Consider the following 281793-nt stretch of genomic DNA (forward strand, 5'->3'; position numbering starts at 1 on the left):
TGCCTGGCTTGGGTCGTGGATGGGCTGCTCTTCCTCATCCCTTTCCTCAAGGAATACACATGCAGGTGGCAGAAAGTTGTGTTTTGGCAGTGTTTGCACTGTTTTCACCTGTGCACTGCCTGGTGTTTGTGTTACAGGAGGTGCTGGAAGGAGCAGAGTGAGGAGCAGAGGGAGGTGGGTGGTCACTTGGGGCAGCTGGGCAGTCTGCAGGCTTTGGGGGGCACCTGCTCTCCCCACCACCTCACCAGCTCAGAGGGGAGTTGGGGTTTCATGTCACACACCGGGCAGTGACAAACAAGTGCCCTCCTGCCCCCTTTCCTCAGTGTCCCCGTCCTCTGAGGACAGCAAGGTGGGTGGCAAATGGGAAAAGCAAGAAGTGAAATCCATCAGCTTGGGGTGTGCTCAAAACAGGCCCAGGCAAGGCAGAGGACCCCAAAAGGTTGGGTTACTTCTGGCAAGTGTTAGCAAGAGCCTGCAAAAGCTTTAATGTTCAGAGAGGTGAGACATTCCATACACCCTCTGCGTTCTATAATGAGGTGTGACAATGTGCTGCAGGCAAGGAGAGCTTTGGAGATTGCTGGATTGATTCCACACTGGCTCCTTCCCACAGTGACAATGTTTGTTCCCAAACTCAGGGCTTTTGACAGGAAGTTTTGTGCCCATGAGCTCTGCCCCAAAGGGACCATGTGTCATTACACTGAAGAGTTTCCACAATCCTTCCATTTCCATCATTACAGGTGGCAATTCCTGACTAGGGACAGACCTTGCCCCAGTGCACAGAGGACGAGGAGAGGAGGTGGCAGCAATGTGGCCTTGTTGCCTCAGACAGAAGTGCCCCTTTACAGTGACAGGGCAAGGGCAGCCTCTCCTCTTCATTCCTGGGACACCTCCCCTGCCACGACTGTTTATCTGGCTGAAAACAGCAAGTGAAGGGATCGTGGAGTGTTCCTACAGGTCTTTATAAACAGAAAAGCAGCTCCTGTCTGACCACAGTTGTCTCACTTTCATGTTACACAGACATCACATTTCTCTGCAAACCATATTTAACCTTTTCTTTTTATTTTTCTTGCAAAGAAACACCTTAGAAACACAGCCCACCTTCAGGACGCCACATTTAATTGCAGCTGTACAACAGGACACGCCTGGATTCGATTCCATTTGGAGCTGTGGAATGAAGGGGAGGAGGCCACGATCCCCAAGATCCCTCCCACATTTGCCTGATAGATGGAAACCCTCCTCAGCTGGTTGGGCAGGTCACCCTGACCCCCGGCTGAGGCACTCCAGCAGGTTTTACAGCCAGTGGCTGGAAGGTCCTGGCTTATGTTGGAGTCTGCTGCTTGCCAGGTTTCCTCCGCTTTTTCTTCCTCTTGACCTTGGTGTCCATCCCACTGGAATACTCCGAGCGCAGCATCTCAGCCAGGCGACGTCTGCCGTGGCTCCTCCTGAGCAGGTCAGCCCTGGGCAGAGGGAAGAGCAGAGGGAAGAGCAGAGGGATTAGCTCCCTTCTCCCTGCTGGGTGGGACCCACCGGAGCAGCACCGAGGAGTGACATTTGCGCATTAGCGAAGGAACAGCTTCCTTTTCTTGAGGCTTGATTTGAAATTCTGTCTCATGCAAAATTAGAGATTGTTGTGACAGGTTTTCACAAAGGTGGCAAAATATCGTGCCGTTTTTAAAAGCAAGCCTTTGTTCTGTACAAATGCTCCTGCAGGGGTGGTGGGGAGAAGGAGGAAGGGTATGTGTTGAAGGCTGATGAATGAAGTGACACAGCAGTTTGAAAATTATCAGAATAATAAAAAACCCAAACAGCCTCATGACACTGAACAATGGAAACAGTTTATAAACAGAGCTTAAATCCAGAGCCTGGGAACACAAACCCTGCAAACAAGGGAAAAAACTGAAATGTCAGGAGTGTGAACCCAACAGAGCCTTTTCTTGCAGTGTCCTGCAGCCATCACATGCACCTCACAGCCACGTCTCCAGAGACTGCCTTTTGCAAGGGTGGCTGCATTCTGCCCAGCCCCTGACCTCCAACATGGATCTCCCTGTAGCCCTAAACTCCCAGCTATAAATATAAAAATCCACTCAGCATCTTCCCACCACGAGTTCTGCCACTGTCCTGCTCTATAACCTTGGGCAAATCCTGTCCTCACTTACTGCATCTGTGACCTCTTGTGTGCAGGACCTGTTGGTCCCTGCCATGTTCCCATGGTCCTGGGCACAATAGGGAGTCCACAGTCATTGGATACTCTCCTCTTTATAATCACAGAATGGTTTGGATTGGAAGGGACCTTAAAGCTCATCTTGTTCCAACCCCCTGCCATGGGCAGGAACACCTTCTGTAGAACAGGTTTCTCCAAACCCCGTCCAACCTGGCCTTGGACACCTCCAGGGTGCATCTCTCTGAGCAACTGGTCCTAATAAGGACCTGTAACAGATCTCAAGTACTTATTTCCAGAGAAGTGAACAGAAATCAATCTGTCCCTCTAAGCAACAAGGAGTTGAAGAGCAGCCCCACATCCACACCAATCCTAAAAGTTGACACCTTATAGCACTGCCTCAAGGTTCCCTCAGCAGTCCAAACCCACACAGGGGATTGCAGGAGAAGGAAGCACTTTGGGCTGCAGGAGCAGATCAACCCATTTATTAGGCCAAACGCACAAAGAAGGCAAGGGAAGCCAACTCTTGGCTGTCTGAGGCATTTCCTTGCCTTCTTTTCACACCTTGTTTTGCACCCCTGTGTAGGTTTCATGGCTGGTGTGGGTTTGGAAGGATGGATCAGAATCACACAAAGGATGGTGTGATGGTCACCACTGGAAGTTCCTCCTAGAAGAGAAAGCCTGGAATTCACAGGTGAGAAGACACTGCTATGCTCAGTGTAGCCTCCATTCTCACACTGATCACACAGTCAAGCTCTGCATTCACAGAAGAGCTGGAGACTGGATGTGCCAGAGGAATCAGACCCACCTCACCACAGGATTTAACTCACAGAAACCAAGGCAGAAGGACAGAAACACCTCCAAAGTGGCTGTTGTAGTACAGAGAGAGCCTGTGGGTGCACACACAGCACCAGGCCAAGGTGTGCCCTCCACCAGCCCAGCCCTGCTGCAAAGCCCTGGCAGTGCAAGTGTATCCTCTGCTCAGCCCCTCCATCCCTGGATGAAGTTTCTATTTGACACTTTGCTTGTGTCTCCAAGCATTAACTACAGTAATTCCAGGGTTACCAAGCAACAGACCAGTTTACTTAACAACAGGGAACTACCTGCTGCAGAAGGACAAGGAATCCACCAGTAGCTGCGGGGCTGAGCTGCAGCTCAGCAGGGAGGTTGTCCAACACTTTATTATCAATCAGGTGAAATCGCTGCCCAATTAGTAAATCAATACCCCCTGCTGAGGTGATCAGCTGCACACAGAAAAGCAGGGATGCAGGGAAAAGGGAGGTTTCTCCCTCTAACCCGGGGCCACGAAAATCGATGGAGCTGTGCTATGGAACCTGATTGCTGAGAGAAGAAAAGCAGCTGTCAAGGCCCCGTTTAACCACGAGATGGAAGAGCTACAGGCAACAGCACCAGCCTGCAGTGACAGCTCACCAGGAAGAGTGCACCAGGTCAGGAGCCCTGGCTGGATCCTCAGTCCTGCTGCAGACCTGTGAATTCCCCTCTCTGCTCAGCTGGTGACAGTCTCGGGCTCAGCCAGAGCAGCCCAGGTAACAGTGGCGAGGAAAGGTGCCCTGTGGTTATGAGGCAAAGCCCAGGAGAACACACCAAGACCTTCCTACTCACCCCCTCAGCATCCCTGGGCAAGGTATTTGATCTCTTTGGCTTCCATGTCCCTTCTCCCACCTCCCAGCCCGGAATGGCTGTGCTCTCCCTGCTGTGGAAGGCTGGAGTGATGTTAATGTAGGAGAGCTGTGTGGTGACACTGTGGCAAAAAGCTTCCCAGAAAGGCTGTAAATATAAGATGCATTTGCAACACAGACAGAACCCATGTTCCCATCACTGGATAAACACATGGATTGTCAGCATCTCTTGCTGTGATCTCCTGTCTGGATATCATATTGAGCCCTAATGAGAACACATCATGTTGATAACGGGCAGAGAAACCCCCAGCCCTTTAAATCCCTCCCTCCAAACACAGCAGTCTTTGGGTGGGGAACTACAAACCAGTGCAGCTACTGGGAAGTCACAGGGGAAAAAAGATTCTCTAATGACTGACCCATTCCCAAAGGTCTACAGTGCCAAGATTTCAGCAGGGCTTAAAGGAGCGTTCAAACGGAAGAGAAAATCCTGAGTTTTATTAGTTGGGGGGAAATGAGACAGGAACAGTCACAAGTCAGAAAGTGAAACAGCCTCAACATGAGGGTTAGAAAGAACCTGTCCTTGGACATGAGCAGTTTGACTTCTCTGTGTTCTGTGCAGCACGTTGTGGGTCAGGTGCTGACACAGATGGGATTCCAGGCAGCAGCACCACTGGACTACTCCTTTACACCAGATATGGGATATCAGGACTCCCACAAAGGACAGCTGGGAATTAGTAAGCACTCAGAGGAGCCAGCAGAGATGAGTTAGGACCATTTTCTAACTTCAATCCCTTCAATCATCCCTTCATTTGTAAGCCTTAACCCTTGACCCAAGCACTGCTTTGGGCTTTATGTTCCAGGTACAGGGCAAAAACCAGATCAGCCCAAATGTAATCACATCATTACCAAGGGGAGACAAAGGTGCTTCACACAGCGAGGAGGGGAAGGAAGAGAGCTTGGCATGGCCTGAGAAAGCTCCTCTCTCCTCGTGAGGACAGAGGAAGGAATAAAGACTCAGGTTTAGAGCTGCCTGTGCACATCTGTAATTAAGTTGCAACCTCACAAAAGCTGGTACCAAGAGCCTCAGCAGAGAGACAACACAGAAACAGAGGAACTGTCCCCAGATGACTTTGTTAGATCCTGAAAGCCTGGAAAAGACCAGGCCAGAGACAGAGTTTAAAGAAAAAAAAAAAAGCTCTGTCCTCCTTCAGAAAACTGGAGGAATGAATTTATTTACTCTTTAAACATGAGAAACTCATGAATCTTGCTAAGTACACCACTAAATGATGAAAAGGCAGGAGAGGAGCATTTGGAAGAAAAGGTGTCCAGTGAATGAAAGAGTAAAATGTTTCTTTCCTCTGCTCCAGTTTCCTTCTGCCTGCACCTGCAGAGCTATTCTCAGTCTCTGCTCCCTTTCCCAGCCCACTCAGGAGCCACAGCAGCCTCAGGGATGCTGGTGTTGCCCAACCCTTCACCTCAGAGGAAACCTGAATGACTTGGACTGGTCTCCTTTTCCTGGCTCTCCTGCCCTTTGACTCAGAACTCTTTCCTTTGCTCGAGACTATCAGAAGAGATTCAAGGTATTTTTTCACATCATGGGGAAAAAAGACCCAAAACCACAAGAGGTGAAAATAGCACAGATGCCAAGCCTGAAATCCTCTCTGCTGTCTCCATCTGTCTTCTGCTCTGCCACACAATACCAACTGACCACAAAAGTGCCATCCAACTTACAGGCATCACCTTAAAACACTCAGTTTGAGACCTCCACACACCCTGGGTGATCTGTGGCTTTGTGAGCTCCAAAGTCACCATTCACTGAATTCCACGATCACCAGCAACAGCACAGCAGAGTAACAGGGACTGTGCTGTGGCAAACAAACACTGAACTAAGCTCTGAGGATGTTCCACAAAGCTGAGAGGTTGCGGACAGCTCCAAAGCACAGAGGAAAGAGGAAGAAAAGCACACACAAACTCTTCTGTCTCTATATAATCTCCCATTCATCTCCCAAACATTCCTGAGTAGATCATGAGAATGATCAAGTTTCACCAGGTGATTTAGTTGGATTGCATTTGTTACAACATGCAAACCATGATCCTGGATGTGGAGACTTGAATATTTTGGTGTGCAGGGACCTGGTAACAACAAGAAAACATGTATGACACCATTTTTCAAGTTCATTTCAAAATCCCAGTAAGTGTGTCCCACTGGCACATCTGCAAGCCAAAACCTCCTTCATGCCACAGCAGTGGCACCCAGACATGAATGGTTCCTTGAGTATCCTTCACTGGCTCAGAAGATGCCTCTGCTCATCTTTTTACCTGAGTGAGCTTGTTGCCAGAGGTGTCTCCCTCAACCTGGTTGGCATTGCTGCCTGTCCTTTGTCTGGAGCTGTGTGAGATGCTGCTGCAATGCAGTGCAGCAAGTGTGGTGACCTTTAACCAACCTGCAGCATCTGCAGCAACCAAAGGCTCCCCAGTTGCTCCAGCTGAGGGAGAAGGAGCAGCAGGTTCTGACGCACAGCCCCAGAGCTCATGGTGTGCCTTTGGAGGAGACAGGAGTGGGCTGTTTCATTTATCAGAGAACATTTCAACCTGGATGGCACCATCAATCTGCCTGACAGCATCTCCAACAGCTCCTTGACACCGTGCCAGCACCAGAGCTGGGTTACCTCTGGGCCAAGGCTGCTGCAACACCTGCTTTTTCTACTTACAGTGTTGGATGAACCATCTGCAGCCCATGCAACCCTGTTTGGGTTGGGTTTTCTGCTGTTGTTTTTGCAGAGTGGGGGCAAGAAATCCATCAGCAATCCTACACTGCTCTCGACAGGTCAACAGATGGCCCAGGTCCTCTGTTACCAGCTGAGGCTTGAGAAGATCGAGGAAAATTATTACCCAGGCAGAATGAGCACCAAGCCTGTTCCAGAACACCCAGAGCACCGTGGCCTTCATGCCAGGATGTGCTGAACAGCAAAGCCCACCTTGCCCTGTCCAACTCAACTGTGTTTCAGCTACAAAGAAAGAGGCAAAACCCCCGTTTCACTTTCACTGCCATCCCTTGGTCTTCACCCCATGGAGAAAGGACAAAAGCAGCACTGGGAGAAGGGGAAGCTCCCAGGATTCTTGCTTCTGTCAGGCTCTTTCCCAGTCTAGAGGACAGAATATATTTCAATTACAGAGAGAGAACAGGTTTTGGTGCATACCACACGGCACAGAGGTTTTGCAGCACTATTAACTTGCTCAGAGATGGAGCAAAGGCTCAGTGCTGTGGCCACGGTGGAGCAGGACAGTAATAAAGGGCATTGCTGAGTGCAGATAACAATCAGATGGGTTTTACAACTATAAAACTTTAATTTCATAACAGGACTTTTTTATAACATCATGATGTGGTAAACAGGACTCATCTGTGTCCCTGAACTGCCTTAATGAAGAGTGATGGTGATGTTTCCTTTCACAGCAGCCACGTCTCTAATCTTTGGATCCATCTGCACTCCAGCCCATGGAACACACTCTTACCTGAGCTCCACTCTGCCTTTCTGCAGCAGACTGCCCCAAACCAAGGGAAACTCCCAGTGGGCAGAATTCCAAACTTGCATTTTGACTAATTAAGTGATATTAGGAAAGCTCTAAATGTGCAGGTAAAAACTGGCAGGCAAACTGCTTCTAATGATTAGAGAATTGCTGTGCAGGGAGGCCCAGCTGCAGCCTCCAGCCACAAACCCTGTATCAGTCTTGCCATAATTGTCAGTGCCAAGATGTTCAAAAGTTGAATCAAGGATTTGAGCTGGGAGAGAAGGTAAAAGGCTCTGGGTTTCCACCCTTTGCTGCCTTTTGGCCATGCAAAGGAGGACACACAGGGTTACAAGGTGTATTTCCCAGGAGTTGTCTAATTCTATCTGGCCACTAAATGCTGAAGAATGAATTAACACAATGATCTTGCAGCCAAAACCTTCAGGCCCTGCTGATCTCCATATTCAGAGCAATGGCTCTGTAACATCAATGCCCTCAAACAGAAGTCCCCTGGACACCTTTTCTTGGTCCCACTTTAGTTAAGGGTTGGACTTACACTCTGAAGCATGAGGGGATTTTCACCTTAGTTTTTATATCACTTTCTGCACATGCTGTAGCAACTAATAAATTGTCATAATAAATTCAATCTTTCTGAGCATTTATGGCATCAGAGGTTCCTGCAGCAAGGAGTTCCACAGATTCTACTGAACCTAAAGATTCATCTGTCTTTGTAATGGCTTGAATTCACAAAGAAGGCAAATTAAGTTGCAACTCCTGACTGCAGTGGAACCCTCGGGGGGGACACACCTTCCTGAGTTCAAAAGGAGAGAACAGACCATCACCTGCCACAGAATCCCATAAGAGCCCACTGATCCAAAGCAGCACAGGGATGCATGGTGGAATGGCAATAGGCCTTTGGCATCTGCATTGTGGAGGACTCAAAAGACAAGTCTATTTGGTGTGTCAGTGACTTCCCCTGCACTCTGGAGCTCTGCAGTGAGTGAGGGACAGCTAATCCCTCCATGGCAGTGGGATCAGCTTCCCTGCAGCCACCCTGCAGCAGGAGCACGAGCCCAGACACTCACTGAGCTGATGTGCTGTAACTCAATACACAGTATCTGGTTCGTGTGCTCATCTCTCACCCAAACACAGCATTTCAACTTTCAGAATCATCACGAGCAATTATTTTTCCATCCTCAGAGCTGGTTTTGCAAGAGCCACTTCGGCAAAGGGGGCAGCTGGTTGGCACAAAGAGCTTTTAAAAATACATGGAAGTTTGCATGGGCATTCAGGAGAGGGCTGCCCCCACATTTCAGCACTGAAACATCACACACCTGGCTGCTCCCTCGGACTTGTCTCACCTTCCCCAAGCAGCTCTTGAAGGAGGTGCAAAGCACAAAAGGAGACTTCAAAAGAAATGAAAAGTTTTCTTTGTCCTCTTAAGGAAACATTTAATGATTGCCTTTACCCCACTTTCACCCTGGACTGCCTGTTCTTTATTCTCTAGGCAGGTGCTGAGAGATGAGGCTTTAGTGAGCAGCCTGATCAAAAACAAGTATCGGGTGTTGGCAGACAATGTGTAATACGACAACCAACACTCACAGCATCACGTGAGAAATATAATTAAAAAGATTGCTCTGAGACTCTGCTGTTATAATTTCAAGCCTTGCATTTTACAATTAAAAAACATTTGCCTCCTAAATGGCAGGCTGAATTTTGCTGTCTGCTTTGTCAGCGTGAAATCAAAAGCAATTCTCTAAATTACTGCACTACATTGGATTTATGTTAGTGGAGACTGAATTTGAATTTATATTCACTTTCTCTAAACTACCCTATAAATACTAATATATCCTCTCCCTTTTTTTTTCTTTTTTTAAGCACACACAGAGGAAGTTGGTCAGAAACAAGTTTCACAGGCAGGAACAATTGTTGCACATCACAACTCTGGCTTAACTTCCCAGATGCTCCTGGATTTGAAGGCTGGGGCTCTGAGGAACCCGTGCAAAGTCTGCCCACTTTCCCTGAGCTGCAATTATATGATCCACGTGCAAATGAGCTTTCAAATCACTCTCAGACCATTTGTTCCAACACCTCCACATCCCCCAACCCCACACGTCCTGTGCATAAACTAACTACTGTATCTTGAGCTTGTCTGTGCTATAATGGGATGAAGACTTGGGGAGGAGGAACCCCTTCTAAAAGAGGTTTGTAACAAGAGAAAAAGTAGCTCTAACAGAGCAGCGACATCATAGGAACAGAGAGAGGCTTTGTTACAGGCCAAGTAATCCTGTGACACGCTACTGTCAGTCATAGCTTGACACCCTGCTGGGCCAGCAAGACATCAAAGCCCACCCCATACCATCTTACATGCTCTTTATCAGCTAATCAGGCTATTCTTCCTGAAATAAAGCTCCCTTAAATCCCCTGCTCACAGGGGCATTCCCATCCTGTTGCCCATCTGCTGAGGAGGGTCAGCTGGAGCAGGAGGCAGAGCAGTGGCCTGTCCCTGGTGGCTTTGGAAAGCAGGACAATGCAGGCTCCAACTTTTTATTTTTAAATCCCTTCCCTTTGCATTTTTTTCCACAAGATATGTACATGTGCAGGAGATGTGGCCAGCCCAGGAACAATTATGTGGATTAGTGCTGTAATTGCACAGCTAACGTTTGCTAACAGAGGTTGTAGACACAATTACATGGAAAGAGCCACAACTGATGCTGATAAGGAAAAAAGATTTGCCTCCTTTGAATTATTGCAGTGATTTTACTGGAAAGCCAGAGGTTCCCACCCTGTCATTCCATAAGGGAAGACAGCAAGTCCTTAACATGGCAGTGTCAGGATTATCTGTCCTGTGGAACCAACTCAGAGTTGTCAGGATCACAAGTACTGAGCATCTTCAGCTCCCTTTGAAGCACAGAAGAGGATTCAGGGCTCTGCTCCTCCATCAGGGGAATCTCCAGTTCCTTACACAGAACAGGAGCACCTGGAGCAGCCCTGAGCACACACCAAAGGAGACAGAGCTCCAGCTCTGTGTTTGCTGCGGGTTCTTCCTGGGAGGGATCCCACATGATTTTGCAGAAATGCTTTTGCCAGAACTACTCAAATCTACAGGGAGCAAAGCAGAGGTCTGTAGAAGGATCATTTCTACCAACAAATCTGCCTTTTGATTTACACTCAATTGCTGGAGGAGGCACAACCACCTTGATAAGCAAAGCACACCACAGTGTGTGCCATGTGGTGTTCCCTGGCTCAGGAACATCAGCTTGGCTTACCTTTTTGGTTTTGGTTTGGTTTTCTTCTTTGATCCTGCAGCTGGAAGAGCAGTCAGGTTCTGGGGGGCATCTCTCAGGCCAAAGCTCTTGGCCACGTGACCCAGGTGGAGAGACTTAATGTGGAAGATGTGCTTGAGGTTCCTGGGATAGGTGGTGTAGGCACAAAGGAAAGACTGCAGTGCTGAGGGGAAGGTAAAAGAGAGAGAGTTAATTCTGTTTGCTACTGCATTTTTATATATATACACTTAAAGATTCAGCTGTTCCAGCTGAAAGGACATTGGTCTTGTCCTTTGGGACACCTTCTGGTCAGCAGCTGGTAGAAAAGGTTGGCATGTTAAAAATCTGTGAAGGTTGCATAGTAATAGGACAATCCCAAAAGGAGAAGGGAGGTGCTGGAGAGGTGTCAGGAGCTGAAACAAAGGCACATTAAATTGCATCGGGTTTGCCTCCTGCCAGGAGGCCCCTTCAGCCCTGAAAGGTGATGTTTGTAGCACATCTCACAACAGTCATTGACATCCAATGGCTACAGGTAAGGGGAGAGAGGGAATAGAGATGCAGGGATGAAGAGAGGGAAAGAGAAGCACGGAGATGGCACAGGAAGGCTCCTCTGATATTAGAGTCCCAGTAGTCCATGCATTTTTCACCAGTTACCAGCTAGTCCCTTATAAATATCTGAGAGCCGGATGGATTTCCTGACTCATCAGCACACTGAGAACAGAGCTCACCTTCTCAAAAGGGAAAAATAATAGAACTGTGTGCAAATTTCCCTTCACATCTTTATATTCCTGTAATGCCCTTCCCTCAGGGCTCATTGCTCTAAAGACAATCATCCACTAATATGAACACTACCTCTGCTCCTCCCCAGAACACTCACTACACCCAGGCTGTCCTCTCTGCTCTGGGAATAGAGGGACTCTCAGCAAGGAAACTCTACAGCTCAGAAAATGCCTCCCTTCAATCCCCTGCTGCTCCTCTGCTTGCTAAACCTCCTGTGTCCCCCCAGCCCTCGCTCCAAGCAGCACCTGCATCTTTCTCTGCCTCTCACTCCTGACAGCAGCAAGCTCTAAACTCTCACCTCTCCCGCCCTTGCCTGTTGAGCCACCGGACCAGCAAGTTTGCCCACAGCTTATGTCTAATCTCCTGGCAGCAGCCGGAGATTGGAGTTTATGAACAGTAATAAAAATGTCATTTTAGCAGATCAGCTCCTGGAAGGACCCAGGGAATCCATCAAAGCTCTGTTTACTGAGCAAAGCGAACTCCTTTTCCCAATCGATGAGAAGAAAAGATTGAGTTTTTTGCACCTTCTTCCCAATTTCACAACACTCCTCCTTCAGAGGCACCTGAGCACCAAGAGACCTGTGTTTTCCCAAAAAAGAGAATACTAAATTCCAAATACTCTGGCTCGGTGTCTCATCTAAAGGCCATCCTTCTGAGGCCTTATAAACCAGCTCAAATCTCTCAAAACCCCTGCTCTGCTGCTTTTTTTTTTTCATAAAGTTATTGGTCAAATTCACCTATGAGAGGGTGTAACTCTTCAAAAGGAACAGCAGGAACTTGCTCTCGCTCTGAACTCGGTCCCACTGGAGCTAATAGAGCTGCCTGTCTCTCAGCACCTGGAATGGTGGATACTAAAGATCCTGCTATTGTGGAGCTGAGCTCACCTCCCACAGCCGTGCAGAGAGGAAAGGGCTGCTGGTACCAACTCCCCAGATCAGAGTTAGGGAATCAAAGTGTCAAAGGCTCCACTCTTCCCAAAGTCCTGCCAGACCCAGCTGTGAGTTAGAGCATGGAAAAGCAGAGAGAGCTGCAATGAAATGAAGACCTCTGTGGTTGTGATTCTTTTAAAAATCTTTACTATCAGGTCTTTAGACCTCTCAGTATTGACAGAGTCAGGTTTTCTGGCTTTTATGTGCTATTAGAGTGGCTGGATACTAAAAGCTTTTTTTTTTCTTTTAAAGTTGATTTTTTTTATGATTTTGTGATCAAAGAGACGGAGCTTTATAAAAACAACTCACAGAGACTGGTAACAGAGCTGGTCAGGCCATAATTCATGTGAAGGATTCCTCATCTTAATGTCAAAGCAGCAAAATGCCTGAGCTGTTGCAGTTTTTGCCACACCAACATGAGCCTAAGGCAACACACACTGGCTTGGGGTGGGATTCAGACTTGTGCTCATGTAAGAGAATGGATTTAGATTGGCCCTTTCCACCTGTGCATCCCCATTTTTCTAGAGGAAATCTAAGTGTGGGAAGTCAGAGGGAAAAAAACAAAAGTGCTGTATATGATGGTGGTTTGGATGGGTTGGTTTGTTGGTCTTTTAACCAGGGGACAGGAGGGTAATGAGAGAGGTGACATAACCTGTTCCCTGTGCAGGCAGCTCCCAGCACTGGCCTCAGCCACAGGATAAACCAGGAGGCACATTGGCAGAGTCCAGAGCAGGTGGGGACAGGAGGGAAGGATGCACCAAACCACAGAATCCCAGACTATTCTGAGCTGGAAGGGACCCACAAGGATCACCGAGTCCAACTCTTGAGCCAATGGCCAACACAGGGGATTGAAGCCATGACCTTGGCACTATTTCAGCCAAGTTTTAACCACCAAGCATTGTGCCCCAGCAGTGGTTTCTGCAACTCTGCTGTCCCTCTCCACTCACAGGTGCCGAGGACAGAAGGGATGAGGCAAAGTGCTCAACTACTGGCTGCAAAAGTGGGAAACATGGGTGAAAAGTAAGGTTTGCTTCCTTCCCCTTTCTGTAAGCTCAGTGGCACAAAGGATGGGAGTCTCCAGAGCTGTCCCTGTCCCCACAGCTCCAAAGGAAGCACACAACCCTTTGGGTGGGAATCCTCCACTTCCCAAAAGAGGCTCCACACTTGATCAATTCATCCTTCAGGTAGCAGGGCCCAGCCAGACCCTCCTCATTGCTGATCAGTCAATCAAGTTTGAAGGGCAGCACCTTCACTGAACCATTTGATTTGAGTGTGGAAACCAGAGGCCCCCAAGCCAGAAGGGGAGAGCGGGCAGGGAGCCACTCGCCTTTGGAAAGCAGGGCTGCAGTGCAAACACTGCTTATTAACATTGACTGGGGCAGAAAATGGGGAAAAGCAGCAAAAGAGAGAGAAACAAATGCATCTCTGGCACAGTTTCCAATTGATTGTCTGCCATGAAAGCAAAAGCCAGCTGCCATGTTAATTATTCATGATGCCTGGCTCAGAGGGGAGGGAGAGGGGGCTTATGGAAGCCACTCAGCAGTGGGAAATTTGCATATGTAGATAGCAGAGTTGGAAAAAGAGGTGGAGTGCTCCTCTACAAGATAAATGGGATGCACACCATTCCAGCATTTCCTGATGTGTTTTCTGGACTTCTTGCCTGTGGCTCAAGAAGTTATTCATGCTGAGGTCAGCAACAAGTGGGTGTGTGCACACAGTGACACTCACTGTGCACAGAGAAACCACAGAGGTTGTCCAGGTGTGACCACAGGGGTTGTTCCTGTCACAGGCACCTCAGAGTGTGCATGGGGGTACAGGAAATCCCAGGGGAGCAGCAGGAAGTTCATCCATGCAGAATGGATTATGATCATATTAATCACATGCTTTGAGGGTGTGGATTTAAAATCACAGCTATAAAGGTAATTACACCAGTCAAGCAGAGCAACACACCTGAAAACAGGTGCAAGCAGCTTGTGTAGCACATTCCCAACACTTTCACTGTAGGAGAAAGGTGTTTCAAAGCCCCCAAGGCATTAAAATCAGCACTGCAGCAGTTGGAGGTGGGGTGAGAAATCAGCCCAGTGAATTGCAGTGGCAGGAGGAGAGCAAAGAGTGAAACAGCAGAATTTCAAATGCTCTGCCCATCAACACAGCCACACATCATTAGAAGCATTGCAGAATAATTTGGGGTAAGCAGGCAGTCACAGCAGGTGCTCTGGTTATTCTGCTATGCCATCACCTAATAAGTGAGTACAACATTCAGAAAAAACCAGCACCTCTGACCTCTTGAGCAATCACTTCTCAGGATTCCAAATAATTCTCTTATCTTGAGAACAGTCCTCCTTTCTCCAGTTTCTCCAGGCATTGTACAGCTCAAAGGCCAATTTCCCCATTTGGTTTTGGACCCTTTAGAAGGTGATTTAAGTAGTTTAGCACACAGGGCACAACTGTACCACACCTGTATGCACATGCACACAGCAGGTACAGGGAATGGTAAATGGATGCACACCATTAAAATCCACCTCATCAGGACCCCTCTCAACTGGAAATGCTGCAGAATTGACATATCAGGACTTCTGCACAAGCTTAGAAAGAAGAACTTGACTCAGATCAAAGTGACAAATGAGGTAAAAAAGAAAACATTCAGGAAGGCAGACATGTGGGAAGAGGAGACTTAAAAAAGGGGAAAGGCTCTAGTCCTAAATACTATGAGCAAAAGTGGCTTTGCATAAAGAATTTGTATTTTGTGGGCTCCTCTCAATAACTCACAGTCAAATTCCAAGTATTTGCAAGGAGCTCTGGGGTTCCCACATTCCCTTCACAACAGCTCTTCAGTTCTCAGGTGCAGCCACACCAAACACAACAGCACAGGTAAAGGGCTGCTCACACTGCACCACCTTTTTGGCTCCTCTCTGGTGACTGCTTAGTGTTTGTTTTCCTACCACATCCCTGGCAAGTTTTTAATCTTTCCCTCATATCCATCTTCCTCTGAATCTCCCAAACTGACAGGCAGAAGGGAAGAGTCTCTTACTCTGCTCAGTGACAAGTGCTGTGTATCCTGCTTGGCAAAGATGGGAGATCAAGCCCCAGATTTGCATGGAACTACAATCATTAAATCCACCCCAGTTTCTCTTCTTCCTGCCTTTCGGAGTTGTTGCCCTCTCTCATTTTTCTCCCACAACCACCTCCACTCTTACATCCTTGCCTGTTAAGAGTTGTTCCCAAGGCATCCTGTCTTACAGGCTTCAAATCCATCCCTGGTGTGAACTGCAGGCATCTGATGGGAATTGCACCAGGATGTGGTGGAGTGAGTCACCCATCCCCTTCCCAGCACGACACACACTTTCTGTTCCCTCCTGTGATTGGGTCAGAGCCCTTGGAAGTCAATCCCCCCAAAAGCCAAGATTAAATCTCATTTGCACGTAATATGGGAACGCAAGAAATTACCATTTAATATCATCCCAAAGCCTTCTGGGCCCGTCTCAACCCCCCGCAGAGCCCGACGGGCCCCAAAATGTTTCTGCCAGGCCTTTTCCCTGAAGCTCCTCCCCAGAAGCAAAGGTTGGCAGCTCCTCTGAGCCCTCCTGGAGGAAGAGGAAGGAATGACACTGACCTTTCTTTGCCCACCGGACAGTCCCCTCACTGGAGTGCACGTAATCCTCGAATTTGCTCTGCAGGACCGTGGCCCTCTCCCGAACTTCCTGAGGGTTCCTGCCACAGGATTTCTGCCAGGGAGGTGGGAGGATTAGAGGAAAGAGAGAATTTGAGTCAGGAATAATGAAGCAGTTTACAATAGATTTAATAACAGTAAAATCACACAGTAACTACCCAGGGGCCAACAAAGGTAATCCTCTCAATATTACTAGAGGAAAAAAAAAAGCCAGATAAAGATGTTAAAGTCAGAGCAGCCAGTGAGTGCTGTGTGGTGGGGAGAGCAAATCAGTTTTAATTTTGTGTTTTCTAACATCCATCATGTATCTTTTTTATCTTTTCCCCTTCCTTTTTTTATCCCTTTCCTTTTTATGTTTTTTTTTCCCAGGTTCAAAAGGCCAGATCCCACTGCTTTGTTTCCACTGGAGTTACTTGGAGTAACTCCCCCCAGTTGATGTTGGAAGTTCCCCTGTCCACTTCCCCAGAACACCTGGACTGTTCCTGGCACTTGTGGGGCAGGAGATCCATGAGATCTACATTCACCCCCAAGCTCCAGAGAAGAGACCAAAGGCAACTAAATGAACTTCTCATGAATTCCTTCATGAATTTCTACATGAAACTTTCCCATTGTCACACTTGACTGTAGCTGCCACCACTTGGCTCCTCTAGAAAAAGACAGCAAAGGCATGACAGAATAAACTTCCTCAGACCAAAAGGACAATTCTGCATGTGCTCAAGGCCTGCCTGGGATCAGACTGCAGGATGCAGTTCAGGAAATGGAAAACAAACATTCCTGGGAGCAAGCTGTTACTGGGAGAAGAGAGGCTGCCTCCCTCCCTGAGGTACCCAGGCAGAGAAAGGAAATGTGGACCAGAAAACAAGTGAATTTTTGATGGAAAGTTGACAGCAAAGCCAGGCATCCATGGATGCAAACCTCTCCCAGAAAGGAGCCAGAGTTCTCAAATACTACCCAGACAGAAACCAGCATCCAAGCCAAGGAGCGCCAGACCCAAAGCAGTAACTTGATCCTGTTCAACCCCCTCATCTGACCAGGGCTGATTGACAGCAAACATCCAGCTCCCAGGACCCTGGAGGAGGCCTGTGCCAAGGCAACAATCCTGCTGTCCCTCCCTGGCAGATCTGCATGTTAATGCTGCAGACCCCTCCTTCCCCCAGCTCTGCACTGCTGCCAGTCCAGAGCAGCCACATCCCACCAACACCACAAACCCCGGGGTCACCCACACAGAATGTTCTGCTCCCACACCTGCCACTCTACACCCAACAGCAAATGTGCCCAGAGAGACCCTGAATGTGGCCTAAATTCCCTGCACAGAGCCCTCTCTGGAGCTCAGGATCCCACAGTTTTCAGGCACTGGGTTATTCTTCAATAAAGCAAATGTACCTGGGGCCTGGAGCTACTGCTCACTCACCACCTGGAACTGCCCACCTGCATCTCCAAGGAAAACTGTGGGTATTGGAAGGTTATGTGATGTCTCCCAGATTTCTGGTCTCTGCTATCTGTCTCCTGATCTACTCAAGAAAGACTCACAACACAGCTCACAAAGTCATTTAGGTTGGAAAAGACCTCCAAGATCATCAAGTCCAACCTCTGACTGCTCATGACTTTTGTGAGCTGGACCATGGCCCTGAGTGCCACATCCAGTCATCCTCTGAACACCCCCAGGGGTGGGGTCTGCATCACCTCCCTGGGCACCCCACTCCAATGCCTGACAACCCTTTACAGGAAGAAATTCTTCCTGGTGTCCAACCTGACCCTCCCCTGGTACAACCTGAGGCTGTGCCTTCCATCCTATCACTTTCCCTGGGAGCAGAGCCTGACTCCCACCTGGCTCCACCCTCTTGTCAGGGAATTGTAGAAAGCCAGAAGTCCCTCCTGAGCCTCCTTTTCTCCAGGCTGAGCCCTCCCTCATATGATTTACCCCCCAGACCCTTCCCCAGCTTTGTTGCCTCTCCGGACACGCTTCACAGACGCCTTTGAGTCTGATTTAAGGTGTGCCTGTTGCTCAGCAGGGACAGGGCCCTCTGCAGAGGTTTCCCAAGGGCCAGGTGCAGGTGGCTGCCTCAAGTGGACACTGTAGCTGTGACTAACAACTTTCCACTGCCGTGAAACATAAAACTTCCCGGCCCCGCCTGCTCCTCCCGCCCCAGCCCTCTCCTTTTGTTAAGCCTCCTGGCAGCACCAAGTGTCACCTTCCCAGCGTTTTTTAATATGAATGTGAAATTAGTGAGGTTTGCCCTTTCCCCTGGCGGACAGAATCCTCTGTTATTAAAAAGTAAAGCACTTTAATAATGAAAACTTTTTCTCTTTTTCCTGTGTTTTAACTGTTTAAAATTAATGAGAAGGGCATAACGGTTGTCAAAGCGATATTGAAAGCCGGGTAGCCAGGACCGAATAAGCACGAAAATCCCTCCAGAGTGTTAAATAAACAGTGCTTCAGCCCCCTCTGAATCCCTGTGTTGGTTATTGTATACATTCTGTAACAGCACTCAGAATAGATCTGAGCACCAGGGAGGCAGAAAGGTTTCAGAATTCCAATAAAGGCCTCAAATTAAAGACAGCCTGGTGCGAATTCCAGGAGAAAATTAAAGAGACCTCAAGCTTAAGTGACAGGTGACTTGCTTCTGTGTCACAACTGTCAGGGGATTTAGTGATAATATGGCAATATATTACAAAGGACTTTTCTTATTCCCCCCTTTAGGTTTCAAAATGAGGCATCTCTTCTTCCTGGTGCTGGGGGAAAATAAAAAAAAAAAAAGGAAGACAAAAATGAGGGATAAAAAAGTAGGTGCATAATTTCCAAAGTGTGAGGTCAGTCCAAGAGATATAAATAAAAAAGGGGAAATGGTGGGAAACAATGTCCTCAGAAAACAGCTTCTCCCCTCCTCCCATCTCCACCTTGTCTTTTATCCCCTTCAGCCCCTCGAGACAGATCTCATTTTAAAATTGCACCCTAATGGGCATGAAAAAATCCCTGTGTTTGATTCTGGCCTTCCAGGGAGGTTCATCTAAAAAAAAAACAAACCCCAAACCACCCCAAAAATAATAATAGAAAAATAAATCTGAATTTAACAGTGACTCAGAGGCAAACTGTGAAAGCAAAACCTGCCCACGGTGTGAGTGTCTGGACAGATCAAACCAACCAGAGCCACTGGAAGGGGAGGGAAACCATCCCATGTGCTTTCCTCACACAGGCAAGCTCTGATCCTGCTTGTACCTTGGTTTGGGTGAACAGGATAATTAATTTGAGATCTTACACATTTTTCCAAGATAAAAGCCTGCCCCAGAGGTTTGCTTGGTCTGCTCCCCATATAAATTTGTTACATCTGTTAAAAAGAGGTATTATTGCCACTGTGGAGAAATAGTGGGATAGGAGAACTTCCTCTGCCTTCTTGATTCCTTGAAAGCCTGTTCTGACAGACCCCAAACCACTGGCACAGTGACTGTGGTCAATAACAGTATTTACAGGCTAAAAAGAAGGGAAGCAAGGAAGAAAGTCTGGTGCAAAATTACCAAACCAGTTCAAGACATCAGGAAAACTCCCCCAAATGCCAACTCTGCCAGGAAACCACATGGGCTTCTGTCAGAAGGAAACTTCCAGTGATAAAGATGGTTTTAGGTTTGAGAGACTGGGTAAGTACTGAAAACTTCTGATTTCATTAAGAGAATATGATAATGAAAAAGGAATTGAGACACAAGACTGAGGTAGAAAAGTTTGTCCTTAAAGCAGTTAAAAAAAAAAAAAGAAAGAGATGGGGAGGAAAAAAACCCCACTAAAAAGCCTGGCTGTAACATCTCCTGCTTCCATTACACTTCAAAACAAAATGAAGGATTTTGTTTTAATAACAACTTTTTACTAACCTACACACACCTTCTCTAGAACTCACCAAGTCCCCCTGCCCCCCTCCATAAAAGTTGAAAGATCAAATTTATTCTCTTTGTAGGCAGGTGAACATTCACACGCCCAGACATAGCCACATATATATTTTATATACCTAAATATAAAATATACATTTTACAGGCACTTCAGCTTGCTCCCTGGCTGCACAGAGAAGCCCAAAAAATACATGTTCCAATGTGGTACTTATAATGGACTTGAGTTGAGGCAATGAGAACTGAAGAGCATTATAATGAGGTTCCTGTGTGCACCTATAATATATACATGACTCAGTGCAAGCAGAGCTGAGCAGCAAAGCTCACACTCTCTCCAATGGCAACATCACAACTGCATCAGGCTCAGCTCCTCGTGACGCCCCCTCAATCCCCCTCTGTCCCATGCAATGTCCCACTGAATTCCCAGCTTGTTGTACAGAATTTAAGGGATTAACCCCCCTGAAAACTTGGAAAATGTCTCTGCAGCTTCTAAGGCAGCACTGCTGACCACTCAGAGCCTTGATGGCAGTAAAACACAGAGCCCCCAAACAGAATGATGCCTTGATTGTATTTAATGTATTTCCCAAGGGTCTATTTTATATTGTCAGAACTGCTGTAATTTCATCACATAGAATTTTTTCCATAAACTCCATTCCTCACTCCCAATCCTTTCAGATTCTGAGTCACACAAAAACTGGTTACTCTGTGTTTGTAAGTTCCTGCAGCAGATTAAGACCCTCCTACAGCCACAGTGGATGTGTCAGAGCCTCAGTGAAGCCAAGAGCAAAATCCCATTTGCTTTGATGTCAGAGGGAAAAGAGGAATTTAATCCCACCTTTGAGTGCAAGTGAAAGGAAGCAGCTCCTTCTGTGCCACCTCCGTGCAGCACCTGCCATGGCAGCTGAGCCAGCCCAGGGCAGCAGCTCCTTCCAGACAGGGCTTGGGTTCACAGGTTTTGAAGGAGAGGGAGAAAGCCAAAAGGAGAGTATTGAAAAAAACCTGTGCTTGAATATGTAGAATGAAATACCAATCTGAGCAGTCTTGGTAGCAAAGAGGCTTGTTAGATTTTTATTGCTGTTCCAAAGGCTTCTTCTCCTGCCACTGTTCAAAATTTATTTATAATTTCCTGGAAGAAAACACGTTCTCTTTTTTGCCCACTTTCCATGAAAGAACACTTGCCCTCAAGCCCAGGACAGATAATATTCTGTCCCATGTCAGCAACATATTAAAGTGCAATTCCTGCATAAATACAACTGGTGAAAAACTCTCCAAAGGAAACCCAAAGTCACCTCCCTATCAGCACATTTGGGGGAAAAGTATTTGTACACAGAGGAACCATTTAAAATAATTTCTGCATTTACAAAGCACAACTAAACTTTTACACATTTGCTGAGTTAAGAGGTCATATCCTGAGCACGATCCAAACATTTAAAGTGTTGTAGGCATTGCAGGGTGATTTCAGCCACGAGCTGTAGTGGTGGAGCAGAGCTTTAAACAGGAGCTGCACTTCAGCCAAGCTCAGATGTGGCTTTCTGTGAGCTACAGGCTGTGCAGGAACACTGAACACCTTTCCAAAGTGTGTTTACCAAGAATACCACGGCCAGCCCCAGGAAACAAGGCGGCTCATCCATGGTGTAACTGAGAGCACGAGCTGCAAAACAGCTCCAGCAGGAAAAAAGAGCTGCTGCATCATGCCTGACACATTCTTGACTTCCATTCAAAGTAGGGGTTCTTGGAGGATTTAGTTTGCCAGGATGCAGCAACGCCCGAGACATCAATTGCAAATGACTGAGTTCTGTGAATGAGCAACTTGAAGGCAGACCCAAAGCTTGCCCAAGTCAATAAAAAGGTGCCTGTCAACCCAGGGAGCTTTGGTTTAGGCTCCAAGTAAATCCAGATGATAAAAAACCCCTTTGTAACACATCACCAAATACATTTTCCTTATTTCTTTGGAGAAATTTAGTGCCATTTGTCATCTCCAAGAGAATTTTAGTGCAGAAAACCCAGGAAGAATAGAAACATTGAGGGGGAAAAGCCCAAAGTTTTTGCAGCCAGAAGCCTCTAGTGCCAGTTATAAATATATATGCTGAAGAGTCAGTAAGCAACTGCTTTTTGGGGACAACAGTTTAAAGACTGGGAAATGGTCTGTAAGTATTTGGACTGCCTGACATCATGGCTATACCAATCCTTGTGTTGCAAAGACAGAAGGTAAGGCAGGAATACTTGTGATGTTTAACTGGGAAATAAAAACAGAGCAGTTCCAGATCAGCAGAGCAACTCACCTTGTTCCCTGCTCTGTGCAACTTGAAGCGATTGTCTTTCATGAGGCTGGTCAGCACCTTCTCCATCTTCATCTCTGAAACACTGAGGCAACAAAGACAAAAAATTACTGTTTCTCCTACGAGCCAGAGACTGGAAACACAGAGCAAAAAGATTGAGATTTACATGTTCAGCTTAAGAATTTATCCCTGGAATTCATGAGGTCTTAGCCCAGACACTCCCCCAGTAACTCTCAAAGTGTAACTTCTGTAAAATCTTAGCCCCAGCTAATCTGGTGCTTTCACACAGACACAGTTTCACCCCCAATCTTGTCACTTGTTCTAAGTCACCAACACACACTCCAATTCTAACAGAGCACCAAAATAACTGAGAGTGCACTTTTAGTTCACTGAAAGTCTCCTTGGCTCTCCACCAGAGGAACTGATTGAAGAAAAAATTTAGGCCTTTAATTACACTTCCATTATCTTCATAACTTTTCTTTGCTCGTTCTGAGAAGCACCAAGACAATCTGGAACCATTTTCCACTAAAAGAAACTCAAGGCAGAGTTGAAGCAGCTCATAACATTAATGCTTCTTGTAGATCTGCTTTGTAGCTCTAAAGAATAAGATCTGTAACCTCGACTTTGAACCAAGAAGTGCTCAAACATTTCCTTGTACATCCAATGCCATGGGCAGGGAGCTGACGGTGTCTGCATTTGGTTGTGAGAGACTGACTGTGACACACACACAGAGGGACTGGAAACTCTTCCACTTTGCTATTTCTAGATCTTCTCTCTCACCATTTAGCCTCCAGAACCTCTGGAATAAGAGACCCTCAACCTTCATTCAAAGAATAGAAATGCTTTGCTGTTTACACACACTTTTTTCCATCCATATTAGAGGGGAAATTATGAGCTAAAACTAAAGCTGTGTAAAGACACAGCTCTTTCCTCTCATATGACCCAGGCTCAGAGGGTAACAATAAAATCCCAAGTCTCTTTTCCCATCAAGCCAATTCTCCTGCAGTTTCCTTCCTTCTGGTCACATCATCTCTCTTTCCCACAAGATCTGCATCATTCCAGCTCCAGGTTACCTTCATGAGTGAAAGCTCAGAGACACTTTCCGATGGACACACTCACCCTCCAATTCATTTATAGCCTCAAAAGCCACCTCTGGCACCACATGCACGGTTTGATTTTCTTCCCTGTTCTGAGAGCTCACCTTCCCTCTCATCTGAAGTGCAAAGCCAAAGCTCAGCCCATTAGGGACCCCACAGCACTTTTTTTTTTACATACAGGAGCCTCAGTCAGCTGTCCTAGCCAGGCTTCACACTGGGCATTTATTTTCATTCTGTCGACTCACATTCCTCCTGTAGATTCAACCAGATGATTTATTCTCCAGTCCTGCCTGCAAGACACTGCTGGGCACTGCCATGGCCCAGATATGGAAATGCTTACAAACCTGCTTCATTTCCAAGCCAACAGTCCTACTTAGAGGGGCATTTACAGGAGACCAGGAATTCTTTGTCCTCTTTAACACTGTCTTATGGGGCACACACACACCAGGTGACAACACAGGAACAGCTGTGCAGCTCCAGGCCATTAATATTACAGCTGCATCCAAACTGGGTCCCATTTCCAAGGGGATTACTCAGATTATAAAAGCTGAAGTTTGTGGGCCCAGTTTTTCAGTAATGGGCAAAGGTCATTTCTAGAAAAAATTCTTTCCCTTTTAATACCAGAATAAATCATAAATGCACAGAAGCCAAGGGGTTCATTTGGGATTACATGAACCCAAGGAAGAGAGAAATCTTTGGGGTCCAACAGCTCTCAGATGGTCAGAAAGATGCCTGTGGTTTCTGAAAGGCAGAACTGCTGATATTCTTCAATTTGTAAGGAAATTATAAGAACAAGGACATCTCCTGTCTTTTCACTCAAAGCTCTCTGAACACCTGGTTAGCAGGACTGGATGAATCTTTGCCATCCTGTGTGACACCGATCCTCGCCTGCTCCCCAGTCAGAGCCAAAAATACATTTACTTTTGCAATTTGCCTTTGCAGCCTCAGCCAGCTCCCCACTACAACATGAGGAAAGGAAGAGAGATGGTCCAGAGGCACAGCCACCCAGCCTGGAGGGGACAGGTCCTGTATGGGAGACCATCCCCATGCTGTGCACCTGGGAGATTCCTTCGCAGAGGATGCAGAGAGAGGGGGGAGCGCTGGGGGAGAGAGGGAAACGGAGCATAAAACGACAACCAAGGGTTTCTCTGTTTGGTTTTGAGAAGTATAACAGTAAATTAAAACATAAATGGCAATCACTTAAGCAGGAGAAAAGCAGCCTCCCCCTCCCCACCCCCGCCAAGGGTTGCTTTGACGCTGCTATGAATGAAAATGTCAAACCTTTGACATTGATTTGTCAGAGTTGTCACCCCCTCTCCGATCCTCCCCTCGCCTGGCGCGGCGCCAGCGCTGCCGAACAGATCTGTGTGCTGGTTCCCAGCGGGGAGCAGCCAGGGGAGCAGGGGAGGGGGCCCAGCACCGCCAGAGAAGGGAGAGGAGCGACTCGTGCCTTCACGGTGATGCCTCTTCCTTTATAAATTAGTTAGGCCGCTGTTAGGAGATAAAGAAATTATCTGATAGCTGTCGAGGCAGGCGCTGCTAGATTGCAGCTGAAGGGACTAAAAGAGACATAAAGGAAGGGAAAAAAGTGAACCTCACAGACTTTCTACTGTTTCTTGCCTCCTCCCTTTGAAGGAAAACCTGTTAGTTGCGCTTGGAGCGGAGGCAGAACATTTTGGAGCCTAATCTTTCAGGAAAGAAAAAGAGGAAATGCAGAGCAAACAGGAGTGTGTGTGTTCTGCACACAGGAATCTGCAGCTGGGGAGAGGAGCCACCACTTCAAGCCACACAAAGCCGGAGCAGAAAGTTGCAGCGAGAGGAATGCAGCTTCCCTGAGCTCCAGTGGGAATTACTGATCTCAGCAGAGCCAAAGTGAGATCGTTTTGGCAAAGGCTGACGCTGCTTTTCCACACTGGAAGCCAAGGAGAGGCTTCAGGTACCGGTGAAAATTAATTGCGAGCGATTTCCAATTTCAAAGGCAGTCATCTCTAATTCCGAAGTGCATTTTCATCCAGGAACAAAGCCACGTCTGCTCTCATTACTTCCGACTCTCAACATTCCTGGACTTACTCCCATGCATGCTGGGGTGGGTGGAGGGGTTTAGGAAAAACTCTGGGTCAGATCCTCATCTGCTGTAGAGCAGCACAGCACCACTCATTTACACCAGCTGAAGGCTGCAGGGACCCATCTCATGCTTTGTCTTCCTCAAAATACATATTTTATGAAGTATTTACATTTCAATAAACTCAGCGGGAATTTCATTTTAAAAAAGAAGGGGAAAAAAAACCCCAACAAATTAAAAAAAAATTCACAACACACACACTCATCCTCATCAAAAACCTAAGAGATTTAAAAATTAAGCAAAGAATAATAATAAAAAAAAAACTGTAAGAATGCAAACTCCAGTAACTTGTGCAGACCAAGTCAGAAGCTACAAAGACTTGGGGTGAAGAAACAGAAATGAGCAGTGCTCAAGAGGCTCAGTGACAGTCCAACACATGCTGTCTTTCTCCCTCGCACTGAATTAAATTGTCAGGATTATCACCATAATGCTCTGCTTATGAAGGGTAACGGCAATTTGTGCTGATGGCACTTGCTGCCTTCAGCTCCAAGCTGCCTTCCTGCATCTCCTCTGCAATTCATCAGCTCCCTGCTCTGTCCTGGTGCCCCTTCCATGCAGGAAGAGCAGAGGCCACATGGCTGCAAGGGGCCATCACACGCTTACCTTCCTCCTTCTGAGGATGGGGGTCAAGCAAGGCAAATTACACTCCTTTTTTGGCCAGCCCTTTATCTGCAGGGCAGCATGTTTTATATGAGGAACATAAAACAAACAAACAAGAAAAGATGATCCCCAGAGTTGTTTGGCTTCAAAAAGTGAAGGAAAAATAAATTCACATAAACCTCTCTCTGCTCATTCAGAGCCTTCTACACATTCCTGGAGACCATGGCCAGCTCAACAACAGGTCCCCTTAGCAGAGGTAATTACCAGCCTGAGCAAACTTAAACTTGTTAAAAACCAACAAAATTGGATAAAAGGCATGAAGATTTAAAATAAAATGGAGGGAAATTTCCCTATCTTTCCCCTTACACTTCCAAAATATTATAAAATAGAAAAACAGAACTTTCCACTTGGAGTTAAAAATTCACAATTATGTGGGATTTCACCTTTAAATGTCAGTGCTGTTTGTTACATGAAAAAAACCCCTGTCAGCTTAGCCTTCCATGTCTTGCTGGTGTCTGCTTAATAGATAGTTACCTGGGATGATGGATGGCTCTTTGTTAGACCACTAAATGGCTCACAGCCTAGAATATGCCTGTATTTACTGCCAACAATTGTTTGTTTCAAGGATGCAAAACCAGATTCGATTCCAAGCAGCTCCACCCGACAGAAACACAAGAAATAAAAGGGAACTAATTTGTGCATGAGTTTACAGGGCTCCATCAACACTGGTACAACACTGAAGGGACTCTGGTGATGTTCTCAAACGCTCAGAGACAGCAGTGCAGGGAGCAGGGGGAGGCACTGACACCCTCTGAGGAGGCTCCAGACCCACCAGCACTCCTGCCTAGCAATGTGAGCAGCCAGCTGTGGGTTTTCCCCACAAAATGACCATTGTGCAAGCAGAGCTGGACTGAGCTCATCATGTGTTGGCCACCAGGTATACCCCACTGCACACTGGGCAGGTCCTTACCAAGCCTGGCTTGCTCTCCTTGCTGTCCACTCCCAAGTCTAAGCTAGAGCTGATGTAAAAGAAGCTATCCCAGGCTTGGAAGCCACCCCACCTTTGGTCTGCAAAGTCCACCCTTCGTTTTTGTCTTTCAGGACTGTCACAAACCACCTAAACAACACATCTTGGTTGATAAGCCCGCACCTCCCCAGCAACTCCTCCACCAGATTCCTCCCAAAAAACAAGCCCAACCTCTGGTAAGCTGGTACCACACAGGCAGATGCCCAGGGAGCACCTCACAGGCTTGTTTGACTTGTGATCTCCACATGGCCATGATTTGAACCCAGGGCCAGACAGAAAACAATGGAGTGACAAAGATCCCAACTATGGTCTCCTCACCACACACACACTCACTCACACACAACCTGTCAGGCTGATGATTTCCACACACTTCCCTCTTCTCCTTCTGCTAGTCTGGGGCCAGTCCCGGATCACAGGAATTAATAAATTCTTATTAAACCCTGCACGAGACGCAGTCCCGCTGCAAGTGCCAGGGCAGGTTAATTAGCGAGGACGAGCTGGAAGTTTTGCTGGTGTTTCTGACTCACTTAATCCTGTGAGCAGCCAGCAGGCTGACATAGGCTGCCTCTGAGGGGGCCAGCACCAGCAGGCTGCTCCCGCCGCAGCCGATGCGCGCCGTCCGCCCGATCCGGTGGATGTACTCGGCAGGCGAGGCCGGAGCGCTGCACTGCAGGAACAGGGAGAGAGAGGGCAGGGGAAAGGAGCAATTAACAGGGCATAGTGTGGTAATTATAAACCAGACACTCACCCTGCTTGCCTTGAGACAAAAGGGAGCTCAGCACACCCCATGGAATGGGGCTGTTTGTGACGCTCAGCCCTGTGACCATCACTCAGCACCCTCGGCTCTCTGACATGTCAATGTGACACGTTGGCCAACTTGCAGATAATAGCACAGTTTCCCTGTCTCAGTGTGTCTCTCTGCCTTTTACATTTTATTTCTACACAGAAACCTGTTTGCTTCCTCTAAAAATAAAAATATAAAATCAAATGGCACAAGGAGCTCAAAGCAAACAAGTCCCAGGACTGCCCACACAGAGCTGCCTGCTCTGGATTTGGGAGGAAAGCCACAGAACATAAGACAACTGATTCAAATTTGGAGTTGGGCTAAATTGCTTTGTTTGGATTAAAGCAAATCATAGCTGGTTACTGGACAGAATAAATCTAAGGGAAAGGAGGGAGTGCTTTCAGCAGTGTATGACACAGGTAGCAACAGTCTGCCCATGTAAAACTCCCAGGCACTACAAAAATGTTGCTTAAAGAGCCCCCCAAATATAGCAGTGCCTCTCATTTACTTCACTGGGAACCAAAACTGCCCAGCCATCTGCAAGATCTGATAAAGGGTGACATATTTCCCTCCCTTTAACCTCCCTCTATCCTTGCCCCCCTCCTCTCTTTCCTGGAAAAATGAACATGCACAGAGATACTGCTCAGAAATGAGCCCTCAGCAGTTTAACTGGAAAAAAACCAACAACCAAAGCCCACTCTAGTGTTTATACCTGTGCCCTCTGGCAAAGTTTCTACTGGCTAGAGGTGTGAGTAAGATGCTGTGAGCAATCTAATTGCTCCCTGCAGGTCCTTGCTCTTGGACACAGCTCTCAGGACAGCTGAGATTTCGCCTTCTGGACACACAGAAGTCTCCCAGGGCTTTAGGTAATTTGCACTGCGTTCTAACACTGGCAACTATATCTTTGGTTAAATTATATTAATATACAGATCTGGGAATTAAAGACTTCACTTCCCCAGCCTTCTCCAACTAGCTGGCTGCTACAAAATCATTCTTTTTTAAAATAACACAAAAATCAAATCAAATTTGTTACCTGAAGGGATGAGGTCGAAATTAAAAAGCTTTGTTGAGGCTCTGTGCCCTGTTCCTTTACCCAGATCTCTGGATCAGTTTTTCCTCAATTCAACTAACCTTTTTTTAATTATAAATCTTTTACAGAAATGAAACCTTCCTCATGCTCTCAGCCTCCTCTTTGAGACAACAGGCTGCTGTTTTTAAGGTTCAATCCATCTTCCTTATCTTCTATTTTTTTCCTTTCCCAAAGACTGTATTTCTGTCATCAGCACACCAGTGTGGGGTTTTTGGTGGGCTTTGTTTTCAGGGAGAACCTGAACTATGCAGTTCTACTGGAAGCTGGATGCTCCCTGCTATCCAGACCCAACCCAGCAAAGCCTCCAAACACTCAGGTCACTGCACAGACACTGTTGGGCTACTCAGTGTTGAACATTAGGATGGCAGTTAAACTTCTCATGGAAGTGCCTCCCTGGCAAGCTCAGGAAAACACAAACCCAGAACTGCAAGACATGGCCAGTATTTCACAAGGTTTGGCTTCCTGTGGGGTGAAATGGAGGGTGTTTCATCCCAGCCAGTGGAACACTATTCCACAGCTGGTAACACTGGAGTTACTGAAGAGAAAACAAAACCAAAGATGTGGTGGCAATGCTGTATCCCAGCAAAGCCCTGAGACACAGCCCTGCAGTCAGGAACACGTAGGGCTCCCACTCCTGTGGGCATCAGCACCAAGGCCAGCAAACTGCAGAAAGGTTCTGGACTGGAAAGGGATTTCACCTGAGCAAGGCTGCATTTAATACAGAGACACACAGAGACACAGCAAACCCACCTGTACGATCCACGTAACTTGAGGCAGGTCCAGTCCCCGCGCTGCAACATCCTTTAAAATTAATAAGGAAATTACTTCAGTAAAAATGCTTTGGAGATACCAGCAAAGTGAGAATTCTTTGGGATGGCAGTTATGTCAGAAAGAAACAGGCTAAGCAAGTAGGAATTTTATATGCCTAGTTTGGGGAGAGATGGACTGAAGGTCAGAAATAACACTGAGGGTTTACGATGCAAGGAATAGTTAACAGACTAATACAATAAAAAATGAGCCACTACTATGACCCACAGGATATAAACACACCTATTTCAGGAGAGTGGTGCTGAATTACAGCAGTTTCCTATCATCCTTTTACATTAATCTGAGGGAATCCACTGCCTTAACAGTCTTTGGTTCTTCAGTTCATTTCACTGATGAAAACAGATCTGCTCGTACCACCCAAACAGTGACAGGCAGAATTCAGCCTCTGAAAGGCAACATCATTTCTGAGCACACCTTTCCCCACAGCAAGAGTAAGGACCAAAATCACACTGCTTAGGATGAAAAGGGGAAAAAAACCAAACTAAAAAAGGCAAATGGTCAAGGATCCCTGCCCTTGAGTGGAATATCCAAAGACACATTGATCTCGACCTACAAACAATTAGTTGTTTCCTAGGTGATGGTCTGAAGCTGAGGAGATGACTTGCAGGTCACCTGGCCCTACAATAAAAGGCCAACAAACAACCTGTGGGAAGCTGGAGCACAGCTTGAAGAGAGGGGACTTCAGCTATCCCTTGGATTTCCACCAGTCTGGCTTTGATTTGGAGAAACAAAATTCAGCTCTGAAGAAAACAGTCTGAAGCTGCTGTCAGGGGTGTTATTTGATGTGCCAGCTGGTGAGGAAACCCATCAACTTGGAGGACTTGAATGAGACCCTTTAGTTATCCAGTCACTATAGCTTAAAAAACATACCCTTTCAGAGAGAAAAGAGAGTTTAAATACTGCCCAAAACAGAGAGTGCAAACACATTTCAATCTCCCTTCTTGACTTTCTGTTCATTAGTAATGTCCTCACATCCTCCTTGGATTTTACATTCACCACGTGCAATAGCAGAGCAGGTGTGCAGATTTAACTCTGTTAGGAAATGTTTTGGAACACATGTATCTTTTAGCTAGTTGCAAAATAGAATATATTAAGAACGTAAGCAGGAGCTTAATGTACTAAAAATGTGTCAGCCACCCACTGAAGTGTTTTCATGCAACTCCCACACACGTTAAAAGACTGGAAAGCTGATGTTTTGGCAGCAAAGGCCTTCCCATAAGCACTAGCCAGGCTGCTTTGTGGCTCCAACTGCAGTAAAAGAGGAGACACTTTCCACAGCGCCCACTCCGAAATAACACACACTTGTGCTCCAACTCGCTCATTAAGGAGCGACTTGTTCCCAGAGTCAGAGCGAACAGATGTACAAAAAGCCATTTAAAGGAGGTTGGAGAAAATAAATCAAGAGAAGTCGGGAAATGTGTACAGCAGTTACCAGGATAACAAGACTATAAACTCTACAGCAGGATCAGACAGGAGCGCTGACGCCTGACGCCGAGCTGGCTGGCTCTGTTCTCCCACGCTGACAAGCCTTTGGTCTTTGCCTTTGCTGTGCTCTTCCTCACGCCCAGGAAGTGAGGCAAGGCTGGCTGATGAGAGGACTCTGACCCTGGGACAGTTTCCCCCAAATAAACCAACAGCCAAGCCCGCTCTGTGGTCAGGAACAGGCACCTCCAACATGGGAGGGAGAAAGAGACAGCAGGGGCAGGAGCCATCCCTCTCATCCATCCAGATTCTCGCCCTCCTCTTCCAAGATACATTTTCTGAACACCTCAGACTGCAAAATCACTGCCACAGACAGCATTGTTTTCATGTGCATTTGCCAAAGTTGAAAGGACTAACCAAAAGCCCAAAAAACAGCCAGGGACAACATTCAGGAGAAGGCTCTCTCCCATCACCAGACTTGTATTCACTGTTGTTTTCACAATGCCACCAATTCCCCTCAGTCCTTCCTGACACACATCAGCAGTTATTCTCCTGGGGTTTCACTTGGCTTTCTTTCACAAGTCTCTTGGGATTTACTGGTAATTGGAGTGTTTTGCAAACTCTCAAAGATTCCTCAGTATCAGTCCACCTGTGTCTCCTGTAGCTCCTTTACCTGAAAGGCCCCAGCAGGCAGCAGCAAGGTAGAACCAGGGTAAAAAGTTTGAGCTGATTTGCTTTCCTCTGCTGGCAGAGCCTGTGAGCTTCCACTTCAGAATTTTAGGAAATGAGTTGTGGGTCAGCTTACCAGGAGAGAGAACACAGCTCAAGCAACACTACCCAGTTGTCCTAGCACACATTTATTCCATGCACAGAAGCACCACCCTGCTGCCAGTACTCTTTCAAGAAGCCAAACAGATTTCCAATGTACCACTCTCTCTCTTTTCCACCCACCAGACAGCATTCCCCTTTCCATGCATGACCTCACACCACCATTCCTTAATTACAGGGAAATCAAGGATATGACACCTCGGCAGGTCGCTGCTGACTCCTTTCCATGGGTAATGGAAGGCACAATTCAGTGACCACCACATGGGAACAAGGACAAATAACCCACCCCAGTGAAGTTTTAAAGAAAGTCCAGATGCCAAGCAAACACAATGAAGCCTTAACCACCTTCCTGCCCTGATCCCAGCTGTAGGGCATAGAAGGGCACAGGATCAAGGAGCAATCCACCTGAGGAAGTCCAGAAAGGCTGGAATTCCTGCTTCTAATAATTAATGTTACCAGCCTGTGCTTGTGGTGGTGGAGGAGTACAGGGAGTGGGTGCAGGGGAATGGGGTAGAGAGGGTGGATTCAAGGGAATGGGGGCACAGGGAGTGGGTACGAGAATGGAAGCACAGGGGATGGATAAAAGGGAATGGGGGCACAGGGAGTGGATAAAAGGGAACAGAGAGCTAAAAGGCCACCCCAAAAGCAAGGCCTATCATTGCAGAAGATCAGAACCAATATGGCCACAAAAGTTTTGCAAGGGCCTTGGTTTTGCTCAGTCCCTCTCGCACAATCTAATTAGGGCAAAGGAAATTGCTAAAGTTGCTTTTGAAAGACACTCAATGGTGAGGTCTTGAAGGCCCTGAGCTTGACAATTGGCTGCCTACATGAGGCCTAGAAGTACAGATGGAAGGCAGCTTGCTCAGGTGCCAGGCTGTCAGTTGGATTAAAATGACTCATTTATTTACCAAAGAAGCTCACAAAGTGCTTTAGCTAACAGGCAGAGAGGGCCTAACGGCTCTCCAAGCTGGGGAAGGAGCTCTCGCGCCTTCCCGGCCTGCCAAAAGTCATTACTGCCGAGTGTGGAAAGCCATCAGCAGGGTAGAGACCCCCGTCGGCAGGGTGACAGATTGGGCTGCGTAATCAGAGGAGGAAGGGGAGAGCACAGAAGCTGTCAGAGGCGAAAGCTCTTGGCTGGGGCCGCCAGAAAACTGGCAAGATGAGTTAGCGTGACTGAGTAAACAGCAAACAATCTCCAAATGATCTTTCCTCCCTCCCTGGAAGAGATGAACTTGTTTAAAAGGCACGTCCCAAAGGAAGCCGCAAAGAACTTCGCTGAAGGAGAGAGAAATAAATCTGGATGAGACCCTCTGAGATGCATGGCCCTTCTTTATTTTCTTGTCTGCCAGCTTATATTGCCTGGCAAAAATATTTTATGGAGTATATTAATATACATATGACATAGAGCAAATTAATAAAAGGAACAGCAGGTCCCATTGCTTACTAGAGCGGAAAGATGGGTGGAGAACATGGCATAAGGGACAAGGGAAGGACAGCAACATTATTTGTGTTGCTCTTTTGTGAGCCAGATTTTGAAATTCTGTGGGCACAAAACGTGATTTCACAGTGAGAAGAACAGAACTATATTTTTGCAGAACGTTTTTTTGCTGATAAGAAGAAAAGTGTCAGAAAAAGCAATGCCCTCGGAGGCAGGAGGTGGTCACAGTGCCTGGCTGCCCTTTGGACATCTGCGTTGGGGAGGCACCTGTAATGTGGGACTGGTGCAAAGTGTATCTCTATATTAAGGTGTCCATATGGTCCCCATTACTGTGGTAACAGGCCACCTCCTGCTTTCAATGCATTTGTCCTCCCAACATCTCTGTAAGATAGAACTGTGCTACTTTCCCCATTTTACAGATGGGGAGTTGAAGCACTGAGAGATTTTGGACTCAGACACACAACTTACTGTGCTTAACGTGCTGACCATGTGCCAGCTGAGCCATGGGCACCACAACCCTCAGGATCTGCATCCCTGCCTTGCAGGAAATGCAAAGTGGCTGAGATTGAAAAGGAGGAGGGTTTGATAAATGTGTTACCTTACACCACCCTCTTCATGGCAATCCAGGTTAACTCACGTTACCCCCGTTTGGGACAGGGCAGGGGCAAACCCCACTGCCCAGCTGACATGTGGCTACTTGCCTTGTCATCCCAATCCCATACCCACTTGCACAGAGTCTGTGGCACAGCAGGAAATCAAACCTCATCTCCAGTGTCTCAAGAGGGGAATCCCATCCACTGGGATTTCTTTATCCATCTTCTTCCTACCTTGTCAACAGCTGTACATTTCCTGATCTATTTTTCCTGTCACAGGCTGCATTTCCCCTTCCAACAGTCTCACCCAGAAATTGATAGCCCAGTGATTGTAATGATTCTGCCTTCTTTTTGTCTAAAATTGAGCATTCACTGTCTTTCCAAACTCATTAAATTGGCATTTCAATAACAAGATATGGACATGAAATTTCTCAATTACAGGCAGCACGTGCATGAAGCCTAACAAAGTTCAGCTATTCATGTTTTAGAATTTACCAAACACCTTTTATCTTCAAATCACTTAATCTACACCACTCAATAATTTAAGCTTTGCCATTCTCCTCAGTTTAGCCACTCAAGTACTACCTCTGTATACAAGGAAACCAAGTTATAGTTACATTTATGCTCTGCAAAGATGCATTTTGACCTTGATCAAACCACTGAAAGGTTGTGCCCACAAGCAGGACCAGGAATAGCATCTCACAAGTACAATTTTACAGGTGATATAATATATAATTTGGCAATGCTAAAATCAAACAATCCCATACAGATGGCAGTCCTGGGTCAAACTGCAGGCATAAAAATCTGAGAAAATTCAGCCCCCACACTTTGAAAAAAATTGCAACTGGTTTCCTTTAAGAACCCTGTGCTGCAAGAACAGGAGTCATTTCAGAGCTGGAGAGGGTTTCTCAGCTCTAATTACTCCCGATCGCTGTAATTTACAGGTTTGCTGTGGGTAGAAATCGCCAAGATTCACACGTTTTCAGATCAACAGCTGCCACTATTAGAGAGCAAATCGTGCAGCCTTCTGCACCACTGCAGCAGGCTGTGGCACCCCAGGTCAGCAGCCAGGGGGGAAGGTGCCACCACAACACAAGGGTGCCAGCAAACTTCAGCAGAGGACAAGAGTTTCTCCCTCAGCACCCTTGGAAGAAGCTTGAAGGGCACAAGGCATGGAGAGCAGCAGAGAATGGGCATTCCCAGTGAGCCCTTCTCTGGTTGGGCTCCCCTTCCACCCCTGAAGGTGTTTGTTTTTAACCTTATTAAGTTATTAAGATGGGCAATATCACACTACATCCAATTTTATGGGGTACACTACAAATTAGGATTGCAATCCACTGGCTGCATGCAGAGGGCAAGGTTCCAGCTTCAAATGAACAGATTTTCCCAGACATAAGACCATGCAAAATACGTAGTGGCTTCTTGTATAAGACACACAGATCTTCTGTGTACAGTAACTGGCAGCAAAAGATCACACAACAGTTTGCAAAGAGGGCCCCAGTCCTTACTTAACATGTGAGATGCAGAAAAAGGAGATGACTTTCCTCAAGGTCAGACAGAGCTGGAATCAGAGCTCAGTGCCAAATCCTCTGGTCTACCATTAGGGATCAGACAGGCCCATTAGTGGGGAGCTGCAAAGGGATTCCAAGTTACTTACAGTACAAAGCAAGACTCCGGTCTTGGATTTTAGGAACTCCTGGAAAACCTCTGTTCTTTCCTAGATTAAAAACCAAAAATTAAAAGATTGCTTATGCAGATTACAATAAAACACAAGCAAATTAGCTAAGGTAACAATTAAACAACTATGTGCTGTTCACTAGATCATGCACAGCTTCGAAAGCAAAGGAATTGGCCTCATGAGTCCTAGGAAGACTCTTCCTGCAAATGGAAAAATAGAATCTGTGGCACACAGGTGTGGTGCCAGGTAGGAAGGCACAGTGTCTGGATACATTTGGTCAAATCAAAGCAGCCAACACCTCCATGGCTTGCACAGAAGCACAGCTTGTGTATGCCAAAAAGCAGGAACAGTTTTACATGGAGAGGGGATCCACAAAGGATTAGGCAGCACCAGCAGAAGCACTGGCACACTCCATGGGCAACACAGGCTGTTGTGAATGCAAGAGAAAGCTGGACATGTTCACTGCTGTCTGTCCAGTCACACCATGGGCAGGATAAGCCCATTTTGTTGACACAGTGATATAATCACATCACAAGAGATCAGGCTCATCATGTGCCCAATGGGCCGTGCACACAGCCCTGCACTGACTCGGGGCTGCTCAGCTGCTGAGGGACAAGTCTGCAGAGTGACAGGGCAGGACAGGTGAGACGTGGGCCACAAACCTGTCTGAGGGGGTAAGAAGGGCCTCAGGACTCCTGGGCACCCTCCCCTCATACTGGCCAAGGCCACCACTGGGACAGAGGCTCTTCCTTCCCACAAGAGTCAGAGGCAGGTACTCCCCAGCCTGAACTCCTGGAGCCCCCACATCTAACACAAACTCAGGTCCCCAGGCAGGGCCTCCCACACCTCCAGATCCCAAATTATCCCACCAGCAGTCTTTGAGCCCCAAAACTGCAGGAACCCAGCACAGCTCCTCAGTTACCTTCAAAAGCCTCCTGCTCTGTCAGTCCCCAAACCTTCTCAGGCACACTTTTTTTAGCTTAACCAACACCTTTGGGGTGTGATTTTTTCTTGATAAAAGCCACGGAAAATGATCCCCCAACTCACACTACATCACAATGATATTTGCCACCTGACAAGACAATCTCTGAGCCTGATCACCAAAGGCCTCAACAGCATTTGGTCTTCATTTGCCAGTACCACCTTTGCACCCACACTCCTCCTCTGTAGTTGTGGGAAACAACACACAAACACACACACATAATCCCTTGATCTGCCTCCATTTGCTCTTTTCCTTTTCAGAGCTCAGGCCCATCTCTGGCCTCAGAAACACCAAACCCCTTTCCTTTCTGTGCCCTCCTTCCAAAATACCCTTGTTTCCAATGCTTCAAGCCTTCCTTCCCAGAGTTCTGGGAAGTGAATGTCCTGTTCTGTGCATGATACAGAAGAAACCTGACACACTTGACTCCCAGCTAGAAGTACAAAGAAGGGAAACTTGGGCCTTGCTGACACACTGAACCCTCTGCTGACAAAAACTAAGGAAGAGAGCACGCTGTATCTTGTTGACAATGACAGCAGCCGTGCTCAGCAGTACCATATGGGATCCACAATTTAGCTCCATTAATGCTCTTAATTTGAAGACATCAAGCACTAATTACACACTGGGTACTAAAAAGGCAAAACCCTTCCCCTGGTGCCAGCTACTTAGTGGTGTTCTGTTGGCTTAACAGCTGGTCAGGGTAGAGTTGGGCCAGACCAGGCCTGCTCACTTGCTCAGGCAGGCAGGTTGAGGAAAGGCCAGACTGCAGGGACAGCAAAGCACATGTTTCTGGTCTCCACAGGATGGGAATGAGTGAGAAAAACAATGGCTCTTCACCTCTTGCTTCATCAGAAGAGCTCTATTCATTTACCATCTCTGCTGTGCAGCTCAGAGTAGAGCAGCAACTCTCTCCATCACAGACCATGGGCAGGATCAGGGGCTGAACTTCCAAGGGAGGTCTCTCAGCTACTGAGACAAACTCCACAGTGACAGTTCATTTGACACTCTTCTCCTGGCCTCTCAGCCCTCTGTAACAAGCTCCAACCTCTTCACTCAGGCCTATCTGGCTAAAACCTACACCTATTTCCAGGTAATCACTGCTATATTGCTATTCTCCCTCCCAGGGAAAAGAGCAATCTGTCAAGATACTGTTCTTCAAAACCAAAGCCGAGCTGCTCCATCCTCATCTAATGGGGACAAGTATTAGCTGGTAACGTTTCAGGGCTTGGACAAGGTTTTCCTTTGGCATTAAAAGTCTGTCTGGATTGCATGAGAGAGAAGCACAGGTCATAATGGACATTATGACCACAGGATATAAATTGTTTAAGTGTACCCAGTGGGAATAGAGAACGGCTGCCTCAGCCTGCTGAAATAACACCTCTTGCCTCCTCAGCTGTGCTTTGCACATACAGCTACCAAGGTACTTCCCAGAAATGGGACAATATCCTTATTCTCATTAGCAGATGGAAGAGTGAGGCCCCTAGAGGTGAAATGACTCTCTGTCCTCTCTTCTGCCCTCCTCCCCAAAATAGCCACACAATAAATCACAGGGAATAAGGAATAGAATGCTTACTTCCTGCTCCATGTCGCCGTGCAGACGGAGGAATTCTAAGCACATGGAGGAGGGAGATGAATGTCCAGGTTGTTCCAATTCTGGCCCTCCTGCAAGGACCTTTACAAAGAGCTCATAGTAGAATTCCACTTGTTCACAGCTGGAGAAAAAGATGATCATCTTGTGGTGTTTTTCAAACTGCACAAAAAACCAGGAAAATTGCTCGTGACCATTTCCACAGGACTCTCCCAATTCCCTGATTGCTAAAAGATTCAGGCGGTTTAGACTTCTGGAGATATAATTACATGGAAAAAGGATTACAGAGTTTGACACCAAATAGTGAGCCCACAAAAGAAATACAAGTACACATCTCACTGCCAGCATGAAAGACACAACAGCACCTCAGCTCTCTCATGGTTCAAGATGCACTTCAAAGCCCTGAATCTAATCCGTGCTATCCTCAACAGAGGAACAATAAAGGAGCTGGAAAGGGCAAAGGGCTACTCGGTAATATAAATGCAAACAGAGTCTCACCTTGCATTTCTCAAGGATAAAAGCTGCTAATGTGACGAGCCTCAGTTTGCTGGGGACCATCACAACATACTGCTTGAGCTTCTCTGGAACAGCAAAGTTTTCCTGCTCCATGCAGTTCAGAGAACCACTGGATTCTCTATCCTTTGGAGATGCTGGTTTGAGCTCCTTCTGGATTTCATCTGCTACAGAAATGCTGACGGGATCATTCAAACTGATGTCGGCCAGTCGTGTAACTCCTAAAGCACAGGAATGAGAAATACAGGAAGCTCAGCCTGGTCCAGTCTGGACTGTGATGATGTGCCCACAGAAAACAAACAATTAACACAATTCCAGTGAAAAGGAGTGAAGGGCAAGGACCGTGATGCCAACAGAACACCTGGCCAAACCTCAGACTGATCAGGGCTTACCAGGCCTGGGTGCTGTGGAGTCCCCCAAAACCTCCACAAGGCACTACTTCAGTCAGTTGTGATATTCCACGTTACATAAAGGTCTTTAGGGACAGACAGCATTTGGCAGTCCTGGTTTTAAATGTGTGTGTGGAAAAAAACCAACAAATCTTGGCTTTATCAAGAGTGCAGGAGTCACAAGGCCAGGTTCAACTCCTGCCTCAGCAACTGGCTGCTTGTCTGATGCAGAGCAACTCACACAACAGCTCTCTTGTCATGAGCTTTCTGCCTTAATTCTGTATTTGTAGAGCAAAGAAACCCATCAGTGCTTCCCAGGTGACTTTGCTCTGAAATTTGGGAGACATATGTGAGGACCATGTAAGAATATACACTGATAGAAATTCCAGGGCTGAAGCACAAGTGTCACAAGCCAAAGAAATTAACAGGCATTATTCCGCATTGCAAAGGGCTTCAGACTGGGCTGTAATAGCCAGACTCAACCAAGTACATTGCATCACTGCAGTATTTTTAGCTAGGCTTCAAATTAGCAGGCTCAAGGAGTCTGCATGGATTGGGAAAGACAGGTATGGTCTGACTAAGTAACCAGGGAGATATTTCATACCAGATGATGCAAACCTAAGATATGTGTGCAGGAGTAGGAGGTGTTTTGCCCAGTTCCATCATGGCTGAAGTACAGGCAGGACGTGCTACAACTGCTCTGCTGTGCTGGGCCCTGTTTCTGCTGCCACTACATCGTATTTTGTTTGAATTCAGGGAAGTAGAAACATTTTGTTGTTACACTTTATCTTCCTTGCTGAATGTCTTTTAGGGTGCCTATAGACCTAGAGTGATAGAATCTGTTTTCGATGGGGAGTGGAAAGTTATTTCTTGTTATTTTTAACTTGTGTAAGTGTGTGTTGTAGTTTCTTTCAATTTTCTCTTTTCTGTATAAACATATATAGTTAGTTCAAGCATAAACATAGTTTGAGGTTTTTTTCCCCTTCTCCCTTTTCTCAGCTGGAAGGAGGGAAGCTGACTCTGTTATTGGGCAGCTGGCATTTTGCCAGCTCAACCCAAGACAATCCTGCAGCTAAAAGAGCCCCCCTGTGTCTGTGGCCCACCTTCTGTGAGGGTGGCAGAGAGAAGCACAGTCTGACGTGTCTCCCTCCCGGCGTTCAAAGCATTCAGTATCACAGCCACATCCTTCTCAAAGCCCAGGTCCAGGATCCTACAGAAACAGCAGAGGTGATCAAAGGTGCTGCAGGAAGGAATAGGGGAAAGTCTTAACACTACATGACATCTTTGCAATGAGTAATTGTACAACAATCTGTCCAAAGTGGGTCTATCTCTTCCTAATCCCAGACAGCTGGTGCTTGGCTGAGGCCACTGAGCATGAATGGCTTAAGGTCACACTTTCTCTTGTATTTTTTTAAGTATTTAGTGAATCATGATGCAGAGGGTATCATAATTACTTTTTATATCTCAACACTTGGAACTTTACCTGTCTGCTTCATCAATAATGAGCCACTGAGTGCGACGGAAGTGAACACATTCTGTGGACTTGATGTGATCCACCAACCGACCAGGGGTGGAAATGAGGATATTTATCCCTTTGCGTAATCTGTTTGGATTTAAAATATAAAGATAACAAAAAAACAAGAATGTAAGAAAGAAAAAAAATAATCCCATACTGGGTAGCAGTTATCTCTGGCACAAGAAACCAGAGTGAGAAACTGGAATTTGCAGAGGGAAAAAGGGCCACAATAAAATCAAGGACAACACTTGCTCACTGACTAAAACTGAAATTTCATCCACAGCTAAAATTTATCCTTGATCATCACTGATAATCAGAGGCATAAACAGTGAGAAGGATAGGGTGGAAAGAAATATTAATATTTAAAAAAATCTAACACATCTAAGTAGGTTTTCTTTTCTAATTGAGTACTTGTTTTAGGGTAAAGAGTAAACTTCTTTTTGTGTATGCTTATAGAGAGAGACATGAAAATTCCATTTTGGATTACCAGCTCACAATTCAATTTTTAAAATGGGAAAAGAAAGGGATTTTTAACACCAGGAAATCCCTTTTCCAGAAAGCAATTTCCCCCATAGCAAATACTGTAGGCAGCTCTTGGTGATAAGCAAATACAGGAGCTTGTCAGGAGAGGGGAAAAAATACTGACAGGAGAGATCATCTTCTCAGAAGGCTCATCAACATTTTAGAAACAGATCCAACTGAGGGAAGTGAATGTTTCCTGCTGACCCAGTCACTGTGCCTGTGTAAGATCCAGGGGGATCACAGCTTGATCCAGGCTCACCATCTCTCTCCCAGTACAAAAACCACTCTGAAGATGAGCAGCAGATAAAGACACTGTAGAGCAGAAGGACCCAAAACACAATTTAAGAAGGTGGATTCCTACCTGGCTTTTTCTGATTTTCGCTTTTCTCCCCCCATTAGCACTCCAGGCACAATCCAGGTAAAGGGCTACAGAAAGGAAAACAAGACCAGTACTGATTATTCTTAATCAGGAGACAAAGCCTAATCAAAACCTGGTGTTTCTGGGCAAAGAGAGAAAGGGCTGGGGGCTTACAGGAGCGTGTGCCTGACGAGATCCAACTCTCACCCACAGCTCCCTGTCAATGGCACCTCCAGTCCCAGCCAGGTAACTCACTTCCCACATCATCCCAGAGGATGGAAATGCAAGCACTAATTGCATGAGGAGCAGCTCACCCTGGGTTTATTTTTCTCTCTGGGTACTGACACAATCACATCACACCCTCCAGTTATCCAGCCCCTCCAAGGGCCAGCCAGACCATGATCCAAGACTCCTTTGGGTCACTGTGACAGTTCACACTGGATTTGGTTACAACACATCATTGTGACCAGACTGACCAGACTCCACCCCTTAAAGGACATCCAAAGTCCACTATAACTCCTAATTACTGAAGTACATTAAACCTCAGCATGACACACCAAAATCTTACTTGGTAATTCCAGCACTAAAAAAAGATTTGGGAAGTCTTATAATTTCAAGGGGAAAAAAAGGGAGTGGGAATAAGGATGAGAAAACATTTTAGATACATTTTGGATTTTAATTTTAGATAATTAATTAAAAGCAAAGCACTATCATGGAAAGATTTTAAAAGCCTCCTCATTTCTCCAGCCATTCAGTTGGCAAAGCAGTTCCCCAAGTTCTGCTCCCCATCTGAAACCCATCTGGCCAGTATTAGTTTGAGTAAAACGGTCCTTGTCACTGTGAGAGTCTCCACTCATAACTCAGAGTGAAACAATGAAAGGTATTTCTACAAACAAACCACTGAAAATCAACTATGCCTGTTTATCAACACATGTGCAACTAAGGTGCCATCATTAATCACTTAATTGCTCATGTAATAGTTTCAAACATGCCACAGGGAAATCATGCACTTTAACACATTTATCTTTAAGGACCATACATCTTGCCAGGTGCTGGATTTCCTTAAGCATCCAGCTGAACTCTCAGGAGCTGAAGTTGTTCAGCTCTCACAGCAAGAGGCTCCAGGAGTAAGAACAGAGAGCATTGAATTCTTACCTTAAGTAGTTTCTGTATTGTATCAAAACTTTGGAGTGCAAGCTGTGGAAAACAAAAGAAAATGAGCTTTGGCAAAGTCTCTCTGGAGTGCAAAATTGGATTAGAAGCCCCCATAGCTCAAAAATTTGTAGGCTAATCTAGTTATGTGTATCATCAGAACTCTAAATACACCCTTAATTTTTCTTTTAGGAGCTCCTTATTATTTTTAATCTTGAATAATCCCTCTCTTATTATATTTGGACCCATTCAAAACCTCTCCACTGGGCCAGCTCCACAAACCAGTTCTCAGGACAACAGAGGATTCTGCTGCTGCTGGGAATGCCCCAGTGAGGAAACAAGGTGAGGGCACTGATTTTTTCCTACTGGGGGAGTAAAAGGGAAAATGGCACAAATTCTGGAAGAAAACCACTATGAAAAGGAAATGTAGTCCAGAGTTTATCTCCTGGCAGTCAGGGCAGCCCACAATGACACTGGAGCTTTCTGCCTCTGTGCTTCTTTTCTCAAGGAATGCCATTGCTTTCAGTACAAAATAATACCAATTGTAATTACAAATCATCTTTCTAAGTGCTCTCAATGGCAGCCCTTTAAACAGGCTTACACACAGTTTTCTCCAGGCTTGGTATTTAAACAGCATCCTTGAGAGGCAGAAGTTGCTGCTGTGAAAATTTAAATACCTTTAGAGCCTTCTCTTCTCACAGAACTGAGCAGAGATATTGCACTGCAGGTTGCATAAAATATTGTGCCCCAAATGAGACACTTGCAATCAATTCTCCACGTGGAAGTTATTACCATTTGTCAGACAAAAAATTAAAAAGGTTGACACCCTCTTCTGACATTGCCTTTATAATTGCAAGTAAATTAAATAGAGGAGAGTTCAGTGGAGAAAGCAGCTCTTGGAGGCCTCAACTTCAGCATTCACTTATGGAATTGAAAAAGCTTTAAAAATTAAACACACTTGTATAAACCAACACATTTGCAAAGCTGGTTTCATTGGTTTCACTGAGTCCCCCTGAGATAAAAACTTGGTTGTAACAATGCCAAGGTCATGGGTTCAATCCCCTGTGTGAGCCACTGACTCAACAGTTGGACTCGATGATCCTTGTGGGTCCCTTCCAACTCAGAACAGTCTGTGATTCTGATTCTGAAGGCATGAGGCATGCACTGAGCTAGAGAGGCTCTGCAGGCTTCACAACTCACCAGGAAAACTCAGGAATCCCTTCTCCCTCACCCTGGTGTGGCACTGAACAACAATGACAACACTCCTTCCATGAGGGCAAGATCACAGAACCATAGAATGGATTGGGTTGGGAAAGACCTCAGAGATCATCAAGTCCAACTCTTGATCCAACCCCACTGTGATCACCAGACCAGGGCACTCCGTGCCCTGGGCTGGTGATCACAGTGGGGTTGGATCAAGACATGGTGGATTCTCACTCAGTGCCACATCCATAGAAACACAGAATCATAGAATGGATTGGGTTGGGAAAGACCTCCGAGATCATCAAGTCCAACCCTTGGGCCAGCTCCAGTCCCTTTACCAGATCATGGCACTCAGTGCCACGGCCAATCTCTGGTTAAAAACTTCCAGGGATGGGGAATCCACCCCTCTCTGGGCAGCCCATTCCAATGCCTGAGCACTCTCTCTGCAAAGAATTTTTTTCTGCTCTCCAACTTCAATTTCCCCTGGCAGATCTTGAGCCCCCCTTGTCCTATTGCTGAGTGCCTGGGAGAAGAGCTGAGCAAAAGGACAGAGACCATTTCCTCATGTGGGGAGCATCAGAGTTCACCCTCCCTGTTGGACCCACATTAAAACCCAGTGTTCAAATGCTCAGATTCAGAAAGAAAAAGGCCACAGGCCACCTACCTCTCTGGTTGGGACGAGCACGAGTGCATAGGGCCCATCACTGCGCTGCAAACAGAACATCAGGCCCACTCAGGATGGAGCACCAACAACCAGAGCAATTCTACAGCCCCCAGAGGGCCCTGAAGGGTTTTAGTACAAGTTTGCACACATTTTAAGGTGTATTTAAGGGAATTTTAGGGTATTCCTGCCTCACAGATTTTTAAAAAATCAAGTGTTTCATGTATCAATCCTCTATTGGCTTCTTTTTCCTGCTCACAGCCAAACCCAGCATTTATTCCATTGTTTCTCTCATATTTCTGAGCTGCTCCATCACCCTCCTGTTGGATGCACAGCAACAATCTCTGGGTAACACCTGCAGAAAGAACCACCCTGGATGGGTTGGAAACACTTCCACCCCTAAGTCAGGATGGCAACTTTCCATAAAAGGATGGAAAATCTGCAGCAGCATTTTTTGGTCAACCAGATGATCCAAACTGGGAGCAATTATCAAATCTCACTCCATGTCAAAGACTGGAAACTTGTTACTCCCAAAGACACGGCAGTAACTTTTGTTCTCCACTCTCCCAGTTTCCAAAGCACTGTCCCTTCTGCACTCCACCCTCTCCAAAGCTGATAATTTAGTCTCCAAAGCTGATAATTCAGCCCATTTTCAGCTCACCCTGCTCCCTGAAGCACTGGGGAATGGGGAACAGGGAGCTTGGATGAGCTGTGTCTCACCAGAACATGCACCAATCAAGGGCAGACAGACTGCCTGACCTCTGCACCCAGAACAGACAGCAATGACTACAAGAGCTGGATTTTATTTTTATTAACCTTAATATCAAAAAGAAAACACTCAATTCTGTTGCACTTACCTGTATTTTGGCCTCCATTCCTTGCAAAGACTGTACAAGTGGAATCCCATAGGCAAGAGTTTTACCTTTTTGAAAGGGAGAAAATCAGAAAACTTTCCATCAAATAAAAAATGAGGCAATTACAGCAACACTTCAGAAAATTCAATCCTCATTTCTCCCACCACTCTTAAAGTGAAGTCCCACTCTGGCCCCCACCAGCTTTCCCAGCCTGGCACTGTGTGAGCTGTACTGGGAATGGGAGGTGCTGGTTCTGTATTTGGGAGCCAGTTAAAAAGCCCTAAGAAGGGGAGGAACAACCCAGCACTGACCTGAACCAGTCTGAGATCTCACCAGAGCATCTTTGCCTTGCAGGAGCACAGGAATTGTTTGCTTCTGGACACTGGGTAACAAACCAGACAGGGCAGGAAACACAAATGTAGAACAGGAGAGAATGCTGAGCTTTTAACAAGCAGTGACTGCCTCAAAACCCTTCACCCCAAATTCCACACACCCATCTCTGCTCTGCAGCTGCATCAGCTGAGGTGATTTCTAAGCAAAGCCATTAGAGAGGCACCAGGTGTGATCAATTTAAACAGGTTTTATGATTCAAGCACCAAACTAGAAGGCAGGAACTCCCAAGTTCCACCCTCAGCTGTGACAAGTGCCCTGCTGTGCAACTTAAAAGTTATTGCTCACCCCAAACTTCAGAAGCAACAAAGCCCAAAGCAAATGGGACACCAGGCACTGTGGGCTCCACAAACCAACTACACACAATGAAGCAATCACAGATTATTTGCTCTAAGGGATAATGAAGCACAAGGTTTTTATGTTAATTTGCTTACCTGGTCATGCTACTTATGTTTAGGACAGAGTTTATTGTGGAGATCTGAAACAATAATAAAGACCAATAAAGGTTTCATATCAAACAGTTCCTTTTGTTGTTTTTTGTAGCACAAGACAGAGCAAAAACCAGAAGACTGAAGTTCCCTCCCCACATAACTGATCCAGGGCAAATAAATATAAAGTTACCACATCCTCAAAATACTTTTTAATTGGAATTACACCACTGCTGGTTATCTGTGCAAGCAGTGAAGGTGCTGGGGGGTCTGGGGAGGGGTCAGGACACAAACCAGCACCTTGAGCCAAGAGACTGCAACAAAAATCAGAAAAAAATTCTTCCCAGAGAGAGTGCTCAGGCATTGGAATGGGCTGCCCAGAGAGGGGGTGGATTCCCCATCCCTGGAGGTTTTTCAGCTGAGCTTGGCCGTGGCACTGAGTGCCATGATCTGGTAAAGGGACTGGAGTTGGACCAAGGGTTGGACTTGATGATCTCGGAGGTCTTTTCCAACCCAATCCATTCTGTGATTCTATTCTACCAAAACCAGGTGAAGTCCTGGCAAGCCTATCCAGGTCACCACAAACAGAGATGCCTCTCTCAGCTCTCTGACCTGCTCCCCACCCAAACCCCCCATGTTTGGAGCTGTGCAGCCTCCCTGCCACTCACCAGATGTGGATGAAGGTCCAACTGGCTGAAGGAATCTGTAGTAAAAACATTTTCCTGCACCTGCTGCACTGCTTTTCTGGGTCAGGCAGAACAAAGAAAACAAAGCCACAGTGGGGTTAAAAATCATCCATCAGATTTCTGCACAAACAGCAATGAAACCACACACACCAAACAACTGCTCTGCCCAAGCAAGGGCGAGAATTCAAGACACTGAAAGGATTTGTTTCTCCTCTCATCTGTGTAAAATACCTGTGAATTTCTGGGATCTCTGGGTTGTTTTTGAACAGACTGGAGGTCTTAATGAAAGGTTTGCTCTTCTGGCTCTCGCTTTGCTTGTCAGTCAGGTGCTTCTTGGGGGCAGGTTTTTGTGGTGAGTTCCCCTCCTTCCTCCTGTCAGCCTCTGTGGCACATTTCCTGAAGGTGCTTGGGGAGGGTTTACGTTTCACAGGTGGGTTCCCATGTGGTGTCTGGAGCTTCCTCTTCAGAGCACCAGATTGCTTCAATATGAACGAAAAACCAGAGTCATTAATGCCTGAGAACCACGCGAGCACAGACATCAGCCCACAGAGCGAGCCCTGAGTTGGAATCTCCCACTTCCTGGCTAAACAAACTGAGTTTTGCAGCTGCACAGCTCCTGCTCACAGATCCACCGGTGTCCCTCCCAGCCCCATGTCCGTGTCTCGCTCCTCTCCCAGCCCCATGTCCCGCAGTGTCCCCTGTTCCTCCCAGCCCCATGTCCCGCAGTGTCCCCTGTCCCTCACACCCCATGTCCGTGCCCCGCTCCCCTCCCAGCCCCATGTCCGTGTCCTCTGTCCCTCCCAGCCCCATGTCCGTGTCCCGCTCTCTCCCTCCCGTCCCCTCCGCTCATACCGTGCCGGTCCCGCGCGGCGCCGCTCCCGCCGCCATGTCCCTCCCTCACCCCCGCAAGGCCCCGGAGCCGCTCCCGGCTCTGCCCGACCCATGCGGGCTGCGCAGCGGCGGGCGCCGGGGATCCCCGCGGTTCCGGAGCCCTTCCCGCACCCCTTGCCCATCTCGCAGCGCTGCGGGAGCTTTGGGGAATCACCCTCGGCCCCTCATTCCGTGCTCCGGGCTCGGGGGGCGCGCAGGCAGCAGCAGGGACAGCCCCGGCCGGGCCCCGCCGCGGGGGCTTCGGCGGCGGCGCGTGCGCGCGGGCCGTGAGGCGGCGGCAAGATGGCGGCGGCGGGGCGGGAGGAGCCGCCGCTGCGGGTGGAGGTGGCGGCGGAGGAGGCGGCGGCGAGCACCGGGTTCCGCCTCACGGCCGTGCGGAGGGAGCCCGCGGTGCGGCTGCAGCACAGCGCCAGCGGGCTGGAACCGCTGGCGTGGTCCGAGGACCACCGGGTGTCGGTGAGCACGGCCCGCAGCATCGCCGTGCTGGAGCAGCTCAGCGACGTGCACAGCGGAGGGCAGGACATGGTCATCCACCGCACGGCTGTGCCCGCGCCCGCCGCCGCCTGCCTGCTCAAGGTGAGCGCCGCGCCAGGGGCGGCTCATTAGCGGGGGCTCATTAGTGGGGCTCATTAGCGGGCTCTCATCAGCGTGTGAATGTCCGAAGGAAGGAGCCACGGGGGCGCAGGCAGAGGAGCTTCGGGTTGGACACCAGGAGGGATTTCTTGACAAAATTAGGCCTTGGAAGGGGCTGCGCAGGGAGGGGGGGAGTCGCCGTCCCCCGAGGTGTGTGAGGGAAGGCGGGATGTGGATCCGGTGCCGCGGGGTGGTGGACACGGTGCTGTTCGGTCACGGGCTGGACTCGATGATCCCAGAGGGCTTTTTCAACGTGAGCTTCCCCTCTGTGGTGCCAACCACATGGACACGGGGCAATGGGCACAAAGTGATGTCTGGGAAGCTCCACATGAACATCTTCCCCGTGCACAGCGACAGCTGCCCAGAGAGGGGTCTGTGCCTGTGGAGTTATCCCAGACCCACCTGGAGTCACAACCTCGTGCTGTGGGCTCTGGATGACTCTGCTTGACCAGATCACCCACTGTGGTCCCTTCCAGCCCCACCCATTCTGTGATCCTGATCCCCCAGAGCTGCCCCTTCCCCACACAACTTCCTGCAGGTTGATGCTTTTCCCCCTGTGTTTGATGCATTTTAAAAGCACAGGAGAGAAAAAGACATCCCAGTGATGTCTGGGGGAAATGTGATCCAGGATCAAGCAGGTTCCAGGAATTCTAAAGTTCTGCAGTTTCCAGCACAGCTTTTTCAGTACAGTTTTAAGAGGAATCTTTTGTGGTTTGCTGTGTAAGCTGAAGGGGTTTTGCAGCAGGAATTGGCCTTGAGGGACATCTGAATTTTTACACTTAGGGAGAGGTGGCAAGTCTGGGTGAGTATCTTATTAAATAATAATTCTCTTGTTGTGGGTCTGATTTTATGTTGCAAAACAATGTGGAGAAGATGGAATAGAGTTGAAATGTTGAGTGCTTTACAGTTTAAATGTTATGCCAGGCAGCTTTAGGAGAACAGACCCTGAGATTGGCTCAGTTGGTTAAAACTTGGCTGTAACAGTGCCAAGGTCATGGGTTCAATCCCCTGTGTGGGACATTGACTCAAGAGTTGGACTCGATGATCCCTGTGGGTCCTTCCAACTCAGAATAGTCTGTGAATAGAAGTATGAAAACAGGCTCTGATTCAGCAGAGCATTAAGGAAGCTGAAGGCTTTAGGAGTGATGTTAATTAACCACTGGAACAGCACAGAATAGGTTGTGGTAGGGGATCATAGAATGGATTGGGTTGGAAAAGACCTCCGAGATCATCAAGTCCAACCCTTGGTCCAACTCCAGTCCCTTTACCAGCTCATGGCACTCAGTGCCACAGCCAAGCTCAGTTGAAAAATGCTGTTTTAAGAGGAATTTAATGCCAGGAGGGCCTTCATAAAAAAAAGAAAAAGTTGTGACATTGTTTTAAAAGCCCTTTTTGTTGTGTTTTAGGTTGGTCCCAAAAAGGAGGTGGCCGAGTGCAAGGAGAAGTTTGCCAGCTCGGTGGATCCCACCGTGAGCCAGACGTTCATGCTGGACCGTGTGTTCAACCCCGAGGGCAAGTCCCTGCCCCCCCTGCGGGGCTTCAAGTACTCCAGCTGGTCCCCGCTGGGCTGTGACGCCAACGGGCGGTGCCTGCTGGCGGCGCTGACCATGGACAACCGCCTGACCATCCACGCCAACCTCAACCGGCTGCAGTGGGTGCAGCTGGTGGACCTGACGGAGCTGTACGGGGAGCGCCTGCTGGAGGCCGGCTACAGGCTGTGCAAGGCCGACACCCCCTGCGGGGAGCTGGGAGACTTCCCCGAGTTCCGGCGGCGCCACAGCATGCAGGCCCCGGTGCGCATGGAGTGGTCGGGCATCTGCACCACGCAGCAGGTGAAGCACAACAACGAGTGCCGCGACGTGGGCAGCGTCCTGCTGGCCGTGCTCTTCGAGAACGGCAACATCGCCGTCTGGCAGTTCCAGCTGCCCTGCCTGGGCAAGGAGTCCATCACGTCCTGCAACACCATCGAGTCCGGGATAAGCTCCCCCAGCGTGTTGTCCTGGTGGGAGTACGAGCACAACAACCGGAAGATGAGCGGGCTGATCGTGGGCAGCGCCTACGGCCCCGTGAAGATCCTCCCTGTCAACCTCAAAGCGGTCAAGGGCTACTTCACGCTGAGACAGCCCGTGGTGCTGTGGCAGGAGATGGACCAGCTGCCCGTGCACAGCATCAAATGTATCCCCCTCTACCACCCCTACCAGAAGCGCAGCTGCAGTTTGGTGGTGGCTGCCAGAGGCCCTTATGTGTTCTGGTGCCTCCTGTTGATATCCAAAGCGGGTCTGAACGTCCACAACTCCCACGTGACGGGGCTGCACGCCCTGCCCATCGTCTCCATGGCGGCGGACAAGCAGAACGGCACGGTGTACACCTGCTCCAGCGACGGGAAGGTGAGGCAGCTCATCCCCATATTCACAGACGTTGCTCTAAAGTTTGAGCACCAGCTGATCAGGCTCTCGGAGGTGTTTGGCTCCGTCAGGACTCACGGCATCGCCGTCAGCCCGTGCGGGGCCTACCTGGCGGTCATCACCACCGAGGGCATGGCCAACGGGCTGCACCCCGTTAACAAGAACTACCAGGTTCAGTTTGTCACCCTCAAGACTTTTGAGGAGGCAGCTGCACAGCTCTTGGAATCTTCTGTGCAGAACCTTTTCCGGCAGGTGGACTTGACGGATCTGGTGCGCTGGAAAATCTTGAAGGATAAGCACATTCCTCAGTTCTTACAGGAGGCACTGGATAAAAAGATTGAGAGCTGTGGTTCGACTTATTTCTGGAGGTTTAAGCTGTTTCTCCTGAGGATTTTGTACCAGTCCATGCAGAAAGCTCCCTCTGAGGCCCCGTGGAGGCTCTCACACGAGGATGCCAAAGTCTCAATCTCAGATTCCCCTGGGCTGGGCAGCACTGAGGATGACCAGGAGGAAGGAACTTCCAAACAAGCCAGCAAGCACAGCCTGTGTGACACAAGCAAAGGAGTGGACATAGATGACACTGCAGAGGATTCTCTCCACCAGTCAAGTGACATTGGAGGCCGTGAGCCAATGGAAGAAAAGCTGCTTGAAATACAGGCACAGATTGAGGCTGTAGAGATGCACTTGACACGAGAACACATGAAACGGGTGTTGGGAGAAGTTTATCTGCACACATGGATTACAGAAAACACCAGCATTCCCACCAGAGGGGTCTGTGACTTCCTGATGTCTGATGATGGCTACGATGACAGAACAGCACGAGTAAGTGACCTCTGTGCTCGGGGGATTCCATGAGTTACTTCCTTCACTCCACTCCTGAAAATGTGACTGGGGTAGAAAAAGAACTGTAACCATGTCATCTTTCCCAGTCAGCTTCTGCAGAGCACTCAGGTTAAATTCTCCTTCCTTGAAATTGTGGAGTAGGAAGGAATCTGAGTCAAGATGTTGAAATTTGGTTCAGGTACAACAAAGAATAATCATGCCTGAGTTTTTGCAGCTCAAGGGAGAGGACCAGGGTTATTCTGCTGCTCTCAGTGGCCTTGAAACATGTACTGATATGTTTGTTTTCATGACTCAGCTTATTTAATCTATCATCTCTACACAACTAAACTTCAGGTGCACTTCCTCTGGTCATTTTGGCTGCAGCTCTAATTTCAAGAGCTGCAGAAGTATCACTTCTGAAAATACTTATAATCGAGCCCTGTTGCTGTTCAGGTGGTAGGTCAGGACTTGGCATTGCTCCCTGAGCCTTCTGTGCAAGGATCAGCTCCAGAGGTTCAGAAAGTGGTTGTGTTTTATGAATTAAACCCAGTGATTCAGAGCTTTGTGCAGGACATTCAGTTAACCAGGCTGGCTGCCTTTGTGACAACACACGTGGCCAGAACCTTCAGGCTCACTTGAAACTTATTGCACTGCAATAAATGAATTCCTGAATGCTTGGCCATGATGGGAACCCCTCCCAAACCTGCACTGCTCCCTGCCAAAGGAAAAGCCTCACTGAAGGACAGTCAGTGTGCAGAGTAAGCGTTTGTGGCAGGAAATCAGTGGCCAGTGGGGCTTGGCTTGCACAGGGCAGGGAAGTTTTCTGAATACAGAGGTGACACAAAGGAAGCCTTGGTGGGAACACTCTGCATCAGCTCGGATGTCTCTGTTCCTCTTAGTGTGCACAGAGAGCAGTTCTCTTCAGTGCCAGAGTCATTAAATCACTTGAACTCCAACAATCAGCCTTTACTTTGCATCCAGAAAGACAAGGGAAGGAAGCACATGCTCATTTCTCCTGAGGTGTGGTCTTCTCCCTGCTGGAATCACAGGCCAGTGTGGCCACCAGTAATTCACTGGGAAAGTATTGTGGCACAACTGCTGGGTTGTTACAGCATCCAGTTACTATGAATTGAAGGCCTGAGAGGTTGCTTTTCTTATAGTAAAAACAAGATCCTTCTTTTTAGAGTGATTAAAAGCTGTCTTCTAAATTGTATTGTATCTGTTCAGTTTGCTGTCCCACTTTAAAGGTCCTTAGGATGTGGTTTATATTTATTGAAACAGAACAGACAAATTTGGTCACACAAATGTTCCACAGCATTCCTGGAGGACTGATGAGGACACAGATCCAGGTAACTTCTGAACAGGAATTGCTGTGACAGACACGAGGAAGAGCATTGCTGTGATGGTCAGTGGTGTGATACCAGTTCCAGCTTAACCTTCTTGCCTTTCAGGTCTGTGTCCCTTTACAGTGGGACAAATCTTTGGGAGGTGACAACACAAGGAGAATAAATCAACACTGAGTGATGGATGGTATTTCTTACACTTTTATTTCTTTGAGTTCAGTGCCTCCTGTATCATACTGTGAAACCACAGTACCCTGTGGGGCATTTGCACCCTCAGCTGAGCTGCTGCAATCCCTGCTGCCTCCTGTGTGTTCCAGGTGCTGATTGGGCACATCCTGAAGAAAATGAACAAGCAGACGTTCCCAGAGCACTGCAGTCTGTGCAAGGAGATCCTGCCCTTCACCGACCGCAGACAGGCCGTCTGCTCCAACGGGCACATCTGGCTCAGGTAGCGCCACCTGCACCAGCTCTTACCCTCCTCTGGATCATTCAAACCTCTTTTAAGAGCTCCCCCAAACCACTTTTTAGCACTGGAGTAAAAAGTCATGAAGCTTGTTGTCCATCCTGCTGTTACCCGTGCTTTTCCATGAAGGAGAGAATCTCCACTGGAGATTGGGTTTAGTTCTCTTAGCAGTACAATGTTTTTTAAAAAAAAAAGCCTTTGATGTTGTTGGGGGTTTTGTTTTGTGTTTTGGGGTTTTTTGTTGATTTTCTTTGTAGGTTTTTGTTGTTTGTGGGGGTTTAGTTGTTTTTGTTTTTGTTGGTTTTGTTGTTCTTAAGTGGGGGAAGATGGAGATAAGGAGAAAGCAGGCAAGGGAAAATTAGAGGCAAGTCATCCTTTGTGGAATGTCAGGTGAAGGAGGGTTTGTTCTGGCTCCTTTAGTGTTTGAAAGCAAAAGCAGTTTAATAAAAAATGATTGGAAAGAGGCACACTGAGAAGTCAGACAAGTTCTGGAATGTCTAGAAAGTTAAATCTTCCTGTACCAGTGTGTGGGGTCTGTGGAGATGGTCCCTGGAGCCTTGGCAAGGCACTGATGTGTCACAGAGAAAAAGCTTTGCCTAACAGGCAGTGCCTGCCAGTTTGGGTAAACAGTCATGGCCTGAAGGACACTGTGGCTCTTCCCTGTGCAGCAGAGCCTCCAGCTTTTCACCTCTACTCTGTGCTAAAATTGTTCTGGCCATTGCTGAAACCTTTTTCAAAGGTACATTGATTTTTGGCCTTTCTCAGTTTGGTGTCCACATGCAATGGGGGTGCACTTGTGAAGTTTCATTTCCCTGAATCAATAGATTTTTCACTTTCATGTTTCACGTGGCTCATCACTGCCTTTACTCTCAGAAAGCAAACTGGGAACAGCAGCCATGAAACAATAAACCTCCAAACCTCCTGATAAAACTCCTTGTCCTTTCCCAGGTGCTTCCTGACCTACCAGTCCTGTCAGAGCCTGGTGTACAGGAGGTGTTTGCTCCACGACAGCATCGCAAGGCACCCAACCCCAGAAGGTAAATTAAATTATCCTGTGGCAGAAGGGGCACAATTGGGGCTTTGGAACTTTGATCTGCAAAATGCCTTGAATTAGTTTCACTGACTTTCCTGTTTCAGGCAGTTACCATGTGAAGCACCAGCTCTGCATTTCACAGTGTCCTGTTGTCTGGGCATTAGTGGTGTGTTAATTACTAATCAGTGACTGCCAAAATGGATGTATAAATCCCCCATTTTAATGAGAGCTGGGTAAACACAATCTGTGCTGGAATGCTACAGCAGTTAGTTTATATTCAGGTTGAATATATTAGCATGCAGTTATGCAAGAGGGACAAAGAAACAGGAACCAAGGGCTGTGTTATGTGAAGGATCTAATTTCAGTTTAGAAAATGAGAACACTGCATTTGTGCCATGGAGAGCCTTTAAATTCATTTCCTATATAGATATTTAGATGAGTGTGTAAGGATGTAGCACAGGCTGTTTCCACCTTAATTTTGTCCCCTGCTGAGGTGGAATTTAAACTGGCATAACTTAAAATTTCAGGGCAGTAACAGAGTTTGGTTCCTCTGAATTCTCAGTTACTCCTGCATGGGGAATATATATAAAGTGTCCAGGATTCCTATTTGTGCATCTGCTCACCTCTGCCTCCTGCTTTGAACAACTTGTTTTCTTATTTGCAGACCCTGAATGGATCAAGAGGTTACTGCAAGGGCCTTGCACGTTCTGTGATTCTCCTGTGTTCTAGGGAAAAACTCTGTAAAGATCCAAATTATTTTCTCTATTCCATCAGCTCCCTCCAGCCTCAAAGGATGCAGAGCAGGGGAGCACAGACCCTGCTGGAGGGGAGAGGTTGTAAATAGAACACCAGAGCTTCCAGAAACTCCTCAGGTCCGGAGCCTGTTCCACGCTCCAGAGACAGGAGTACACCTGGAAGAGCCAGGTGAAAGAGGTTTGGAGATGCCCCCCATGGACACTGACAGAGAACTGAACTGTTGGGCTCAGTGTGAACTGCCCTTTCTGCCCCACAGCTGTGTCAGTCCCCAAGCTCTGGGATGCTCCTGGTGGGCAGAGAAGGCTCAGCCTGTAGTGCTCCCTCTGCTTGGTAACAAGCACTGGCACTTGCTGCAGGATATTAAACTATGAAAATAAGTTGTGGCTCCAGTTTCTCACCAGTGAAGCTCCTGCAGGTACAGCCATAGGAGAGAGATGGGCCGTGGGAGCAGCTTCACTGCAAGTCTCCAGGAGGAACTGCCTCGTCACTGTTGTGACGGTGCTGAAATCAGCAGGGGGGTTTGGTTCCCTGGGTCAAATAGGGATCAGTAAGAATAATTTGAAAATGTAATAATTATTAAACTAATAGCAATTAGATTAAACACTAATATATATATTTAATTTCCAGTGCTCTTAAGCCTCTTTCCCCACTTTCTGAAGTAAGTTCTAACTCCTTCCCAACTTTTGCCTTTGGTTTCACTTAACCCTCTACCAGCAGGATTCATCTTTTCCAGTGTAACTCAGTTAGCAAAAACATTGCTAATTTACCTTATTTTCCATTAAATTGAAAGTCTTCCTCATCCAGGAATTGAGTTTTACACAAGTTTGAAACCCAAACAGTCACTCCCAGCTGAGTTTCTTTTCTCCTAACAACACAGTAAAAAACCCAAACCCCACCCTGGCTGACAGGTGGGAGGGTTTCCACAGCTGGCCAAGGAGTTTCTTGAAGCTGCTCATGGGTTACAGAATGGTTTGGGTTGGAAGAGACTTTAAAGCTCATCTCATTCCACCCCCTGCCAGGGGCAGGGACACCTCCCACTATCCCAGGTTGCTCCAAGCCCTGTCCAACCTGGCCTTGGACACTTCAGGGATGGAACAGCCACAGCTTCTCTGGGCACCCTGTGCCAGGGCCTCAGCACCCTCACAGGGAACAATTTCCTCCCAGTATCCCATCTAACCCTGCCCTCTGGCAGTGGGAAGCCATTCCCCTTGTCCTGTCCCTCCAGGCACTTGTAAATAGTCTCTCTCCATCCTTCTTGGAGACTCCTTCACTATGACTCCCTCATCCAGAGATTCTTGAATACACCAATGATGTAGAGTGGCTGAGCCTGGAGATTTATTTTGTCTTTTAACTGTCCTATCAGAAAAAAACCCCATCCTTCTCTCTTTGCCATCTGTTCCTACAGGAGCAGGAGAACTCTTTTCAACTTCCTATGCAGCGTTAGAGGAGAGACACCTCCAAAATGTGTATGCTTTCCTGGTTCAGTCTGTCTTGTTCACTTCAGTCCATGCTGTCAAATAATCCTGAGTTTATGTATTTCCATTCTGCAGAGTATCAGTGGCAGAGGTGTCGCCCTGCTTGTGATTCCTGACACTTTAACTGTGTGGGAAGTGCTCTGGAGCTGTTGAGAAATCATGGACTTGTCCTGACAGTATCAGTCTCCCAGCAGTGCATGGTGCTTGGTTCCTCCATTCAAGGACTATGCATATTTTGTTAATGTTCCTTCACCTTCCAGGAGCAAATTCTTGCTCAGCTCACATTAAACAGGTCACTGTCCTTCTGTTCAGTGTCTCATGCATAAGCCTGATTGTGCTGAGAAAAACACTACTATAGTAGCCTAGAACAGCAGAAGCACATCCATCTGTAAAATAATTAGCCTTGTTTGTAAATATCCTTGGAAGTGATACCATAATTGTATTAAAGAAATGTTTAGTTTTTTATTGCTGTGCATTGAAAATTGAAATTACTTCAGTGTGTCTGCAAAGAGAGACAATGTAGCTCGTGATGGCATCCAGTAAAACACAGAGTAACCTCGAGACCCCGCGTGTGTGGAGTTTGGGGCCAACTCTTGGACCTGGGACAACATTTACCCCCTTCCCAGGGCTGGTGGGGCCTGGGGGGAGCAGAACATCCAGTTCCAGCATGAGCTGGACAGGTGGTTTATTCGTGGGGCTTGAGAAAGCATTTAAAGTGGAAGCTGCAAGTCCTTGCCCAGGCAGTCGGGACCAGCTCACCAGCCAATGTTCCAACTCAGGAGCATTCCTGCCTGTGGAAAAGGGGAGGGAGCTCTGCAGAGCTCTTGGAAAAAGTCAAGGATCCTTGCTTTGATAGTGGCTTAGAAACCATAATAATATCCTGATCTGCTCAAGTGTTTTAAGTCTGGCTGACCCAAAGGTTCAGCATGATAACAGATTAATGATAACATCAATGATAACAGATTAATGCCTGGGGATCACTTCTGGAACTCCTGAATTTGCCTGGACTGAGTTTTAAGGCTTTGCCATGAAGCTCTAGCACACTTCCCATCAACGTTGCAGCATTAATGTTTATTTCCCTTGTCTTCCAAGGCTGTAGATACTCAGTTACCTTTGCCAGTTTATTTAACCTGTTTTCAGACTGGGAGAAGGAATTTTAAAGCCCACAATGGCAGCTTTGCATGGCAGTGGAGATCCTTGAGCACAAAGCCTTCACTTCTCACCTGACCCGTTCACAGCAGTACAGAGGAATTGTGATTTCATTTTTGCTTAAACCATCACTCCTCCCTCAGTGCATTTTTAACCAGCACAGGCTGCAGTAGCAGAGCCCACCTCAGGCAGCAACACTTAACCCCTGGTGCTGCTCTGATGGGGGGTTTGTGTCCAGTGAGCAGCTGAGGCTGCTGCAGGAAATCTGTTCTCTCTCAGAGCAGTTCTGGCACACAGAGGTGGGGTCTGTTCCTGGAGCACTGTAGGACCCTCAGGGCTGCAGCAGCACCTCAGTGCATTATCCCACACACTGTCCTAATGAAACCTCTTGCTCTCATCCCACGGGATCAAGGCAGGAGCACCAGCTGCCAGATCCTTGTGCTATTTTGGCACTAATGGAGTTGCCTCCCCAAACTAACACACAGCAGAGTATCCCAGTTTTGAGACACCAAGTGAAGTGTTCCAAGCACTGATCCCACAGAATCAGAGAGTATCTTTTTGCCTCAGTTTTGCAGGATACTTCAAACAAGTGAACAGCTGAAGGTTGTCCTCAGCTGCCTCACTATTTGGTGGTGAACACTCTGGCTGTTCATGGTGCATCTCCACAGAGAACAACATTCCAGCAGAGCCTGAAGGTTCCTGCTGTGCTGCTGCTTTTTTTAAGGGTTGTGGTATTTGCAGTTGCAGCTGAGAATTAAGAGGCAGAGATGGTGTTTGTGTCCAAAGCTAATGTGTTGTTGTCCCTGATGAGCAGCTTCTGATGGCATTTACGATTTGCTACTCACACTGATAACAAAAGTTTATCCCTCCTCCCCTGGGATGAAGAAATCCAGGCTAATCCAGGTTCAGTGGATAAGCAGAACAGCTCTGGTCCATGCAGTGCCTTGGTGCTGGGTGCCATCCTGGGAACCAAGGTGGAGTTTGGGGTCATGAGGGCTCAGTCCTGTGCCTCCAATAACACCCCCTGCTCTGGAGTGGGTGACAGGGGACCTCACCTTTTACCTCAGTTCAGCTCTGGGGCAGGGGCTTCATTCAGTCACCCTTTTGTGTCTTCCCTCACCCCATTAATCCTGAGGTGCATTTCTGGAGAGGAAATGCTATGGTTGGTAATTCATACACACAGACAATAAATAGCTCCCTGATTTTCTTAAGTTCCCAGGATTCTCACTGGCTAATGGGTCATCAGTGACGTGGGCAACACAACACCACTTACTCTGTTTCATTAAGGGTTTCTTGACATGAAAGAACTGGATGCAAACACAGCCCTAGTTAAAGGCCAAGGTCACTCTTGGGTTATGCCCTAAACCAGCCTCTGCAGGAGACTTGTTTGTATAAGTGCAGTTTTCCCAAACAGAGTGACTTCCTTTGTGACTTTCCGCTCGGGAAGCAGGACAGCCTTGCAGGCACAGCTGGGGCAGGCTCAGGTGCCACCTACAGCTCTTGGTGCTGCAGAAAGGGTGAGGAGGAGCCACTGCTGCTCCTCAGAGCCACGGAGCAGGTCGGGGTTGATGGCTGAGGGTGGTGCCACCCCCTGAGCAGCACCCAAACCTCACAGGAAAGGTAAGAGCAGGGAAATCAGGAGCTACAGGGGGTCCCTGCAGAGATGGTGCTGAAGGAGGTCCAGGGGCATTCAAGAGTCCCTCCACCACTGAAGGATCTGGTGTCTGGAGCAGGTGGCACAAAAGTTTGTGGAACACTTGGACAAACTCGTTGCTGAACTAGGTAATTACCAGCATAACATATAGGGATGGCACAACCTCCAGGCAGCCCTCCCTGCAAAGTGTCTCTGGGAAGCAGAGTGATGGAAGATGTCCATTCCAGACCTGGACAAGCTGTACAATCAGTAACATCTGATCCCTGCTGTGTTCTTACCACCTCCTCTTCACCTTGTTTTTCCCATTGCTCAACATTTGTTTTGCCAGAATAAGATGCTAATAAAATCAAGCCCAGTTACCAAATTGGTTTTCAAGTGTTGCATTCCAATTATAAAAGCCTAATTCCTCCTTCCACCCACTGAACCTTTTTGGCATTAACAGGCTTTACTATGCAAAGTCATGCAGGGGCTGTTTCGTTTACAGTAATTAAATGAATGTCAATTGTTTTAGTTGTTTCTGAGGGAGAGTTGTACATGAGTATTAGCATGTTCTGCTAACCCTTACGTTCTGCACTTCAGGCCTGCTGCAAACCCTTGGGGGTTGACCATTGACCTGAGACTCCATACCCAGACATGCCAAGTGCATCTCAATGAGACAGAGCCCTTTTTCTCAGTTTCTATGGAACCAGCGGAGCAGAACTAATATAGAGCCGCATATAGATGAAAGAATGAAGAGGAAAAAGGGCTTTACAGCTAAATTAATTAAGCAGATGTACCTGTCTAATTAAAGATGCACTGTCCCTTTTGTACCCCAGCCACAGTACAAACAGTATTTAAATACACTCTCTCTCCATTTCATCTATCAAAATATTTAGTAGGAACGCTCAGATGAAGGTGATATTAGCAAGATGAGCTTCCCATGTATTATTAATAGAAGGGCTCCCAATTATGCATGAATTCTACAGCATATCTTGATAGCAATGGCACAAACCCAGCTGCCCAAGCAGTTACCAAACAGCACATTTGTAACAGGTAGGACTGTTACAAATCCCCTGCCCAGCTGTACACCAGGGCTTGTGGCTGAGCCTCTGGGAGCAGCCTCTGCCTCAGCCCAGATCCAGGAGCTGGAATTTCTCAGGGCAAGAGGCATCGAGGACTCAGCTTGCTTGGATTTGGTTTTCTTAGATTTCAAAGATACCCCATTCACCAACCTCACCAAAGGCATTAAAAATTCTGACTTTAAACCCTTCCAAAATAACACAATATTCCCACAGCCATCCAGATAACCAGACTCTTCCCACCTGAATTTACTCTACAGGAGCAAGAAGGAAATTTGGCAACTGCATCTCTCAGTGCTCCCACAGATTTAGACACACACACAGTCCATGAGAGCAGCAAAGACTCAAAGCTGTTTCACAGCAACAGGACCAGAAAAGTCTTCTGAAACCAACAGCCTTCTGGGGGCCTGTCCTCTCTGAAGGGAGAAGGCAAGTTCCTCCTCCACATTCCCAGGCACAGAGACCTTCAGGAGAAAGATGAAGCTCCTCCACAACCCCTGGCCAGGGGCAATTCACACTCGTACACAAGGGAGAAACAGAGGGAGCCACAACAGAGGCATCAGAGGCAGGTCCTGTTTTGAGCCACAGCACAAACACCCCCCTTCCCACAAGCATTGGGAGGTGCATTTGCACAGCCAGTCTGAGACAGTCCACAGAGTGCTGTGCCTTTCATCAGAGATCTTCCAGGTGGGAAAGACTTACCTGAGTCTTTACTGCAGAGGAAAGAAATGCTGGACACCAACCTGCCCAGGAACAGGACAGCCATGAACTGGGATCTCTGCTCCCCCAGGAAAGTGGACTCAGTACCTTCCCTGCTCCTGCAGCTCGTTATGTCCCTGATTGGGTTCTGAAGGAACCTGCAGCTGGTTTCCTGTGGCTCCAGAGATTTCTCCACCTGCTCTGAGTTGCTGCCCAGCAGAACAGGGTGACAGGGGTGGCTGCTGCATCTGCAGAGGTTTTATCAGCACTTCTTAAGTAACTTGAGTTGAAAAGATCTCTGACCTCAAACACTGTGTTGTGTTTGGGGAAACTTCACTGCAGAGCTGGAGCTTTGCCTTTCTCTCTGCCTGGGACAGAGCAGTGTCTGTGTGGTTTCAGGGGAGGGCACTGAATTAAGACACAACCACATCTAACAGCTTTAATACTCCAAATTGCCTTCAAGGGCATTGCATAGTTGAGACAAAACTACTCAGAAAAAGATATTTGAATTAAACAGGACTTCCCTGGCCACAGTGTTTCATACCTTGCATCATGAAATAAAAAACAATATTTTCCTCTAAAGCCCAATTTCTTACTCTCTGTACTTCACTCAGCCTTGGTGAGCTCCAGATTTACCTCAGCTTGGCTGAGTTCCTCTTCCCCTGTGATGATCTGTCACTTCAGCAACCACACTGCAAACCTGACAGGGAAACATTTACAATCCCCTCTTCCAGAAATCATCCTTTTTAATTATAAATGTCTATTTTTTTTACATGGAAGGGGCTTAATGATACAGCTTTCTATGAACTCAAAGACAACGTAAGGGTCTTGGTCAGCATTGACATAAAAAGCATCTTCATAGAAGTCCTCCAGGTCCTTGAGATTCCTGAAATAGGTTTCCAGGCGCTTCTCAATGTTTTCCTCCTGGTCTCTGGGGTTCTGCCTGAGCCGGGCCTGGATCTCTGGGGTGGGAGCTGGTCTGAATGTGGTGTGGTATCTGCAGAGGAGAGAGCAGTGCCACTGTGCCAGCCCAGGCTGAGGACACAGCAGCCATTTCATAAATCATAGAATGGATTGGGTTGGAAAAGACCTCCGAGATCATCAAGTCCAACCCTTGGTCCAACTCCAGTCCCTTTACCAGATCATGGCACTCAGTGCCACGGCCAATCTCACCTTAAAAACCTCCAGGGATGGGGAATCCACCCCCTGTCTGGGCAGCCCATTCCAATGCCTGAGCACTCTCTCTGGAAAGAATTTTTTTCTGCTCTCCAACTTCAATTTCCCCTGGCAGAGCTTGAGCCCATCGTGCCCCCTTGTCCTATTGCTGAGTGCCTGGGAGAAGAGACCAACCCCCTGACACTCTGTGGGGTTTGCCCATCACTGTCCTTGGACGTGCCTCTTTCTACTCTGGGTTGGGGTTTGAAAACAAAGGCTTCCCCAGGACAGAGGGTTCTCATCCCCAGAGTCCTGCCAGCTGACACCAGAGGAATCCTGGGGATGTTCCAGCATTGCCAAAGGCTCCCAACAATCTCTGCAAGCTCCTCTGCAATCAGGTGTTTAAATTCCCTGCCATGGTAATTGGTGATTCTAACTCTGGGTAAATGTCTCCTCTGCCCTAACACAAAACCAGTTATCCCTCTTCCTGCACAGCCAGATTCTCTGGAAGTTTTGGGATAGGTGCAAAGCCAAGGAGAGAAGCAGAGTGTGTGTCCCTCCAGCTGGTGCTGGGTGTGGGCAGAGCTCATCCCATGGGAGTCCTTTAGGGCACAGCCAAGGGCACCCTCTCCCTGCCCTACAGGTTCAACACCACGCCAAGGATTAGACACAGCATCTAAACCACTGCCATTCAGGAGGAATAAAGCCCCGAGTCTGGAAGAAGGAAGCGCGTTAAGTGGAGCAGACACTGCCCAGGCTAATCCTAATGATGGGGAATGCAAAGATGTGTGAATGATTTGCCTCAGCCTGTTCGTTGCTGCTGAACAGCCACATTGCTCATTACCAAAGCAAAGAGAGCAGTTACAGCAAATCACGGCTCCTGTCACCAGTTAATGCTGCACCTCGAGTGAGATGTCTCAGTAATCACCTCTCACTTCGGGACAAATCCAGGATTTATGGCCTTCATCTTGGAGGGCTCACTACTGGTCTTGGATACAATAGGATTGAATCTTTAGAAAAGTAAATTTAAGTGTGTTCAAAATTTAAGTGTGGGGAGTCACAAAAACTGCAAACACACACCAATTCCAGCAGGTATTTGGGAAGATAAATTTGTTACTTTTTCCCCAAAAAAACCAGGGGGCAGGAGGCAGTGAAGCTGAAGGTGAGGTGATGTGAAGATGAAGGGGATGTGATGCCAGTGAGATGACCTGAGGGCCCAACTTTCCAGGGACTCCAACGAGTTTGCTCTGCTGAGCAGGAAATGCATTAATATCTCCCAGCAGACAGGACCATCACAGGAGCCTGGGGAAGGAAAATGCAGCAAGTTTTCCATTTTCCCCATCTGGGAAGCCTTCAGAATTCCCATGGGAATGTCGAAGACCCATCTGCATTTAGGGTAGGTTTCAGACATCTTCCTCAGCATTATTTTACCAACCAATTTAGTCACCATTGAACTGTAATTTAGACCTGACTATTTGCTGGAGGAGGTTTCAGGCTCCAGGATTTCAATGCCCTGCTCTGAGAGGAGCAGCTGCTGCAGCAGGAGGGTGAGTTGGTGCTCCAGCAGCTATCAAAGTTTTAACTTTGCTTTTAAGGAATCCCCAGGCAAGAAGAGCACAGCATTCCTGAGCTCCTCAGGTTTCTGTGAAGCCTGTTTGGTGTTTTCATCTCACTGGCAGTCTTGAAAAATGTTAAACCCGAGGCAGGAGTGCAAACCTTTGCCCGGTGACGGGATCAGTCCTGCGCTGGGACAGGCGCTCCATGATGGACTCGTAGGGCAGGTTAAAGAAAAACACCCTGTGGGGAACACAACAATGCTGTGCATTAACAACACCCTGAAATCATCACCTGTGGCCTCCAGAGCATGAGCTAATCCTCACCCAAACGAAGAGCACACTCAAAGGTGGCAGTGGCAGTGGCACCCAAACCTGCAGCATCACCAACGTGAGCACAGGCACAGCATCTCTCCTCTGCTGCTTCTCCTCACAGGGGTCTGGTCTCCAGGTCAGCAAGGCAGAAGGTCTCTGGCACTCAGACTGTGTGCACTGATAGGGCAACCCTGGGCTCTCAGGGTCCTTCACAGCCTGCTCACCACTCACCTCTGAACTTCCCTGGATGCAGCTTCTCCACCCAACTAGCAGCCAGAATCACAGAGCCACACTGCCAAAGGGAAATTAAAAATGTCTGCTGCTCCTGGCAAGGACAGAGAAAGAGCTTGGCTGCCACTATTGTGCAGTGCTCCCTCCAACAGCACTGCACTACTCAGGGCCCTGAGAGGGATCTTCCCCTCACTGTTTCAGTTCACTTCCACTTCTGCCCTTTGCCCCTCTGGTCTCCCACTCCTGTCCTGCCTCCTTGGAAGCAGAGTGAGCAGTGGGACATAACTCATGGCACAGGATGCTGCTGCTGACAATTCCCTGTCCCTCAGGGGGCAGTGCCAGGGCACAGCTCAGTTACTGCCTCATTTTAAGGTCCAAACCTGCAATTGCCACAGAGTGTGAACTCCAGAGGGTTGCTCAGCACCTTCAGGCCTCGGTGCCATGGGGTGGGTTCCACACCAGGGCAGCTCCTCACTGCAGGGTGGAGCAGGACCTGCCCACTCATTTCTTACAGAAGGCTGAGGTGGATCAAGGCTGCGGAACCAGCAAACACATCACACTGTGCATATAAACCTGTGCCCATCCCACACTGACTCCCCCTGGCACTTTGGTTCATTATAATGGTCATGTTAATTTTATGTTTTGTTCCAAAAGCTCTTCAGCAGAAAATCCCTTGAGCAGACACAGTGCCCTGTCCCCCACCACTGGAGACCAAACCAGACCTGCACAGGGACCACATTCAACAACTAATTCAACAAAAGTATAAAGGTTTCCTTTGAACCCATGGAGATAAATTTTTCCCAACAGAGCACGACCTGAAGGCTGCAAATACATCTTTCTTTGTAACACACCTTCTCCTGCTGCTGCCTTCAAGGCCAGGCTTCCTGCTTTGGTTTGTCTGCCTCTCACAGGAGACACTGCTTGCTTTAGACAGTCACCAAAGGAACATTTTACTCTGCCTGGGTGGGATCAGACCAGATGAAAGGCTGAGCTTTACCTTGGCAAGCACATAGCAGATTACGAGAATCCTTTGTAGGATTTAAAGTTATGAAAATCATCTCTCTTTTCAAATGTTTACAGATAATGACTTCTATTCACACTGTGGTAACAAAATAACAGCCAGGAATAAAACATTCAAGATCTTGGAGATTCCAAAGACAGGAAAAGAACAACAGTTTCAAGGCTCTTTTATCCCTTACACTCTTAACATTTTGTTTTTCTTTGTTTCTGTGGCCCAACAATGGCACCAAAACGTGATTGTCAGAACAGGTAACATCTGATGATGTGTCTCAAGATGAATATTCCAGTAGAGAGGAACAACATTTACACAGTCATGATAATTGATACAGGTTCCTATTATATTCTCCAATAAACAAGCCCACTGAAGGATTATAACCTGGCATATCAAGAAAGCCTGTCGTAATTCATAGTTACTAACACAAAAAAGTATTATGGGATTTGAAGCACAAGAGTCTAAAAAACTCCACTTAAAAAGCTGCCAACAAAATGAACTCTGAAAGCCTTGTCTGAGATTCCCTCCTCCTTTAAACAAGATGCTGCTTATTATCCAGTCTGGTGTCACCATGAAAGAGGAGTGGAGGGAGATGTGGGAGGGCACAGACATCCCTGCTAATGTGGATTTTTCCCCCCACATGCACCGTGTAGGAGCACACACAGAATGCTCTGCTCAGCAGCACAAACTCCCAATCCAGGGGTCTTCCCAGGGAAAGGTGGGATGGCTTCCCCTGCCACTCCACACATCTCCTGTAGATAAGAGGAAACAACACTCCCCAGGGCTGTCAGCTGAAAATCGTTCAGAAGCAGGAAAAAAAAGATGAAGGGGAAAACCACTGACAGAACTACAGTCTAGACTTAAAATACTTCCAATTAGAAGGCTTTATTACCATTTGGAAGGAGACACATACCCCACACAGCCAGTTATGCAGCCCCAGGAGGTTCCCTCACACAAGTAAAGCCTATTTACATGTGTGCACTCTGTGCAGCCTCAGCCTTGGCTTTGTGACTCATCTCCTGCAGCTCCTCCAGGTATTTCTGAGCCACATCCCCCCTGTCCCTCTCCCAGCTCTCTGTGACTCTGATCACAGGACAAACCTGACCCTCCAACTGTCCAGGTATCATATTGGTTGGATTTCTCCAAAGACAGAGGGGCTGCACCCATGACCTTGATCCAGCAGTAACTGGAACAACTCCCTACAAGTGCTGGATTCATCCCCAAGCAGAGCTTGGTCTCCCTTCACACACCAACAGTGATTTTTCTCACATGCTGCATCCTGTGTAAGGCTCACTTTAGGAATCAGCCAGGCTTTGTGTGTTGTAATGTGCCACAACTTCTATCAAGGGGAAACAGATGTCACCAGAACTGGGAGACAGGGAGGGGAGGAAACACGGCCTGCTATCAAAGTACACCACATTATCCTGCTGGATTTGCATCCAGCACAGCTCCTCTCCCAGGGCTGGTGGTTCAGCTCCAACAGGTGAGAGAGGTCAGTCAGCACCAGGGCAGGGGCTCCAGGAACCCAAAATCACAGGTAGCCAAAAATCACTGATACCCAGTTAGAGAAGGTGCTCTGTGGGGTGGGACTGGTGGAGCCTCTCAGGTTCCTGAGGTCACCGAGTGACACCATCACTGCTGGGTGCAGGACTGGAGCCAAGGGATTCCCCAGCACAGCTCTGTCCCTTCTCCTTTGCTCCATCTCCCAGGACAGGGATGTGGGAGCAGGTCCAGTCCCCTCAGCTTTCACTGGTTATAAAACCATTAACACAACCACTAAAGGGCAAAATGTGTGTGAGAATCCTGCCTCACCCTCACAGTATTGACATCACTTATCTATTGCAGCTTCCAGATACACTGGAGATTAAATTCCAACAAATTAATAATGCTGGTGACACCCTCACTGTGTACCCAGTCAAATGAGAACGAGTTGCCTTTGGATGATGATGGAATCTATTCCAGCTTTAACAGCTGGAATATAACGCTGTTTTCCTCCCAGCCATCTGGCATTCCAGAGGGGCATTCCAGCCACTCCTGCTTCTGACTGCTCAGACAGCAGCAGCTCCTGGAGGTCACCAGGGCATCCTGACAGTCCCCTTCTCAAGTGGAGGCAGGGGAAGGTAAGAGCAGGGCTGGCAGAAGTTATTTCACACCTGACCCTGGGGCAGCATTTTTGGGAAAACACCACACAATAAGTGAAGGAAGGTTTTTGTGACCTACACAACAGCATCCAACTAATCCTGAGCTGCATTTGTTCCAGATGGCAACCAACCTACTTAATCCCAGGTATTAACAACTGGCAGTGCTCAGAGCTGTCCTCAGAAGAATTTATTTGGGGGTGGTTTTCCTGTTTTCTGGGTATAATGTCACTGATTTAAAGCACCTGCCATGGAAAAATTGCCACAGGACAAGCAAGTGCTGTGTGCCTGAATCCTGGAATCCCCGTGCCAGGGAATAAGGAACACTCCTCCTGCTGTGGGCAGGCCCTTTCCAGGGTGGCTCCACTGCCCCTCCAGCTGCTTTCACATCTCCAGAGAACCAAAGCTCTGCCTTCCACCCATTTAGGCCCTGCCATTTAAACAGCTGTTTTATGAGGCTGACCTAGAGGGATCCAGATGTTGACTGTTCCAGACCTGAGCTGTTTTCTTAAGTCAGATTCTCATCCTTGGCATTCCCCATTACCTGGAGTTGCTCTGGATTGACATTGGTGGAGTGGAGCCCAAAGCCAAGCCCTTTTAATGAGACTATTGTTTGTCTGTGAAATTAGACCTATATCATTAAATCCAATTGAATTCACACCTTGTTTTCATTTCAGGATGTGAAGACAACACAACATGATACCTGATCCTGATCCTGACTCCCTGTCTGGCTTTTAAAAACATGAATTACTGACATACCAGGGCCAGATCAAGCCTTGCAATAAAGTGAGGATGCTCAAATAAAGTGAAAATACAACACCAATCAACACTGGGCCACTTTTAAATGTAGCATTTGAACTCTGGAGTTGAAACTGCAACTTTAAAAATAGCAAGCTATTAATCTCCCCCTTATTTCCTTGACTCCTACACATCTTCCCTGTCACAGGCAGGTACCAGCTGCCATATTCCCATTCTTCACACTCTGCACTCTGCAAAAAAAGAGGCCCCTGCTGGCCAATTCTTGTTTAAAATTGTGCATAATTGATAGTGGCAAATCTACCCCAGCTGTGTCTAAAACCTCTCCAGGGGCAAGAAAAACACTCTCTGTGACTGTCATTAACTACTAAATTAGCAAGTGCTCCTGGCAGTTTACAACCTACCACATCAGTCTGCTTTGAAAAAAAGAAAAAGGATGTGAGGATCAGATGCCTTGTGTGATCCCAAAGTTAGAGCAAACTTTGCTGCAGAAGTTTGACAGAACTCCACCTAAATCAGAGCAAAAGGGAACAGGAAAGAGAGAGTGAAATAAAGAGAGGAAAGGACACAGGTATCTTCTTTACCAGGCAGACAAATAGAAAATATCAAATTCAAGGCTAGAAAAATGGGTGTTTCGTAAGGCACAGGACATCTTAGTCACTATGGAGATACCAGTAGTGTTACCTGATGCCATGGCACAATTCCCTATGGAAAATAACTCCTGGAGGACTCAGTTGTGGCAATGCAATGGCTACAACTCTTGTGATTGAAATACAAAGCTGAGGAAGGGCTGAGGCTGTTGAAGTTTTGGGATGCAGCAGCTCCCTCAGAGGCCACTGCAGGTAAATCCTCATGTGAGCCCTGGCAGAAGCACAAGCTCCTCCCTTTGGGTCACAGAACAGCCAAAGCAGGTGGAGAAGGAAATCACAGAGCTCTCACAAAAGCAAGGAAAACCCTGGGGGGAATCCTGGACTGAGCTGGCAGAGGAACAAGAACCAACTCTAGAATGTCCTGGATTCAGCTCAACCCTAAGACCCACCATTAAAACTGAGCATGGCTTTTTTTGGTTTTAAAAGTTTCCAGAAATGCATAAAACTATACAAACTTCTGGCTGATACAAGGAGCACAAGCCAGACAGGAGAGGGATGGCAGGATTGGTCAAGGTACAAAACCAGTCTGCACTGGCAAAGGTCTTTTCCTTGGGTAACACCACTGAAGGATCACAATAATGTGGCAAATCAAGTCAGTGGTCCAAGCTGACAGCACAGACAAGTTTAGATTTCAATCCAAGTGTCTAATCCCAGCTAAACACCAGCCCATCTTGTCTTTATTGACTTCCCAGTCAGAGATATTGACTTGGATCAATCAGTTCCCCTAAAGAATGTTCCCTTTCCTGTAGCACAAAGACACCTTGAACCTGAAACCTTGGCTAAGGCTCTTCAGGAGCACTTTGGCTCAGACACAGGATCCTGTTTCCATAATGACACTGTGCATTCCCAAATTCCCTCTTAAAAATTAAAAACTGGTTATAAAGATCCCATCAACCTTTTCCCCAGACTTGTTCAGGTTTCTCTCAGCTCTAAACCAGGTGTTTTGCCCATGAGTAACCAGACTATAAAGGCCCTTCTGAGGCTGGACATGAATCTCAGTTTACTCCCTCTCCTAAATACTCCCTCTGCATGTCTCTGCAATGGATAAAATGATCCTTATGTCTTATTTATGGAAGGAGCTGTTGGGAGGTTTTATTCACTGATTTCTTTCAAATACTGGGATATCCTCTAATGAAAGATGCTTGAGTCTATTTTGAGAAGTAATTTCACCCTCTAGGTTTCAGCCATGAGGGAAAACACAGTGCATAAACACTGGAACACAGGTTAACCAGCACAAGGGTTTGCTCATGGAGCCTCTGTAATGATTCATGGGATGACAAGCTATTTCCAGACCGTGGATCCTTTCAGGTGGATGCATTTCTGCTGAAAAACTACAAAAGGCAGCAAAGTGGGGCACTATTCCCAGGATGTGGCTTCTGGCCAGGGGAGAGAGATGAACAATACCCTCAGCAGCTGCAGATGTTTCTCCCCTCACCAGCAGTGCAGTGATGACTCCACTGGGTGTTTTCCACCCCAGTCCCATGTGCTGAGCTCCCCCAGCCCAGGAGAGGGTGAGGTGGTCCCTCCTGTGTCTCAGCAACATCTCCCCCCAGCTCACACTGGCTGTCCAATTGACACAACAATGGGCTGGATCTCGAGCTGGGACAAAGCCAAGCAGCTCCAGCAGCTCCGTGGACATGCCATGGATTCAGAGCAGCAGGAACTCCAGGCCCTGTGGCAGGCAGAGCCCTCCCAGGGGTGTGCAGAACCCGGGGCTGTGTGAACATCTCTGAGTGCAGGGAAAGGCACACAGAGACAGAGCAGGTGTTCCTGGAGGAGTGGCTTCCATGCATTTTTAAAGCCTCTTTGGAGAAGGGAATATTAACTCTTCCCATGTGCAGTGAGTGGCTGGGCTGCATTAGTACCTCCACTCACACCTGCTTTACATTTCTCCCCTCATTTCTATTCTTTGCCCCCTCCTCACTCTCAGTTGCTATTCCAGCATCTTGGCCTTCCCCCTGGAGATCATTCCAGCATCTTGCCATTCCCCCTGCAGATTATTCCAGCATCTTGCCATTCCCCCTGCAGATTATTCCAGCGGGGCTCTGGGAACCACAGTGGGAGATGGATCCAGCAGAGCTCAGCAGTGCTCCCACCCTCCTCAGGGTGGATCCAGCCCTGGCTCCCACCACCCAAACCCTCTGCAGCCCCAGAGGCACCAAGGTGAGGAGCCTGAGCCCCCTTCCCCAGGTGTTTGCAACCCTGCCCTGCAATAATGAGATGCTGCAAAGCAAACCTGAGAGGAGCAAGAACTCCAGGGTGAAGCACCAGCAAACTCAGCTCAGAAATGATGCCTTTGCTCCCTGTCTGCAGCTTCCCTTCAGCACCTCCTGCTCCTAACAAGGAAATCTATACCTTCCTTCCTTATTAAATAAATGGAATCAAGTTTATAGCAAATGATACTTAACCCCTACCCCCATCATTTAAACACTGACTTTTGCCGTGAGTCAGATATTTGGGATGTAAAAATAAATAAAAGGACTGACACCAAAAAACTGTATGATTTGGGGGGCAAGGGGAGGGAATAAAAGAATGGATTATAATGTGTCATTTTATATATGTGTCAAAGGAAACCAATTTCATAATAGGGAAAAAAATCCCTGTTTAAATACTGTCAAATAAATCCTCAAATGTAATAGGGTTCACTTCTGGGGAAAGGAAAACTAAATCTGATTAAATATTAATGTGGCGTGGTATTAATTAAGAGAGAAAAAAGTCCATCAAGAGAACCCCAATATGTTTACTGTGTCCCCAGGAAGCTGGAAAATTTCACAATCAAGTGTGTAAATGTTCTAAAAAAGGGTCCTGAATATTTTATGAATATTTGTCATAAAACAGAAATAATAACCACTGTGCAGAGCTATTAGAATTAATATTTATGCTGCCCGCCATGAAATATTCATGGGGACAGAGAGAGGGGGGCACTAAGACAAGAATTAATTTACATTGGGCTTGGTTTACTCGCTGGCTTGATGTTTAAAGACGGCTTGACAAGGCTCCATATGAATCCGTCAGTCACTTGCAGCGGTAGGAGGGGAGAAGGCAGGGAGGGGAGCGGGGCCAGGCTGCTGACAGCTCACAGATTGAGTTTCTGACAGCCCTGAAAAAATCTAAACGGCCCCCCACCTTTTTTTCCTTCTTCCATTGCCCAAGGCGCTCTGTACTGCCACCGTTCATCCGATCTCCCCTTCCATCTGCTGAAATTAAGGAATTAATGAGCGCTATACACTTTACAGCGGGCCCCAGGAATGTTTACTGGTGATTAAATTATAATGCAGCCAGGCTGTATAATTCATGAACCAATTAAAGGAAGTGTTAGTTGATTTGATGGGATGAGGACGTACAAAAAGCATTTAACTAATAGGGAGCCGTGGGCTGCCGGTGGCTGTGGCTTCCTCGGATTACGCGGCTAATTGCTCTGCTTTATGGGGCTGTCACGGATAGCCATACATATTTCATTGTTCTCAAAGACTTCAATTGTTTGCTTTCGTGTCGCTGCTGTAATATGTAGAAGCCCAGCCAAACTTCAGTGTAGTTAAAGCACTCCCCTGCAAAAGCAGAGTGCTCTGGGAGGAGGGAGGGACCAGAGGGGCAGAAGGGGAAGACTGGCTGACAAAGGAGTAACTTAAAGCCTCAGAGTTAAATGTCACTCAGCAATTACATGATTAAAAGGTGCAACATATGATAGTCTTTTGTTTTACAACTTTTTGGACACTGCTATTCTATGCTGACTTCACTGCAGAGGAAATATTGGGACGGTGAGCTGCTTTTTGTTTCCAGTACTGAGGAGTGACAGGAGGAGAGGGAAGTACATTTAAAAAAATCCAGCAAGGAGAAGCCAGATTGCTGTGGTTATCAAGAATAACACAGTGTGTTTAAACTTACATGGTTTGATATTCTAAAACACATGAGGGATGAAGGAGGTTGATTTCCCAGCTGGGAGAACACTCAGTGTCTAATTCAGAGCTGCTGAGTCGTGCCAGCCACTCATCCCAACAACTTGGGGTTGGTACACCAGGAATGGGGGATTTGCCTTTCCTGCTGTTTCACAGAGCACTCCCCCACAGGTGACAGGCCACAGGGTTTGATGAAACAGCTTCCCAGGATTTGAGGAGGCCTATCAGGCAAGTTCTCCTGCCCTCAGTGAGCACAGGCACGTTCCTCCAGCAGAGCAATCCCAGCCCACACACAGGAGCACAAACAGAGTGCAGAAATGAGGCACCTCCCAGGGAACATCACACACCTGCACTAATCTGTGGTCAGACCCTGAAAGTGGTGAATAAACAGGCTGGTGAATGTTCTGGTTCTGCAGCTCAGCAGTGAGGGCTGCAGAGCTCTGTGGTCCCTGACAAGGAGTGTTGTCACCCACCTGAGGGACAATGGGAATGCCTGATCCCCTGTCTGGTTTAGAGCTTTACCTTTCAAAGTGTTGAACAAACACCAATTCAGTGACTTTCCAGATGCTGCTATTGCAAAGCTTATAATCTGGTTCACCCCTTTCCTCCTGATGCCTCCAGGATGTGGCTTTGGGAGGCAATCTCTCTGGAGTGCCCTCCATGAGGGAAGCAGAATGTCTCTACAGACCAAGCCAGGTGTTTGTCAGGGAGGCAAGAGAACCCACAGTCACTGAACACTTACTTCTTCCTAAAAAATAGAGCAAGCCTCAGTAGCCCCAGAAAGAAGGAGCTGAACTTCCCATTTCCCAGCATGAGACCCTGAGACCAGGTCAGTTTGTTAAAACTTGGTTGTAATAATGTCAAAGTCATGGGTCAATCCCCTGTGTGGGCCACTGACTGAAGAGCTGGACTCGATGATCCTTGTGGGTCCTTCCAACTCAGAATTGTCTGTGAATAGTCTGTGAGGGTGTCCAGGTGGAGAAACAGGTGGGAAAGAAAAATCTTGGCCTACTAAAGAAAAAAGATGTCTCATATAGCTTAAGCCTGCTGATAAAATGGGAGTATGCAAAAAAAAATTAATTTAAAATAATTTCCTTTATTCAGAACTACCATATATTGATAGTTTGTTTCCAGCTTCTGGGTTCAGTAATGCAAAGCTTTGGCTTAAGAAATTAGTTTAATAGGTAGGCTGTGAAATAAGGGGTAATGACAGCAGTCACACAGTGAGAAAACTTGTCATTAACCCACTGGGAGGTTGAGTAAAATGGATTGGCTGTTCTAGAAAATAGAGAGGTTAAAGTGTTCAGGAGATAAAGCTGATCCTAAACTGTCCTAAGCGGGCAGTGGCTGTGACACCTGACGAGGCAGATAAACATCTGCACAGCCCCACCCGCAGTGAAAGCCAACCCGTGACCCTGGGAGGGCTTGACTTGTGTCAGCCTTGGACTAAACACCTCTGCAAAGCCATCAAATGCCTTTATGACATTTCAGCACCCGGGACAGCAACAAAGTGTTTGTTCATCACAGGAAAGGGGTTTGTGCAGTGAGCTCAGGCACAGCCCAGAGCAGGGAGAGGCAGCGAGGATGGTCCAGCAAGGGGGGAAAGCAGAGGGGAGCCCAGCCCAGAACTCACTCTGTGCCAGGGATTGCTGACAGAAACGTCAGAACTTGGCAGTGTCAAGGAATCAGAGGCACTGCAGAAAGTATTTTCTTTGTTTCTTTTGAAGTGCCCTGGATATAATCAATCACACAGAAAAAGCCCTGTATTTTGGTTCGATATGGAAAGGGCTATTTGCATTTCAATATGTTCAACTTATCCTGCCAATAAAAACAGGGAATGGTGAAGAAGAGATCAGGCCACTGGAGTGAAAAACAAGAGATGACACCCTGCAGACCTTTCAGATAAAACAACTCCTTGTTTGTAACATTTCTGTCGACGTCCCAATATTTCTGAATGATTGGGTTTTCAAATGAGATCAGTCAGCATGCAAATGAGGAAACAGGATCAAGACATCTCCTGTACCTGATTGGATAGAGAAATTATCAAAAGACCCTTTTTTCATATCAAATTTCCATCACAAAAGGTCAAACTTTCAACTCCCATTACTTTTGCTAAGTGCATTTCACTGCCAGCTCGGTGCTGCTGCTGCTGTTTGCAGAGGAAGAAAGAGCAGTAACAAACCATTCCATCTTCTCCCACATCTGTCACACAGGATGGACAAACAGTTTCTCATCTTCCCCTGTTTTTCTCTGCAGCCCTCAGAATCCTCTCAGCCCAAACATCCCTTCCAAACTGATTAGCTATTCCTAGGCTGGTTTTATTTTTCTTATGGCTTCTCTTCGTATTTTCTGCCCTCCACACTGACAGAGCACCAGTTGTGTTGCCAGAATGTTCTGCACTCCAATTTGGCCATTTAAAACACTTTCTGATTTGTGCTTTCCTAAAATATATCTCCTCATGTTGTCTGCCTGGACTGATGCCTAAAGACACCAGTAATGGATGTTCCAGGAAAACAAAAGACAAAGAGAGAGCATTTGAAGGATTTCCCCTGAAATCCTCACAAAGGTGCATTTTTTTTTCTTGCAGCTCATCCAGGACACAAAATCTGGCCTTGTGCAGGTTTGGAACACCTCAGACTCCAAGGTTTTGGTCAAAACTCTGAGCTCACACAAACTCAGAGGATTTCCACCCACGTCCAAGCAGAGCAGTGGCCACGCCAGGGCTGCTCAGGTTTAAAGCTGAATTTTGGAGCAGCAGAGGTGGCAAGTGGGGCAAGCACAAGAAAATGAGTTCATTAGTAAAAAGCACAGGACTCAATGTATTTGTTGCCACTGGCTCCATAAAAACTCTCCCTCAGCATTATTATCATTGCAACATATATAACCCATCAGATCAGCACCCTGAGATTTCTATTATTCTGATTTTCTCCGTTGTTCTTATTACTCAACAACTAAATGTTTCACAAAGCCATTTCCTACAGAAATATTTATGTTCCCAAATGTTTATTGGCCCCTCTATCATGATCAAGCTTTTATGAGCACTCTGTACAGAACACTGAATTAAATACATAATTCCTGCTCTATCAGCTCCCCTTGCTCTGTTTGCCTATTTCACACAGCCAGGCACTGTGGCAAACCACAGAACACCTCAGAGAAAATCTAATTTATATGGTAAAGATATTTCTATCCACACTGACTGCGTGGGCTGGTGATTACAGAAAGCTAATGAGGACGAGGAGGATGGAGGGTTTAAATTCCATTAAAGGCTTTAATTCATTGTGCTGGTTTTCCTGAACAAGATTTTTCAGGGATTTCTACACGACTGTGAACTCTGGGCTCCCATCACAGGCTGGAAGGAGGGGGAAGTTGCTCCTGGAGCCCTCAGGAATGGCAGAAGGGAGGGTTAGGTTGGATATCAGGGAAAGGAGATGGTGGTGAGCACTGAACAGGCTCTCCAGGGTTTGATCACGGCCCTGAGGCTGCCAGAGCTCAGGGAGTGTTTGGACAACAGGACAGGGACAGGGTGGGACTGTTGGAGTGTCTGTGCAGGGCCAGGGGTTGGACTGGAAGGTCCCTCTGGGTCCCTTCCAACTTGGGACACCCCATGACCATAATAGTAAGTATATTTTATCTGTGGGTCTCTTCACAGGTCTGTCACTACTGAGACACTGATCTCCAGGCCACCTAAACTGAGAAAAACTCATTATCTGAAAGGTTCAGATCTGCAGAGTTCTCTTTTTTCCCTGGTCAGAGGTAGTTTGAGGATGAACTGGGGATTTTAATCACAAGGTAATGTCTGGAGTTCGTGAGATTTAATAACGGGCTCTTCAGTGGAGAGAAAGAAAATACAAAAGATGTGCTGAATGGAAGTGTCTTTGACATTCAGATAAATTCAGAACCGAGGTGTGAGGTTCTAATGATGAGTAACTGTGCAAGAAGTTATTCAGCCTCGGATTGATTGCACAGGCAACTTTTAAACAGAATGATTTTTTCCTCTAAAAGCTACTCTAGTTCAAACAAGACTCTGTCTAAGTCTGTTATGAATTACAATGTGTTTGGAATTAATCAGACAGAATGTGACATCTAACAAAAAAGAAAAAGATGGATTTTTATTCTTAGAACTGTTTTAAATAAGGATTCCTGTTCCTTAAAAGGCCTGAGTATTTTGCATAACTGTTTGTACTCAGAAATAAACTGAAGGTGAGGGCACTCACCCCACTTGCAGTTGGCACAGACCAGGGAAACGTGGAAAGCTGAATGCTCGTGGTTCTTTTCTCCCAAACACAACACAGAATCCTGCCCAGAGCCATAATGAGAAACACCTTTTGCACAACCAAATCCTCTGCTTCTTCCAAGGGCAAAACTTCTAGGTTCCACAACAATTAAAGATTTATGGTTCATGCACCCACCCCAACTCAGTGGCACAGACTTTGTGCACCAGGCAAGAATTAGGCATATTCAGAACCCCCAAACCTTTGCAGCACATTTTTGAAGGGCAGGAAGGAGCCCAGAACAGGGTTTTGTGTCCATCCCAGGAAGGAGCTGACAGTGCCATCACCACAAATCACCCAGAATATCCACAGTGATATCACATTTTTCATTAAAAAAAAAACAACCCAAACACATGCAGCTTCTTTCAGAAGCACAGCCACTTGCCATTTCTTTGAGGTAATCAGATAGCTGTTAATTAATAAAGCTGTCAGGTGAATCGTCCTGCTCTGGTCATCATTATCCATTCTGTAAGAGGATCCTGCCATCAGCACTGCCATCCACCCCTTGGCTTCCAGCTCAATTAACTTAATGCTATGCAAATGAGAGGCTCTCCTCGTCATTAGCTTATAGCCCACAAATGTTAATAACATAATTGGGCCTTCAACAGGGTAATTAGACACGATTTCTTCCATTAGTCTTACAAGGCTAATTATTGTTGATAGGAGAGAGGGGCTGAGTCCCAGTGCTGCATGCAAAGAGGGGCAGCTGGTTAAAGCAAATATAGACAAAACATCAACAAGGTGAAACAGCAGTTGAGAGCCATAGCAGGGTCAGGTAGGGGTGGGGGAAAGGAAGGCAGCACGAGGACAGAGTCAGGAACCAGGGGAGAAATGCCCTAGAAGGCAGGAACTAAACCCAAACATTCTGCCTGGATCTGGAGCTCTCCTGTGCATGGCAGTGAAACAACGAGATGCTTCAGAAATCCAAGGAAGATCTTCAAGCTTTGGCAGGCAGGACAATTTGGAAGCTGTGCTGATCAAACTGCCCAGGTTGGAAATGCAACTATGCAGTCCTGAGACCTTCAGAACTGAGTCTGATCCCTGATCCCCCTTGGTTATTCTGTCCAACCTTCTGTCCTGCCATCACCAGGTTGGTTGTGTTTCACTGCAGCATTTCTGTGAGAGCCACAGGCTGGAAGAACGAGAGGAAATGGCCTCAAGCTGGAACAGAGGAGGCTTAGATGGGATGCCAGGATAAATTCCCTCATGGAAAGGGTGGTCAGGCACTGGAAGAGCCTGCCCAGGGAAATGGTGGAGTCCCCATCCCTGGAAGTGTTCAAAACCCCCACGAATGTGGCACTTGAGGACTTGGCTCAGTGCTGAACACGGTGCTGTTGGACTCGGTGGTTTTAAAGGTCCTTTCCAACCTCAAGGATCCTGTGATCCTAATTACAGGGTTGGAATACACTGAATCCTTTCATGAGCACAAAGCAAAATGCATTTCAGCAATTTATCCATGGGAAGTTAATAAAAACCTGGATTCAGGAGAATGGACTGGCAGTAACACCTTTAACAGAAAAGATGTGGCAGAAAGTTTCCAAGCTGAGACTGCATTTTGGCTGGAGGAATGGAAGGTGGGGGTTGTTCCTATGCCACTTAATCCCTCCAGACTCATCCGTGGAGGTCAGAAATGTACAACTGGAGACAGAGTTCTGTGAGGAAACTCCTTTTAAAAGGAAAAACTAAACTTTACAAAAGTATGGCAAGTTCCCCAAGGCCACCACCATTGGCTTGGACAGTTCAGTGTTTTACTGCATTTTTAAAGAAAAAAATCAATCTGAAGAGCCCACAGGACTCAGGGGGTTGAGAAACCACATTATTCTTTTATTTTGTTTCTTTTCACTTCACCTTCTGAGCACATTTGTGGCCAACATGAATCCTCTGACTTCTCTGCAAGTACATGAGGAGGAACTTCCTACATACTTGGCCTGAAAAGCAGCTTAAATTTTGTTCCCAAAAGTAGCAGCACTTACTGGAAGGTTAAATGAAACAATTATTCTTTTAACCTCCTGTCCCCTGAGCTCTGGCCAGTTCTAGGAAAGGAACAGACTGTCCTGTGGGTTGTTCACTCAGTGTGTATCCCTGGGATAACAACCAGGATTTATATCAGAACAATATCAGGTCACAATTTTTTTTTAAGAATTATTTTTACCATGCACAAAGCATGACAATGTCTTCCTGAGCTCAGAAATACAGCACATGTTAGAAAGGGATAAATTTAAAAGCCACTGTGGGACAGATAAAAGCCTTTCACAAAAAGTATTTAAAGCTTTACAAAGGACAGAACTCCATAATAGGGAATTTTGTAAACACAATGAATTTAGGGGCAGAAAATGTGATCCTTGCACAGCACAAAAACTCTGGGTCCCCACATACACCTGAGCCAAAGGAAGCCAATTTCAGAGATAGAGATGAATACATTTATGTGATCCAAGGCAGTGGAATTGGAGCCAGTGCATCTGTCAGACACAAGGGATCATTCCTGCCTCTTTCCTGCAGGATAAGCTATGACAGCATTCAGTTCTGCTCCTTAAATTGCCCTGCACTTACTAAATTCACTCACTAAAACTTCTCAGCAAATATCTTGTTCCCAGGCAAACAGCAGTAAATCCAGCGATGCTTTAATGAAGATTACACTTTCTAATCCTCCTGCTAATGACAAACCAGCCTCTATTCCATACACAATATTCCCTGTCAGTGTTAATCACCAGCCTGGGTTGTCTTTGCTCCAGACTGATGCACTTTTCCTCCCACACCCTCAGCCTGGAGAGTCCAGGCAAAGGCAGTGCCTGCTCTGCTCTGATTTGCAGGAGGGGCCACTTTTCCCAGCCACTCCAGCTCTGAGAAAAGCCCCACTCTGGGATTAGTCTCAGATCCAGAGGTCACTGACTCAGAGCTCAGCTGGCACAATCCTGTCCCAGTTTTTACTCCTGGATCCTGGATCCTGCTAATTATGGAGTTGATAAACTGAGTTTTGACTGCACAGATGGAGGAGTGGCCTTACTACCTTCAGCCTAATTTTCCTACCACACTACTGAGGTAAATGGTAAGGGACTGACACAATGTGAGATGCTGGACAACAGTGGCCAGCCCTCCTTCCCCTCCACTAAACACCTTCACCCACAGTTCTCACACATGCAAAACTCTCCTCAGTTTTACCTATATGTGTCCTCTTACCCAATGCAATATAAATGCATTGGTAAATTAAATTAAAATGCTGCAGCACCTTTAAAGTTTCCCTCCCTCATATATTTTTCAGAAGTTTTTCTGGTTCCAGATCTTCAAACCAGCATCTTCCTTACAAAATGCTCCCAAATGCTACAAAATCCAATTGGTTCTTCTTTGTGTGTGAACCACTGAGTTAATTAAGGTGCAGTGCTGAAAACTTCATGCTTTAGAGCATGCAGAAATAATCAGAATGGGAAAAGCACATCATATTTTACCCTGAGAGACCAATCAGTCTGTTCCATCCCATGAAATGCACTGATGGTGCAGGACTGAGCAGCCACAGCTTCTCCTCACAGACCCATCTGAGCAAAACTGTTTGTTAGAGGTGACTGTGCAGCAACACCTCGAGAGGGGCTGCAGGATGGTCCCTCAGGGCCAGGGCACCTGGAGCACTGCTGGGTCCCACCCAGAGGCAGGCAGGGAGACAGGAAAGGAGAGCAGACTGGGAAACCCCAGGGAAGTCTGTACTGGGAGCTCTGGGGATGCTCTTTGATACCCAAAATGTGTGAATAGAAACTTAAGCAAAGAGAAGGTGGAGGGGAAGAACATGGGTTGGATGAGTTGGCTGCTATTTAAATGAAAATACTCATTTCCATGACAGTTCCATTTCCTTCCTTAAACAGAAGTCGTGTCTCAATGAATGCCCTGAACAACCCCTGATGATTTGCAGAGGGTAACACCTCAGAGCTGTCATTGTGAATGATTTTCAAAGTCTGGTTCTACTTCCAGGTAGTTCTCAGATCTCCTCTAAAAACAATGGTTTTCCTTGATGAGATGGAAATGTGAGAGTTCCCAGCACTGAGCACAGGACCCTCCTCAGCTCATTCTCTGAGTAACAGGGGAAAGGTTTAAATGCAAACGTGAGAACCTGGTTACAAGGTTCAGGATAAATCCTGTTTCTTCTCAAAACCTGAGACAGCCCCAAATAATAATAGTCCAGGAAAAATCCTCAGTTTCTTCTTGAAACCTGAGACAGTCTCAAATAATAATCATCCACAATAAATACTTTTTTTCTGCAGGGACACAAGCCAGTGCTTTGCTCAGAAGGGACTGAGAGCAGGAAGGGCACAGGACTCTTGAGCAGCTCACCAAAATTCTTGGATCTTGCCTCTTTCTGCCCCACGTGCTGGCTTAGCTCGCTCCTTCCAAACTGCACAGTGTTCCAACAGGAGCTTCCTGTGCTGTTGGATTTCACATCAGACTTCTTGGAGCCCTCAGGAGTCAAATACAACCCGATGTCACCCATTCAAAGTCCCCTTGATCAAATTGCTGCAGGCACAGGAGGAGCTGGAGCTGTGCCTGGAGAGCATGGACACCTCCTGGCACTCAGGGAGGAACAGCAACACCAAGCCCAGTGTTTTCCCAGTGGGACTGTGGCTGTTCCCACATGGAGAAAGCAGAGACATTGCTGGTTTTTTTGCCTTGTCTAAAACTTGCTACCAATAGGAAAAGTAGCCCAGACTCTGCTGCTTTGACAGAGTTTTCTCTCTCCAGTTCAGAACTGAGTTCAGAAAGGCAGCCTTGATATTGGTGGCAATTTCCAAGAAAAATGGTTCCAACATAAGGGAAAGTCTTCAAGTTATTTGTTAGAGATAGTTACAGCAAAAAAGTATCCTTCTTTAAGCAGCAAAAAGAATGAAAGGGTTGTGCATGTGGTTTTGGGTCCTTAAAAATAACAACAAAACCAAAAATATTTACTTAGAAGTAGAAGCTTTTCTTCTTTCCCTTCCTGCAGACTTGGGAAGCTTGCTGAGATCAGAGATCTCCTTAATTGCTGCGTCCAGGACTTCACCAAACAAACCCCAGCCATCAAAAGGAGCTGGTATGAGGTGAGGTAACTTCTAAAAATATTCCCTGCCTCCCACAACTGAAGCCAAATATACCTCCTATTCGTGTTGGAGCAGAATCAGCTCGTGACAGCACAAGCAGCATCCTCCAGCAAGCCCATGGAAGGATGTGAAAACTGCATTTGATGTCTTGCTATTGCTGGCTCAAGATGCATATTAATGCCCTTCCCCAGGAGAGAAAGGCTCTTATGGGACCAATATAGGTCAGGCAGAATGTGCAGCACAAGTGGCATCATCTTTTCATTGTAATAATGCAATTTTCTCTCTATTGGATTATTTAAGAGCAGCAGTTTCTGTTCACGAGTGTTGTGTTATGGGGAAGAGAGAGAACAATTCAGTGAGGGGGAGGAGAGCAGAGAATGAGGATTCCCCACCAAAGACTGAACCTCAGGAATGTGCTGGAGGAGCTGCTTCCATTGGGTTTGGGTGGGCAAAGCCCTGCCATGGGGCTTTTGGCACCATGTGTAGCCCCTGGAGGTGCTGGACAGCCCCTCTGTGGCACAGCTGGGACAGGGAAGGGAAGGGAAGTTCCCTGATATTCCCTCCCTTATGTTGTGCTCATGCCTCTGGCAGCAGAGGCAGCTCAGGAAACAAAGGGACATGGTTTAATTAAAATCTTGCAGTGATCAGGGTAAGTCTCCAAGAGATAACACAATGACTGAGTTACTTGGAAAAGGCTACAGGGGTAGGAACTGCATTAAACTGAGGCCACTCTCTGGGTGAAGCAGAGGAGGAGTTTGCCAGGCCAGGTGAGAGGAAGAGTTGCTGATTTGCCCAGTAAGCACACTGGGATTTTATTTTGGGAAAAAGACCTTGTTATTTTGATTTCTTGGCCAGGGCACTGTGGTCCCTCAGAGGGATGATTTCATGGCTGGGGGTGTGCTCTCAGCACAGACAGGAGGGTGGGGAACACTAATCAGAATTCAGCCCCTGAAACACACCCTCCAAAATAAGCTGCTGTTCCATAAGCACCCACAGAGCTCAGAAGAACCTGCTCCTCCAGCCCCCACTGCCCCTCAGCTGGATCTGAACACGTGATGGAGGGGTCAGAGCCAGCTGAGGTGGGAGCAGGGAAGTGCAGAGGGATAATAAACCCATCAGGGTTATTGCAGACAACAAAGCAGCACCCACAGAATGGGCTGAGACAAAATGAGAATGATTGAAACACAGAATGGTCCTGCCTATTATTTCACTACTTTATAAATTAAACCAAATCCTACACAGGTCACTTGGACTTTTCCTACTGTTTCTCTTTCTCTGGTGAAGACCAACTTTATTGTACTGATTTAGTACCTTGATTACCACATCATTTTTCTACCCTGAAAATAAGGAGAAAATAAGATATAATTGTAATATTTCATCTTTGCTACTCATCAGATTTTTGTATGCATCAATTAAAACCACATCTATTATAAATATACAATATCCATCATTTAAATTAGGCCAAAGTTTTAAAAATGCTCTGTAAGATTTTTCCATGTCAGAATAATTCAATCACTATTATGTTTCCTTGATGCAACTATTTTGGGATTTAGCTTGTTCCTTGATAGGAACTTAATTAAGTCATTTACATGTAATTTCCAAATATGTAACTGTTACAAAAGGCAGCAAAGAAATGAAAAGGCAAAAAAAGGAAACCTGAGGAGAGCCAATCTTTAACAAAAATATTTCTGCTATAAAAATGAATCTGAGGAATACATATTCAGTGATAAGTATTCCAGTCCATGTCTGGTAAACTCTGAGATAATGGCAGCATGGTGGGGTCACTGGGGTTCTATTAGCTCAATTAATGAGGAGTAAGAGAAGGCTAACACCAGCTCTTCAAACGGCTCAGAAATAGAGCTGATAGTAATGGAGTTATTAACCTTCGCCAGCCATTGAATTTTGCTGCTGATTCAAACTCCATTTCCTAGTTCAGGCCTCCATTAATAGGCTGTTTATTATCCCTAATCCACATTGGGATCAGCTGCAGAAATATGAAAGCCCCATGTAAAGACCAACTAGTTAAAAAGACAAAAAAAAATCTTTTTTTTTTCCATTCTGATTTTTCCCTTTTCAACATATGCAGAGACTCTACTTTGGAAATTAGGAACTTCATTACCCTAAACTGTTTGAGTACAGGTTCTTAGCAGTGTGATGAAAAAGAAGCTTTAAATATATTATGGAAAAAGATGACATAACTGGGGATACAGCCACATCATTTTGAAGACTAAATAAAACACTGCTGGAAAACTCACACTGGAAAAGCTGTTGCTGTTTATTTGCTCTACTGGGAAAGAAACAACTTTAATATTGGAAAAATGGGTATTTGAAATACATCATACATTAGGTCAGTCCTTTAGTTCATCCCTTCCCTGCTCAACTTTGTCTGTCCACTTGTATCATTTGCAGACACTCCTGTGATATAATTAATCAATACTGAGATGTAAAACAATCCACCCAGGGCTCAGATCAGATGGATAAAAGCAGAGGCAATAATGGAGCAGGAACTGGCAATCCCAGGGCACACAGAGGGCTGAGCCCACTGGCACAGATGGGAGGGGTGAGAACCCCAGGACAAACCTGGCTCCAGTTTTAACCACAGAACTTCTGAGTTCAAGGATGTTTGGGCTCCTTGTTGAGTTTGTACTCACTCAGCTGAGATTTCTGACACTCTGGGAATTTTCAGTGTATTTTCAATGGAAGAGATGCTGTTTAGTTCCCACAGTCTACACACAGATGTTCTCCAAAATATAAACATCTGTCAGAACATCAGCAAATATGAGTGATGGAATAAAGATCAAAAGAGCTGTTTCTGCTGCTGTACAAACCTCCAGTGCTGCACTCAAACTGGGATGCAGTTCTGGTTGTCCCAGCCCAGCCCAGAAACAGCTGGAATGGTCCATGGAGGAAGAGAACAGGGAGACAGGATGATCAGAAGATTGAAAGGACTTCTAGGAAAGGATAAACAGACCGAGGTTCTTTGGGAAAGAGACAATTGAGAAGAAACAAAAGGCTTTTAAAATCAGGAGTGTTGGGAGACATGGATAAAATCCCTGCCCAGGGAATGCCTGAACTGTTTCTCAGTGGCAGAAATGAACCTGGGAAAAACAGTGTGAAGTATTTTCTTATGGCACCCAGTGAAATGGGGTTTGAAAAAAAACAAACTTATAAAGCCAAGGGAAATGGGCCATCAGACAGTTGTCCAGATGACCCTCTGGCTCAGGAACCCTTAAAGTGCCTCCTGCCCTGGGCATGGCCAGAGATTCACAGCACAGACACTGTGGCTGCTGAATCTTATTTTAACTGGAAGTTTTGGAGGGAGCAGAAGGGGTGAGAAGTATTTTGGGGAGTATTAAATACAGTTCTCAGTGTATTAGAGCTGCCCATGGCTATATGACACATTTCTTGTTGTTGCTCAGGCATTAACACCTGAAAAAAGCTAAACCACCTATTTGCAGTCATTTGGGTGAGGAACTGAAGTCAGTGCTTTGAGTTAGTTCAGAGGTTCAGATGGAGCCTGTACCTGTGTGTGGATTCCCACCTTCCACAGGCTCTCAGTGGTTAAAGGTGTGTTTTACTCCAGAGCTCAGAGGGCACTGATGGGTTCAGCTCCTCATTTGCCCAAAGGCTGCCCCGGTTCAGTGGGATTGGGATCCACTCAGGCAGGGGCTGCCTGCCAGGGAGCACAGGGAGCAGCTCCTGCCTCCTCTGGGCACGGGGAGAGCAGCTCTCTGGGAAGCAGCAGGTTCTCTGCACTCAGCAAACCTTCCCTCTGCTGCAGATCCTCATTTAAAGCAACCCCCACGCCTCACTTTTCCAGGGGAAATTGAATTATTTTCCTTTTTGTTCCAGGGCAGTTCTTTGGATGCAGTAGCTGATGCTGTATGAGTTTTTTTTTATTATTACATTTTAACAAACTTTATAGCCCATTTTGTTTGTTTTCAAATAACTTTATTTTCCTTCTTTTCTACCATCAATTACTAGGTTTGTTTTTCTTTCCATAAGATGGAGGAGTCAGGAGACTGATCCTGCTCAATGCTGTATAATTTAGTATTATGTATAGTAGCTTTATGAGGTGGGAGTCAGATAAAACATAGTATTTGAACACTAACCATTTATTAGCTCTAAGGAATAGATTTGTGACTTGACAAGCAGACAATAACTCTGTGTTCTGATCAGCCAAAGAGGGCTACTCTGAGTTCAAAAACCAGAGTAACATTCTCTTTCACAAATAATTTTGTTTACTGATGTGACTAGATTTTAATAATAAACTTGATATATATGTAAATTTATTTTAATCTAATTTCATCAACAGAGCCCTCCTAAAAATGAGACTTTGTAGATTGTTCTGTGTCTGATTTATAGATTTCTACATCCTATTCCCAGATTGATTTCAGGGCTATAATTCTATCAGGTTTTCCTCCTGATGTCAGAAACACCACCTCTGCAGATAGTGTTTTATAACCAGCATCACAACTGCACCTGAATTACTGCCCTGCTGTCCTAGGCTGCAATATGTCCTTTTGTTTATAATCACCCTCTCCCCTCATATCCCTCCTACTTCAGCTTCATGGCAAACAGCAGCTCCCAAATCAATCAATGTCTGGTTTTGTCCCTGACTTCAACCCCTGTATGGAGGAGCAGGGGCCAAATCCTTCCCTCAGCCAGGAACGTGCAGAGCTCTTTAAAGCAGAAGGGAGCAGAACAAATGGCTCAGAGCTGAACTGCCACACACCCAGCTTTGGAATGAGGTGTTCTCCCTCACTGCATGAGGTCTCAGTCCTGTAAAGGAGCACACTTGAGTATTCACACTGATCTTGGGGACTCAGACACATGTTTTGGGATTCAGGACCTTCCTTCTAAATGCACATAAAGATCAACCCATGGGAAATGTTATTTAACTGAGTCTAGCATAAGTTTCAAGATTATTTACCTTTTTTTTTCATAAAATGGATTCCTGTTTAAGGTGTAAATCATCTTACTTTGCATAAACAAAGCTGCTTTTCACACACTCTCCTTTTCCAGCCTTGATGGATGACTGTCAGCTCCCTCCCTTTGCACTCCCTTCCTTTCTCTCTCCACCTCAACCTCACTCTTTTCCACCTTTTCCTCTTCCCTGTCCAGGGAGTCAGGAGGGGATTCAGGGCAGCCACAGGAGACCCAGGAAGAGTAACTTTGCCAACTCAAACACTGATGTGGGTGATACACCTTTTCTGCTTTATAGACAGGAACAGCTCCCTGGAGGCATAAGGACCACAAATTTCCAATGTCTGCCCTTGGAATGGCCACTGTGGCAGTCCCTGACCCAGGAGCCCTGGGAGGGGAGTGGAGAAGCCTCTCAGCTTTGGGGAGAGCACCAGCACTTCAAATCCTCACCACCTTCGGACCAGCTCTGAAAAGTAAGACAGTTTTATTTCCTTGGCACTCATAACAGTTCTCTTTGGATGCTGATGCCTCTCATATTACATTCCTGAACAATTCATTAGAGCTGAAATAAAATATAATTCTCATATTGTTTTTAATTATTTCACAAACCCCCAAAGTCTCGTAACGAGCTCCTTGCAATACCAATGTATTTCCATGGTATTATTCCAACACTGAAGAAAGAAGATGCAGATCCCAACCCTGTTGCAAATAAAATACACCTTCTGATATAATCCAAATTTTAATCCCTTTCTTATGCTTTGTCTTTAGAGGCAACTCAAACAAATAAGCAGAACAACAAACCTCTTCTGTCTCCCACAGTCTGGCCATCTGGAGCATTTGTAAGGCCAGGGCTCTATTTCCTCCTCTCCAGGAGCAAAACCCCTTACCCAGCTAAAGAAGCAATGACTAAATCATAGAATCATAGAATGTATTGGGTTGGAAAAGACCTCTGAGATCATCAAGTCCAACCCTTGGTCCAACTCCAGTCCCTTTACCAGATCATGGCACTCAGTGCCACAGCCAATCTCAGTTTAAAATCCTCCAGGGATGGGGAATCCACCCCCTCTCTGGGCAGCCCATTCCAATGCCTGAGCACTCTCTCTGCAAAGAATTTTTTTCTGATCTCCAACTTCAATTTCCCCTGGCAGAGCTTGAGCCCATCGTGCCCCCTTGTCCTATTGCTGAGTGCCTGGGAGAAAAGACCAACACCCACCTGGCCAGAACTTCCCTTCAGGGAGTTCTAGACAGTGCTGAAGTCACCTCTGAGCCTCCTCTTCTCCAGGCTAAACACCCCCAGCTCCCTCAGCCTCTCCCCACAGCACTTGTGCTCCAGTCCCTTCTCCCGCCTCGTTGTTCTTCTCTTCTCAGTTGGGTTGGAAGAGACCTCTGAGATCATCAAGTCCAACCCTTGATCCAACCCTACTGTGATCACCAGCCCATGGCACAGAGTGATCACAGTGGGGTTGGATCAAGACATGGTAAATTCTCTGTCCCAGTCCCTTCTCCAGCCTCGTTGCTCTTCTCTGGCCCCACTCCAGCCCGTCAATCTCTTTCCTGAACTGAGGGACCCAGAACTGAACACAAGGCTCAAGGTGTGGCCTCACCAACACAAATATAATGTCAATAAAGACCTGGATCTTTCCATGAACACTTTTTTCATGCATTGTGAGTGCTGAATTCCCCTCTCTCTCACCTGTTGGGGTTGATGCGAGAGCTCTGCAGCAGCTCTGCCTGCTCCACGTCCCTGGGGAAGCCGCAGAGCACCCACCCGTCGGTCAGGCAGTCCAGGCAGCTCAGCCGCTTCGCCAGCAGCTCCAGCACGAGGTTGTCTGGCACTGCAAGGGATTAAATAAAAAGGTGGCATTTATTTTGTGTGCTGAATCTGCAGCTAAGGAGGATGCACACACAAATTCTGCTGGCTGGGCTGCTCCAGAAAGCACACAGAGTTATTCCCGTTGGTGGCTGATATTTTGGAGAGAGGACTCACTATTTCCTGTGCCATGGAGCCCCCAAAATGACAAGGAACTGCAGGTAAAACCTGATGCCTCCATCATTTTACACTGTGCTTTTCCTCTCTGCCACGCTGGGCTGATGTCACAGTGACCTGTGGGACACAATCTCATCAAAATGCAAAAACAAAGAAATCCTAGAACAGGAAGAAATTTCTGAGCGTTGTGTTGAAGCCAGCAGGTGATAATGGTTCTGCCACAACAGGCTACACATCTGCCCAAGGGCTTGGAGATTTCATAACTGAAAATACATTTTCAAAAGTGATTACTCCCTAATTTTAGAGGGAAAAGTCCTTTTTCCTCTATTACTCTTCCTTTAGGGCAAGAGAGAAAGGAAAAGACGTGGGTATGTTGTGCTGTGGAGCTTCCAGCAGATCCTGGGAGATTCCCCAGTCCAGAACCCAGATTGCCTCCATCCTTCATTTGGGAAGGAGAAACACTGCAGAAAGCAACAAGAAAATTTAAAAGATGCAAGGTGCTGACTGGGGTTACAGTTACTATGCAGCTTCTAAAATTCTATTTAATGGGACACAGTGGTAACAAACATCCTGCATATTTTCACTAGAGTCTTCATAAAGTAAAATGTTTCAATCAAGATATTTGAATTTGGGTAAATTGGAGGGGGAGGGAGGGAAGTGCTTGGGTTTTTTCATGGTTAAATTGTCAGGTGACATGAGTGACTATAAATTTTCCAGTGAATGCTGTGGTGTGTTGGGCTCAGTGTCAAATAACCCCAAAGAAGGGATGGCAAAATCACCTGGAGCTGTTTCCCAAAGCAACAATTCCCAGGCAGCAAGGAGAGCCCCTTCCCTTCATCTGCACAGTCTGTCTGACACACCAGTGCCTCTGCTGAAAACAAGCCAGAAAAATTGCTACATAAATCCCCATCATGGCATGTGGATGTTTTGATGCTCACCCTGCCATCACATCTGCATACAAAAACACAACAAGTGCTTGTAGGAGAGTGTATGTGTCAGATTTCCAACACTGCTCTCGCTTCAGGACAGGCTGACAGGGATCTGCCTGCTTGGAGCAGAGTGAATTATCAGCAGTGCTGATAAAACCCCAGGTGGGAGCAGGGTCTGAACGGCAGGAATGGAATCCAACTGCTCCCTGAAATCCAACACTGCTCCTCCATCACGGAATTCATCCCTTCCCCTTTAAATAATCAAATTACTGAGTTTACAGAACTGCACTCAGGATTCAATGTACCAGCAAAAAGGGAGGAAAACCACAGGGAATTAATTAGAAAACAGATTAGTGTATTAATTGAGGATATCCACTTCACATTATAAAAGAACAAGTTAAAGAGAGCAATATCCTCCATCTGCTGAAATGGAAATAAAAAAAAAAGGAAAGGAATAAACCCAGACACTTGACAAAGAGCAGAATGACAATGCAAACCCAGGTACTCCATTAAAAATAGGATTCATAAAATTAACTCTCCAATAGCACAGCAGCAGGCAGGGATGTTCCTACACAGATGATACTTCTCTATCCAAAACCTGGGCAGCAGGCAGGGATGGGAGGGAGAACAGGGAAATTCAGTGCTCTTTGCAGGGCAGTTCTTCTCCCCACCCTCTTACAAGAACTAGTACAAAGCCAAGACATCCTGGTAGGAATAAAGAGAAACAAATAAACTGCTTTCTTTTCCCCACAAAGACCAGTGGAATTTTCCTGTGCTCCTGAATTTCTGGCTGCAGCATTGAACTTTCTTGATGCATGTTATTTTGTGGCAATTCCTACTGGAATTATTGATATAGATTTACAGAGAGGCCAAATTAACAGGAGATTTTTTTTCTGAAAAAATTCAGAATGCTGGAAACAGTTTTGCAAGGAATTGGAGTAAAACCTACAAAGCCAAGAGTAAAACTGCAGCAGGATTGTGCCAGAGGTGCCATCCCTGTGGGATGAACAGGGAGTCAGGGCAGAGGCTGAAAGCCCCAGGAGTGGCACAGGGACAGGGTGTGCTGTGCTGAGCTTCCAGCAGATCCAAGGAGATTCCCCAGGTTGCTTCCATCCTTCATATGGGAAGGAGAAACACTGCAGGAAAATGAAAAGGGTAAATGTGATGGGAACGTGGTGGCACCTCCTGGATCTGATCACTTCCTGATGAGCAAAATCCTCCACATTGGTCGGTCTCTATTTTTGAACAAAACTGAAGCAATCACAAGAGGAAAAAAAATTCAAGGTGCAGTGACAATTAATGAATATTTTATGTAATGACGCTCCAGGTTTGGGGTGTTTTGAGCAGCACTGGGGGTATGTGGCAACCCTGACACCTCTCCCCCTTCAGCTGTGAGTGACTGGGAGACATCAGCAATACCCTTCAGATTGTTTGTTCACTCATGTACATGTATACATCACTGAATAATATAGATGCTTACACATTTTCTGTGCCTCCCTCTAAAGCTTGATGGTGAGAAATAAAACATAAACAAGTCAGACAGCAAGCTCTGCTCTCCTCTTGATTAGCAAACATACCTATCACTTCAACACAATGGGGGAACAGAGCTTGTTGGCTGCTCAGTGGCATTACAAAGTACATCAGCTGCCCTTGAACAGCAACAGTCACACTTAAAACAGCTGCATTAAAACTGTAAAACATCTTCCATGGACCAGAGGGAAGGGGGAAAAAAAGGGAGAAAAAAGGAAGGAAGAAATCAGTATTATTCTTATTTTGTAGAACAGACAGAGTAGGTAATGAAGAACTCTGCAGTACAGTATTTTCACTCATGTGGAACTGTCTCTGGAATGGAAGGCAAATTAATAACCTGTAATTGGAGGGGCACACAGTCTGTGAGGAACTAGCCAGAGGTCTCCTGGCCCTAAGCACATGACCCAGTGGGTATATAGCAAAGTAAAATATAGAGCTTTTCTGATGAGACAGTCAATCCACATGTTTTAAGTAGATTATGAAGCACAAGAGCTTTGAATAATCAATTCCTTTTCAACATAAGCCTGTGTGAGTTTCCAACTCTGCAAGTTGAGGGAATGAGACTCGAGAGAGATTTTACTTTATCATTAGAGAAGTCCAAAGGTAAGTTTCTTGTAAAAATTACAATGTGCTGCTACAAAGAGATATCCAGACTGGGTAATGTGGAAGCACATCTCTATTAGGGTGAGAAATCACAGTGCAGGAGTAAAATTCACCCCTGAGAAGCAAAGCTGCAGAGCCACTGCAGTGATCCCTGAGAGATCATCCCCGGCTGTGGCCCAGGGTGACACCAGTCCTGGAACACAGACAGAATGGGACCCCAAAACTCATTCACCCAGATATTCCTGCCCAACACCAACCCCACACACCACTTTATCTCCCAGCCTGTCCAACCACGTTAATGCTCATGACTGCCCAGCTGAATTAGCAGCTGTGATCTAATCAATACCAGGGTATGACCAGCCAGGGGACAGAGAACTGAGGCTGGAGGTGCTGCTGTTCACCCTGGATGTGCTGCATGGACCCAGAGATTTTCTGTCTTCGTGGCTGTCAATCAGCACCTTCCAGCAGAACATTTAAAAAATAAATTTTCCTCTCAGAGCTTCAAAGGTTTTCACAGGTGTTTCTCAAGGAAAGGACTTCTCAGGAAGCTCAGAGGAGTGTGGCCCATTAGCTCTTCCCCAGCCCATGGATCTGCAGAACTAACAGAAACCCGGATCAGGCCATCAGCTACAAAATCAGACCTTCTGCTCAAGACAAAAGTAACAGAACATTAAAGGTACAGTCGGAAAGGCAAAAACACCACTTGAGAGATTACAGGGCACTATTCTCCAATAACTTCAATGCTGTCAGTGCTCCAAGCTATGCAATTATCATATTTAAATTGATTCCTCCTCCTTATACTGCCCTTTAAAACAGACTTTCGAAGGGTATTGACTCACCTCTCAAACCTATAAAACCTCGATTTTAAGTACAGCATAAACGCATTTGCAGATATAAATTCTGTCAGCTTTGTGCTGTAAAAGGTTTAAGGTCCTTTTGACAATACTGTCCATTTACACTTCATTCTGCTCGCAGAGGTATTTTTATTAGCTGGGTCTGAAGACTTTCACAGCTAATTCAGATGCCTGAGGCTCGATCCCAGTAGCTGACAGTTAACATCTTGCCCTGAGAATAAGCTACTGCCAAAGGCTACTTCCCTGGCTTGTCCTGTCAATCCTAAATTTAGCAAAGCATGAGATTTGCTTATCTTATTGCTCGAGAAACTCGGGATGACTCACAAAGAGTAATCAGGTTTTTCTATTCTGTTTTCTTGCCCACAGTAAGGCCCTCAGAGGTTGTATCGATTGAGATTGTATCAATTGTTTTTTAATGTGTTTGAGAATGATTTAGCAGTGATTTACCATCGCATGGGCTGATCGATAAGGGACCCGTATCCCCCCGGTGAGGGCGGGCGGGGTTGGCGCTCGGCCGGGTCGGTGCCCGGCAATGAACGACCAGCCGAGGGCGAGCAGCGGCACCGGCAGGAAAACGGGAAAGGCAGGCGGAGGGAATCGGTTCTCGGGATCACGGAATGTGCTGAGTGGGAAGGGACCCGCAGGGATCATCGAGCCCAACTCTGAGCCCTGCACAGGACCCTGCCCGGGACTCACACCGTGTGCCCGAGAGCACCAACTGCTCCGCAGGGGCTCCCGGGTTGTCCCGGGGTGGTCCCAGGTTGTCCCGGTGTGATCCCGGGGTTCCCGGGGCTGTATCTGTGTTATCCCGGGGCTGTCCTGGTATTATCCCGCTGTTATCCCGGTATTATCCCAGTGCGATCTCGGGGGGTCCCAGGGTTGTCTCGGTGTTATCCCGATGTTATCCCGAGGCTGTCCCGGTATTATCCCGGGCTGTCTCTGTGTTATCCCGATGTTGTCCCGGTATTATCCCAGTGTGATCCCGGGGCTCTCCCGGTATTATCCCGCCGTTATCCCGGGGCTCTCTCTGTGTTATCCCGGTGTTATCCCAGGCTGTCCCGCTATTATCCCGCCGTTATCCCGGGGTGTCCCGCTATTACCCCGCCGTTATCCCGGGCTGTCCCGCTCCCAGCCGCGGTTGGCTGTTCTCTGTCGCCACCCCGCGGTCGCTGCGGGCAGCGCAGCCGGTCCCGCCCCGCGCGCCGGAGCCGCCGCCGAAACGCCGGGAATTCAGGGAAAAACGAGCCCGTTCCCGAGGCTTCCTGGGCACGGAAAAACGAGCCCGGGCCGAGACTGCCGAGGCTTCCTGGACACGGAAAAACGAGCCCGCTGCCGAGCCCTCCTGGAGCTCCGGCACCGCCGGGGGGGCACAGATACCCTGGAAGCGTCCCCGGGTTTGGAGAAGGGACGGAGGCAACGCAGAGAACACGGCGGTGATCCACGAAAGGGACCATTCCCATCGCTCATCTCACACACACGGCTTCTGTAAGAAGCAGCATCGTTATTTTAATACAATATAATAAATAATACGGTAAAATGTTTCATTTACACGTTTTAAATATTTTTGTTTCTTCGAATATATTAGAATGTCTCTTCTGAATTTTTTTTAGGCTTTTAGTAATTTAAAATAGGAATTGGCTGTGTTAAAGAGGAAATGATAACATTTTTAAAGCAGGTGTGATCCCAAATTCTTAATCAAATGATATGGGATAAATGAAGAGCTTCAGAAATGCCCTTTAGAGGAGAGCAAGTGTTGCCTCACAGGGATCAAGCCAGAGATCCAGAAAGGTCCATCTGATCACATTTAGTGAGGAGATGAGATGCCAGCCCCTGACACGGCTCTCCCTGTCAGCAGCAATGGAAACTCAGTCCAACCTGAGCATCCAACATACAAACAAAAAGGGGGTTCTCCCTAAAATGGCCTCTGTGCTCTTTTCCCAGGTATTTGTCCATGGCACAGCTGCCAGGCAGTGCCAGGATGATCCTGTGGGCTGACTCCAAGGTCACCACCCACACACCTCCTTCCCATCCACACTCACTGACTATGGCAGGGCTCGAGTTCAGTGAGGTTTTCTGCCTCAGTTTACCTGCCTGTGAGACAAAAGCCACTCTGAACTACATCACAGGGATGTGTTGAACCTGAAAGTTTCTAAAAGTAGTAACAAAATGTATATTTGCACTACTTCTTTTATTCCTTTGGCTTCCACAGAGGGAATACAGCACAGCACAAGACAGCAGCTTGAACCCAGTGGATACATCACTTCCAGTACCAACCAAGTTCCCTCCTTAATTTCCTCCTTAATTCTTAAAGTTCAGCTCTACTGAAGAACACAGGGCTTGTCACTGTGCAGAGTTTGGCCTACAAACCCTTTGTGATAGTGACAATATGGAAAAAAGGAATAAATTTGGTCTGATAACCATGGTGAAAAATGGCTTTTTACACCAAATGCTGCTTTCCCACGAGATGGGAAGGGAGGATGCTCAGGGGTTCCTCAGCCCTTACCAGGAATGCTCTAGATCCCAAACCATCCTGTGTCTACCCTTCCCTTTTCTCCTCACACCTCCCAGACACATTAAAGGGACATTTAAAAATCTAAAGCACCACACAAGAGCTATTAATGTTTTTCTTGCCATGAGAAAAGTCTGTTTCATTCAGGAGCCTGAGTCTGTGTATGACACACTGAAATAGAGCCAAAGCCAGAATTTTATGGACAACTCCCCAAAAAGGAGATGTTGCCAACATTTAACAAGGAAAGGAAAGGAAAGTTCACTATTCCAAGTTTTTAAGAATGACTGGCAGTAATAAGGATCAATATAAAAGATTAATACTCCACATTTATATTGTACTTTGCCTGTGACAGCCATGAGACCACCAATGGCCAAGGGCCACCTCTTCACTCAAATCCATCAGGGTTTGGGACACTACCACTGGATTATTGGTCCTTCAGCAACAACAGGAATGGTGGAAACCACTGGAAAACCAGGAGACTGGCAACATTTATACAGACAGGACCATGTCCACTGAGTGACTCATTATCACAATTGCTCCAGAAAACAACTGCACTTGTCTCTTAAATCATATTTATTTTGCCTGGTTGGGCTTCCAGGATTGGCTTTTTTGGGTTGGGTTTTTTTGTTGCTTTGTTTTCACTCCTGAGTGGGGTGGCCTTAAGAAATGTCTTTGTAGACCAAGTCCCACTTCAGCTCTGAGGATCTGTCAGGCAGATAACCCCAGTTGTGACTGTGGCATGTGGTGTAGAATAAAGAAAAATATCTTCAAGATTTTCAAATGAGGGAAAAGGGAATTCTAACTTACCATCTTGCAGCGATCCAACACATAAAAAAGTAAAAATCAGGAAAAAAAATGACAACTTATTACCTATATATGCCTTCATGTAAAACTTTCTTATTCTACAACCTTACATCTTTTATAAAAATATGGCCACCTAAACCAGAAAAAAAATAATTTAAGTTTTATTTTGTTCTCTTGACCACCAATTTTCTCCTAGTAGGAAAAAAGACTGCTACCTATTTTCCATAAAAAAACCTTTGTAGCAGTCCCAGAGGAAAAGTCAAAAGTTTGACTTGAAAAACGGAGCTACTTCAAAAGCATTGTCAAGCAGAGGTGAAGGTTTCTTAAAAATGCATAAATTAAAGTGTGGTGTATTCACAAATATCTCCATAACTTTACACAGTCTGTTTGTGAGTGAGGTGCACATATAGGGGAACATATAGAATTGCTAGAAAACTAACTTAAATAAAGCAGAAAATCGATTTGTTTATTAGCTCCTGTTTGGACTCCGTGTGTGTGTGTGAAAAATGAAAGAAAAATGGCGAGTTTTTTTCAATAATAAAAAGGGAGTTGCACTGCAGGGCCCCTAAAGCTTGTGAAAAATTAAACTCGACGGATTCAAACTGTCCTATTTCCACTTCAAAAGAGAAGAGGCACTGAGCTCTTCCCAACTTATCTTCAAACGCCCAGCACCCTAGAAAGTTTCTTGAAAAAAAATAAAGTCTCCAGTTCCCCCAAGCACTGTACCCGTTACTGGAGCTGCTGTCTCTCCCTCTTCTAATTATACCCATGTGAGTCTATTAATCAACTTGTAAATTATTTAGAGAGCCATGCGCTGTCTTCAGCCAGTACAAACACGCTGCATGCAAAGCCTCGCTGCAAACCAACGGAGCTCCCAGAGGGTCTCTGCAATGCTCAGACAGCTCAGCTCGCCAGCACAGCTCTTAAAAACAAGGAATAAGACTCAGTTACCTCCTCAGATAGCAGGATTTACTCAGCCTTTCAACTCGGAAACTCCTTGCAAGTTTTTAACAAAGAGGCAGCGGCTCTATTGTCAAATCGGTGGTTCTCACTTAGTGATGGGAATATTAATTTGATGTCAAAGGAAGGAAAACCAAACCCGAGTGGTTTTGGTGAGACTCTGATCACAATCACCAAGGGACCCCCAACTTTCAGAGGCTGCACCAAAAAGCACCCCTTTAAAACCATTCCAATTTAAAATAAGGGGGAAAGAAATCTGTGTTTGTACTGTAATAGTTTTTATTAGAAAATAGGAGAAATTAGGGAATTCCAGATTTTACCCCCTACGTGCAGGCTGCCATTGGGGACAGCTTCAGATATTACTGCTTAAAAAATAGAAAAAGGAAGAGGGGAAAAAACAACACAGATTGTGTGTGTTCAACTCTAACAGGCTGCAAATGGTGCAGTGTGATCTGCCCTGCGTGAATCAGCTCTCTCACACCTGAAACTTCCATTTTGGTGGGAGAAAAACCCAATTAGCTAAATTAGTAGCAGTTCTCCCAGGTGAAAAGCAGAGTCTTACTGGTTTGGGAGTGAGGATCTTTTTACCCCTGCTCTTCAAGGTGTATTCCAGTCATCTCACTTTCATTGGCTCCATTATTGATGCCTCACAAACAGATATATTAATTAGCAGTGACCACTCCATGCTATTTCACCACAAAAACTGCATAGAATGACATGCAAATTTCAACTGATGACCTTCCCTATTTTTGTGATGCTCCCAATGCCAAAATGCTTCTGCTTCTCTTGTCATTAAGAAAATTCAAACACCTCAAGGGTCAAACACCAGGGACATTCAAAGGGGGGAAAGCAAAAATGCTTTCTGCAATTTCTTTTTGTCCCAGGGTATCAAATTCTGCCAGGCACCTTTAAAATGATCAACATAGATCCTGCAGATGGAGGATAATTTAATTTTCAAGCTGATGTCTGCCCATGTTTGCAATGAGACAGGCTCAGAAGTCAGTCTAGTCCTCCACAGAATCACAGCAACCCAGGGACAAGAATTCTGCATAAAGGTCTTGTGGGGCATAGGAAGGGTCTACCTACAAAGACATCATCTGTCCAGGGAAGGACCAGTTTTCCAGAACATTTCAGAAGGAATCCAAACAAAATATTTTCATTTATGGGAGTTGTCTTGCTGCCTGTGGGAAGGTTCTGGCCACCACACTCACCTCCTACCCCAAATCAGCATCTGCCCAAGCAAATGGTGTGTGCTGAATTCAGCATTATTGACCAAAATTCAGTCTAACTGGAATCACTGACCAAAGGGCTGGTCTCAGACTCCTGTGCTGATAATTTTCTGCCCAGAGTATAGTTAGTAATAATTGTCCAGCAGTGAAAGCACAACATCCTAAAGGAGCAGCCTGTGCCTTTCAGAGGGTTGTCCAAAGCACAGCTCTGTGTCAGACAGAAAGCTGTCAGGTTGCTGAACTTGTCACCAAGAAGGCATTTTTCAATCTCCAGAGTGCCCCTACTAGACTAGAATGTCCTGGGAATTAAAAAATTAATGGGCTCAAAAATATCTACGCTGCCTTCATTAAACAAAATAAATCACCATACCCAGAACTGAGGAGTTTGATAGAGCAGGTCTGCATGAGCCAACAAACACCAGGAAACAGAAAAGGGGCAGGCACTGGGCTGCCTTCTGGGGTGAATAATAGAATTGTCTGGGCTGTTCCTGAAATACAGGATGAACACCTGAAGCAGCAGGGCAGGAAACACAGATGTGAGTTAGTGAAGCTGAACTAGAGGAGAACAGACCATGGAGAGCCCCAATAACTCAATAACGAGTTGGCTTTGAATAAGCTGCGTTTGAGCCTCGTTAAGACACCACAATATGCCCTGTTGGCATCTCTTAAATGACTAATTGTATGCAATCAGTTGTGTCCACGAGAAAGGAAACACGCTGAGATCAGTCCCCTGGGGGAGCATTTTAAGAATATATGAGGCATATCCTCAAGATTTCATGGCAGGAGTTTCATTTTGCCCAGTAATGATTTTCCATGTTCTGTCTTTGGTTCGAGTGTTCTGTGACAGTGTCATCTGCACAGTTCCTCACCCAAAGGAACAACCAAGCCTTCTTACAACTAGAAATGTGATGGAAATGCTGAAATTCTAATTGTTTTCCTGTTATAGCACTGTCTGCTATTGACTACACCAACTCTTTTCAAGGGAGATTTCCTTGAAGCTGAATGTGGTCAATAATAGTGTGAGAATCTTCCCCCTGTTTCAACCTGGTGGTAACTCTGCAGCAAGAGCAGAGATGCAAAGATTCTGTGCCCACCTTTCCTCTTCAGCTCACTGTGTTATTTCATTTTCTTCAAGGCTCTTGTGAGGGCAGTAATGAATTCTTGTTAGTGTTTACTAATGTAAATTCATTCTTTGTTATCCCTGGGAGAGGAGGATTAGCAAAATGACAGAACTTATTATTTCTGGTATTGCTATATGATATTTATCTTTATTCAGCCCTTAATCTTGTGGTATGTCCCACTAAATAAAATATATATGTGCATACAAGCAAAAACTAAGGGAGGATTTTTAGCATAATGCACAGAAACATAGTTATGATCCCTATTAACATTCAGAAGTCTTGTACAGCTTTATCTTTGCATGCTGTATTAAAAAAATTAATCTAAATCTGAAATAACTTCTAATTTGGAGGAAGAAAGGAATTACAACTTCAATTTCATTTTCCTGAAATGAAAGCAGCTCCCTTGGACTAAGGATGTGCATATTTTTAGGACTGGCTAAAAATTATGAGGTGTGCAATTATTTTATTCTACTGGGAATGCATTTGGTATCTCCTTTAAGGAACTTTAATGGTTAAGACTAAGTTTATAAAGTACACAGTGAACGTTTTAGTAAAGAAAGCTCATAAAGGACCTGTCTTTGAATAAATAGATCATCCAAACTCCCAGCTCAGGCAGAAGAGAAATTCAGAGAGTGAGGTATTTACAGGGATTGTCCTTCTCTTCACAGAGGTGAGGAGGGAGTGAGACCATGAAGGACCAGGGCAGTGACCCTTCCCCTGTACTCTGAGCTGGTGAGGCCACACCTTGAGTGTTGTGTTCAGTTCTGGGCCCCTCAGTTGAGGAAAGAGATTGAGGGGCTGGAGCGGGGCCAGAGAAGAGCAACGAGGCTGGAGAAGGGACTGGATGTGGCACTGAGTGTCCTCTTAAACACCTCCAGGGACAGAGAATCCACCACGTCTTGATCCAACCCCACTGTGATCACCAGCCCAGGGCACGGAGTGCCCTGGGCTGGTGATCACAGTGGGGTTGGATCAAAGGTTGGACTTGATGATCTCAGAGGTCTCTTCCAACCCAACTGAGAAGAGAAGAGCAACAAGGCTGGAGAAGGGACTGGAGCACAAGTGCTGTGGGGAGAGGCTGAGGGAGCTGGGGGTGTTCAGCCTGGAGAAGAGGAGGCTCAGAGGTGACCTCAGCACTGTCTGGAACTCCCTGAAGGGAAGTTCTGGCAGGTGGGTGTTGGTCTCTTCTCCCAGACACTCAGCAATAGGACAAGGGGGCACGATGGGCTCAAGCTCTGCCAGGGGAAATTGAAGTTGGAGAGCAGAAAAATCTTCTTTGCAGAGAGAGTGCTCAGGCATTGGAATGGGCTGCCCAGAGAGGGGGTGGATTCCCCATCCCTGGAGGTTTTTAAACTGAGATTGGCCGTGGCACTGAGTGCCATGATCTGGTAAAGGGACTGGAGTTGGACCAAGGGTTGGACTTGATGATCTCGGAGCTCTTTTCCAACCCAATCCATTCTATGATTCTATGAAAAAGGCTCAGGCCCAGAGCTCAAAATGATCTGTCTGTGGGAGCTGCACACAAACAGCCACATTCAGGCCAACCACACTGGAGAAGTCATTCCCACACCTCAGATGCACTGCACTGATACACAGAGACCTCTTGCCTTGACTTCAATGCCCACTCCGAGCAGCAGCATCTCCAAATGCTCTCCCAGATCTCTGCACCTGTTCCAGAGGACCCAGATTGTCCCTTCCAGGCTGCAGAGATCCATGCTTTCCATCCCCATGGTTCCCACAAGCTCCTACTCCCAGCAATGTGGTGGCTGCCACAGGAAATTAATGAACTGAACTAAGTTACTGCATTATGAATAAATGCAATCCAGTCACTAGAGATGAAGTTTAGAGTTAAAATTTATCACCTTGTGCCTTGATAAAGTGCCTGACAGAGGGATAACATTCCCAAAGCTACAGGCTGCCAAAGGTCTTTTGGAAATGCTCAGGAAAGTCCTGAATCTCCTGGTCTGGTATCAAGGGAACCTCAGTTAATTTTATAGGCTCATGTTTCAGAGCTGTCTCATTCAGTCTCAGAATTAAGCTATTGTGAAAAAAAAAGAAAGAAAAAAAAAAAGAGGGACTTTCAAGCTTTCCACCTTACCAGATAACTTTGTTTGCTAAAAATAAAGATAATGAAGATTTCTCCTTTCTCAGGGCAGGGGGTTTTGCTCAAAATTCCATTAATTCTGAAGCTTAACTGAGATTTCTCCATCTCCAGCACATTTGTCTCCTCGTGTTTGTAGCACTGGTAACTCTTTGGCCTGTTGCCAGAAACTGGACTGAAAGTTCCTCTTCCAGGCCATTGTAATTTGGCAAAATAAACATTCTTCCCCCTTCCTGCAGTACAACTTCTCCTTTGTAAGGACAGATCTCTGATTTTTAATGCCCACCACACACAACTCCCAGGCAGGCAAGTTGGAGCTGCTGCCCTGAGGAGCTCACAGTGCTCATGATTGATCTGAAATCTCTGCAGAGCCTTCCAAAAGCAAAGTGTGTTCAACATTCTTTGTGGCAGCCCCTTCCTCCAGCCAAAAACACTCATAGAAATGAAGTGCAGAGACACTTTATGTTTAAAATACTGGTGTGAAAGTAGAGGAATCTACAGCAGCACTTTAAAAATCCTCATCCAGCATAAAATGGAACACAATACTGTGCTTTATAACCAGTTTAACACAAGAGTGAGCTTTAAAAACTGTTTAAACATTTTAAAACTACATCAGAACTCTGGTTTTGATTTAGAGATAAAAACATGGGGTTTGAATTTTGAAATGCACCCAAGAAATCTGAATTTCACTGGAACAGTGAACCATCTGAAGATGCAAAAAACCCTTACAAATCTAACCTACAAATCCCATGCAATGAATGGAATTAAGTCTGAAGTCACTCAGATCAGAATCTGACCAAGAGAAGTTCACTCACAATTTGGTTCTTGCCACAGATTTGCAACCACACAGTGTAATGAGAGAACAACATGCCCTACCTGGCCATCCATTCTCAATGTAAGGCTTAATGAGTTCCCCAAGTTTTGTGTTCTCTGCAACAGCCTCCTTTAGCAGTTGCCCACAGCAAACTAACAGGAAGGAAGAACAAAAAAGACACAAGGTTAAATTTTAAAAAGGAAGCAACAAAGAAAAGAAAAAAAAACACCCAGAAGCTGCATACTGGGATAAGGTCACTGAATAAAACAAAAGTTGTGTGTTTTTTGGGGTTGTTGGTAGGATTTATTTTTTTTGGCCAAGCAGAGGGAAAAGCAAAGAGAGTGAGAATATTGAATAAATAAATAGAAAAAAAGAATATGTTTGGTGAAGAATGTATTAAAAATGGAGATAGAGAGGAAGATATCAATCAAAAATGTTTCTGAAATAATAACTCAGGGGATTGCCAGTGGTTTTCACTTGTTATAAACTTGTAATTAGTGAATAAAGTGACACCTGCTGAACAGCAGCACTGCTGGAGGTGCAGGCAAAGCACAGCCCAGGAAGGGCCTCCCTGGATCACTTAATGATCTTGTAAGAATTACAGTTAAAACCTGTGCTAATGCAATATTATCATTGACTTCAAACACACAGAGCACCAGGAGATGCAGGTTTAAAGTTTTAGCCTTGTACATGAAATGTTGTTGCTTTGGGCTTGGACAGCACTTGGTGACCCAAAGGATTGAGATATTTAAACAAAGGCTTAAAGTTTTCAGCCTGTGCTTCAATCCCAGTGGCCTCATTGGAAATAAAGTATATACTGAGTATTACTCTGAAAAAATATGGTCTTCTGACTCTATTAAACACTTAATTCTTCTAATATTTGGGTTAGAGAACACTTAAAATAAAATTCAACACATGGGTAAAGCAGTGCTAATGATTTTCAGCAAAAAGAGTTGCAACTCTCTCATATAATAGATACTTTAAAAAAAAATGCAAATTTTGACCTAGATGGAACACTATCAAACTTGCAGTTTTAGAAAGTTAAAAAAATTTCAAAAGCACAAGAAAAAAATGGTATTTAATACATTCAAACATGTTTAGTTTTTCTTTAAGCCAATTACACAATTACTGAATAAATCTACAAGTATTTATTTATTTATTTATTTTCCATATGAAATTTTAAAACACAGCAATGGTACAATAACTGATAGTAGAAATATTCTGTGCATTTCATTTGTCCTTGCCAGGATTGTAAAATGGATTTTAAAATAATTCAAATTTACCTATTTCAGGTTCACTGGATCTAATTTTTGTCATATTCATGCATTTCTTTTTAAACACAAAAATAATAAAAAATATTTAAAATACCCAAACACTAAACCTCGAGCCTCACACAGAATTACAGAATCAGAGTCACAGACTATTCTGAGTTGGAAGGGACCCACAAGGATCATCAAGTCCAACTCTTGAGTCAATGGCCTACACAGGGGATTGAACCCATGACCTTGGCATTATTATAACCAAGTTTTAACCAACTGATCCATAGAAAAATTCAGAGCTCTCCAGGAATGGAACAATGGAAAACTATGGATGTAAAGGGCATAAAACATGATGAAATGATGACTACAACAATGTTAGAGCTGGTTTGTCACAGCACACTTGCTTGGTTTATACTTCTACATTTGAGTACTTTTCACTTCTCTTGGGTCCAGAGAAGAGCAACGAGGCTGGAGAAGGGACTGGAGCACAAGTGCTGTGGGGAGAGGCTGAGGGAGCTGGGGGTGTTCAGCCTGGAGAAGAGGAGGCTCAGAGGTGACCTCAGCACTGTCTGGAACTCCCTGAAGGGAAGTTCCAGCCAGGTGGGGGTTGTCTCTTCTCCCAGGCACTCAGCAATAGGACAAGGGGGCACGATGGGCTCAAGGTCTGCCAGGGGAAATTGAAGTTGGAGAGCAGAAAAAAAATTCTTTGCAGAGAGAGTGCTCAGGCATTGGAATGGGCTGCCCAGAGAGGGGGTGAATTCCCCATCCCTGGAGGTTTTTAACCTGAGATTGGCCGTGGCACTGAGTGCCATGATCTGGTAAAGGGACTGGAGTTGGACCAAGGGTTGGACTTGATGATCTCGAAGATCTTTTCCAACCCAATCCATTCTATGATTCTAAAATCTGACATACATAGCAATGGACAGAGACATTTTAGAGTAAGCAGGAAAGACAGACAGCAAAAGATAAATGTTCAAAAAGAGAGAAAAGGGGGCATTGAGCAAAGTGCATATTTCCTGAGCACTTACTGTTGACCACGCCGTATTTCTGAGCGATCAGCGCTGCCTGCAGGCGCTTCCCACTGCCCGAGGGGCCGCAGAGCAGGAGCCGGGGGGTGAACGGGGCAGCAGAGCGGGGTCGGGTCTGTACAAAGGTGAGAACTACAGCGAGAGAGAAAGGCAACAAACACAGCTTTTAGCCTGTTTCTCAAACAAACCCACCCCAATCACCCATTGATTAACGTCTGTCTTGCTTAAAAAATCGTTGTCATGTTGATCATCGGTTATTTAATCTCTGACACATCCAAACACTGCAACCAAAGGGGACTCTGATAAAACTGTCCTGTCAGCAACTTGATCTGAGAGGCTTTTTAGAAACCTCACTATCATTACCCTCCTCCAGCCAGGTGGGGGTTGGTCTCTTCTCCCAGACACTCAGCAATAGGACAAGGGGGCACGATGGGCTCAAGCTCTGCCAGGGGAAATTGAAGTTGGAGATCAGGAAGAAATTCTTTGCAGCGAGAGTGCTCAGGGATTGGAATGGGCTGCCCAGAGAGGGGGTGGATTCCCCATCGTTGGAGGTTTTTAAACTGAGCTTGGCCGTGGCACTGAGTGCCATGATCTGGTAAAGGGACTGGAGTTGGACCAAGGGTTGGACTTGATGATCTCAGAGGGCTTTTCCAACTCAATCCATTCTATGATTCTATTTCATCAGTAGCTGTGAAACTATTTTAAACAGCAGATTCAATTAATAAGTGCTCTTTTACCATCTTGTTTTGAGCAGAAGTAATTTTTTGCTTGATAGCCACAATTTTACCATGCAAATTATGGAGGGCTGTAATTACATTGAATACTTTCTGCAGTTTCTGAACAAATATTTAAGTGTAAAATCTCAGGATGTTAAATTAATGACATTTATCCAGCTGTGTGTGATTAGGACTCCTAATTACAACATTACAGACAAGGTGTCACGACACAGCATTGACAACACAGAACTATCTAAGTTTTATTCTTCTGTTCCATCATTTTTGTGCAACATATAAGGAATATTTGAGCTTCTCTGTCTGATTCAACTCATTTGCTGGACATCATTCTCCTAAATTTTGTATCATGCAGGAAATAGCACCTTCAAGTCCATCTGCAGGTTGTGAGAGCTTTGGAAACACCACAGGACCAACAATGCCCTCTTAGAGAGATCTGAGCTTTGTTAAAACCTCAAAATAGTAACTGAGAGATCACCAAGAAGCCAGAAGAAGACTCAGCTTGACAGTGAGGACAAATGAGGGTTGAACCAAACACTCTCACTCCCCATGCCCATTTTGTGGCCAACACCACCAGTGAAGAAGCAGCTTGAACTGGAGCCTCTCACAGTTCTTGTGTGACCTTCAGTTCCCACAAAAGACTCTCCAAATAAAGCAGTTTTTTAGTCTAACCAACAGGACAAGCTTGAACATTGGTGTTTGTATGAACCACAAAGGGGCTGGTGGAGCACACCCCGAGGGTCAGTGTTTCAGGTCAGCAGGTTGCTCACAATTTCTCTAAGAACCTTCTCTAAGACACTTTGGTACCACTAAAAAAATCTTCTCCAACAAAGAGGCATCTTCAGTAAACTCCAGCCTGCAGTTTCCAGACTGCAGATTTATTGAGAAACTAAAAGTGTCCATCTCCTCCTGCAGTGCTGGGACCCCACACCACAGCTGAATGTGATCCACATATCCCTGATATCCCTGCCCAGCTCAGCAGCAACTGCACTGGAGTGTGGAAAATGTTGTAATTGTGTGAAACAAGCCACAGCATCACTAATATTTATGACAGATCCCCTCTTTCCTTTTTACCTGTAGCTGTAGCAATAAAAATATTTAAGAAACCCCCTGGAAAATCAGAACAGAAAACAGTGTGTTTGCTGCATAACTTCTTGAAACCCCAGGACCAGCTACCCCAGAAGTGCTCCAGTTATTCTGAGCATTTTCCACAACTCAGTGTATTGAAAAGCACAAACATTACAGGCAAAGCTCCCTGCTTACAAATGATGCTTAATTTGCAGTAAATAACCAAGTTAATTAGGAGTAATGATCCCCTAGACAGTCTCCACATCTAATTATTCTTTAAAAAAAAATCTGGCTGCTTGATGCACTGCAGAAAAAAAAGATCTAGAGAGGATTTTTTCATTCCAGTTTTCAATTTATCTCACTACATTATTAATTAATAATAATTAATATTCAGGCACTCACATTTTTATTTACAATTCAAGGCATGAATTCTTTATGAATGATGATATGAACTTTTAAATTTAATTAAGTAATTTAGAGGTAATTAATGTGTAAATTCAGAATAAAAACTTCCTACTTGTTTATCTTAAAAGTGCAGCACTCGTTATTAAAAAAAAAAGAGTTTTTTGAGATGCAAAATTACTGGGATATAACAGATCATCTGCAGACTGACAGCTACAAAGTACATCATCAGTGGGTCTTTCTGGCAGTTTCCTTATTCTCTTCTAGGAGGATCAACATCAGAAGTCAGATTGCATTACAGTCAGGCAAAGCAAACAAGGATTGTTGAACAGAAAAACCACCAGCACAAACAGCCTTTAAACAATGAAATGTTGCTGGCTTTGAACTACTCCTGCTTCTTGTTATCAGAGTTTGGAAGGTACCAGCCCTTTGGGAGATTCACAACTGAGCCACAGGGCTCCCTTTTAGGGAGAGACTCAGGAAACAACAGTGACATTTGCTGTTCCTTGGCAGGACTGTGGAACTAAGACTTTCCACTTATGTGCTCTTACTCCAGGCCTGTAAAATAATTACCAGAACAGCCCAAATGCTGCACTGGAGAGAACAAAACCCAGATGGGAGCCCTCTGTGCTGACTAATCCTACAAACTGCCTCTAACAGCCAGGAACTACCTTTCCAATAGGACTTTCCCCACTGTCAGGTCTGCCATAAAGCACAGACTTACCCTGTGAAAGGACATCCACGGAAGGCTGGTCTGCATTGATGGATTTCAGAACTTTCTGGTAGATCTGGAAAAGCTCAGGGAAGCTTCTGTGATATTCCAGCAGTCTCCTGGACACCTCTTGCTCAGACAGATCTGGTGGTACCTCCAGGCGTTGCTGCACCACAGGATCACTGGGCCAGTTGAAGGTGGTGTGATAAACCTCTGCAGGTGAGGGCAGGAGCTGAGTGGGACTCAATAACCCTTAATGTCCCTCACAATTCCCCTCCTCAAACACCCAACCTGGGCTTGTTATTGAGCAATGTCAGGATTTTGGTTTGTGATGGATAATTGATATTAAAACTCAACACATGGTATCAAACCAAGTCTATTTGACAGGCACTTAAGGGAAAATAAAAGCAAATCTGCACCTCAGAAAAACCCAGGACCCAACAGAGATGCACAGCAAAATTCTAAGCTCATATGGACAGCTCTAACCTTCAAATATTCTGCACTGCCACAGTCTGCTGTTTGCAGGCTGAACACTGAGCTTTGCATTGCCCTCTGTTTTATTGACACTGAAAATAATGCAACATCAACTGTTTTCAAACAGTTTACATTTATCATTATAAATTAGTTCTTAAACACTTAAATACCATTTAAATTGTAATCCCATGAGTTCTACAGTGTTTCTGAGAACATGTAACACTCCAGTGTGTAGCAAGATGAGGAACAAACACATACAGCACCTTGTGTGAGGGGATCAAGCCTTTTGCCACTGCTCCTCTCAATCAACACAGTGTCTGAGGCATAAAGCATAACTAGGCAGCAAAAAAGGAAAAAAAAAAGAAGAAAAAAGTGTAGCTCTGGTTAGTTCCTTGCTTTATTTCCTGTAAATGTTTAAAAGTATCCTGATATTAAAGGTGGCTTAATGTCCTTAAAGTAGATTTGCTCATTCCTATTTCCCAGTATCCTCCCTGCAAGTATTTTAATTCACTTTTAATCAGAATTTTGCTTCACCTGCTGGACAATACAGTGGGATAAGACACCCATGAATGCAGTACCCACCAGCATGAGCTGTCTCTGCCATTCCCACCAATTCCCAGTTTCTCTGGAGCCTGGGACAGAAGCACCCACAGAGCACTTGGCACTGACACAGATTTGGTCATTCAAGTACTTTGGTAGTGACCCACTGAAACTTATTTTTTTTAACCTCACAGAAAACTGTTCCAACTTGACTAGAAGCACCAAAAGATGGAGCATCTGTCAGTTCTCTGGGTTGCCTTTGGCTAATCATCCTTGCAGTTAAACACTGTAATTTAATTACTATTTCCAGTGCATTTGATTATTGGTTTCAAACAGGTTCTTTCTGTGACTTTCTTCTCTGTATCAAATAGCTCTTTCAGGCACTTTCCTCCCTATTAAAGGTACTCACACACCATAAATCTCAGCCCCTCTCAATCTTCTTTTTGATTAACTGCACAGACTGAGCTTTAAGATTCTCATTCAGGTCTTGGTGGCACAGATATAATTGTGAGCAAAACTCAACTTCAGATGTTATTAGGCATATTAAAAATACATGCAAGTACTAGACATTAAACATTTTTGCCTAACTCTGTTGCAGTGATTCTGAATTCTTCATTAACAGTCAAATATCATCCAAATCAAATCCAAAGTGACAATTCATCAAGTGGGATAACATTCTGTTCACTCTGCACTGCCAAGCTCTGCATTTATCGTTCCACACCATTGTAATGGTTTCTTACATTCTAAATAGGTGTTTAATCCGTATTAATTTGGGACAACTGGCTTCTCCTCCATGGCAAGGGCAGCTCTCAGGGTCTTGTCTCTCAGCACTTTGCCAGTAAACAAACATTCTGTCCAAATCAAGTCAGAATCCACCCTTACTCTGAAAGGTCAAGCTTAAAATCAGGATGTTTCCACTTCACTTGGTCAAGTTTACATTCTCCAGTTCAACAGAAACACACATTTGTATTTAGTACTGAGGAATTGATTTAGCCTGAGGATAAAGGCTGATTTTTAGAGACAAAAGTCAGAAGCAAAGCTACTTGTAGCTGCTCAGAGGCACTGCAGGGTCTTGGATTTACAGAACTTCAATGTGTAAGAAGAAAAGGGTCTGTGTGTGAAAGACAAGGTTTAAAGTCTCACAAGCCACCTCAGGTTTTCAAGTGAACCATCCTGAAATATTCTGCTGTCCCAGCACTGGGACTGAATTTATGGAGGATTTTTTGGGACAAATGCTCCCAGCCTTTCCTACTGGCTGCAGTCACACATAAACCTTGTGCTGCTTACCAACATGCCTAGGAAAGATGCCAAAGGATTGCAGCATCCATGCCTGCTCCTGATTCTCAGGGAAGCCCTCCAAAATCCATCCCTATTGAACAAAAACATGAAACAGTTATTGATCCTGGAAGAGAAAAAACCACCCAAATTAATACTAAATATCAGTGCTATTTGCACAGAAATTACCTCATTCTGATGCCACATCAGGACAGTATTTCTTATGGATGTTTGTGAGAGAAGAAAGCAAACGTGGAGCACTGGTATTTTTGTGAAATAATGCACTGCCACCACTGCCACAGAGCAATGGGAGCTTAGAGGTTGCAGCAGTGATTTTTGTTTTTCATGTTTCAATCTTAAAAAAAACCCCAAAACTTCTATCTTGAATAAAAACAACCCAAAACAATTTCTACAGTTCTGAAATATTCAAAAGGATACCAGCCCACACTGTGTATATATATAAAAAAAAAAGAGGCTAAACAAATCTAAAGACAGATTTAATGCCAGGAATACTGAGGAAAACATGCACGCTTTCATTATTTTCTTAAATTATACAGGAAAACGCACAGTAATGGAACCAGCACTCCCAGAGCTAATGAAGCAACAGAGCAAAAGAAAGGAAAAAGAAAAAAGAGCCTTTTGCTCCCTTAAGTCCTTGTTATAGCCAGCTAAGTGTTGGATTGAGCATCTTTAAAAAAACATTTACAGATCTGGAGAGCTGCAGCCTGGCTGGTTCCTGTCTGAGGCAGAATCTCAAACCTAATCCACTGCCCAGGCTCCAGCTGAATCTTCTGAACTTGCCCTAATTTATCTGTTAGCTGCTTGACCACACATGTCCTTGCTGTAACCTACACCTCCAAATGGCTTGGTGATGCCACAGTAAATCTGGGAGCCATCTCTGTACTGCAATCAGATATTTGAGTCCTGCATTAGCTGACAATCATTATCATCTCCCACACAAATTGATGCTCTGGCACTGAGGGGTCCAAAACATCTCAGGGAAACATCTCCATGACTTCTGCAGGAGGAAAAGGGCCACTCCAATTACAAGAGAAAATAGAGCAGACTAGTTAAAATTCCTTAATTAGCCTGGTTTAGGATCATGTCAAGCTGCTGAAATCTGTGGAAAATAAGAGACTCCAGGCATTTTTGCCATTCCCAGTGTTTGCTCTGCTGGATTGGAATGAACCACTGGCTGAGGTCACACAGGTGCTGAGAAATCAATTTATCCCCTGGGACTCACAGGAGGCAAAGCTGCTCAGTGTTTGTAGTGCTGTGCTCAGAACTTCAGCTTCAGTTTGGAATATATTGTGTACAAAAAATATATATATATAGGCCCAGATCTCCTTCTAAGGAGAAATGGCATCTGAGGTCTGAGGCAAATAAATTGGTGCCAATTTACACAGACTACAAATGTGGCTTATTTTCTCCACTTTTGGAGACTAAAACAAAACAAATGAAAAAAAAAACAAAAACCCTGATGTCCCTCCAGCTTATTGCTCAAATCACATAACATGCAACAGGCAGTGAACACAATATTGTGTTTTAACAATCCACAGCAAACTTCTAGAGGTTTATATATATATATGTATTTCAAAGGTCCTTAAAACAGGCAATAAGTAAATTTATAGCTAAAAGTTTTTGCTGTTTAGGAAAACACAGGTCAATAAACAGCTTCCTGCAACAAATATATGTTAGGGCATTAAACAAATGCAAAATAAACACACAGCTCAAAAATAGTGAGCATTTTGGAGCTGATTTCCAAAGGTCTCTGAGTTCCAGGGTATCAGTCAGTCCCTAATTAGAATACATTATCCATCTACTTGACACTTCAGTGAAATGTCTATTCCACCACAGAGCTGCAGCTTTGTTCAGAACAGGTTTATTGATATTCTGCTGCATTCCCTCTCCATACCCCCAGTGGCTTGGTTCTGTTTTATCACACATCAAAAAGGCCGTATGCTCAGGGCACCCCATGCACAGCTCAGAGCTGGAGGTCTGAACAGCTGCAAGTACTGTGGTATCACAGGAGGGACAAGCTCCAAGCAGATGTCACAGATGAAAAAAAAAAGGGGGAAAAAAAGAGGGAAAAAAAAGGAGTGAAAAGGGAGTGTGGCTTGGGAACAACGCAAGAGGAAAAGAGACACAGCAGAGCAAGACCTGACTTAAAATATGCCTATCATGCTTTATGCAAACACTGGTCTTCTTTGCCCTCCTGACTATCATTAAAGTGTAATTAGTAACTTCACATGCTAAATTTGTTTCTTTAAGAAGCCACCCATTTTTTATTCTCACAGCCACCCATGGATGGCATCTCAGCACACCAAGGGTGGGACAGAGGCCACCAGTGCACTCTGTGGTCACCATTCCCTCTCCTTCAGCTGGAAACCTTTCCCACAGAAACAGGACATTCTGCTGCTGCCTCAGTGCCAGGGGAGCTGCTCCTTGCAGGCTCAGGCCATGCCAAAAAAATCAGCAACAAGGAAGCACTTTCAAAGGCATCGCTTTCCTCTCAGATTTTGGGAATCTGGAGAAAAGGCAACGCTCAAGGTCATTCCCAAATGTACATCTCACTCCTTTGCTGGGAGGACTCTCAGCTACAAGACCAAGCCCACACATTTTCACACTTTCCACCACAATAATAACGACTTGGGTATTCAAGTTCTCTGCTGTTATTTGACCTGTACATCCCCCATAGGTTTTTTAATTATAAAATCCAAAATTGACACTGCCTTTGAATAATGAGAAGGGATAGCACAAAGAAATAATGATGCTGAATTATGTGGCACATCTGAAACAAATCTCAGCCACATAAAGCATAAAGATCAAAGGTCATGAATATGCTGTTTTCAGGAAAACAATCACAACAGTTTTTCCACATCATTATTCAGCTGTTTTGAATAAGTATTACATGGGTTGCACTCCCAGCTGAAGAAATGGGCCAGACAATAACACCAAAAATAAAATCAGTAATAGCTGTGCCAGTATAGATGTAAAATTTTGGAGGTTTTCAGAAAACAGCAGACTGAGGAGTGCAGCAGCAGTGCTGTCACCCCAGCTCCTGCAGCCCACCAAGAGCAGCAGTGTGGATGATGGAAGCAGCTCCAGCCTTACTAAATCCCCATTAGAAGGAATCCTTTCATCCACCACGTTATTTTTATTGGTTGAGTAAGATGCAAAGTTAATTTAAAAGGTCCCATTCTTCTCAGCAAACAGAAAAGGCTGTGAGTGGGCAGATTCTCCCCCCAGGTAAATCTCTGTACCATCACTTTCTTTGCAGGGAGTTTCACAGAGACACCACCATGATTTTTAACTACCAAGGTAAACCCCAAAAGAACCAGCAGCCATTGCTGTCTTTGCCTTCCCTTTCAGGGACAGCCACTGCCCTTCTGGACTGTTCAACACCCACCATCTGGGTGAATCACTGGCACAAGCTGAACTCCTAAGGGTCCTAAAAATTCAGGAGGGTGGCTCAGCTCTGTTCCTCTAAAGTACATCCTGTAGCAATCTCTTCCCTGGCTTTCTGCAGCTCCACGAATTCCCTCCACAATCCCAGTAGCCAGAGGGGCTGCAGCCAACCTGTACAGCCCTGGAAGATGAAAAGTCTCCCCATCAGCTCCACAAGCCCCATAATGTTTGCAGTAAGTTCCCCTTGAGTGCTGGGAGACCTCCCCACCTGATCCCTCACAGCCCCAACCACATCTGTGTTAGAAGAACACACAGCACAGAGTCTCAGCAGAGCTGTTGATCAATAGGAATGTTCTCCTCAGAGAATGCCTGTGACATCCATAAACCTGTGAGTGTCAAAACAATGGCACAAAAAATTCAGTGTTCCTACTGTCAGTGGGATGAAAGCTGTACAATTAATGCCAAGCCAATGACACCACAAGGAGAAATAAAACAAACAGCTGGTGGTAGTGTGGTCCAACACACTGCTCCTAATCCATTAACATCCTCAGTAAAAACATGCTGACTCATGTTTTGAAAGAAGTGGCATAAATCTGTTCAAATGATGTAAAAAAAATCCACAGTATTAATTCTGTTTTGAATCACACACGGAAAACATTGCAATTAAAATGCACTGATCCCCTTTGGAATGAGAAAGACACACACAAAGTGACCACAAATTACTATTTACTAATGAGAAGATTTTTAATAACCTTCACACCTTTGAAAAACTAATTGTGATTTTTCTAAAACCTTAAGTAGATTGGTAACATCCACTCCATCCTTGCTGAATGTCAGGGAGGCTTTATAAATGTTTTTCCCCCTCCTGGTTCTGTGGGACATCCAGCTCTGATCCAGTGCTGGTGGTGGGAACAACACCAACATAAAATGTAGGCAGGACTCTCTGCAGCTGTTGGCACTTTAACCAGCTTGTCACCTTATTACTCAGAGTTTTACATGACCTAATACTTGAAATAACTCACTGAGAGATCCTCCCCTCACCACTGACAGCAGAACTAGAGCCATGCCAACAATTAGGGAAAGCACAGGGTGGGGAGGAAGGGATTTTGATTATACACTGGTAGTAAAACTCACTCTAACAGTGGCATAAAATTAGCTGTGGAAAACATGGGGTTTTTTTTTTAATCAGGTAAAGAAACTTATGGGAAAAATAAGTTAGGGATGTTTTAGAGCTGTTAGAAAAGCCCTGAACTGAAGAGTTCTTCACCTCCTTAGAATCATAGAATTTATTGGGTTGGAAAAGACCTCCAAGATCAAGTCCGACCCTTGATCCAACCCCACTGTGATCACCAGCCCAGGGCACAGTGTGCCCTGGGCTGGTGATCACAGTGGGGTTGGATCAAGACATGGTGGATTGTCACTCAGTGCCACATCCATAGAATCACAGAATTGATTGGGTTGGAAAAGACCTCCAAGATCCTCAAGTCCAACCCTTGGTCCAACTCCAGTCCCTTTACCAGATCATGGCACTCAGTGCCACGGCCAAGCTCAGTTGAAAAACCTCCAGGGATGGGGAATCCACCCCCTCTCTGGGCAGCCCATTCCAATGCCTGAGCACTCTCTCTGCAAAGAATTTTTTTCTCATCTCCAACTTCAATTTCCCCTGGCAGAGCTTGAGCCCCCCTTGTCCTATTGCTGAGTGCCTGCTCATTTCCAGCACCCCCTGCCATCCAACACTCTCCTCCCGTGCGGATTAAGGACAGATTCCCGCAGCAACTCACCCCTGTGAGAGAGAAAGCAGGAGAGAAAATACTTAACAAAGCTGCTGAAAACAGCAGGAGTGCCCTGGCCCCCTCCCAGCCCTGGGGGTGACTGCTCCAAGCACAACATGGGGCTGTGGTTGGGGTCTGACACCACCCAAGGCAGGCAGCAAAGCAGCTCCTCTCATGGTTCATCATCTTTCTCTCATTTCTACAGATATTTTAAACACACTCACTCGGGGAGAAGTTTCACTTGAGACAGATGTTCCACATCTTGCCCCAAGGACAAGGCAGTAAATCAGACAGTCACCTGACTTGCTGTATATCCATGATATCTCATTGCACTGCTTGCATAAAAAATGTTGACATTCATAGTCATTTTTTGCTGCTCGTTTGCTGCTGTATCCAGAGTTGACAATATTGGTTTCTACAGCTACACTCTTTAATCCAAAATACCACAAAAATGAACAAGACAGTGCACCACATGTGTGTTTTTAAACAGGTTCTCCTGCCAACTGAAGGGCCTAAGTCCTGTGTGAATTTATTACAGAGAAAAAGATATATTTAGTCCTACCATAAATTTGATGTGGAGGGCTAAGGAACTAAAATGAGTCAAAATAAAACAAAATAGCTCAGCTATAAAGACCTTCAAGAGAAACCAGACTGACACATGTAATTCAAACACAGTGACTAGAAATGAAAAAGTTTAATTCCACTTTGCAAATTCAAAATTAATAGACCAATTATGGAATAAGGCACCCAGTATTTTGTGAGGAACAACTGATACCTCTCAGGTTTTCTGCCAATCCCTTTACTCCTTTCTTCCCAAGGATCCAAGAAATCATTGTTTCAGTCTCCCAGATGATGAAACATGGGGCAAACCCCACAAGATTCTAAATCACACCAAAAAATGGTCCACTTGGAAAAGATGGGGTCATGTCCTTCTACAAAATGTACTAGAAAATTCTCCCAGTGCAGGAAGGGAACACAGAAACAACAGCTCAGTTTGGTTTAGCTTCATGACTTTCTTCAGTAACATTAAACACCAGCAGATCATTGCAGACTAAATCCAAAATCACAGAGAGGAAAAAGTGGAAGACATGAAGCTTTCAGCATTTCCACCTTCTTTTGGTGTGTAGAGCTAAGAAGCTTTAGGAAGCGATTTCACACTTCAATGAAATGTTAATTACCTGCCCTGCTTTATTCAACTGACAAAGTGGATGTTGATGATGACACTGAGGAGATTTTATAATAAACTCTGAGCCTGGCAGTACCTGTATGAGGTCAGGGAGTTCCACCAGTGTCCTGATCCAAAGGGGTGGGTGCAACTGCTCTGAAAATATGGACCACTGATGAGGGAAAAGCTGTTTAGTCCTTCATGGACATAACACCTACTTTGGACTGGGCTTTGTCCTCTCAGGAAGTGCATCAATTGATGGGCCATCCTCACTTTGGCACTGTTTACAAACAGGGTCTGACCCCTGAGATTGGTATATCCCTCACAAATGACCCCTTATAATGGGCTGACTATGAACTCCATAAACCATAACAACATCTGAGGTTTAAAAAAACCACATAAAAATGATTTTGCTTTCCTTGAGTCCAGACATTAATTCAACCAACAACAACCTACTGAAGTTCTCTGTGTTAAAAGTCTCTACGTACGTCAAGGCCAAGCAGACAGGGAAACAAAAAGCCACACATCTGAATCCAGCTAAGCCATTCCATTGCCTATTTGTATAAGCTAAGAGTGAACATGTTAATTAACACCTAGAATATATTCAAATGCAGTTTTCCCTCACACAGGAAGAAAAAAGAAGACACAATAAGAAATACATAAAATTGAAATTAGTAACGTTCCTCCTTCCCCCCCTTTCCTCAATAAGAGTTAAAACCTTAACATATTGATTTTTGGATATTTTCTGTTTATCTGTTTTGTCCACTATATCTCTGCCAGTTGCCCCAGGCAATCAACAAAGCTCTGCTTGTTCAGCCTTTGATCATGTCTGTGCTGGAAGATTAGCATATGCATACTCTCATCCTCCCCTTTATCCTGTTAATAAAGCTCCAAACTCCCTCCGCTGATGTTCAAGAAAGCAACGGGCTCCGGAGCCCCCGATGATTTGCCCCCATTCCCTGCTCTGCTCAGGACTAGGAATGCTAACTACTTGTGTAAGTGCTTATCCAGAGGCCCTCTGAGGAGCAATTCTTACTTGTTTGATGCAGTCCACGTTTGACAGACGTTCCTGGATCAGATTGGCCCAAAGCGCGTTGGGAATTTTCTAAAGAAAGAACAAAAAAAGGCTGAATATTCACAATTGAGTTCAAAAGGAATTTTACCATGCAGGCACATTCTGGTTAAAGGTGAAGTGAGATGTCTTCTTAAAAAAATAAAGAAATAAAGAATTCTGTGTAAGCCCCAAGTCACTACCATGAGTTAATGACAAAGAGTTAATAAGGACACAGAAATCAGTGTTGAGGGTGAGCTGAACACATGGCAGGAACATCCGTGGGGTTTTTGCACACTAACATGGGAGCAGTGCCATGTGTCACACACTAACACACACACTGGGCATCACACCTGCAAAATCCAAAAGAATATCACAGCCATAAGTTGTCCTTTCCACCACCAGTGTGTGATCCAGGACTGGCAGCGGGCTCAGCATCAGGGACCTTCCCAGCAATCAGGGACACAAACAGGATCTCAGACACTGAGCAAACAACACAAAGAGTCTGATTTTCAGGTGTGTTTCAGCTTCAAGTAGCTCTGTCATCATCCAGCAAGTTTACTTAAAATACATTTTACAGTTAAAGTTATTTTACTTTTAAACTCAGGACTGTGAAATGGGATGGGAACTGCATTTGTCAATATTTTCAGAAGTGCTGCTTAATTCTGTGATTACTATTTTGTCCACAACTCGAGATGTTTTGTAAGGCAGTATTTGCTGTGTGAGAGAAGAACAAAGTTCCTCCAGAGATTTAACACTTCCCCATCACTTTTTCCATAGTATTAAACTTCCTGACATGAAATCAGCACTACCTTCTTTCCTTCTAGTAAGAATTTTCTTCACTCTGGTTAAACTCTGCATTAGCCAGTTTAACTTGATAAAGTCTAAACCTCCAACCACACCACTCAGAACAGCTGCTAATAATTTCACTAAATGCTTTGTTTCAGTTTCATTTTGTCACTATTGGTAAAATGAATACTCAGGAAAAAAATCTGCAAACAGATTCTCCACCTCACAATTAAAATAAATGATCTTTCACTTAACAACATGAGCTTGACTCCTTGTCCCCTGCAGTTTCTCATATTGTAGGTTCCCATGTCTTTTTTCCTACCCATTCTGAAGGGTATGAACCTAAAAAGAAGCATTTTTAGGCTTGTGTAATACTAACAGAGGTAGAGAGATACAATGATAATATGGCTGAATACGTGGAAAGATTTGATAAAATCTTTGTTAGATCATGAAACAATTTCCCCAGGAGTGGTGGAAATGCTACCACATGAGTCCCTTTAAAGGAGGATGGAGAAAACACTCCAGAACACACCAAAGTGTGGCCCAGCCAAGGTGGCCCAGCCAGGCAGAGGCTTTGCTTGGATCTCTCTCCATCCCAGTGCCCCTCCAAACATCAGCCATCCATTCACAAGGCAACACTCCAGCAGGTGAAAGAGAAAAAGGGAAGGCAATTGCTGTGTTCCTTGGCAGGTCCCAGAGGGTGGTGTGTCAGGGGCTCCTGCAGCCCCTCCCTGCTCAGCCTTTGAGCCTGTCACCTTCCAAGGGGACTCCACGCTGCTCCAGCACAGCCCGTGGCACCTGAGCCGCTTTCATGTGCCAGGCTGGAGTGCTGGGGCTCTGCTGGCTCTGCTCAGCCCTGCCAAGCCAGCTGAAACCACAATTAGAGCAGCTTCTCTCAGTGCAGTGGTGCCCTCAGCCCTCTCTTTGGAGAGGGTGTATGGCACAGGAAAATCAAGGACATGCATTCAGGTGTTTCAGCTCCTTCTGCTCTCTGTGGCTCAATTCCAGTCTCATTTCCTGGGCAGTTTTCCTCCTACTGAGCAGTGGCCTATAAAGTCATTGTCAATAGGCTGCTTGCTGAATGCCTAATTATTCAACTGGTAATCACTGTATCTGATACATATCACATAGTCCATTTATGATTTCTCTCTCAGAAACACATAAATACCTCGTGAGCCTGGAAGATGGGACTGAACTTCCCAGGAACATCCAGTAAGGGACAATGACCCACACTTGGGAACAGCCAAACCACACTCAGAGCTGCCCCACACTCAGTTCAGGTAAAGGGAACTGCTCCTGTGGGATTTTGTTTGTGCTCAGCCCACTTTTCCATACACACTGATTTAATCATTATTTCCAGACTGCTGAAAAACTCACCCATGATTAATTGTAAATATCCCATGTTATTTCAGGGAAGTCATACTTCAACTTCCATGCCTGATCAACCCAGAGTTGTATTTCAATTATCTTTTCATAAAACTCCCACACATTTTTTCTGGGGGAAGCACTTTCACTAGACATTTTCCTTGGAAGTTTTGGATATATTTGCATTGAAAACAGCTACAACAAAAAACTTCTGACTTCTCCAAGTTGGCACCTTGAAGAGAACAGCAATCAAATTTGAAGTAATTTGGTTTAGTATTCTTAGAATCATGAATGTTTAGATTTAGTTTGTTCAGATAAATACACAGAAAAGGCTGTTTTTTATGGATTCACAAGACTGGAACAGTTCCTATTTGTTCCTTCATAATGGCTTACCCTGGAACAGACTGGAATGCTGACCATGCATAGATAAGGATGCCTTGGATTTTCTCTCTTCTATTATATTTCTTCTTAAAAAGCACAGGGACATGATGCAACTCCAGAGCACTTTTAAGTTATTAGGTTGTATGCAAACACCTGAACTGCAATTTAGTGTAGCATTAAAAGCACACTCATCCCACAATTATCAGAGTTGTTTCAACTCCTTATTTTATCCAGCTCCCAGGAAAAGTGAAACATGCAATAGCTCATCATTAGACTTCACTATAGAAAAGCCTGAAGATGCTTCCTATTAACATTATAATAACTAGAGATGAGGGAATAATTTGCAATGATTTATCAAAAAATGTAGCCTCTTTTTCTGTTCATGGAATATTTATTGGTAGCCTGCAGTTCTTCAATTTACTGACTATTCCAAAAATATTTGACTTCTTTTTGGAGTATTTTTACATGCAGAATGATCCCATTTTGCTTTGAACAGTCAATATTTAAAATTCACTACCTGAGCTGTGCTCATTAGTAAGTGTCCAGGTGTGGGGGGTTGATGATTCCATGTCCAACTTGAAAAACTGAGCTTGGAGAATAATCACCTGTTTCAAATGTGCCTTCCACGAATCCCTGAGCCAGGAAAACCCAAACACTTTAATGCTGGCAGTGAGTGAACACAAACCAGATGAAAGCTTGGCTAAAGATAAGTAAGTAAAATATGAGAACAAACATTTGCAGAGCTTTTTGCAGCATTTGCCCAGATCTGGTAACATTGGCCTACTGACCCACAAGTGCCTGACCTTTGGCACTGGGTTAATTCAGCCCCAGTAACTTTAGATGCATGAAATGACATTAAATTGTGTTACATGATCTTCACAGCAGACTTTCAAAACCCCACAGCCTTAGCTCCTGCTTTTCCTCCTCTCCATTTATTAAATTGCTTTGGCCAGGACTGCAACTTTTCAATGCCCTGACTGTATCCAAGGTGGTGTGAACAGCTATTGTTGTGCTCCTGAATAGAGACCCAAAGCCATCAGTGCTAATGGATGCTCCGTGTGCTGCAAGAGTCAGTGACCTCTTGCTGCAGCAGAGCCAGGGCTCAGGTACAGCAACAGGACACGCAGGCAGCAGCCAAGAGTCAGGAAGGGAAAATACAACCCTTGAGATGATGATTTGGCCACAGTTTAAGTCACTGGAAAGCTTGCATTGATTTAGAGGAAGCAAGGAGTTCCCTCCTGGTTCCAGGAGTCCCACTGGAAGAAACACACTCATATAAAAGAACAAAATTATTTGGTGAAAATGTTCATCTAGACCCTGAGATAACTCAGTTGGTTAAAACTTGGTTGTAATAATGCCAAGGTCATGGGTTCAATCCTCTGAGAGGGCCATTGACTTAAGAGTTGGACTCCATGATCCTTGTGGGTCCCTTTCAGCTCAGAATAGTCTGGGATTCTGTTCTAGAGTCTAAATCTCAAAACTAAAGGCAAACTGCACAGTGCTGAACCACCACCAGGCTCTGCTCTTTGGGCCTCCTTACTACCTGATTAGCCTTGACATTTTTGACTTTCATCTTCCACACCATCCATCTTTTTAAATCAAATAAGCCCAAAAGGACACCCTTGAAAGTGCATCTGTATAGTCTGAAATATGTTAATAATTACAGTAATTAAACCAAAGGGAATTTTTGTTTTAAATTCTCCCCCTCCAAGTATAAATTTATGAACCTATCAAAACAATCTTTAATAATTAGAAAGATTTCAAAGTAGATATTCTTGATAAGAATAATTCTGTATCATCCCAGCCAGATGCAAACCCTTTTGCCAGTGAGTTCAGCAAGTTCAATGATCTCTTTCCTCTCAGGTCTTGAAGAATATTACTTGAGGCATCTCCAAACTCCAGTCACTAATTCAGTGTAATAAACACCATTTCCAGCCTAATTTTCAAAGGAAAAAACCCTAACCTATGTATCATACTGTCTACCATCTCAGTAAATTATGAATCTGTTGGCCAATTCCAATCCTAAATTTGATTTAGTAGCAGTGTAGAATTCTCACAGATATGAAATGGCTTCAGTTTTTATAAAAAAAGGTGATGAGGGAGAAAAGATAAACTCAAACTACTGGACTTGTTAGAATGAGCCACAAAAAGCCAGACTTCTTCCATTTTATTTCTCATGGAACACCTTGACAACTGGAGAAAGGAAATCAGCTAAAAGGGCAGAAATGCTTCTCTGCATTCAACATATTTTTCTGATCTACTTGTCACTAATTTTCCATCAGGACACCTGGAAAAATTGTTCTTTGGACCAACTCCTTTGAAGATCAATTAGGAGGCCCACAATGAAGCATGAAAGGATTTAAAAACCTGTCTGGAGCAACACAGTGCCTGGAGTTGGGTAGCACTGAACAGTCTGAGGAGCTGCTGCTGCCTCAGTTTGAGCTCCTCGGGCTGTCAGTAACTGCCTGGATTGTCACACTCCTTTTGAGTTAATGCACCAACTAAGTTATTTGTGTCATGCTACAGAGGAATCAAGCATGCACAACTAAGTAGCACTGTCAGATCAAAAAAAGTTCTTTGTGTACATGTTTTCCAGAGCATTTTGTACCAAAGGAGACCTCAGAGATTAATGCTTATTTTACTGAGATTATCAAACGTGCCCCAGTAGAAGGCTCTGTGGTTAAGGACAGAATGAACCATTCTGTAAATTGTACTGGACTTCTCCCAGGGCTGTTGCTCATGTCAAGGTTAATGTTTCCATTACTTTACATTGTCTTCCCCTCCTGTTCTGTGCCCTGACACACCTCTCTGTGCTCAAATCTTCTTACCCAGCAGAGCTCACCCTTCTCTGAAGACCCTGTACCTGCACAGACACAAACCAGTGCCCAAACTACCACAGACAGGAGAGAATTTACTCTCATCTGCTCAGCTCAGAGCAGTGGAAAATCATGGGAATGCCACATGATTCCTGTTCTGTGACATGAGAACAGCTGTTACTGTATTCTCTTACACACCTGATTTTTTTCTTTGTATGCCTTTGCCTCCTCTGTCAGCGCTAATGTCTCCTCGAGTAACAAAGTCTCCTGAGAGATTCGTGTGGCATCAAAATGTTTACAAAGCCACATTGCCTGAGGGGAGAAAAAAACACAGGTTGAAGTATTTGGAAAGAAAATGAAGCCTTTTTTTCAGAAGGCTGCAGGAAGATAGAGCTTTCCCAGCCATACATTTAAGAATACAGACTATATATGTGCAAATTTAAGTAGTTTCTTTAAAAGATGTTCAAGAGTGTACAGCTCTGAATAAGGGCTTTTCCATCTCCTGTGCCAGAACACAGGATTTAAAGGAGAAACTCTTCTCCCTACATGCACACACCACCATCAGCTTCTGTGGGCAGCTTTCTCTGTGCCTCAAATACAACTCTGACTGTTGCAATTAAGAGGTGCCCATGGACATGGGACAGCTGATCAAGCAAATGGAGAAACCCACAACAAGGGAACACCACAAATGTGTCATTACAGGACTTCTCACAGGTTAATTAGTCCTGCTAAAATGCTGGGGAAACAAGGCAGGCAGAATTCCACAGCATTCCAGCAGTATCCCTACCAATACCTGAGAGAGCTCCATTTCACCTGCAGTGCATGCAGAGGTGGCTCCTTCAGGAATCCCACCCTTCAATTTGTGCTTAGATAAATCTGAAAATTCTTTTCCCAGGATAAAATGTTGCCAATGCTGAGCTCAGCAGACTGTGAGCAGTGGGTGGGAATGAGGCTACTCACAACTGTGGTTTTCCCAGATGCAGGTGGGCCAAGCACACAAATCCTTGGAGCTGTGAAAGGAGGAGATGTGAAAGTCAGGATGCAGAACAGCAAAGATCCCAACCAGCTTCCCACTATTGCATTTCATAATATCAATGTGTGAACAATGAAACAATTATTCCAGCTGGAAAGATGCCCCAGTGGAGACCTCAGGGTTGGGCTCCACTGGGAAGGAAAGGGGGAACAGCAAGTCAGTGCCAGCTGAGTCCTCCTCTAATCTCCATGGTCAGTGGGATTCACAATGAATAACTCTGCCATTTAGAGAGATGTATGAGACATGTTTATCTCACACTGAGTTTAGTGGGTGAACCAGAGCATAAGATACAAACATTTCCTCACCCGAGTTTGACTTTTATTCCCGAAACATTTACTCAAGACTAACATATTTTGTGATGAAAAATTATTTCACTTTCTAGTTTCACCTAAATAGGTTGTGTCAGGATTCAGAGAAGATTTAGATACTGCAAAATGAAGCACTCTCTTGCTATGCCTTCTGACAGATAACTTCACATTTTCCAGTCAGCATTAAAAGCAATTTTCCTCATTTCTGTTTCTTGTGTTTCTTTACTACATGTCCCTTCCCTTTCCCAGGGTGGGGGCAAAGTGCAACAAATGCACCCCAGTTCTGAGGAATTGTTAATCCTGTGCACACAAACACCACAACAGGCTGTGCCTTCTGAAGCTTGTTGGGGATGAATCAGAGGCAAGACAAACAAGGGAAAATGGAGCGACTGGGAGGAAAGGATTTGGAACTTTTTCCATAAATACACCTTGGGCTGCAACTCTTTGAGCTATTGTTTTATATTAACAGCTTTGATGTTTTTTCCCCATATACCACAGGGGGAGAAAAAAATCACTCTCCAGACTATCTACAGGAGGGACTGGTTCGTATTTACTGGGACTAACACAGGTCAAAGCAGAGGAGGGATCTGCTCACCCAAAACCTCTTCAGCTCTTGATAACCAGGGGAGATGGTGTCTGATGGTAACAGACAGGCAAGGATGTGAAATGTATTTTTATGAGGCCTTCTAGGCACTTAACAGTTATTGGGCAGGTGCAATTTTTAAACATACATGAAACCCAAATTACAGATTCATCTTTACAAAGTTATCTGACTTAGAAGGTTTAAGAACAACTCCCCCCTTATTGGTTCTTGCAAATGCAACAGAACTAGTACACAATGTAGAAAAATACTTTAAAAGGATACATCAGCTGTTTTTATCACCTAATTTCTTTCAAATGTAATGTGATTAAATCCTAGGGTTTTTTTAAAAATCCAACACCTTGAAACTCCAGCCTGGTACTTAGGAATTATTTATAAACAGCGTCATAAAAGAGTGCTCGGGTGCCAACACTAATCAACTTCTTCAAACCACTTCAAAGAAAATCAAAAAACCTTTCCATCCACAGATCCTTTTGAGGTTTAACTAGGAGCATGATTTAAAATTCACAAGAAAGCCCTTAGGTATTGAAGCTTTAATACACAGCTTTCTTGGACAAACGTTTGATAAAAAACGAAACATACCATTATATACACCATCTCATGCTTTAATATTGCCCAGGGCTACTGTAAATGCTCACTTTGTACTAAATCTGGTTTTCTCTCTGCTTAGTGGCTGGCAGCAGATGGGGCAGTGTAATTCACTGATTTACTCATTTGCACACTTGTAAGACTCCTCTAAAGCTTTGTCCCTAAACAGGTGACACAAGAGCACGACCAGGACACCACTGGGTGTCGTGTTTAACCCCCTCAATCAACAAATAGCCACTATTTAACACTCCAGCTCTGAACCAGCAGCTAAATGAAGGCAGGACATTCCAGAAAAAGCCTTTTTCTTCATTAAAAATCATATTTTATTCTGTATTTAGTCCTGATGAGATGCTGCAGGATTTACTCTTCCAAGTGAAAGGAAGTTTTCTCATTCAACAACGATTTTAGCAATAACAAAATTAATCCTGGAATAATGCAAAATAACAGCTGGACTCACTGTGTACCCATTTAAATCCAAAAGATTTTATGATGAATATTAACGAGACAAAATTTGCTGTAAGTTGCAAGAGAAATCCTCTGTCAAACAGGAGGAGCACATGGTACATGCTGAACATTCTTGCAGAACTTTCCCACATTTCTTTGGAGGTTTCACTGCAAAGGAAGAACTCACAGAAACACCTCTTGGATCCTGAGAGCTTTTTTCATTAGCACAAGCCAAGAGACCGTGCAGAGAACTTGCATCTCTGAACATGAAAGAATCACCAGCCTTCATGTGGTCCTTTCAGGTTTTTAGAAGGAACACAGAAAAGAACAAGAGCACAGAGCCCTAAACACAAACACTTTGCCACATTTGACCTGTGAGGTTTTCAAGGCAGTTGTAAGCCATAATCATCATTAGACTTGTTTATATTTTTAAAAGTACTTTTGATGCTATCATTAATTAAAAAGCTTTTCTAACTCCACACCTGGGATAGATGCAATGCTGCTTTTGCACACATCTCTGTTTGAAATTTTCTCCAGGGCTAAAACTGTCTGGCAAGGCAAGATCATGAAAATTCATCACTTTCCTGATGGCTCTAATAAGGGGTTTTTTTTCTTCTAAATAGTCAGCACCTTCCACCATGATCAAAAAGTAAAAGCAACTCTGCTACACATTTCTGCTACGTTGTTTTCCATATTATTTATTCTTAAAACAACATTTGGGCTTTAATTTTAATTGGAGTTCCTCTCTCCTTCCCTAGAAGGCTTTTCCAGCCTTTCCCTCTGACAAACAGCTGCTGTGGGTCTGTCTTTAGCCTGGAAACACTGAAGTCATGAAATGGAAACCTGCCTGATAATTCTGTTTGAATAATTCTGTGGGGCTTAAGGACAAATGTGGGAGAAATTTTACCAGCATTCTATCAAAGTGCATGGAATTCTTACCCATGTTTTCCATGGGTCTCTAACCCAGATGGATCTGCCTGCAGCACAAAAGGCTGGGCACAACAGGCAGGGCTTGATTTCTCTTTTTGTTTTTAAATCTATTTAGCAGCATTTCAGTCAGCAGCACTGAGAGCTCACAGCACCTCCAGTGGAAATGATTCCATTGATGCTGCAGCAGAACTTTCATAGTGCTTTACTCTGGTTTTAAAGACACATCAAAGCAATGTGACACCAGCTCTCCCTGACAGCTCATGCAGAACAAAAATTAAGAGTTCAGTTGTGCACATCCAAATATAATCTGCCTAAGGGTGAGCAGTTTGTAAATCAAATCATTTGATTGAGGGTACATGCTTTTATTGTGCAGAATACAGAGCTCCTGTTCCATTTCCCAGCTTTGGTTACACACAGGAATAGACACACTCGCTGCTCCTTCAGCTGAGATGCCACCGAGCACTGGAACTCATTAACAGCAGCCAGTAACGAACTAATCAAAACAACAGAGAGTCTGCCAGCCCAGGTAGAATAGGAAACCAAATTTACACCTGACAAAAGGAGTAATTAGCGAGCTTAAAGACAACAGGAAATATCAGATGGGGCACTGAACGCATTAATAATTGATACACCAGAACTCTTTGTTATTCCCTTAGAGGGTTTCATTGTTATAACTGTTAAAGTGCATTTTTTATTAGATAACCCACTAAAAAAAAGAAATGAAAAGCACCTTGCCTGTAACTATTCCGGAGTGCTCACCATTTCTGTTTGTTCCCTCTCCTCAAGGTCTGAGAAGTTTCCTCCATGCCCTGCAGCAGTTTCAGCAGCTGTTTACAAACACGGAATTGAACTGTTGGTAATTTCCATTTTCACTTACCATCGTCGTTGTTTTGCTTTAAATGGTTTATCATGAACTCAATGGGATCATCTGGCTTATGAATTAACAGCTCTTCAAGCATTTTCTGAAAATAAATAGGACAAAGAGGAAAATTGAACAGCTCTGCAGGCACAATATCCTGCATTTTCACAGCAAGGAGCACCTCGAACAGTTTAGAAATGCTTATTCATTTTCTTTCACAGGCAAAGTTGAGACTCCAGAGCCTATTTCAGATGCTTAAAAAACTAAAGATGGTCAATGTGTTGGTTTTAAGATGGTCAATGTGTTGGTTTTGTCCTGGCTCGAGCTGCCCTTTCTTCTTCTCCTTTTTCTTTTTGCTCCCCAAAGCAGGGAAAAGGAGTGGGGAAAAAAGACCTGAAAGAATCTGAGCTAAGTCAATATATACATATAGATGTATATTCTTTCAATACCTACAATTGTATGTATACAATTTGCACCCACAACAGGGAAAAGCCTCTTTGCTTTGGCTGATTTAAGGTACATCTGGACACCAGAAAGGTTTGGCTCCAGCAGTTTGGGGTCAAGTCAGAGCTGACAGAAAACCACACAAGGAGTGGCAATTTCCTGCTGGTTTCAGGGAAAATTGTGGCTTTACAGGCAGAGAAAGGACCGACCCTGAGAAACACCAACCCCACAGACTTCCCAGTAAGAGATTTCAGCACAGTCAGGAACTCTGCCATTAAAACTAAACATCAAACAGAACTAATGCTCTGGTTCAGAAATGCTCACACTGGAATAAACATCTATTTCTAAAAAGCAACCATAACACTTTAATATTATTTGCAAGTAAATTCCATAAAATCTGCCTGTTCCATAAAATTTTATATCCTCACCAAGTGATTGTCTTTTATTGGAGTGGCCCATTTTCCTTTCCTGCTTCACCCAATTCATTAGACTAATTAAAACACTTAATTATGTTTATAAACTCTTTCACAGGCAAGTTCTGATGCTTCAAGGTCTGGGTAGCACAGAATATAAACTATAAAATTTGTACTTTTATTGCAAGTTCATTTCAAATTATAACTTTCCAGCAACACTTATTCAAATTAAAAAATCTGGATTTAGCACCACATTTACCAAGAGCTTTAAAAATAACAAACCTTGGAAAATTTGGGTTTATTACAATTCAAAAGGGTTCAGTCTGACAGTGATTGACTCTGTCTCTGTTTCTTCCTAAATCCTGCCTTCAAATCCTTCTTTTTATTCAATTCTGCTACACCCAGTTTAATTTCATGTGAGTAGTTCTGTTCATCTCTGGGGGACATTCATGTTTTGGGTCTCACTCTGTGTTTTGTAAATGTTTTAAGTTTAGGACAACAATTCCGAGCTGTGTTTGTTTGTGTCATGAAGTTGCTTCAACACAATTCAAGCACAAACAGAAAACAAGACTCTGAGTAAGCCCCATAAACGTTTCATGTCAAATGGGCTCCTCCAGCTGCTTTCGGTGCCTCCTGGAATGCAAAATAAAGTATTTCCATTGAAAAAAATCACAAATATTACACCACAAAAGCCATAATAAATAGCCTTATGTTACACTAAATAATAATAAAAGAATAGAGGGGGAAAGATTGGGAAAGAAGAATAAATATTTATGTGTATTTCAGTGACAATTAAACATGCAAAAAGGGCTTTTTAACAGAATTATGGGTGAGCAGCACACAGGGACAACCTCTCTGAGACAGAGACAGAACAGCAGAAGAATATTTAGTCCCACATGGGCTTTTCTCGCATTGACAGAAGAAAACACACCTTCCCCAAGGCAGGGAACCAAAGGTGCTGTTCGCTGAACCCCCAGCGATGCCGGACGGGCCCTTCTGCTCCTTTTTTAGTATAAATAAATGTCACCGAGCGGCCGCACAGCGGCGGGTTCGCTCCGGGGGATGCTCAGGAGCTGGTGGTGCCCCTGACCAACCCCGGGCAAACCTACACTGCGCATCTCCCAGCGCTTCATTTGTTACTATTTCCCCCTCCTGCTCCTCCTCCCCGAGCCGAACCCGCCTCGCCTCTCACAGACGCTTTTTTCCCACTTTCTTCCGCCGAAACCCCTCCGTGTGCGCACCCAAATAGCCGCTAATTACAGGAATTACCGCGGCCGTCCCTGCTCACCTGCAGGAGCGGGAAGAGCCCTCGCTCCTCCGCGTAGGCGCCCACGGGCGGCGGCCACAGCCGGGCCGGCTCCTCCTCGGCCGCCTCCGCCATGGCCGCCCCTGGCAACGGGACGCGTTGCTAAGGACGCGTCATCACCGCGCGACCAGAGCACGTGGCCGCCGCAGCGGGGGCAGAGGGCAACGTCATCGAGCGGCGACGGTTGCCAAGGAGGCGGCGTCGCGGTTGCCGTGGCAACGGCGGGGCCTGCGCTCAGCGCTGTCAGGACGGCCTGTCGCGACATCCCGGCCCCGCCCGGGGACCCGCCGCGCCCGCACACTGGCCGGTAGGAGCGGAGGGTCCGTCCCCGAGGGCAAGGCTCGGGAGGGGCAGGTTGAGCGCGGCCCCGGCCCCGGGCGGAGGGGCAGGTTTGGAGTCCCCCCGGTGATAGTTTGGGGCCGCCCGGGGGATGGTTTGGGGCGGTCGGAGCCGCCCAGGGGATGGTTTGGCGGAGGGGCAGGTTTGGGGCCGCCCCCGGGGGATGGTTTGGGGCGGTCGCAGCGGCCGCGGCTTCCCCGTGTTCGCAGCACAGCCTGGAGGGTTTGTGGCCGCCGCTGGTCAGCAATCCCCACCTCTCTCCACACCATCATTCCCTGCGGCTTTGACACAATACATCTTTGCTCTTTGCTTCTTTTCCCCCCTCAAAGTTTTCCACTAACCCACACAGGCCCAGCTCAGGTGAGAGAGTTACATACACTGAGTCACATCGTCATTCCTTTCTCTCCTTCTCTCCCCGAAACCAGAAATAAATAAACATGAATGAGGTAGTGGAGACCTTAAGAAACATAGAGCAGAACTACAAGATCTTCCAGCAGCAGCAGTTTACATTTACCAGAGCACTGGATCACACCCGAGAGGAGGCCCATGACTTGATCAGACCTGTGGCCACCATTGTCCAGGTACAAAGTGCCCACCACGACAGGGACAACACAGTGCAAGGTCAGGGATGGACAAGTGTTTTTACTGAGGGAAGATGGACAAAACCTCTGTGTGTAACTCTGCAAACCAGTGGCAAAACCTGGAGAGAGAAATAGGAAAGAATCTTATTGCTGAGCATCACACTCTGGTTTAGTTTAACACTAAATTAAACTGGTTTAGTTGAACACATTTCACTGCTGAGGCACAGGCAGAAATACAGGGCATGAGAAAACAGTCCAACCAACCCTCCTTCCCCAGCCACACATGGAATGTGCAATCCTTACCTTGGAGGAACCAGCAGGTTTGGCTCTTCCCCCTGGTATTGGTGCTGCTGTGTCTTTATATAGTGCTTATTAAAAATAATGGCTGTGGTACAGAGGGAGGATGATGGATTGAGGGCTGAAAGTCCCAAGTGGGCACGGGGTTTTCTGGGCTGGTAAGTGAATTGTCTTGGAATTTTTATAACATGGGATGCTTTAAGTAGAGCTTAGACCACCTGGAGACAGAAAGGGGGAGGAAAATCTAAATAAAATCAGAACTGTGGATTTGAGGCAGCAGAACCCAGGCACAAAACCCAGGTGGGTGCCAAAGCAGAGTGAAAGCCAGGCTGTTATTAGGATTAGGACACAGAATGAGCTGGTTGTGTTTTCTAAGGGCTGACTCTCTAATGTGAGGGCTTTGCTCATTGCATTGCAGAGGATTGTGGCACACATTACACTGAGCCTTTTTTTTTTCCCAAAAAACAAGCATTGAGATGTTGTGTAACATTTTGCTGTTCTTAAAAGTGCCAATATTCCAGTGGTACTGAGCAAGCCTGGACTTCTCTTCCTGGCAGAGGTGGAAGGGCTGCCCGTGGTGGGGGTGAAGCCTCTGGGTGGTGACCTCAGGATTAGATGGATCCACAGGATCCTCTGTGACACAGCAACGTGGGAACTGCAGCCCTGGGCTCCAGCCTCCTTATCCCAGGGAGGAAGGGAAAGGGAAAAGAGCAAATTACCAGGAAAACCAGGGAACAACTGGTGCAGCACACTGAGCAGGAACTGAACTGCTACCAGAGGAACTCCCCTGGTGACAAAAGCAGGCACCCATTTTATCCACTGCCCTTCTCCTTGGTTTTAATTTGTCACAGGAGGGCACAAGAATCAAAGCAACCAACACAGAAATGTGTGTGGTCTCAGCCTACAGCTGATTTGACTGACAGCATTCTTGGCATGGAAACACAGACACGGCAGAAAAAATGACACTGCACTTGAACAGAGCTAAATTTCCAACCCCCAAAAGCTTATCTGGCACCATTTTAGTGTGGAGGGATGACATTTCTTAGAGAAAAGAGAAGAGGAAGGTGGATAGGTGGAAGTGCACACCACAGTGAGGTAGTGGCAACAGCTCCTTAAAGATTTCTGTGTGGAGTAGGGTATAAAGTCTAATCCCAAGTGACTCTGTGAGATCAGCCTTTGCTCCAGCCAGAGCCTCAAACCCCATAAGGAGTCCCTGCCTGCAGAGCCTGGCTGTGCTCATGACTTTGGAAGTTGTTCCTGTAGTCCTGGCCCTGGTCTGCTCACTCAGGTGCATGAACTCCCTGTTGCTGATGTGGCCAACAACAAACCCTCTTATCCCATCTGTGAACACCCAGACTAAAATGATCTTCTCTTTAGGACTAGTTGTGCTCACAGCAGCAGTAAAACTCCTGCCCTCACAGGGACACAACACTCAGCAAACAGAGTGGAAGGAGGAATCTGTAACAGGAATGGACCCTCAGGAGCCATTTTTTATTTTTCTTACAAACCTGCTGAGAATTTGGCCGAGCACATTCCATGGCTTTTCTGTATGCAGAGACCATACCCATGCTGGAATAGCTGCTTCTTTCTTGGAATCTCACAGAAAGCACTGGAGGTGCTGGAGTCCAGCTCTGCTGCCAACCAGCCACTCAGAATTGTATATTCTGAACTGCCTGTGATTTCTTTGGAGAAGACACTTAATCTCTTGGCATAACATTTCCTCATGCAATGCCCCTCACTCTGAGCAACACAACTGCTCAAGACAAGCAGGGAATAGCATTGCTCTGACAGGTTAGTGAGGTGGTTTAGGCTGAATGGGTTGGGGTTGCAGTGGTGCCACACAGAGAGCCATGAAGAACGTGTGGTGCAAACACATCCCTCCCAAACAGACCCAGCTGTGTTGCTGCCCTCACTTCCCACACAGCCCTGGGAGCAGACAGAGGGTCCCTGTCACACTCAGCCTGTCCCTCTGGTGCTGTCACAGGGCTGGGTGTGGCTGTGGTGCTCCTGCACCCCTTCCCAGAGCAAGGGAGACTCACACACAGCTCTCTCACCCCAGCATTCCTCAGCCACGACACACAAACATCCCACAGCCCTTCACACCCACAGAAAAAAGAGCTTCTCACCACCGACCTGAGCAATTTGCAGCAGAGGTTGGGTGCACTTTAACCCGTTTGGCTGTGCTTGCCCCGTGCACAGGTGCAGTGCTACAAGGACCACCACTGCGTCAGCGCCACCGACAGGCGCATCCTCAACATGTTCATCTCCATCTGCAACGACCTGCGCAGCCTCTGCCAGAAGCTGGAGACGGTGCATCCCGGGGACGAAGTGACCAATGGCCTCCTGGAGAGGTGCAAAGTGCTCCTGAATGACAGCCATGACCTCAGTGCCATCCGAGCCACGTAGGTGTTCCCTTCAGCTCAGCCTCTGGGAGTCAGAAACTGCACATTCCCGCTGGACTTCTCCACCAGTTCTGTTACGACGCCTTCCTGGCTCTAGTGAGGGCACAAGGTGCTCCCTGTTGGGGAAACACTGCCAGCCTCCATTCATAAAAAGGGGGTTGGTTTGTTCATTCACCATTTTCCCTGGTGCGTGGCAGGGCATTTCCAGGCCCTGAAGGCCCCTGTACCACGTAGTCATGACCTTGCATGACCTCCTGTAGTCCTGGTCCCTGACCTGGTTACTCAGGTGCATTAACCTCCTCCTATTCCTGGTCTCCACGGGGCTCATTCCTGTGGGCCAGGTGTCTGCACATGCTCTCAAAGCCTCACAGATCCATCCCAGCAGCCAGGGTGGTGTGTTTGGCAGGACTCATTCCTCAACACACAATTCCATCCACACCTTTCTGGTTTTGGGGAATGGCCGGCTGTGCAATCCTGCTCTTCCCAGGGGGGTCTCAGGGGGCCCTGTGGGCTCCCAGGGCTGCTCTGCTGGGCCTGCTCTGCCAATTGTTTCCTCCTGTCCCACAGATACCCCCACGGTGTTGTGAATTACCTGAGCTTAGAGGAAGCCAGGGGCCGCTATGGAGGAGTGGTGAGCCTCCTGCCCATCGTCATAGACCACCTGAAGGAGTGGGTCACCTACACCAAAAGGCACCTGCTGCACCAAGTGAGTCACGGACGTGCCATCTCCAAGAAGGAGGCCCCCACCTCCCCAAACCCACGTTCTGTGTGCTTTGCAGCTCACCCCTCCATTAGTAACAAAGATACTGTACAATTGCAGGAAAAGGATTTCCAGAAGTTCCTGCTTGAAAATCAACGTCCGAAACAAAAAGCTCCCTGGAGGCCACCGGGCAAACATCCCTATTAAAGGCCCATGTCTTCTGCTTACCACCTTTAATCAGCTGGCTGATTAAAGACAGTGAAATGAATACTAGAGACCCATCCTGAGTGCACTTTCTGAAGGGTTGCCTGGGACAGATACACACCCTCTCCCTTGCTGGTATTTCCACTCTCCTCCTCAAAGTGATACCCTGACAGAAGTAGCTGTAGCTACAGCTGGTCCCTGGGACCAGCACTGCAGAGGGAGCAGGGAGTAGCCAAGAGTCATCAGGTTATACTCTCTCAGACATGAATCTTGGACAAGCTACTTGAAATGGGATTTTACACTTTCTCAGGCTCCCTTCTGGTGAACATCCCTCAGTCCCCACAGCCAGTGGGGTGAAGAACCTGCATGTCTGAAGGACATGACACAGAGCAGCAAAGGCCTGTAATTATGGATTCAGGAATGTCTTTGAGATTTAGACTTGTCCCTCCAATTCCCTCACCTCCACTGAATTTTTTTGTTTGTCTGGACACAGGATCCACGTTTACAGGACACTAATGGTGTCTCCTGTACATGCCACTGGCTACAGAGGTCAGTGTGCTTCAGCTGAGCTCTCCTGCACCTTTCCTGCGGGTTCTCACACCACAGAATATCTCCCCTCACCTGTTTGACTCCTTTGCTGTCAGACCTAGAGATGTAAATGAGAGCAAAGTTCATTCTGCCCTTGGGTTGTGTGTACTGACAATCTCCAAACTTGAACAAGACACCCTGTGCTCCCCAGACCTCTGCAAAAGTCATTTCCAGCCCACGTGATTCATGGGGATCTGGTGGGAGCAGAAAAGGTCAAAGCTGTGGCCAAGTTCACGTGGTTCCTTTTCAAATTGCAAGTTAAACTGTCTGTGCTTTCCCTTTTTCAAGAAGAGAATCCAGCTTGCCTGGCTCTCCAGGATGGCAGGAGGCTCAGTTCATTAAAACATGTGAAATATGTTTTTATACCAGCACTTTGCAAGTCTAGCACAGTTTATCCCAGTGCTGGAAGCATCTTTCATTCCAGCCTGCTCTGGGAGGGTCAGCAGAGCCCCATTCTGTGGAGCTGATAGAGATTTTGGGGGGATTTAATCATGCACTGTTAACTACAAACTAAAGATCTCAGTAAGGCAGAGTCTTCCCTGTATCTGACTGCTCTTCTCCCCTGCCACAGGCAAATTACCTCCTGCTCTTTGCTTCCTGCTGGAAGACACTCCTGAACAAACAGTTCCCCCTTGCACACCTGGCTCAGTTTGCTAAAATTGTGAGAAAGCCTCTGCCTTCAGATGACCAGTTTTTGGCAACAAGCAGCTAAAGAAGGGAGAGGAGGGAGCATAGGGAGGAGTGATAGCTCAGATGAAACAGGAAGTATTTCCAGGAGCATTTTATTCCTCACATATCCCACCTTCTTCTGCATGTTTTTCCTTTCCCTACCTACTGGCCCTGCAATGCACCCATCTACTCTGGAGTAGAGGCCTATTTTTAGGGAGACATGATCCAAGTGAACCAACCCCTGGTGAACTTGGGATGGTAACAAAGGGTCACAGTGAGACTCGTGGGCACTACTGGGGCCACAGCCAGGGGAATGTCACCATCACCCAGAGCCCTGGGGCAGAGCAGCTTCAGCCTGAAAAATCCCAGTGCTTGGCAGCTGCCCTGGGGTGTTTCATGTTGCAGACAAGTGTCCAGTAACACTTGGAAAGTTTTTCAGAACAAGCCCAGGCTACGTGGAGAGGACGATGCCAAGTGTTGGGGACACAAGAGATGCTACTCCCTGATCTTGTTTCCAGCCTTCCTAGCCCTGTCCTGCAGTTTAAATTTGAACACTCAGGGTCGGGTCAGACCAAAATTATCCTGCAGTTTGTAGGTCACACTCAGCTTCCATGGATGAGCACAGCACAAAGGGCTGGGCAGGACAGTCCTCCCAAACCCAGCCCACCAAGGCTGCTCAAAACCCCAGTGCAGTTGTCAGTTTGCACTTGATCAAGGTGATACACCCAAGAAACCCTTCCCAAATCTTAATAACATTCACACACCTAATAAAGTGATACACACAAGAAACAGTTCCTAAATCTTAATAATTTCTAGCTTGGCCCTATCCTTTCAGTCAGTGTCATGCAGCCAAAATTTTAAGACCCAAGCAGAAAAATTGAGTGCATAAAACTTGCAGTCTGAGGTTTGATAATGACAAGACCAGAATCTGTTGGAAGACTGCAAAGTTAAGTCTCACAAAAACATCTAGACAAATTACTTAATTTCCATACAAGTTCTCCTCTTCCAGAGTGGATGGACACTTCAAAAGACAAAAAGATACAGCAAGAATTGTTTTTCTCTACTACAAATCAAGCTGTTTGAAGAATTTACATAAACAGGATGTAAATGCCAAACACAAAAGTGCAATAAAGTTTTACTTTAGCCTCTGTGAGCATAAAATTGCAAGATACACACTGAGAAACCAGGCAGGGCACCAGACTGACTTCCCTACAGATCTGTCAGGCCAGGAAATAAATGCTGCTTTTTTGTTCAAAGACTGAAATAGAGAAACGGGCTGGAAATAGATGATCTCAACAGAATCCTGGCATCTGTAGGTTATGAATTACCTCTGTGCTCCCTGTGTAGGGTCAGACCAGGCTTTTACCTACCTGAGCAGCCTGGCCTGGTGGGAGGTGTCTCTGCTCTCTGCAGGGGGGTTGGACTACATGGTCTTTAAGGGCCCTTCCAGCCCAAACCATCCTGTGATGGAATAGAATATTCTGTGAGTTAAATCCCTGGTTCCAACATCTCACATGTTGAGAGGATGGGGTAGAGCTCAGACCCCCTGAAGTTCAGATCCAGAGCTGGGAATGGTGGTGGGCTCTTGAGGGATGAAGAAGGGATCATTCCAGGGAGAGAGGAGACTCAGCATCCCACCGCTGCCATGGCAGGATGAAGGATGGGCTTGGCAGGGCCTCTAGTGGCCGCCTGGCATCACTGTCCGATTTGTGCACAGTTCCAACAATCCCAGTCCTGAATCCATGAGGGGTTTAACGCTGGTTCCAGGTGTGCCGCCCTTGGATCCGGCATTCCCGGGTGTGCTGGGCACTGCTCCCGTCACAGGGAGCTGGAATTGCAAAGAGCCCCGGGCTGTTCCCTGTCACAACCACCCCCAGCTCCCCGCGGGCAGCAGAGCTGTTTTCCTGGGAGCTCTGAATTCCCTCGGGCTCTCAGTCAGCTGAGCACCAAGCACAGACGGCTTGGGAGAAACCAGGAATAGTGTCTGGCACAAGGTCAGCCAGCCCAGAACTGGAGGGAGCACTTGGAGGGAAAAGGCCTTCAGGGGAAAAAGGTTGAGTCAAGTAAAGCTCACAGACACCAAGATCATGACCATCAAAGTTATTTGCAATGAAGTCTTGAAAAGTAAAGCCCCTGTGAATGCTCACTCAGCTTCATCTGCAAAGCTCCTGTGTGTGAACGAAGTAACTCAGCTCCTGTGATTTCCCAAACTATTTCATAACCACTTTTAAAATCCACCATTGTGCCAGCAGCTAAAGGGCTCCAGTAAATCAGGACTGATCAGCAAAGACAATTTCATTTTCTGAAGTATTTCCTCCCCTAATGTCTACTGTCTATTAGCTGTGTAATAAACTACTAAAGGTACTACTTGGCATTAGTGAGGAAGATACTTTATTCTCCTCTTTTTGTACTCTACTGAATACACTCCTGAGGGTAATTTTTATCTAATTATTTTTTTTCACATTGGCAAGTGGAGCTTTGCAATGCCAGGCTTATTAATTAAGGGGATACACCAAGTGGATTTAAAATTAGGTAAGAGCAAGCCAAATTCACTTTGTGCTTTTTCATTTCACATACCCCACAGTGCAGAACTCATCCCAGTGCAGGGGCCCAAAATAACTTCTATATAAAATTTCCCATATTCACTGGCACTTATCCAAAGTGTGTTCACCAACAATGTGGCACTTGCACCCTCCCCTTGCATGTGTTGCTCAGGTTTAAGAATTATCCTCAGTCCTTAACAGAGTGCTGAGGTTCATGTATGGATTTCTAAATTGCTTTGAGCAACCTTTTAAATATTCCTTTATTTAAAGACAGAAAAAAAAACAAAAAAACACCCCAATCAAAAGACCAAAACCAGTCTGGAAAAAAGGCAAAACAAGAGAACAACCTCAACCTACCAGGTTAAACTTACCGCAAAATGGTCCCCAAATTGCCTTGGTCCTCCTGTGTGCACTGTGGCTCCTGAGCCAGGGAAGAGGCAGCTTCCAAGAGCAGCCCCAGCTTTGCAAACAAGGCTTTGACATTTCCAGCTATTAATTTCTCTAATCACTGCCTGCAGGAAAGCAGAGAGCTCACACAGCACTGAACTGTTTCCAGTTCATTTATGGATTAGACTGGCATGTTGTTGTTGAGTTTGTTTGCCACAGAAGAGAAAAGGCTTTGGCTCCATGCAGGAAAATGAGCTCCCAATGATGAATCCCATGCAAAGGGGCAGCAGCACTGACCTGCTCTGGACTGTCACATCTGGGAAGGTGTCTGGACACTGAACTCGTTCCTGCAGTTCTGGTCTGAGAAAGGTTGGCTTGCAGGGAATGTAACACAGAGTAGTGCAAAACAATACATTTTATTTGTTCACAGTTAAACACAAGCAACTGCCTTGACATTTTAGAACATTCTAATAAGGACAGCAAAACCTCCTTTTGGTTTAAGTTCTCTTTAGCTTACGATTGTACCATTTCCTTGTATTTCATATTTATGGCATTTAATGTGGATTGTTTAACATGCTTACAAAGAGCGAGGCAGGGAACAGATTAACTTGACGAAGACAGCAATTTTAGATTTAACTAAAAGCAGTCAGTTAAAAAATCTGTTTCCACTTCACTGATGGGACCCCTTCAAACAAACTGCAAGTTAACTACATACAGCAGATCCACGATTTTTAGCCTTACAAAAAAAATCCGAAAAAAGAAATAAACAACTGCAAAATTTTGTTCCTCCATAATCTTTGTGGTCCATAAACAAACCGAAAGTGGTTTCCATTACTATCCTGGTGCTAAAATCTTGTTTAAAAGAAGAAAAAAGCCACCTTATCAATGAGCTTGAGTTACTGCCAGGGCATTTTTGTAACCGACACAAAACCTGCCTCTCCTCTCCTCAGAACACCAGATACACCCCCGGGCTGGGCAGGGCAGGATGGGGAAGGAGCTCCCCTACAGCCCAGCCCTGCAGGGCAATGTGCAAACCCTCCCCTCCTGGGGCTGGGATCTGGTGGGGAGAGGGGCAGGGAACCTCCACGTCTTCCCGAAACACAGCTAACCACGTTTGCTACCACTAAGTCTGAGAAAGCCTAAAGACATGTCGACAAAACCAGTCTGTCACTTACAACCACCTCTCTACTCTCTATTCCATGCAGAGTCAAGCTTTGACACAACCACTGAAGTTCTCTACCCTCGGGGCTCCGACTGACCAACCCAAAGGACACGGAGAATAATTTAAGACAGGCAGAAATGTATTTAGACCTGGGGAGTTGTGGAAGAAGCGGAAACGGGGGGAAGTCCTGCCAGGAGCGAGCCAGAGGAGTGCCAGCTGCTTGGACAGCCTTGCTCCCTCCCATCAGGGCTAAGAAGGGATTTGAACTACAAATGCAAGTGTTCTTGGACTTGATTTCTATGTGAGGCAATTCCTAAACAGCAGCTGCCACCCACAGAGTGTGTCAGGAGAGGTCACGTGTGATGCAGGGCGAGTGTGGAGCCTGATCTGAGTAACCCAGACCAGGCACATGAACACTTAAAACAAGCACACTGCCTTCCCAGCAGCAGGCTCTGCTCTGCCATGAAGGAGATCGAGTCCTGATCAAGCCCTGATCCCACAATCCTCCTTCACAGAAGGCTCATCATTGGCTTAAAACGTGATTAACACCGAAAGGCTTCACACCGGGATTGTGATTCCCAGTTTGAGCAGGATTCCTCCTCAGCCTTGTCTTCTGAGGAAGCAGGATGAGAGTGAAGGGGAGAGACCTAGAGCCAAACTGACATTGCTGAGCTGAAAAACGTGCTGCAGTCTGAGCAGAAGAGCACTCAAAAGAAACCATATTCTGAACACATTCCCAGGAAGAATGAAGCCAATTGCTTGGACTCAAAACATGGTGGTCTTGCTCAGACCAGGAACAAAGAGCAGAACTTTGAAGGAGGGTCAGGCAGCACATTTCCCTGATCAGAGAAACAAATCCTCCTCTGCAGATCTTCATAAGCTTGCAATCCTACATATCCATGTTCTGCACGCTCTCCCTGCTTGAGTAAAGCTTCCTCTTCCCTCTTCTCCCACCCCAACTGCTTTCCCATACAAACCAGTCTGAGGTCAGTAACAGTCTGTCAGGCAAACACTTAAAATATCAAGAAGATCAGAAGCTAGTGTTTTAACAAGTCTTCACCATTTATGGTCTCTTCAGCATTACAAGCTCCAGTTCCTTTTTTGTCTGTTCCAATGCAACTTTCCAGGAAATGTTAAGGACAATATAAACAATGATCATGAATTAGGGTGAATGAATCATTTTGCAGAGGTGCAGTGTTCTTTAAACATGTGGGCTTTTAATCAGACTCCAGCTTAATGAAGTCTGAGGGATGTGAGACAGTGGGCAGGCAAAATAGAGACCCTTAGATGAATGCACTGGAAATTTTAGTGCTGCTTCTTTCCAGGATGAAAGAAACTGAAGTCACCTGGACAGGCAACACAACCAACTGCTCTAAATTGGAAGCTTGCAAGGAAATATAAAGCATTCAGAGTAGACTCACAAATGTTAATTTGGCCTCATATTGCACTCAAGTTCATAAACGCAGCCACTCAACTGGGGACAGGGAGAAAGGGAAAAAATACTTGCAAATTGCTACCAGCTGTCCCTTCAAATTAGTACACGCTGCTAAGGACTGCATTGGACAAAGAAGCAGAGGCTGGGCATTTCAATTCCAGACCCAAAAATTCACTTTGCATTCACTCAGCAGCCTCCTTCTGTTCCTGGCCATCGATCCTGCTCCACTGCATGAGCCACTGCTCAGACCAAAGAAACATAAAAGCTTTTAGTTAAACTTGCATTCACGCCTCCTGTTCTATGCCAAGAATATGAAAATAACACTGATTGACTATCTTCCTCTTTAACTGTGGTCATGATGAGTTTCATTGTAGTCCATGATATGAAGCTGTCCCACACTGCTTTCCTGGAGCTTGGGTGAGAGGCTGAGGTTATCAGGGCTCGGAGGGGCCTTCGACTCCACACCTGGATCTCTACATAGTTCAGTCTTTAGAGCATCAGACAGCCTGTTGGTGGTTACACCCTCCTCATCACACTGGCTCTCACTCTTGTTGCGAAATAACTCTCGTGCCTTCATTCCAAGGAAGCTCTTGGAGCTGGGGAGTGAACCTACAGTCAGAGGGACAGTGGAGGAGGACGTGTCCCAGCGACTGCTCCATCTCTGGGTCTGGGGCTTCTCTGGGGTGGAGAGCTCGCTGCTGCTGCCAGCCCTGCTGCTGCTGCTGCCTCGAGTGCTGGGAGGTTTGGTCTCTCCATTTCTACCAATGGTTTCTTCACTGTGTCCTGCCACTGTATCTTCATTGCCACAATCCACCCTGTTTGGGAAAGAGAGGACAGTGTCAAGGAAATCACAGCAACAAAACAACTGGGAGGGAAGTCCTGGCCAAGGCAGGTTACTTTGATTACTCTGCATGTCTGCTACTGAATATGTGCCTCAACAGGTTCCCTTTCATAGTTCTGTGGCAAAGCAGGAGTGACAGAGGGTTACCAGAAGTGTCACACATTCACCTTTGCAACATCCAGTGCTCCAAGTCCAAAACTGACAGTAATCCCACAGCAGAATGGAATGCATCCTGATGTGAGGAAGAGATCTCTATCCTTGGACTGGAGATCTCTCTTTTACCTAACCCAAGCACAGGTGATCCCCACAAATCTGGCAGTGCCAGGAATTCTCCTGATGCTGTGGCAGAATTTGGTGTAGGAAAGAAGGCACAATCTGGGGCAAGTGCAGCACTACCCAGATGCTTTGGGCAGACAGATGTGAACAACCACTGAACAACAGCATAACTACTTGTAGATTAAAGCAACCAGTCAGTCTGTGAGACAAACCAAGTGTGAGTAACAGTTCAGCTATTTGGGAAGTACTTTGTGAGCACCTCCAGTGCTGTTAAGGACTCTCTAAGCTGGGCAGAGTCCCCAAACAGATTCAATCTGTAAAAGGTGGAGCAACAGAAATATTTTGAGGTGATGCATCCAAGTGCTGGGGATTCCACCAGGAAACCAACTTCCCTGAGTCCTGCCTATTTTACACAACCACCCTTACCTTTCTTCTGCTGCTTCAGCTGCTTCTGTTTTATCATCTTCAAGTTTTTTCAGTAAGCTGCTCTTCTCCAGACGGCCAAACAGATCCAAGATCTCCAGCTCAAATGCCTGTGTGATTCTTTTCTGGGCTTTGTACCTACTTTCTACTGCTTGCAGCTGACCTCTGAACAGAAAAAGAAACCAAAATGTCCAGTGTCTCCAGATTCTGCCTCAACCGTGATAATGCACGTGAGAAAGCACAGCTAAAATGTTACACAGCAAGCCTTACCTTGCTTGGATTTTCACATCTTCCAGGTACTTCTTTTGCTCCAGGAAGAGGTGGTCCTTCTTTGCAAGCTGGGATTCCAGTTCAGCTATCCGTTTCTGGGAAGCATCAAGCCTTTGGTTCTGCTGCTGAACACACAACTTTGCTTTCTCCAGTTCTTTCCGAAAGGCAGCGTGCAACATTTCCACCTCCTCGAAGCAAACAGAACAATGGTAAAGCATAATTTGATGGTGTGTTATTTTTATTAGTGTTCAGACATGTTTCTGATGTTATAAATAGGCACATTTTAAAGCAGGGTAGAAGAAAAGCAGCATTTCTAAAACCAGATATAGAAAACTGGCCATGCTGAGGATGTACACCATTAAAATAACTACAGATCACTGCAATTTATTAGCACATTAATGTTCCTTATGAAAACCTCTTTTCATCAAAGCAAACTTGTCAGTTCTGCACTGGATTAGAATAGACAAACTCCAATTTAAATCCATTTTTGCAAAATGACCTTCATTAAACACCAGTAAAAGCCTTTTTTTGGACTATTATTCACCTTCCTTAATTACTTGCTCTCACGCAGAAACAGTTACACTGTCGTGTAATTTACTTGCTTCTAATTAGAAAAAGGTTTATTTGAAGTCAGGAAGTAAAACCATATGAACCACAGAAGTTTTAGTGAAGTTACTTCTAATAGGAAAATGACTGAGTGAGAAGACTAAGATGCTTGTTTTAAAGCAGCACCTCACGAAACCCCATGAAATCCTGGTTAAGATCTGTCTACAAATTCTGGCACTACTGCCCTGTGCAATCTCCTTTCAATTGCATTATGAGCACAGCAAGTCTTGGTTTTTGGAAAGAAAAATTGGTAAGAACTTTTATCAGGTGGCTAAAACTGACCTCAGGTGGACCCCAACAACCCCTTCTTGGCTTTCAGAAGCGTTACTGAAAATATTCCTTAAACCTACAGTGCATGAAAATATCTGATCAGAAGATCAAATGCAAAATCAAATCCCTGAAAATCAATTTCAGAACAAAGTTATCTGTGATATTATGAGGCACTTCCTTCTGAACTCAAGGCTGGGAAGTGCTGGGTGATGCCCTGAAGAGAAGTGTCCCCCAAAGTCCTCCCCTGCAGCTCTGCAATACCTTTGTAGTGTCTGTGTGCTTGTGCTGCAGCTGCTCCAGGTACAGCTCGTTGACCTCCCCAAGAACCAGCAGTTGCCTGTTCAAGAACTCCATCTGCTGTTGCACTGACTCGCTGTTGGAAAGCTGGAAAGGGAACAGAATCCAACATTGGGATGGATGGCTCAGCAGGAGAGCTTGGCTGACAGGCACTGTGTTCACAGGGGGTATTTATAAAGGAGGGGAAAGACTAGAATCCGGTGCATCATAAATAGTAAGTGTTAAATAAATTCATTTTCATGAGGAACTTTCAATTTTCATTCAACTTCTGACATAAACAGATCCATAAGATGTCAAGATTTAATACAAGTTCATAATGTTTAATCTGCAAATTTCTACTGTGGAAAAGCAGCCAAAATGAAAAGTTTCAGAAGCTCTTGAACTGAGTTTAGAGATTTTTCACTAAAATACATTTTTCTGAGTTATTTTTGTGCAATTAATATCAGACTCCATGGGACTAACCACAGGCTTCTTTCAGAACAAGAAAGAAAAAGCATCTGATGAAAATTATGAGAAAAAAACCCAGAAAGACACAAAGGGACACTGGGAACATTGAGTTTTCTTACCTTTTGAGAAACTTGGCTAAGCAGCAATTCTGTGTGACACACCTTGTTGTTGGCCTTCTTTAACTCTAACCTCAGGTCTGCTATCATATTCCTGCAGTCCTCCAGCTTGGTCTGTTCAAGTGACAAAAAAAATTATTCAGTTTTCTGAACCTTCACTAAGGACAGCAAGGGCACAGGGCTGGAAATCAAGTTATACTGAGCCCTTGTGAAAGCCCCAAACCCAGCTAAGAAACTGCCTTTTCCTATTTCCAAACTGAAGGCAGGACAAAACAACCATAAAAGGATGATGACTACTTTAAGCACTTCCAATTATTCACTGTCTTACTCTGAAGTAGGACAATATCACTAACAGAAATGTGCAGCTTTCTCTCAGATATTTCATGCCTTGTTCTTCAGAAGGTTATTTTTAAAACCAGTAAGTGGACAACAATTTTGTTCATGCCTCATACCTGCAATTCTTGGCTCTGGTTGTAGAATTCCTCCCGGTCGTGCTGCAGCTGTCGGATCTGGCTGTGAAGCTGAGCCACTATATTATCATGTTCCTCCTGGAACTGGTGGTACCTTGCCTGTTCTTTCTGCAGACTCAGTTTCAAGGCCTGGATTTCCTTTTCCTGTAGCTTCAGCTGATCTTTCTGTTAAGAATCCCACATGAAGCATCAGACAAGACACCTGCTTATGAGTTAGAACAGCTGCCCTAAAGCACCAGCCAAGCAAAGCTGTCCAGTACCAGCAGGGCAGGCAAACACCTTCCATACACAGAGCATGTTCCTAAGGCTTTGGGGGTTTGGTTTGCTTTTGGCTGAAGAGGAGTTGAAATGGTGGCAAGAGTGGACAGGTTGAAAACCCACAGTTGCATCCAAAGGCACAAGGAGCAACAGAATATTTTTCCACTGCCCCTCATGATTTCATGTTTGGGCTTCACAGCTGAAGCAACAGTTCACCTTCCAAAACCTATTTGGAAGTCTGTTTTTGGCTCTTGTAGTGAATTACCACAAGGGGAAACTGTTGATGGAATTAGCTACAACAGGAAAATACAGAATGAAACACACCTACATGTGTAATGAGACAGCCCCCAGTGGACCTGCAAGTTCAAATTCTATCAGCACCTCTGGAAAAGAACACTTGAGTTTCCAGTTTTTGCTGTTACTCCTCTATTGAGGAACAAGAGGACAACACCTCTTTAAATATGCAATGAGGTGTCTAGCCAGGCATTGAACAACCACTCCACTAACAGGGAAGCCTTTCACATAATCCAAAGGCAAGTGCTGGCAGGGGTCAAGCATGAAGGCAGCCACTGATTCAGCTGCCTGAAGTCAACTAGAAACTACTGTCTTGGCATTCCACAGACACTTCAATGAGGTGAGAAATGAGGCTTCTTTTTTAATTGAGAGGCACACTGGCCAAACCAATTAAGCCTTGCTAAGCAGCAGTGTGTTCCCAGCAGTGCTGGGCTGGCTCCCTGCTCACCATGGCAGCGTTGTGCTCCTCCAGAGCTGTGGCTTTGATGACCTTGCGCAGGAGCCGGCGGTTCCGCAGCGCGTGCTGCTGCCTCTTGAAACGCTCGTACAGCAACTGGTTGTGCAGCAAAAGCAGCTGGTTACGCAGGGTGTGAATCTCATCTGAAGGGGGAGAACCTGGATTGGGAGACAGAAGAGGTTGCTGAGCTGCACTGTCCCTGTTCCATGCATGGGAAGTGTTTTCTGAAGTCAAAGATTAGATTTATTTGAAGTTACAACTGAAAAAACTCTCTGTTCTGTTTGATCTCCAACACAAACTTCAAACTGTAAACATTTTTCCCAAAGCAATGTCTCTATGCTTGAAATGGGTTCCTCCTTCTGTTAGGACAAAAAAGCCAAGTCCATCAGCACCACAGACACCTCAGAGTACAAAATTATGAGACACACAAGTGAAGAAGCAAGAAAAACAATCATCAGTTTTAGATTCAACTGGTAGTGAGAAGGTGGAAGGATCTGTTAGATGATCAGCACCACTCTGAAGCCAGCAGGGCTGAAATGGTCAAAAAAGAGTCTACAATTGTGGGGAAGGCACTTTGCATTTTTCAAAGGTGCAAAATAGCAGCTCATCTCACTGGAACACAGCTGTCTATTGCTAAGCAGATAAACCATGACTTAATGGAAGGCACCATCTTTTTGCAGCACTAGTTATAAAAAACACAAACAAAAAGTATGCAGGTCATTGTTTAAGCAAGTCTAATAATAGAGAAGCAGATTGCCAAAACACATGAGAAATTTCCTCACCTCCAAAGTGAGTCCAGTCAGCAGATTTGCTTGGCAGAGACAATCTGAAAAAATGAAAATGCAGCATTAACAGGTAGGTTTAGATCTAAAACCACTTTAAAATGGAATGTGCACCTCTGAAAAGCTTATAGCCTAGTAAAAGTACAATTAAGGTCAGCTGATACAAGAAGAACAAGGAGGAGCTGTGCAGCTGCTTTTCAGGTACAGCTGTTAAAATGGAATAACAAGAAAGTCTGCTAAGTAAGATTTTCAGTCACCTACTTGTTCAGCTCCTTTGTGTGTGCATCTGCTCCTTGCTGAATCAGCCTGTCCAGCACTTCCACGGGAGAAGTGGAGGACATGCAGTCATCATCCTGCACTCCCTTGGCTTTCTTTAGCAGCTCCTCAGTCTTCTTGCCAACAAAGAGGTAGGCAGTCTTTGGTAATGCAACCTCGAAGAGGTGCTCGTAGAGGGGAGGCTGCCCACTCCCAAACACCACTCTCCTTTGTGCTGGTACTTTGCACGGGCTGGGAGTGAGAATACTCGTCTCCCCAGAGGTTCCTTCCCTGTTCCCAGCAGGGCTTTCCCCAGAGCCTCCACAGGGCTTGTCTATGGGAGTAAACGTCTGTTTGGGTGTTTCCCGTGCATTCTCAGGCCCAGGCTTGTCCAGGGATGTGGAAGGCTCAGAGGTCTGGCTGTGTCCCTGAGCGCTGGAGGCGGCTGAGGGGGTTTTCTTCTGAGAGCTGGACAGGCTGTCGTTTGTGCGGTAAAACGGGGAGTCAAACCCTCCTCGAGGCACCATGTGTTCAGCATCGGTGGTGATCTCCGAGATCTCCTTGGATATTGCATCTGGGAACAGGGGGGAGCAGCGTTATGCATCCTGTATTTCAGCATTACCAACATTCCCTCAGCCAGGAGGTAGGGAAGGATGACAGGCATTACCTTCCTCTCTGTCCTTCTCTGCACTATCTTCAAACGACAAACCACCTAAAAACTCTGCAAGATCACTTAAGGTTACTGAACTTTTACTACTGGGTATGTCTGAAAAAAATAAGAAACAAAAAGTTAGTTGTTCAGGTGCTGTTTTCTCCAGCTTTAGCACAGCACAAAACACAAGTCTTTTACTACTGCAAGGTCCTGAGGAAAAGTTTGCCCCTCCTTCAGATGATTCCTCAATGGAGGAAATTATCTGACTGCTGTTCCATTCCATGTGGAAACCATGTGGATCAGTCACAGGCCAGTCCTGATCCCAAAATGAAATTCTGTAAACCTCTGTAAGGATGTGCTGTTTGCAATTTAACCCATTAATACACACAGTGTGGCTGCTGTGCTTCCACCTTAGCACTGACCTCTCTTCACCTGCTGATGTGGCTCCACAAGGACACTTGCCTGGAAAAAGGAGGCTTAGCAACCTGATGGAATACAAACTTGCCAGCATGGGGCCACTGATCAAACCCCTGAAAGCTGCCAGGGGGATACACACCAGGGCATGCAGGGTAGAGACTTCATGCTCAGCTCAGTCACAGATCAGGAGGCCAGGGAAAAACCTGGCCTGTTCCTAACTTGGAATTCAGGAAGCCCAGATTCCAGTGTTACTACACAACAAGGAGACTTCCCTATCATCTCCACTTGGAAAGCAGTAAAAAGTCACAGCACAGAAGTCTCAAATACAGAGACAAAATCCCTTTCTACAGCTGTCACAGATGTAATGAGAGAATGGAAAATGGAAACTACATCTACCTATTAAAAGCTGAGTTCCTCAACCATCCATTGCTGATTTCAATATTCCACAGGACTTTAAAAATAAGTACAGCAATATAATTGTAGATAGGAAACAGAGTTTTTCCAAAAGCCTTTAAAAAAGAGCATCACATCTATCCTTATGTGCAGCCTTAACAGTCTGACCCAGACATTTGACATAAAACTTGCTGTAGTAAAACTTCATACACAACTTGCTGCTTCTAATTAAGAAAATTCATTCTCAAAGAATCAGCTTTTATAAAAAATAAATATTCTTTTTCAGTCTTCAGTGCAGATTTGCATATTTAAACATGCACAAGAATGCATGAGAGACAAGTAAAATCTGCAAGCTATTTTGGAAGGTGAATAGTTCAAATGAAAACAAAAGCATCACAAGGTTTTATGTTGCATCACAGGTTGAGGCAGGATCCTGGAACTACAAAGAACTTAGGGGAAAAAAATATATAGAAACCTGTGGAAAAGTGTCTGGGAATTGGAACAGGTGTCAATAAAAACTGGATTTGTTTGGAACAGGTTACAGTAATGGGGAGAGGAAAACGGGAGTTTACCCAATGATTTATCGCTGTTTATGACATTTTGCTGTCGGTACAGTAAAGGCCTCCCAGGATCTGGTCTGTCCTCCTGAAAAACAAAACAAACCTGGAATGTATTATTTGCATCAGGTATCAATGGAAACAAACCTCTTGGACACTTTCATAGACAGAAATTTATTGCAAACAGATGGCTTTAAATAGCAAACCCATGTAAGAGGTCTGAAAACTGTGCAACTGGAAGGGGCAATATTTGGCTAAACTTAGAAGAAAATCAGTTTTTGCAATGAAATGCAACATTTTTTATAAACCAGTTACTCTGATTTTTCTTTCTCAATTATTGTCACTGTATGTAAGGCAAGTCAATGAAAGAAACCAGATTAGTTTGGCAGAAGAATTTTGTAATACCTTTTTAGGAGGCGTGGCAGCAGCTGAAGGGAGTGAAACATGCACAAAGTCATCTGAAGTGCAGGGTGGAGGAGGAGATGTGGCTGGTGTTCCCAAAGGTGTTCCTTTCCCCCCTGCTGAAAAGGAGCACAAGTTTTCTCAGCAGGCTCCCCCTTCCTCCTTTCAGCTGAATATTGTATGTGAGGAATTGTATGTTTAAACACGATCTCAACCATTTACTTCTTAAATCTCTTTCAACTGTTTATCAATATTAAAGTGCACAGTTTCCAAAAGGCTGTTTTAGACTTTGGCACTGATTTTATGTATTTCCCCTCTCAGTGTTTGCATCAGCACTGTTGAATGAGGAGGTGCTGAGTTCACAGAAGTCATGGCATGGTGTGGCATTCCCATTGAAGAAGCTGACAGTAAAATTTACAGCCAGAATTTCCATTAAAATAAACCCTGAAGGCCTCATCCCCAAATTCAGCACGTACCAGATGTGCCAAAAGCTTTGCTGTAAGGTTGGGATGCAGACTGGGATGACTCTGATGATGGGACAACTCCAGGGGAGGTGGGTGGAGTGGTCATACCACACACTGCAGAGGGGCTCCAGATGGTGACCTGTGCCACAGCAACAAAACACACATCAGAGCTGGAAAAGGAGCAAGGGAAGCACCTGAATCCAGGTGCTCACACAGGAAATCAGGTGGGGATTGAATCTGAAACGCACACCAGGCTCTGAAGCATTCACAGCACTTCTCAGAAAGGTGAATTTTTACAACTGTCACGAGAAACTGTGACAGTGCAAAGCAGGGAAGGCTGCTGGGCTTCATCTTCTGCTTTACCTGCTGTGGCTCAGTTGACAGCCTCGAGGACTGTGGGCTCAGGATCTGAGGTAGCTGCCCTGGCATTTGGGATAGTGTTAGCCGAGGAGTGGAGTATGGGGTAGAAGTCCCTGGAAGTTTAAAACAAATAATAAATTAAAATTTGAAAGAATCCAACACATCACATACAACTCCATGATTTTTCTGGCTATGACTTAAAGGCTTTTAACTAAAGCATTTCAAATCCATTCAACACAGACATTTGTAGCTAGCAAACAAGAGACCTCTTTTTCAGCCCAAGAAAAAACTTACTGAATATATTACATACTACAGCTTTATTTTTCAGGTTGGCTTGGGTTTTTTTTGGGGGATGGAGAAGACAGAGGGGGAAGAGACAAAGGAAAAGCAACTTTGTGAACATGCTTTATGTCTGCATGTACAAAACATCTATACATTTCTGTGTTTTAATGATGGTTTATTTTCTAATGCCTAAGGTTCAGACCTTCAGTGGGATAAATGAGTAAGATTATTTTTTTTTGGCTCTAGGGCCAGTTTTCCTCCAGCAATTGGGTATTGATTAGCCATCAGGCAGGTCTTACCATAGCTGCTCTGTGTGTCAATGTAAGAGCTGGCACTGGGGTCAGTTTGATGATGTTTTAAGCTTGTGCAGTGTTTCCGAGACACAGAGTAATAACCATCTTCATATGAGGCTTCTGCAGGGTCCAGGGAGATTTTGGCACATTCTATCACAACATCATGAGTTTCTAGTCTTTTCCACCTGCAGACAGTTTTTGGATCCAAAAGAGTAAGTTAGTCAATGATTGTTAAAAACAAGAGTTCCTGGACATAGCAGGAATTGGCTTGTGGGATGGATGGCTCATGTTTTTCCAGACAGCTTTGCATGCTCCCAGGCAAACTGGAACAAGGCACCACACAGAAATTGCAACCAGATGACTTGTAAGAGGGGTCTCAAAGAGGAGACAAACAGCTTTGACACAGAGATCCATAAAGGTCTGCCATGGAGCACTCTGGAAAGGAGGAACAGCACACGAAGACTTGGTTGCTCCTGAGCTTCAGCAGCTGTAGAAATCAGCTCAACTAGACTCAGATGTTGGTAGTCAAAATTTACACATGGCAGCAGAGAGGGAATCTTAGATTATTTAAGCAAACACTGTCTGCAATGCCAGTTTCAGATCTTTGTTTTATCTCCCAAGTCTAGGGAATGTTTGTTATTATTACTACCTCCTTCATCCTGAAAACTATTTCTCACTAAATTAAGCAGCCAGTTAGACCTGCCCAATATTTCAGGGTATGGAAGAACAGAAAGCCCAAAAGGCTGTCTATTAAAGGCTGAGTTACTTTGGAAAGAAAGATATTCCAAGATACCAAATCAGAAGGCTTCCACTGGTAGTTTTGTGCCAATTGTGCTCCTTAGTGGTGCCACCCTCCCCCCTGCAAAACTGAGCACTGTGACATTCAGTGGGGTCCCAGTTAGGAGTGATTTCCTAGTGGCTCTGAAAAGCAGGGCAAGAGCACTACAGTGCAGCAACAAGAGTCAAATTCTCCTCTTCAGTGGCTGGGCCTGTGGAGACAAGAGAAAAGCAGCAAGTGGTGCTGCTGCAGGCAAATGAGCCTATTGCTAAAGAAATCTAATACAGCTGATAATGTTAAGACATACCTGTTAAAAGAATTGATCTGTTAAATGAACCAATATCTAGGTACCAAAACAAGACACACTGAAGCCATTTTAAACACTTAAATCCCAAATATTTCAACAAACCAGAGGAATACGACCCAAACTTTAAGCCAATGGAGCATGTCCTGGTAGTTTCACTTTATTCATTATAAGCAAACTCTTAGAACTTTATAAGGATGTTTGATCATTAAATCATAAAAATAAGACAAAGCCAATTGTTTAGTAGGAAACAGATTCCATCCATGAATTTAGAACCACAACACTGCTGTCAATGGCCTTTCACAACAGTTTTTGGCTGTTCATCCAGCTGCAAGCTGGGATGAAGAAAGCCTACACATTTACCTGGTGTACCTCTGAATCTGGGGAGCAAAACACCCTGGGCACACACTGTTGCTGACACAGGAAAGGTTTTGCTGCACACCTGCAATAACCCCACTGAAAGCTGCTCATTTAGAGCCTTTCCTAATAGCAGAGTGAACATACAAACATATATACACACACATACCTTCGTGGGTCCAGTTCATGGTCCTTGGATCCAGTCACCAGCTCGGGATGAATTCGCACGTGTTCCATCATGGGCTGGGGGAGCAAGAGCAGGAGGGATGTGTTATCAGCACAGCACCTGGTGACCTCAGCACTGTCTGGAACTGCCTCAAGGGAAGTTCTGGCCAGGTGGGGGTTGGTCTCTTCTCCCAGGCACTCAGGGGACAAGGGGGCACGATGGGCTCAAGCTCTGCCAGGGGAAATTGAAGTTGGAGAGCAGAAAAAAATTCTTCCCAGAGAGAGTAATCAGGCATTGGAATGGGCTGCCCAGAGAGGGGATGGATTCCCCATCCCTGGAGGCTTTTAAACTGAGATTGGCCGTGGCACTGAGTGCCATGATCTGGTAAAGGGACTGGAGTTGGACCAAGGGTTGGACTTGATGATCTCAGAGGTCTTTTCCAACCCAATTGATTCTATGATGGTAGAGAAAACTGAGCAGCAAACTACTGATCCAAACAGTTCAGAATGCTGCATTTAACAGATAAAGCCAATTCACATCAGCACAGCTTCAAGTTCATCGTGCTCCCAGCTGAGCTTTTAGTCCGATTTTTAACCTGTGCTGTTGAGCAGCCCTCAGCTAAACTGGCAAATTTCTGGTATTAAACTGGCAAATACCTGCCTTTGTATAGCTCTGAATTCCTTGTGTCTGATATAAGCAGCATTTTACCTTGACTACTTCTTCAAAGGTCTCCAAGTTTTCCTTCATACTGTAGTGAGAACGCAGAAAGGAGACAAAATTGCAAGGATACATTCCGTAAAGACGATGGAAGAGAGCATAAACACTGGCATGAAGATGGACCAGATAAATCTCTGCCACGTGACCTGGAAAAAGCAGTTAAGAATCTTTTTCATTACATTGGAGAAAAAGAAAAAAACTTATAAGAATGAAAGCAAAAGAACTTTTAAATTTGAAATGTTGACTGGAACAAGTCTTCTGAGATACAAACAGCCTCGAGTGAAACTGTGAGGTCTGCTCAGAAAACAGCAAACCCAAAAATTAAGATATGGACTATTAATTACAGCAGTGCCCTGTCATTCCCAAAGCATTTTTTCAATTCAAGACCCAAATCCCCTCTAGACAGTGAGCCAGAGTTTGTCAAATTGACTGAATGATTAAAAAAGGAAACTAAGGTTTGTTTCACTTCAAAGGTAAAAACTAAAAGCTTGTCCACAAAAAGCCATCACGACAGACTTGACTCTTACGATTCATCTTTAAGTTCCAATCCTCCTTGCACTGCAGAATTGCTCTCTAAATAGCATCTCTATGTGCTTAACACAGCATTTGTTCATTCAGCCACGAGACACACACACAGATACTGCCAGTGTTAGATATCAGACCCTTCACAACAAATTCAGCAAAGCCAAGGCTGTAAACGAGACCAGTTTTACCAAGACCATTTAGTTTCACGTTAAAATAAACTCTTGGATATGTTGATTCTTTCCCCTCCCCATATAATCTGGGAATCTCAAATTCACAAATATCTGCCTCAAATGGTAGCATTTTCCCTTCTCTATCCATCAAGCTCAATCTCTGCTTTTCACTGTCATCAGGGCAGTATTTTGGTTCAGTGAAACTTCATTTAGTAACAGCACCACATGGAAGAATCCAAGAGACTTCTGAATTCTGAGCAAAGAACTCCCTGATGCTACCAAAGAACAGAACAACTTGTGGGCTTCAGACATCATTTTCTGTGTTTAAATAATCTCAGACCATTAAGAGCCTCACAAAAGAACGTGCTCTCCAACTGCATTCGAGTCACAAGGATTCTGCTTAACCACAACTGCATGCAACAAAGTTGAAATCTCACCTGGATTCTGCAAGCACCAGGCTGAGAGACGCCCAAAGATACCAAAGAAATCATGAAGGTACTGTTTGCCAGACTGAGGAATCATTGGCAACATGGTTATTAGCACTAGGACACCTGTGGTGAGTACTACTACATCTGTGTCAGTCTGCAAGAAGGGAAAAAACCTGCATTAGTTAAAAGTGTTGAACTTCTTTTTTTTTTTTTCCAAGGATGAAGCAAGCACTGAATCATCATCATGGAAAAAGTCCTCTATTGAAACAGTCCCTCTGAAATCTACCAGAACTTAATGATCCAAGATTATTGAGTTTTTTCATCCAGAACAACTCGGAGGTTTGGGATTGTTGTTCCTACTCTGCTGCTTTTCTGTGTAAAGATTAGACTTAGTTAAAAAGTGAAAATCACCACAGTTCCACAAGTGAGTAGGAAAAAAAATTACTGGTACGTGAAGCACCTTATGTGTCACCTTCCTTTGTCCTTCCTTCCCAGAGCTAAGAACACACAGCACTCAGAGCCTCAGAAACTCCACATCTTGTCAGGGTGTTCGAGGTGTTGGCCAGTTACCCACACAGGGGTCAAAGGCTTTCCTCTAACCTGGCTGATGGCTCTGCTGCTGGTTATCCCACACAGCACTGACCCAAACAATGACTACAGCACCTTGGCTTGGCCCCCAGAAAGGGAGGGATGTGCCAGAAAAGCCTTTGGCTCCATGGAACATTAGCAGAGAATCAGATCTTAGGGTAGGACACAGAAAATGTTCAAACTCTTTTCCACTGGAACCCCCACTTGCTTCCCCAGTTTAATGCACTTTTCCATGGTAGTTCCTCTGCTTGGCCAGCACAGGCTGTGGGAAGGTGTCACTGAGCTGCTCTTGGTGTCTCCCAGGAGCCACTCAGGCTGATGGGACATACTCAGTGTCAGGGATTTCTTTTCCTGTGTGTCTTCAGCCTCTGTTCTCCCTCCGTCACAATAACCTGTCACAGCACATTTCCTGTCCACCCCTACCCCTCTGAACACATCCCCAGCACTTCCACATCCCTGTTCTGCTCCTACCAGCTTTCTGACTCACTTCACACCTCTCTCACTCCCACTGCAAAGGGCAACGGAGCTCACCAGGCACATCAGGAGTCCCAGTAACAGCAGCGGTAGCTGCTCCTTTGGCAGTTACAAACCTGGGGTGGTTTTGTTTGGAAGAGCATTTGGCTGCATCAGGCATTTAAATGACTTTGATGTGAATTCTTCACTATCCCATTAAACTGCATTACTGACTGTGCATTTTAGGTCTCAAAGCACTTTCCATTCTTTATGCACTCCTGCAGTCCTGTCCAACAGTATAACTGATAAATCTGCAGATGGGAAAAAACCCAAACCACAAAGCATGGGGGAACAGCCATGTCCTTGTAATCCAGCATGCCTGTAGCTAAGAAAGGAATTCCAAGGTAATTTCACTGTGGAATAGGCTATTCCATGGCCCATCTAACTGCAGGTAGAGCACAGTACCTTACATGCCCAAACTTCACAGTGCACCAATGGGAAGTTACTGTATTTCTCATGAAGTTCAAGACACCCATTGACACCACCAGGGGCCCTCTGGTGTTTCACTTACTTTTGGAAAGCTTTAATACAATTTCCTAAGTCATAGACACACAGTGACAGTGGGGTTTAGAAACAAGCCTGTCAGCAATAACAGGATCAGCAGAGTATTCAGCTGACATTCATTCCACTGTGGCTTAACTAAATGACACCAAAACAGAAATCAAATGCCTTGCATTACAAGTGTGTATGTTTACACCAGGTGTTTTATGGACAACAGTGAGAGTTCTTACCTTGAGACATTTAAGTAATGAAAGTAGGAGAGGTGCTTGAGAAAGTTTATGTTTCCAAGATGGTTGTCGTCTTATCACATGTCCCAGCAGAGAGAGAGTGGGTAAACGAGTAGCAGCTTTGCCCATATAATCATTAATTTTGTCCAGTAGATGCTGACAAAGGGTTTTGCAGAGAGTAGTTGAAAAAGGAAAGGTATTGATATTTAATTGCTATATATTCTTTTTCACCAATCTACACTCAGCTGTTTGCCTTTGTCAGTGATGGAAATTAAGGACATTTTACAAATACACAGGATCCAAGAGGAAATAAAACCCAGCAGTGACTGTAAGTCTGCTGGTGGACAAAGGCAAACTAGTCAGTCCAGAAGTCACTGCCCTTCAAAATGTTTATAAGTAAATAATAAAAACCCAATCTGGTCAGCAGCCAATTTGTTGTGCCATTCCCAATCTATTTAAAAATCCTTACTTGCTCTCCAAATATCCCATTTGTTTTAGGCCAACACGTCCAGCACTGACCAAGCAGCAGGAGCATTGCAAAGAGACAACATCAGTCCTCAGAAAACTTTCCTTTATAGAGGTTCTTTGCTTAACTGGGTCAATTTAAGCAGCTCAAGAGAGACCTTTGAACTTTTTTTAAAGCTTAACTACTCTTACTACAGAGATACTACATCTCTGGAACAAGGTAACTCGACACCAGCAAGGAACCCCAGAGTTCTAACAGGTGCTATTTAAAGGCTGCTTCAATACCAGGCTAAAAATCTGCCAGAACAAGATTTGGTTTTACCTTGTCATGAGGCTCTTGCAGTGTGGACAGGATATGCAGTGCCTGCTGAGAATTGGTTTCCAAGTAATAGTCCACCAGGCTGTTGACAAGCACAGGCCCACGGTCTGCCAGTTTGAGGACAAAAAGGAAGGAAAAAAAACCACTCTCAACACACTCAAAGTGAAGCATTTTCTACAGGGATATTGCAGAACTTTTAAACAACTATTACACAATTTATAACATAAAGCAGTACTTGCTGTTTACCAGACCTTTGGGAAAAAGAGACCTCTCAACTACATTTTCTGGTTCCAAATCAATCAAGCAATGGCATTTGGCTCAGGGAAGGCAGCCATTTATTGTAATAACTGACAATTACTGTCCAACCTTAAAAACCCAGAGGCAGCTGAACTGCAAGGGTATCTTACCCAGTACAGGTAAAGAGTTCAGGAGTAACTTTATGTTCTCTCCCTTCAGCAGAGAAAGGAGAGCAAGTTCAGGGATGAGGACACTGACAGGGCTCTCGTGCTCTGAAAAGGCTCTGTTAGCACAAGTGGTGCCTTAACAGCAGCAATCACTTCTCAGGAAGTCTCAGGGTCTGTTTTGTTTGGGAGTGTTGTGGGGTTTTGTCTTGTTTATTTTTTGCATTAACAAAAGCCCATTCATTCTCACAATGACACCTAAATCCTTCTAGATACACTTGACAAAGAAAGTTTCATCAGTTCACACTTGAGGCAATGCCCCAGGAAAAGCCAGTCATCTTCTAATAGTTTCAGCAATTACATAACAGACCTTCCAGGAGCAATGCCATTAAGCAAAGAACTGAAGAGAAGCTCAAATCCTTAAAGCAATTTCAAACCCAAGTATCAAGGAGTTTCTTTCAAGCTGCATTTGCAAAGACTGTTTGAAAGAAAAAACACATTATTCTACCTTTACTGGTATAAAAGCAAAACCCTTCCTGGAATTACATGAAAGGATACATACCACAAACGAGATTATCTTTGAATGCAGCTGTTATATCTTCCAGGACACCCAGAATTGGAGAATCCAGCATGGAGAGGAGCTCACCCACATTTCCTTGCTGTGCCATGATGCACGTACTGACATGAATGTGGAGGTCAAAATTTCAGGAAGTTCCTCATTGGTGTCTCTCTACCAGACTGGGAGAGAAGAGAGAGCAGATCAATGAACTTTCCCTTTTCCCTTTCCATCTTAAATCTCTTATCTCTCCTATTTCTTTTCTGCAGTACTGCCCATTCCACACTGAAAGGGTTGCCAGAGTTTGCACACCTGCAATAAAAGCTGAAAGAGAAGAGTTTCCAAAAAGCCAATGAGTCATGAGCAGGGTTTTCTTCACCTTTTTCAAAAAGACATTAATCTGCTTTGCAGAAGACCTTGGCAATCGTTCAGACTGTCAGAGAATTCTCTTCCTGTATTTTTGTCATTTATTCTCCAGGTCATTAAACTGAAACTGAAGTTTTGAATAAAATGCAAGAAGTCCCTGGGATCCCTCCCCTCCTGCTTCTTTACAGCAATTCCTCCTCAAACCACCTTTCAAGTCCTTTGCACAGTGGAGAAAATACACCCCTCCAGATCCTTCTCCACTCCTGTGCCCACGTTAGGAATTCACTGCCCTGGGCTCTGCATTGTTTCACACCAAGAGATTTGGGCTCTAATACTTGCAACAAACTGCAGCTGTTGGGAAACTCAGTCTGGGTCCTACAGCTGCTCCTTGGCCAGTCTGGGCACCCCAAACCACAGGCTGGGCAGCACAACAGCCATGGTTTTTGTGAATAACACATTAAAAACTCCACAGTGCAGAAACTGTGTAATTATTCAATGCAACAGTGTCCTGCTGACACGACTGCTCAGAGCCACAACCTAAGTGGGAACAAATCTAAGCCATTTCAGGTTTTTAAGATGCTTTGCCAGCACTGGAGGGATTCAGGTGTCACATCCATCTACCTATCACAAAATGAATTTTCAGTTCATCCATAAGAATCCTATGCTGAACTTTTCCAGTGGCAGAAAGAATCTGGCATCACATCACACCTAATTTTATCAGCAAGAGTTTCTCTTCCCTCCTCCTTCCAGCCAGCACACATTGTTCACTTCCCTGACATGCCCCAGGTTTACACACAAACTCTTGTTTTCCTGCAGTTGTGTCCACAGCACCTGTTCTGGGGAGGAGCTGAGCTTCTGCCTGCAGTGCTGCCAGCCACACACCTTTCATGATCACTAATAAAGAAAAAGCAGAAAAGAGGTTAAGAAAAGGCACAGCCTTCCATTACCAATCTGTGTGTATGCAGAACAGCATTCAGTTCTTTACACAGATGTACCTCATCCCTCCTGCATGACAGAACTCAGCCCTTAGTCTGAAAAACACCAAAAGGTGTTGCAGAACTCCCTTTCTAGAACTGTCCACAGGTCAAGCTGTGCAACTGCCTCCAACCAGATGGCTTTCACAAGACTGTAATTTTGTACTGTGACCCTTCACAAGCTGCTGAAGGTTTTTATTTATGACAGGTAAAATCTTACACACAAGGAATCCTTCTCTATTCTGAACCTAGAATAGTTAATTTAGATTCTAGTAAAAACACAGGCATTAGCCAAGGAGCACAGCTCAGTGCTCTATTTTAAATAGTGCTCTAATTACTTACAGACATGCTAATTCCTTGAAAACTGCTGTTTAACAATGTCCTGGACAGCAGGAGTTAATGTGGCCACCAGTAAACTTTGTCATTTGCAACATATCACTCTGGAGTTGCAGAACTGCCCAAGGTCACTTCTCTCAGTGGCACCAGACATCAGCTTACTTAATCTGGCACCGATTGCAAACTCAGAGGTGATAATGTGGCACCACACTCACTACAGGCATTTCAGCAGCACAGACTCACTGGATTATTCCAGTAACCACCGTTTCAGAACATCAAATACCCCCCTCAGTTTTCAGTGATCACACCTGAACAGTTCAAATAAAATCTCAGCTCCTGACGAGCAGACAGTGGAGTCTGATTATTGAAGGGTTCAGATTTAAATGCTATTCTTCTTCAAGCCTGATGCTGGCAAGACCTTAAACCTGCAGACTTAGAACTGGCTGGTGGTGTGAGCAAGACTGGGATGATAAAAAAAATAGAAACGTGACGTGGGTGAAAAGTTGCTTTTTACTCCAACCAGAGTGGTTCTATGATCTATACATTTCATAAAATTAGAGCTGGGACTTGGTGTGGTTTGGGGTTCTGTTGTGGGTTTTTTTTCTCTACCTTGTGCAGACTCCCAAGCTTCAACTCCGTCCTCAAAGCACTTGCTGTTTAGAAGACAACTAATGCTCAGAGTGACCCCATCCTTTCAAAAAGTTCAAACCACTCATCCAAGCAACCTGAGGAGCCAACTTCCACTTCGCTCCTCATTTTCAGGAGTCGCTGCTTTCTGAGTTTCTAGCAACTGTTGCAATGTTGAGTTGAAACACCCCAAGAGCCTTCAGAGTGATGTGTGGGAAAGCAGCTCCCTACAGGGAATCCATTCCTTCCTTCCTGAGCGCAAAAAGGCCTCACTCACACAGGTGCCTCAGTTTCTGTCAGGACAGTCTCAGCTGTGGTTGAGCAATAGATTCACCAGCTTCCTAAGCAACCTGAAATAGTTGTTTAAAGTCTTGTTAACAAAAAGAGAGGCACGGCCACACCCCCAGCCCAGCTGCAGGCAAAACCTGTTTTGAGAATTAAAGCAGCACAAACACCAGTCTCTGCTTTTTTGCCCCATAAAAAACCTTGTCAACTCTTCTTTTCTTGGATTCCCCACCCCCCATCACTGAAAAGAATGCTTTTATTTCTTATTTTCCTTGATTAATGAAATTATTATAATATACCTTCATCACAGCAGTAAAAAAATCAACAGGAGGTTTCACTAATTCTGATACAGGCAGAGGAAAAGCTACAGCACAGTGAAATAAAGAAACACCTTTGCAGACACTCTGGATGGTTCTGGAAGTCCAGTTGAACGCTACACTTGCAGACAGATGGGGAAAACACCAGTTTAAACGCTCAGGATCTAAGAGGGTTGCCAACTTTGTGCCATTGAAACCAGCGCTGCCATCAGATAAGGGCGAGGCTGATAACCCGGCTCAGTCGCGATAACGACACGGGGAGGTAACGGATCCCTTCCCGAGCTCCCTCCACTCACACAGCTGGTTGCAGTGACCTTGGGCCAATAAATCCAGCATCGTTTATTTAGACTTGTCAATCATGCCCTGGAATACTTTAATGAAGTGGAGCAGTCTCCAAGCCAAAAGCCTGGGCTCAAAATATTAATGAAAGCATTTCAAACCACATCCAAAAACGGGACAATATTACACACAAACACTTCAATAGTTGGAAGTTTATCTGATAAAGTTACACCAAACCAGTATAAAGTTGTCACCCCAAATAACTGCAATTTTATAAATTGTAGCTTTTTCAATGCAGAGCTCCTGTGAAGTGAAATTCTAAATGGGACTGAGATCCTCTAATCACTCTGGCTCTGCTGTGCCCAACACAAATAACCAGGAAATTCCAGCAATAGTCTCAAATCACGTCACACTTTTTAAGCAAAGACAGCTGAGTAACTACTTTGCAGGCAACAGGCTTTTAACTCCAGTCAGAAAGCTCCGTGCTCTGGCAGATGAAGTTCAGCTCCCAGGGGAAGAGGTGTCAGGGTGATTTATCACCACAGCCCCACCGGGAATTTGGGATGTGATTTCCAGACCTTGTAGGTGAAGGCAGGGCAGGTTAAGGGCCTTCCCCCACCCTGTGAAACAGCGAGATCAGGCACTGAACGCCACGGTCATTGTTATCTGGAATTGATACTTTGTGGTGAACAGGATATCCCTTCAATCTCTACAGTATCACATCACAGCCACCTTTCTTCTCAAATACAGAGTTACAAGATGAGTCTGATGCCTCCATTCCCCAGATACTGCAACCATTCCCCCATTAGAATTTCCATATCTTGGAACTCACAGGATTAAAACCAAGTCTGTAAGTTCTCCATGTGGTTTGAGTCACTGACTCTTCACTAACTTTCAAATTATTTTTATGTGAAAGATCCAGGGCATTTGGTTAGTAAAAGTAGAACAAATCTTATAAAATACCTTTTGAAATGCAACATTTTAAGATATAACAGCAATAGCACTTCATATTCTTATATTCAAGAGCTTTCATAAAGATAAATTTTAGTAAAAAGTATTAATTTTAAGTACCAAGACAGCTTTGGAGCCAGTTTTCAGAAGGAAAAGGAGAACCTACAAGCCAATAATTTTAATTTTTTTTTCAGTAGCTGATTTAACCACAACACAAAACAGTCTAAGCTGCAAACTCCAGACAAAGGGAAGGGCTGTGAAAATATTAATTGGAAAAGGCTAAACAGAGAAAGCAAGAGCAGAGTATTTCCAAAGATTATGACTTCTCCAAGTATTTCTGTCAAGAGAAGATGTTCTGTTCAGTGTATTTTTATCTCAAGCCAAATGAAAAAGCAGCTGGTAGTGCCAGTTATGCTGCTGGGAGGGGTGGGAGGAGGGGGACACACACCACAAACACACCCTCCTCCCACAGCAACACACAAATCCACACTCAGGGGCATCTCTGCTGGGGGGGATCAACATCAGCGTTTTATGTCTCTTCATTCATCATCACTTAAATCTGGGGCATGTCAGGAAATGGTTATTCCCCTCCAGCTCCAAGGGAAAAGGGGGAGCTCAACACCACCAGAGCAGAACCCCCAGCCTGGCACTTTCCATGGGGTTTCTACTGTAGGAAGGTCAGGCAGGTCCTCAAGCCATGAATGAGCACAGAAAGGATTTTACAGCAATTGTTGTTTTCAAAGAAAAATTCAGATTGGCAGCAGAGCAGCCCCTTTCACTCCAGCCTCAGAGATGTTGCTCATGAAAGGATTAAACCTCACCCTCCCTCCCATCCAACACACAAACACGAAGCTTTAGGTTTCCTAACAAGCCTCAATTCTGTATTTTCCCATCACTGAAGTGACAGAAGCAATGAATGAAAAGTGACAGCAGGGAGAAAACCCACTGGTGGCACAGGAGAGCAAGCAGCTGACTATTCCCTTCTCCAACACCCAGAAATAATAACTCCAAACCTCTGTCCAAACTGATCACTACAACTGACAGGACAATCAATTTAATTTGTTTATTCATTTTTAAAGAAAGGTGTCTGGCTTCTTCTAGCAGTAAATATCTTTCTGGTTATTTTAAGACCTGATAACACACCCCACTCCTAAACTCAGTAATTATTTATAACTTTTAAATACATTCTCCTGTACTTTGTTACAGGTGCTTAACTGATGTGGGAACAGGAAGATCACAAAGTTCAATAAGCCCAAACAAAGAGAGAAAATGACATTCAGCAATTTTTAAGATTCTTCTGACACTCTGGTGTGCCAATAAACTACTGCTAATTGCTACTCATCAGATTTCTGTCAGAGGGAAAATTGTTTCAAAGAAACCCATGTCTACAAAAGCCCAAACATGGGAGGGCTGACACCTCACCCTCTGGCAGAAGCCAAGATAACCAGCCAGCTAATAAAGGGAATTAGGGAATTATTCCATTCCTTCCACACAACTGCAGGTATTAATAGCAAATAAATAAAGAAGGACAAGCCCTGGTTTTCTATATCAGTTTAATTAACAATACACAAGGAAAGTAAGCTCAGCTAAGGAATAGTTTTTAACTACAAGCAGGTGAACAGAGTGCTCTGACTTGGCACTAACACAAGGAGTGAGACTCCTAAATCCATGCAACGTTTTTTAGGTTTTTTGGCCCCCAAAGGAACCTTTAAAAATACTCACAGAGTTAAGCAGCAATTCAGTAAACCTTGAAACCACTGCAAACCATCTAAGGTACTCACTGAGGCATTTTAACTACTCCAAGAATTAAAGTCAGCATCACCCAGAACAAACCCAAATGATGTGTAACTGTTGAAGTAAAAACAAAACGTGTATAATGCCCAGGGAAGTGACAGCAATTCTTTACTCCTCATGTGTTACCCAAAGAAATGCTTATGCTAACAAAGGGAACATCATTACTTGTCCTCATTATGCTTATTAAACTACATGAAAATCTAACACAGAAGCCACACACCAGCCCAAGATCTAAGCTGTAACATTCTTTCTTAAATACACACCTGTCTGCAACATGCCAGGAAATCTGTCCCCTCCCCTGCCTCCACTGCTTTATTTTAATTTGCTTGTTATCAGAGAATCCCAGCACGGTTTGGGTTGGAAGGGCCTTAAAGATCATTTCATTCCATCCCATTCCATGGGCAGGGACACCTCCCACTATCCCAGGTTGGTCCAACCTGGCCTTGGACACTTCCAGGGATGGGGCAGCCACAGCTCCTCTGCCCAACCTGTGCCAGGGCCTGCCCAACCTCACAGGGAGGAATTTCCTCCTAATAAAGGGAAAAGTATCTTTTCCAAATATAAAATAAATACCTGAGTGTGTGCACATATTGAGTTCATACAGAGCCTGACTGGGAATCACATCCCCAGGTCCTGCCAGGACAACCACAAGGTGTGTGGCAGTTGGGAGAATTTCAGGAATCAGTCCAAGTCCACCTCCCAGCTCCAAACACATCCAGCATCCATTTTAAACTACAAATAGTTATAAAGGCAAATATTTGCTTAAACCCCAAACCATCTACAACCTACCAGTGTATCTCACATGGGAATCCTTCAATAATGCTACTTTTTCAGCCACCATAAAAGTAAATTGTCAAGTAACAAGGAGTTAAGGTGCCAGGATGAAGCACAGCCAGAGATAAAATCATTTTAATTAAAGCTTATCTCATGACACATTAGATATTCTGAATATATTTTCATCTGGGTAAGTCTGTGCAATTCCCCATAAAGGAAATGTAGTCCTGGGCCAACTGGGCTGCTGAAAATCCCCAGCACAAATGAACAAATGAAAAGAAAGCAAAAAAGTGTTTTACTGAGCAAAGACCTTGATTTTATTTTAAACTTCTATGTGGTGTAGCTGTTTGTGACAGGCAGAGTCCCAGATTGCTGCTTACCAAAGTCAACAGCAGGCAGTGTATTCCCAATATTTGCACTGATTATTAGAACCTCCAGAGTTCTCAAAGATTTAGTTTTTAGTTATCCAGACATGTAAACTCAAGGGAATTTTTTCACCTAATGGGATCACCTCAGTAGTGCTTCAGTTCTGAGGGATTTCTAACAACTGTCCCCAGAAATTCGTGCCAGGAAACTGCAGGATCAGACCACACAAAGAATGAAAACCTGTATTAACATCCACTGGAAGGTTCTCTGGAAACGGCAGTCCTGGAAACAGTTCTGGAAACCTGATCCCAGTTTCTGGGTCATTTCCATGCGTTTTGAATCATACATTCCTTTAAGGCATGTTCTTCCTTTCACTCACTGCCTTGTAAAAGACTCATTAAAACAAAAGAAAACAACAAAAAAAACCAAAGAAAAACCCACAGAAGAGCAAGGAGAGCTGTGACTAAACTGATAGAACAATGACAGAGGCTGCATCCATAGCAAACAAAGGGTGAAAACTTCAGAACTGCAGCCTCCCAAGTTCTTTGTGATAACAGGAAGCAAAATGTTTTATTGTAGAAGTAAACAACATCCTGACTTCACATCACCTACCCAGGAGCAAGGAAACGCCAAAAGCCTTCCCCACTCAGCCAGGGGACACACTCCAACAACTGCTTTATTTAATGCCCAACCCCGGACGAGGGAACCTCCCGGGCGAGTCACCGAGGCAGGGGAAGGATGGAAATCGCCCCTCAGCGTTTGCACCGAGGATGCTGAGCCTTTTCTTCATAAATGGCACAATTAAAGGGGGAGCTTGGCTGGTGGGGGGACCCTGCCGGGCGGGAAGGGCAAAGCCCCCGAGCAAGTCTGGCTTTGGGGGGGAAGGAAAGGGGACGGAGGGAGGCAGGAAAGGGGACAGAGGGGGAACATCCCCCCCGCCTTCCCCATCCCCCCGGCCCCTTCCCTTTCTCCTGCCGCCTCCTCCCCGAGCCCTTTCTCCCCGCTCCCCCGCTCGTCTCCCTGCTCTGCCTGCTCCGCTGCGTCCCCGCGGCCGTCCGCGGTGTGGCGAGGCCGTGTGGGCGCGGGGGGCGGCGCGGCGCACTCACCTGTGCCCGTGCTCCCCTCAGCTGTTTACCACTCCGGGCTGCCCCGGCCCACAGGGCGCCGCCATCTTGGCCCTGCCTCCCCCTCCCACCGCGGTGCTGCGCCCCTCGGATCCCTCCGCCGGCAAACATAGTCCCGCCTCACCGCCTCGCTCCCCGCCGCGCCGCCGGGGCTTTTCCCCCTCCCGCCGGTGTCTCCCGCCTCACGGGGTATCCCCACCCCGGTGGGGTGAGCGGGGGCGGGCGGGCAGCGGGCCCCGGGGCGTCCCGCGGCGGAGGAATCTCGGCGGAGAGGGCGCAGTGCGGCGCGGCGGTCGCGTGATGCGGTGGGCGGGGCCGCGCGCGGGCGGTAAACAAGGCCCGGCCTGAGGGGACGGCGGGTCCGGACCGGCCTTGGGGGCTCCAGGCGCTCCGGATCTGCCTTAGAGCGCCCCGCGAGGGGTGACAGTGCGCTGAAACACAGCCCAAAGCGCCCAGCACGGCCCTGACTTCACGTTTCGTGTGTGCGGGGCGATGCTGATGGGACGGGGCTCTGTGAGTCCCAGACAGACCTTCCTCCCGCCCCCCTCAGCCTTCAGGGCGCGCACCCCAAATGGAATTGATTTTACTCGCTGAACGTGCAAAGCTTGTTTTGTTCTCCCCACTTTTTGGACCCCTGAGGACTTCTTATCCAAACCATGCCCCAGTGTTGTTTTTTTTAAAACTTTCTTTCTACAATGCATCCAACACATGACACAAAACGTTCTATCTTGTCTTCTACATAAAGATTATTTTTCCCCCCTGTGGAGTAGGAAAGAAGGATGGAAACAGCCACAGGTTCTCCAGCTTTTGGGTTCGTGTGCCTTGTGCAGCAGGTTTCCAGCTCCACATTCCCATCCCTGCTCTGTGGGATCTCTGTGCTCCTCTTTTCCAGCTCCACATTCCCATCCCTGCTCTGTGGGATCTCTGTGCTCCTCTTTTCCAGCTCCACATTCCCATCCCTGCTCTGTGGGATTTCCGTGCTCCTCGTTTCCAGCTCCATATTCCCATCTGTGCTCCTCATTTCCAGCTCCACATTCCCATCCCTGCTCTGTGGGATCTCCATGTTCCTCATTTCTAGCTCCACATTCCCATCTGTGCTCCTCTTTTCCAGCTCCACATTCCCATCCCTGCCCTATGGGGTCTCCATGTTCCTCATTTCCAGCTCCACATTCCCATCCCTGCTCTGTGGGATCTCTGTGCTCCTCATTTCCAGCTCCACATTCCCATCTGTGCTCCTCGTTTCCAGCTCCACATTCCCATCCCTGCCCTATGGGATCTCTGTTCTCAATTTCCAGCTCCACATTCCCATCCCTGCACTGTGGAATCTCAATTCTCATTCTCCAAGGGGGAGCAGCTCAGTGGAGTAAAAGAGCTGCTTCTCTGGCTCTTGGCTCCACCTGAACTGCCCTCAGAGGCCACAGGAGTCACAGATGTTAAATTTGCAGGGTAAAAACCAGGTGTGAGGGAAGGAAAAGCAGATTAGAGCCCATCGGTGCATTCCTAACTCGCAGGGTTGTGTCTCCCTGCAGGGCTCAGAGTTCCTTCCCGCTGCACCTGCCATGGGTCATCCTGCCTGGGGATGAGATAGAGTTGCTCAGGGCCAGCATATTTTTAATCCAGTTCTGCCTCGTGCGTGGCAATTAATATTTATTACAGTCTGGACTCAGTGATGGTATTTTTTCCCTGCTGTGTTTGCTTAATGTGCCACAGGAAAGGGTGGAAATTAGAATGAGCTTCAGAAAAGAGCTGGAAGCAATTAGTTGTGTTATTTTACTGGGATTTAATTGTTGTAATGTTCAAATTGACAAAGCCTGGGTGCTGTAGAAAGGCTTTGCTGTTGGATTTGGAAGGAAAAGTGACTGCATTAGAATGGACACGGTATGTTGTAATTAACCTGTTTATTCTTACTGAGCTGTAGATTTAAAAATCTATTTAATTAAGGTGCACTGGAGCATGGGACATGTAGGAAGAGCTCACAGCATTGCACAAAATTAAACTGCCCTTGTGTGCAAGCAGAACTCTGTACATTCCCCATGGTCTGTGTGGGTCAGGGCCAGGACAAGCCTCTGGGAGCCCAGATAAGCCCTCTGTGGCTCTCCCTTCTCTGCTGATCCTGAAATAAGAAAAGACAACAGGGAAAACGATATCAACAGGAAGAGCATAAAATAAGAATGGCCACACGGGGTCAGCTCGAAGGTTCTTCCAGCCCCAAATGCACCTCCAGCACTGTGGGTTTATAATTCAGCTTGGATGGTGATTTCAGTGCAGAGGTGATCAGTTTAACAGGAGCCATAGACAGAAATCCTGGGAAGAACACAGCAAGCCAAGGTGATCAGTGACTTCACTCCCACCTTCTGTAGGAACTCCTGAAATAAAATAAAGGGAGAAGGGGTGGGTGAGAGCTGATCCAGAGCCAGCAGCATCCCCATCTCCCTTCAGACACTCCCTCAGAAATGAGGGTGTCAGTGCACATTATCTCAGGGATCAGTTGGTCTGCAATTACACCTGGGCTGTGTGAGCTGGTGACAACCTGGGGAGGTGGAACAGCTCATACAGATGTTACTACTGGAGATGTATCCATCTCCTTTTCCATGGGAATGTGCCCAATGCTTTCTGGAAATCAGCTGTCTGGGGAGGTTGTACTGAACACAGAATCACAGAATGGCCTGGGTTGGAAAGGACCTAAAAGATTTTGACACAACTACTTTTCTAGAGGGTTTTTTTTGTGTGTATGGTTGACTTGGTTTTAGTGTCTCAAGTTTAAGAGCCACACTCTGCAGCCTTTTGCACTTGGTATCCAGGGGAAGGCTGTGCTCAGGGGTGCCAGCTCCAACGTTTAATAAAATAGCATCTCAGCCCTTCCAGCAGCTTGTCATTTCCCTGTTTTGTTTAATTCCTGTAACTGTCTTCATATGAAACCCTGAAGCTGCAATGTACATTTTGGGTTTCTGTTACAATGCTTGTTTTTCTAGCGGGAAATGTAATCCCTGAAATGCCTGTGTTTAAGGGGATGCAAATCAGCTCGTGAGCACAATGCCTTGGGAACGTTTCTTTCATGCAAAACCCCTGCTAGATAAATAAGGAGGGGAGGAGGGAGAGGGGAAAGGGATTGTTCGCTTCTATAAACAACAAGAATTAATTAGGCTCCGTAAATGGCAGATGGGTGAAGATCAAAATCTGAATCTTTCTCAATGTGGGTGAAATCCACGCTCCTATCTGCGAGTTGCATCAAGCCCCGTTGCACAGCCTGGCCGGTGCCATGGGGCAATGGCACGGCTGGTACGGGGGGCTGGGGACAGCAGGGCCTGCCGTGGTGGGATGCAGGATCCCAAAGCTGTCCCCCTGGAGTGTCCTGCTCCTTGAGGGACACACCGGGCTGGCGGTGGGGCAGGACAAAGGTTGGCGCTTCCTGGTGTTCGCCAGCCTGAGCTGCAGCAGGAAAAGGCACCAACCGAGTCCTGGCTTAACGCAACCAACTGAAGGAAGCGGCGAAATGCGCTGAAAGCCCACGGGGAGCAGGAAAAGTCCGTCTCTAAAGGCATTTTGCTGCTTTGTCCTGGCACTCAGCGTCCCACGGCTGCAGGAACACCTCCGTACCTCGGGAATTATAAACTGGGAAGGCACCTTTTCCCTCCCCGTTCCATGGAGGGCACACACAGCTCATGGCACTGCGCGCCTGCACAGGCAGGAAGGTTGGGATAACCAAACAATAGGTGAAATCAAGGAATTCCTCCCCTCTCCTCATTTGGGGAGATCAGTTCTCTTTGTTTGTTCCCAAATAAGAGTCATGCTGACGGATTCTGGAAGGAAAATCTGTGTTTCCAGCTCCTGTTCCCACCTGTGCCAGAGCAAACCTGGGAACAGCCACTCTGCCCCTGCTCCATTTTCCCTCCTTCCACCTGCCATTATGAGGCTTTGACACTCAATTTATCTCCCATTTTCAAACCCATTCTCAAACCTTTTCTGAAAGCAATTGATAGAAGTGCAAATTCTTATTATTGCTCTTGAAGAGCTTTTTCCAGAGCTGTTGTTAATGAGCTTGCTTAATGAGCTTTCTTAAATCTATATTTATACCCTTTATACAGCTGTATATAGATAGAGCAACGCCTAAAATATGTGTGGATTACACACACATATGCCTGGGAAAATGAAGGCTGATTAACACGCATCTTCTTTGGTTATGCCATGCAAGTATTTATTCCTTTTTCTTTGGAAATTGGAGAGATAAAAGATCCATTCTGGAATAAAATAATTCTGTGCATATGTGCTCGATGGTTTTGTTTATGAGCCTGAACTATGTGAGTGTGTGTGTGTGTGAGACAGATGGTGTGTCTGTTTGTGAAAGATACGATGTGGGGATGAATGTGTGTAAAAATACAAGTTTCTTAAGGGCTTTTTGTTTGGTTTTTTTGTTTTCTTTTTAAAGAAAAGGCAAAATAAACGCCTGCTTGGTACAATGTTTCCCCGTGTCGTGCTCTTTGTCAATATGACAGAGGAGGATCCCCGCAGGAGGAGAAGCTGCCCAGAAAGTGCAGGGTGCTGCCCCCAGGGCTCCGAGCTGGGCATCGTGAATTCTCTTCAAGTTTTCAAAGTCCTGGAAAGTTTTGATAAGCAAATACTTTCTGGGCTCTGCTTCTTGATTGGCTGTTTCTTCACCGCCAGATTTTGACACAAATAATCTGATTGAAAAATCAGGGAGGGGAACAGGGGGAAAAAAACCAACAGAGAAAAAAAGGAGAAGTGTCTATTTCAGCAGACTGTGACCAAGTGAAAAAGTGGAAGAGGAGTCCTGAGAGAAGGCGACGTCGCGCTTGTCTGGGGAGATTTCCAGGAGAATCCAGTAAAGCAAAGTCCCCCAAACAGGTGATTAATTTATCCTTTTAAATACTTCTATTTTATTTTTTCCTCATTTCTCTGATATGTTTTCTCTAAGCTTTTTTTCCTTCTTCTTTGCTTCTCTTTGCAAATATGTGACATATTCCCTGGAGTGAGTTGCTTGCCCTGAGGATTCCTTTATGGTGACAGTTCACTTGACTCGTTTGATTTGAACCTTTTAAAATGATATTCCATATAAACCTTTTAAAATTATATACTTCAGTCTCACATGTGACAATGGTAACAGTAGAACAAAATGTCAGGGATGTGACAATGGTCTCATACCTGTGTCCCAGCAAGCTCCATCAGCAGGAGCAGTTTTTAGATGCAGAGTTTTGGGCTTTGCCATTAAGGGACAAACTGTGTTTCCCCTTTTAATTGCTCCTTTGCAGGGCCAGACCTTTAATTCAGAGAGCAGCACAGCTCTGCTCACATCACCTGCACCAGTTTTGCCAGATGACAATTCAGCCTCTCCTCCTCAGGATTTTTTCTTTAAATCTATCTTTTATTAATTTTCCACCCTTTTTAAGTATACTTTGATTAGTGTAACAGTTTTTAGCATATGGAATTAGCTATTTATAGGTGCTTCTCATATCCCACCAGATTGATTCGATACATTAAGCAGGAAAGCAAATGATTTGCAAGTTCAGTAAGTGCATCTATACATTAAGGGGATATAGAATTTATTAGATTGCACTGTACAACTCTTATCTGTCCATGGAAACCCAAGGAAAAGTTTCCCAAAGCCAGTGGCATTCCCAGCATCACTGGGAGCTACATGAGGTTTCCAAAGAACAGATGCTGCAATTGCAGTCTAAACGTTTTCCCAGGTACTACAGATACAACAGCATTTCTGTTCCACTCCTGGGACAAAATTTCCACCATAATTTGCTACCCCTGCCAAAATGTCCATTTTCCCAGTCTTATCACAGGAATTAAAAATGTCCTGCTCGTTTTTCCACTGAAAAAGCCACATTGAAATGACTTGCCCCGAGTCCATTTGATTTTGCAAGGGTGGAGTAGTTAAGACATGATTAATTTTGTAAAGAACTGGAATTCTTTCAGATTTGACTTTAAAGAGTCAGGACTCCATAAACCCTCTTATTTTTTCAATTTTATTTTCCTATTTTATTCTATTTGGGCTCTTAAACATTTCAGACACATCGTGTTCTGGTTTGTGCTTTTTTCTTCAAAAATGTAGTTGTTTGAAAGACAAACTATTCTGTATTTTGGAAGCTTCTCCTTTGCCAGAAAGAAGAGGAAAAGAAGCAATATTAAGATATAAGTGTAAGTTAAGCAATGAAGGGAATAAGTATCTTTTAGCCTAAAACTTTGTACACTCATCAATTTATATGAAGGTATATATGAATTGCTAGTTACCATTAAGTGTTTCTGCAGAGTGTTGTGAGAAAAAGTGTTTTATCTCTGCAATCTGAAAATGGATTTACTTGAATTTAGAGAAAAATGGAAATCAGTTTTAGAATGAAAGTTTTGCTGTAGATGAGGTGACACAATCCTGCAAACATCTGTCCCCACTGGAGGCTCCACAACCTAATTCAATGAGAATATGAATTTCTTCTAAATTATATCAAAGGACTCAGTCCCGTGGGTTTGGGAACTGTGAGCTGCTGTGTGATGAAGTGGGAGCTGGAGCTTCATTACGAGCATTGGATCCAGTGGAATTGGGATCCTGGAGTCAGAATCCACTCCTTAAATTGAAAAACAAACCCTTTTTATTTGGTTCTTTCACCATCTGCAGCGTTTCAGCATCACATTAGAGATTTACGTGGGATACTCTACAAAATCACCAGAGATCGTTGCTGAGGACGAGGGAATTTGGAGTTTGGACACAGAGGGGAACACACAAATGTTGGGTCTGCTCTTAGATCAGACTGAGGGATTTGTGACTGACAAAAGAAACCTTCCTAACGTGCTTTGGGTGAGGTACCCAAAATAGTGAAACAGTTTTTTTCCCCCTGGGTCCTGCTGCCTTTTCCTCGGGGCACATTCTAACATTATTATACAGCTGCATGAATGGCAAACAAATAGGAATGTCAGTTCTAGCTGGTTACTAGTTTTATATTGAATTAAAAAAGAAAAATCTAGGACTCTTCCATTTTCATTGGGAACATGAACTCCCTTGTGCACTTTGCAGGCCAGGTAGAAACTGCTGCCCCAGGGGCTGAAAGGAAGAGATTCCATACAAATAAAGCTTGATTTTCAGCCAAAGACTGGAGTTAAATTCTGTTAGAAGCTTCAGTGGCTCTGAGATGTGTTGGGATCTGCTGTGCACAGCACTGCTTTCCCTGGGACATGGTTAGCCCTCAGCAGCAGCTGCTCTCTTGCTACTGATAATCTGGAGTTTCAAGGAAAAGACAGTACTTTTTCCTCTCACAATCTCTGCTTGTAGCTCTCCTCTGAACCTGGTTGTGTGAATCACAAAGACAGTGCAGTGCAGTTGTTAATTAACTCTGCCTGGGACTCCCAGTTCCTGTTTTTTGCTCTAAAATGGGGTGGGGGAAGGTGACTTCCTTTTGCAACGTTCAGTCCATTGGAGATCAGCACAGCCCCTCCTCAGCACTCACAGTCCTGGACCAAATCTGACTTTCCCATGTGCTGGGGCAAGCACATCCAGAAAGCCCCTGTGGATTCCTGTGCATCTGCTTTCAGCCACCATCAGAAAAGAGGGGCTGGACTTGGGGGCATTGTGTGCTTGGCATGTGGGCACTGCCATAAACCACTGCAGTGCTTGAGCCATCCATCTCCAACCCTCTGATTTACCTGGCTGAGCTGTCCAGCTGCTGCCAGAGGGTTCTGTAGCCAGAGGGCAGGGAAAGCAGCTCTTCCAGCAGCACTGCTGGGTGCAGGGTGTCCCTCCACATCGAGTTACCCACTGCCAGAGCTTCTTCCTCCACGTGTCAGGAAGCCCAGGGAAGTTAATTGGTTAATTTAGGCAGAGAAATCCAATGTCTAAAGCTTTCTGGAATGAATACCCTCCATTGTGGGCACAGTCCTGCCCCACCACATGGGAAAATCCCTGTATATCCCAGTGGAAATTCCATGTATAAAGGGTTTGTGGCAGGACTTTAACTTGGGGCACGTCTATAATGCAGAGTGTGGCTCCTTACCCAGGTACCTCACCTGGGACTGACCAAGAGCTGCTAAAGGGTTACAGCCACTGCAGAACACTCCTGGAGCTGGTTCTGTGCCTGTAGCTTTTCACTGGACAGAGACTCTTTACAACTCTGAGAATGAACCTCAGTAGGGAGCCCCCCAAGAGCAAAACCAGCCATGTACTTCAAGTCCCTTCCCTCAAGGGCTGCTTTATGGTTCATCTTCAATACTGTTTTGTCCTCTTTCTAAAATTAAATTAACAAATCTACTCTTGGCCTCTCTTATCTCTTATTCATCTCAAGTTACATGCAAATTTCTTGGAAAAAGATGAAGAAAAACAGGTGAGTCATTTCAGAGGAAAAAGTGGCTGGAGATACCAAGAGTTGTCCCTGAAATCATAGAGGAAGCAGTGGAAGTCCTGGACCAGATTTAAACAGGCAGCTCTAACTGCATATCCCAAGGGACTGGTGGGCACCCTGGCAGTGCCCCTGCCCACAGGAGACTTTGCTGTGGGAATCCCACAGCAGATGGACCTGCAGCTTTAGGCACCACTGTAAATGTGGCCCTCGGACCTTTTAACAGCACAGCACTGAGCTGTGTAATTATATTTAGCATGAAGGGGTAGTGCAGGTGTTTGTGAACCCCAGGGAGCAGATCTTTCCATCCCTGGCTGCTTGGGATTCCAGGAGTCCACACTGCTCTACCCTGACTTAGACATTTCATGTCATTCCTACATAACAGGAGCAAACTGTGAATTTTTGGAGGTTTTCTCTAGTAAATAAGTAGGTTACACAGAACTGCTCTCAGGACAGAACAAAACTTCTTAAGTTTCCAGTCAACAATGAGCCAGGACTTAGTGACGACTTTTCATATGAAATATGGCAAGATTTGTTTTTAGTGCCACTATCCCAAACAATTACAAGGGAAAATGCAAATGCACATGCAAATGAGGCACCAGCTGATATTGCTGCACACAACATGGCTCCTGTTGTCTCAGTGCCTCCAGGAGAGCAGTTAGCAGCCCTGGCAGGGGCACAGGGCGGGCTGGGATCTGGATAGCACAGATAACAGATGCATTGCAAGGGAAATTTGGACGATTAAATTTCAGCATTTTATGTTTGTTCCTCACCCGCCATTTCAACGGTCTGCAGTGTTTGAATCAGGTCCAAGAGGTCACCTCTCACCCAGCCCTGCTGCTCTGCCTCTGCCCCACTGCTCTTTGCCAGCCAGAACTCAAACTCTGCTCAAGCTACTCACCCAGAGGGAGACCCACCACACCTCATGGCTAAAGGGATTTTCTGCTGTCTCAGTCCTATTATTGTTGCTGTTTCTACAATTAATGTTTCTGTAGCAATTTCACAGAAGAGCCCATGCCATGGCTTGGGACTGGGCTCTTTCAGGGGCAGTGCAAACACTCAGGGGGACCTTTTCTCCAAGGGGGAATCTCCAAGCCCTGCTTTCCACTGTGTCCTCTCAGGGAGGGTAAGATCAGACAAACACCATGTTCTGTAGCCAGGGCAGGGAGTTACAAGACATCCTGGCTTCCAGTGTGTCTGCCCCAGGCAGTTTTGGTCTGTCCACAGCCCTCAGTGTAAGCCTGTCTCTGTTTCTCCCCATACACCATCAAGATCACTGTAATCCTTTGCCTCAGCCCGGGGTAGATTGGGAAGGGTAATTTTTCTCACAGTAAGTTTTACATTTAGCCCCTTCCACAGCTCTGTGTTTTCCTCAGAGCTGAGATCCATCACACACCTAACCCATCCAACCCCTCCCTGCTCCTCAGCTGACTGGAGGACCTTTGAGGTGATCTCTTCATGTCCCCAGCAGAAGAGTTTTAATTCTCATCACTGCTGCTCACAGAGCTGATGTGCTGGGGGAACAAATGGGAACTTACCCCCTGAGCCACAGAGATTTACCTGCTGTTTTTTTCTGTTTTTGCCCAGAAAGTGAATGGAAAATGCCACGTTCCTTTTTGGTGAAGAGCAAAAAGGCTCATACCTACCACCAGCACCGCTTTGTGGAAGATGACCTGCCTGTACTCACGTGGGGTCCAGTGACCTCTCCCTTCACTGGTGAGTCAATCCATCCACTGGGCCTGTAAGAACACACCAAGGCAAATCAGTAATGGAGGAGGCAGCTAAAGGAGTGGGATGAGTGAGCTGAAGAGCATTGAAGGGCTTCCACACAGGCATGTCAGCCTAAGGACAAACTGATCCCTTGCTGTGTGTCCTCTTTCTCTCCACCAAATCCACACGGTCCCACTGAAACCAAATTTAGATCCTCCCTTTTTTCCTGCTTGGTTGCTGGGGAGATTTGAGATAGAAGGTTGCTGTGTGGAGTTGGTCACATTTGGGATAGATGGCCAATTTCAGGCCACTAAGAGTGGGGAGAGGAGCTTGCACTTGGTTGTCAGTCTTCTACCAACTCCTCACAACTCTGCACCTCCATCTCCAGCTTCCCATGTTCACTGCCCACATTGTCTCTGGATTGCACCCTCTGTACCTCAGGGTGTTATCACCTTTTCCCAATGATTTTCAAGGCAGGCTTCAGCCAGAGAGAGAAAATGCTGGGGATACCCTCACACTGCCTGTGGGGAGTGCAACACACTCATGGCTGAAGGGCCAGCTGCTCTCTACTGTATTAACACCAACCAACACAGCTTCTGCCTGTGCCTGCTGCCCTCCCTCTGCTCCTGTTCCCACTCTCCCACAGCCATCCCACAGCGGCAGGGCTGGAGAAATTATCTTCTTCCTTCAGGCACCATTCAAATTTTCTTTATTCAAATCTAGAATCAACTTACTCTTTGTTCTAGCCCTGGCTATCAAATTAGAGTCCAACCCTGTGATAAGTTTGCTAAAAAAGAAAGGAGGTGACATTTTAATTTCAGTTCCTGCCATCATCCTTTGACTGTTTGTTGTGTCTGTCTGGTGCACTGGAGGGTTTTGATGACAGGTAAATACTGTCCTTCAGCAGACCTGTCCCATCTCCAGCAGAAAGGAGGCACATGTGTTGGACCTCTGTCCATTTTAGATTCTTATTACAAAATCTGTGTGTAACAAGAGCTGGTTGGTCTCTCTAAGGGCTGGGACCAGCATGGAGAGATGGGAATGTGGGCAGGAGGAGATGAGGCTCAGTGCTCTTTGCAACTGCATAAGCAGTTACCTCCTCTCTGCTTCCCTTCTTGGCTGTCCATAAATCCAGGTTAACAAAACCCAGCTCTCTTAGGAGAGGGGTGGGGAGGTTAATAAGTTAGTGATTGTTAGTTACCCACACAAATGGAAATGGTTTTAAATAGGGAAATTATTCTTACAGACACATGGCCTCCTAGTGTTGATTCACTCTCACTATACATGGTATTGAGTGTCCTATCATCTCATCCTGCTCCCTCTACCTTGCCAGTCTCATCCTGCTTGGAATTTCCCTTTGTCAGCAATGGACAGACCTTGATTGCCCTGCTGATCACACCACTCTGCACCTACTCAGGGAATTGAGCACGGGCTGCTGTATCCAGGCATGAGTTCAGGCAGGAGCACAAAACTCACCTGAACAGACTCTCCTGGTAACAGCAAGAACGACCTAACTGTGCCTCTGCTGTGTTACAGCCACAGGAGACAGGACACCAGAGGACATCAAGAGACAGGACCTGGAGTGTGTGGTTCCAAAACAAGAAAAGGACCCACCTGAACTGAAAGAAGAAAGTGTCCCTGTGCAGTACCTGAGCAGGATGGTGCCAGGCCCTTCAGCTCAAGGTCTGCTACCCAACCCCACAAACTGCAAAGAGGTCAGGGCTGGGCTGGCTTATGGAGCCCCTAAAACTGGCTCCAGATTTTCAGCAAATGGCAGCTCTTACTTTGACATCAATGGTCAAACGTGTCCCAGGCTGAGCTCATCAGGAGCATTCTGTATTTCCTTTACAGTTCTGGTTTAGATCAGCATCTCTCTGAAGGATGGTACTGGGATTCCCAGTGAATGGACCTCCCCATTTCAGTGCAGCTCTGTGCTCTGGGGTGTCCATGTGTTGCTCCAATGCCATATGAGGCAGGGCTAGCAGGAGGTTTAATATTCCCTTAGCATAAAATTTCCATGACATTCTTTGTCATGAACTTTCCTCAGATTGGAATCAAAGTCCCCGACAGGAACTTTGCATGGGGAATCAGGATTTGAATTGAGGAGGAGGAGTTGCCAACTGAACTCCCAAGGTCAGGCAGTGGGGAAATGGTAGCTGGGGAAGTTTTTTACTGGTGCCCAAGTTCAGGACAATGGTGTGACACTCACTTCTCCCCTTCTTTTGCAAACTCAGAGATAGCCATCCCACCTCTGCAGATCAAGGACTGCATTAACACAACCACCTCTGCCTTCTACAAGACTGGCTTCTCTTGGGATGCTTTCCACGTGCCATACAGCTACCAACAGATGTCCTCCACCATGCAGTCAGCCCTCCTGGAGCACCCTGTCAGCCTGTATGGCAGCCACCTCCTGCCGAGCTCCGAGCCCCCCCTGGACTACAGCATGCACTATTCCTCAGACATGGAGACCTACCACTGTGTGAAGTGCAACAAGGTGTGTGTCACAGGGGAACCTCAGGCATGGGGAGGGCCTGCAGTGATTTGCAGTCCATACAGCAGCGTTTCACTGAGTCACAGCAAAGTGTGGCTGAAAATGGGCCCCCTAGTCAGGAGAACAAGTACAAAGGCGCTGGGAGTGGTGCAGTTCACATGGCCCATGAGAGGGAAAAATCAAATAAAGAGGAGGAATTGAAAACAGAGGTGGAGACACAGCCCCTTCATGCCAAAAGAAGATCTCTGGCATTTTGTTTTGCAGGTATTCTCCACTCCCCATGGACTGGAGGTCCATGTCCGAAGGTCTCACAGTGGGACCCGCCCCTTTGCTTGTGAAGTTTGTGGCAAAACCTTTGGGCACGCTGTGAGCCTGGAGCAGCACACCAATATCCACTCCCAGGTGGGTAGGATGTGTCCAGAGAACCAGCTCTCCAGACCTCCTGAGAGCCTTGACCGTAGCTATTGCTTAATCCATTATAGAGGAAGTCACATTTCCTAGGTTACAAACATCACGTCTTTCCTGTAGCACCCAGTGACAACAACAGGAGCTCTGCAGACCACAGATCATAGATCTTGGTCTCACAAATCTCAGACTGCCTTGGATGGGAGGGGAGGATCATTGCTACTTATTCTTCTGTGCCTCACCTCCTCCTAAAGGGTGCAGGAGTTTGGATCACAAGATGTAAATGCATTTCCATAAGTAACCCTTCCTGCATTCCCTTTGTGCTGCACCAGCATGTCAGTCCAGGAGCCAAGGAGATTTGCTTATCAAATCTACTATTCTCATCACTCTTCAAGCTCTGTCACATGTCTTGCAGCCTCAGACATCCCATGATTTTCTTTCCCCAACAGGAAAGAAGCTTTGAGTGCAAGATGTGTGGGAAGACATTCAAACGTTCCTCCACGCTGTCCACTCACCTGCTGATCCACTCGGACACCCGGCCCTATCCCTGCCAATACTGTGGCAAGCGCTTCCACCAGAAGTCGGATATGAAGAAACACACTTACATCCACACTGGTGAGAAATCAAAGATTCCCAGTAAGCAAATGCAAGTTAGAGCCCATTGTGTCCATGCACATACATAGATACAGCGATACTGGACCAGGGAGAAGTCCAGGGGCACGGAAAGTTGTTATTGCCTGTGTGATAGGATGGCAGGAGGTCAAAGCATCACTGAGTTGCATGTTCTCCTCTTTGTGACAAGGAGGTGGTCACTGACCAGCCTCTGGTGCTTGTCATGGTTGTACCCAGCCCTGGATGCAGGCAGGGCATGGATCACCCAGCTGGAGAGGGCTGCCTCTGGCTCTTCCCACGCTCTGGCGCTGGATCACAGTCCAGATGGGCTGGATAGCTGGGCTGGCAGCTCCCTGATGCCCAAGCACAGCCAGTCAGGCCTGAGTGTGCTGAAGGGCATTTCTACCTCCTTGCTCTCACCTGTTAAAGTGTTTTTTACCATTTTCTGTGCCCTGCAGGGGAGAAGCCCCACAAATGCCAGGTCTGTGGCAAAGCCTTCAGCCAGAGCTCCAACCTCATCACTCACAGCCGCAAACACACCGGGTTCAAGCCCTTCAGCTGCGAGCTCTGTGCCAAGGGCTTCCAGCGCAAGGTGGATCTGCGGAGGCACCGGGAGACACAGCACAGCCTCAAGTGAGAGGTGGCTCCAGGTCTGTGCTGGAGCTTCCACTGCAGACTGTCCCCAGCATCTCCATCCAGTGTGGGACTGCCCACCTCATAAAGCTCATATGGCATCCTGTGTTCCCCCAGGGACTGACAAAGTCATGTCATTGGCTTTGGTGTTTGGCAACTCAGGGCCTTGCACATCCCCAAAAAACCTGGGAGGGGGGTCTGACTTTTCAATTACAACAGGTACCAGCCCAGATCTGACATCATCTGCTCAAGTGCAAATCCAGAGGAATTGCTTCAGGGTCACTGTTACTCTGGATTTCCACCACGTGCAGAATCCGGTTCATCAGCTGCCCAGCAGTGAGGTGGGAACTCCTGGGCCAGTGGCAGCCACAGGCTGTGCCAAGCCAGTGCCGTGACCATGTCCTGCTCCAATGGCTGGGAAGAGAAGGCCGGGGCATGCAACTAGATGGCATTCAGTGAGCTGTGTTCAGCCTGGACAAGGCTTCTGCAGAGACTTGCCCAGGCCATAAATTCTGCCAACAGACACCTAAAGTCATTTCTTTCAGCAGAGCGTTTACTGTGATCAAATGACAAGTTAACTGTGCTGTATTTTTAGCTTGGAGTGGGAGGCAAACACTGAAGAAACAGCTCCTATCCCTAGCTGATAACAGGGGTCTCTAAATACATTCCTCAGACACACCATGCTGCAGAGATCCCTGGCTTGGTGGCAAGCAAGCTCCAGAAGGGCCATGCCACAGCACCAGGCACAAGCCCCATGTCCTGGTACCCTGGGAGAGCCTGGCTGCCCTTGGAATCTGGGCTTGTATGTCTCACAGTATGTCAGTGCATGCTGGACATACCAGCCCAGAGCTGTCCTGGGCAATCCTGTGTCACTGCATGGTCAGGACTGGCCCTTGGATATCGATGTCCAGGGCCAGAATTCTGCTTTGCAGCCACTCTGTGAAAGGAGGAAGTGGCTGAGCCTGTACACGCTGGCAGAGTGTGCAAGTACCTTACAAATATTGTACAAACAGAGCAGTGGCATTTCCTCCTCCTTCCAGGCCTAGAGTTTGAAGCAAAGCACTGGAACAGGTAAATGAACCAGTTCCTCTCCAAGCTCTGCTACATTCTCCCTGTCTAACCTTTGGCAAGTCACTGCACTGGGCTTTTGCTTCTCCACCCCTCCAGTGACATGGGGTCATTCACTCAGGTTTGTAGAGTCCCTGAGTTCTCAGCAGGAAGGACAAAGTATTATTATAACATAAATATGACAAGTGCTTCCAGTTAAGCAGAGCACTGCAGCAGCACACAGCCCACTCCTTAACTACATCCCTGAACACACGGCCTTGGACAATGACACCAGTGGGAATTACCCTGGGAATGGGCTGTGGCACAAACCATTTCACTCCAAAGGTTTATGAGGGAAGGCTGCCAATGTGGGCAAAGACACATGGTCCAAGTGGAAAATTCATGTATTGCCAGGAGAGAAGATGTCTGTCCTGCTCTCAGTTACACTGCTGTAAATCCAAAGTTATTCTCCCAAGACCTAAAATGTACTTGCCCCTGTTTTATGCTGTGCCTAAGCTGTTAGTTACTAATATGCACTATGGAAGCTCTAAACAGAGTCTGTACTCCTGGCTTTACTTGTGCACTGTAAATATGTATTTATACTTATTCTAATGTATATTTTTATTGCTCTGTACCAAACAGTGACAACATGTAGAGGCCTGCTGGGATTTATCTGATAAATCTGTTCCCTCTCAGTAACTGGGCTAACAAAGTGTATTTCATCCAAACACCCATTTCAGGAATGGCTCATGCTGGGCCCTGGAGGTGCAGGAGGTGGGATGGGGTGGAAAAGAAGAGAAGGAGTATGGCATTGCTCTGTATGGCTTGAATGGAAATAAAGATGGAAATTCACATGTAGAACAGGCTTCCCATCAGGGAGACATTCACCCTCAGAGATAGGTTGATGCAGAGAGCCACAGAGGGTACTATCAAAGTCTTCATTAAACCTCTCCTGTCCTTTCCTGAGTCATGGCAGAGCCTGCTCAGGGCAGGGGTTCTGGGGATGGAACTGGTTCCCAGGTCCTGACTGTGCCACAGGCCCACACACACATGTGAACACTCTCACACATGCACAAGCCTTGCCCAAGGTAAAGCCACTTCAGCTTATAAAAAACCACTGTCCAAATGGCAAACGTGTTTGTTATTCCCCTTGTCCTCCACACGGAAATATTTAAGGAGTGTATCAGCACCTGAAGTGCTCAGGAGCAAATACTCTCCAGCCCCAGACCCAGGGGCACACCAGCACAGGCTTTCCTGTGTGTGTCCCAGGACAGCAGGTGTGTCTGACTCCTGTAAAACTCCCCAGTTTTGGCCATTCTGGAGGCAAGTGCTGGCACACACCAACCAGCACTGTGGAAGAGTGCCTGTAAAACCACTCATAAAAGAAAACCAGACAGCTGGCTCTTTGGAGCCTGCTGAAGGAGGGCTGCTGCATCCCTTAGCTTTCCATTCCTGTCTTTGATTTCCGTGGTACAGAGGAGCAAAAACCTTCAATGGACAGCTGGGATCTTCTTTTGTGTTCTCCCTCCTAACCAAGCACACATCACCCCAGTCCTGTCTCATTTCTCCAGGACAGGCAGATGCTCTCACCATTATTATGGTTACTGAGCCCAGAGATTCCTGAGGAGCAGCTCCACAGGGGGAGGCAGTGTCAGACTCAGGCTGGTGTTTGTGAGGAGCCTGGTGAGCACATCCCAGGAGATGCAGGAACTGCTGCAGATGGACAGGTACCAAGTGGAGAAGCAGACTGGGATGGCTGTAGGCAGTGCTGCTGCAGAGCTGTGCTCAGGAAAACACAACTGTGGGCAGAGCAGTGCAGGGGATCCAGGCTGACCCCCTCCCAAGGCACTGGGAGATATCTGCAGGAGCACAGGCTGTGGATGGGGGCCAGCTGGCAAAGGCACCAGCCAGGCAGAACAGCCAGAGTCAGGAGGTGACCTGAGAAGGGAGGAGAGCGAATGAACTTGAAGTGTTTTCCACTAAGACACTACAGTTTTTTCCATCTTGGGCAAAGAGGTGCCACTTTCAGGTTCCCAGGTAATGCTGACTAAGCCTGACTTTCCTTCAGGCCAAAGGAGAAACAAGGCAGAGCCCCACAGCCCTTTGTTCACTGCAATCCCTGATTTAGGAGAATGAGCTCTTGAGGAAGAGAATGGAGAGACCCAGTTTGGCTCTGCTCTGGAGCAAACACTTCCTCTGCATTGTTCCCCAGGCTTTTAACTGCACCCCCTGAAGCTCTGGAATGCAGCTGAAGGAGCAAGGAAGCAGATCTGGCATCACCCAAACCTCACCACACCAGGGTGGGGGAGAGCCTTTCACTTCCAACACACAGGAAGTGGGCAAAGGCTGCCCTGATCCTTGGAGGTACTGAATTCACAGAGTGGCTACCCAGGGGTGCTCAGTACCTGTCAGGATCAGGCCATGGCTTTCACCAACTCCAGACACACCTGTCTTGCTCTCCAAACATACAGGTCTTCCTCAGTTCTGGCCACTGTGATGCAGACCCTTTCCCACCATCTCCCCTGGCATGAAACATTCTGGTCGGTCAGTCAGTCAGTCAGTCAGTCAGTCAGGGAAACAGATAACAAAAAGCAAAATCTCAACTAATCTTTGTGGCTGAAGAAAGAGCTGATTGTTTTTGCCTCTCTCTGAGCCTGCCCTGAATCCTGCACTTCCCCAGTGCTCTTCACACCTTCTTCCCTTTACTGCCAGGGAAAGTAAATCCTGGTCTTTGGGCTGTTTTGTTTAGCAAATGAGGGACATGCAAAGCAATAACCTCAGGCATGTGTCAGGAGGAGAGAGGTGCCTCTGTGTCTTCCAGACAGTCTTCAGGCACTGAGAGCAGCACCCCAGATGAACTATGATCAAGGGTGGATTTAAGTTTGGACACAGGATGCATCTGTCTCTTCCCGATGAAGACAGAGCCACGGAACACCTGCAGGAAGGAGAGGTGTGTTCCCAGCTAGCACAGCATTAGGCTGGGGCTCATCTTCAGGTTGTATTATTTACCTCATGGAGTGGAATCCTGGAGAAGGCAGAAACCTGAAGCTTTCATGTTGTGTTGGCAATGGTTAGGAAAGGCCTAAAAGGAACTGAGAGCAAGGACAGTGAAAAGTAAGACTCCAGTTGGGTATAGGTTCTGTTGGGGAGGGAAAAATTGTTTGTTGAATCAAGTTGCTTCCCACCTTAGACTTCATGAGAAAGTGTTTTCAGTGAAAGAAAGATAAGAGCAGAGTCCCTTGTCCTCACAGCAGTTGCTGGGAATGGAAACACACCAGCAGGTTAATTCCAGCCCATCAGCACAGCACACAAGGAGAAACCTGAAGGCATTAGACCATCTCCCAGAAATAGCTGCATGCACACGTTTCCTTGTGCAGGGAAAACGTTCCTGACTATCATTAAGGCCTAACCTGGGAATGGATATGAAGTTCAACCTGCAAAGCCGCTACAGAATTAAAAAAGTACATCACAAACTGGTTTTTATCACTTATTCTGCTCACAAAGCAGAGGTGTTTTTCCCCTGGAACAGCATATCCACACAGAGGAGACAACCCAGAGCAGCCACACCAGAATTATCCAAGGATAGTTAAATCAGCCTCTGTGCTGGATAAGACCTAAAAAAGCACAGATCCCTGCAGAATTTCTGACCCACCATCTTACAACTAAGAGTCACCATGGACACACACTGGTCTTAAGGCTGCAACTCCAAATAAGACTTGAGACCTGCCACATGTTTCCTGTGTGAGTTCGAGCAAAACATGAGCGCTGCATTTCTGAAGTTGTTCAGTGCACTGCAAAGCTCTCAGAAAGCTTCACCCATCTGTGAGAGGAGGATAATAATTCCCCCTCTCCCCTTCATTTCACTTGTTTATTTCAACAGTGAGATATCAGGAAGGAGACTGCCCCTGCTTATCTTCCACATCCAGCACCTCTCACAATGGAGCCTTGATCTGGGCTGGGACGCCTGAGAGCGACTGTGACACCAATAATGAGCGATAGGAGCTTAATTCAGCACCATAATTCCATAGCTGGCTCAGAAATCCTCCAAGCAGGCCCAGTGAGACCCTGTATTAAAACCACTCAACCCTAGATGAGCAGAGGAACAGGGAGGATAAACCAGATATGAGGATCTCCCTGGTGAATACTCCAGGGAGAGACCCAGAGCTGGGTATGGCTGCTCTGAACATCCCACTCAGCACTCTCATTTTCAATGTGTTGCTTCAATACGAGCACTTCCCAATCTGGTCCTCGGGGTGATTTTGACCTGTTGGCCCAAGGGTGATCTGTGTTCACTGTACCAGACAGCAAGGCAGGCAGAGAGCGAAGAGTCCCCAGGAATGGGGAAATCTGAGGCTGGGGAGGAGCTGAGTTTGCAGTGAGCTCAGCTTTGGTCTGATAAGTTTATCAAGCACTGCCGGCTGCTAACTGTCAGCCGGAGAATGAGCCTGTTAGGGAGGAGGAACAGCTCCCAGGGCAAGATAGGACAGCCCAGGCTTTATCACAGTGCCTGAGCCAAAGAGGGAACTGGAGAGTGAGCACTTTCCAACCACTTCATCTGAACAACAGACAGATTGGCAGGAAAGGCCTGTCAGCCCTTCTCTTCTGCCTCCCAGGGAACCCCCATCCATGCAGAGCACCCCGGGAAGTGCAGCAGGAGAGTCACAGATGTGACCACTGGGGCCTGAGGGAGTGCTCAGGGTAGGGTTTCTTAGGAGTATTGCCCAAGAGGAGAGTCAGATTTGCAACAAACAATCCAAATGCTTACTGAGCAAGCTGCTCCTCTTCAGTGCCCTGAGCAGCACTTCTGCTCCATGCTGCCTTCCCTAGGCTTGGGAGGGGGATCTACCACTTTGGAATTGCACTAGTAACTCAGGTTTGGTGTACAGATAATTGCTCTGTTTCTGAAAAAATAGTAAAAACCCATGAGTGAGTAGAAGAGGGTAAAACCTGACCATCCCCATCTGATCTGCAAGAGCATGGGCCAGCAAATGCCACTTCAGACCTACTCCTAGAGCAGCAATAACCAGATCAATAAGCTGAAGATCACAGCAAGGAGACTCTCCTGTGTTTGGATGAGCTCCCTTAGACCTGTAAAAGCTCCCTGTCCAGGTACCTCACCCATGACAGGGAAGGTAATGAGAGATTCCTGCAGGGCACATCCTCTGCTTGGTTTCCCTGATGAGGTTGGGCTGTGCAGGATATAACCAGTGTCACATCAGCAACTTCAGCACGTGTTTCTTCAGCCCATCAGACTCTGCTGTTACCAGGTCACTGCTAATCCAACACACACATACAGCCATTATCCTGCATCCCACCCACCTCTGGTTCAAAATGGTGTATTGGGTCCTGCCTGTTTTACTGAGAGCTGGCCCCAGTGCAAGCCCTGACCCTGTGCTGGGAGGGTGTTCATACTTGGTTGTCTGAATTTAAGTGCTGTCCCAAGCTCTCCATGGGATACGAGGCAGGAAACCTGCAGCAGCACTGTAGGTCAGGAGCTCTCCTGTGACTCCAAGGCTCCCTTTTTGGTAAGTAACACATCTAGGAAGCTATTTAACTCCTCCTAAAGAACATATCTGAACCAGGATTGAAGTTCTGCCTTCTATGCATCTACTTCTCTCCCTGAAGAGAAAGGGAGTCGAGTATCAGAAGGCATCTAAAGTTACATGAGATGAGTCACACCCCTGTGGTTTCTGTACCACTCTCAGGCCACATTTCTCACAGCTGATTCTGTTCCAGCCCATAATCTACAGTTCTCCAGATCATGAGCAACCTCTAAGCCATTTAATTCCCCTGTGCTTCAAGGGCTCCTCAGCCAGCCCAAAGCACAACGGCCACATTCAGCACCTGCCAACACAGCTCTGAGGTTCAAGGCTTCCTCATGGAGAATATGGGGTTTAAAAACCCTTCCCCATTGATTCTGCCTTCCTCTTGAATAATTTTAAAGCAATGGGACTTTATCTTACATCCCAGGCTCTTCTATATTAGGAGCTCTGGTGGGATTTTTGGCAGTGGTCAAGTCCGCTGGTTTCTTCTCCTCATAAAATAGAAGTTATCTCCGGTCTCAGCTGAGGAAGGGGAAGTCAGAGATGACAGAGCATTCTTGTTCCTGAAAAGGCCCCATCCTGAGAGTGTGGACATGGTGAACCAGCGTGTCAGTCACACATCCCTGCCCCAGCTCCTTGTTTAGATCCAGCCTGGAGTAGCTTGGCTGTGAATCAGTCAAGCTCAGTGGACACCAAGGTGTGGCAGCACCTGGAAAAGACAGTCCAGAAACTGCAGCTGCATTTTCTGATACTGCAGCATCATGGAGAGAGCTACACGATGCTCAGAACTCAAGGGAGGATTGTGTTCCTGAATGACCTGCCCACACACCTGAGGCAGTTGCTGTCCCTCTCTGTGTCTCAGGCTTCCCCCTCTGCAAAGAGAGGATAATAACATGGGCATGCTGTGAGATCTACAGATCAGAGCAAGGTAGAATTCCTTCACATGCACAGTCATACACCAGAGTGGCATTGTGAAAATCCCACAGAAAACTCATAAAGCATCAAAGTGAGGTCTCTGCTTGGGATCTGCCAACTGGGATCTTCCAGCTGCATTTTTCACTTCAAAATACTTGCCTGCATTTGAGGAGGGCAATTAGAAATGGAACTCATGATACCTTGCACTGGAATAGCTTATATTGCCTAAAGATTTCAAAATGGGAAAGATGGAAACACCTTATCCCTGTTTTACTGCAAGGAAACCAAAAGCCAAGAAGAGAAAATGTAACTCAAGGTCATACAGAGAGAGAGTAAAAGGCCTAAAAAACAAACTAGGGTATTTTAGGTCCCAGCTCATATCTCTATTAGGCAATGGACAGAATTCAGACCTGCTGCAGCTGCACAAACAGCTGTATAAGTTGTGTGAGTGGAATTTGGTGCATTTTCTCCAAAAAGATGCAATGACTGTCTTGGAGCCCTGGCACAGCTTTGCTCACACCATACCTTGTTACTGCAAATATGGAAGGAGTCTCTACATACCATCACCTATTCCAAGCCAAATTCCTATTTTCTTAACTCCGTGTTCCCACTGAAGTGGACACAACATCCAACAGTCAGCAGGATTTAGCCCCCAGCCTGAAAGTTCTCACAGCATCATTAGAAATTTTGCAACAACACAAACCTTGTGGATATCAGGAACAATAATTTTTATTTTTGGGGTCCCACCTCCTCATCCCCACTTCCTCAATCCCAAAGTCCCCAGCAATCTTAGCTCGGAAGGGAATGTGACTCAGGCCTTCAGCTGAAGGGCTGTCATCTACAAACCCTGAAGGCTGGATGTGGCCATGGTTTTATCACGGGCCACCAGCTGCCTTTACAGCTCCTGCCTCCTCCCCAATGATTCAGCAAATCTTCTGCAGGGAGAAAAACAAGCACACAAGTGAACAAATCACAATGTCAGATTACAGAGATGAGTGGGGAAAAGCTGTGGCTCAGAGGAGGGAGATAAAAACTGGTGAAGTTGCACAAGCCAAGGATGCAAAAGCCCGGGAAAACTTTTTCTTTTCAGAGGAGGGCAATAATAATGTGAAAAAAGGGTTGTAGTTTCGATTCTTTACACTGTGAAACACGGCTGAGAATAAAAGAGAACACAGTGGGGAAGGAAATGAAGCATATTCTGCCCTCTGCTATCTGGGCATTGCACAGGGCTGATAGGAATTTTTACTGGTAGTGATGAGAACTGAATAGTCCATTCTGGTTTACACTGGAACAAAGCTCCGCTAAGCAAACCATTTCAGGAGTAGTTTCTGCTCTCTCTAACCAAGACTTCCCATAACCCATTGTCAGGCACTTTGAATATCACTGTTCCTGGAAAACAAAGGTCTGTGAGTCATTTGGTAACCAAGACATAGCAGTGGGCAGTTAGAAATAATGTTTGAACTTCTGACAGTTTTGACCTCTGGGTCATATTTTTATATTCCGGCTCTTTTCCATAAGCATTTTGTTTCCTGCTCTAACCATTCCTGAGGTGAAACACAGGATCAGCTTCACAGCTCATGGTACAGAGTTTATAGAAGAGAAAGCGAAGAAGAAACTTCAGCCAGACCTCAACTAGGAGATGTAATATTTCCCCTCATGACATTCCACTCAACCCTTACCACCATGTTCCAATATTTAAAGAGTGGCTACAGAAAAGATGAAGATTCCCTTTTCACATGGAGTCACATGGAAAAGATGATGGGCAATGGGTACAAGTTGCTCCTGGGAAGATTCTGATTGAATACCAGAGAATGATTTTTCACAGTGAGACCAATCAGCCCTTGGAATTATCTCCCCTAGAAAGTGGTGGATTCCCCAACACTGGACACTGATAGGATTCAGCTGGACAGGGTGCTGGGCTGCCTTGTCCAGACTTTTCCCAAGGAAGGCAGGACCAGATGACCCCTGAGATCACTTTTAACCCAGTATTCTATGATGCCATTGAAATGTGGTACTGCTGCACCCTACAGGCTGCAAACAGTGAATATACAGTTCTTTTATTATTAATCACGATTTCCAGGTCTGGCTCACAGCTCTGTGGAGGGAGCCTGGCCCATGGGTGTTTGGGGCTGGTTCTGTTCCTACCGCACCCCAGAGCTCTCCCAGGGTGAGCACACCCAGTTCCCCCGTGCTGGGATGAGCAGGGGAACAGCAGCTGCTCCAACAGCAACACACACACACACACACACACACACACGCTCAGAGATGCCATCAAGCCTGACTCAGGGACTCCATGGCAGGGCTCAGCTGTGCTGGAGATGTCCCTAAACACCCTGGCTGGATATCTATGGAAAAGGGGGAGCTCAGGGATGGGGGTAAGGTTGGTTTCCTGGACTGGAGATGGGACGGAGGCCTTCACCTGTTCAAGCTGCTGCCTCGTTCTGTTTTATCCATCTTGCTTTCCCAGGTGAGGAGCCCAGATGTTGTGCTTAAAGTGAGTGCCTCGACTGCCTCTCCTAGCACACATCACAGTGTGGATGCAACAAGCCCAGCTTTCTGCCAGGGGTCGATGCCATGTGCTCCTGTGCCCACGCTCGCCCCACCTGTGCCCTGCTGGCCCCGATTGGGCTTGCCAGAGCAACAGTCTGTGAGATCTCCCACAAGAAACATCTTTCATTTTCTCACTGCTGTCCTTCATCTGCACCTTTTAAAGGGGAAAAAAAAGATCTTAACTGCATTTCCCTCTTGCTTTGCCCCTTGATACGGAGGTTGGGCCAAAGTTAAACCAACCCACTGGTCACCCTTCCCTTCTGAAATGTGTAGCACAAACCTCATTTTCACATGTTCCAGTGGCAGCTCCAAGTCCGTGTGTGCCACAGGAAGAATGCAAACCTAATCCCTTCCCTGTTCCTTAGGGAGGGATACAACAATGCCCAGGTGTCTGGTGAGAACCTGACTGGCCTCAGCATCACCCACAGAATGCCATCTTTGTGAACTTTGGTGATGCAGAAATCCCAACTGAACCACTGGATGCTGCTGGAAGAAAGTCTGCATCAATCCTGTGGATAAACAGGTATCTACATTTTCATAATTACTGATTAATGAGCCCTCTAGCAAGCGCAACAACCTCCCAAAAAACCAGAATCCAAGCCAGCTGGTAATACATCAGAGAAGAAGTGGAAGAACAGAGAAGTTGCATTCCCAAATTTCTGTGTGTGTGGGAAGTACAGTTTGACCAGGATGATGTCCATGTGGAAAACAGAAAAGATACTTGAGGAAGTTTGGCCTCCAGCCCATGGAAGCAACAGCTGCAGGGCTCTCACATGGCAGTGCCAGCTCTACCTCAGCCATGGACTGGCCTCAGGTTACTGAAGGACAAGTGTGTGGACACCCCCCTGGTCTGCCCTAGAGCCAAGGCTGGGCTGTGGCATTGACACACACCTGCACCCCTCCTTATATAAATGCCAGTCTCCACCTGGGCACTGTCTCCTCAGGTGTGCACTCACCATGGCTCGCTGGGGGATCCTGGGCTTGGCCTTGTGCTCCTGCCTCGGGGCAGCCTGGGCAGCAACCGTAAGTACAAAGGCACTTCTCAGGCCTTGGCAACACCTTTTGCCTGTTCCTGCCTGAGTGGGCAGACCCCTGCTACCTGTGGGCTGGAGTCCCTGACACAGGACCTGCAGCCCTGACAGCTGGGCACGGTGTTTTCCTGTCCTGAACATGGCAAAGGCTCTCAGCAACATTTCCCAAGTGTTCCTGCACAGTTCTGTGTCAGGTCTGCCCAGGTCTACACCCTGGAGCTAAAGGTCCCCTCCTTCTGCCAGTTGTCTTTGGGAATGTGGGGAATTGCTGCTGCCTGTCTGCTGCAAAGGGCACCTGCAGGACACCTGCATGGGCACAGCTCCAGTTGTACCCACCTGTGGGTTTTCCACAGGGGTCCAAGGGCACGAATGGGAAGGGCAGGCTGTGAGTGGGTCCATGCTGGGGACTGGCCAGGGCAGGTTGTGGGTGATGGGGACAGAGGCAGGCAGAGGCATGAAGAACTGAGCAATGGATTTTCTCTTCTCCATGGTCCCACCTGTAGCTGGGTGTGGTGTCCACCGAGGGTGGTTTTGTGGAAGGAGAGAACAAGAAACTGGGACTCTTTGGGAGCTACATCGACATCTTCAGAGGGATTCCCTTTGCTGCCCCTCCAAAGACTCTGCAAGACCCCGAACCTCATCCTGGCTGGGATGGTAAGATCTAGATTTGCTTGCCTTTGGTTTGGCCTTTTATTTTCACTTCTCTCTCTTCAGCCAAGTTCACAGGGGAAAGGCTCCCACTTTGTGACTCCCTCAGACTGGTCACTGTGGCTGGGGAGGCTTTTCTGCCTCTCCACTGGACTCAGCAAGGAGAGGGTGGGTGGACAGACACCTTGCAAACAGAGGATGGAGTTGATGCCCCTAACTAGGACATGCTGTTTTCCCTCTCTCCTCTCAGGAACATTGAAGGCAACAGAATTCAAGAACCGCTGCATGCAGATGACACTCACACAGAAGGATGTCCGTGGCAAAGAGGACTGTCTCTACCTGAACATCTGGGTCCCTCAAGGGAGGAGACAGGGTGTGTGCTTGGCAGGGACCTGGGCAAGGGCATTCCCAGCTGCCTTTTGTGCACAGGTTTTTCTGGAGCATCTCAGTAGTTACCTCCCCAGAGTGGGCAAGTGCTGAGCAGCAGGGAAAGGTGGGAATCATGTCAGGCAGTGTTCCCCAGCTGCAGCCTGTTGGGAGGGGCAGCCTCCTGTGCAGAGCAAGGACTCTCTTGGCCACAAGTCATTGCAGAGCATTGTCTGTTCCTGCCCAGGAGGAGCATCTCAGGGAGTGAGGGAGGGAATGGATGGACTGCACCTCCTGGCTCTGTTGTGGCTCACTGTGCTCCTCTTCCTCACCTCCCAGTCTCCACCAAGCTGCCCGTGATGGTCTTTATCTACGGTGGTGCCTTTCTGGTGGGAGGGAGCCAGGGAGCCAACTTCCTGAACAACTACCTGTACGATGGTGAGGAGATCGCCGTGCGTGGCAATGTCATCGTGGTGACCGTCAACTACCGCCTGGGGCCCCTGGGCTTCCTGAGCACAGGGGATGAAAACCTGCCAGGTACCAGGGCTGCTCCCTCTGGGTCTGGGTGGGACCCTGTCCCGGGTCAGCTTTGCTGTGCCCTTGCTCACTGGTGGGTGCTCTGTGCTGCTCAGGGAACTACGGGCTGAAGGACCAGCACATGGCTATTGCCTGGGTGAAGAGGAACATCAAGGCCTTTGGGGGTGACCCAGAAAACATCACCATCTTTGGGGAATCGGCTGGTGCCGTGAGTGTCTCCCTGCAGGTGAGTTGTCTCTCCCTGAGAGAGGGACCCCTTGGTGCTGTGACACCTTCCCTCCCACCTGCTGCCTCACTGTCATCCTCCCCTGGACTTCACAGCCTCTGTGCTTTGTAGGTGCTTCTCCTTCTTTTCTTTAACCAGTCGCATCACTGCAGCCATGTGTCCTCACTTTTGGGACCTCTGGGAAAACAGCCTTTACTTGCCATGTCCCATTCCTGAGACTGTTAAACACCACGAGATCTGGCAGCTTCCCCAGGTTGTGTGCACAACTGCAAGGTGATCAGCAGGGTCTGGAACACAGTGGTCTCTTCCTGACTTTTTGCCTGAAACCCTCTTGTTTCCCTTTTGCACCCCAGACACTGTCCCCGAAGAACAAGGGCCTGTTCAAGAGAGCCATCAGCCAGAGCGGTGTCGGGGTCTGCAGCTGGGCCATCCAGAGGGACCCGCTCTTCTGGGCTAAAAAGGTAACGTGGAGTGTTGCCTGAGTGATTGCAAAAACCAAAGAAGTGGTTCCTTAGAGGCCAGCCTAAGCAGGAACTGTGTGTGGCCAGTGGGGTTTTGGAAACATGATGCTTTGAGATTAAAACAAATTTAACCCTCTGCCTTTATAACAGTATCCCCTGGCTTTGTGAGGTAATGCTCTAAGATTTCTCTCTCTCTCTTCCTGCAGCTTGGAGAAAAGGTGGGCTGCCCCACAGACAACACCACCATCCTGGCCAACTGCCTTCGTGTCTCTGACCCCAAAACCCTGACTCTGGCCTACCACCTGCAGCTGACCAACTTGCCCTGTAAGTCCCCTGGCCTGCACTGTAATTCCCCATCCCCTCAGGTCTCCCCAAGCCTTTGGCAGGACACTGGGGTGATAGCCAGGAGTGTTGAAGCTGTGCTTGTGTCCTTCAGAAAGAGGACAATAACTACAGATCTTGCAGTCAACCTTCTGTAGGCAGGTACACATTGTGCTGGATGGACTCAGCCCACCTCAGCCTAATCTTTCCTCAGCTCTTTGAGCCATGGGATACCCCAGACTACACATCAGCCTCTCCTCACCTCCTAACACACCCTGGCTTTGTCTCCTGCTGCAGCTCCCCTGGTGCACACCCTGGCCCTCACTCCTGTGGTTGATGGAGACTTCCTCCCAGATGTGCCAGAGAGGCTCTTTGCCAACGCTGCCGACATCGACTACCTCGCTGGGGTCAACAACATGGACGGGCACATCTTCGCCGGCGTCGATATCCCTGCCATCAACCGCCCCCTCAAGAAAATCACTGCGTAAGTCAGGGAGGATCTGCAAACCCTCCACAGGAGGAGTCTTCTCTTTCATGCAGCTCCCAAACTCCAGGCACTGAGACCTGAGTGGACAGAGCACGACCTTCAAAACAGGATGTCACTCCAAGCCTGGCTGCCCTGGGCTTGTGTTGCTGAATGCAGAGACTTCAAGAGAAAGGACCAGCCCAGAGTCCTGCCCCACTTGGAGCTGCTGGTCAGTAGTTAGTTGATATCCCTTATCCTTTCAGGGAACAGGTCTACAATTTGATCAAAGGACTTACCGTGGACAGGGGCGAGGCTGGAGCCAACGCCACATACAGTATCTACACACAGACCTGGGGTGACAGTCCCAAGCAGGAGGTCATGAAGAAGACAGTGGTGGAGCTGATCACTGACTACATCTTCCTGATTCCCACGCAGCAGGCACTGAATCTGCACCTGGAGAATGCCCGGTGAGCAGCTCAGCCCTGGAGACATTGCAGGTGGAGGAGAGGAGGGTTAGGGTGAGAATCCCAAATGACCTCAGGATCTTTTCTCCTGAGACCACCCCATGCAAAGAGATGTCTGGGAGCATCCCCCAAGGCTAAATCTCTGGCCCTGATGGTATTTGGAGCATGGTTATGAACCTGAAGCCCTTCCTGTGCTCTCTCCTTGCTCAGCCAGTCTGTTTTCCTTCCCCAGGAGTGGCAAGACGTACAGCTACGTGTTCTCGCAGCCGTCCCGCATGCCCGTCTACCCGAGCTGGGTTGGGGCAGACCATGCTGATGACCTGCAGTACGTCTTTGGCAAGCCCTTTGCCACCCCCCTGGGCTACCTGCCCAAGCACAGGAAGGTCTCAAAGGCCATGATTGCTTACTGGACCAACTTTGCCAGGACGGGGTTAGTGATGCCTGTTCCACCTTTGTGCTTTGCTGCAGCACTTCAACCTGCTGCTTTTGCCCAGGAACTTGTCAGCATCACTCCCAAAAGCAGAGGCTTCTCTGTCTGTGTTCTGAGCTGGGCTCTGTGTCTGCCAGTGATGGAGTTTGCTCTGGGTCCTCCTCATCCATTGCACACCTAGGGATGGGAGGAGCATTGTCATGACTTGTGAACTCTGCCTACTCTTAATGATGAGGTTAATTCCTGAATCCTGGTGTTCAGACACAACTTTGGTCCCTGTGTGTAGCCAGGGGTGATGCCTGTGGGGACTGAGGGAGGAGACTCCGGGTTGGCAAGTTGCTCACAGGAAACCACATTCCTATTGCCTGTCCCAGTGTGTGCTCACTTAAAGCTTTATCCACAGTCTTCCCAGTTATAACTGAACTTGTGCATCTCCTTTTCCTGCAGTGATCCCAACAAGGGCAATTCAGACGTGCCTGTTTCCTGGCCAGCCTACACCAACGAGGGCAGATACTACCTGGATATCAACAGCAAGATGAACAAGAACTCTGTGAAGCAGGACCTGAGGTCCCAGTTTGTGACCTTCTGGAATTCAGTCTATCTGAGCCTGCCACAGGTTGCCAACATCACCCAGTCAGAGTTAATGTTCTGAACCTAAATAAAAAATACCTTTTAAAGATAGTTCATTAAAGACTTGCTTGTAATTGAGTGACTCTGGTTCTCCTTGTGTTTGCTGTGAGAGGATTTTGTCACTAACATTGAGATCATGCTGGAAAGGACATCCAGTCTGGGGCAGTGTGTGTTCCCCTGACCTGTGACACCCTGAGGTCCCCAGGGGAGCTGTTGACAGTCATGGCCCAGTCTCTCCCCTCTCAGGCAGCTGTTGGCTCTGTGGTTGTTTTCCCTCATTGCCCATGTGAGCCCAGGCTGGACAGCCCCAATCCTGCCCTGTCCTCTGGATATCCCCATGCTAACACCACCGTCCCTGCTCATACCAACCAGCTCTCAGAAAGGCACAGGTGCAGCAGGTGAGTGCAAACCTGTCCTGACCTGTTGCCAATGGTCTGCAGACATCACTCAGGAACTGACTGGGGCAAAATAACCCAAAGCGGGAAGTGATTCCACACTTTGGGCAGAGGCTGGGCTGGACCAGGCTGGGGAGCTCCAGCTCCAAGCAGGGCAGGGCAAGGAGCAGAACTGCCCACAGACCTCACCCTCCATGAGCTCCCATCCACACACCAAGGCCAGGCCCTGGTACCCCACAGTGGGGCTCAGCTGTGTGGAGCTGCCCAAAATCCTGGGTTCATGTGTGTGGAGAACCTGGGGCTGGTCTGGGACATCAGTGCCATGCTGCAGACACAGGGAGGAGAACAGGAATTGTCATGGGTTAGGTGTGCATGTGGAGATTCTCCATGCAGAGGAGCTGGAGAGTGGGGAGCCCAGCCCTGGAGGGGACCAGAGCCAGGGTCCCCCACACTGGAACTGGCCTGCTGCCACTGGGCTGAAGCCAAGGGCAGGGCTTGCAGGAGTCAGCACCACATGTGGCCTGTGACCTCCCAACCCCAGCTGGTTTTTCCAGGAAAACAATCCTACAAGAAACATCTTTCATTTTCTCACTGTTGACCTTCACCTGCACCTTTTAAAGGAAAAGATGGTTCTAGATTGAATTGGTACCTGCATTTCCCTCTTGCTCTGCCCCTGTACCACTGAGTACCTGCAGTAGCTACAGGTGGGCAAATGCAGAGAGTGAAGCCTTTAGTGCTCCAACACATTTCATACAGATCGGTGCCAAGTGCCTGAGGTTTCTGTGCCAGCCAGGGCAGAGCCCCTCTGTCAGTGTGCACCTGGATACAGCTTGGAAGGGTTTTTTAACTGAAATTTTCTTTCCTCAGTGGTGTCTGAGAGTCTTTTATGGTACCAGTATGTGATAAGGGAGGTTGGGCCCAAGTTACACCAACCCATTGTTCACCTGGCTGAGTCCCTTCTCTTCTGAAATGTGGAGCACAAACTTCATTTTTTCAGGTTCACATGAAAGCTCCACTTACCATAAAATGCACATGAATCCTTCCCTTCTTTTCTTTTCTTAGGAATCCATCTATATTTTCCACAAGGAGCTTTAGCCTCTCATGGCAGATGTTCTACCAGTTCTGTGACTGAATGAGCAAAGGTACTACACTCTGGCAGCTGAGTTTTCTGTTACAGACAGATTTCAAAGCCTGTTGTTTCTATTCTGCCCATGCCCTCTCTCTCCTGGACAAATACAGCTAACAGAGAAGATGGCAAAGAGGAGCTGCCATATAAACCTACAGAGAGATGAGGAGAAGGAGGAGGAGGAAGAACACTTCAGGTCTTCTGCTAGGAGTGATAATGGAGTCAGAAATTCTGGACTACCTGTCTGCTTGGAGAGCAGTCTGGCTGCTGTTGGATGGAAGCATCTTTAGGGATTGCTGTCATTTTCTCAGCCTGGTGCATTCCCCACTGTGTTATGAGCACAAGGTTTCCCACAGGTTGCCAGTAATATGTTCCACTGCATGGATTAATTTGATTTCAGCCTCCTGCACTTGGATGAGGCTTATCAAGACTTCAGTGCTTTTTGTGGTCTCTGGAATTTTCTCAGACTGTGCAAATTCCTTTGGCTTGGCCTCCAGCCCATGGAAGCAACACCTGCAGGGCTCTCACATGGCAGTGCCAGCTCTACCTCAGCCATGGATTGACCTCAGGTTACTGAAGGACAAGTGTGTGGACACCCCCCTGGTCTGCCCTAGAGCCAAGGCTGGGCTGTGGCATTGACACACACCTGCACCCCTCCTTATATAAATGCCAGTCTCCACCTGGGCACTGTCTCCTCAGGTGTGCACTCACCATGGCTCGCTGGGGGATCCTGGGCTTGGCCTTGTGCTCCTGCCTCGGGGCAGCCTGGGCAGCAACCGTAAGTACAAAGGCACTTCTCAGGCCTTGGCAACACCTTTTGCCTGTTCCTGCCTGAGTGGGCAGACCCCTGTTACCTGTGGGCTGGAGTCCCTGACACAGGACCTGCAGCCCTGACAGCTGGGCACGGTGTTTTCCTGTCCTGAACATGGCAAAGGCTCTCAGCAACATTTCCCAAGTGTTCCTGCACAGTTCTGTGTCAGGTCTGCCCAGGTCTACACTCTGGAGCTAAAGGTCCCCTCCTTCTGCCAGTTGTCTTTGGGAATGTGGGGAATTGCTGCTGCCTGTCTGCTGCAAACGGCACCTGCAGGACACCTGCATGGGCACAGCTCCAGTTGTACCCACCTGTGGGTTTTCCACAGGGGTACAAGGGCACGAACGGGAAGGGCAGGCTGTGAGTGGGTCCATGCTGGGGACTGGCCAGGGCAGGTTGTGGGTGATGGGGACAGAGGCAGGCAGAGGCATGAAGAACTGAGCAATGGATTTTCTCTTCTCCATGGTCCCACCTGTAGCTGGGTGTGGTGTTCACCGAGGGTGGTTTTGTGGAAGGAGAGAACAAGAAACTGGGACTCTTTGGGAGCTACATCGACATCTTCAGAGGGATTCCCTTTGCTGCCCCTCCCAACAGACTGGAAGATCCCCAACCTCATCCTGGCTGGGATGGTAAGATACAACATTTAAATACTTTTGGTGTGGGGTTTTATTTTTGCTTCTCTTTCTTTTAGTCTGTTTTTCACAAGCCAAAGATATTGTTGCTTGCTTTCATCTACTAAACAGAGCCCCAGAGCAACTCTTTGTGTCCTGGAGGGTCTAAGATTCTGTGATTAACTGTCCCCAAGTAACTCAAGTAATCTCAGGAAGTAATAAAATTAAAGCATGGCACCTGCACCTGACCTGCCCATGCCTTACCTGTCCAGAGTTTGTTCACAGGGGGAAAGGCTCCCACTTTGTGACTCCCTCAGACTGGTCACTGTGGCTGGGGAGGCTTTTCTGCCTCTCCACTGGACTCAGCAAGGAGAGGATGGGTGGACAGACACCTTGCAAACAGAGGATGGAGTTGATGCCCCTAACTAGGACATGCTGTTTTCCCTCTCTCCTCTCAGGAACATTGAAGGCAACAGAATTCAAGAACCGCTGCATGCAGATGACACTCACACAGAAGGATGTCCGTGGCAAAGAGGACTGTCTCTACCTGAACATCTGGGTCCCTCAAGGGAGGAGACAGGGTGAGTGCTTGGCAGGGACCTGGGCAGGGCATTCCCAGCTGCCTTTTGTGCACAGGTTTTTCTGGAGCATCTCAGTAGTTACCTCCCCAGAGTGGGCAAGTGCTGAGCAGCAGGGAAAGGTGGGAATCATGTCAGGCAGTGTTCCCCAGCTGCACCCTGTTGGGAGGGGCAGCCTCCTGTGCAGAGCAAGGACTCTTGGCCACAAGTCATTGCAGAGCATTATCTGTTCCTGCCCAGGAGGAGCATCTCAGGGGGTGAGGGAGGGAATGGATGGACTGCACCTCCTGGCTCTGTTGTGGCTCACTGTGCTCCTCTTCCTCACCTCCCAGTCTCCACCAAGCTGCCTGTGATGGTCTTTATCTACGGTGGTGCCTTCCTGGGGGGAGGGAGCCAGGGAGCCAACTTCCTGAACAACTACCTGTACGATGGCGAGGAGATCGCCGTGCGCGGCAACGTCATCGTGGTGACCGTCAACTACCGCCTGGGGCCCCTGGGCTTCCTGAGCACGGGGGATGAAAACCTGCCAGGTACCAGGGCTGCTCCCTCTGGGTCTGGGTGGGACCCTGTCCCGGGTCAGCTTTGCTGTGCCCTTGCTCACTGATGGGTGCTCTGTGCTGCTCAGGGAACTACGGGCTGAAGGACCAGCACATGGCTATTGCCTGGGTGAAGAGGAACATCAAGGCCTTTGGGGGTGACCCAGAAAACATCACCATCTTTGGAGAATCGGCTGGTGCCGTGAGTGTCTCCCTGCAGGTGAGTTGTCTCTCCGTGAGAGAGAGACCCCTTGGTACTGTGACACCTTCTCTCCCACCTGCTGCCTCATTGACATCCTCCCCTTGACATCAGTGCTCAACCTCTGTGCTTTGTAGGTGCTTCTTCTTCTCTCTAACCAATCCCACCACTGCAGCCATGTGTCCTCACTTTTGGGACCTCTGGGAAAACAGCTTTTACTTGCCATGTCCCCCTCCTCTGCTTCTCTCCTCACTTGTGAATTTTCACTCCTGAGACTGTTAAACACCATGAGACCTGGCAGCTTCCCCAGGCTGGGTGCACAAGCTGCAAGACAACGGGCCTGGTTTGGCAGGGCATGGTCTTTTCCATACTTTTTGCCTGAAACCCTCTTGTTTCCATTTTGCACCCCAGACACTGTCCCCGAAGAACAAGGGCCTGTTCAAGAGAGCCATCAGCCAGAGCGGTGTCGGGGTCTGCAGCTGGGCCATCCAGAGGGACCCGCTCTTCTGGGCTAAAAAGGTGATGTGCAAATCTTGTCTGAAGTTACAAATACCTAAGAAGTGATTCCCTAGAGAAGAGCATTACTAGTAAGGCATTTGGCAGGACTTGTGTCCAGCAGGGCTTTGGAAACTTGATGCTTTGAGATCAAAACCAACCACAACTCTTCCTCTGCAACCCCTGGCTTTGTGAGGTACTGCTATGAGGTTTCTCCCTCTCTCCTCCTGCAGCTTGGAAAAAAGGTGGGCTGCCCCACAGACAACACTGCCGTCCTGGCCAGCTGCCTTCGTGATGCTGATCCCAAAGAACTGACTCTGGCCTACCACCTGCAGCTGACCAACCTGCCCTGTAAGTCCCCCAGACTGCACTGGGATCCTTCACCCACTCAGGGCTCTCCAGACCTCTGGCAGGACGCTGGGGAAATTGCCAGGAGTGTTAAAGCAGTGCCTGTGCCCTTCAGAAAGGAGACAATAATGACAGATCTGGCAGTCACCCTTCCATAGGCAGGTGCACATTGTGCTGTATGGACAAAGGCCCTCAGGCAATGGCAGCAGTGGCACAGGGATTATACCAGGGCCATGTCTTGACTCCACGGAAGCCGTTTGGGCTTCCTGTTCTGTGGAAGCAGAAAGAGGAACTCCAGGACACAGCCTACAAACAAAATGCAATTGACCACGTCCCTGCTGTTTCCATTTGGGTCGCTGGGTGGAGTGCGGGGCTCACACCAGGAAGGGAACGCTGCTGCTTTTGCTGCCTGTGGGCATTCCTTTCCCATTCTCATGCTCTTCTCGTGCTCCCAGTTACTACCCACAACGTTTAGCCTTGCTCAGGACACAGACTGGCCAAGCCACGCTGTGCAGCTGCACTGGTTGGAGCTGGTAGTCCTGGCAGTTAGAGAGCATGGCCAGAAGGGATAAGAAGTTCAGCTCTTCCCTACATTTGGCTGGGCTTTTGGGAAGGGACTTGATGGAGGAGAGGAATTTTGGATGTTACCACCTAGTACATGGCTGGCAGATCTCTTGATCATCTCTTTCACCCACAGGCAGGAGGTTTACCCTGCTGTTGGGTGACATGCTGAAGACAGTGCTCAAGCTATCATTCCTCACAGCCTGTTCTTTCCTCAGTTGAGTCATGGGCTACCCCAGACTACACATCAGCCTCTCCTCACCTCCTAACACACCCTGGCTTTGTCTCCTGCTGCAGCTCCCCTGGTGCACACCCTGGCCCTCACTCCTGTGGTTGATGGAGACTTCCTCCCAGATGTGCCAGAGAGGCTCTTTGCCAACGCTGCCGACATCGACTACCTCGCTGGGGTCAACGACATGGACGGGCACATCTTCGCCGGCGTCGATATCCCTGCCATCAACCGCCCCCTCAAGAAAATCACTGCGTAAGTCAGGGAGGATCTGCAAACCCTCCACAGGAGGAGTCTTCTCTTAAGTGCAGCTCCCAAACTCCAGGCACTGAGACCTGAGTGGACAGAGCACGACCTTCAAAACAGGATGTCACTCCAAGCCTGGCTGCCCTGGGTTTGTGTTGCTGAATGCAGAGCCTTCAAGAGAAAGGACCAGCCCAGAGTCATGCCCCACTTGGAGCTGCTGGTCAGTAGTTAGTTGATATCCCTTATCCTTTCAGGGAACAGGTCTACAATTTGATCAAAGGACTTACCGTGGACAGGGGCGAGGCTGGAGCCAACGCCACATACAGTATCTACACACAGACCTGGGGTGACAGTCCCAAGCAGGAGGTCATGAAGAAGACAGTGGTGGAGCTGATCACTGACTACATCTTCCTGATTCCCACGCAGCAGGCACTGAATCTGCACCTGGAGAATGCCCGGTGAGCAGCTCAGCCCTGGAGACATTGCAGGTGGAGGAGAGGAGGGTTAGGGTGAGAATCCCAAATGACCTCAGGATCTTTTCTCCTGAGACCACCCCATGCAAAGAGATGTCTGGGAGCATCCCCCAAGGCTAAATCTCTGGCCCTGATGGTATTTGGAGCATGGTTATGAACCTGAAGCCCTTTCTGTGCCCTCCCCTTGCTCAGCCAGTCTGTTTTCCTTCCCCAGGAGTGGCAAGACGTACAGCTACGTGTTCTCGCAGCCGTCCCGCATGCCCGTCTACCCGAGCTGGGTTGGGGCAGACCACGCTGATGACCTGCAGTACGTCTTTGGCAAGCCCTTTGCCACCCCCCTGGGCTACCTGCCCAAGCACAGGAAGGTCTCAAAGGCCATGATTGCTTACTGGACCAACTTTGCCAGGACGGGGTGAGTGATGCCTGTTCCACGTTTGTGCTTTGCTGCAGCACTTCAACCTGCTGCTTTTGCCCAGGAACTTGTCAGCATCACTCCCAAAAGCAGAGGCTTCTCTGTCTGTGTTCTGAGCTGGCCTCTGTGTCTGCCGGTGATGGAGTTTGCTCTGGGTCCTCCTCATCCATTGCACACCTGGGGATGGGAGGAGCATTGTCATGACTTGTGAACTCTGCCTACTCTTAATGATGAGGTTAATTCCTGAATCCTGGTGTTCAGACACAACTTTGGTCCCTGTGTGTAGCCAGGGGTGATGCCAGGGGGAACTGAAGGAGGAGTCTGCAGGCTGGCATGTTGCTCCTAGCAGGCAGCATTTGTATTTCTTGTCCCCATGTCAGACTCTCTCTTTGCTCTCACTTAAAGCCTCACTTGAGCAGGGAGGGTCCTGCCAAACACCTCAAACCTTGCTGGGTCCTCAAACTGCCCTGATAAAACTGAACTTGTGCATCTCCTTTTCCTGCAGTGATCCCAACAAGGGCAATTCAGACGTGCCTGTTTCCTGGCCAGCCTACACCAACGAGGGCAGATACTACCTGGATATCAACAGCAAGATGAACAAGAACTCTGTGAAGCAGGACCTGAGGTCCCGGTTTGTGACCTTCTGGAACTCAGTCTATCTGAGCCTGCCACAGGTTGCCAACATCACCCAGTCGGAGTTCATGTTCTGAAACTAATTAAAAACAGCTTTGAAAGATCATTAAAACTTGCTTGTAACTGAGTGACTCTGGTTGTCCTTGTGTTTGCCATGATTTTGTCACTGATGTTGGGGCAGGGACAGCTGAGGGCAGTGTGTGTGTCCCCTGGGCTGTGACACAACCCTCGACAAACTGCTCTTGGGGCAAATTAAACCTTTAGTTTAACCCTCGTACCCTTCACCCACCACCATCAAACAAATAAGAAAAGTACTTAAAATAAGCAAAACCTTATTTTAAGGGGGATTTACACCAGATTCCTCGCATGACTTCCAACCCCACGGCTCCTCAATAACCTCCAGACCCCCCTCCAACAGTCACCTATTAAAGGTGTGAGAGAATTGGTGTCTATACGAGCTGTGGGCTCAGTCCCGAGGCTCGGGGCTGCCTTCCCTCATCCCTTCATTGCCAGGGGACAAACCCACGCTGGGGGCGGCGGTTCTGGGCGGGTTTGTGGCTACAAGCTCGGCAGAGCCCCAAAGGCCGCGCTGAGGCTTCGCCCTGCGTGGAACCTCCGTGAGGCGGAACCTTCGTGCGGCGGAACCTCCGTGTGCCGGGCCCGGGACTGGGGCGGACCGGGCCGGGGCGGCCATGGCGGGCTCGGCCGTGCTGGAGCTGCCGCGGACCCCGCGCTTGGTCTGCGTGGAGTACCCGGGGCTGGTGCGGGATGTCGGGGCCGTGCTGCGCACCCTGGGAGGAGAGCAGGGCGTGTCGCGGGTGAGTGGGCCGTGGGGCGGTGCGGGGGTGTGGGGACAGCCTGGCCCTGGGGCTGGGCCTGGGCCTTGGGAGGGGTCGGGGACAGGGACAGCCCCGCGGGGGGACCCTCCGTGCGAGCCCGTCAAAGCCAGCAGGGCCCACGCGTGTTTTGGGGATAATGCCGCTCCACCACAGCCCCCGAGGGAGGGTTCGGCAGGTGTCGGGGAGGATTATAAAGTCCCTGAGTGGTTTGGGTTGGAAGGAACCTTAAATCTCATCTCGTTTATCACTGCCATGGGCAGGGGCGCCTCCCACCAGCCCAGGTTGCTCCAAGCCCTGTCCAACTTGGCCTTGGACACTCCCAGGGATGGGGCAGGCACAGCTTCTCTGGGCTCACAGGGAAGAATTTCCTCATTACCCTCGCAGGGAAGAATTTCTGCCTAATACCCAGGATATTATCATTCTCATTCATTTATTTCTTCCTAATATCCAGGATGCACATCCCCACGATGCACCGCCGGTGTTGGTGGGGCAGGGCTGGATCCCCCCTCGGTGCCATGAGGGGCACAGTGGGTGCCCAGGGCAGTGTGTGGGGCTGGGGGTGGCACAGGCAGGGGGGCTGCACGGGTGGGATGCTCAGGGGGCTGTGCCTGCCCTTGCTGACAGATCTACACCGACCCTGCCAAGAGGCTGGAGCTGTATTTCCGCCCCGAGGACCCCTATTGCCACCCCGTGTGTGCCAACCGCTTCCCCACCTCCACCATGCTGCTCAGGGTCACCAGGAGGACCAGGAGGAAGAAGCAGCTGGACACGGAGGGACAAACCCAGCCAGAAGTCCGGTTTGAAATGGACATCCTTGGGATTGTCACCACTGTTTACAAATTCCAAGGTAATGCTTGGGTTTTCTGTCCACCTGGCTTAGAGATGAGTGTGTCTGATGGGAAAGGGAAGTGTTTCTCTTTAAAGAATTCAGAACTAGAAGGAAAATCAAGTGTCTTTGCTGTATAAACCTTTGTATAAACTTATCAAGCTGCTCCTGAAAGCTGAGTGTGAGAAATGCTGTTACATTCACAATGAACTTCACAGTGTTTGAACTTGTTTCTCACAGGAATGTCTGATTTCCAGTACCTGGCAATGCACTCTGGTCCTGCTGGCAAACAAACCTCCATGTATGACAAAGTCCTGATGCTCAAACCAGAGAAGGAAGAATTTTTCAATCGGGAATTACCTCTTTACATCCCACCACCGATTTTCTCCCGTCTGGACACTCCCATTGACTATTTTTACCGCCCAGATATCCAGCACAGGTGAGTGCCTTTTCTCATGATGCATCATTCATGTGCTTCACCTCTTGAAGCTGCTGCCTTGTTCTGTTTTATCCCTCTTGATGTGGCACAACAGAGGCAAAAAAACCAATCAGAAACTGCCTGGCAGTGGCAAGCTCAGCAAAAGTCCATTTGGGGGTTTGCCAGGTGATGTGGTAATGATGACTGTGTCTCCCAGCGCATGTCACACAGCCTGGGATGCAGGGAGACACTTTCCTGCCTGCTTCCAGTGGGTTGGAGCCAAGGGCAGGGCTTGCAGGAGTCAGTACCAGATGTTCCTGTGGCCTGTGCCTGCTTGGCACAAGGTGGTTTTTCCAGAAGAACAATCTGTGAGATCTCCCACAAGAAACATCTTTCATTTTCTCACTGTTGACCTTCATCTGCACCTTTTAAAGGAAAAGACATTTCTATTTCTAGATTGAATTGGTACCTGCATTTCCCTCTTGCTCTGCCCCTGTATCACTGAGTACCTGCAGTAGCTACAGGTGGCAAATGCAGAGGGTGAAGCCTTTAGTGCTCCAACACATTTCATACAGATCAGTGCCAAGTGCCTGAGGTTTCTGTGCCAGCCAGGGCAGAGCCCCTCTGTCAGTGTGCACCTGGATACAGCTTGGAAGGGTTTTTTAACTTAAATTTTCTTTCCTCAGTGGTGTCATGAGAGTCTTTTATGATACCAATATGTGATAAGGGAGGTTGGGCCAAAGTTACACCAACCCACTGCTCACCTGGCTGAGTCCCTTCTTGCCTGTCTCTGTCCTTAGGGAGGGATACAACAATCCCCCGGTGTCTGGGGAGAACCTGATCGGCCTCGGCAGGGCCCGTCGCCCAAACAATGCCATCTTTGTGAACTTTGATGATGAGGAAATCCCAGCTAAGCCACTGGATGCTGCTGTACAGACCTGGAAGAAAATGTGCACCAATCCTGTGGATAAAAAGGCGGAGGAGGAGCTGAGAAAGGTGCGTGCCTCACCTCTGACCTGAGCACTGTCCTGCAGCAAGCTGTGCAGGGAAAGCTGCCTTTTCTCTGAATTCCCCAGGTTTTAAGTGACTGATAGAGCAGGTTTCAGTAGCTGCTGACACTGCTGTGTTCAGTTCAACTCTGCAAGTCAAGATTTGAATCTGTAGCCAACTCATTAAGTTCCTTTTTGTGCCATGAGTTGTTACATTACTGTTCCAGTAGCTCATATCAAGGGCTAAAGGCCCTGATGCTGAATTAAGTGCACTTGTAAAACTGATCTGCCATTGGTAACCCACTTCCCACTGTTTTGTGGTTGTTTCTGTGTTATTTTAGCTCTTTGAAGTCCGTCCTGTCTGGTCTCGGAACGCAGTCAAAGCAAACATCAGTGTCCACCCAGACAAGCTCAAACTGCTGTTGCCTTATGTGGCCTATTACATGGTGAGTGCCCACCTGTGAGCAAGGGAGCCTAAGCTGGGTGTTCCTGCTCCTTTAGCACATCTGAGGTCCTTCCAGGAAGCACCTGAGCTTAATATTATGTAAAGAGACAGAGGGAAGAAGTGCCTTGCTTTGAACAGAAGTTAAAGCCGAGGAGGATTCAGGAACTGCTTGCTCTCTGTTCTGATCAGCTTTGTAGGTCAGTCAGACACATCAAGTGATTGTCCAGCTGGAAGTGGTAGCAGAATTTTTCCACACTTGTGACCTGGCAAATTGTAAAAGAACACAAATATTTGTGTTTTGATACATTGATTGCCCATGTCCCAGTGGGCATAAATACTGGCATGACAAGTGGGGAAAGAGCTGGTAAAAGAAATAATCTTTGGGCAGTGAGGGAAAAAGAACCTTTAGAAGCCTCTACTGAAGAAAGTGCAACACTGTGCTGGTTTTTGGTAACCATTTTCCCCTATGTGTGTTGACTCAGTTGACAGGTCCTTGGAGAAGCTTATGGGTTAGGTTTGGGTATGACCCCAGAAAACACCCTGAAGCAAAGATTTATCAAGTGCTGGACTTCCGAATTCGCTGTGGAATGAAATATGGTAAAAGGGCCCAACCCACAGAGCTACTCTCTCTGCTTTCTGGTTAATCCTGGTAGTACTTTTCTTTTTATGTGTTTTTCAAACTCTTTAGCCAAATTTCTGCTCTGATGAAGATGAGCTCCTTGCTCACTGTAGTTCTTTCTAAACTCCTTTAATACTTTATTTCATAGTATGCACTATGTCTTGCCTCATTTGGCACATTCCAAACTCTGACCTTCCTCTTCCCTGTGTCCCAAGCCCAAGAGGATGTAGCAGACCATCCTCCCCTTGCTCAGGGAGGCCCTGACCAGGAATTCTGGTGATTCCACACTAGTTTTAACTCAAGGACCTCAGCATCTTGTGCAGGATGTTGGGTCTCAGACCTTGGACATGGGGTTCCCTTGCTCTCATTTTGCAGAGGACAAGTTGAGGAAAAGTTGTTTCTGACATCAGATAAGTCCATGACAGAGCTGCCTTTCACTCCCTGACATCAGATCACTTTTCCTTTCCAAATTAGAGTGTTTTGTTGATCTCCCCACCTTGCTAAAATCAGCATATCCCAAAGACCAGCCTGCCTTTCCCACACCAGTCCAGCCCTTGTGTTCCTGAGCTAGGGATATTCTGCAGGATGCTTGCCCTCAGCTCATTCTTGGTTTTCTTGTTTCACCTCTAGGTTATGCCCCTAATGACATGCCTGTGAAAGCAAAACGCAGCACGTACAACTACAGCCTGCCCATCACTCTCAAGAAACAAGGTATGCTGGGCCAGCAGAAGGGCTGCCTGGCTCTTTTGGGTCTGTTTACCCCATCCTGGTCACAGGTGGTGAAGGGTCTTCCTCTGTTGTAGCTGAGCCAAAACTAGAGCTTGTTTTTTGGTTATAATTTGGTGCTGTTGTTAAGCCAGTAGAGGAATCTCCTGCTGGGAAAGTGGAGTGTGAGTTTTGGAAGCATGTCTGGCTGAGCCAAAGTACCTGTTAGGCAGGAGGGAGTTCTGCAAGCAACACTGGGAATTCAGCACTCCCTTCTGTTCAGTGATGGTGCAGAACTGCGGATTTTCTTTGTCAAGGGAAAGTAGAAATTAAAATGATGAACTAATATGCTGTGGAAAAAACTGCTGAACTCACCACCTTTGCTGTGACTGTCCAGTAACATCTCTGAAGAATGAAAAAAACCCACATGCAAACAGTTGCTGGGTTGGTCTGGTTTTGTTGAATCAACAGAGTGAAGTGACAGTACAAGGTGAAAGTTGTCCCTAATTAGGACTGTCCTTGTTTTTCCTTTCAGTAGGTCACACAGTCGGTGTCCACGACCTCAAACAGGGGCTGGGTACAGCTGGTGCATCTGGGGCAAAAAAGCCTCCCTTCAGCAAGTATAAACTGAAGGTAAGCATGACTCTTTTTACCAGAAATAGCTCAGTGAAACAGGTGTGTTTCCTGGTTTTTCAGTCATCAAGGGGACAGCTGTGAGTGAGCTGATGTCCTCATTCCCAGGTTTACCTGGGAAGCTGCTGTTTGTACACAGCACTCCAGGACTTCACCTTCTGTGCACTACTGAGTGTATTTCTTACATGCTGCAAGGTGGGATTGGTGCTCTCAGCCCTAGTCTTAGGTGTGATGATTATTGTGATTCAATTGATAAAACTGGAATTTCACAGGCAGTGAAATGCAAAATATCACGGTGTCTTTATCAGGTCACGCTGCAAAATCCAGCAGGGTGGAGCAAATCCATGAATCTCATTCTTTCATTTTTGCTAGAATGAAACCCATGATGCACTGTTATGCAATGACAGGCTGCAGACAGAGCTGCAGTTTGAAGAGGTGAAGAGAGTTCTCTGCACAGCAGTGCTGGTGTGTCTGTGGCTGCAGGGAAATTTTGGGGCTTTCCTCGTTCAGGTTTATCTTTTGCCACAGGCAGACTTTCACCTTAGAACTGATCAGTGTCTTAGAACTGAAGTGCCTTGTTCTTGAATCAGCCCATCAGAAGGACTTTTATAGCAGAGCTGTCCTGTTACACCATAAAATGCCCATGAATCCTTTCCTTCTTTCCTTCTCTTAGGAATCCATCTACATTTTCCGAGAAGGAGCCTTACCCCCTTATCGACAGATGTTCTACCAGCTCTGTGACTTGAATGTGGAAAGGTATTGTACACGGGTAGCTGAGTCTTCTGTCAGATACAGATTTCAAAGCCTGTTGTTTATACCCTGTCCATTCCCCCCTCTCCCACTGACCAGGAACCTCAGAGGCTTTTCACTTCTGAATAAAAATAGAACACTTTTCACTCATGAACTTCCTTTCCCATATAACAATTACCTGGATAACCAACTATGCTATTCCAGCTCAGTGAAGTGGAAGTAAGCCATAGTCTGCCTCATTTGAAGCCCACACCTGAGTGCAGAAGGCTAACATTTCCTTCCCTTTTGCTGCTCCTCAGCCTACAGAAGATCATCCATCGGAATGACGGCTCGGAGTCGGAATGCACAGAGCGGGATGGGTGGTGCCTTCCCAAGACCAGTGATGACCTGCGAGACAGCATGTCCCTGATGATAAAGCAGATCATCAGATCCACCAGGCCTTGTAAGGATGCCTTGAACTGTTTTGCTGCCTTCCTGGTGGTGTGGAGACGTGGTGGGCTGAGGGCAGGATGGTGCAGTCAGCACTGGGACAGAGGCATTCCTGTGTCTGCCTCCTCCTTGGTGCTCCACGTGTTGTGTTGGAGCTGAGGCTGTTGTCCTGCAGTGTGAATGTGGGTTGCCATTAGGAATGACTGGAAGTAAAGGTTTTCTATTTCATCTTCCAGTATCAGGCCTTCAGGTTTTAAATCTTTGCACATCAAGATCTTATTCTTATTGATGTATCTGTTGTTGGCATTTTACTTTCTACTGACCTTACTGATTGAACAAGAAGTGAGGAAATTGTGCATGATGCTGGGCCAAAGCAATAATACTGCAGTGAACCAGGTCAGAATGAGCTTGGAGAGGAGGCACAGCACTGCAGCTCTGCTGCTGTTCTGCTTGCTTTCCTGGAGTATGGAAAGGATTGCTTTGGGCTTGATCAAATTCTATTAAGATGTGCAACATTAGCTGTGCCCCTGCAGCTTCTGCCTTCCTCTCACATGTCTGAACTCTACTGCAAATGCCCTCAGGTTTCACTGAGAGGCATCACAGTGTCTTTCTTTCTTCCCAATTAAGCTCTTTTCTCAAACACCACAAGCAGTGAAGACTGCAAAGGGCAGCTGGCATACGAGTCTGGAGAGGATGAGGATGATGAAGAGGAGGAGGAAGACTTCAAGCCTTCTGATGGGAGTGAAAATGAAATGGAGACAGAAATTCTGGACTATGTGTGAACTGGGTGAGCAGTGTGGCTGCTGTGGACAGAACTGTGTCCTGGTCCCTGAGAGCTGAGGGCTCAGCATCCATGCCCAGCATCTGGGAAAGCAGAGCTTGTACTACAGTGATGCCACTCTGCACTGACTGCTGCTGGCCCTTATTATGGATGTTTAGGAGACACTGCCTACATTTTCATAATTGCTGGTTAAGAAGCCCTCCCGTAAGCTCAACAAACTCCCCAGAGCAAGCTCAGAATCCAAACCAGCTGGTAATGCACCAGAATAGAGAAGAAGCTGCATTCCCAAATCTCTCCATGTATGGGAAGTGCACACTGTCCAGGTTGATGGTCTTCTGGAAAATAGAAAAGGTGCCTGAGGAGATGCTGGGAGAAGCACTACAGTGTGACTGGAGTCCCTGAGGCAGGTTCTGCCCTTCTGCTTGTCCAGAGGGAATGAAAATACTGTGCTATGCCTTCAGCACTGAGCATTGCTGGCCATCTTGGAAATAAAACCAGCAGGAAAACACACTGTCTGAGAGTGAATAATTCCCTTCCTGTTGTCCTTACTAGCTGATGAACTTCACAGTTCTGTTTGACTTCCCCAGTAGTTAACAAGGACTGAAGGCAGCTGGCAGAGCTTCAGGTTCATGGAGGTTGGCCATTAATCTGCCATTGCCAGCTGGAATGTTCCCACCTGGTCACAGAAATTAAAGATCTGGCATTTTCTGGGTCTTGTGCATTCCCCAATGTGTTAGGAGCACACCAGAAGCCAAGCTTTCTTTATTAACAGGAGGAGTGAGGCCTCCTTCCTCCACCCCTGAGGAATGATGCCTTAGACCCAGGCAGATCACTTGTCTCCACACCCAAGGACTGTTGCATTTGCTCTTCAAGCCATTGCTTGTAACAAAACCAGCAAACTGCAACTGAAAAATGAAACAGCCCCAATTCCCAGGTTCAAATGAATAAGGTTCATTTGAAAATCAGGCCCTGGTCCCTCAAACAAGAAGCCTGGGGTTTTGGTTCAATCACAAAACAAAGCTCAACTCTGCAGAGTGAATGTAAGGTACAAACTGGCACCCCACCCTCAGTCAGGTCCGCTCCTCTCTTTAGGAAGGTGCTGGCATTCTGGGGAAGGAGGCCAGGACAACCCCTGCCTTGGGGCAGAGTCATTTGAGCATCAGTATTTTATTGCAAAGACTAATTACATTGCTGTGTACAAGTCACACCAGGCAGTGTGTCCTTCATTGAAGTGGTACAAAATACATATGGTACAGCCAGTCCCTCCAGTGACACTGGGCTGCTGGGGACAGTGGCAGGAGGATAGGGGGACAGTCCCAGGGAGGGCAGGAGCTGGCAGGCATGGAGCAGAGGGAAGGTGGTGCCCCAGGGAAGGGGCTGGGCTTTGGGCAGGGTGGGAGGCAGGAGGCTGCCCCTGCGTCAGGGAGCCAGGAGCTCCCATCATGTGCAGCAATGGGCAGTGAGGACACAGGGCGAGGGGGGCTCAGTGCCAGCCACTCCCACACCCAAGCAGCCTCTTCCTCACCTGGTGCCAGGGACCTGCAGCCCAGCCCCTGCCACCAGCCCTTGCCCCTGGAGCATGGTTCTTCTGGAGCTGAGGAAGGCACTGCAACCACCTGGCAGCTCCGATGGACAGGAAAGAGAAAAAATCTGCTGGAATGAAGCGCTTAAAAAACAGAGCCAGGAGCAACAAAAGGTCCCCTTTGGTTAGTGTTTCCTACAATGATTAAAACAAGCAACTCTGCCCCTGCTCCAAAGACTAGCAGTGGAAATTTGGAAAGGGAGGACTGGCAGGGTCTGCACCTCATGAGCACAGTAGAGCAACACTGCTGCCAGTGTCCCTCCCAGCAGCCTTAAATACCAGGGTAGGGACAGGGGAGGGACTGGGCTGCAGGGCAGGGGGAGGCTGGATTAGTAAAATGTACAAGTTTGCCTCTTCTATTTACAACCAATAAATATTGAAAAAAAAAAAACAGTAAACCTTTTTGTTTTATACAAAAAAAAGTCTCATTGCTGCTTCTCCCATGGTCAGTGTTTGAAAAAGTCCGGTTAAAGCCCAAGGTGAGTGGCACTTTCCAAGGGTCAGCCAGTGGCAGCCGGGGCACCCGGAGCATGCTGAGCTCTCCAGCTCCTTGCTTGCCCATGCAGACCCAAAATCTCTTATTTACACAAGTTCAGATAGAACTTCACTCTCCTCCCCCTCATTAGGCTGGCAGCACTGGGGGCACAGCCCGAAGCTTCCCCCTGACAGCAGAAGAGACACTGGCATTTGATCTTTGGTGCAAGTTTGAACACGGGCCATCCCAAGTCCAGCTGCAGGAAGCGCTGGATTTGGAGAGGAGCGAGACCACGCAGGCTTCCAGCTGTGGAGAGCACAAGGGATCCACTCCCTCAGGGAACAGGGCTCCGAGTGCTGCTGCAGGGCTGCATCTTCCCAGCCTGGAGCATCCGTGGCTTCTCCCAAGGGAAGGACAGGCAGAGATGGTGCAGTGGTGGCGATACCAGTTATCCCAGGGAGGAAAGATGTGGAGGTAACCACCAGGAAAGCTGGGAAGGAGAGTGCTGCACCTCATGGGAAGCTCTGCAGCCCCAGGGTGGTGGCTCGTGCTCTGCTCCTGTCCAACAGCCCCTCTGCGAGTCGCCGCTCCCCGGCTCGCTCGGACACAAGGCACCTACGGCAGAGGTGGGCTCCGGCTCTGGGCTGGCCGGCGGCTGGGCGAGTGTCGCACCGTGGAAGGTTAAAAAAAACAAAACAGAACAAAAAAACCAGAGATAACCCCCCCGCTGCTGCCTTTCTGTGTAGAAAAAAGACCTGATTGGAATAGGGGCTTGTGCAGAGAGAGGCAAAGGCCGACACCAGTTGTCCAAGAGCCCGGCTCAGTGCGGGAGGGGGATACACGGCCATCCCCCTGGACGAGGGTTGCTCCTCTCGCCATGCAGGGTGGCACAAGGACCGGAGCAGCCTGCCCCCAAGGCCCCGTCGGTGATGGGTGGCAGTGGGGCTGAGGCTAGAAGATGCCTTTGGCGATCTTCAGGCCTTTCTGCTTCATCCTGGGCAGGGTGGAGCTGGAGCCGTGCTTGATCTTCACCCCCTTGGAGAAACCCCGCTTCTTGAGCACGAAGTCGTAGTTGGCGGTGGAGTTCATGGCGTAGAAAACATTGGCGTTGTCGGGGATCTTCAGCTCTGAAAGTGACCAAGGACGGGGGTCAAGTTGGGCACCTCTTCCCTGAAAGGGAGCTGGGAGTTGTCCCCCGATCTCCCTCTCACTGTCACCTCCCAGCCCAAGCTGCAGGACTGCCTGGCCCCAGGAAAGCCCCCCAGACCTCAGCACACACCTCTCTCCTCAGAGATGATCTGAACGAGCTCATAGTCTTCAGGCCGGTCCCCATCCAAGTTGTGTTTGGCCATGGCCTTGCGAATAACCACCGGGGTCTTGTCCTGGCTCGTCACCTGTGAGCCCAGAGCTTTATTAGCCCAGGGGGTGCAGAACACTGCAAAAGCCTCCCACCAGTGTCTCCCAAAACAGGCCATGCCTGCATCTGAGCAGGACAAGCCACCCCTGCCTGGTGTCACCACGGGGCCCTGTACTAACCAGGATGCTCTTGTACATGTTGCCGTTGTCCACAGCCAGGCTGACACGGATGATACAACAGTCGTCGACCTGCTGGTTGTAGAGGGGCAGCGAGAGTGAGGAGTAGCTGGAGATGCCAGAGACCGAGCGCTTGTGTGTGCGGGAGGCCGTCACCGGCGTGGAGGAGACAGAAGAGGAGGAGGCACTGCTGGAGCCTGAGCCGATGCCTGACGTGTCCAGGGAGGAGAGGGAGGTGGATTCCCAGAACTGGAGGGCAGGGAGGAGAGGGGATGCGGAGGACACAGTGGGTTTAGCTTCTCCATCGGCCACAGATGGGGCGTACCAGCGCTGGGGGAGGGAGGCCAGAGGGATCTCACTGACCTGTGACAATGGGGGACCAACACAACTACAGCCACCTGAGGCACGAGAGCCTGACCTTGCTGCCAGAGCAGCAAAGGGCAGGGGCCTCCCTAACCCCAGCAGGTCAGAAACAGCCCCTGGGACCCCCATCTGCTCCCCCCAGCCCCAGTGCTGGGGCAGAGGTAGGGCAGCCCCTACACCCTGGCTGCACCTGCCTCAGGAGGCCTGGACCCCAAGAGTTGCCACGCACCTTCTTCTCCTGGCAGTCGGGGGACTCGGGGATGAAGCTGATGTTGATCTCCTCCACATCGGAGCTGCTGGAGCCGGCGGAGGTGACGCTCACTGAGTCGGTGGCGTCCCCACTGCACAGGTACTGCCCACACTTGAGCTGGTCGAAGGATTTCGAGTGGGAGCTGCCGCTGGCGCAGGGCTCAGTGCTCGGCGGCTGCCGGCTGCCAGGAGAGACGTGGGGCAGGTGAGGAAGGAGCAGGGTGAGGGTGCATTTGGCTGGCAGGACCACCCCCATGCCAGCCAGAGATGCCCCGTGCTGGCCTCCACCTGCCCCAGGGACGAGCACACTCACTCGCTCCAGCGCTTGATGATGCCCGTGTTTTTCTTTGCCTTCAGTGTGTTGCTGGCTGACTCTGACAGCGGCTCGATCTCACACGACAGCCCATAGCTGGGAGGGGAGAGAGGAGGGTTTGAGCTGCCTGCGCTGCCACGAGCACCAGGTGGGCAGGGCAAGGGAGGCAGAACACGGAGTGGAGCACAGAACAGCTCCTGCTCAGGAGCCAGAGGAAACAAGTGGTGGGACCTCCCAACGCACCAGAATGGCCCCAGACCCCACTCACTCACCTCTCAGCCTCGCTGAGCCGCTCCAGGCTGTGGAACCAGTCCACGAACTGGTCCTCCTGTGTGAAGCTGTAGTTGTTGCAGGCTGACTGAAGCAGCTTGATCTGTGCAATGACTTCAAACTCCTGCAGCAAAGAGAAGCCATGAGACCACATCTGTTTGACAGCCCCAGCCTCCTCCACAAAGAGCACAGCCCCACACATGGAGGCAGGTATGAAGGACCAGAATCCCCTACCCAAAGATGAAGAACATGACAGGAAAAAAAGAGAGAGATCAACCTCAAAGTGACTGGCACAGCCTCCTCCCTCCCCCACTGCTGTGTAGCTGCCAGGGGAAAGCTCTCACCTTCCTTCTCTTCTCAAAGTTGATCAGTCCACCCTGGAAAAGAAGGAGATGAAAGTCAGCATGGAGCAGGCAGAAAAATACTGCTCTCATCCCTCCCTGTCCCCATCTCACTGTCACTGCAGTGTGGGTGTCCCTGACAAGCAAGTAGCCCATTCCCATGGGCTGACACAGGTGGATGTGCAATGGGATACAGGATGCAGTGTGGGATACAGGATTTGCAGGATGCAGTGTTGGATACAGGATGTGTAAACAGCAGTGTCAGATGTGGGATGCAGTGTTGGATACAGGATGCAATGACGGATACAGGACACACGGGGGACCAGCTCTCCTTTTATCAGCCCAGGCTCTGGGAGGAAGGCAAGGAAGGGGAGGATAGGGAGGAGGTACATACATCCAGGAAATCCTTCATTGCGGTGTCGAGCATCACCAGGTCCGTGAGGAAGGTGCCAAGGTAGGGAATGGTGCCCTGCATCACGCCCTGTGGGGACAGAAGGGACAGCAGGGTCAGCAGAGCTGGGACCAGCCTGGGCAGCCACCAGGAGGGGGCACAGGGGTGGCCCTGCCACACTCACCATCTCTCGCTGCTGCTGCTGCCGCTTCTGAGCCCTCTTTGGGTTGATTTCCAAGGTGGCAAATTTGGATGTGCCCTCCTGGATGGTGGGGAGAGGTGGGATCAGTGGGGATCAGCACAGGTGGGAAATTGCACTAATACCTCTTAGCTAAAATTCACACCCACTTTTATTGGTGCAACTTTCCTTGTAGAGGGAAAGGGATGAGGGGAAGAGGAGGAAATCAAAGCCCTTTTATGGCTTACAAGGAGAGGCTTAGTGAATAGGAGCTGATGCTCTCATTTCCAGCTCTGTGTAAATGCTTCTTCAATGGGATGTTTTGTTTCCTTTTACATTTTGTGTCCTCTCAGCCCCCAAATCAAGAGCTAGACTGGGATCTGTGGAGAGGCTTCACACAGGAGGACATTTTTGCTGCAGCCTTTCACCAATCCCACCACTCCACTTGGAATCAAGAGGACTTTGCATTGGGCTGTTAAAATGCAGCTACCCCTGGAGAGAAGCTGTCACCTGGTGCTCTGGATCCCATCCCACTGCTTATCTCTGTTTGCTGAATTGCTCTGCCAGCTTCAGGCAATGAGCTGTGGGTGGAGAAGCAGAAAGCCCAGCCTGGTCCAAAACCCCTGCCTGCTCCCCAGATTTGGCATGCTCTGCCTGCACCTATGCCTGCAACTCCAGCAGCTCTGCCAGGGCTTTATCCTTGTGGCTGGAACACCGTGGAAACTTCTGTCAGCATCAGCTTAAACTCCCTGCCAAAGACAAGGCAACACGGGTGCTGCTTCCCCCTACCTTAATGAGGAGCTCCCGGCTCAGTGAGTGGTTGTTCTCATCAGAGAAGATCTCTGAGAGCTCATGGAATGTGCGGAAGCTCTCCCTGCTCAGAAGGAAACAAGGGGAAAAGTCAGCAACTGCCACAGTGGGATTTCCTCCTTGGGGCTCCCCCCTTGCTCACCCAAATGACCCCAGTTATGCTTGCAGCTCCAGCTGGTCCTTGCTGATTTTTTGGGAGCTATTCCAGGGTGTTCCACATGGGGAAAGGCAAAGGTGATGATGCTTTTATTTTTCTCACCCTCCTGAGGTCCCTGACACCTTACATTGGTCCCTGGGTTTTGGGCACACTCCAGTGCTGGAGCTGAGATGATCCCATTTACACATTCAAGGGCCACAGCATGACCTTCCCCTTGGAGCCTCCCATCATCCACAGGAGCCCAGCAGGAGCCACTTACCGCAGAACCTCATCCCAGGTCTTCTTCAGCCGGTGGACAGCGTTGCACTGAAGAGCTGAGAGGATGGCTCGGAGGGAGGAGAAGTTCTTCAGGATGCGACACTCCTGGAGACAGGCAAGGAGAGGACAGGACTCAGTGTTAAAAAGAGCTGAGGGATCTGCTGAGATTCAGGTACAGCAAAACCTCAGCCCGTGGGTGAAGGCAGGAGGTGAGCTGTCCTACCCGAGCCACCTCGATCCACCGCTCCACCACTTTTGCTCTCTGCTGTGGCTTCAGGGACCGGTCCCCGAGGCACGTGGCGATGACACAGTTGGCCACACTGTTGAACTGTGAGACGGTGGCACGGATGGTGGGAGCCAGGTGCTCTTTGCCCTTCTTGTCCCGCTGGGACCAGATGCAGCCCAGGCAGTGGTAAGGCACCACTTTCTTAAACAGCTCCTGCAAGAATAAAGGGATGGAGAAGATGGGTCTCTGGGTTCCCTGGGTTTGTCCCTTCTCAGAGAAGAGGCCAGGAGAAAAGATGGATGGGAAGAGCCAGGTCTGCGCTCAGAGCAGCAGGTGGCAGGCAGGCAGAGCACCATTGACCTGGTTGTTCAGTGAATACTCACAGCGTCCATCAGTGTGAACTGTTCTGCCACCATCTCTGGGGAAAAGGAGAGGAAATCTGGCTTCCCATCCCCGACCCCGTTCTCCTCCACCAGCTGGAAGGTGCAGCTACCATGGTCCACAGCTGCAAGAGACAGGGTGAAGCTGAGCACTGCAGAGCAGCCACGAGCCAGAGGCCACACCAACCCACACCAGTCCCCTGCAGACACCCACATCCCACCTCCCAGGCTCTTAATTCCCATCTAGCTTCACACCTTCAGCAACAGGGCTCAGATAAAAGGATAGTCATTTTAAACTAGTTGCAAGTGTCTACAGAGGATTAAAAGCAGATTAGCTAATCCACTTAGAAATCCCACTTCTGGTGCAGCTGGATTAGCTTCCCAATGTACCTCCATGTGAACACAGGCAGGGGTTTGGGGTGTTCAGCCATATGGCAAGACCAGAGGTTTTGGAGACCCTTGATGCCAACCATAGCACTTCCTCCACCCGCAGCCCCAAATGACCCCCACAAGCAGGGAAAGGACCCCACCTTCTGCCTCAGACTCGCTCTGCTCTTGCTGCTGGAACTGGGCCAGCAGGATGCGGGCTCGGCGCTCCAGGTCGGAGCCGGGGATGTTGTGGCGCACGTAGGAGATGAGCTGCTTGAGGCAGGTGAAGTCTGGGGGCTTGCGGAAGTCCTCTGAGTACTGGTCCAGCCAGGCTCCCAGGATGGAGGAGATGGTGCTGCAGGGAGAGGGAAAACACAGGCAAGCTCGTGTGAGAACCAGGTGCCAGGAGAAACCTGAGTGCACTGCCAGGCGCACCCCTGGGACAACTCATCCCTCTGCAGGAGAACCAAAGAGCCATCACCAGAACCACCCGCAGTCAGACTTACTTCTTCAGCTCCGTCCTCTCATCCACGGCATGCCTGGCATGGTCCCCATTCTCCTGCACGTGGAGTTTGCCATATCTGGTGGGGCAGAGAGGAGGCAGTGAGCACCCTGGACTCAGCTGCCTCTCAGCACTGTCTCTTCTCCTTCCACATCACCCCCAGCTCTGCCAGGGTGTCAGGATGAACATCCTGCACAGTGTCCTGCTCCCCTCTCTTCTGCTACAAGCCCCCATGTTACAGGAGGAGGGAAGCTGCCAGCACTGGCCGCCTCGCAGTGTGGTACCAGCTGGAAGAGCTCCAGCTCTCTGGAAGTTGTGTCCTCCCTGCCCTGCCCCAAAACCTTCATGCAGATGGAGTTGGGAGAAAGCATGAGCCCTCCAACGCATGGCAGCAGAAGATGCTGCTGCTCTCCTGGCTGAGGGAGCTCAGACACCAGCCATCCCCAGGTGTGTCTTGGGGCTCAGGGCACCCTCACCTGTTAAGCAGCAGGTCCAGCACTTGCTTGGTGGTGGCAAAGGCCCGGTAAGTGCACAGGAAGATGGTGACATAGGTGGAATCATTGCCCTTGAAGGCTGAGACCAGGTACTCCACCAGCTTCTCCAAGGTCCCAGCTTTTATCGTCCTCACCTTACACGTCTCGTAGAGGTTTAAGGCCGACTCATTCTCAAACTGCCAGGACAGGAGCAGAAGTCAGAGGGCTCAGTGAAGACAGACACCATCAAGTGCAAAATGTTCCCACAAGCTTCACAGGGGTTGGGTCTAGGCTGGGACCACAAACCCCTACAGTGCCTGGGACTCCCCTAACTGGGAAAGGGAAGCTGGGTCTTCATGGACACCAAATACCAGCAACCCAGCTGAGAAGACTTGAACATTTGGGAAATCCCGGGGAAGGCCTCAAGGTTGCCAAAATCTTGATGCAAATCAGAGTTCCCCTATTTTGCAAAATGTGGCTATAGACTGTTTTGCCCATGCCCCCTCTCCATGGGGCAGAAGCCAGTAAGTGCTCCCATGCTCCCTTCTCCACTCCTGAATAAATCCATGATTCCTGTGGCAGGGAAACCTCCAAAGCCCCCCGTGGCTGATGGAGCCCCCAGCTTACCCCCAGCCATCGCTGCCCCTTGTTGGCTGTGTGATGGAGCTGCACCTTCCGGAGAGATATGCTGTAGATCACACCATCCTCCAGCTCTTCTCCAATCTCCTGCGTGGAGCTCTGCATGGAAACACAAGATACACCATGAGATAAGGAGAACAAAGCATGAGAGAGATGCTCTTGTGGCTTGTACAACAGCTGGTAGGCACCAAGAGTCTCCCTGACCTGCTCAGAAACACAACCCAGGTGACATCAGTCTAGACCTGGGTCCACCTGAGCCTGCTCACAGCAGAGCCAGGAATTTGGGAAGCTGCTCTCAATCTGCTCCTTGTCCCCTGGCTCCACATCTCAGCCCTCCAGCAAAGCCAGGCCATGCCAGCACTGGGGGCTGGGCAGAGTGGGGACCCTTCACTGGGCAGCAAGGGGGGCAGTGAGAGCATTCCCACGACACAGCCCTGCCTGCCCCCTGCCCCCCCCCCAGCCTCTGCCTTTCCCATAAGGTGACACTGCCACCTGCTCTGACCGTAATCTCAGTAATCTGTCCCTGCAGAACTGGGCACCTCTGTGCGCTTCCCTAATAAATAATACCTGTCAAACCAAGTTTCCTGCCAGCTCTGGCAGCACTGGGAGGCAGAAATCCAAGAGGAAGCTCGAAGCTGGGGGGAAATCCCAGGGATTGGCATCACGGTGGGCTCAGGCTCAGGGCACCTCTGGGGAACAGCCTGACCCATTAACAAAGTTGAAATTTCTGCTCTGGAGGATGGAGACCACCCAGAACTTGTTGAGGAAATGGGTGGTGACGCTCAGGGCAGGTCCCCTGGCACACACTCCCCAGCACCACATGCCAGCACGGGGCTCAGCAGCATTTCCAGACCCACAAGGACGATTTAGTTGCCTCCTCCTCCTCCCTCACCATTCTCTGCTGAGTCAGTGCCTCTCTAAAGACTATTTATCCAGATCCTTTTAAACACCTCGGGGATCTCCCCCGCCCTCCATCCCCCACGCCAAATGGCAGGACATGGTCTAACACACGGCAAAACTCACTGCTCAGCAGATGGAGACAATGCCCCAAAGCAATAAGCTGGTCCGCAGGGGGAGGTGGCCACGTGCTGGGCACAGGGGCATGGGGGCAAGTCTCCCCTGTATATCACACTGCCAGCCAGGGGCCAAAGCCAGCCCGTGGCTTTCCCTGCAACCTGCCCCTCCATAAAAAACCCTGAGCAGTAGCAATAACACAGGGCTTGCTGGGGAAGAAGCTGCCATGGGGTGACCCTGGATGGGGCAACCCAGGATGGAGTTCCAGGAGTGATGCTGCTCCCTGCAAAAAATCCTCCTCCAAACTTCTCCCTGTGAACATGGGAACAACCATACCCAGGGCCCCCATTCCAGATGATGCTGCACAACTCAAGAGACACAAGCAGAACATGACCTTGAGCTGTGGATCCAACGTGCACCTACCAGGCTCTTTACCCACCATCCTTTATCATCACCATCACAGCAGCAGTCACTGCACTGTTATCACACCCTGCACAAGCCACGGGCTTGTTATTAGCAAGGACTCAAGGCAGCTCAAAGAGCAAGGGGAATCTTGAAAAAGCCTCTCATTCATGGTTTTAATGAATGAGGACAGAGAATATCCCCCCAGGCAGGGTTACTGACATTTTCACTTTCTGCTGAACCTGCTCTTCTCACTTCATGCCAGACTATGGAGAGGTTTGGTTTGCTGCAGCTCGAGGGATGTGAGCCTCCTAACTTTGGAACATAAAAAGTCTTTCCCAGGAGTCACTGGCTTCCACACCAACCCTGACAGCACCTGCACAGGGAAGCAGACACACAGATGCCCTTCCTCACACCTACATCTGTCCCTCTCTTGTTCTATGCTTTGGGATAAATTCTGGCATAAATTTACATTCCAGTACACTGCCCTAGGGGACTGGCACAATCCTGGGAGAGAGCTGCCAGTATGGCTAAAGCTTTGTGTCCTCTCTGGATCAACCACCCACAGTGATGGCACCTAATCAAGTTGGTCAAGTTGTTTTTCCTCCATGCACAGATGCCGTTTCCAACAAAAAGAAAGACAAGTCATGGAAAAGCTTCCCAGCTTGTCCACAGAGACCATCAGACCCTGATGTCCACAGTAATGTGCCATCCTCCAGAAAGCACAGCAACAGATGCCTCTTGAGCACATGAACCCACACCCGAGGGGCAGCGATAGAGAAGGTGGATCAACACGAAGAGGGCTTTACACCAGCTCTCCTGGGCTCTCTCCCAGTTTTCATCACCCACACTGCATGTCAGCCCTCCCCTGTGTATCTCCCAGTTATGCTGAGACTTTGGGCTGGAGGAAAGCTCTGGGTCCAGCAGGACCAGAGCTCTGTATGGTCTAACTCAGAAAAGAGATTTGGCTGAGCAGCTGTAAACACCAGACACAAATATCTAAAAAAATCAGATGCTTGATGATACACTACTAAATTAATAAATTAAATCACATGAGAGGACAAAACATCCCAGGATCAACCCATGAATCACTGGCAGCTGCTGTGCAACTACAGTGGAAAGTATTGCAGGGTTTTTCGCTCCGTATTTCGTGTCACGTGCAGAGGATACACCCCATTTTAATGTGCGTAGAAGCAAATTTCATTTCCTTCCCATATTCAGGATTGTCAGATTCATTCATTTTTTGCCTTGCTGACTCGGGCGATATCCCCCCGAAGTTCCCCCTTTGCAAACCACACACGAAGGCTGTGGCTTCCCAGCACTCAGAGCCAGGCCCATGCCAAGAGCCAGCCGAGCTGCGACACTGGTACATTCTCAAATTTGGCTATTTATATTCTGGGTGAGCTTCCTCTTTCCTACGGCTGCTCCTCCGAGATGCTGATTGTGCACTCTGTGCGCGTTGGTTAAAAACCAGCGAAGCAAAAAGAAGCAGCAGCAGGACAGAGCTGGTGAAGCCCCACTCCCACACCTGCACCAAAAGCACGTTTCTCCTTTTGCAGAGGAGATGGGGTGAGAGCAGGGCTGGGAGAGGCTCAAAACCTTGACCAGTGTCTTTGGTATGCAATGGCCACCGGTGCTGCAGTTCTGACACTCACAACTGCATTTCCAGCAAATGCCTCCAAAATGGTCTCTAAAGAAACAGAGAACTGCTGGTAAATATTACTGCAGCAGTCACTCCTCCCCACTGCCTGCCCTACACATCTGCTGGGGGTTTCTGCCCCTCAGAGCAGGAGCAAACATGATTCAGGCTCAGTCAGCACAAGCCCTGCCCGCTGCCCATGTGCAAACCCTCCATCATCAGTCTCCACCTGGAGAGCAGAGCATGAGACACGGGTGAACAGTCCCTTCCATCGGTACAAGAGAGGAACTCAACAGGCCCATGCAGCGCTTTGAATGGCTGCAACGAGCAAAGTTTTTCTGTGAAAACACTAACTTTGAGCATGTTAATGGTTATGGCACCTGCACCTCCACCAAACTCATACAGACAGGCACCCCAGAAAGGGAGATCCAACACATCTCAAGATGAGCATCAAAAAAGGGAAGACACGGAAAATGAGCATTTGGCCATGATTTCTCCAGCTCAGTGTGCAACCCTGCTCCTCTCACACAGCAGGAAAAAGGCCCCTGGATGGAGGGGCACAAGGAAAAAACCACACGTTTCACTTCAGGGGTATCAGACACCCAGTTGTGCAGAGGCCTTTGCAGAAGCAGCCGTGAGTGAACTCTGCAGGAGTTCATCCCCTGAAATATGAACCGGGAGGTCTGCACCAGATGGCTGCCTGGGCTTGGGGACTGCCTCTTCCAACTGCAGATAGCCCCGGGCTGCTGGAGCTCCCACTGATGGTTCAAAGCTTTTGTGACTACACCAGGGAGGAATTCCCGCTCCGTGCAATAAACTCCTCTACTGTCTGGTGAATGTTCTTGTACTCGGCGTGGTGTCAAACCCCACGTCTTCACACGGAGGTTTAATAACGAGCTCTAAGGCTTAACCAAGGTTGAGAGCCCTGCAGGAAGGGTGTGAGGGACCCTCGCACAGCCAGGCAGAGCAGCAGGGACTCTGCCTTCAGCTCTTCTCATCGGCTGAAGGGAAAGGAAAATGCAAAGGCCAAACAGCAAAGCAAAATATTGGCTAGGGACCGGCGTTTTGGAAAGTGTTTGAGATCAGGTGGTTTTAGCAAGACAGGAGGAAAATACAGGATTAAGTGTGAGCACGACAGCATCCCCACATTACATAGACAATTACCCAACAATTACCAGGTCTTAAGAGCTCTGGTCCCACGTGCCCTGGGTTAGTGCATTGGCCTCCAAAGGCACAAAATAATGAACAGTTTGTGGAAAAAGGTATTAATTTCAGCACACGTGGAAGAGGCACAACTGCTCAAAGTGCTTTTACCGATGCTCCCTGGACAACAGCTGGTTTAACAATCAAGATATTCGTGTTACTCTGTTCCCTTTCAGCTGAGCTACACAAAATGCCTGATCTCCAGACAGGGTACAACACAGAACCAAGAGCATCTCTGCATCAAGATTTCAAAGGGCTGCTGCTACCAGCCACAAGAGAGGAGCAGACACTAACCCTGCCCGCGGGAAGCCAGGAATGTGCTTCTGTTGGGAATTAAGTCTCACTGGCTAAGCCAAGGAAAGGCAGAGCTGAGCCTCCGAGATGTCACCAGGAGTTTCTCACTGAAGCTCTGCCTTTGCACAAAGTTTGAAAGAACCTGATGAAAGGTGGTAAACCCAGAAAGTGGGAGTTTTGTCTTTAGAATCCCTTCTCAGAATAATCCCTTCCCACTGGCAGGGGAAATGGGCCTTTCCAGAAACGAAAGAAAGAGGCTCCACCACGGGCTGTGCCCTCCGTGGCTGCCACGAGCCCCAGGTGAACTTTCATTTCACCCTCGGGAGCGACTCCCCAAACCCATGCAATGAACAGCAGCGGCTCTGGGGCCTCTTATGTAAACTGAAGTGTACGACATTATGTAAAAGGAAATAGGAAAAAAGTCAGCCCCGGCAAGTGAAAGGAAAACAAGAGCAGTTCTGTGAACTGAGATAAAGACCGCAGAAGCAGAAGCACCCCCTGTCCTGCACATCCAAAATAAGCACACGCAGCACAACACCCTTCCCTCATGGGGACTTCCAGGCAAAAAGCCCTGAGGAGGCTGTTCCCCCACGGCTCTGCCGGTCAGGATCGGCTGCTCCTCACACTCATCAGCATTTCCTTCCTCCAGCCCTGCTCAGGAAGGCTACAAGGACTACCCAAAGCTGGCGAGGAAGATGCCAAACTTCCCCCCTATGTCCAGGGAAAGGAAAAGTGCCCACGCTGGTGCCTGCCCACCCCAGTGAGTCACGGCATGTCCTTTGGATTAGCAGCCCCACTGAGGAATTTTTGAGTGCCCCACTAAGCACTTCTCCTCCCAAACACCATCCCAGCAATGGCCATGGTGGCACTGGGGTACAATGGTTCTCTCCAGCCACCCCTCACCTCCAGCCAGTTGATAACCCACTGTTTCCTTTCTCCCTAAGACATGTCCCTGTTGATGCTGATGGAGCTCAGTCCTCCACCACATCTCAGCTGTACCTGGCCCCTGCCCTGGGCACTGCTCCCCATACAGAGCTGTTCAGCAGACAGACACAATTCCTTTGAGTTTTCAACACTCTCTGCCTTCCTTCCTGCCTCCTCCAAGCTGCTTCGAACCAGGACTGATTCCAACAGCCCATTAAAACACAACAACAAAGGAGGAAACAGGAAAAGAACAGAAAAAGGGCCAGAAGCTAAACTTAAACCCTCGATGAAAAGGGGGTGGTTTTGCCAGGACACTAACCCAGTGGCAACAGCTGAGAGCCTGTTCTCTCCCCATGAGATGCTGGGCTCCACAGCTGGGCTCTCCTCACACCCTTTGCTCTGCTTCAGGTGTTTCAGCATGGAAAGCTGTGCCTGTAGGGAATAGCCCTGGAGCTGTGCATCACCCTGCACCACAAGCTCCCTGGGAGCAGGATGGAGCAGACAGAGAGGGCACACCACCCTTTATCTGCCTCTTCTGGGGATTCCCTCAGGGTCTGGGGCTCCCGAGACCAACAGCAGGTCTGATCCTGTGTCTGTGAGCCAGAAGGGTTACAGACAGTATCCAGAGGCGGCCTTCTCCACCCTCGTGGCTCAGAGAGAGAAGGGAAAGCTGGCAGATCGGTTACAAAGGCATCTTGTGACTTGCACACAGCCAGTCAGTGGCTGGAGCCAGGATTAGAGCTCAGCGCTCGGGTCCAGAAACGAGACAGAGCAGATATGCAGGATTCTTCCCCCATTTGCTTCTGGTTTGCTTTTAAAGAAAATTAGGAGCCTTCTCATATGCAGACACTTTTTCACTCTTTTTATGGTCTGGAAATCAAGAGTCAAAGACCTGCAAAGACACTATGTGTCCACTCCATACCCTTGGCCTTCAAGGGGCAGGACCAGACCCCTGAGGTGGGGGGATGCAGGTGCTGGGGGATCAGCCTTGCTAGGGAGACTCCCCAGGAAAAAGCAACTCCAGCCACAACAGGCAGTGCCAGAGGTGCCTGGTTAACTCCTAACCTTTTGTTTCCTACACTCAGGAGTACAGAAGCCCACCAGCACTTCCATCTACACATTTAAATCCCATGTGAGAACAGCACCAAGCAGGACTCCCTCGTGTTCCGTACTGGGCGAAATGCTGGGATGGGTATTCTTGGAAGATTAGGAGAAAACTGAGTGCAGCAGGTTTTGCTTCCTCTCTAAGTTGATGGTAAAAGGATCTCGCCAACACAGCAGTTCCAGCTCTTGCTCCACAGTCCTTAGCTCTGCATTCATGACTGCTGTGGCACCATCCCTGCTCATCAGCACCATTCCTGCCCAGCACTGATGCCTCCACAGGGGCTGGATGGGGCAGAGGGACACAGCTGGCCCTCCCTCCCACAGCAACTGCTCTGCTACAAACTCGCCTACAGCCCGCGGGTAATTACTGGAAGTGAAACCAGAACCACACGACCCATGAAAACTGGTGTATAAAAAAATTAATTCATATTGCCCCGTAAGGTTAAATAAAGATTTGAGTGTCTCAACCGAAGTCATTTCAGCTCAGAACAAAGGTCTGTGCTTTAACGAGATGGAACAGAAATATTTGCAAAAAACATAACTGAAACAAGTTCAAAAATTGATTTTTTTTTCCCATGTGTATGGTATCACCTGTAAGTCACATGCAACGTGACAGCTCCCCAGTGCCTTGTTCAAGTGTGAACTAAAGCATGGAGAGTGCCCTGAGGAGTTCCAGCCTACCTGGCCTAACATTACTCCAACAATTCCACTTCTGAAACAGGGTCCTTGTGCACCAAGTGCATTATTTCTGCAGCAGCAAGAACTGCCATGTGTATTAGGAAAGGGCTGGTGATAAGGCTGGCAGTTGGAGCTGATGTACCTTGAAACCAATTGGAATCGCCACCCCTAAAATGCCAGTTATGTCTTAGCACACATTAACCAGGACATACAGAGTTGTTCATTGTGGCAACTCCAGGGATATATTTGTCCCTTAGTATCACTGCCTGCAAATGGGTTCATCTTCCCAAAAGGGAAGTGTTTACATCCCCAGAGACACAAAACCTTGAATAAATATTCCCCAGCTCACAGACAATGTGCCAGTCCAGACTGTGCCAGCCAAAAAAATAATTTTAAGAACTATCAGCTGCAATGAAAGCAGGTCCTTCTGTCAACTTCCTCCTTGCCCTGGCATGTACATCTCCTGCATGAATAAGGTGCACACCTGGGCACGCACCTGCAGCACAAGCAAGGTGGGATATGAGGAAAGGGCAAAGCAATCATCTCAGCTGCAGCAACTGTCAGGTATAAAACACCAGCCCAGCCCCAGGAGGAGATTTTCAGCCCCCCATGCCATGCTGAACCATCCCACCGGCCCCACGCTGACATTCCCAGGGAGTTCCATCACACACATTCCCAAGCAGCCTGGCCAAGCTGTAAATGGCTGCCTGTGCAGTACCTTGCCTGCTGCAGCTTGCAGAGAGGAAAAGAAAGCCAGGTCCCATCTTTCTGGAATTCTGAAGGTGTACAGATCAGCATGGACAGGCTGGAGGTTGTCCAAAAGCCACGGCCCTGTCTGGTCAGAGTCTGGCTGATGGCGACCGCACCGTCACCTTTCGCTTCCATCTGACCAAGGTTCATTCTGATTTAGCTCAGACGTATCCATGGCTTAGATAAGCTGAGCCAAAATAAGCCCTCGTGAAATAAATGTGTCCACCCATGTGTTTACTCTGCCTTACGTCAACCTACATTCCCTCCACTAAACCTGGTGCCACTGAAGCGTGGGCAAAGACGACAAGCCCAGAGCTCTTGGGCCCCCCTCCCTAAAATGCCATCCCCACTGACTGTGCAGAGGAGATGCCTGAGGGGACTCCACATGCCCCCAGCCCAGCCTGACCCTGAACAGGGCAGGCTCGGGTGCTGTCCCAGCCGGTTCAATGGCACCACTGTGCCGCCCGGGGGGGCTCACAGTGCCGGTGGCACAGGAGCGGGCACAGCATGGCTCGCTCTTTGTGTGCGTGTCTGCACCAGGGTGACCCAGTAAACAGCTGAAGCAGAGAAAATGCAGGAACAAACCAGTGCAGGGAGGCAGCGAGGGGCTGCTGGTGAAAGGAATAAATGTGAGGCTTTGTTCTCCGGTCGTGCCCCTCGCGCCCAGCTCCCACCCAGGCCAGCATGACGTGGGATTTCTCCATTTGCTGCCGGCTGTGCTTCCCGAGCTGCCCCGAGCACAGATCCAGGCTCAGCGTTAGGCTAACCCTAGGGTTAGGGTTAGGCTTCTCTTTTGTGTTAGGATTAGGATTGGGGTGTTTTTTTAATCTTAATGGTGCAGCATCATTCCAGCTGCGGGGCTCGGCACATGCCCTCCGCTCCAGGGAGATGGTACCCTGCTCCTTGTTCCCGTCCTGCACTTTAGCTTTGTAATCAAGATCTCACCTTGAGAGCATGACTTAAAGAGGAGTCAACGAGACAGGAGGTGCTACCTGAGCAGGCACAGGGCAGGTGTCAACAAGCCGACACCTGGGGGGTCTGCAATCAGGATGCTCAGGGAACTCAGTGTGATTTCCACAGCTGAAGCAACTGAGAACTTACAATTAACTGCCACCTTTAGGGAGAAATCAACTGGAAAAAAAAAATCCAGCTGTTGTCAAGTGCCTGAACACACATGCCAGGAGCCCCAGGAAGGAGGTTCTGCCCTGAGTGCTGGGTGTGCCAGATCCTGTGGCACAAAGAATGTGGGTGCCCGGGCAGGGCACAGGCAGCTGGGCTGGTGGGATGAATTCCCCCTCCAGACTCTCAGCCCTGCACTGGAGGTGCAGGCTCACCCCTGGACCATGTTGGAGCATCAGGCCCAGCAGGCAACCAGCCCTCCCTCAGGTGTCAGCCAAACCCTGGGGTGCAGGAGGCAGCTTTACACAGGTTGCTCCACTTTTCCACCCAACCCTGATTCAGCACAGACTTTTGGGATCCTGTTTTCTTCCACCACTTTAGACACAACCCTTTTCCAGCGACAGCTGATGGTGAAGACAAACCTGTGTCTGCTTGGGGACACCAGGCACTGGGATTTCAACACAGCACTGGGTCATCCAGACATTTGCAGGCAAATGTTCCCTCATACTACGAGACCTCTTTCACAGCAGGTAAAACACCACGTGGGTGAGCCTGTTCCTCCTGGCCGTGGCACTTTGGTGAGCCAGTACAGACACGCTCCCACCCCAACTTGTCTGTTCCTGCCACCCTGCCCCGTTCATTCCCTGGGATTACCAGCCACAGGGGAGCATCCCTGCAGCTTGCCCTCCCATTTGATAAAATTATTTTGGGGAACACACCACCCTGGGATACGCAAAAAGCTGAAGTGCACGGTGACCATGGGACAGTATGGATGCAAAGAGAGTAGAGGTGCCCACCTTCCTATCCTGGCTCCTTTCCTTTGATGGGTCAAGCCTCAAACAGCCCCATCCTCCCAGAGCTGAGTTTTGCTCAGGAATGTGCTAACATCCATGGGAATGAGGAGTGGGAGAGATGGGAGTTTGTGGAATACCCACTCCCCAAGAAGCACCTCAGGGAATAAGTGTTTGTTATGACACTGGTGTAAGCCATAGCTACGCTCTGAGTCACGCCAGCGCTTCGAGGGAGGGACCAGCCAGGCCTGTCTTCGTGCCAGCTCTCACTGTTGCAACCGGGACTGAATCGAGTAAACCACATTGTCTAGAAACCCAGTAATGCCAGTGACAGTCACCAGCAACGGGCACCGCCAACGCAGGGCTCAGCACGAGCATCTGACCAGCAGAACTGCAGCTGGCACCAAACACACATTAAAAATATCATCAAAAGCAAAGAAAAACCAACATTTGGAGAAAACAAAGGCTGCTCAAAAATGATAAACCAACCCGAGCATTAGTCTTCAGTGATCAGTGGGGTCACAGCATGAGAGGATTGGGGGTGACACCATCAGCCCCAGCTCACACCCCACACATCCTCCAGCTTCTGCTGCTCCAGCACACAGAGCCAGACCTCACCAGCAGGCCACCAACTGAGCCTTTCAGACAGGTGGCTGACCAAAATCCCAAGAGTTTTGGCCTAAACTGGAAGGTGAGGTCTTGAACCCTCCAACCACAGGAAGGTGTGTGCACTTCAGCATCCTCATTTGCTTCCCAGAGCTGAGTTTTTCCCTGCTGCACTTCGCCCAGCTTGGCTGAGCGATGGTTTCCTGGAGTTAGTTCCAAGCCTAAGAGGTGAACCCAAAGCAAACACATCCTCTCACAGACGGGGAGCCTGGGGCAGGCGCTCGGCTTGTGAGTGTCCATGGAGACCCAACCACTGCAAAGAGCAGGGAAAGGGTGCATGGTTTTGCTCCATCACATGAAAAGAAGTTCTGGTAAGACGGGTAGCAAGGCCTTTGAAAAGCAGGTTTCCACACAAGCCCTCGGCTCAGGTGCTGTTGGCTAAAGTGTGGTAAGCAGAAAGCAAAGCCACTCTAAAAATAATGCCTCAGCATTCCAGATGAAGTTGCCTTCGATGAGTTTCCTCTCCAATTTGCCCTGTTTGCAAGTTAGACCAACTCTTTTTCCTTCCCTGTCAAGCCCAAGGACTTGGCTGGTGCCTGGCAGCTGGTGCCATCTTCATGCTGTCTCTGCTGACCCCGGGGGGCACAGGCAGCTGTGCCCACCCACACGTGGGGAGTGGGAAGATGCCCTTTCCCATCCCAGCACGTTTCTGACAGCAGGGCTCATGGAAATACCAACTGTGTAATGAAAACAAACCTGCTGCTGTAGAGCTAAGCAAGTGAAACAGGCCACACCATGTGCCTCTGCCTGTGCTTAATCTCCACTGACATTTAGCTGTCACATAACTACTGACCCTCAGGTAGAGAGAACTTGGCGTTATCTAATGTAAAAGTGCTGCCCTACAAGAACCTGTGCCAACACAGCCCTGGGAATGTAACCAAAAACTGTAGAGATGATTTGCATAACATCGCAAAAACAAACCCAGCAAAATCAGGTGGAGAGCGACTGAGGTTTTGGCTGCTACAGTCACCACTCCACTGCACCGAAGTGGTGTTTGTTCACTGCAGTCCTCACAACCACATGGCCCATGCAGAGATTTAGGAAATGACCTTCCTGAAACCTCTGGGAGAGCTGTTCCCAGGTGTTACAGACAACAAAAGCCCTTCTGCAAACTCCAGATGACCCGTGAGCACAGCTACCCCTGTGCCAGTCTGTGTGCCCAGAGCAGCCCTCACTCCTCTGCAATCCCCTCCCCGTGACTCCCTTCAAACAGCCAACCTGCAAGGCTGGGGAGTGGCTGGGATTACTGGGATTAGCACTCCATGCCAGAGCTCCCTTTCCCTAATGACTCAGGAGCAAAGTCCAAAGGCATCTTTCTTTATTGGAGCTGGGTGAGCAAGGAGGGCTGGGGCTGCTGTGACGTGCAGGTGAGTCCCCACACGGGGAATGAGACAAACTGACAACTCAAGTATCCAAACATGGGGAAGGAGACAAGTGAAGTATCCAAACACCTCGGTCCTTCCCCTGCTGCTGGTTTTCCCAGGCAGGCACACGCTTCAGACAGAGGCTGCCACACAGTTCCAGCATGATGCTCATTAACAGGTGTCCCTGGGCACCACGTCCCCCCTCCTAAGAGCCTCATGCCAGTCTCACCTTTTAGCCTACGGGTGCTTCTCTCTGCAAATCAAAGGTCCCAGAGACCCCCAGAGCAAAGGCACACCTTTGGGACCAGCCACGGGTGCTGCCAGGGGATCTAACCCAGCGCCAGGCACACCAGCAGCACAGGATGAACACATTCATCCCTGGAAGGGATGAGCCCTACAGCTCAACTCTTTCTCCCCAAGGCCCAAGAAGTATTTCAAACCCTGTTCCCCCTCACCCAGACCCCACAGGTGTTGTCCCACCAAAGCAATGCACAAAATCCAACTGGCCACGAGCTGTGCCGGAGCCCCCCGGGCCCCCTGCCAGCAGCTCAGCCAGCTTTGTATCCAAATCCTGCTCCTTAGCAACCACATTTTTTTCCCCCCTCTTGCTGAGTCCGTGGGAGATGAAGAAATATTTGAGAACTGAAACAGCCCTGCTGCAAGGATATATTTAAATAAAAGGAACATGTCCATTTGGAAGCCAGTCATTAGGAGCTCTGGAGATAACAGGGCTAGAGAAAGTGTGAGCAGGGGATACCCAGCCTTTAAATGTGGTCTAGAGTGACCTAAATAAGCTCTCTGCTCCTTCAATTACACATCCCCCCGGGGGACACAGTGGCTGGCAATTAGAGAGCTGTGAAGGGTGATGGAGGAGCCGCTGGTGATGAAGCCCTTCCGATGGCTGCACCAACTCAGGTGGCCCTAAAACCAGTTCGTGCTCTGGCCCTAACTGTGAGATGGTCACAGCCAGCCTTGCTCCCAAACAGTGGAGGGTTCCAGCTGAGCAAGACCCATCCCTGCAGGCATGGCCAGCCTGATGCTCCTTTTGCTCAATCACAACCCAAAATCAGGCATAGGAAAGCAGGGAAATACTCCAACATTGCATTTAGTTGTCCCTGCCTGGTGATCCCACCCTAAGAGCTATAAAACAGAGGGCTGGAGTGGAGCACTACTGTGATCTGAAGCACCTTGAGCTGCAGCACAGGATCTCCTGCCTCCCCCACTGCAGGGAGCCCTGGGAGCAATGCCAAGGCACAGGAGGGGCCTCGAGGGGTATCCCATTCAGCCTGTGAATCAACAAAGATTTCAGTTTCCAGGGCTGCCAGTCTGGTACTAAATCCACTAAAACCTCAGTGAGATCCCACTATGGGGAATCCCAACCCCATGGAAACATGGCATGGCAGCCTCTGAGTAATGCAATTCTTACACACACTTAGAACCCTCTCTTCAGCTTCTCTCTAACCATCTCAAATAATAATAAAAAAATCCCTCCCACCTCTGTTATTGCCACTCTGCAGCAGCCACCAACAATCAGCATCTCAGCCTGCTCCCGGCCTCCCTGCCGGCTCCAAACCTCTCTGGAAGGGAGCCAGAAGGTAGGTCCCCATCCAAGAAATATCAACAGATGATGTTCATCTGGCAAATTGCAAGGGACATATCAGGTTGTGCCTGGGGGAGGAGAACAGGCTGGGAGAAAAGGATCTTATTCCAAGGACACCATAGGAAGCTAAAAGAAAATGGCTTTTAAGAGATGTCCTTGGCCCCTCCCTCCCAGCTGTAAAGAACAAGCACTGACCTCCAAGGCATCTGGGCTGAGCCATTCAAGTTTTCAAGGATACATTTAGCAGCTGAAAATCTAATTGTTCAGAAAACAAACAGAGCCAGAATAGCAAGGACAAGAACTTTTTTTATAAGCGTCAGGCCGGCTTTGTCTAGAGGTTCAGCAACATCAGCTTCATGAAAGTTTCAGTCTGTGTCATCTGCAGTGGTGTTTAGGACATGCTTGGCCAGCAGGACCAGAAGAACTGACACTCACTGCGATCTGGGATGGACTGGAACTGGAAAGGTCAAAGCAAAAGGTCTGCAAAGCTCCTCTGTCGATCCCTCACTTGAGACAGTTTAAATTTTCCATCCCCTGTGGCTGAAATCACGACAAGAACACTTGGCTCAGGTGGCCTCAAAGTGATGCCTGGTGATCAATCCCGTTGCTGCGGGAGACAGGCGAAGTCTTCCCTGCTGACAGGGGCTCAGAACGGAGTAGAGAAATGATCCACGTTCCCTGCAACCTGCCCAGCAGCTTTCCAAGGATCCTCTATTCCCTGTGGGACCAGACTATCCACCCATGAGCTGGCACAGCTCTGCCGAAACCAGCTGTGTCCCAGCATGGGAACACGGTGAGCACAGATCCCTTTGGCAGAGGGTGCAGCACGAGGCTCTCACTGCGGACCTGGGGACCATCCTCAGGGCTTGGCAAAAACACTGATGGTCTCTGGAGGTTTTCCTGTTCAAACCATCTGCCCTCTCCTCTCAGCGTGCATCCTGCAGAGTAACTCTACCCGAGGATCACACATGCCAGGCTCCTGCCACCACAGTTGTCACAACACTGACACTTTTTCCTTTTCCCCAGCTGTGCACTGAACACGCTGGAGTTCATCAGCTCTCTGAGCATCCCAGAGCTGCTCAGGAGGCCACGGGTCACCACACACCCTTCTGAGATGCCCCTTTTCTTGCCATGACTTGCAAAATGGATGGTACAGAGAAAGGAGGAATTTGTCTGCAAGCTGTTCAGGGCTGAGCAATCAGATGCTGGGACTGTGCTCTGATCATTACACAGCACAGACCATGTACAGCCCAGAACAGAAATCTGGGCAAAGACAACTTTCAGAGCAGGTCTGGCTGGCACTTGTGTCTCTGTGCCATGCTTGGGTGAGCAGGGGTTTGCTCAGTGCCAGTGGGGGCCAAGCAAAACCTCCCTCAGTCCTGCTCACTTGTCCTCCATCACCCCAGGATGTTGCCAAACCCTCTCCTGAACCCTGAAGTCTCCTCCAGCCGGGCTGCATGGGGGCTCAGTGGGGTGTGGGGGCTCACATGTGCCAGGCAGGCTCCCCCCTGGGATGAGGAGCAGCACAGCACTCAGCATCGCTGCATCACCCCTCTTTTCCTCCCCCTTGCTCTTGCTCTCCCTGCCAAAAGCGCGGCCCCTGAGCCTCCCGGAGAGCCGCGGCGGGGCTGGACTTCCTGCCAGGCATAACACGAACCAGATGATGTGCTCCAAACGATGTCAGTACGCCCACCCCCAGGAGAGAGAGGCAGGGAGGGGAGAAGGGGGTAAAGCTGGATGGAGCTTTCATGAACTCGCGGCAGAGCTGATGAGCCGCTGCCACCAGGTCGGAGGTGAACTGATACAGCCACACTCTGTGGCTGACCAAGACTTTCCAATCACAGGTCACGGGGTAGGTTGTTTGGCACTGGAAGAAGGAGCCATTGCCCCCCAGAACACGGGCTGCCCTTGGCGGGGGTATCTGCACAGAACTAAAGAGGCTTTAGTGGTTATTGTCCCCACTCCAGTGGGAAGCATCCACAGCAGCACATCTGCAGCGGCTTTAAATCCCAGCAATGCCAGGCTTGCTGACCCTTGCTGGTATTAACCCCTGCACCACCAGCACTGAATGCCAAAACATTCCTGCAGCTGAACTTCTCCTGACACACCGTTTGCACCCCATCAGTGACACTCCCACCACACAATCATCCATTACTAAGATACAAGGTCCAGCTCTGACTCAGATTATTTTGGGTGCCTTCACATACAACTGTCATCAATAAACCACTTGGGCCTCGAGGGGACCATTCCGACTTTGAACCACCCGAGGTCGAATCCAAACAAGCACAAATATGCTACATCCTCCAGGAAAGTCCTCCCAGTGCCCGTAACCTTCCCAGAGGACACTTTTGTGGTTTGGACAAGCCTGAAGGCTTTTACAAGCATCTCAGATCTGAGCAGCCTCCTGCAGCCAAAGTCTCAAATAAAATATTTAAAGCCCCCAGTTTTAACCATCTGCCCCTTTCCCTGAGTGTCTGGAGGGAGAGTGTCTGGTTTCGGCCATCAGAGCTTGGCAGCTGCCTGCAGCCCAGGGCACAGGGGCCCACCACAGAAAAGCCAAGCAAGGGTATCCCTTTATTTAATAAAATGAGACATCTGAAAGTATCTAAGGGGGCCTACAAGAAGGCTGGAGGAGGGATTTTTGAAAGGGCATGTAGCAATAGAACAAGGGAGGATGACTTTAAAATTAAGGAGGGTAGATTCAGATTAAGTATTACAAAGCAATTCTTTCCTGTGAGGGTGGTGAGGCCGCTTCACGTGTTTCCAGAGAAGCTGTGGCTGCCCCATCCCTGAAAGTGTTCAAGGCCAGCTTAGAGAGGGTTTGGAGCAACCTGGTTTAGTGGAAGGTTTCTCTGCCTGTTGCAGGGGGTGTGGAACGAGATTATCTTCAAGGTCCCTTCCAACCCAAACCACTCTATGATTCCATGAAACAAAATTCTATGAAACACTCTATGCGTTTAACAGGCTGCCTACAACGACTCCCTCACCGACCTCGGGGCCAGCTCTGCGCACGCTGCCAGCAAGGCAGAAAACCCCAAACCAAAGTGGGGAGTGCCCCAGGGCGCGCTCCGCGTTTCCCTCCCTGCAGAGGGCTGTGCCCCCCCCCAAATTCCCATCCATCCGCTCCCCGCACTCACCTCCAGCGGGGGCAGGTCGGGGTCGAGCTGCGTGAAGCTGTGCAGCACCACGGGGCTGCTCTCGCCGGCCACCTCCAGCCTGACGCCGCCCCAGAGGCTCCGCGCCCGCCGGCAGCCCTCGAACATCCTCTCGGGGCCGGCGGGGACATGGTGGGGCTGCGGGGCGCGCCGGCGGCTCACCATGGGCAGCTCCGCCGCATCCCCGGCCCCGCGCCCCGCCGCCGGCCCCGCCAGACCCCCGCGATGCCCGGGGAGCCGCAGCGGGGAGCTGGAGGATGCCCGGGGCAGGGGGTGGCGGCAGGCAGCGGGCAGGGGGAGCGGAGCGGTGCCGGAGCGCCCCGCAGCAGCGGGGCAGGCGCCGGGAGCCCGCAGCCGCCCCCGCGCCGAGCCAGCGGGCTGATGTCACGGCGGGGCCGGCTCGGCTGTAAACCAGGCACTGGATTTCCTCCCGCAGCCTCCGCCCGCCCTGGGGGCCGGCCCGGCCCGGCTCGGCCCCCGCAGGGAGGGGGGACGGGGAAATGGGAGGCGTGAAAACCCCCGAGGCCACAGAAAGAGGCGGCGGGCAGCGCGGGGGATGCTCGGGGGGATGCGGGATGGGGCGGGGGCGGGGGTGGTGTGGGCCGGAGCCACAGCTGGGCGGGGGAAACACCGGGGTGTTAACGGGGATGGGAGGGAGCAAAGCCGCGCAGGTGACAGCGGTCCTGAAGAGGATCTTTTGTGTCACCGACTGCTCAAACAGCACCTGGGCTTCACACACCACCACTCAAAGAAAAAAGTACTAAATGCAAGCGCATGAATATTTAAGAGCACGTGTTTTCATCCGAACAGACAAGTTTTATCTCAGCGCATGAGCTCAGCCCCCGCCAACAGTGCTCGCTCAGAGCACTGCCCAGCCCTTGGCTGGCCACAGCTGCGCTTCATGGGGTGAGACGGTCACAGCCCCGCGGGGGCGGCAAGACAGGCAGGCAGCGTCCCCCGGGAGATGAAGGGATGTGTCCAGGGCCCCGCAGCGAGGCAGCGCCGGGACCGAGGTCTGACCTCTTGCCCGTGACAAGCACAGGCAAAGACGGGACCAGGGAACAGGGCACCTGGCTCAGCCCAGCAGGGCCTGAGGGAAAGCCAAAAGGGCCTCGGGGACAGCAGAACTGCAAATCTCACTGTGGAGAACCCCCCCGAGTCTCTGCAATGATGCCAAACCCCTGCAACATAATTTTGTTTTCAGAGGCAAAGAGAAACGGGCAAAACTGTTTGTCATTCATCAGCCCCCTGTGCCGAGCACAGTGTGCTCCTGCTCTTCCCCTTCCCTCCTCACACGCTGCCGAGAAACTGCATCACAGGCTCCGGGCAGTTGCTGCTGACACCACCAAAACCCGGACTTTTATGCCTCAGCTCCTTCCGCAGCTGAAATAACATCAGCCTCCCCCAGGGCCTTCCAGCCCTGCTGCTTTATTTCCAACGAGAACATGGAGCTGAGGCTCACACGTCCAGCTCTGCCCTGGGCACCAGCACCTCCTGCCTGGGCACCAAAGGATTAACAAAGCTGCCAGGGATGTGAGAGGCTTCAAAGTGAAAAGTTTACCAGGCAGGAAGATGAGCCAGGACAACGTGGGCTATTGTCCTGTTTATCTGGAGCCAAAGAGGGTCAAAGGGGACTTCCTGGACACTCTGGGAAAGGGGACCCAGCCCGACACCAAGAACCTTGCACTGCCCAAGGCAGCCCCACACCTTGGAGATGCACTTTTGGGAGTGATGCAGGTTTTAAGAGAAAGATCCAGCCCTGATCACTGCCCAGGTCACCCTGCAGTGCCGGGCAGGTCACCAGAGCTTTCTCTGCTGCAGAAGGACGTGATGATGCTCCATGCAGAGGTGTCCTCAGACCCAGTGACACATCATGCAGCAACCACGTGATGCTGCAAGATGTGCTATGAAACGGGCTGGCGTGCACTGCTTGGCTCAGGACACGCCAAAACTGGAGGCAGTGCCCAGTTCTCCAGCAGGAATCAGTGTTGCCTCTCTGGGCTGTAAAGTCTTTAGGAGGGAGACTCTGCTTTGGTGTTTGAGCCTCAGGGCAGTGTAATCATGGCCCACCACTGGAATTGCCTGGCACTGCTTGAGTGCACATAACAAACAACAGCACCACTCATTTTCACTTGGCAAAACCCTCCAGCTCCATCTGACCTCTATGGAAAGATGCAGCTCTGTTTGATGGGCACTTTTCACCGGTCCCTTGGTTGACCACTAAAGATGGTTTCAGGGGAAAAACACTTCTGATAATGGATACTAAATAATATAAGGCAGGAAGGCAACTGCAAGGGTTTAAAAATAGCCAGTCAGTTTCCTTTCTCCTCTCCTGGGAACCTCCTGGGTCTGAAAAGCAAAACACTCAAAGCGGGGTCAGGAGCCCAAGTTCAGGATGTTTGCTCAGCGTAGCTAACCCCAAACACTCAGCCGTCAGGGGCAAAGCTCTTGAAAATCATGAGATTCAAAACAAATAACTTTTCAGAGCTTCTAATTTGCCTCAGAGCACATAGCCAAAAGGGAACAGGCAGGATCACACCCTCAGGTTTCTTCCCTGAACCCTTGAGGGTCTAGAAACTGTTGCAAAATGCATTTCATTTATGTGCATGTGACTGCAGGGATTTAAGAAAATGATCTGTCTTGGGTGACTCATTAAAAAAATATATTATCAATTTACACTTGGCAAACTCGGCAAAACCCTCACAAGACACTGAGTTTTCTGCATTGATGTCAGCTGTAAATGTCCCATCGACTCTGGCAGGCTCAGAATGGGGTGCTGTGGGAAACTCAGCACTTTGTGTCTTTCCACCACTCTGAAATCAGCACTTGGCTGAATAAAAACCCGCAGGGCCAACACTGGAGCATCTACAGATCACCCACCTCTGCTCCTCTGCCACAGTCTCCAGGTTTCCCTCATGGTCAATAACATGGAGTGGGTAATGCAGAGAGGCTTTTGCAAACTAAGCCAGTTTTCTGGTGTAGGAATCAATGTGGGTGAATCTGTCACGGTCAGGACCTGCAGATTCAGACTTCAGTTAATAAATGGGCTCAGCACAGACACTGAGTTGTCTCTCCCTGACACACAGAGGCTCATACAGGTCTTTGAGAATCCCTCTCAGCTACATCCTCCAGCCTTCCCAGCTCCTGCCCTCCTTTGCTTTCATCTCATTTCTCCACTGCCAAGCTGGGCTTTCCAGCATCTTTCCTACAGGGCAAAACTCCCAGTCACCCAGTTCCTGTGCTCAGTATTGCTGAGGGGTTTCTTTTCCCCCAAGCCACGGGCTGAGCAAGCAAGGCTGCCCACCCCAAAGCACCTCTCAGAAACATTTCCACGGGGGTCGGTGCCTCCTGCGTGGCATTGAGCTGCCTGCAAACCCCTCAGCTCTCCTGCCACCACCCACAGGGCACACACTGGCACTGCCTCGAAAAACCCGTATTTTCTTTGAGCCTCAGTGAACTTACAGATGCCAAGAAGTGAAAACAGCTGAACTCAGCCCTGACCAGAGAAGGCAGGAATCAGTCCCATCACCTCCAGCTGAGCCCCTCTGGAGCATCACACACCTCCAGCTTTGCCTGTTGGAGCAGAGAGGGAACCAGGACCCAAAGCAGCGGCCTCTGACTGGAACTGGGCTGGTTTATGTGGGAGTTGCAACATTACCCGGCCTCTGTCCCAAGCTCTGGCACAGCTCACAAGGCGCATCTGTGTCAGGCTCTAAAATGGAGCCGACAGCACTTCCTTCTATTGTGGGGCTGGGGAAGCCCTTTTGGTTGCTGTTTTTAAGGCATTTTGGAGGAAAAGTGCTACTGGTAGAAAGGAATTATTAGCTCAAGATTAGGCATTAAGTCCTAAATCAAAATTTTTTGGGGCATTCTGATTTTTAAAGACTTTCATTTGTCTCAACTATAAGATTATTTTGTAAGAAATAATATTAGTATAATAATAAACTAGTACTATCTATTCTACTTCAGGACGAGGAAAAACCTCCAAGCTTGTGAAAGGAAAACAATGTCAGTGCTCCATGCAATCTGTACAGAGATGTCAGATTACAGCAACTGCTCCCAAAATTTGGGGACCAACAGATCACAGCCAGACCTCAGGCCTTTGCAGAGCCCATCCTCACTTGCAGTCATGATCAATGCCCCTGTTTGACCAGATTTTAGGGGTGAGCCACTCATCACTTGCCACGGCTTAGAGCAAGCGTGGATTTTTGGAAGTTCTCTGCCAAGTATTTCAGATCCAGTTGGATCACTTGCTCTGCCTCCAGGTTTTGGGCGTTCCTTGGTGCTGTTTCCCAGCAGATCAGGCACTATGAATTCTGTGCTGGCAGGGAGAAAGGCTGGCTCAGGCTCTCCTCCACTTTGTGCCCCTTCTGCCAGGGGCACCTGTTTCCCAGCTGCAGCACCCCCTGCTCTCCACAGCCCCCCATGGGCAGCTACTGATTCAGCCCCGGATTAATTCAGGAGTGCAGCTCCCTCCTCTGTGCCAAACATCCAACACAGCGAGGCAAGCCCCTAATTACTGTCAGTTCCTAGCAGAGGAAGCACACCAAATCCCCGGGCAATTAGGATCTAAAACTCTCCATCCAGCTATTCTGTGTTTCATTTCCTGCAGCCCCTGTGCACAGCTGGGCTATGGCATCTCCTGCCGAGGCTGCCGGCTCCTGATGCTCAGCCATGGCAATGCAATTATTCCACAAGCCTTGGAAACTCAGAATCTTGCAGGAATATTTCTCCTCCATCCTACTCCCTACACTACTCATTTGGCTGTAGTAGAATCAGACAATCACAGACTGGTTTGGATTGGAAGGGATCTCAATGCCCATCCAGTTCCACCCCCTGCCATGGGCAGGGACACCTTCCACCATCCCAGGGTGCTCCAAGCCTTGTCCAACCTGGCCTTGGACACTTCCAGGGATGGGGCAGCCACAGCTTCTCTGACAACCTTTGCCAGAGCCTCACCACCCTCAGAGTAAAGAATTTCTTCCCAATCTCTTATCTAAACCTACCCTCCATCTTCCAGCCCTTCCCCCGTGTCCTGTCACTCCAAGCCCTTGTCCAAAGTCCCTCTCCAGCCTTCTTGGAGCCACTTTAGGCACTGGAAGGGACTGCAAGGTCTCCCCAGAGCCTTCTCTTCTCCAAGCAACTTTTTAAATATTTGAGGATCTTCCATTAGAGCAGCAAGTGACAACACAAACCTCTGTGTTTCAAGCTTTCTGACTTCTAAAAGCTCAGCAGAACATGGCCAGCATGGGGGGTGAGGGAGATCAAGCCACTTTCTTGGAAAGAAGTGACCACAACACACTTTGGGCAGCTTCTGGAGTCCTTCACAGCAAAGCACTGCACAGCATTTACAGTGAAAAGAAATACTCAGGAAAATAAAAGCCAAGATCTAACTATTAAGATATGCCCAGAAAGCCAAAGACAACAGGGCCCATGCTGTGAAAACACCAAGACAGTGGTGCTTACAGTATTTTGCAGGGCACTGGTGGCAGGGGGAGGCAGGGAACTGAGAACCAAAGCTCACCCAGAGCTTGTTGTTTCGAGAGAATCACAAGATACCCAGTGAGTTTTGTTACAGACCATCCCCATGTTGGAAGGAAGCTGCAGCTGCAGCTCTGGGTCACAGTTTTCCCTTTCCACATGCTTTTCCACACCAGCTGTGACACTCTCCGGAGTGCAGAGTTCAGCAAGCATTAAGCTGCTGAAGCCTGACACGCTGCAGACACACCAGAGCTCCTCTGGTAAAGACTATTATTTCTTGAGCTGTTGGTCTTTAAAGGCAGCTTTTATCTCCCTATCACCTTTCTGCCAGAATGTTTCAGTCAGCTCTTTTAACAAATGCCACCTAAGGTGCTTGTAACCAAAAGAAAAACAGGAAAAACACTTTTCTGTGTTGCTTAGCAATCAGTGTGTGATGAGTTCAAGCCTCTCAGGTGCTCTGTTATTGTAATTTCCATCCTTGCTTGCCTGGGTCCTCTACATAACAGTCAGGGAAAGAAAAATCACTGGTAGAAAAGAGGAGGAAGGTTATGAAGCCACAAAAATGTGCAAGGAAAGATGGGAACGGGTGTAGCCCCTGCAGGTAAGGGAAACTCATTTCTGAAATCAAATTGGCCCCTGTCATCTACCACAAAAGTTAAATGACATAGTGAGATTTCATTATATATTGGAAACACACAGCCACCACCTGGGTGGAGAAGAAACAGAGCAAAGCTCTGGCTCTGCTCACCTTTCAGAAACTCATCCAAGGGCAGGCAGTACATTTTTTCCACCCATGACAAACAGCCAAAATGACACGTTCAGCTGAATCGTGTAAAAGGAGAATCTCAGGAACAAGAGGCTCTGGCAACTGATCCACAGAGAAATCCCAGTGGATAACAGCAAGACTCTGCTCGGCAGAGCGCCTGTTCCTGCTCAGCAGCTCCCAGCCCAGCCCAGGCTCCAGCCCTGCTCTCACCTGTGCCCTCCCTGGCTGGCACAGGGGGCTGTGCTGCTGCAGGGAGGTGACAGGTACACCCCCCTCAGCTGTGCCAGACAGACACACAGACAGACACACAGGCAGGGAACTCAGACCAGCCTGTGGGCCCTGTGCTTCAGGCAGCAGAGTGGAAAGGCAGCTTTATTCCAGGTGTCATTCTGCTGGCTCTTCTCCCAGGCCAGAAAATCAGTTGGTTAAAACTTGGTTTTAACAATGCCAAGGTCATGGGTTCAATCCCCTGTGTGGGCCACTGACTTAAGAGTTGGACTCGATGATCCTTGTGGGTCCCTTCCAACTCAGGACAGTCTGTGATTTTGTGAAGGTGGGGAGAGGCTCCCCCCTGCCCTCTGCCTGGTGACAGCTCCTGCCAGCACATGGAGGGCACCACTGAGCACCTGTGCTGTCCGTGGGGACGTGCTCTGACCCCACACTGCTTGTTCTCCCTGGGGACAGGGATGCAGGTTAGTGACTGTGTCACTACCCCAGCACGCTCAGACTCAGCTCCCTGAACCTGACCAGCACCTTTCATTATCCTGTTGCTGGAATGACATGTCTGGACACACGTAGGGGAGGAAATGGTGCCATGGAGCTGCTAAGAAGTCCAAGACAAAAGTGATGCCATAGCACAAGCACAGGGAAGAAGCACACAGGGTTGATCCATTGCACAAGAGTAAATTATGTCCAAAGGTCAGCATAAACAAGGAGCCAAACAGGCTGCAAGGCCCTGGGCTGCAGCTCTGAGCTGATCCAAAGAGCTACAGGTAGGAAAACAAAACAGATTTACAGGTAGTACAAAGACTTATCCCACTATAGGAATAAGGTGGAACAGATTTAAATGCCAGATCCTGGAAATAAGCGAAGCAACAGCAACGTGTCCTCCACACATGAATAACACAAATAAATAACTGAGAATACTTAAACTCAGAAACCCAGTTAAACAGGAACAAAGGCTCTTAAGAGGGGATATGAAAAGGATGTTCCCACAATGGTCCTGTATCTCCTTTGACCGCACAAACATCAGGGAAAGCATAAATCAAACCCCAGACGCGTCGGGAAGCCGCCGGTGAAGCTGCAGGAAAGCTGACTCGATCTGAAGTGAGGAGTGAAACCTTGGAGCCAGGCTCCAGCAGAGGGGAAGAGCTGATGTGATTGAAAGTGAGCAGCCAAGAGAGGAGCCAGCGGGCCTGGAGCAGCCACAGGGATGAGGGAGAGGAGCCGCAGGAGGAGCACGGCGGCAGAGACGTCCAGCAGCTGGACCAGCAGTGAGCACCCCCCGGTGCTGACACCACACAGCTCCTGCCACGTCCTTTGGGCCAAATTCACCTCAGTCTGTGCTGGGACACAGAGAGTGGGCATGAAAATATTTTGTTTTAACAGCCTGAGCACACACTTACTGGTGCTGGCCACGTGAGAGTCAGGAAAAGAGGCTGGCAGGAGCTGGAAAGGGAAAGTTTCATTGCCCAGCCCCAAGCCGAGTATTGCAGAGATGAAACAAACAGTGACATGGCTGAAAAGTCAATTAGGAATTGGAAAAGTCTTTTAGTATTCCCAGGTATTGTTAGACTCTCAGACAAAGGAAGCTTAAAAAAAATTATTTTCCCTTTGGTAATCACCACTTTAAAAGGTTTCCGCTCCGCATTGTTTTAGTGGGGGAAGTTATTCCAGGGCCTCTCTCCACGGCCAGCAGAACTCTTTTTGTTGTGGGTTTTTGATATGGAGGAGCAGTGTTCTCCCAAACAATACTGTATGCTGGTGGCTGAGGGCCAGGTTTATCCCTGGGTTACAGTGGCACAAATATCAACAAACCTGTCGAGTGCCACTGAGTCACACCGTGACACTGAGTCCAGCACTGCTGGCCCTCCCAACCTTCTACCTTCGAGTCCATGATTTATGTTGTTTTTCCTTCAAGTCTTGGCTCTGGGAATCACATTGAGTGCCGAAGAATTTCATTTTTCATTAAAATAAAAAGGTCATCCCATGAGCACTGAAACTACTTGTGTTGCTTCCTATGGGTTTGTGTCTCAAGACTGTTTTCGGTGCCTAAAAATGTACAAACTGAGAATGAAAATGTTTTCGTGGTTAAGTGTTTGTAAGAAGCATCTCCCACGTGGATTTTCTGGTGTCTAATAATACATGAACTCATGGTACAGATGTTTTGGGGCATTTACAAGATTTTTTCCCTCCTCTCAACCATCTCATTTCATCATATTTGCACAGATTTAATTATCTGTGAGCCCTCAGCCAAATGAGTGAAGCAGGCCAGCCGGTTCAGAAGTCATCTGGGGAGAAAGGACACAGGCAGACACCATGGCAGCATGAGCCTTATTTTGGTAGAAAATTAGATTTTAAGCATTTCTGGCTCCCCTAATTGCAGGGAAGCAACGAGGAAACATGACCTGAGCTTCTGCAGGAGGGTCAGGGAGCAGACGGTGAGTGAAACAAGCTGCCCCCGAGGGTCTCACCCCACCTCAGCCAGACTTTCTGCAGCAGTGAGGCCCCATCCTGCCCCAAGGAGCTTCTCCCATGCCATGGCTGACCAATGCCATGGCTGACCAATCCATTCCCTGCATCACTGCAGGGCAGTATTTTCAATCTCAGCAGCCAACGTTAGACCCATATCAATGGCTGATCACCCACTGCTGCTCACACCGCGTGGGGAAGGAGCAGTGTCAGGGTTTCCATTACACGTGGGCACGTGGCTTGGTGGCACGTCAGTGCCACGCTGGTGCCATGTCAGCCAGGCACACTCTGAGTCATCCTTCTGCAGCAGCCAAACCCCGGGGAGCTTCCCTTTCCCACTCCTCACCTCGGACCAGGAGGATATTCACCCCCTGTCTTTTGCAAAGCTCCCTCCCAGAGCAGCCTGGCAGCGAGAGGGCGGGCAGGGGGAATGGTTGGCACTGGAGAGCCCCTGGAAAGGGAGGTTTGTGGTAGGTCTCGGATGGAGTCTGGGCCATGCTGCTGGACTGCCAGCAGCAGCCAGGTCCCTGGCACATGGAGACTGACACCAGAATGCCTGGGGAGGGCTGGGAGGAGCAGTTCCCCCCAGTGGGTGCAGAGGTATCGAGCCTTGTGCACTGCAAAAGGTGGAGCCGCATCCACTTGGCCCGGCCGCCTCCTCCCTTGTGCTTCCCGCATCCCTCCCGCCAAATAGAAAGGGAAATCCGGGATTTTCAGCTGCTTTTCATTCCCTCTTGCTCTGCACACAGCAGGGTGGGGAGGGATTAGTCTCTGCTTCCTGACTCCCCTCAGCTCCAGGGCTAATCCCCCCGGTCAGGGGCTCCCCGACCCACGACCACGATGCTGCCAGACCCCACATTGCTGCAACAGCTGCCTCCCTCCTGGCTCCTGCTGCCCCCAGCACATCTCCCCAGAGCCCCCAGACGTGCCTCCCAGCTGCTCTGCTCGGTCAGCCCAGGCTCTGGCGCCACAAACCACATTTCCCCTCCTTCCTCACTTGGTTGCAGTTTCTAACTTGTGTTTAGTTTCCAGTATGGGAAGTAGAAGTGCTGGGGAGGGCACTGTGATGAAAGAAAAACCCCAGACTCTCAGAGCAATGCCCCAAGGAACCTAAAGGGAGAAGAAAAGGATGAGGAAAAGGGGGTTATTAAGGGGGATTTTTTGAGTGCTCTTTCCTGGCAGGCAGGAGAACAAACCCCATTCTGGGGTCACCAGTGTTACTGGGGTGTTGCTCTGCATTTGTTTCCCTGTCACCAATATCACAGCCAGACACCACCAAGATTGTCACACAACTCATCCCAAACAGCTTCTCAGTATCTCTGAGTGAAGGGCCTGGTCCTGCAGGCTTGAGCCCTGGAGCTCAGAGCCCCCACATTATAAAGGCAGATGACAGCTGTCAGCAGGATGGGATTGGGGATTCCTCACTCCCTGGGCTGCCAGAGGGAGCAAGGACCTGATGGAGTGCTGCTGAGTGCTGCTGCAGCCCCAGCACAGCCCAGAGAAGCAGGAGAGGAGTGAGGATACAGGGCTGAGGAGATGCCTGCATGGGGCTGCACAAGGATGACACCAGAAAATCAACAGATCAGCCTCTGGATGCAAACAGACCTTGATGTTCATAAAGACACTTTAAGACAGGAAATTCCTTACCACAGAGGCACAGAAGAAGATGAGTACCTGAGACACTGCTCAGGTGCATGGAGGTGATGCCCAAAGCCTCAGCTGTGGATCACAACATGAGGGTGCACTCTGGGGCACCAGTGACATGCTGCCAGACACTGTGCATGATGCCACACACATGACTCCAAGAGCTGGGAGTTAAAAATCACCAAGTATCACAAGTTCTGCCCAAACCAAACAGCCAGCCCAGCCTGTTCCTGTACAGCACTGTCACATGACAGAGCAGGCAGGAGGATCTGGGGAGAGCCATCCCATGAGAGCAGTGGAAACAATCCTTCCAGCAATGTTGATGCCACAACAATGCAACTAAAGCACTCCAGGTTCATCACAGACAGAGCAAACACCAAACTGCATCTGGCTGTCCCCTGCCACTCAGCTCTAGTGTTTTACACCTCACATGTCACACTGAAACCACAGATGCTATTTGCATCTAAGCAGCATTTAACAGCCAGCACAGTGACCAAATTGAGCTGTTGCAGGACAGGGCTCCTCTCAGGGTCGTCCCTTAGCATTATTTGAAGCTCCCATGGCTAAATCCAGCCCTATCTGAATGTAGCAGCAGTGCCTATCTGTGCTTGGCAGTGCTTAAACAAAAGCAAATTGCTCCCTTATGCACAGGGACAGCAGCATTCAGCCAGGGGCAGGTCAGGGGGGCTGCTGGAGCCATGTGCTGGCTTTGGAGAGGTGCCAAGAGCCCCCGAGGCACTGCGGTGCTGGCCGAGGAGCAGTGACTGGGTGTGACAGGAGGACCTTTCAGCAACACCTTAGACCACAAGAAGTGGTGCCACCCACCTTTGTGGTGGCAGCCACATCCGAGGGCAGGCAGGGTCCAGCTGAAGGCATTTAACTGCCTGTCAGGAGCACGCCAGGCACACCTCTGCTTCTGTGGTGCCACCCTCAGCTGCTGCACAGCCCGAGGCTCACTGCTGCTGGAAAATGGGGTAATTAATAGGGTCATCCCTGCTGGAGTCCCTGGATGGGAGATGCCCAGGGCTACAGCCATGCTCTGCTGTTACACTTGTGTTACATTTGTGGTTGCGAATGGGGCAAAGACTCCTTTCCCCCCTGTCTGCAGCCTTGTCCTTGGTCCAGCCCTGCTCCAGGATGCAGCATGAGAGGCTGTGCAGAGAAGGGATGAAGCCACAGCCAGGAGACACCCACACCATCTCTCTTAAGGAGGGCAGGATAGCCAGGGCCAAACTGTCCCTGTGCTCTGGCAGAGACCCCAAGCAGGCACCGAGCAACCCGCCTTCAATGGCCTGTACTGTGCCAAACCAGTCAGTAAATGGGATTTGTGTTATGTGACCACACGTGGGCACCGGGCAGCATGGGCAGCACTGGCAGCTCTCACAGCACACTCCTGCAACAGCTGCTCCTGCAGGAGCTGCCCTGGGCCCTGATGCAGTGACAGATGACAGCAAATTGCACTGATGGGTCCTTATGGAATCAAACTGTCAGGAGGCAGCTGCTCCGTGCCCGATCTGCCGGTGTTGGGGTGACCAGGCCTGGGGTGTGGAGATGGAGCCAACCACTGCCAGCAGCACACGGACACCAGGACCTGATTGTGCAGCGGCCTTGGCAGTGCCCAGAGCCACGAGAAATGCTCTGCTGAGTTCCAGGGTCCCCAAGGTATCACAGCATGGAAAGGGAGAGCACAGAGTGAGAAAGCGGAAAGCACAAAGAAGAGATCCCATTTCACTTGAGAAAGGGAAAGTGCAAGAGGCAGAGCCTGTATCTCCTGGGAGATATAAATCTCCAGAGTAAAAGCTGCAAGAGAGGCAAATTCCCACATTGCCCTCAATCTTCAGACAGAGAAGTTAGTGCTGAAGGATGGGATGGAAGAGCAAAGAAACAGAGAAATGCTCTAGGAGGTGACCTTGAACATCAGTTCACATTCTTAGCTAGAGATGGGTTGTAATGCCACCAAAATCAGTGCAGTAATCCTGATATTACTGGCCTGGCACTCCCCTGGCTGTATTTCACTTGTTTATTCAGTGGATGAGCACAGGCACACACAGAGGTGAAGACTCCAGATGCTTTAACACCACTGACTTAAACACAGCAGCATTCAGTGATCCTTTTTCCCATCCCTTTCAAGCAAGTGAAAAGGCTCTGCCATCACACCAACTATTCCCTCCGTGGAGTCTCACTATGGGCTGGAAACAGGGAGTGCCACCACCCCAAAAGCTCCTGGGACAACATCAGCCAGACAGAGGAACAAACCAGAGGGTTCAGTGCCTTGCACATTCACGTGTGCAGCTTGTGGGTTTAGCTGACTTGTGGTGCAGCAGTTTCATACCCTCCCCAGGACTGATATACGCAGCACAGGGGCATGGATGCAGCAGGGGGGTCACACACCATCCTGGGGGCTGTGGGAACACCCCACAGCACTGTGGGAGCCACAGGCAGGCTCAGAGCTGCCCCACACATGGACACCAGGAGCTGGGTGGGCTCAGCACTCAACCTTGCCAGGGCAATTCCCAAAAACCCCAAGACTTCACAGGGTGATCCTAAATTTCTGCCCTTGCAGATGAGAATTCTACCTGGAAATCTTCCTCCATAGTTTCTAGTTTTCTCCAAAGAAACTTGAGTGACGATTTGCCTGAGGGAAAGGGAGAGTTTGGCCAAGAGCAGGGATGGACGGATTTGTTGTTTTTGTCTGTAATTGTGGTCAGGAAACGGTCTTAGTGCTCATTTTCAGCTCCTCCCTCTCGATAACATCTACCATACACAGGCAGTGGAAAAGAAACAGCCTTTGATAGGAACATGACAAAGTTTGATTCACGGCAGCCCTTGGCAGCTGTCGCTTCACCCCCGCGCTGGGCACACGGCGTTACCTGGGACTGGCACCAGCACGCTCCTGACTCCCACCAAAGCCTTCCCAGTCCTGATGGGTGCAGACTGGTGAGCGGCTCTGCCCCAGCATGTTGTCAGCTGGACAAGGGGCTCCAACACCAGCTCAGCCCGTCACCCGCAGCTCGTGGGGAGCGCTGAGCCCCCTGACCCAGCACCCCAAGCACGGGGATTCAGCCTTCCCAGCTTCCCAAGGAAGGTGCGTTCCCAGCTCCTTCACAGTGCCATGAACCATCCCCTCTGTGGGACACGACCCTGGAGCGCCACGCTGGTCCCTCGGGATTCACTGAGCACATCCCTTCACTCCTGGGTGCACAGGAAGGAGGGAATCCCTCGGGATTCACTGAGCACATCCCTTCACTCCTCGGTGCACGGGAAGGAAGGAATCCCTCGGGATTCACTGAGCACATCCCTTCACTCCTCGGTGCACGGGAAGCAACACCACTCCCACCCACTCCCGCAAAGATTAATTAGTTATTTACGCAGCACTCCAAGGCGATACCGGTGCTGCAAACAGGAACAATGAAGCTGGAAATTAGCAGCTCATTACTGATATCCGAAAGTTTTTCTTGTGTGCCAGAGGAAAACGTTTCACCCAGGACACCTGGGCTGCACTCAGCTAAAAAGCTCAACCAAACCAGGTCTCAAATGCGGCAGGGATAAGCCTGTGCTACAGCAAACTTGGGAACGAATCGTTTGTTCCCATCTCCAGCTCCTCCGAGCCTGGCTCTAAGGTCAAACCAAGCTTTTATCTTCTCCTGTATTTCAGTGTGCTGGGAAAAAAATATTAGAGGAATAAATTAGCATTTGAAATGTAATTTAACTAATTAGCTCACTGGAGTGGAAAATATTTGCTAACCACTTTGAAGTCAAGCCGATTGCACTTATAGGGACATCACAGAGGAGAAAGGATGGAGGCAAAGATGGGGAGACCACCAGGACAGGCTCTGGAGGATGCAAGTGCCCAAGTAGGACACTGACATTTTTCTCATGGTCATTTCTCTTCTCACTCCGTAGAGCTGCATTAAGTGTCCAACTCGGAGGCAGCAGTGCTGTAAGAGCCCACGGCTGTGCTGCCATGTACTGGACATTGCAACAAGGGGGTATTTCTCAGCGGTCTTCATGATGACACAGGGCTGGGTCAGCTGCATGGCATCAGCCTGGCATTCCCTGGGATGCGCAGCCGTGAGTGAACCAACTCACCAGGCAGGAGGGATGCGCTGGGACGGCGGAGCAGCAGCAGCATCCCACCACTGTGGGACATCGGTCCCTCCCAACCCTGCGGGCTCCCGCTGGCAGGGAGCGGATATCGCCAATTAAGCTGACAAACAGCGTGCCATAAAGCTCCATCATATCAGGGAACAGCCTGAGATGCCACAAAAAGCCGTTATATCACTTGCAACAGTCTGTTCATTGATTTCCCCATCTCCCAGATATAGAAACTGTTGCTCTTTTATTAGCAAACCTTCGGAAATCCCTCCCCATAATAGCAAGAGAGGGAGCCCGGGCCATTTTGCAACTGCTGTGGCTGAATTATGAAAGGGAGGATTGACAGCCCCTTCGCAAGTCAGACAGGGAGGCAGAAACTGTGTCCTCTGCCCGACATGCACACCACGTTGGGAGTAGCCTGAGGGGGATGCTCCCCTTCCAGCTGGGCACCCACTGAACACGGGCATGAGCTGCCCATGTCTCTCCATCACCTCTAATGTCCACTGCCAGCTGGTGAAATGTTCCCCAAATGAGTGCCAGTCCATTGCTGGGGCAGAACAGTTTTCCAGAATAACAGAAATAGGAGGTGTTGACCCAACAAAATTGCTGTCCTGAGACAACAGGCTTGAATCAGAGGCTCCTGTCTTTTTGGGTGTCTCAACATGGGCTTTGCTGAGCTCTCTTGCTCCTTTTTGAGGCCAAAGCCCTGCTCCACTGGGAACCCAGCCTGAGAGGGGTCAGTTGTGTGCTCAGTGAATGGATCTGCAGCACAAGGAAAGCCCAGTTTTCAAGTCAGGCCTTCCCACAGCTACAGTGTTACTGGTGACGGAGACTGATGGACAGGATCCTGCACAAGAGCCCCAGGTAACACAACACCTAAAATTTTCCCAAACTGTTTGTGTAGTCTCCAAGAAGAGAGGAAATTAGTGAGCCTGAAAGTCCTGAAATAGAGGGGGAAATGCCAGCACGGCTCACTCCCCCTGCCCACACAGACTGGGAAGAGGCAGCAGGGAGATAAGCAGGGACCTGCACTCGCGGGTGGGTGTGAGACACCAAACCCTGCCTGGCTGGGGGAATCTTTCAGCTGTGAATGAGGAGTTTCCCCATCACCCCACAGACAGAAATGCCACTCAGGATTTCCATTCAGCACTTTCCCACCAGCCTGTGTTTTGCAGCAGATGGACTGGCAGCCCCACGGGGGTGTGGGACCTGCTGTGCCCCCACTTTCCAGGAATGGAAAATGGAGCCTCAAAGCAGTGGTTTGTGAGCAAGGAGAGGCAGAGCAGTCCCTAATCCGTCTCCTGCTCACTGGTGCTGCCAGTCAGTGCTCACCCCTGGGGGTCTCATCCTGCTCTGCCCAATGCAGGAAAGGGCAGGTGGTGAAAGCACCAGCAGAGCCCAGAGCTGGGAGAGGTGATCATGACTGGGAAATGTGAAAATGAGGATGCTGGAGACCAACTCCCAGTCTGACCTCCTGGCAGTTCGAGTTTCCACAGGAAAGCACTAACCCTTTCTGTCCTGCACGAAAGCCCCAGCAATAAACTGAGGGCTGGGGACACCTCAATGTTACCAACTGTGACACAATTCCCAGGACTGGCTGTCACCCAGCAGCCTCCACAGGGATAGTAGGAATTGTTAAAAACCCAGCCAACCAAATAAAAATACAGAGCACCAAAGACATTGCACAACTCCCTTAAAAGATTTTTCTTTCCTGCAATAAAAACCAAAAAACCAGGAATACAATAAGCAAGCAGAGGTCTCTAAGCAACCCAGGCCAGGGCATTCCGTGTGTCCAACCCCAGCTGCTGCCCAGGTGAGCCCAGGCCTCCAGCACACGGAGGGAAGCAGGGAAGTCCCCACCTGTGTCGGGCAAACCCTGAGGATCCCCCGCGCTGCAGTAGGGGCCGCAGGGAAATCCAGCACCAGATTGCATGGCTGAGCTGGAATGGATATCGCCTGGCGTAAGCCTTGAGAAACCTGCTGCTTAGAAATCAAGCTAAAGGAGAATAAAGCATCCAACCACTGGTTCACCCGCTTCATTCCATGCTCCAGCCACCTCCCAGCGCCCTCCCTCCTTCCCACCCGTGCTGCAGGAGGCACCTGCCCACCCCCGGCACCCTCCACCAGCTCTGCAGTGGCCGTCACAGGTATCCTCATTAGCGCAGCCACACAGTAGAACCTGGCAAAGCCCCGGGGTGTTTCTAAATATAGGAGGCTCTCTGCAAGTCCCCTGTCCCTGCAGAGACATTTGCAGGCTGCTGAGCCGGGGCTCCCCACCCCTGCTGGGATCCAACAAACCGCCCTGCAGGAAGGTCCTCCCTCCCCCCAGGGCAGCGGGTTGGTTTCTGTACTGTGATTTCACCTCTTTCAGCACACATGATGCTGAAGAGAAGGTTACAGTAATCACGACCTATCAACTGATGGCCATCGTGAAAAGCCAGATTTCAGGCTCCCGCAGTGACACTACACACCCTGAGCACACCAGCAAGAGCAGGGGCTTTCCCACTCCAAAATCAAAGGAAGTTTTGCCTCAAATTTTAACAGCACCTGGATCACACCCAAACACCTTTCACAGGTGGAACACCGACCACACATCACCCACCAGCTCTGGAAAGCATTGCCCCTATTTCAGGTTCTCCAGAGGCTTTATCCTTCCTTACACGGATTCGTAGTGTATTTCTGTGAGGGACAGAGGTGAGGTGACAAGAGCCCTCAGCAGGAATCCCTGACCCACATTGGGAAACCTCCACCTTGGTGCTGCAACCAACACCAATTTTTGCATCGTGGACCAAACCCTGTGCTTGGTTGCAGCTGCAGCAGAGGGAGAGGGCAGGACCGATGGCCACGGACAGTGACACCAGGCAGGGCAGCCACCGAGGTGCGTGGAGGCAGAGCTGAGCTCTGCAGCCCATTGCTGCCTCCCAGGTTTTCACACCCATCATTCCACACTCCAAGGCAGCAGAGCCAGGACACGCAGCAAACACTCCCTTTTGAATCGAGCTACAACACGAGTCTTATTCTACACAGAAAGGCTTCCCCTCCCTCCCAAACGCCTCCTTTCGTTCTGGTGCCCTGGATTTGGCAAGTGCCACAGCCTGCCTCAAAACACACCACTTCAGAGAGGAAACAGTCACATCTGGAGGCGGTGCCAGCTCTTGGTGTCTTTAACTTCGCCACAAGTTCACCACCCCCGGGTAGTGCCGGGGTGGGGTCACAGCACCTCTCTGCCCCTTGCACACCCACCCTGTCCCCGGAGCCGAACACGGGCTGGCACTCACTTGCCTCCTACTTACATCATCATCCTGCACGCTCAGGGGGATATCCAACATGCACATCTGCACAGGCTGCACCAGAGCCTTCTGCACGTTGAACAAAGGTTTTGCCTCCATCTTCCCGGGGATGGAGGGGCTGCTCATTCTTCTCTCTCCTCCGCCGCTCCTCTCCCAGGAGCGGGTCCAGCCCAGGCAGTGAAGCCGATTGGAGATCCCTCTCCCTGCCCGATTTTTGTCAGCACATCTTGCCAGCAGCTGCTTCTCCTGCCGCTCCAAGAGGTCTTATTTCCTCCCTCGCGAATCAAAGAGCTGCGAGGAGCTGCACCAGGGGCTGTGCGTGCGCGTGTGTGAGGAGCGCGCCCGTGTGCGTGCGGCGGGGCGGCCGCGATGCTCCCGGCGCTGGGGAAGCGGCGCTGGGCGAGCCTGCCACGCCACGCCGCCTTCCCGCAAGCTTCTCCTTTCTTTCACGGCAAACCTCGGCGCTGGCTCCTGCTGCTGCTGCTTTGCACTGGTGTGGGGTTTCCAGCCTCATCGACATGCGTGGCACTCGCAAACGCCGCGCATTGTCTCGGAGACACAACAGGTCCTGCCTGCTGTTGATTTCTGATTATGATCAAACTGTGTGTGCAGCAGTTACAGCATTTCCCTCTGGCTGTTGTGACAGGCAAACAAGCAGAGCTGGAAGGATGAGAGGGTGTGAGACAGAGAGAGCATGAATGGCCTGAGCTGGAGCCTCCCCTTTTCTTTCCTTCTCTTCTCCCATCCCTGCTTTCCATTGTCAGAGGCAGTTTCACTCTACACCTTCCTGTAACTCCAAGGACCACAGTGAGGCTTCAATAATTCACATCCAGAGAGTGCCTGGGAACCTTATGGCACTGAAAATGCAGTGTGGCACTAAAAGACAGTGTTAGTGATGGCTTTGTTTGAAGGACAATTCTGCATGGAAAGTTTTTCCCAGGTGAGTGTGGCACCGGCTGCCTTCTCTCACCAGAGAGCCTGTGAATCCAAACCAGACCTTTGCTAAAGAGAGTGTGGCACAAAATGAGGTGGTTTTGGTACAAAGAGCATCTTCTTAAAGAATTACACCAACAGTAGAAGTAGGATAAGAGTCTCAACATGGAGCAACATGTTTCACCTGCATACACATATCACACAGATGGTACTGCTCTCACAAAACAAGAGTAAACCTGGGGCCAAGTCCGTGAGCCATCACCTCACCCTCACCAGCTGCAGAGAGCAGGCTCAGGGACTGGGGGAAACACCCAGGCTGTCTCTCCCCAGGAAGGGCAGCAGCAGAGAAGCAGTTTGGTGGGTTCATTGATTCACACACAGCAAGGGGGGTCACTGGGGCCAGCCATGTACCCAACACGGGGGCTTGTAAAATGCCAATAAAAAAAGACCTGTTGCCCTCAGACAAACAGGAGTTTATGTCCTTAGCACTGGGCCCAGCAGGGATGACAAATAGGGTGAACAGATCCTGCTCCAGACTGGCATTTTTGGGTAGTTTCCCACTGCAGGCTGCAGTGAGTCCCACTTTGGGGAGTTTCTTGCCATATACAGGGGAAAAGGTCTGGGATGGTGCAGCCCTTTCCCAGTTTCCCAAACCCAGCCGCTGCCCGAGGCCACAAACCCGGCTTGCAGCACGCCTGGGTTTCGGAGCAGAGCCGAGGAGCCCCGCTGAGCCAGGCATTCCTGCGGCATTAGGTAAGCTGGGCTTGGCGAGCCCCGCTCAGCGCGCAGCCAGCGCTGCGCTGACTCACTCGCACAGGAGCCAGAGCTGGCTGGGACACCCCGGGGTTAGGGGGGTCTCACACACACGGACCCTTCCCGCTGCCCACAGTGCGAGCTGGGCACCTCCTCACCACCCCAGGGCAGAGCGTGGGACTGCAGTGGGGTCCAGACCATCATTCCTGGGAGAACCACAAGAGTAAGGAAACCAGCCCTTACATGCTGCAGGAATGGGAACTAATGGGCAAGCCTGGAACAAGACCAGATTGGGATAAACACATCATAAATTAAGTTTTAACTGGAAATTTGATTTTTCAACCATCATGTGGCTGAGACAAGCAGCAGTGAGGACAACAGGGCAGCACTACAGTGACCCCAGGAATGGCTTCACGGGGGAAGAGAGAGGGGAGATCACAGCCACGGCACATGGACACAGAAAAACTTCCAAGGCCATCTCCTAGCTTCTGACTGACAGCTTTTTGGCAACTCTTTCCACGGCAGAGAGGCAGTGCCACAGCCCAGGAAACACCCTGGCACAGCCAGTCTCTGTCCTGCTCTGTACATGATGCCTTGGTGACTCAATACAATGTGCATTCCCATGGAGGACAGTCCCACATTTCACAGCGCTGTCACCAGCAACAAAACCTGACCCAGCACAGGCAGCACCCACAGCTTTGGTTCCAGGAAAGGTGATTCAAACCTGTGCTTCAGCCCCAGCTCAGGTTACTCACCTGCCTGCAACAACTGGTCAGCAGAGCTTGGCTTTCCAGCAACAACTTTCCAGTAACAAGCTGGGCTTGGCCAGCTGGGATTGCACCTTCCAATGAGCCAAAGTGACTGCACCAACGTCCTGACACAGATTTCATGCTCAAGTGCCAGAGTCTACAAGGGTTACCATCCCCTGGAACCTACTCATCATTCTGTTCAGTAGTTAATCTGTACCATGGGAATGGGAATCTCTGCAGGGGTGCTGTGGAGGTGTAGGAGTCCCATCATCTGCTGGTGCCCAGCTCTGTGGGGCTCCCCTGGACTTTACGGTAACATCAAAGGATAGACACAGAAGTTGCTACCCCAGAGCACACACTTCTGGCAGGGTCTCAGTCTGCTCTGCTACTCCCCAGAGCCCAGCAACCTCCCACCAAGCAGCCAGAAAGATGCCAATCCTTGTGGAAAAAGTCACAAACCACACAGGCAGACTGCGAAGGAAGTCAAAACTCCATGTGCAGAGTCCCCAGAGAAAGACCAGGCAGAGCAGCAGCAGAAGAGGCTGGACAAAAGAACAGATGCTCCAGGGAACCAGTTCAACCCCACAGGAATGGGACACAGTGGGCTGACAGGGCATGGGAGCTGCTGTGCATGGAATACTTTAGTGAAATACTTTAGTGGAATACTTTAGTGAAAAGTAACCATCCAGATATTGTGGGCATTCACAGAGTCCCAGACATGGTGTGAAACCTTCCCCTCCTCAGCCAGTGCCAGCTCATGCACGTGCACCCACCATCTCCCCCGACACCTGCACCCATCACAGTATAATGTAATGGTCCTTCGGCACAAACCGCCCAAGTGGCTTTGAACCAATTCCCACTGGGAGATCTGCAGCAGAAGTACAAAATAAAGAATCCCCCAACGTCAAACAAGCCCAGACAGGATGATCCTACGCAGATTGTGAAACGACAGCCTCATCCTACTGCTCCTCCAGTCTGGCTGACACGGGTGGAAACCGACAACAGCAGCTGAGCACCTTAACCATCCCACTGCATGGATAACAGAGAGCCATCCCCACAGGTACAGGGAACTGCTGGAGCCCCATGGCAGTGTGTGCCAGCCCAAGGAGTGGGGGATACCAGCAAGGGGAGCAGGAGAAATCTCCCCCTGGTATCTATGTACCCCAGTGGCCCCCCCGGCAGACAGGGAAGCCCCAGCACAGCCACTGATGCTTCCCCGTTTCATTTCACACTGGAGCTTTATTGTTCCTGCAGCTCCAGCTGAGCAGATAAAGCCCATCATGAGACCTCACTGCTTAGCAACCATTACTGGGAAAATACTGTTTTCCAGTAACAGTCTTGGCAGGAACAGAGCAACAGCAGGGCAAATACATTGCAGTTCCTATGCTGGATGCACCCTGTGCCCAACTACTCTACTGCTGTCCCAAGGAGAGACTGACTCCTCCACTGGGAAGTGCATCCATTCCTTAAGGGCTAAACAGCCTCTGCCACCCTACAAGCACATCATTTTGAGCCCACCAGGATGGACCTGAACTGGACCTCTGCTCAGGTTTCAGGGAAAACTCACACAGAGATGGATCTTGACACCCAGCATCAATGCAATGGTGTGAACATTCCAGGAACTGGGACCAACCCTCTCCCATCACATTGGTCATTTCTTACACCAAGTGAGTCACAAAGGCCAAGCTAAGGAAGGCTGACTCTAATACTTGATGCAGTTGAACATCAAAGCCTTCCACAAAATTACAGAAACTCCCCAGAAACAACAATGGCCAGTTTGTTTTTAAAAGGAAATTGCTGCTCCCTGTATTGTCCATAAGTCCAAACATCACAGCATCCTGCACCAGAGGGCTGTAATTGAGAGAAATGACACAAAACCAACTGGTTTATTTTCAATGTGCAAGGCTGATAGAAAGGCAAAGAGCAAAGAAAGCGGCATGAGAAGTAAAAGGCAAATGGAAAATCCCAACAGCTCTTCCCCTTTGATACTTCTCAGTAACAGAAAAGAGGAAACCTAGTTTCAAAATCACAGAAATCCCAACCCAACAACATGCCTCTGGAGAAATCTGGCATTTACAGGAAGGCTACAGGTAGATTTAGAGGCAGGTACAGGCACAGACATGGAGATGGATGCCAAGTGGGACTTCCAGGAGTCCATTGGGGGCAGGATACCTATTTCTCAGGGAAAATCAAAGGCACCTCAGCATCTAAGCTCTGGGTGCTTCTGTATATCCCATTTGAAATCCATTACTCTTGTCCCAAACTAGCTGTGAGAATAAATCCCATTGATCTGAAGAATCTGCACCCTCAGAGTCACTCCTGACAGCAGCCACAGTGTGTGCTGCACCTCACGCCTCTGGAAAGCCTGTCTGGCATTCAGCATCCTGAATAAATTCCCATGCTTCCCAGAATAGATACGTATGCAAAATTAATTCACAATCAAGCCCGTGCAAAGCATGAGACGCCCTTTTAATGGGTGCAGAGCAGCAATTACCAGTGTGGAGTGAAAGCCAACAAGCACTGAAGGAGGGGTGGGGAGAAAACCAATTAGTTTTCTCGGGATTCCTCCACACATTTGTCACTTAAGGGATTTCAATTTTCACGCTTCCCTGGGGGCTGAGAGTGCACCCTGGGAGCCAGTGTGTCCCCATGGGGAGAGAATGGGGATATGTCCCCATGGCCTCCCCTGCCGTGGTCCTCGGGATGTCGCTGTGCTGGGCTGGTCTCCATGGAGACTGTCACCGCAGCAACGGGCACCAGCAGTGCTCATGGGGCTGGGAGAGGATGCAGAGGAGATGAGGACCACCTCTCCCCTTTAGGAAGGGGACCCTCAGGTACCCACATGCCTCCTTTCTGCTTCCAATACTGTTTTCCTGCATCAGCAGGATAAAAGGGATCTGCTGTCTGCAATCCAGCTGCCTCACTCCCTGCTGAAGGCGCTTTATCGTGCTGGGATCAGTCCCACGGGAGCTGCTGACACGGAGCTGTCACGGTGGGGATGGCACCGGGAGGGAGCCGCGCTCGGGGCTGTCATGGCAACAGGTTATGGAGATCCCATAACCACTCCCTGCGGAGGTGGGGGCAGAGCCCAGGCTGGGGACACACTGCAGGAGCCCCAAGGTGCACATGGGTGGGGAGCCCCAGGTGGGCAGTGCTGCCCTGGGAGGGGACCTGCCATCCCACCACGACACGGGTGTTCCATGTCTGCTCACACATGGAGGGGAGGAAGGACCCCGTGTCCCTGTCCCTCCTCACTCCCTCCTGTCCCCCATTCCACCCCACTGCAGGAGGGAATGAGGAGAGCAGGCATCACATAACTCCCTGCAGTCCACAGCTGCTCCCACCATCCCTTCTTGGTTCAGCCTAAATCCTTTTCCCACTAGGTTAAGCTTTTTTAATGACATCTCCATGGTCTTCCCACCCCACTGCTCTGCTGGAGAGACCCTGGCATGGCTCTAACATCGGGAAATCCCTGGCACAGGGCCCACACGTGTTTCTTGCATGTATTGCTGGGATGACTGGACTCATGCCTGGATTCCTGACTTCCCAATCTGGGCATACACAGCAGGCTTTGGAGCTGGGGCTGCACAGGTGTGGGAGGATGCCACAAACTGCCACGTGCCCATCACTGTTCTCTGCCAGCTCCAGGCCAGAGGAAAAACCTCATAATCTCCCAAAACATCTGCCTGTCAGGAAAGCACACAGCACAGGAAGATTTAAGGAAGATTGGGGCCAAGACAATCAGCACAGTCTGTCCCCTCTAGGGCCAGCTCCAGACAGTGCCCTGGCAGTGCAGCCACCTCGCTGGGACACAGGTGGGCACAGCACAGGGCACAGCAGAGCTCAGCTGTCCCCACACCAGCTCAGCAGCATAACCAGGCACTGCAATCATCTTTGTTGGAGAAGAGAAATATGCCAGGAGGAATGGAGAGCTGAGGGTATTTGAAGCCATGACAAACCCCACTGTTACCAATTGCAATTTTTCTGCAGGGATTTATCCCACCTGCCAACAGACCAGGGCAGCAGCTGTCTGTGGTGAGACCAGACTGGCAGCATGGCCTGGGCATCTCTCTGGGCACACGTCTAGGCAACCAGGGGCAGAAAACACGATGGACTGCACAACACACTGTCTGGAGCATTCGCCAGAGATGGAGCATCCACTAATTCACCCACTTGGCTGAGCCTCCAGCTCTGGGCAGGGCTGTTCCCTTCAGCATATTTTCCAGGGTTTAGCTGAAGCTTAAACAAGCCCAGAGGAGGAGGGTCCAGCCTCCCCGCCCTCGGAGCCTGCTCTCATTGTGCTGATTAAAAGCCTCTCAGTTCCTCACGCAGGCATTACACATGGCCCAGAGGTTATCTGCAGATCCACACCACTGCTCCGTGTCACTTGGCAGACAAAGTGTGGGCTAGAGAGATAACAGAGGTAGCTCTGGCAGCTTGGAGGTTTCCAGCCCTGAGCCAAAGGCTCTCCCAATCCTCCCTCTTCACGCCTGTTTTGCAGGTTTAAAGAAGTCTCCAGCACGTGCAGTCCCCTCTCCACCAGCCTCTGATAGCCAAGGGGATGGGAAACACTTGTTGTACGGCCAGATTCCTGAAGCAGGTTGATTTTCCTGGAAGTTTCCTTCAGGGCTCCCGTTCAGCTGCTCCCCACCCTCCCATTCTGACAGCAAAGGGTTCCACGTGTCTTCCTCAGCAGCAAGGGGAGCTGATGCCTTCTGCAGAGCTCTCCCAGGAGGCGTGGCCCTGGATCAGAGAGGGAGAGGCATTCCAGACTGGAATCCCTGCAGGAGGGCAAGGACAAGGCAGGGTGCGACCGAGCAGACCCCGGGGCTGTCAGCTCTGGTGGACACAGTCCAGAGAGCACAGAGGTCCTTCCCTGATCTCCTGGGGCTGGATCTCAGCTTTCCCAGGCTTGGCCCCTGCAGCACAGACGTGCAGCCCCCCATGGAGGGGGCTGGGAGCCTGCTGCATTTTGGGGACAGCAGTTGTGAGCTCCCTTTGCTGTTGCACAGATTAATAAGCCCATCCTACCAACCGGCTCTTTGCAGATGCTTTCTCACAGCAGAGAGGAGAGCAAAGCCCCCCCAGGCACTGCAGAGCAGCGCCAGCTCTCAATGTTCAGGCCATTTTTGGTTGGAGAAAGGGTAAATTCCTGGGTTCTCAGCACCAGCCCAGCAGCAGACTCAGGAGCTGGGATACACTGCTGGCACTATGGGGCTGCATCAGCATCCTGACTGCCCATGTGGGTCCAGGCACTGCTCCAGCCAGGATCCTTCCAGCTGAGGAAACACATGGTTGGCACTGGTGGATTGTCCTCTGTATTCCATAGAATCACAGAATATCCTGAGTTGGAAGGGACACAGAAGGATCATCAAGTCCAACTCCTGGACCTGCACAGACACCCCAACAGTCCCACCCTGTTCCATTGTCCAAACACTCCTGGAGCTGTGGCACCCTTTGGGCTGTGCCCACTGCCCTGGGGAACCTGTTCAGTGCCCAATAACCCTCTGGGGGAAGAACCTGTTCCTGATACCCAACCTGACCCTCTCCAACCTGACACAGCTCCTGCCATTCCCTTGCATCCTGTCACTTGTCACCAGAGAGCAGATGGTGCTGCCCCTCCACTGTCCCCCCCTGAGGAAGCTGCAGACCCTCAAAGTCTCCCCTCAATCTCCCCTTCTCCAGTGAAAAATCCAGGTGACCTCAGCCACTCCTCGTATGGCCCCTCTAGACTCTTCATCACTTTCATGGGCCTTCTTTGGATGCCCTCCAATAGTTTTACACCCTTTTTCCTTATTTCCAGGAGGCCCCCCCCAGCATGGCACGCAGCACAGGGGCAGCAGTTTCCCCCCAGCAGTCTCTGGCCGCACACCCTGCACAGCCCTGTGGTGACTGTGCTGCAAATCGGATGAGGCTCATTCCCAGAGGCCCCCATTGATTTCCGTTGCCTAACGACAGGAAAGCTTTATAATCCTATTAACTAAACACCCTTTCAAGCAGCACTGGGAACAGTGCAAAGGGGACTTGTATAAGCAGGCAGAACCACGCAGAGCAGCGCCCACCCCTGGTAGGTGCTGGGCGAGCTCCCCAAAAACAGAACTGTGACACCCAAAGTGGCCAGTGGGGGGTCAGCGGTGGCCACCACAGGGACAGCTTGGATCCCACCATGAAACACGTGCTATGGCTGCAGGTCACTGAGCCAGGAGACCTTGCACAGGGGCACGGTGCCCACACAGGCAAACCCGCTGGAACTGGCCCCTGAAATAGAGACCAATATTGTTGCACCTGGTCCTGCTTAAGAGATGTTTGACAGCAAAAGATACACAGCTTTGGCCAAAGTATACAAACATTTAGTGAGAGAATGTGAATTTCCTTGTGCCTTTCTAAGGAGAACGGATACATTTCATCATCTATTTGCAAAACGTTTCAAGACTGCATCCCTTCCCCCCTAGTTAGCAAGAACAGTAAGTGCAGGGGGAAAAATCCATAAAAGAAGCTTGCAGAGGATGTAAAATCCCAATTTCTCAGCCAGTCCCATGTACCCAGAGCCACGCTGCATTTCCATACGAGGGTGAGCAGCCTCCGTGCTCGCGTGAGCTCTGAGGAAACACTGCTGAGCCACACACAGGGACGGGGACAGGAGCAGCCGTGGGTCCTGTGGCCTGACCTCCCATCAAGTGCACAGCAGGGGCTGTGCCATCAGGAGAATCCGGATGGATGCCTGGCTGATGCCTTGTCACACTAAAATCCCTCGGGGTGCACATTCTCTCCCTCCAGCAGGTGGGGATATCCAAAGAGGAGAAGGGTCTGCGCTGCGGCAGGAGGGACATAAATGCCTTCCCACCAGCAGGAATGCACCTTCCCCAGACCGTGGGAGCATTTAACACTCATCTCCCCTTCCTTCCCCTTTAATTAGTTATTCACACAGCTTTGCAAATTGCCAGGCCTAGTATTTTCCGTGATGGGTTCTGGATGCAGAGGCACAGGATGGGCTCTTTGTCAGGGGACACGATGCCACAGGAATCCCCACCAGAGACAGCACAGGAGGCTGGGCATGTCTCCCAAACAAAACCCTTCCTCTTTTACTGGGGGTAGAATAAACTGCCCTCCATGAGCCTCGGGGAGGGAGAGTATCCAAACCCCCCCAGAGGGACAGAGACCACAGGCTCTGGCTTGCAAACCCACCCCCACCAGGGTACAGTGCTTGACCAGCCTCATTATTTTGGTGGCACTGAGGATGGCACAGCCACCAGAAGAGCCTTCCTGTCACCATGGAAATGCTGAACGGGAGGGTTTGAAGCCTGCTGGGACTTTCAACCTCTGCCAAGAAAAACAGGGCCCTTAAACAACCACAAGCCCTCAGTGTTTGTATGAGGAGGAGACTTGTGCTCCCCTTGGCCTGCTGGGCATGGGGCAGCCAATGTGGTATTTCTCCCACGGAAAAAAACCCTCATGGGTCGAGATACGGCTTAATAATTGAAATATAATAATAATGATGATGATGGAAAAGAAAGGACAGCCAGCCCTTGCTTCTCCAGCCTCCTCACAGGCAGAGCTCAGCCCCATTCCTCAACTGCTTCTGCCCTGGACCAGCTGCCCTCTCCTGGTGGTCACCCACCAGATCTGCCCCACAGACACCCCACAGCTCAGGCAGCAGCAGCTTTCTAGACCTGCAGCCAATGATTTTGTTGCCCAAACTCCTTGGAGAGGGGCTAAAAGCAGCCAAAGGGGTGGCTGTATTCCCATTCCGTGTAATTCTGAGCAGGACACACAGCAGCAGCCATGGTGACAAGGGTGTTTTCTCTGCCTGTCCTGGACCTTTCCACGCCACCCTGACCCATCCATAGTTGTTTTTCACACCAGTGACGTCTCCTCCCCAGGGAGGTGAAGAGCCATGACCACAGGGGACACTGTAGAGAGTGACAGGCAGGAAACACTTGGTGGGAAATCCGCTGTGGGATGGAGCCAGCAGGGCCAGAAGAGCAGGGCAGGGCAGCTGCTGAAGATTTCAAAGGGACTGCACTGTGGGACGACCTCGACCTTCCCATCCCGTGCCGAGGGCCCGCACGGAGCCGGGAGGGCTCCGGTGCTGTACATGGCCCTTGTAGTGTTTGCTTCCTGCCTTCAGGCCAGGCAGGGAGTGTGGAAGCAGATTGGAACTGCAGGGAGGGGCAAAGATAAAAAGGATCAGCGGATATCTCCAGAAACCCACAACGGTGCAAACCAGACATGGCGTGCAGGGTGTTATCAGCCTGCACGTGCCTTTGGGGAGGCTGTGAGCAGGTTCATGTGGCCACAGCCTGAATCCTGGGCACAGCATCACCCCTAGGCTGTGCCAGTAACCTGCATCCCAGTTGCACACCCCTCCAGGATGCCAGGAGTGCTTTTCCCGTCACCAAAGTGATCCCCTCGAACAGCACTGTCCAGCCCTCGGCAGTCAGTGTCTGCATCACATCTCACTCATTTGCTCTCCTTTCTTTTTGAGAGCCTAAAGGGAAGTGTGGGGCCTCATCTAGGATGCCTGGACATCCCAGAGCTCTGGCACCACATCTAAAACTTCTGATTTTCTCCAGATCCTACACAAAGCAGGACAAGGAAGGGCTTCTCCACCCTCTTATCTATCGGGGCACAGCTGCACCCTTTCCTTCTCCCCAGCCCTCCTCACCCTGCCTTGGAAATCTCTCTCCAGGAAGGGTTGTAAAGCACACTGGATTGCAGCTATGCCTACTCTAAGGAACACTGGAGGTTCACCAGCCCCAAGCATAGGAGGCAGGAGCCCATTGGGCCACAATAGAGCACAGTCCAGCAAACCAGGGAGCACTGAGGGGCTGTAAATCTTTGCAGAGGATGAACTCCTGCTGCACTCCCAAGCCTCGAGGGAGCAGAAACTCTGTGATCCCCCAGCACGCCACCACCGAGCCGCCTTTGACGTCAGCTCATGTCTACAAACATTGTCTTTGACACGCAGCCAAAACTTGCAATGCAGGGGAATATCAGTGGAGAAGGAGAATATCCACAGAGAAGTCCCGCAGGGACCCGGCCCGGAGCTCTGGGTGGCCAAGGGCAAGCACACAGGCACACCCGGGGTGCCTTGGGAGCCAAAAGGTCCCCAAGAAACCAAGCCACTTAAAATCCAGATCCTCGAGGAAAACAGATGGATGAACCCCAGCACGGGTCACGCAGACTGGACTCGGGTAATCCCAGCAGGAAAACCTGCTAACATCTGGAGGCTCCCGCCGCCAGCACATCCCGCACAGCCGGCCCCAGGCAGAGCGGGATGGATGTTTGTTTGGGAGGAGCTCGGCACCCAAACAGCTGCCAGCAGCTGCCACGGCCACCCCTGAACTCTGGCGCTGCTCCAGCCAGAGGGGCAGAGACACGGCACATCCAACCAGCCACACCGCCCCGGGCACGGAGCGAGCGCTCCGGTGCCGCCACCGACGGCGAGGATGTGGCAGCCCGGAAAGCAGCACAGGTACCTCTCGCAGCCACCCCGAGCTGATGGAAAGGTCACGCGTTCGCCTGTTGTTTGCTGAGAGCTGGGGGAGAGCTGGGGAATGGGTTGACGGGTGACAGTGGGAACACGCACGAAAGGGAGCTGTGGAGCAGGGATTGCTTTTTATAGTTGGGACGCGGTGATTGACATGGACTTGCTGAGGTCTCACAGCAGGCCCACGGCGGCTTTGGGGTTGGACCTAAGGACTCCAAGGATGGGGCTGGCTCATGTTACTCATCACCGCGAAGCCAATCACTGCTCCTCCTGGGGGAGCTCTGCTGAGCAGATCCGCTTCCCCGAGGGGAGCCCAACTTGGCGTGCTGGGCTTTCCCAGAGAGCCGGACGCCTGCCATGTCCCTGCTCTCATCACCACTGACCCCTCTCAGCACCGATGAAGGCAAATCCAAGGCAATAACTCATAGGGAAAACAACAGTGCCATCTGCTGCACAGCCCCGCTGGGCTCCGGGCAGCCCATGGCCTGTCCACACAGGGCTTGCACAGGCTGGCACAGCTCACACAACAGCATCCCCTGCCAGCACTGAGCCAGGCACGGAAGCAGCAGCATCACTGCCATGGGAAGGCAACTCTACAGCTGTCCTGATGGTCACCTGCAGCTAAACGGCCTCTGGTTTGCACAGAAAGCAAAGGACAGCCCGGTGAGGAGGCAGAGCAGAACAAGAGATGTCCCAGAGCCCATCTAATGACTGCAGTGTGTGAAGGAAATGGAGGAGGAAACAAGCTCACTAGTCAAAAACAGGCAAACAACCTCCCTCCTCCATCAGCACCCTGCAGGTGAGGCACTTTTTCCAGCCTCTCCACAGGGAAGGGGAGGGGAGAAGAGAGGAACAGCCCCTAACACTCCCCAAGCTTTGAGAAGCTATTTGACACCACCCCCAGCATCTCCTTTGGAGAGAAGTCCCAGATTCTGGCAGTTAATACCATGCACTCCCCTCCCCTGGACTTTGTCACCCTGATATCCCAGGGAAACTCCAGACAGTGGGGACACCTGGGAGAGGAGTTCAGAGCAGCTCCCCTGCACCTCCAGCCCCAGCAGCTGTGTGTGGTTGCCAGTTAACCACCCCTGCTCCACAAGTGATTGCAGCTGGGTGGCAGGTGAAGCAGTTTCTCTGCCTACATGGCCTGGAAAGTGCTCTGGTTCCTCCGTCAGACGTGTGTTGCTATAGCAATGGAAAAGATATCACAAGCAAAATCCATGTTGATGGATAGTGCAGATTACTCTGAAGATTATCACCAAAAATCAGAACCACTGCTTCTCGAGGTCCAGTAGCCAGGCATTGTACAGGGAATGGCAGAGTGAAAACTCTGCAAGGAGCTGGAAAACACAACCCTGAAAATGCCCAGAAATAAACATAGTCCTGAAAAGCCTCTCATTTCTTCACTGGGAGAGAAATCTCAAAGCAAACTGACCCCAAAGATAATAAACTGTACTGAGCTGTGGCATGTCAGACCAATCACTACATGTCCCAGAGACTTATTCTGCAGTCTGCAGCAGTCACTGCATCCTCTGACCAGCCTTGTCTCAGGCACACAGACACAGGCATGAGTGGGAGCTCCAGATGGAGAGGCTGTACCGTGCTGAGGAGGGACTTTGCATGTCTCCACCTGCTGCCTCCCAGCCCCTGCTGCCAGCTGGACCCTTACTCACTGTCACTTGTTGCCAACTCGCCCTCCTACCTCCACAGACCAACACCAAGAGTTAACTCCAAGCCACTGGAGTCACTTCAGACACAGGGAGCATATGACAGGGAAAGATGGAAAGAAATCCAGCTCCAGCTTTGCTTGTCTGCACTCAGGCACTCTGTGTTCTGCCCTCAGCCAGCCCCAAGACTGCTCATCCACCATCTGCTCCCCTCTCCTGCCCAAACAGCCAGAAAGGGAGAGAGGGGACGAGTCTGCAGCTCTGGGAGCTTGGTCCAGGATGGAAGGCACCTTCTGACCCAGCTCACATGCAGGTTTGAGCTTTAAAGGCCCTTGCACATGAACTTTTGCTTTCACATGTCAGGACACCTGGAACAACACACCTGCAGCACTTAGAGATGAAAAAAAAAATCTCCTTGTTTGCTCAGCTTGTTTACTTTCCAGCACTCAGTTTTCCCAGTTGTTTGTGTGGGTCTTTGCCGTAGCAACCGAGGAGAGAAACATTTACAAGGCATGAAAAATGTAGCTGTAACAGCCATAAGAACTGGCAGGGTGCGGCTGCGGGTGCAGCTGGAAATTCCTCTTCACTGGGAGTCACAAATGATGGGACCTGAGTGAACTGCAGCCCTTAAACAGCAAAGTGGGTTGTCCTCTTCAAGCAGGCAGGATCAGGACTTCTAACCTGTGCTCTCCACCCTAACACCCACCACACAGGATCCTGGGCTTGAAATAAATACCTTTACATGCCTCGGTCTACCCATATATAAATTGGGGGTAAATATAAAAAGTGGCAGGAAGGTTGAAAATTAGACCTTATTAGAAGGCAACGTGCATTCGCCAACCTGGGAGACTGAGCTCTGGACATCTTTTTATAGACAACTTTACCCCTATAATTTTCTGGATCTCCCAGCAAGATTCTTCTTTCCAGTCCACAGCCATGGTGACAGAGAAGTCTTGTTCTTGACCCTTGGCAGGGTCAGGACCCAAACTCCAGCACTTTGGTTGCCAATCCCTTTTCCAGAGGGCTGTGCCACCATCCAGCACATACACATGCTGGCACTAGAGCCTGCCTCACACATTTTACCCCCAACAGAGCTAATTCACCTTTTGTTTATTGGGCTGGATCAAGGTGAATGAGGCCCAGACGACGCAGACCAACAGAATGCAGGAGGTGGCTCTGGAATGCACATTTTTCAGTCCAGAAATGGATCCCAGCCCACTTCTCCAGCACATCAGCCCTTCCCTTTATTCATTCGTGGTCTCCCAGGAGCCATCACTGCCCACTTACCTTCCTACCACCCCCACAAGGGCAGCAGCACAGACCCTTCCCTTCCCAGGGTTGGGATCAGGAGGGGAACATCAGAAGGGGAATAAAAATGATAAAATCAGAGAAGCATCAGGACCAAAGAAATCCACGTTCTGATGCCACCCCCAAATTTCACGCCTTCGCTTCTTACTCCCCTGCCCCAAAAGCACCAGTGGGTTTGTGAGCACACAGTTTTAGTCCACCTTGGCTCACTTTAGCTTCTTCAGCCTCATAAACACATCAGGCAGAGACAAGGGACCTCCTGATGCCACTTGGCCCGAGCAGTGCCAGCAGAGCTACAGCCTTGGCTTGGCACAGCACGCAGCAGCTTCAGCCTTGCCAGCAGCATCACACGCAGCAGCGGCTGCAGCACCGCAGCAGCGGCCAGACCCCGTCCCAAACCTTCTTGCTTTCATCCCCAATCCTTCAACCCCTCTTTTACCGGCCGCGCTTACCCATCGCACAAACAGAAAGCAAAACACCACCAACAAACCACTGAAAAACAGACTTCCTCCTCTCTCCGCAAAGGTGTTGCTTTTCCTCCGCCAAAGCTCACGCTGCAGACCGGGGGCCGGCGGTGCTGGCACGTACAGTGTCCCCCGATCCCAAGAGGCAGCAAGGGACAGGCACCTGCAGCTACAGACCCCCAGGACGCCACGGGCAGAGCCCACCCGCTGCCCGGCACCGCGCACGCACCATCACCCGCCGCGGACACGCGTGGGTCGCCGTGAGTCCCCTCTAACCAGGGCGCTGGAGGGCACCGAGCCCGGGGGCAGCGCACCGGGGGCTCGGGGAGACAAAGCCGTCGGGTGCCCGGCACGACTCACCTGGGTGTCGATCATCATCGTGGCCGGCGCACATCCCCAGCGCCGCGCCGGGTCCGCGGGGCCGCACTCACCGCCCCGGTGGGCGGGCGCGATGCTCCGCGCCGGCCATGGGGCCCCGCCGCCCCCGGGGAGCCGCCGCCAGCGCGGAGCGCGGCCGGGAGAGCGGAGAGCGGAGCGTGGGGCGGGACCGGGGCGGGCACGGCTACCGGGAGGGCGGGGGAGGCTCCCGGCTCCGCCCGGCCCCGCTGCCCCAGCCCCGCGCGGGTGGGTGGGTGCGCGTCTGCAGCGGGGGTACCCCGTGGGTGCGCACAGCGGGGGTACCCGCACTGTGGGCGCACACACGGGCACCTCTCCAGGGACACCTGCACTGTGGGCGGGTACATGGGCTCTTCTCCAGGGGCATCCGCACCGTGGGTGAACACACGGGCACCTCTCCAGGGGCACCCGCACTGTGGGTGAACACACGGGCACCTCTCCAGGGGCACCCGCGCTGTGGGCGCGCTCACAGGCATCTCTTTAGGTGTACATGGCCCATGGGCGAGCACACGGACACTTCTGCAGGGGCACCCGGTGTCCTGGGCACTCCTCCGCTTTTTGGGTGCGTTTTCCCCCGGGAGGTGGGAGCTGCGGGCGCTACGGGGAGCAGGACCCGTGGGAAGGCACTTTGCAGCCCCCGCCGAGGAGTGGCCGGCTTGGGGAGGGGATTCGGCGCGGCGCTGCCGGGCGGAATATAAATAGAAGAGTTCGGAGCTGTAGCTTAACGAGCCTCCCGCGGCTCCCTGGGCTGCCCCCAGACGGAGCCCTCCGGGAGGCGAGGCCAGGGCCGAGAGCCAGGGCACAGACACCCACCCCCGGCTGCTCATCTCCGCTCAGCCCGACACCGAAAGGGGCACGGAGGGACCCGGGGAAGCGCTGCTGGAGCTGCCGGCGCACGGTGGGAACGCTGGAGCGGGAGCTGGGGAGGCTGCGGGGTTGCCCTGGAAACAGAGAGGCTCCGGTACCCATCGTTTGTCATCATGAGGCCGATGACATGAGCCATTACAGAGTGGTGTCAGGAGAAGCAGGAGCTGGGGGAAGGCTGCGTCACTCCATGGCCGAGTGCTCCCAGCCGCTGCAGTGCCGGTTCTGGGGACCAACACTCTCCCCAGGCCCCAGCAGCCACCAAGTGGGAGAACCGATTCTGCCACGGTCACGGTGGAGATGAGTGACAAGGCACAGCCCGTCGCACCTGACCCTCCCGGTCCTCCGCGGCTCTGGGCCAGCAGAACCAGCAGCTCTGCCTGGGGAGCACTGCCAGGAAAGGAAAACGTGCTGCCAGGGCTCTGGCTCTGGCACTAGATGCTGCTACAGAGCAACATCATTCTAATTATAGTAACGGTGTCACTGCTGAACAGTGGGGAAAACACATACTTCAAAAGGTCTAGAACTATGTAATTTGCTGCTGGCAAAACTCACTAAAAACACGCCAGAATGAAGCACTTTTTAAATGTTATTTGTACTTACCTGCCTTGCTTTAAATTAGCTAGAGGTTCAGTGGCAGAGCAGGGGAATGAGGTGGGCATACAAGCAGAAGAGATATCTGGTTTAAACTGCCTTTCTATTACTAAGGCTTTACACTAGTGTTACATGAAACAGCAACATTTGGTGGATCTATGTTTAACCTAAATATAGCACAAGAAAAGTCAAGTCAGTACAGCAATACTTGTGGAGAAAGAAGGGAGTTGGGTGGGTAGGCAGACATTTAAATGTCATTCCTCAGATGCATTTTGCTAGTGATGCTTTCCTAAATTATTTGATTGTGTGGAGCAAAACTACAGGGTTGGGGATTTAGCGTGAGTAAAGCACAACCCACTCCTGTAACTCCTTCTCCAGCTCCTGCTGTCCCTGGAAGTGCACGTCACTGTCCTGTCATTGTCACTCCACCTGGAGAGCAGCTGTTGCTCTCTGTGTTCCATCCCTGGGGATCCCACAGGGACTTGCTGGGGCAGTGAGGTGAAGCAGAGCAGGTGTGATTCAAGTGAGAAAATAGTAACCTTTGTGCTAAGAGCTGCCCTTTGAGATTAGAGCAAATCCCCACTGAGAAGGAAACTCATTCTGTGTATCTCATATTCCCTAGTGAGCAACCCAGACCAGTCCCTGTGCAAACACAGAAAAAGACACAGAGACAGCCCCTTCCTCAGCCCAGATCTCACCCAGAGAAGGTTTGACTAGGCCAGTCCTTTCACAACTAGTGCAGTGTACCAAAGTGGTTAAAAATTACATTTCTGGTCAATAATGTCAGGGAACATCCCCTGTGGGAGGGTTATGGGAAATCCAAATAGGAGCAAAAGAGGGTCCTTGTCTGGCTTAGTGGAAATGATTCTTGTCCTGTCAGGGGGGAGAACAAGATGATCACAGTCTGGTCCCACCTTGAATCATATTCAGTGCTGGAAGTTTCTGTTTCTCACCCCCTAGAGAAGCTTTCCCTCTGGGAATGGATGCACTGCAGAAGACACCAGCTGGGACAAGGAAAGAAACAGCCTGTCAAATGGGTTCTTAAATTAGATGGACAATGAGTGATGAGTCTGTTCCAGCTGAGCAGAGAGATGGAAGGAACAAGGGGCCCTTGGGAAGGCAACAAGCTACTGCTCTGAGGCTTGGTTAAGGCAATCAGGGCTTGAGAGGGAAATACCTTGAGAGCACAGTCAGATCCCCAGGCAGTGTAAATCAGCTGGTGATTTATTTACATGTGGTGATTCACTTTTCATGCAGTTCTCTGTATTTCCAAGTCCAAATTCCTTTGGCACAAGAACACATAAGACAACATTGTCCCCTGTGGTGAATGTAAGACCTGCCATGCAGGGGTGATAGTCTGGAAGGCATTTCCTACCATGTGCCTCAATTTCCCCACAGCACACGGGGTGTTGGTTGGGAATGCAGATCAGAAAGCAGATCCTTGTGAGACTCCCACAATGCTCACAAGCTCCAGGCTGCAAAATCCAAGTGGGAGAAGGAAAAGCTTGCTGCTGGTGTTGGGGGAAGGGGATTAATCAGCAGGAGATGACAACAGAAGTCCAGGCTTTCATTAATTAGAGAAGGGCACGAGCTGATTCAGGGAGCAGCTCCCACACAGCACTGGGGGGTGTGTTTCTGCCGACCTGTTCTCCTGTTCCCTGGAGACACAGGGAGTTTCCAGGTACTGCTTCAAACCACACCCCTGTCGAGCAGAACTGTGTCACACAACACAAGATATTCCCCTGGGGAGGAGCCACGGGCCTGCCAGGAAAATAAACATGTTTGGCACAGCACAAATCAGGGCATTATGGTGTCAGTCAGAGGGCTGAGGATTCAGCCAAAAGGCAGCTTGAATGCAGATCTGAGATCAAGCCTTTCACAAGTATTGCAAAACAGGTACCCCAGAAATGTAGATCAGCCTCAGTCAGGCACTGTCTGTGCTGGAGAATTTCCTCCCATGGTGGATTTATGAGTATCTGCACAGGAATTCAATAATTTAGTGTGGCAGAATGAAGCCCTATGGCTATAAACACAGCATAATTTCAAGCAGAATAAAGGCATAAGGGGAACTGGCCATTGGCACAAGCTGACTATGGATTTGTGGCTGTCATGTCACTTCATGTTTTTCTCAGAACTGAACGCTTTTTCTAAGAGATCTAGCCAAGCCCAGCCAGGTATTGGTACTGACACCAGGAGATAAAATTATCTGGCTTGTCCTGTGCAGACTAGAAAGTTCCTTCTGGCTTGTAAAGAATCTTTATACATATATGTAACAACTGGCATAATGAAAACCCAGTTTCAGCAACGCCTTCAGGCACTCACTGTTTTACAAACACAAAATAGACAGTATTAATCCTGGGTTTGGTGGGAATATCTTTTGGGAAATATTTGGATATGGATCTTTCTTCAACCTTTGGGCTTGGATGAGGTGCCTGGTTACCAACGAGACATCTCTGGGGATTCAGTTCTGGTTCAGTTATGTAAAGGAGTGTCTTCCTCCTGCACCACATCATGAAGGACAGTCTGGAGAAAATGTAATAGAAGAGACTCTTTGCTGGATAAAGGACAAATCAACAGACCCAGCTGCCACTGGGGCTTTTGGGCTGGAGTTATTTTGTGTACCTTATCTACATTATGGGTACAGTGAAAGCTTTTCTAATTAGTGTTCTGGAAGATGAAATGCCTACAATGACACTGACAAGTGCCATTTTCAGCCTGCTCACACAGGACTGAAATGGCTCGTTAAGTCATCTGCAATCAGTGGTGGGGCCCTAAAGCTTTGAATACTTGATACGCTGCCATACAGCAATTTTCTCGTGTGAGGAGAAGCAGGAACAGTCAGGCACCTCTTCCCCATTTTCACTCTCTCTGCCAAATGAGCCTATTTTTTCTCTTCTTTCCTTTTTTTTTTCCTAGACTGTTCCCTTAGAAACAGGCAGCTTCACCCTTTCACCCCTGCCCCTCCTCTCTCTGCCATTCTCTGCAGCTCCCCGTGGCCTCTCTCCCTGCTCTCACTAAATGAGCAGGGCTCTGACGTGCACAGCCCTCTGGTAGCTACTCGTCGGGAGGTAGGAAGATGATGTTTATGGCAGCCCCGCTGTGACAAAGGAGGTGGCAAATGCACCCCCATGCTGTGACCTCAGCTGACAGCCACAGTCTCTGGCAAGCCGTGGCTGCTCCCTCGTGTTCACCCGGGTGAGCTGTCAGGCTCCAGGGGCTGCACAGCGCCTGGTTCAGCTCCTTGCCACATCCAAAGGAAGGAAATGTTAACCCCAGCCTGCTTCCAGCTCCAAGCTGAACTCCCAGCTTCCCCAGAGCACTGCATTCTAAAATGAAGTCACCCTGTTTGCTGGAAAGGCATCAGCTCCTGCTGTCAGCTCCAGCAGCTCCTCGCCAATTTATTGTGCAGAGCTTGGAAAAGTTGGAAAGGGCTGAAGCAATGGATAGGAACAGGAACATCTCAAAACCAGATTTTCTGTGTTGGAAAAGATTGCATGATCCACAGAGACATGAGACCCAGGGAAAACGTTCAGAGCACATCTGTGTTTGAAATAAACCCAAAGAAGTTCAGTCTGGGTCTGAGCTGTGCCAGTTCTGTCTAAACTTGGGTCACCAAAGCACAGATTGGAATTTGGAAGATAACTGCTATATGAGTTCAGACTATTAGCCCTGTCAGACCAGGCATTAACTAGTTATGGAGGGTATTATCGTCAGATTTTTTTTCCCCTGCACTCTCATTTGAGGTTACTGAGCATGGACATTTCAGTTCCTGGGATGAAATTAAGCACTTCCAGAGATGGGCAAACCCCCTCGTATGTGCTGAAATCTTATTTAAGCTCATAGGACTTTTCTGCTGAGGAGAGTTTAATGACCACTGAACTCACAGGATGAGAAGCTGTGCACATTTTCTATAAGTCTGATGCAGATTGCTACATGCAGATTAAAACACAAGTAATAATATGAAAATCACTATAAAATATACCCCATTGCTGTGTTATTAAAACACAGCTTGCAGCATGACAGTTTATTTTCCCAGTATTTATATATAGCTTCAACACATTCCGACATAATTTAAAATTCTGTATGTGAGCCAGCATTCAAATGTTGTAACAGAGTTAGAAAAAAATCCTTAATCTCCTGTGAGGGTAGTGGAAATATTGAATATACATGCAGCAGAGTCTGATTATGCCCTATTACAGCTCTGCAAGGATGTTTCAATTGCTTTATTTTCAGTGTGTTGTTCTTACCTTTTTGTTTTAAAACAAGATGTCATTATGATGTGTAATTTACCCCAGCCTGCTCCCATTCACCCCAGACCTTGAGCTGTACCCTCTGCTAATGACATTTGTCACACAAGGCACGTGGCCACACTTGGAGGCTGCCAGTCTCCCATCTGACACACTCCTAAGGCAGCAACAGCACCAGAACCAAACCAAGGGAACTACGGGGAGAAGCCTGGTGGCTCAGGCAGCAGATCTAATTAGATCTTCCAACTCAGTTCTCATACTTTCAGTCTGAGAGGATACAAGAATAACAATCTGACTCCTTCCTATAGCAATGAATGTGATTAAAAGATTAAATTATACAGGAAGAAGAATTTGTGTTGGAGAAAATGTAACTGACCTGTTCTTTTTCTGGGTTAATTATCCTTTTTTTGCATGAAGGGGGGAGAGAGAAGGAAACCTGCATGTTCACTTCTCTAAGCAGAGTTTTTTAGATTTCACTTTAAAGGGCTGCCTTGGGTTTCCCAATGACTCATGGCCATGGTATCCCCTCCTCTCAGTGCTAGTGAACACCCTCCAAAAGAAACAGAGCACTAAGAGCTACAATATTTGCTGCTTATTTAGTTCATTTATCACATTATTCCACTATAGAAGAGAAAAATCTTCAGGCCAAGCACATCCTGTTGCAATATCAGGGGGGTGGGGGCGGAAATATATATATGTACCAACAGGGTGTGTTTGTTAACATACAAAAGAATGTGGCTGTTGAAGGTGAACTGCCCCAGATAAGAGTGGGCCCAAAGGAGACTGTAACAACCTGAGCTGCACAGAGAGTTTGTCTAAGTCACTTCTTAGAGCTGCTGCCCAAAGCCTTCCCTGCCTGCTTAAACTCTCTGGTTTGACTGCATCTCACAGGGGCTTGTCTGTGTAAGCTGAAACCATTGCTGAAGGTCATACAAAGCACCTGCTTCATTTTGCCCTGAAATGGGTTTAAAGCTCTCCCACAGCTGGTTACACAGTTCCAGCAGGTATTTCTGTCTTAAAGCTATTACAGATCTCCCATCTCAAAAAGGCTTCCTGGCAGCAACCGCATAAGGCTCTGTGTGTGTGCTAAAGTATTACTTGGGAATTAACATGAAGTGTGTTAACAAGTATACAGTGATAAACTCAACCTTGGAGCAGCACTGACAGCTGCTGACATACCCATATGGTTTGGATTCTCATGGAACAAGGTCCTTTTCAGTGTGACCCAGGACTCTGGAACTGGGAGTCCCACACAGTGCCCAAACTGAACTCAGAAGAAATAAAGTTCAAACAAAGAAACTTACTTTGGTGCCAGCACTCTTGGCTGCTGATAAAATAATCTGTAAAAAGGAAGAAATATCCACTGAATAATACATGAATATGCCTGGAAGAGAGGAACAGCAGTTTAAAGGTCAGGAGACAAGAAAGCCAGTACTTACTGAGGGAAAAGCTGGATTAGCTTCTCTTCTGTATATTGGAGTTTTATGGAGCTGCATGATGGGGTGGAAAAACAAAGGGGTTGTTATGCTTTCCTAAAATATGAACCAGGTTCAGCTTCAGGACTTGCTGCTGCACTGACAGCTATCCAAGTCCAGCTCCTGAGCACATTGCAGGGTTAGGCATCACCTGTATACACATTCCAGGGCTGCCAGTGATAGTTTTGGAACAGAACAGGCAGCACAACAGGGGCAGAGAGATGGTGGCAGCAATCTGAGTCAGTGGGTAAATCAGGGTTTGGGCTGAAAATCCAGGGAAGCACAGGCATGCTGGGGACTGTCATGTATGTGATCCACTTCCCACATAACTGTTCCTGTCTTCTGGAGAGCTGAACTACCTGAAGTACATCACACTTCCACCAGCAGGCTTCTGGTCCAGAGCTCGAGTGCTGCCACAGCACAAACACATCCAAAAAGGGAGGGGAGAGCACAGATCAGAGTGAAGAGGAGCAGGATTAGGAGAATTGGGGCGTTATTCCTAACTCTGCCTTCTGCAACTCTCTCATTTCACCTCTCTGGTTTAGGTTTCTCAGTCTAAAGCTGGGAGACTCAGTCTACATCTCAAAGCACAGTGAGACCCTGTGTGTACCTGTGTGATTCACACTGAGAATGAAGCCAACATTAACCTGTTAGTCCTGGTCTCTGTGACCCACAACAAACAGAGCCTCACTCCAGCTGTGCAAATCCAGAGCTGTCCTGAGGGGCAGGCAGGCCCAAACAGCACAGGCAGCCTTATTACCTTTTATTTTTAAGAGAGTGACTCATTGCAGATTCATAAAATAAAGAACAAGTGACTAGTTAATCACTGAGTGTGCTGCCTGTGACAACGATCTGGGTTATTCACTACTCACAGAACAGGGCACTTACAAGATTTCAGGGCAAGGAAGGTAGTATGGAAGGTAGTGCACTTTTCCACTCCCAGCTGTAATCCTGGGAAAGCAAGAAATATTTTAAGATAGGCAATGTTGAACAAAATCTTCCTAGGATTTTGCAAGATGATCTGAGGATCTGGCACAGATTTTGAGAGGTAATTTTAGCTAACTCTATGTCTACTTTACTAAATAGTGTAGGATCTGGTGTGTACTCATTTTAACATAATATGCTGCTGTTAAGGCATAAATGCAACCACCCACAAGGTGAAAATGCAGCAAATTGCATCATCAGACACATGGGGTCGTTAGGAATAATTTAATAATCAATAACTTAATAATTCATAGAAATGCCTGATCTCAGATTCCCTTCAAACAATGCTGGAGTTTGCTCAAGAGATTCCAAGTCACACTCAGTTGTCAGAATACTCAAAGTTATAAAATCCCCAGTGTTTGAAAGCTGCAGTGTTTGACAGCTACAAAGCTGTCCCTCATGACACTGGAGTGAGTTTGGACTCTTTGAAGAGACAGATAATCATCTCTGTTAAGGCTGAACTGAAATGTAATTGGAATATTCTGTACTTAAGCATTTGTTTGTGAGTCAGTACGGTGTTAGTATCCTGATTTAGGCACCATTGCTCTTTTTTCTCTCCCCTTAGAGCCTTCTCCCCCTGCTAGTGCTCCTTCATCTATTATACAAATTGCTGTTCTTTCTTACAGCTCCTGATGGGGACTTTGCACAACATGCCCAGCCTGTGTTTCTCTGCTCCTGTGTGTTTCACCACAGTATATGGACAGGATATTTTAAATATGACCAAGCTGGCCAGCAAATGCTTACCAGATAACTGCAGTAACAGCAACCAGACAGACAAGAGATCCCACTACTTTCCTGGAAATCATGTCTTCTGGAGTAGAAGGAAGGGCAACTTCTGACTTCCAGCAGCTTTCAACCTGTAAAGAACAAAAAGGCAAGCGGAGCTGGCTCTAAGTATCTCACTCTGAGAGGAATCAATTATTTTCTCAGAGGAAGATGAAGCTTTTCAAGCAGTTTCTGTTTCAGTTTTTCTGAAATCAAGAACACAGAAGGAGCCAGACTGTAAGAATCAGGGCACTTAGTCACTGAGGCAGCAACTGTGCACTCTGAGAAACCTCCATGTCAGTGAGCTCCAACCCCAAAGGGGGCCCCTCTGATTTGATTCAGTTTCTATAGATTCCATTTTTTCAGCTGAAGCACACACCCCTTGCAATTTAATCAAGTCACCCAATCCAATCCCATCAGAGAGTTAATACAGTTATCACCTGAGCTGATAAACTCCACCCTTCACCGACAAATAGCTGCCAGAGACCCTCCCTGCAAAGGAGTAAAAAAGGTAAACTGAGGTGTGAAACCAGCAAATAAACATTACACAAGACTAATGCATATCAGGTAATATTTCTCTGCAAGTCAAAGAAATTATTTCCTTTTTAACAGCCATAAAAATCAACTTTCCAAGCCCAGCTGTCTTACCTTAAAAGCTCAAATTAATCCCTTTTCTGTTCACAGGGAAGCAAAGGTGCCCACAGTGTGAAACATGGACCCTGGGACAAACACACAAAGTCTTTGCATGGGACCTCCAAAAGGGCTTGTTACAAGCATGTTAATTGTTATTACACTCATTATTACCTTCAGTGAGGACAGAACTAGAGAGCTGAGGGTAAGGCTTGGCACCCATCCACAGCAAGTGCTCCTCTGTGGAGCTTTCCAGGCTGGTAGGAAGGGCTGAAAGCAGCCTCCAGTTAGAGGTAAACACTTTCTAGCATGTGATTAGAGCCTGGGGAAAAAGTTAAAAAAGAAAAATGCTGACAAACTTCTATTTATAGAGTCAGTAGCTTTTATGTTAGTGGGAGTAACTGGTATGCTGTGCTTCTTAGGGGATGCTGAAGTAACCACAGAGATCATGACTGTCCTGGTCCTTGGTAAGGCATAAACCAGTGCCAATGGATCTGAAAAGGCAGGGCTGATTTTCCTGCTTTAATTTCTCTGGTTGTAAAAGGACAAGTGGCACAAAGTTCTCTAATTTGCTTTACTGTACTGTACAGAAACCCTCTCTGGTGCTTCTTCCTCACTCTCCTGTCAGGCAAACTAATTTGCTGTCACCAAGAAGCATCACAAAATCCTATTTTAAAATAATAATTAAATATATATACATAGATAGGCCTTTCAGCACTTAAAGCCTTCATGGATTCATGCTGAGCAGTTCTGGATTCTTGCCTAAAAGTGTTGCAGATCCACAAAAGTAGAAGAATGTGCAAACAGCTTTCCCCCTCCAATTATTCTACACTTTCATCTGGTTCAAATAGTTGTTTTTCAACCATTCTTTGAGAGCTGCCCAGGCACAGGGCAGGAAAGCAACCTGTGCTGGTGCTGCACTGCCCTTCTCAGCAGCAGGTGTCCAAATTTCCAGCCAGGATCTCACTCACTGCAGTTTAAGTCTGTGCCTGTTTATGGCAGTGACCTCCCACCTGCAGACTCCATACCTGAAGGCTGTTTCCTTCCCTCTTCTGTTCTGTGAGCTCCTTCAATCTCTCTTTGTAGTCTTCCAACTTCAGGATCTGGGATTTGTTCTGCCAGTTCTGACTCGACTCTCTCGAATCAGCCCATTCTCATGAAATCTGGTGCCAAACCAACCCAAATTCT

The 281793-nt window shown here is 48.1% G+C and overlaps 10 protein-coding genes across 21 annotated transcripts; 6 read left to right on the forward strand and 4 right to left on the reverse strand.

The window, feature by feature from the left end:
• Positions 1–1038: 1038 nt before the first annotated feature.
• On the reverse strand, positions 1039–47758 carry DDX31 (DEAD-box helicase 31). Its single transcript, XM_071574109.1, has 20 exons — positions 47701–47758; positions 47080–47327; positions 46831–46906; positions 46169–46212; positions 45656–45726; positions 45348–45412; positions 44494–44538; positions 42630–42671; positions 41478–41542; positions 40562–40681; positions 40182–40288; positions 38675–38910; positions 38162–38338; positions 35589–35648; positions 29573–29623; positions 27476–27615; positions 22106–22187; positions 15894–16005; positions 10575–10755; positions 1039–1457 (listed from the first exon to the last, which is right to left on the reverse strand). Exons 1-20 carry the CDS (start codon positions 47734–47736, stop codon positions 1319–1321), a joined length of 2097 nt encoding a protein of 698 aa, XP_071430210.1. The 5' UTR covers positions 47737–47758; the 3' UTR covers positions 1039–1318.
• A 257-nt stretch (positions 47759–48015) lies between these two features.
• On the forward strand, positions 48016–57132 carry GTF3C4 (general transcription factor IIIC subunit 4). Its single transcript, XM_071574108.1, has 5 exons — positions 48016–48315; positions 49779–51599; positions 53260–53390; positions 54354–54442; positions 55103–57132. Exons 1-5 carry the CDS (start codon positions 48022–48024, stop codon positions 55165–55167), a joined length of 2400 nt encoding a protein of 799 aa, XP_071430209.1. The 5' UTR covers positions 48016–48021; the 3' UTR covers positions 55168–57132.
• A 4631-nt stretch (positions 57133–61763) lies between these two features.
• AK8 (adenylate kinase 8) lies at positions 61764–129867 on the reverse strand. Its single transcript, XM_071574398.1, has 13 exons — positions 129775–129867; positions 127648–127732; positions 123827–123876; positions 123065–123178; positions 117501–117569; positions 110132–110213; positions 108568–108639; positions 107843–108043; positions 104918–105049; positions 102693–102782; positions 88883–89024; positions 64101–64181; positions 61764–62226 (listed from the first exon to the last, which is right to left on the reverse strand). Exons 1-13 carry the CDS (start codon positions 129865–129867, stop codon positions 61980–61982), a joined length of 1458 nt encoding a protein of 485 aa, XP_071430499.1. The 3' UTR covers positions 61764–61979.
• Positions 129868–130568: 701 nt separating this feature from the next.
• Positions 130569–134329, forward strand: SPACA9 (sperm acrosome associated 9). Of its 2 annotated transcripts, XM_071574493.1 has the most exons (4): positions 130569–130712; positions 133209–133411; positions 133979–134117; positions 134232–134329. In XM_071574493.1, exons 1-4 carry the CDS (start codon positions 130569–130571, stop codon positions 134316–134318), a joined length of 573 nt encoding a protein of 190 aa, XP_071430594.1. In that variant the 3' UTR covers positions 134319–134329. The 2 variants fall into 2 exon arrangements, with proteins under 2 accessions (XP_071430594.1, XP_071430593.1); XM_071574492.1 differs by having other exon boundaries at positions 133979–134329.
• A 4570-nt stretch (positions 134330–138899) lies between these two features.
• On the reverse strand, positions 138900–166327 carry TSC1 (TSC complex subunit 1). 5 transcript variants are annotated; one of them, XM_071574281.1, is made up of 22 exons: positions 166314–166327; positions 158003–158178; positions 157043–157146; positions 156259–156411; positions 154436–154580; positions 153295–153449; positions 152590–152663; positions 150988–151166; positions 150410–150519; positions 150059–150185; positions 149586–149701; positions 149196–149268; positions 147829–147927; positions 147168–147735; positions 146907–146950; positions 146116–146282; positions 145098–145280; positions 144649–144759; positions 144047–144169; positions 142910–143097; positions 142643–142804; positions 138900–141914 (listed from the first exon to the last, which is right to left on the reverse strand). In XM_071574281.1, exons 2-22 carry the CDS (start codon positions 158106–158108, stop codon positions 141443–141445), a joined length of 3459 nt encoding a protein of 1152 aa, XP_071430382.1. In that variant the 5' UTR covers positions 158109–158178; positions 166314–166327; the 3' UTR covers positions 138900–141442. The 5 variants fall into 5 exon arrangements, with proteins under 5 accessions (XP_071430382.1, XP_071430383.1, XP_071430384.1 ...); XM_071574282.1 differs by lacking the exon at positions 166314–166327 and adding an exon at positions 166172–166258 and having other exon boundaries at positions 149586–149698; XM_071574283.1 differs by lacking the exon at positions 166314–166327 and adding an exon at positions 166172–166258 and having other exon boundaries at positions 142910–143094.
• Positions 166328–170907: 4580 nt separating this feature from the next.
• GFI1B (growth factor independent 1B transcriptional repressor) lies at positions 170908–182118 on the forward strand. The gene is made up of 7 exons (XM_071574399.1): positions 170908–171052; positions 176122–176250; positions 177781–177927; positions 178479–178738; positions 179000–179137; positions 179590–179755; positions 180211–182118. The coding sequence occupies exons 2-7, from the start codon at positions 176136–176138 to the stop codon at positions 180387–180389; spliced, it is 1005 nt and encodes a 334-aa protein (XP_071430500.1). The 5' UTR covers positions 170908–171052; positions 176122–176135; the 3' UTR covers positions 180390–182118.
• A 9279-nt stretch (positions 182119–191397) lies between these two features.
• LOC139681158 (bile salt-activated lipase-like) lies at positions 191398–196042 on the forward strand. The gene is made up of 11 exons (XM_071574375.1): positions 191398–191463; positions 191975–192125; positions 192370–192492; positions 192825–193022; positions 193118–193248; positions 193602–193709; positions 193916–194033; positions 194328–194514; positions 194760–194963; positions 195193–195390; positions 195838–196042. The coding sequence occupies exons 1-11, from the start codon at positions 191398–191400 to the stop codon at positions 196040–196042; spliced, it is 1689 nt and encodes a 562-aa protein (XP_071430476.1).
• Positions 196043–198253: 2211 nt separating this feature from the next.
• Positions 198254–203750, forward strand: LOC139681149 (bile salt-activated lipase-like). The gene is made up of 11 exons (XM_071574354.1): positions 198254–198319; positions 198831–198981; positions 199422–199544; positions 199874–200071; positions 200167–200297; positions 200688–200795; positions 201005–201122; positions 201978–202164; positions 202410–202613; positions 202843–203040; positions 203546–203750. Exons 1-11 carry the CDS (start codon positions 198254–198256, stop codon positions 203748–203750), a joined length of 1689 nt encoding a protein of 562 aa, XP_071430455.1.
• Positions 203751–204346: 596 nt separating this feature from the next.
• On the forward strand, positions 204347–212338 carry GTF3C5 (general transcription factor IIIC subunit 5). Of its 3 annotated transcripts, none has more exons than XM_071574138.1 (12): positions 204347–204491; positions 205137–205359; positions 205579–205777; positions 206557–206752; positions 207087–207191; positions 207673–207787; positions 208440–208520; positions 209050–209147; positions 209821–209903; positions 210197–210339; positions 210954–212181; positions 212227–212338. In XM_071574138.1, the coding sequence occupies exons 1-11, from the start codon at positions 204366–204368 to the stop codon at positions 211106–211108; spliced, it is 1524 nt and encodes a 507-aa protein (XP_071430239.1). In that variant the 5' UTR covers positions 204347–204365; the 3' UTR covers positions 211109–212181; positions 212227–212338. The 3 variants fall into 3 exon arrangements, with proteins under 3 accessions (XP_071430239.1, XP_071430240.1, XP_071430241.1); XM_071574139.1 differs by having other exon boundaries at positions 209053–209147; XM_071574140.1 differs by having other exon boundaries at positions 204356–204491; positions 205244–205359.
• On the reverse strand, positions 212251–271181 carry RALGDS (ral guanine nucleotide dissociation stimulator). 5 transcript variants are annotated; one of them, XM_071574137.1, is made up of 18 exons: positions 271011–271181; positions 220605–220715; positions 219981–220174; positions 219509–219583; positions 219164–219357; positions 218637–218758; positions 218251–218466; positions 218029–218132; positions 217592–217676; positions 216809–216886; positions 216628–216714; positions 216237–216269; positions 215895–216016; positions 215623–215718; positions 215290–215491; positions 214701–215060; positions 214444–214558; positions 212251–214291 (listed from the first exon to the last, which is right to left on the reverse strand). In XM_071574137.1, exons 1-18 carry the CDS (start codon positions 271026–271028, stop codon positions 214116–214118), a joined length of 2388 nt encoding a protein of 795 aa, XP_071430238.1. In that variant the 5' UTR covers positions 271029–271181; the 3' UTR covers positions 212251–214115. The 5 variants fall into 5 exon arrangements, with proteins under 5 accessions (XP_071430238.1, XP_071430236.1, XP_071430237.1 ...); XM_071574135.1 differs by lacking the exon at positions 271011–271181 and adding an exon at positions 255290–255601; XM_071574136.1 differs by lacking the exon at positions 271011–271181 and adding an exon at positions 237302–237719 and having other exon boundaries at positions 214701–214946.
• Between the last annotated feature and the right edge of the window lie 10612 nt (positions 271182–281793).

This window comes from Pithys albifrons, chromosome 20 (assembly GCF_047495875.1).
Source record: "Pithys albifrons albifrons isolate INPA30051 chromosome 20, PitAlb_v1, whole genome shotgun sequence".
NCBI lineage: Eukaryota > Metazoa > Chordata > Aves > Passeriformes > Thamnophilidae > Pithys > Pithys albifrons.

Bases quoted from the DNA above. Each gene is read 5' to 3' on its own strand.
- DDX31 (XM_071574109.1), bottom strand. From the start codon at position 47,736: ATGGCGGCGGGAGCGGCGCCGCGCGGGACCGGCACG. The intron at 46,213-46,830 runs GTGAGTGGCAGG...TTATTGTTTCAG, and splicing joins TGGACCTTCATCCACATCTG to ATCTCCACAATAAACTCTGT. The intron at 40,289-40,561 runs GTAAAGTTCCAA...CTGTTTCTGTAG, and splicing joins ATTATTGATGAAGCAGACAG to GATCCTGGACCTGGGCTTTG.
- GTF3C4 (XM_071574108.1), top strand. From the start codon at position 48,022: ATGGCGGCGGCGGGGCGGGAGGAGCCGCCGCTGCGGGTGGAGGTGGCG. The intron at 51,600-53,259 runs GTAAGTGACCTC...TGTGTGTTCCAG, and splicing joins ACGATGACAGAACAGCACGA to GTGCTGATTGGGCACATCCT. The intron at 54,443-55,102 runs GTAAATTAAATT...TCTTATTTGCAG, and splicing joins AAGGCACCCAACCCCAGAAG to ACCCTGAATGGATCAAGAGG.
- AK8 (XM_071574398.1), bottom strand. From the start codon at position 129,867: ATGGCGGAGGCGGCCGAGGAGGAGCCGGCCCGGCTGTGGCCGCCGCCC. The intron at 108,640-110,131 runs GTAAGCAGCACA...TTTGCTGCCTAG, and splicing joins CATCTTTCCTAGGCATGTTG to TTATGCTTTATGCCTCAGAC. The intron at 102,783-104,917 runs GTAAGTGCTCAG...CCTTCCTGTTAG, and splicing joins GAAATACGGCGTGGTCAACA to TTTGCTGTGGGCAACTGCTA.
- SPACA9 (XM_071574492.1), top strand. From the start codon at position 130,569: ATGAATGAGGTAGTGGAGACCTTAAGAAACATAGAGCAGAACTACAAG. The intron at 130,713-133,208 runs GTACAAAGTGCC...CCCCGTGCACAG, and splicing joins CTGTGGCCACCATTGTCCAG to GTGCAGTGCTACAAGGACCA. The intron at 133,412-133,978 runs GTAGGTGTTCCC...CCTGTCCCACAG, and splicing joins CTCAGTGCCATCCGAGCCAC to ATACCCCCACGGTGTTGTGA.
- TSC1 (XM_071574281.1), bottom strand. From the start codon at position 158,108: ATGGCACAGCAAGGAAATGTGGGTGAGCTCCTCTCCATGCTGGATTCT. The intron at 156,412-157,042 runs GTAAAACCAAAT...ACCCTTTGTCAG, and splicing joins TGCAAGAGCCTCATGACAAG to CATCTACTGGACAAAATTAA. The intron at 145,281-146,115 runs GTGAGCAGGGAG...GATTCTTAACAG, and splicing joins AGGAGCACAACGCTGCCATG to AAAGATCAGCTGAAGCTACA.
- GFI1B (XM_071574399.1), top strand. From the start codon at position 176,136: ATGCCACGTTCCTTTTTGGTGAAGAGCAAAAAGGCTCATACCTACCAC. The intron at 178,739-178,999 runs GTGTGTGTCACA...TTTGTTTTGCAG, and splicing joins ACTGTGTGAAGTGCAACAAG to GTATTCTCCACTCCCCATGG. The intron at 179,138-179,589 runs GTGGGTAGGATG...TTTCCCCAACAG, and splicing joins ACACCAATATCCACTCCCAG to GAAAGAAGCTTTGAGTGCAA.
- LOC139681158 (XM_071574375.1), top strand. From the start codon at position 191,398: ATGGCTCGCTGGGGGATCCTGGGCTTGGCCTTGTGCTCCTGCCTCGGG. The intron at 192,493-192,824 runs GTGTGTGCTTGG...CTCACCTCCCAG, and splicing joins CCCTCAAGGGAGGAGACAGG to TCTCCACCAAGCTGCCCGTG. The intron at 193,249-193,601 runs GTGAGTTGTCTC...TTTGCACCCCAG, and splicing joins CCGTGAGTGTCTCCCTGCAG to ACACTGTCCCCGAAGAACAA.
- LOC139681149 (XM_071574354.1), top strand. From the start codon at position 198,254: ATGGCTCGCTGGGGGATCCTGGGCTTGGCCTTGTGCTCCTGCCTCGGG. The intron at 199,545-199,873 runs GTGAGTGCTTGG...CTCACCTCCCAG, and splicing joins CCCTCAAGGGAGGAGACAGG to TCTCCACCAAGCTGCCTGTG. The intron at 203,041-203,545 runs GTGAGTGATGCC...CTTTTCCTGCAG, and splicing joins ACCAACTTTGCCAGGACGGG to TGATCCCAACAAGGGCAATT.
- GTF3C5 (XM_071574138.1), top strand. From the start codon at position 204,366: ATGGCGGGCTCGGCCGTGCTGGAGCTGCCGCGGACCCCGCGCTTGGTC. The intron at 204,492-205,136 runs GTGAGTGGGCCG...CCTTGCTGACAG, and splicing joins GAGAGCAGGGCGTGTCGCGG to ATCTACACCGACCCTGCCAA. The intron at 207,788-208,439 runs GTAAAAGGGCCC...TTTCACCTCTAG, and splicing joins TCGCTGTGGAATGAAATATG to GTTATGCCCCTAATGACATG.
- RALGDS (XM_071574133.1), bottom strand. From the start codon at position 237,484: ATGGTGAGCCGCCGGCGCGCCCCGCAGCCCCACCATGTCCCCGCCGGC. The intron at 216,715-216,808 runs GTGAGTGTGGCA...CTGTCCCCACAG, and splicing joins AGCAGCAGCAGCGAGAGATG to GGCGTGATGCAGGGCACCAT. The intron at 214,292-214,443 runs GTGTGTGCTGAG...GGTCACTTTCAG, and splicing joins GATCATCTCTGAGGAGAGAG to AGCTGAAGATCCCCGACAAC.